Genomic DNA, 243,793 nt, shown 5'->3' on the forward strand with positions numbered 1-243,793 from the left:
AATCTTGAAAGCTGAGGTCTTACTTTGTATTAGTGCTGCACTGATGCAACAAGAATGTCTTACAGTAACAGCCTTGGGCTACAACTTATACTGGGAAAATGGCAAATCTCAGGCAAATGAACTTAATCATAACTTGCATTTCTAGGGAAACATACCATTTCAAGATTTCTGTCTGTAAATATTAACTTAATTCCAATAATCAGTTAAGTATATTAGACACATTGAAGAATATACTTATATCCACGGAAGATAGGCAAAAGATGCATTATCAAGTTTATAATACCTTAGCTGAATCCATTAAAGATGCCAGGATGAGTGCCACAAGTAAGAAAAAGGGATTTTTGCAGAAATAGGTGCTTATAGACCAGTATCTGCAAGACTCCTTTAAGTTACCCTTTTTCTTAATATCATTTTGAAATTCAAGTTAGTAGAATAGAAGTTTTTGGTTAGAAGGTATGGATAACCTGACATTCAAGCAGATGTTAGCAGTGTTCATCAGCAGAAACTTGCTAATGACAAGTTTCCTTGTGGTTTTCATACCAAGTTGAAGGTTCCCTTTACTAAAATTTACAGGTGTAAAAGCACTACTTTTACTTTTCAGAAGTATTGGATGTAGACTTCATACCCTCCATATTTGCGTTACTAACATTCTTGTTTCATGAAAATTTCTGCAGCAACATGAAATTCTGTCTCAATGATGAGGCCTTTTCCTGTCAAGTCTCCCTGGGATCGAGTCTTTCACCAGTCCTGCCAAGACAGTGATGCAGGCAGTAGGTACAAGATGGACATGAAAATAATATAAAGCTCTACTTACCCACCACCACATCATGCATACTCCTTGACCCCACTGTGATCCAACGTTCAGACAAAACAGAACATGTAGCTGAAGCTGAACACAAGCAAGTCAAGGGTAATGCTATGGGCACACAATAAAGTCTCTGTAGAATTTGTAACTATATTTTTGTCTACTTCATCAGATTTAAGCCTGCAATTCAAGACTTTTTTATTAATATGTCTACATGTTTTGCAGACAGACCAAAGTTTTCTCTACTCTACTATCAGTCTGGATGGCTTAACATAGCACAGTGCTGAAGAAAATACACTTTGCTTTCAATCTGAGCTTATTGGGTTAAAAATACGCTGGAGCCAATATGGGTGTATGCCATTTGCTAGCAACAGGCCCACATCTGGCTAGAGCACTGTGGATGGAGTAAGCTCTGGTGTGTTTGCAAAAGATGCCCCCATATGTAAATAAACAGATACTGTTTATAGATTAGACTTTCTTCTGTGTTCAGTTGTTGAGGAGACTCTGTCCATTCAATGCAAATGGTGATCAGACTTCAGTTATATTTAGCATCGGTCTCCTTTCTCTAGATTCCATTAACACATTAGTTGCATGAAATTGTCAGTAGCCAGGAAAGTCCGTATCAGGGAGCGGCAAGAGTAGGCTGCCTTGCAAAGGCAGGGGAGCCAGAAGCTGAGCACAATAACAAGGCAGATAGAGGTGTCACTGACAAGGATCCCACAGCACCCAAACAAGGTAGCAGAGCAGGTCCGGTGAGAGTAATCAGTTGCAGCCAAGAGTCCGGATCACTAGTCAAATTCTTGGTGATGAGGCAGGTCCAAGGTCAAACTGGGAAGCTGAATCAACAAGTCAGGGATGTGATCAGGTCCAAAGACAGTGACATGAGTCAGACACAGGGTCAGTGTCTCCAGCCATGTCCGCAGAACTGAGAGCTCAAGCCAGGAAGTCAGACCACAGTCAGGGTTAGGGTCTGGATTAATGGAGTACCTGGCTAGGTATAGGCATGGTTGTAGCCCTACTGCAGTGTAGCTTAAGCAGGAACCAACAGTGAGAGCCTAAAATTAAAAGCAGAAGGCCCTGCTGAGGCTTCTTAGAAGTCTTTTGGGGACACCCTCAGCAGAGGCTCCTTTCAGCTGTTTCTTCATAACGTCTTTTATCAGCAAGCTGGCCTTGAGTGCAGGAAAATGAACCCCTCAAAGAGGAGGCATTCACTTAGGACCCTAATAGTCCAATTTGTATAAGACACTGCAATTCATTTTCAAAGTAATATGCACTTGCCTACATTTTTTGTATAAATTCCATGTTTTAAGATAACAGTCTTGCAATAAGCTTAATAACTTGGGCGTCAGATGAGCAAGATCTCACTTTAAGATCTACGTGGAGACCATAGCTAACATGAGTAAAGCTCACTTCTGCAGAATTTTTCTCAGAAAGGTTACAAGACTGTGAAAACAAAAGTTACATTTTAATCTGGGTTGTTATTTCCTTAGAAAAGGCATTTTTAAGGAATTACTTTTTTGGTCTTCCTTTTGTAATAGAGGTATAATTAATCTGCCAAACAGCAGAGTGAGAAAAAAAAGCTACTCTCTGCATTTTTTGTTCATTTAAAAATTTCTTTTTACGAGTTTTTCTCATTTTCTGGTAGTCTTTAGAATTGTCCCTCTGCCTTCTTTGTCTTCTTGATGAGTATATACTTGTGTACTTAACTTTGATTTAATTATTTTTTTGCCGTATGCATTTGGGCCTTCTGAGCAAATTTGTGCTGGTGTGTACTTACTTTAAGTGTTGGTATTACATCAGATACCAATTCCCTCAAAACAGACTGATGGTCCATCTGGTTTAGTATCCTGTTTCCTGTAATGGCTAGTAACAGATGCTTGGCAGGAGATTGCAAGAAATCCCATACAGCCCAATTTTGATACATTTATTCATTAGGGTATTATTTTCTGAGTTAAAGGTGGACTTTGTAGAGTTAATATGCCTTTATTTTTAAAAAGGTATCTTACCACATAACTGATAGCTCTTTATTCAAATATATCTTCAGTCATTTCAAACTCATGATCAGTCCTTTTATGAATCATACTAAGTGATCACAGTCATCACGTAATTCACAAAACATAATTGGTTTGTTCAGTCAAAATTAAAAGTGTGAATATTCAATCTACTGGATTTCAAATTATTTATCCAGGTCATTAGTGGATCAAATACCTGTTTACAGCATAACTTTTAGAAAGAATAATCATACAAACTGTCAGAGAATACATTCAAGATAAAACAACCATATTTGTGCAAATTAAAGGATAACTAACATCTGGAGCACCTGGAATTTATTGAAATCAAAGATCTGTTATTCAGAAACTATTTGTGATATATTTCCTCTATATACAACCAGTAATAGCACTAATATCACTGGAATATGTAGATGAGTAATTTTCTCCATTATAATTTTTAAGCACTGATAAATTATCACATTCTAGTCATTGTGTTAACAATACAAGTAAGCAGTTAGTATTGCATATAATATTTCAGTTGCCTTATAATTGCTTCTAGGTAGAGATTTTTCTTTCTTTTCACATCCCTATGCTATACACAAATCTCCAGGTCAGTGCATCTGCAGTAGTGTACACATTATAAAAGCCAAGTAATGTGAATGCTGAACAGACAGTTTTGTGCAGATCATTGCTATTTCTTGCCCCTGTCTGCAGCTCTGTTTCAAAGCAAGAAGAGCTAAGACTAATCTCTTTTGTTGGCATTTCTTTTGTTTTTGTGATTATATTAGAGTTAGAGCTTTTAATTATTTTGTGGTACTTGAAGCGTTCCATGTCATGGAAAGTTCCCAAAAGTAGGTCAGGTATCACATGTGTTGCCAGCTTAAAAAAGAGCACAAAGATGAGTTGCAATAGATGTTCAGGAAATTAATCTGGAAGCAGCCACAGAGTGTGTAGTTTTCTTGGCACTCTAAAATTCTCTAAAACACAGAGACTTTTAAAAAAAGACCTTTTTAGTACTGATGCTTGCCAATCTTACTTAATCTAGTAGTACACAAACAACAGAATATGTTTACTATTGTACAAAACATGTATTTTAAGTTGAAATAGAACCCTACTATTTAAGGCAACTTTCCATCATAGTTTGTCTTGTAAATGAATACTCCTTTGTGTTAAACTCTAAAAAATATTTTAAAATGTGTGAAGATTCAAACTCAGGCAGTCAAAACTTTCAATATGGCTGATTTAAAGGTGCCTGCAGAAACTTAATTCTTCACCATCATTCCCCTCGCATGCTATTGTAATACGTTGCTTAATTAAAGCATCACAAACACTGGTTTCACAGGACCCTTGTCACATTCCCTGTACAGGATGGACAATACTTTCTTAATGAGCATTTATTCAGAGTTTCATTTTCAGCTCATTGTTCAATGTGTGGTCCTATGCCTTTTTTACTGTGTGTTATTCAAACTTTACATAGAAGACAGAATTCTTTAACGTCTTTTCTGTGACATTCATTACTGTGCTGTTTGGCTGTTTCATGCAACACTTAATTTATTTTCATTTGGTCCTTATGACAATGAGGATGAACTCCTCATTTTACAGGTGGGAAATTGAGACAGTGTCCTGGTTTCAGCTGGCATAGAGTTAACTGTCTTCCTAGTATCTGGTACAGTGCTATGTTTTGAGTTCAGTATCAGAAGAATGTTGATAACACACTGATGTTTTCAGTTGTTGCTAAGTAGTGTTTAGTCTAAAGTCAAGGATTTTTCGGCTTCTCATGCCCAGCCAGCAAGAAAGCTGGAGGGGCACAAGAAGTTGGCACAGGACACAGCCAGGGCACCTGACCCAAACTGGCCAACGGGGTATTGCATACCGTGTGACGTCCGATCTAGTATAGGAACTGGAGGGAGCTGGGGCGGGGGGAATTGCCGCTCTGGGACTGGCTGGGTGTCGATCGGTGGGTGGTGAGCAATTGCACTGCGCATCATTTGTACTTTCCAATCCTTTCATTATTACTGTTGTCATTTTATTAGTGTTATCATTATCATTATTAGTTTCTTCTTTTCTGTTCTATTAAACCGTTCTTATCTCAACCCACGGGTTGTGCTTCTTTTCCCGATTTTCTCCCCCATCCCACTGGGTGGGGGGGGAGTGAGTGAGCAGCTGTGTGGTGTTTAGTTGCTGGCTGGGGTTAAACCATGACAGACAGACAGACAGTAAAGGGAAATGTATCTTTTAAACTGAGTCGCAGATCTGAGAAACCCATCTTCAATTCTCACATATGGAATAACTTATATGTTTATAGCACAACTACTTTTATTGCAAATGTGAGTGCTTACCACTCAAGCAAATCAGACTTCCGCAAATCAAGCTGAATCTCTAATTTGAGGTCCCCTGCAAAGTTCTTGGCTGCTTAAGCCATGGAAGTAACTGAAATACTGTCATACTCCGTAAGGACTGACGGCACGCAAGACATAGTTAACTTGTGAATTTCATCAGTATTTCATAGCAGAATAATATTGGATGTCATTGCACACTCCGAAAATGGTATTTGCTTTATATTTCTGCCCATATCCTCCAGACCTTACTCCTTCCCTGCTCTCCAGTTCCTATATTATATTATGCTGTTATAATATTATATACTGTACTTTGTTATATTATTCTTTCTTCTCAGTTTTTGTTCACTGTCTGAATTGTATAATTTTTAGCCATCTTTATCTTTTCTAACCTCAGTTTCTTTGTCACTTTCACTTCCCTTAACTTCTTTAAGACTCTTTAGCACCAGCTCCCCAGGCCTCTTATCAAGTACTTTGTCTGACCTTTATCTCTACATCTTTCTTATCCATGTAGTTCAGGTAATTCACTGAAGCACAAATAAAATAATGTCTATATTGTACCAGAGCTTAACCCCATTCCTCCATTAAGCAATTAGTAATAGCAATCGCAGCAAAAGTTCTACAACGTGTTCCCAATATGGTGCGTGTTCAGTGAACATCAAATGTGAAATATTAGAAATTTAGTTCTAATAACATTCCAGTCAACATGCAAGTTTATTTAGGTCTTATATAACAGTGTCACATTCGGGCAGATTTTTGTAGGGGCAGCAGAAGGAGCATTACTCAACAAATGCCATGACCTAAATGAAGAGTTCTAAAATGCAACAGCTACATATAACAGATGTGGATTTTTCTTTAACCTTTTTCTCACAAGAAGCTCTACTGTTCTGGCTGAAACTTAAAAATAAAACAAAACAAAATATCCCAAGACAAACAACATTCATGTAAAATTTTAGCTTAAATACATAAACAGTTTCAGAGTGATTAGGCATGGAGAAATGGTATTATAATGTGAAGTTTTAGGGAATTTAATCAACAGGCCAGCCTGCCACTTAGAATTCAATGTTACAGGAATTCATAGAAACCTATAATATACCTGAAATCTGGACAATAATTGAAAAACCCAGAAACTAAATAAAAAGATAACTGATATGATCATAAATAAAGACTAGGAATAAAAGAAATAATAAAGAAATAAATCACTGTTTTGTGTTTTGAAGGTAAAATAAACCAGGATCATGAATACTAAATTCTATACATATCCAGTGGTATGTAGAGAGCCAGAAAAGCCATTGTTCTCTGAAAAGAAAAACAGAATAATTAAATAATTAAATAATTTTGCTTGTAAGGGATATCTGGAAGTCATCTAGGTCAACCCCATGCTCCAGACATGGTCTGCTTTGGGTAACTTGTTCAAATGTTTGATCATCTCTCCAAGCTGAACAACACATTTCTCTCAGCCTCTACTCATCAATCAAGTACTGCATAGCCTGTCACCTTGTTGGCCATCCATTGGACTCATTTCAGTATGCCACTCTATTTCTTGTACTGGAGAATCCAAAACTGGAAACAACATTCCAGATGCAGTTGCGTAAATACTGAATAGAGAGGAATAATTATTTCATTCCACCTGCTTGGGACATTCCTGATGATGCGGCCCAGTCCATGGTTGACCTTCTTTGCTATAAGGCACACTAACGAATTGCATTCAATTTGTTGTCTACCATGACCCACAGATCTTTTTCTGTAAAGATACTTTTCATCCATTCAGCCCCAGCCTGTATAGTTGCATGGCACTATTTCATCTCAGACACTAGTCTTTGCACGTGCCTGTGTTAAACTTCAAGAGTTTCCTGTCAGACCGTTTCTCTAGCCTATCAAAGGCTCTCTGAATAGCAGACTCCTTTCGAACATATCTATTGCTCCTCCCAAGCTTGCTGTGTTCCTTGCTTGTTCTATCTTCTTACCCAGACCATTAATAAAGACATTAAACAGTATTTTCCCTGACATTGATCCTTGAGGAATACCACTATTAACCAACCACCAGTTGGGCTGCTTCCTGACAATCACAGCCCTTTAAGACTGAAGGTCCAACCATTTTTCCAGTCTGAGACATCACACTTCTATGTGTTGCTGACATATGAGGTAATGGAGAAAAGAAGCAGAAATATGAGGGATTAGAAGTTAAAACCTGGTCCGAGATCAGCTAATGAGCCAATCCCTTACAGCCAAGGAGCCTGACAAAAAATAATTGTTAGTTTAATGGAGAATTTAAAAGAAATTATGTACTTCACTGTGTTCGTTAGCCTTCAGACTGGGCTTTGCTGTTGTGTTTGTATCATTCACCAGCAATCCTCTTGTCAAGGAGTAGTAAATTCATGTCAGTGTTTCCCTTGGACTTGGCTTTTGACAGACATCTTCACTTATTTTTGAAGAACCACATGACTGAGGAATCTCCAGTTTCTTAATCTCTTGTTAAAGACTTGTATCTCATGCCCATTGGACATCCTTGCACAGCATAATACTGGAATTAGTTATTTGAACAGCCAGTTTATGAACAAATTTGCTACACAATTCACAGCCTTGGTAATACAGAAGGCTTCATTAATCCAAAGCAGAACAAAACATCTCAACCCTCGATTGCACTTCCTGGCCAGATGATACTTGTTACATACATGATGATACCATAACTCTGATTGGAACTAGCTCATACCGCTATTCTTACACCCAGAAGGTGGTACAATTGCTACCATACAGAAGACTCCACCTACCATCAGAGCAGGCACTGATCATTTTCCACCCAGTTCTTCCTTTGGTGTGCAGGTAAATTAAAGTGCTTGTAGGTGTTGTATATGTAAGGAATTACGGTAGTAAGGTATGGTATGGCAACATTCTACCTGTTAGTAAAGAAGGTTACTGGGTGGGACCCACATCTTGCTTTCCTCTCTTATTTTTCTTAAATCTATTAATTAGGTTTAACAGAGATGTCATAAAAATCAGATGTTGAACAATAACTATCATTAATTCACTTTAAATTGTAGAAAATATTACACATATCTCTGGGAAAATTTTCTCAGCTATTTTTTAATCTATGTGTTGATTTAGTCTTTGCAGGCTTATGGAAAGGCCATGTACTTCTCTGTCAGTAAATGCAGGCTAGACTGAACCATCAGAACTTTTCTGGAAAAGACATGATTATGGAATCACAAAGCTAACCTAGAATCCCAAAACTCTGAGCTAATATCCTTGTTCCAGTATGGATTCATTCTGCGATCTTGGAGAGACAGGGTTTTTCTGAAGATGAATAGACTTGTTCTAAAGTGAAGTTAGGAATTTATGACGCAATAGAACCTCTTCATTTATCAGTCAGTCCAACTCTGCACATCTTGCTACTGTTCCATACTGGGTATTCATGAAAAAAGATAAGATGAAAGTGATAATAGTAATTTTAATGGCCTGTAAGCCTTCAGAATAAATTTTGAAGAAAATAATAATTGAAGTCATGAAAGTAAATAATAAATGAAAGACTGTAATTGTGTTTTCCCATTGGGAGATTGCACCAGAGTAATCTGAAACCTTTCTTTGACAAGATAATTGAAATTTTGTATAAGGGAATTGTAGTTTGACTTTTCTATAGGACTTCATTAAAGTCTTTGGTATTGTGCCTCTAGGGAAGTTACTAGTGAAACTGAAGGTAGGGATTCGTGCAAGAATTGTATGGTAGATGGTGGAAGGGCCACACAGCACCAGATCCCTCAGATCCTTGGATGGCATCCTTCTGGCACTATGTACTTGTCTGATTTGCTTAAATGTCCCTAACTCCTTCCTTCTCTGCTGTGGACAATGCTTTGCTCCTGCAGACTGCCAATAGGCTTAGTGGCCTGTGAGGGCTGAGAGCAGACTCCAAAAATAAACTAGAAAATTCTACTGTAGTAATCTCTTATGAGTTCTGTTTGAAGAAACACATTTTTAAGATGGAATTAGAATTATTTTATGGAGAAACCACAGATCATGTATTACACTGAATAGAAAAATCATCTACAACTTTCTGTGTATGCACTGTAAATCAGCAAGTAGGCTGTTGGTTCTTTTTTATCTACTGTTACAGCATAAAAGAATAAGTATAAAGAGTAATTTCTCTGTGTACTATATTTATATGCATTTATATGCACTTATTCATTATAATTGTCAAGGATTTTAAAACATTAAATAATCCTTGCATACCTACATGATAAAACAGTGCAATCTTCATATTTCTGTCAGAATTTGGTCAGTGTGCTTTGTCTTACTACCTACAACCTCTATTTAAAACATGGGTTCTAACATGAGATTATACAAGCAAAGTAAATTTTCTTTCTAACTGCATCTTGCAACACAAAAAATGAAGGATGCTCTTCTGATACTGTGGTTTGATTCTGCTTTTAGATTTGATACTAGTTTTATAGAGTGAAAATGAAATTCATCATTTGTAAAGTAATTACAGTCTGTCACCCACTGACCCAACTACAAAAACATTGGTAGACAGATATTGAGGTCATGTCACTAGTCATTCTGAGCAATATTTCCAAGAAAGCCATTTTTCCGGCTGCTAAAATCTGCAAATTAACAGGTGGGTGGCATGCAGTCAGTGTGACAGCATTGAGTGTCATTTTATTTTCCATCATTACCTTAGTGGGAATAAAAATGTTTTCTTAACAGTTTATCTACCAGAAAATATTTTGGAGGCTGCTTCTAAGCTCAGTGTTAAAAGTAGATTTCTATGCTCCCATTTACACAGTTCTGAAAATAATCAGTTAATTCCTCCAACTTGTATTTAACTCTATTGTCAAACTGTGCTACCATTACTACTCACTAGTCTGTAGTTCCAAATGAGATTTGGAAGATATTTTCAGGATATTTAAAGTTTATCAATCTCTTTTTATATGGATGGCAGGCTTTTTTTTCCTGCTGAGTTGAGAATTTCTTTTTTTATTCCTGTGTTAGATTCTTGTGTATGGCGACTGACTAGCATATTAAGATGCCCTGTTGTTACCCAAGAAGGAAAACAATCCTTTGGTCGTGTTAGGTTGAGGATCAAAGTTCTACCCAGTACAAATTCATTTTAAGGAGGAGCTGTAAAGTTAATAGATTTGTGGAGATTCAATGAATATTCAATGAATATAATAAAAAAAACAGCAACAAAAATATTAGTGCTAAAAACTATGATCAACAAAGGAAAGACTCAGCTATAAAATGGAGGAACATGAAAACCAGAAATAGTTATCTAGGCACAGAAATATTTCCATAAGTTAGTACAGAACATTCTCAGAAAATTTAACATCAACTATTCCCTTACTTAAAAAAATTTTAAGCACACTGAACATAAAATGTCCATATTTACTCAGGCAGAAAATGAGAGAGTGAAACATTTGGCATACATAAAACAGATTTATTGTCATCAAAAGACAAAGACATGAAAAGCAGGATGAAGATCTCATTGGGCTGACTGAGTAAGGGTCAGTCATAAATACCAATATAGAGAAAATATCTTGTGAAAATATCTTTTGTCAACAAAGTCAAAAAAACCCTAAACAAACAGGATAAAAAATACATACTCATTGATTAAGAAACATTTTTCTAACAGAAAACATATAAAAATTAAAAAAAAATAGTGAAAGGTATGTATAAAAGTATGAATTCTGCTCTGCAAATACAATAATTTTGCTTGGTTTTTAAGAATATGCATACCTTGTAAACTTCCTGTGGGAAATTCCTAGTAGGATAATCCAAATTACATATATCAGACACTTAAAATACATCATTTTACTTGATTTACTTTCAGCAAATCATCAAACTGTTCAGCCATCATGTCACCTGGGAGTTGTAGTTCACCACCTCCATTCTTTCTGGCTGACATGCTTGACAGAGAGCAAAGTATTCTGAAGTTCCATTTAGATTCCTGCCAAGTTAATTTGTTTGATGAATCCTAGGAGTAGCATCACCTTGTGTGCATCATGAGACATGCCATCAGACCTGTAACACTTATGAATTGTTGTACTTATACTGAATTAATTTGAAATGAAGCTCTCCAGGTCAGTTTCAAAAAGCTTGTTCTCTATAATATTTTTACATTTCCATAACAAACCTGTTTGGATTTTGCATAAAATACTCCAACAGAAACTTCTGATATTTCCATCTAAATAATTTTCACAATTTGTGGTCCTTGACATATCACGAAATCTGGTTCTTCAAGCTTATATGTGTGTGTGAGGGAGACATAATCTGTATTTTAGTCCACTGGTTAGAAAATTTAATTCAAAACAATATGAAGCAAAACAACATTTCAGAAATATAAAGTATCAATAATCAATGGATTTACTTGGTAATGAATCTGTCTGCTTATTCCAATAGTAATTAATTACTTCACAGTATGGAGGTTGCTGTGATAAAATAACAAAGTTAGTGCTGGGCTTTAGTGGTCAGTCTTCTTAGACTTCTGTAGTAAATTACCATCTCTTTGACAGATATATCCTATCTACAATATGTTCAATGACAGTGTCCATTTTTCTGTAACACCTAAGGTACCAGGAATGTCTGTAAAAAGTTGCAGAAACATGGATTATAATGGATCAAATTGTGACACCCCCTCGTTCTCTGGTGAACTGAATATATGGAAGTTGTTCTTCAAATAGCCAAGAAGATTTCATCACACATGTTATGAACATATTCTAAATGAAAATGCTGCAAGCACCTCTCAGAAAGTAATGTCTGTCGTGCTAAAATACACTAAAGTGCCTATTAGTACACTAAAGCTACTATTATATCAAAATACCACTGGCATTAAATCAAACTTGCATCTGTTTGTAGGTAGGGTTAAATACAGGTGCTGTTTCCTACAGATATCAATGGTTTGATGCCTGCTACTATGCGTTGTTGTAGGTGCTTTCTCAATCTAGACCCAGTCTTTGATATTGTAAAAGAAGCTTGTTTGGACTAGATAAACATAATTCTTTGTCCTGAACCATACACATATTCTTAAATATATCACCTGTACGACTAAAATACATGCTTTCTTATATATCGTTAGCAGAGGAAATAAGTTCATTTTGTGGTACACTGAAATAATTGAAGTCCAATTAATATTTCGAATTTTCCAAAGGGACTTTGTAAGCCAAAGGTGTGTAATGGTTGCAAAGTAGGACAGAATCTACAACTTCACATAAAGCACCTTTACCATCCTTCATGGTACCAAATACATTCTTACACCAAGGAAAGTGAGAGAAACATTAGACTTCACCTTGGTCTTAAAGTATATGAAAATCTTTCATTTAAAGACAAGCATATTCTTAAACGTGGTCTCTCCTATAATTTTTTAACTCTGGTAATTCACTTACACATCATGTGTTTGTATCATTATTCAAATTTCTCTCCTGCATTCCATTCATAACATCTGTTAATAATTATCTGTACACCTGTATAAATAATCAGCACCTGCATATGTGAAGAGAGATCTCATCACATATTGCTAACAGCAATAACTCTGCCCTTTTTAGATGTAGAACTGTGTTTCTTAATGCCCATGTTCTAACTTAATACTTTATTGATCTGGTTTCAAACCCAACATAACAGCAAAGTTTTACTTTTCAATTAATTAGCTGAAATGACAGTAACCATTAATATTTACTATTTCTAATTATTTTCTGTATTTACTATATTTTAAATGTTGAGGGGAGGGCAGTTTACCATATATTATTCCAGGAACTGCAGACAAGAATAACAGAAGTATTGCAAATGTAGACGACAGTAACAGGCTTGACTCCTCACAAAATATTTTTTCACCAGTTAATAGCTGATTTAAATTTATGTGAGTAATATGTTACTATTAAGTTTTAATTGAACTAATTGCTCTTTGCAGTAAATTTCTTCTTTAAAGAATAGATCTAAGGCTAACTCAACTTCCTCGTTCTGGCAAGCGTTATGCTTTTACATTTTTTTATGGTAGGAAAGATTAGAAATCTCAGTTGAACACAGGGCCTTGTTGGCTTAGCCACAGAACTAACATTTAGCAAGCCCCAATCCCAAAGAGCTTCCAGTCTAAACAAGCGAGGTAGCCCACACAAGGGAGAATTCACAAGAGATGCAAAGTGACTTGGGATGACATCGAGCAGATCAATGGCAGAGATGGGAGCAAAATCCAGGCTTCCTGAGCCTCATTTGATCTGTTGGGTAACACTGCTGGGTAACAATTCCTCAGGATTTAGCAGTATTTGGTATTGATTTAGTAAGTGACTATTCAACTCAAACTCTGGTGCTCGGTATTTCTTTCAGACAAAATGCAGTTTAGAGATCAGCTGTACTCAGTATGTCAGTTTAATCTGTTACCACACAGCAGAACAGGGGGTTCTGTGTCCCAGCTCCTGCACTCTGAAGTTGTCCATTTAAAGATACTTTTTTCCACTACTGCAATTATTGCTTTAATCTGTAGCTATCAAGACTTTCAGCGATACTTATTTTGGAGTCATGGAGTATGACAAGCCGTTAAGGAGAAATCCCATTTCCAGAAGTTAAAAGTAATTAATTTCCCCAGTCAAAAATTAGGCAAAAGCAAGTATTTCTTCACCACAGTAGGGAAAGAAACCCTAAACAGAATAGTTTCTGCTGTTGCCTTTCTCCACTATGCAAGCCTAAAGAGGCTGCAAGCCAACACAGCGTAGTATTTAAGCTTGAGTCTTTCTGCAGGTAAATTGCTCCAGCATTTTCTCAAAGCAGTCTCTGAGGTCCACTGTGCTATATACAAAAATATAGATGCAGTAGGAACTTCCTATTTTAACAACAAGAAAGCAGCTAAATACTGAACACAGTAACCTCAAAAACACTGTCAAGTTTCTGGGAAAATTGTAAAGACGACCTTGAAATACTAATGTAGGAAACTACTTCGGAGGAAGTGCTTTGCTCTCCCTTTGTCATTAAGACAGTGGCTATGAAATCAAAGGAAAAAGGTCCTTTATGAAACTGGTATCCTGTTTAATGGTAGTGTGGTGGGAGAAGTGTGGTCTGAATTTCAGTAAAGGAGCTTTACATGATGTGTCCCTGTTGCCTACAGATAACATGAGGTTCTATTCCTTAAAACATTTATCAGCATTTTTATTACACCAAAATGAGTGAAGTTTGGTTACCCCTGAAAAGTGTAACAGTCTATTTCAAGCAAAATCAAAATATCACAGAAGGAAAATAACACTCCTAACCAAGGAGATCTGACACAAAAGACCAAGCTGAGTGCAGGTATAGATACCAGCATGAGATTTTAATCCAATTAGGGATTGATGAGAATGAGCGTGTCATACAGACAGCTCTAAAAGCATCTAAAATCAGGGGGTTTTGTACACATAACAATGAAAGCAAAAGAAATATCAGTATAGGCCTCAGCACGCCCCTGGGTGACCAAAATTCAGGGAGTTTGAGGGGATTACATCTTTCTCCATACCAGTTTATTTTATAGCACTTAATGAAACATTTCTGGGTTTTTTCAAGAAAACATGAGGCCTAATCAGTATTCTGTGTGACCATCATTTTCTAACAAACTGCATGGAAACCATCTTCATTAGGCAGACGTAAAGCATAATTGTTTGTTATTTGCTGACATGGGCTGAATTTCAATCTGAGACTGACAGTTCTGGAAGAAGCAATCCATGCCTAGGTTTCCTGGGTTTTGCTGCCTTAAAAGTGGTTAGCTATCTTTTGCTTTTGGGACAACTATGGGAGGGGAGGCTGTTCTGCTTTTTGGATCTTTTTTCTGAAAGCAAATGAAAAAAAAAGCTGGATTACTTGCTATACAGGAGGAAGTTTTGACCTTTATAGTTTAGACTTAACATTTCTATAATGCTTCAAGTTTTTTACTTAAAAAACTTTGTCATTTTACTTTTTACTGTTGCTAAAGCATTAATATTTTGGGAGGAAGTCTACAGCCTTCATGCAAATTCAACAACACTTGCTTCAGCAAGTGTTCTTGGTGGTGCTACCCATGTGGGTGAATGGTATGCAATGTTACAATATGCACACAATGATATGCATTGTGAAAGGACCTTTTTAGACTTCTTCACTTCATACTTTTTGGTTATGCGGAAGGAAACCTGGAATGAAAGAGGAAACATGGAGAGGAAATTGGATTAAACAACAATTTTGAGATCTGAAGCTGTGAACACGTTTTAAACACAGAATGAGTTATCTATATGTATGTTTGGTTTATTTATTTTCTTAATTGAATATCAGGCTGAAAGAGGCAACACTTTATGGCATAGTTTACTTTAACATATTTGACTATGATTATACTGATACAGTTGGCTGTTAATTTAATTTTTGGTTTATAGAAGTACAGTTACCATAGAGATGTTATTCAGAATGAGATTCACTGTGAGAGATTCACAAATAGTTTTAATTTTCCATCAATTTGAGGTCACATTAATATTTCATCAATGAACAGTCTGCACAGTAGAGAATCGTGACTTAACTGGTCATCAGTGATGAAGTGATAATATTTTCTTCACAATCTGAAAAAGTGCTATTTAAAAGATAACATCAAATGTTAAAGACAGGGACTATTTCTGTCAAAAAGAAAATGTTTTCTTGTTTGTATTTTCTTCATCCCTTGCAGGAAGAAGAAAGCTTTTGTATCAGTAGAAGTGGATAATTGTTATTCAAGAGTATAATTATTAATATGGGCTTCCTACACACAGTTCAGCCAAAGAGTTTCAGTTCAGATTCAGATTATTTAATTAACACTCAGTGATAGTGGGGTACAGTTGTGATGCCCTATGTATAGCCTTGCTATCTTACATATTTTTGAATAATGAATGTATAACGATGATATGCAAATTTTGACTTTTTAATAACTGCTATGATGATGTGTCACCTAATTTGGACCACTTCTGTGTACCAATTTCTAGTAATGAAAAATTGCACTTTGGTTCAATCTGTGGTCTTATCAGAATATAAGGTAAAAGGCTAGTAGTACAATAGTCCACTGCAGTTCATAGACCTTATAGCTGAGATCCTTATGCATGACTGCCTGGAAATGAACCATAAATAACCATGGCTTGGTGAGCTAAAAGCAGCACTATGCAATATCAAGCAAAATCCTACATCTGAATCTCTTGTCTCATCACTCATTACTAGTGTAGACAAAGAACTGGACATGCAGAGCAGAGGGAGATGCTAGTTTTTCTGCATGTTAAAGTAATTTTATATCTGGCAATTTACTGCTGGTCAAGAGATGATTTTGAGATATTAACTCAAAACTTGCTTGGAAGATATGGGACAGAGCCCAGCAGTCTTCAATATTATAGAAGGAATAATGAAATACAGTATTAAGTACGTTTAGCATTTTGTGGTTTAACCCCAGCCAGCAACTAAGCATCACGCAGCCACTCACTCACTCCCCCCCCACCCAGTGGGATGGGGGAGAAAATCGGGAAAAGAAGCAAAACCCGTGGGTTGAGATAAGAACGGTTTAATAGAACAGAAAAGAAGAAACTAATAATGATAATGATAACACTAATAAAATGACAACAGTAATAATAAAAGGATTGGAATGTACAAATGATGCGCAGTGCAATTGCTCACCACCCACCGATCGACACCCAGCTAGTCCCCGAGCGGCGATTCCCTGCCCCCACTTCCCAGTTCCTATACTAGACATGACGTCACGTGGTATGGAATACCCCGTTGGCCAGTTTGGGTCAGGTGCCCTGGCTGTGTCCTGTGCCCCTCCAGCTTTCTCGCTGGCTGGGCATGAGAAGCTGAAAAATCCTTGACTTTAGACTAAACACTACTTAGCAACAACTGAAAACATCAGTGTGTTATCAACATTCTTTGCATACTGAACTCAAAACATAGCACCGTACCAGCTACTAGGAAGACAGTTAACTCTATCCCAGCTGAAACTAGGACAAGCATTTTGTACTAAGGTCTTTCTTTTATGGATTTACTATCCTGGGGTTGTAGCTAATCTTACCAAAAATAGTTTGAGAGACTGTAATTAATTATTTGTGTACAATTCAATTAAGCATTTGTGATTATATGAATTTGTAATGCTGTGTAATGTTTTGAATATTTATTGCATGTTGTTATACCCTCTAGGACTTTTTGCAGAAGACATTTCATTTGAAGTGTTATTTCCTGAAGGAACAAGCAGAAGTACAGTTCTTCTCTATTACTTCAACATGTAATAGTACCCCTCTCTGCTACATAGTCAAAGATGTTATCTAGCTAACCTTTTGTCCAATTAAAATCAAACATATCAGGCATGAATGTAGTAGCCCAAGCTAGTGACGGTCTAGCTACTTACTTGCTTCATACTTAAAATGTTTCCTTTAACTCACAATCAGTATTGTACAGCCTTAAAATTGCAGGTAGGGAATATGATTGTATATTGATCAAATCTGATCCTGGACCCAAAAGAATAGACTTCTAGGTCACATTTGCCTCAGAGAGATTGTAAAATAGTGTTATTTATATTAATTTAGCTTACCATATACAAATCATTCTTCATTATGGGGAAATATTTAACCTTTAAACTCTTGGGCAAACTGCAGTCTCTTAACTGTCCATCAATGCATCTTCATCAAATCTACCAAAATATCCTAAAGGATTGATCTGTCATGGAATGATTGCACAGAAAAAAAAAAAATTGAAGCTGTAGAAATCTTCCACTGAAATAGAAGATAAATTTCTTTTACACTACCTTCTCTAACTTAAGTGCACAGCAGCATGGAAATTTGTGAAAGAAAGCAAATACATCCAACAAAAAGATCCATCCAAAAATATCCTAGCAAAACAACACCAAAAAGTATCCAACCAGCCTAACAAGAATGAGGCACCAATTGTATATGCCTCCTCTTCTGGGGAAATGAAATGCAAATAATCTGTAATGGATGTTATTCAAGTTGCTTAGTACACTGCTGTGAGCTGCTCAGATATGAATATGATAAGTACAGTGTGCAAATATATACAGAACAGAGTAAAAATATTTATGAAATGAGCTAAAGCACCCAGTAAGATGAACAGTACTGACACCTCAAGAAAATCAAATGTCTGTTACAACATTCTAAATTATTTTTGTACATGAAAAGAATTGGTTTTGTCATTTCTATAATAATGCACAAAACATCACACAGAATACACAAAAGTAAGTCCCTAATACAACAGTAGGAATGCTTTTTCTTTTGGGGGGATGTAGGATTAGTTACAGTAAGCACCACGAAGGAAATCTTTCTCAAAAACTGAAATTATGTAACTTGCTTGAATCTTGAATTGGTTTGAATAAATACCTGCCTTCCCTTCTGTTCTCAGAAAATTCCTTCATTTTCTTGAGTTCCCTTGTGGTGTGAGAAGTACCGTTCAAGTTATCTGTCATCCTCAAATCTCTCATCATGGGTCTTCCACAGGGCCAGATACACTCAGTGCCTTCTGAGGTATCAGACTGCCTAGGACTGAATCTTGTATGCCTCTGAGTAAAGCAAGCTGAAAAGCATTAGCTTCTGGCAGTTACCATCAGCAATTTCTCTTTTTTATTCTACAAGAGTAAAATAATGGATAAAGTAATTGTTTAACCCAGCTTTTGGCTCTCTCCTAACTCCATAATTGGCATGCTGTCAAGCACATGAAAATCCAAAAAGGCAGCCATAGACGCCATTACTGGTTGTTGGTCACTGAGGCCTAGCAGTATACTTAGAGGAGGCAGTGAGGGTTTTTTTATTTCCCAGATGAAGACACTAGCCTTAGGCTAAAGATTGGTTTGGTCTTTGTAATGGCTATTAAAAACGTTCCATCCTGTTTGCTGACTAAGATTTTATTTATCCTAATAAAATTGGTTCTACATCACAGACATGTGCTAAGAGAAGATGGTAGAATTGACCTTTCTGGCATTTTCTTTGCTATGAATTTTTTTTTTTTTATACCAACATCATTTCCATGCCACACCGCACCCCACCCCCAAAATTATTATCTCTTAAATGTTGACATCAACAGCAAGAGCTAGAGAAATTTACATTCATTTGCATAACTGAAAATGTGTATGCCCTCCTGTAAGGAGAGGTGAGGTGGCTTCTTCCTTTCATTATCAGTACTTTGGTCTATCACTTTCACAGCATCACTCCTTCAGCCCTTTCTCCTTTAGTTTACTCTGTTACCCTCAAGTATTTGCAACAAAGCTATTCAGAGTAATTTTTAGGTGCCTAGCTCTTGCTAACTTCAGGGTTGAATACTGTTGGAATTATGTGTCTTCCTAAGCATCAGGGGAGAAACTTCTTTCTTGAAGACACATTAATTAAATAAAAACTGTTGTTATACTTCATATTTTATTCTAACAAACATACTACTTTTCTCTTTCTTTCCTAAACCATACCAGTTGTCTCATCAGAAATACTAACCAGCGGGGAATGGTTGAGAACAGTATTATGTGATACAGCAAGCTAAAAAAGCATTGTGTGTCATTTTCCCATGAGTACAAATACATTAGAGGTTTCCTCTGAAAAGTCAAAGATAGTAGCTTTTAAATTATAATTTTAGCAAATTTCACTATGCAAAAAAAGTTAATTTTTCTACCCTTTTAATGCCTATTCTGAGTAGAAGTGTTTGCATATCAGATGTTTTAAGTGAAAAATGTCTGTTCTTAAGGTTGGTGCAAGGACCACCAAGAGTCATTAGAGCTACAAACTTGACTACACAAAGCTACAAAATGGCAAGGAACTTTTTCAACTCACACAATGCAGTTCTCCAGTAAGGAGTTGTCTACTCACCATCTTGACTTACACAACATTGCATCAAGAGTACGTGCTATGTTTATTCATCAATAGGAAATGGCTTGGGAAGGGTAAGGAAAGGGAAAGAAGGGATATTTTCCAGTTTTGAACTCATCCTGGTCTTCCTTTAATCTTGCTCAAAGCCAGTGTTACCTTTTGAAGTGTCAATCCTGACTGTCATTTTACATATGGAGGACAGAATCTGGGATTCAGCAGGCAAGTAGCTTCACCATTGTTCAAGCCCTTCTCATCTTGACTCAATAACCCATACAATTTGTATTTCACACCCATAGTGCAAACACTATGATGGCTGACTTGATGTCAGTCTGGATGACTGTAGAATACACATGGGTGTACATCACAGAAAGTGGGAATAATACTATCAGGTTAGAATTGTGCAGTCAAATTCTAGCCCAGTGATTCTTTAGTTCAGTTAAATATTGTTGGGGTTTTTTTATTATCTTATGACTCTCAGGTATAATTTACTGAAAGAGGAAGCTAATAATGTGGCTTCCATAGGTAGCATTTTACCCCTTTAACCTTAAAAGGCTATATAAATTTGTAACTGAGCAGGTCTTTGCTAATATTTTTTTCTTGTTTGTAAGAGTTTGCGTGCTGTTTTTATAATGTTTTCATTGATGTCAAGACCTTGGTATAAAAACAAGACTAGCACTGTACTAATTTACCCCATGGTCTCCTGTGTCTTCCTTTGCCTCTCTCCTTGAGCAACTGGCATAGCTGCAGGACTGTTTACTCCATGGCTTATTTCCCCTTTATCTTTGATGTCCCAGGATGTCAAAGGCTGTGAATTTAATATTGATTTTATAAAGTACTTTTACTGTAACATGTCAGTTAGGATTAGCCTCAACCTCGAGGAAGCTCAGGCACTGAGCTGGATTTGCACGCAATGTGGCTCTCCAGCTCTCAGACTCTTTTCCCAAGCGAATGCTTTATTTATAAGAGTGACAGTGTGCTGTGAAAGCAGGGATAGCACACAGCCCCCAGCTATCTCTGTGTCTTGTATACACAACGTCAGTGCCCTGTGTATACATTAGGCTTGAAAATGTAAGTGGATCAGAGAGACATATCATTTGCTGGTATGTAAACAGACAGATGAGTTTATAGATCGCATTAAACCCCAGTGGCTGTAACTAGTGGAAGAATCTTCCTGGAGTCCCATCCCCCATCTCACTCCTCCTTGTTCCTTCTTATACCATCAACACCAACACCACGAGCTGGACTCACCTCCTTTAGGGAGCAAATAAAGGCATCTTTCCAAAGGAGGAATCAAAGTTAGAGAATATTCTTGCCTTGATCTTGTACTCTTAAACTTTTATTGCTCCTTTGAAATGGGAGGTGCTGCTGATGGAATGTATTAATCCACAAATTAATTTGCAAAGTCTTTTCATAACTCAGTATTGATCCTTCACTCAATCCCAACAAAGGTGAAAAGTTTGTCTTGATCTCTCCCTTTTTTCTCTCTTTTTTTCTCCTTTTACTTCATACTTTGGAGAAAAAAAAAAATGCATTTGCCATATTTTGTGTCTGAAACAGTGAGATAAGGTTTTTCCAAAGACTGATAATGCTGAAGCTTGGAATTACATTCTCAGGGGAGCAGTCACCAGTTTTCCTGTGTGTTGAGCAAATCATGCAAACTGATTACACATTGTTAATGAAAGATTAACTATTTAATGCATTAGCTTTTTGTGAGCACATAGAACAGCTGTGCACTTGGGCTATGTCTGTCCCATTCATAGCATGTTTGATTTCTTATAGCTCCCCAGTTGCTCTGAGCTTGCCTTCCTCCTCAGCTGGGACTTGAGTTAGCTTAGGTCTTCTGAGCATGTTGAAAATATTTCTTGTTTGGTTCATTAACTATTCCATAAGCCTTGACTTTGAAGCCTATGTACACTTATGGCAATGCATAAATAATAAAGAAGTTATTATTCTTTATATAGAGCATATATTGCTGATTATAAAACATCATTCATGTAGCTGCATTATCATTTTTTTAATGTATTATGTTGCTGTGCCTACATATATATGACAGTTCGCATTGTTGTTTTAAGCCATTTTCATAACACATAAGCCATTCCAGTGTAAAACCTGCAGGAGTTCATAAAGAATTTTGCTGAGATTTAGTAATTGAAGAAGGAAGAAGGAATGGTAAAATTTATCTTATTTTCCTGTTTCATATAATGTGACAAATAAAGAAACTACAGAGCAACATTTGTGATTTCAGTTGTTGCAGTAAACAAATTGGGAGCATAAAACTGAAAGCGACTTTCATGGGTGTACAGATGGGTACGTATATACCCTTCCTGTTTATACTGGAAATGAGACAGCATTTTTGGTGAAATCTAGCAAGCATGACCTTAGGTGATAAAGACAAGGTCACAAAAATTTTTGCATAAATCTGCATAAACTGATAACAGACTCAAAATCTGCAAATCAAACTCCAGAAATAGTATTTCAAAACTTAAACTCAGTAAGATTTTCGTTCAGTGTCCACTCTCCCACTTCTTACCCATGAGGGAGACAGTGAGTGGAAATAACCCCAGACAATCTTTTATATATTTCTCTCCAGGATAAAAAGACAAAAGTATTCCCAATGTTATGTTAAAGTGAAAATTTCCATGCTGGATATCAGTGCATAGAATTTTAGACATATGTCAACTAAATAATCAAATTAAGTCTCTAAAGCATTTTGAGTGCAGCCTGTCACTACTGCCAATGTTACAGTAAGCCCATAAATATTTGATATACCTGAGAACACTACCTCTTCTGTTTCCTTTGCATTAGGTACACTATGTATCATCTCTGGTTTTTGTAGAACTCAAACATTACTTTATGTCTGTCTACATAATATGATGTGCTAATTTTTTCAGACAATGTATTTAGTAAGAAAATTACCTTCAGAGATTTCCAACTATATTTAATAGAGTATGTGCTGAGTAAACAAGGATAACGTCAATCTGTAGGAAAAATTTCAGCTGGCTAAATTTTCATTCAGTTTTTATGGAATTCATGCATACAAGCTATGTTGAAATATCCATCAGGATTTACTTCAAAACTCAAAAAAAACAATGACGTTCCAAACCTTGTAATTAATTTTTGTATTACTAAAATTAAAGCAAATGTTTAGTACATGGTAATACAAATTCAGTCTGCTTTACTTGACAGTTTTGTAACCAAATAAACATCCAAATGATAAAACTGTTCAAAATGTACACTTATATTTTTCAGACTTTGCACACACCCCATCATATTAAAGTTCTGTGGCATCCAAGTTTTCCCTGAGCAGTGTGTTAACTGCAACACATCAGAAAAGCTGGACTTAGGAGAATGCTTCACTCCACAAAAATAATCCATGCATATGTGCAAATCCATTCACAGGATATTTTTAATGACTATTATTCATATATATATATTATTTCATGGAAGCATATACTCAAGGGATTTTTAACAGACCTGTTTTTACGGGTGGTTGTGGATGTCTTCTTTTCTTTTGCATTCTAAAAAAACACACAGAAACCAAGAAATCCTTTACACATTGCAGCCCGAGCTGTAAGCTGTGAGTTAGGGATTTCTGTCACAGACCAACCAAAGACAGACAAAACTGTTAGCGGACTTCTAAGGCTTTATGTGCAAAGTTTCAAAAAAAAAAGTTAAATTCATTTCATAGCACATTTCTAAAGTATGGAAATGTTACTGCTGCTTCTTCATACAGCAGCAGGAGGCACAGAAAGTTTAATACTTCCTAATATCATGCAAAGACTCTGTGATGCGGTCAAGAATTGAATGAAGGTCTCCTGAATCCCTGTTCACAGTAAACTGGTTTGCTTTCATCCAATAATCCCTGACTGCCAGAGGCTGTTGCAGGGTGGCCTAAATTAAAGGAACCCTGAGGCAGTGTTAATTTGTGCCATAAGGTCAAAGCAGTCTCTATTAACCCGAGGGCTTTGTTAGTACAATGGTGACATAGGCACTTTTGTTGTTTTTTTCCTGTTGCTCAACTGAGCACAGCCTAGCCAGTCCTAAACGCTGGACATTGAGGTGTTCAAATTTATTTGCCATTAGAAAGTCTTGAACAACAATTTATGCTAACAAAGCTCAGGCTAAGGTTGTTAATGAATTGTTTATATTTTGTTGTGTGTGGTAAGAATACTGTAAAAATAGCTTGTTTCTACCCTGTCATTGAATATCTACATTTTTAAAATAAAGTTAAGCAAACTACTGACTATTCACCATTTTTTCTTTGTTATTTTCTCTGAAGAATAGTACTTCCACAATGCTGGTAGGAATGTGAATGCTTGTAAACAGCAAATAATGAGGTGTATAAGGACAGTTAATTTGAATAGCTGTTCAAAATTTGAACAAATTTGAACAAATGCTTATGAACAGTCTTTAGAAATATTTGACCAGCTCCTCCTATATATACTGCAATAATACACACATGGATGCATTTCAGTATATATAACATCAGGTTTTGTATATTTATGCATTTTCTCATTAAACCATGAAGGCAATTTGACCCATCTGCCATGCTATTGTCTTTAGTCTTTAGCAAAGATAAATTTAAACACAATGATTACCTCAAAAGTACTGTAACTGTACAGTTCAGCTGCAATGCTGTCTTCATCGTTTGAGGCCAAGTCTTGAGTGTCAGCTCTGACTTCAGCATTCTTACTGCTTAAAAAGGCATTGGTGGATGGATGAGAAGGAAGGCTAGGACCTGGCAGGAAAAAAACTATCTATCTCTGTTCTTCACAAAGAGAAACCAAACATTTTTCCTAATGTTTCAGTGAATTAAATTTGGAAATGTGGCTGTAAAGGCATTGTCATGTTTTGTAAGTCTAGTGTATTAACAACAAGCTACAAAACCCAACATCTTATATGTATCAGCTACATGTTTGCATGTTGGCTGTCTCAATTTCAAGAATGACTCCTAAGGTTCCATCCCACTTTCATCCCAAGTCTGTTGGGAAATTGTTGTCAGTTTATGGAGGTTCTGCTTTGTGTGTTCATAGTTGCTATTCTTGCTCTCAGAGCATCTATGGGTTTAACTTTTCCCCTCTGCTTCTCAGAGCCACCCAGACAAACTACCATTTTTCTTTCTTCATCATATTTCTGTTTCCGTGGATTTTAAATTCTTTATTTATTCTTTTATTTTTATGTATTTTCCATTTGTAATTTCATGTTTCAATTTTGCAATTTAATGTGTACATCTGTTCTCAGTGGGAATTTGCCTTGCTTGCTAGTAAGAAGATACAACAATATTTCAATGTATTTTAACTGCATCTGCATTTAAGGTTTTGCACAGAACATCTTGCTAGAACTGACGCTTTAGTCAGGACAGAACATGCGGGCCAAGGACTCATCTCAGGCCACAGTGGAGTAAACAGCTGTGTTCTTCCCATAATGATTGTTGGTGGAAGGGAATCTGGTACAGATACCTCAAAAGTGAGGACACCTATTTTAATATAGTAAGGAATGTTTTGATAAATTGGGTTACATTTGAAGTTCAACCATACAAGCTGTGCATCCTCTGTCGGTAGAGAAACAGCTGTACTGAACTGCAACCACAGTCAACAGGTTTCGACTGGCCAGCAACTTTGGGGAATCCCCTTTCAGCACAAAGCCAGATATCAAAATACTGGTTATATGTGCCCTTTGCTGCCTAAGAGTCTGCATAAATTTATAACAGGAATTTGTTAATACTGTTTTTATAAAAGCAGAGGACAGAGGATGCTTTTGGTTCTTTTCAATGATCATTCCCCCATTTCTAGATCATTCCACCCATTGCTACCACCACATCTTCTTATTTTGTCCCATAGACGTCCCTTCTTCCTAAATGCAGTAGCAGTGAGAGGCTTTAAATTTGTATGTCCCCATTGGGGCCCACTTCAGAGGGATTCTCAGGATGTCCTGCCTTTCCAAGGACAGGAAAGAAACATTTTTTCATGGAAGACTAAAATTCAGGCTAAAATCCAGGCTAAAATCTGAATAAGACGTAAGATAGGAATGATATCAAAACACCCCTGAAAATGTAGACAGGGCATTATTTTCAGATCCCATTGATTCCCTCAAGTGTTTTCTAGCCAAGTCTTGTTTGGCTACTCCAGTCTTCTTGGCTTTGTACACTATGCTAAAATTAGCTACATCCTTGAAAGTCTTATTAAATGTCATTGGATATATTCAAGCATTTACATGTTTTGGTGTTTTGCCTTGTTTTGAGCAGTATAACTTAATCAGCAGTCATGTAGCAACATCCAAGACAAGTACAATAATAGCCTTGTGTTCTATTTTTCATTAATTGAGATGGAGCTTGTACTGCCTCCCATTGCACTTGTAGTCATTTCTCTTTTTTTTTTAATAAACAAGCACAGAAATATATTTTTAATTAGCAATGAAATAATGTATATAATAACATCAAGCTGCTTTCATCAAATCCCACACAATGATGATAAACGTTGATACTGTACTCAATTTAGAGTCTCTCCTATTTATGTCATGTTACATTTTTCAGGACTTGGAAGGCTAAACCCATGATTTGTCTTAAACAGATGCAAATTAGGATTATAGCCAAAATATATTCCGAACAAGGAAACGTATTACTGAATGTTGTGATAATGGCTTCTTTAATACCTTGAAAAATAAATACAATATGCTACTTTGATTTTCAGAAATCAGTTGCAAAGTGTTGTATACTAACCAGAATTTTCAGTGTTAAGGCCTTTACTTTTTTCCAAGAAAACTCATCATTTGCGGTTCAGAAATCCAATCGGTTATTTCACAATCTCTGTCCAGGCTTCAGTTGAATAAGTATTTCAATAGCAACCCTTGGAATTACCAAGAAAGAAATATTATTCAGCTTTTTCATACGTATCCGTAACTTCTCACAGTCCATCCATTTATATCAGTCTCTTTTACCCTAAAATAAGGCTGAATTATAAAAGCTCATTTTGAATATACTGACTTGGTAGATGTGTGACATGTTTTAGTTACAGCTGGTTTTTAAAGATTTTTGAGGGTCACTCTACATTTTTTTACTGTTTATTCCAATTTCTACTGTACAGGTATTCCTTCTTGGTAGGTATGTTTCTCAAGAGCAGAGAACTGCACTCCTTTTTTGTAATCATTGTACATCATAGGCTTTCAGGACCAAATCACTAGGCAATTGTGTCTGGGATTGTTACCAGTGAGAGCTCAGTAAGTCTTTATGGCAAACAGGATTGGCAAGAATACTGTAAAAATAGCCTTTACAATGGCTCTCCGCCTTTGAACGATATTGGGTGTAGCAGTGTGGCAAGCTATGTCAGCCTTTGGAAGCTGTCTCCAGAAGAGTTGTGTTTTATTTCAGTCTTTTCTCACGGAGAGGCAAGCTCCTTAGTCTGGGGAAATTGTAGCTGGGGAAGTGATCCCTGTTAAAGACAATGGCAAAATTCTCAATTATTTCATTAGCAGCCAAGCCTGGCAATGAAGTGCTGACAGATAAATCTATAAGATAGTTTATTCAAGTACTTACAGTTCAGTAGTTAAACATGCTTATATGAAACTTTTTGCACTACTTTTTAAATACCAGATAACTATGTTATTTATAAAACACTTTACCTAAGAGTTCCTGCTCTAAAGAAAATGCTTATAGCTGTTGAAAGACTGACTTTGTCTTTGCAAACTATCGGCTTTTGTTTCTCAGGCTGGCATTTCTTCTTCTAATGCTCATTAAAAAGGATTCTCAGTTTCAATCACTGATGTATTTAAAACCATTTTAATGAAAAAAAAATGTAATCCTATATAATAATACTGTAAGTGTTCTCTGTCTCTCCAGAGGTAAAACAGCATAAAATTTTAATGCAAGCCTCTGCCTAGCTATATTAAAAGTTTTTGGCCAGCTTTAAATCTGATTAATGTAACAGTTACAGATAACAGTGAAATCATGTATGATTGTAGATAGTCATAGCAACTCAGTATTAATATTCACAGTCCACACTGTAGTAACATAGCTGTGATACTTAAATGGACAGACACAACAATTCATTGTAATAAAGAATTTAATCTTTTTATTGGAATAATAATAGGCTTATCAATTCTCTGCTGTTAATTATACTTCATGTTAATAAGATCATATACAAATACCCTTTCAAGCAGTGCATTGTAAATATACCAAGCTACAGTTCCATTTAGAGATGCACAACATGCCAAAAGTAGTTGGCATCAGTATTTCCAGAAACGGACACAGAAAAAAAAAAAAAAGAAAAAAAATCCTGTGAAGAACACAGCTGTCAGCAAAGGGGGAAAATCTCTATATGGTAGTGTTTAGAAATAATTGGAAGAGGCTTGTTTTGGTTTTTTATATAATAGTAGTTTTCAGAGTGCTGAAGTATTTTATTTAATGATGATAAGGAGGGTAATAATACTGATATACCAAGAAGTAGCTGGGCTGACAGAAGTTGTGCAGGCCTTTGTCAAAGTACCAATTCGTTATTCCTCTTCTTCCTGACACAAGTGCCTTTTGATATTCAGCAGAGCAAATAAAAATTCTCTATTGTGCCAATTCACTCCTTCAGATCTCTGCCATTAATCACACTTTATGCACAAATGGCAAGATATTTTTACGTATTAGAATAATTTAGAGAGGTGGTAAATATGTAGTTTTTTCCAAAAACATAAGCAGAAGACTTACAGATGAAATGCAGAGAGCTGACTTGAAGCTCATTCCTGTGTCCCCATTTCAGAAAAGCTGACTAGTCTGTTTACTGTCTGAAGGACTGGACTTAATATGAGCAGGAAATATGCAGGAAGGAAGACTTGGAAAAAACTGATTCAAGTAGGGAAATAAAGCAAATGTGTAATGTAATTATCAATACCAGACTCAGAGAAGGATTTGTACTAATTTCATACACGTTTTAACTTTTGAGTAATTTCTTCTCTCAACATTTATTTATATGTTTTACATAAAATTTGGACACTAATCAAAGCCTTTATCTTAATTCCTCTAAGGATCAAAACTTTACATTTGAAAGAAAAGACTGATAATTTATTGTAAAAGAAAATGTGTCATAATATAAGTGAAAATGAAGCAGGACAAAGATGAGCTTAAGCAGCTGATATTTTGTACTGTAACTGCACAAGGTGAAATTGTCTTTGCTGTTTGGTAATATTCTTATAATTATCAGTTTTCAATATTATCTTAAGTTCAGGTATAGTTATGAGAAAGTCTCAAACCTATTAAAAGTTAAATACTTTCATTAAAATATAGTTAAGTAGTTCATATGCTGTAAAATACTATGATTATGCAAATAAATGACATGGATGAAATACAAGTTTGGAAAATGCTACTGCATACAGGATCTGCAAGTTGTAGATATAAACAAAACGTTTATTACAACACTGGTAATTCATGCAATTCTGTGAGCAGAAATGATAGATCTGGAATAGAAATGGAATGGAATAGAAAACGACATTATGTTTCTTAGTAGTATGTTTCTTACCTTTCTTATCACCGTAACTGTAGGAGAAAACCAGAACCACCACTTTACTTCTGTACAAAACACAGGTAGAAGAAGGGCTGACATTGAGCCACCAGAGTGTATGATAGTGTGGAGAAGTGAGTGGTGGCAGAAAGGCTGGCTAAAGCTAAAACTCAAGTCCAAGCTAGACTTGTGAAAATTTCAGATTTAAGGTTCCAGCTCAGCTGATCTCTGTCTTTGCAGTGCATCTGAAATACAGCATCACAGAGTCGGAACTCAGATAAATTTCAATTAAGTACAAATATGAATGATCCACATCTTTTTTACCAAGTGGGTATTGAGTGTTACTACATAACACTGAATTTTCAGAAGAGCATGGAATAGTTGCTTTTGGTGGTGATCTCTGAACCTCACAATGGAGGGGTGGCTGAGATATACTCTTTCTTTTTATACTACAATAATTTGTAAATGACTGGTGAGGATAGGGTTAACTTGTGTCCCATGAGTTGAACAGACATAGCAGTTGCCGGCTCTCAGTGTAAGGACTGCCAGGGAGGCCAGCAGTGCAAGAAAGAAAGAAATACAGCTTGGCTCAGATGGCAAATTACTTGCTCTGAAAGGGATTATAACAGGAGTGATCTCTAAGAAGCCTTTCAGACTGGCATACAATCAGACTTGGTTTATGACTAAGAGAAATCTTAACTGCAGGAGACACTTCTGCTGTTTTCTATGTGTTTCTTGATACACATGTTTCTTGATACATGGAACACCTTTTCACCTGCAACCCCTAACAAAAAATCTGTTGAAAACAGCATGTCTACAGACAAGCTTTTCTGTTAATTTAGCACAGCTACAGACAGGAAATATTTTTCATGAAGAATCCTGGCATCTTAAATCCTTCACATAATGACTTCCTATATATTTTATTGTAGCTAAAAATCTACTCTTTCAACACTGGTATTTGATCAGGGACCAGTCACAAATGCATCTAAAACAGCATAGACAGATTATGTTTCATTGACCACAAGCATTATCGTATGATATCTCATTTTATTGTTTCCACCATTCATACACTATGTGTATTGTTGCAAACATTTTGAGAAGACAAAAACAGTTTAGTCACATTCAATGTGTTCTTGGAAAGTTACATAATGGCAATATGCATGGTATTAAACCTAGTCAGTGAAGGCATGGAGTTGTTTGGAAGTATGGGGAGTGGCATTCTGCAGCCATTCTTTTCAAGTATCACTTTCTGTTCTTTGCAATGAATTCCTAGAAAGCTCTATTTTGCATTCCTTAATTCCTATCTCAGGGAAGTTGTGCATATGTGATGAAAAAGAATGCCCTCTTTAGGAAGGGAAATCAATTGTCTTACCTAAGTGTGAATTAAGGACATGAAAATTAACACATCAATAGGAAAATATGTGAAAGATAAGTTTCTAAAGAATAGCATTGTATTAAATCAAGTGAGGAAAGAGTTGTGGAAAAGTATTTATTCCCTACTTTTCATGTCAAATCATCTTTAAAAATATGAAGCCATATTAATACTTGCAATGGTCATTATGCTCTCTGCTTCGTGTACATGGAATAAACAGTATTTCCTTTCTTAAAAATATGAACTGAACACTGGCTGTTACAGTCAGGAAAAGATTTATTTTTGTTTTATTTTTCAGGAAGCCAAATAACCAGTATTGCACATCCAGAATAAAATAATTCTTTGTATACCATTTGTTCAATGTCAAAACTTCTATAATACACATCTTCCCCATCAATACTTTTTGAGTACCTCATCAATGACAGATGCGAATGCCTTTCACTATTTTCAAAAGATTTTCAGTATCAGCACAAGACTATTACTAAGAATTTCTGTTTTAAACCAGATTCTTTTAATGCTCTTTTTTTCATACATCAATAAGATTTAAAATGTGAATTTCTTTTTTCTGCATTTTCAATCAAAAATTCATCATGTAAGATTCATTGACTATAAAGTCTAAGACTGTAGGCATTATGTTGAGGTGAGTACAGTTTCTACTGCATATAAGCTAACTGTTTTTAAGGATTTATTAAGTTCACAGTCTTGGGGGGTTCACAACTTGGGGGTGAATTCTGCCCTTGGATGAGTGTGTGCAATACTCTTTGAATTCAGTGGGAATTCTATGTGAATGACTCTAGGCAGGAAATGGCCTTTAAAAGGTACTGTTTTGCCTTTTAACAATTCATTCACTGCAATCAGAGGCTTTAATCAGTCTCCAGAATAATTTCCTGTTCAAGCAAAATAGCAAACCTCTGACATTAAATTGGGAGAGATGATTAATCTTCAGTATAAACTGGAAGAGACACTGGAAGGGGAAACTGAAGCTCTTCCTTGTGCCATGTCCTCTGCCAGAGACATCCCTCCTGCAGTGGTTCAGGTGATGAGGCCATGCCCCATGTTCAGCAGCATGATTGAAGCGGTCTGGGCTGGTAAGGATGTCAACACACACTCTGGCTGCTGCATAACTGCCTTGTGATTCTTTTTGCCTGCTTTTCTTTTGCAGGGAGGCTGGAAATAGGGACAAATAGAAAATGGCCTCCCCAGCCCAATAATTCTACTGTAAGTTCACACTTAAAGCAAGACAACAAAAAAGTAGTATGCAGAGGAGAGTTCACCAGTATAACTGGTCCAGAGTTTTTCAGCCATTACACTTTCTTGTTTCCCTGAGATACTCTCCTGTGATCAAACAGAGCAGCTCCAGACATGATTTTGTCACTTAGAAATCAAGATTGAAAGACAAAACTCTATTTATATATCTCATAAAATTCTGTCCTCAGCTTGTTTTTTCTACTTCATCTCTTTATGTTTCCCAGTTTCCTGTTTTCATTATGTTAGATGGTCCAAAATTGGTATAAGGCGAAAATGAAACCATCCTCCTCCCACCTGTTTGTAGCCTTGGTGTCAGAGATTGTATAAAGTATCAGTAAGAAAAAAATACCTGCAAAAAACTTGCACCTCCAGTGTGTGGGTCCCTTATGATATTCTGAAAGTACTCTGAATGGAAATTTACAATTATGATAAGTCTAAGACAAAACTATGGTGTGAAAAATATCTAAGAGGAAAGCAGGAGGTAGATCTTTATTCTTCATTCCATGAAACTGCTAAGCACAACCTGATAAAAATAAAAGTTACTTCAGTACCAAGAAGTAAAGGGAGACCTAAATTCCAACTATGTCCTCAGCAGCTTCAAATGATACTGCAGGTATTCAGAACTAGCACAGTAGAAAGCCAAAGATTTATAACTTACATGAGCTTTTGTTTATTAACAACAGAGGAAAATTCAGTTCTCCTTCAGAATCATTGATTACATTACACACACAAAATATTTTGAAAAAACACTGTAAAAGAAAACTTCTGTTATCAAACAGAGATGGATGCAGATGATTTGGAACATCAGTTTTGGACTTCCAGCTCCCAATGAAACTCCAATTCTTTTCTTTTAAAGGTCCTATCAAAAGATCACAATTAAAATATTTGTAATATAGCTTTGAAGCTTTAAGTTTAATTATGAGAGGAAGAAGAGCAGCTGCCCAGTCATCAAGTTTCCATGGTGGCATTATATTAACATATAAAGTGGGGGTTATTCATAATTTTGCATATCTTTATGGTTGTTCGTCATTCTTTTGTTTCCAAGGGAAGGTGCAGAGCTGCCTGAAAGAAGAGCAACTCCAGGAAGGAATTTTGTATCAGACGCACTTCTTTCAGGATTAGTGACAGATTTTCCGAAGGACTATGCTCTGAAAATCTATCATCAAACAGGGTGTACTGCAATTAGGCCAGATTTCTTTGGGATAGATAGCATGGTGTGGTGCTGAAAAAATTTTAAACCATCAAAAAGCACCAGCCAACATGATACATAATCTTCTACATGCTATGTGATGTGGTTGTGAACGTACAGGGCTCCATTCCTTTCTGCCAACTCTGCTAGATTACATCTGGAGTCAAAGGGGCCAGAAGCATGGCGTTACCTTATCCATACTCTTTGTGCTCATTCATTCAAAAAGGAAGCCAATGAACTTTTGTGCTAGCTTGTTTTCTTAAATATATAGACAAATTGCAAAACCCTATTCTGGCAAGATGACTATCAGGCAGTAGCTAATGAGTCATGAGCACAGCAGCTGGAGACAATTAGGAATAAACTTCATTAAAATTTGTTTTAATGGCAAAGAAAGAAATTCTGTATCCAAAAACTTTGTAACTGAAATTTTACATACCATTCATTCGTTTGCTTCTTACTTACTTACCTGAACTTACAATTTCATGTAAGTTCTCTATGGTAAGAACTGTATTTTTATATTTGTTTTTAAAGTACATGGCAGTAGGATACCCGGTGCATTGGTTAAATAAATACCTAATGATGATAGTACTAAAAAATCGTAATAGAAGTACAGCCATTAAAAATTTATCTTTAGAATATGTTTTGGGGAAACATATAATGGTTTCCGCTGCCCTATCTTAGTTCACATAAAGATTGATTCAATCAATTGACTAAAACAAGTTTTAGATGGATCAATTTGTAAAAGCATGCTTTTTAGATTTTTTTTTTAAATTCATTTTAACTGTTGTTCCAAGAGAATGGGCTTCTATTTCTTCCCTCACTCACGTCACTTTCCATAGCCTAGTCAGTTAAAATTTCCTTCTTAGTTTTATCCCATTCTACCCTGTTATTCCTTTGTGTAACACACCAAACACTTCTCATACTATTTTTATAACCACTTTTTGTAAAGTGAACTTCCCCCTATTAATCACCTCCTAGCTTTTTAATGTCTGTTGTAGGCCAAGTTCTACAACATTCCAATGCTTTAATTCCTCACATCCTTCCAGTTTCTCATCATTGTCATGGTGTTGAATCTGCACAACAAAAGGGTGTCAAGGTTCTCTTCACAAAAACCTTGGAAAAATACAGGAAATTCATATTTTTATTATTATGTAAGGACTCTGAGTCTCATCCTTTTCCTGATGTCAATACCTTTGCACTCTCAGTGCAAGAAAGAAGATTTTGTTACATTTGGCATAAAAAGGGTTATCTGTGTTCTAAAAATAGAAGTGCATTCAGTAGCTTTAAGATAAAATCCTTATGTGTTGATTTACACAGTGTGACACTGTACTAATTGTAAGTCACACATAAACCTTTGCTTCTGAGGGTCATTTCTGAAGTCATTGTATGGTCTCATGCTTTAAGCTCATGAAAAGTTCTCAGACAAAAGTGAAAGAAGATTTGAGTCAAAAGGAAATATTACACTTTATAACATCAAGTGAAAAGGCAACAAGTAAAGTAAATTACTATTTTGGTTTTGCACCTATTTTATAGAAAAATCCCATCATAAGAATATAGCAAAAACAGGCTTTTATCCCCTTACTGGAAGTTGCTTTTGGAGTAACATGAGTACACTGAATGGGTTAATGAGAAAAAAAGAACTGCCTTATAATACCTGCCATCTATGATTATTATAATCTTGCAGACAAATATAATTACAGTGTGTGATGTCTGTTTATGTCTATGAAAGCTTTGATTGTGTAGTCTTCTTTGCAAAACAGCATAAACAATTATATTGTATAGTAACTAATCCAGTGCTAATGCCCTGAGCTATGGGTGTCACTTCGAACTGCAAGGATTTATGTGGTACTTATAGATGCCTTTTTCAGGTGAATTTGACCACAATGCACTTAATGCTTTACTGATTTGTAGAATCTGGAAGCTGATTAATAGAGTGCAGAGAGGAGTGGAATTCCTTAAATAAGAGCACATATAATAAAATAATTACTCTGGAGTTTCATTATCTGATACAGAAATGAAAAGAGAGGCCATAGTAACTTTGTAATGATTAAAATATTAAGACAGGACCTCTCAAATTTTAAAGACAGGGTTGATTTTACAGAGTAGGTTATATTCAAATTTGTCATCACATATTACCAATGTGCATGTTGCATTCAAAATAAAAGCTCTTAGGTTGCATAGATCACACTTGATTCTTGAAAAATTCTGAACACTGGAAGGCAACAACAAGAAACAAATAAGTGGGCATTGTATTTTATTTATATTTGTAAAAATACTTTTTTTTAATTTATGTGAGCATTAGGAAAGAAATGGACTGACAGAACTGAACACAGCTTTTTTATGCAGCTAATGCCATCTCTTGAGATGAAGTTGAATCTCTGATCTAGAGGTAACTAGTTCAATAGCCAAAGGTTTCCAGAGATAATAAGGAAACTTTAGAATATGTTCTCACACTATGTGATGCACAGGTACAGCCCATATAGTGTCACATCCTATTTGATACAGATGTGGGGTCACTAAGGGAAATAATGACACAGCATGAATGCTCACTCTAGTGGGGTGATAAGTCACTCTCTTAGCAGTGCCCAGATTGTAAGAGTTCTGTATTGGGTTTGCGTGGCAAGTTTTGGTAGTGGTGGGGGCTACAAGGGTGGCTTCTGTGAGAAGCTGCTAGAAGCTTCCCCTATGTCCGATAGAACCAAAGCCAGCTGGCTCCAAGACGGACCTGCCGCTGGCCAAGGCTGAGCCCATCAGCAGCAGTGGTACTGCCTCCGTGATAACATATTTAAGAAGAGGAAAAGGCTGCGCAAAAAAAACCCGTGCAGCTGGAGAGAGGAGTGAGAATATGTTGGAGAAACAACCCTGCAGACACCAAGGTCAGTGAAGACGGAGGGGGAGGAGATGCTCCAGGCGCCGGAGCAGAGATTCCCCTGCAGCCCGTGGGGAAGACCATGGTGAGGCAGGCTGTCCCCCTGCAGCCCATGGAGGTCCACAGTGGAGCAGATATCCACCTGCAGCCCGTGGAGGACCCCACGCCAGAGCTGGTGGGTGCACCCAAAGGAGTCTGTGACCTCGTGGGAAGCCTGCGCTGGAGCAGGGTCCTGGCAGGACCTGTGGATCTGTGGAGAGAGGAGCCCACGCTGGAGCAGGTTTGCTGGCAGGACTTGTGACCCTGTGGGGGACCCATGCTGGAGCAGTCTGTGCCTGAAGGACTGCATGCCGTGGAAGGGACCCACGCTGGAGCAGTTCATGAAGGACTGCAGCCTGTGGGAAGAACTCACACTGGAGAAGTTCGTGGAGGACTGTCTCCCATGGGAGGGAGCCCACGCTGGAGCGGGGGAAGAGTATGAGGAGTCCTGCCCCCGAGGAGGAAGGAGCAGTGGAGACAACGTGTGATGAACTGACCACAAGCCCCATTCCCCATCGCCCTGTGCTGCTGTGGGAAGGAGGTAGAGAAAATCAGGAGTGAAGTTAAGCCCGGGAAGAAGGGAAGGGTGGGGGGAAGGTGTTTTAAGATTTGGTTTTATTTCTTACTATCCTACTCTGATTTGTTTGGTAGTAAATTAAACTAATTTCCCCAAGTCAAGTCTGTTTTACCCATGACAGTAATTGGTGAATGATCTCTCCCTATCCTTACCTCGACCCCCAAGCTTTTCGTTATATTTTTCTCTCCCCTGTCCAGTTGAGGAGGGAGAGTGATGGAGCAGCTTTGGTGGGCACCTGGCATCCAGCCAGGGTCAACCCACCACAAGTTCCCACTTCCTAGCTGCAATCAGGGTATGAGAAAGGATGAACTAGAGGGAGCTAGTGTCAGACCCCCTCTTGGGGTTTTGGCTGCCTGGGCTCAGGGCCAGCACTGACAGTGCAGCTGTGTGGCCTTCAGTCAGACAGATGTTTGAGGAAGAGCTGTAAGAAGCCTTAGCAGAGGCTGTCCCCTTTCCCTCAGGAGCTGCACGAAAGCTGGGCAATTGCCCTTGGTCCCTGCCTGAGCTACGCTGCAGCCATGCAGGTGCCTGGCGTCGTACCTCACAGATCCAGACCTGACCCGCTGACCAGGACTTCCTGGCTTGACCTTGGACCTGCCTTACTGCTTATGGACTTGCCTGCTGGCCGATGTGTTGGCTAACTGTCCCCAGAGCTGCTCTGTTCTCCTTGTTCAACTACTGTGGGACTGTGCCACTTATCAGCCTGGCCATTGCCCTCACTGCCTTGCTGCTGCCCTTGGCTCTGGCTCACCACCCTGGTGGAACAGCCTGCTCTTGCTGCTCCTTCTCTGTTGGAGCTCAATGTGAACCCAGTTTGGCCACTGCTAGAATGAAGAAAGCATCTGAAAAGGATAATGTTTATGTTTTAGTTCACCTTGTTTAGGCTTAGCTTTCAATTTCTGTGGAATATAGGGATTTCTTTTTGATGTGGATTTCTTTTTGTGTCATTAAAATTTTGCAGGCCCATGAACGGAGAGGTTGCTAATTGGTACTTTCAATGAGACTAAGGTAAAACACTAACCACTTTGACATCCCAGTCTTCTCATATGTAATGTTTTTACTCTCATTTAAATGTATTTATTTGGAAGTAAATATATAAGATCAAGCCTCTGAGTGCCAATAATTAATACAATAATGTTTCTAGGACACTGTAGTAGCAGTGAAGATGCATTCTCTACATCATCATAAATGTAAATCAGAGCAGATGATAACGTTGATGTAGCATGCACAGTGTCTTGATTCTTTCTGTGTAAACTTAGCATACAGTCACAGAACTACAGTAAGGCAAAATGAACATCCTCATTTGTGCTGTTTATGCTCCAGCTTGCTCTTTGTATATAGAAATAAATTGAAAAATTTAAATTAAAGCAAGCTCTGGCACAAACACTCAAGCACACTCTACTAAGTGTATGATTTTTTTGCTTCTCATGATTTAGAATCCAATAGCTAAGAATGTTTTAAGACAGAGGAAATTGCTTACATAAAAGTGAGACTATCATTTTGCCAAGCCTGGTGCTTAATTTAACTGTGCAGCATGTATTTGTTTGCTATTTGTTAATTTCCTCAGTCTAAAATTAAACTGAGCTTTCATGAATGGCCTTTCCATTTTTTGTATACCTATCGTAATAAAAAGCTGAAAACAAAACCCAGATACAGGTAATACAGCTAGTGTAATGAAACACAATTTTAAAAGTTGTAATCTAGTTTTCAATCTAGTTTTAAAAAAACAAAAGTATTTCCTCTTTAACTTCCTGTTACAGGACTGATTGTGGTTCACCAGGACCCTGCAAAGTTCTAACAAATACAGTAAATAGTATTCATGCTGATATTGGTTTGTGTCATTTGTGGACTTTGTAAATCAGTTGTATTCATCAGTTAGATATCATATAAACTTTCTAAGTAAGTGAGATGCTGAAACATGAAAGACACATTGAGAACTGTGTCATACTCAAAAAGCCCCATTTGCATTTTACATGCAGAAGTTCAGTCAGTCAGTAAAATTAAAGAGCAAAAAAATTTTTTTTTGAAAGTGAGGAGCACCAAATTCAAGAATATAGATTTTTCTGATGCAGTCTTTTAAAATGTTCTTCCTAACTGAAACCAGGAATAACAGACATAGGCAAGATAAATAAAAGAAGTATTTATGCATCTATTAATGAATTAAATAATTACTTTGAAAATAGTTTCATTTAACACTTGAAGACTGTAAAAAAGAAAAACAGATTTTATCTAAGTACAGGGCAGTTCTGTTCTTGCGTTCTTAAGCCTCTGCATCTGTTCAAGAATACAGAACAAAGTGCTGGTGTGTTGTTCCAGAATAGTGCAAGTTCTACATTTTCCGGATAGCAGCAGCAGATTGTTTGCACATATACCTGAATTCATTCATGATGAGCAAGCTGGTGTTGCAGCATAGGAATAATAATTACAATAAAAGCTACTTGAATGTTCAAAATGCCTTTCAGCCAAGATCGTTAAGATTCTGCTGTTTGGTTCTGTCCATGTATATATATGCCTGTATGGATATGTCCTTGAGACTCACAAGTGAGCCTGAATAGCTCGACACCCAGAGGATAGCAGCTGTTCATATTTTAATACTGGTTTAGCTTGTAGCCATAAGGGTGTAGTTTTGTATAGAACCTAGAAACACATTCTAGTATGCGAGTCCTCACTCTGTCTATACTGCTTGTTAAAAAGTTTTGCTGCAGCTTTTCTGCCAAACGTAAGTAGGTCAGGTTTGAGTAAGATCTAATTAGTAATGGGTCTCAGTATAAAAGTATTAAAAAATTCTATTTAAACATTTACCAACAATATTTCATTTTTGAATGACGTGCAGTAGTGTGAACCTTTGACCATGAAAGAACACACAAGATGCTACTTGACTGCAAAGATATGTAGCAACATAGTTATGCCTTTCTCCACAACTGGAATGATCAACTCTTTTCTACTGTTACCTCATGATACTTATACAAAGATATGTATTGATATGAAAGTTGCAGCCACTGCTGCTTTACCATTAAATCATACAAAAGCTCACCTTTCTACAAATCTTAAAAAGAAGCTGCCTCCTCAGTCTGAATGTCCAAGAAGAAAGATTTTCTTTTAATTAAAAGGAAAGCAGGCTGATTTTCCTTTGTTATTATGTTAAAGTCACTAGCAGAACAAGGAATAAATGAGGATAGATCAATAAGCAGTACAAAAAATCAAAACTTCATTCATAATAAGGAAAAAAAACACATTTCAAATAAATGTTCTGGCTTTTTAATATGAAGCTGACCTAGCATTTTTATTCCTGAGTCACGCACAAAAATGTTGCTATGCAGTGGACCATTAACAGCATGAAAGCCTGACCATTTTGCAGATTTATGGAACGCCAGTAGGATTTTCTTTCTAAATATAAAATATATGCTACACTCACAGGCAGAGCCTTAAAACAGCATTAATGCTCTGATATCAGCATTGCCAGGAAAACATTCATACTTTGAACCACTGCTGTTGCTGGGCAAGCCTGTCATTTCAAAACTTGAATGAAATCTAAGACTCTCAACACATATGTGTATCAAAGACTTTGAAAATGACCCACAAAAAATATTGTAAATGAATAAATAATTTTTTAAGTTATTGCAATGTTATCTGAAAAGATCTGACTTCTTAACAAGCCTTTTTAATCACTTTAATTACCCTCACTCTAAGAATGACTGAATGTGCAGAGTGCATAAATTGAAAGCTATTTGTTTGCAGACAGCCTTGAATGTAAACGTGATACTGTAATTGGCTACAGGTTTAGCTTTTCCATCAACACCCTCACACATGAAGGTCTTCAGTGTCTGCCAAAGCAACAGCCAGTCTACTGACAGTTCACTGGATCTTCAGTCTACTGTAACTTTGCAGAAACAGTTGTGAAGAAAAAATGCGTTCTCTGAATTATGAGCCAACTACAGATTATATATAGGATATAGTTGATAACATATGTCTGTAAATTCCTTTTATTTATTATATGTTGAGTTTCAGCAGAATTGCATCTGGTTTCCCTTTGTGAGGTAGAGGCATGCTTGTGCACATATCCTGTAAAATTTTTTTCTACATTAGCCTTGGATTTGAAATTATACTAATGCTTGTCAGCTTTTTGTAGTGGAGAGAGATAAAGTGAATTTCTTAAGCGAAATTGTCATTGTCTACAGTTAGGGGGAAGCCAGAAGAGGGCACGGTGGAATACTTTACAACAGTCTCAGTCAGTGATGACACTGTCCACACCGAAACATTTGTTCATTCTGCAAGAGGAAATGCAGCTGGATCCAAATGCCTGAGAGCAGAGAAGACCCCAGTAGCCAGCCCCCCAAAACACCATCAGCTCTCACCTCTAGAGACCCCCAGATCCCACGATCTTTCTGGTCTTTCTCTAGAGCTGGTTGGGACTCCCCTGACACACACACTCAGGCTCACGTGCTCACTCACACGTCTGCACGTGCTCCAGTCGCTGGCTCCACAAACGGACGGACCCTCCAACCCCGAGTCTGACTCCAGTCGGTGCACTCAGAGCCCCATACACACACAGGCACACAGAACAGAGAGTCTCTCACCCAAGAAAGAGTTGGGAAGGAATTTGGTGAGAAGATAGTACAGACTGCGCTGATCAGGCGCAAGGCGTGGCCACACAAGCAAATCCACCGGCAATCTCTTTACATGTGACAGGCCCTTTTTATCCCCTTATTCCTCTATTTTTCCCACACTTGTTCCTCCCCAAATCACCTGAATTCCTCCCTTTTCCTATCTTTAGTTCCTCCCCTAAACATCCCATAGTAAATCCTGTGCAATCCCGAAATGTTCTTCTCCTGCATCTCATAATGTGTCCCATACTCTTAGGCAGCAACTCCCATCAGTCCAAAAGGTACTCCAGCGTTGACTCATCTTGACGGGTTTCACACCTGGACAATGGGGCTCAGACTCTCCTGGAACAGGTCTGATAGGCTGTCCCTTCCTTTTGGTCCTTAGTTTGCATTCCTCACCTGCTTTTTTGCCCCTGTGCTCCTTTGGTGACATAGAGATGGGCCTTTGATGGGCTGACGGCTCCTGTGATGGGCCTGGAAGAAACCTCCCCACCTGCCATTGTGTCTCTATGCTACTTTGGAGACAAGCATAACATAACACATTGTACAGGTAAGCTGTATTAGAAAGGATTCAGCAGGCAAAACATCCTCAAAACCCATAATCCTCAAAACAGCACAGACAAGAAGTTGCTGGACCTCCAGTATTGAGTTGTGTAGTAACAGCAACTTACCTTGTAGCAGAAGTAAGGTCAACTCCCCTTGTATCTCGTAATGCTTGTGGGTAGAACAGCATCGGCTGCAGTAAATGATTCCTAAAACTGTTACGTACTATCACAAATAGAAGCAGAATTTTTCTTATATTTACCTGGGTAAATAGAGATAAACTCTTAGTGCATATTTAGTCTAAGGAAGCAGGAGAGAACATTATAGTCCAAGGTAATTTGCTTGCAAAGTGAAAGTCTTGTTGACCATTATGCAGTAAAACTGAATTGGAAACAGAAGGTGTGTTGCTTCCAGTGGAGTTTTAGCTGTCAGGTTATAGACCTTCCAGACCTAGTGGGGATTTAGGACAGAGGTGTCCAAACTACACCTTGCCATCGCTGATAATTCTGTGACAATTCTACCAAATCTATTGGTCACGTTCATGTGGTTTCCTGCAATTTTTACTCTTGCAATTTCATTCTGCTGTTGTTTATTTTTGTACCTGTTTGGAACTTTAATTAATATTATTAGGCAGGACACTCATTTGTCATCTTCAGTAGCAAAATGATAGCAAATGAACTTTTCAGATTAAATTCTCAGTGATTTTGTGTGTGGTAAAATCATACGTTAAAAAAAGAATGCAAGACAGTATTGTGGGAGAGAACCCTCTACCAAGGAGAATGCTACTCCTGAAGGGTACCTTTCACATGTAGCGCATACCAGGTATTAGAAAGGACTCAGGATTCTCCATTTCAATTACTTTTATGAAATGTATGGAATGATTTTAGAAAACAATTTTGTATATAGTTTAAGAGAAGACACAGGCTGCATGTGAATGGGTATAACATTTAACAGGGTGAGCTAAAGGGTATCACAACTCCCTTTTAGTCTCTCAAATAAGTTCACATCTGCTGCTGCTGAGATAAAGGAAAATTTACAGGCTTCTATATTTCCACAGACATTAAACATTCAACAACTAGCGCAGGGAACTACTTGAATATCGTCACATTAAATTAATAGAAAACACAGATATTACATTAAAATATTGTTAGAAGTCTGCTAGCATGAGTGAAACAAGTATTTGGCACAGGGCATTAAAATGAGATGACCTGGAAACAAGAAGCATTTGGAAATCCCGGATCAAATTACTGTCTGTAATACCTCCATTAATATGGAACTACATGTTTAGGGGGGTTCATTGTATATAAGTCAAAGATTAAAATAAATATTGTTTGTTGTAAATAAAGAGTAAGAAAGAAATAATACTGAATGTATAGAAATTAGTAGTATGCTCTCCCGTTAAATTGATCTCAGTCCTGACCATCTTATCTCAAAAAAGATTACATCAATAATAGAAAAGGGTTTCAAAAAACATTACTGAGGAAATGTAAATGGCTTGGCAAATTTGAGTAATGTGAAAGATCAGCAGCTTCATTAGAGTGGAGGATAGAGTAAAATACACAGAACAAGCTGAAAGAAGAGAATACATCCCATAGATATTCAACGTAGGGAACACATTTCCATGAGATACTACTAATGCCTAATGAATTTTAGATTTGGAAGTCATATAAACTTTCATGCTAATGGACATAAATCAGCATGTAGAAAGTTAAGAAAAAGTACTTTTCCTCTACGTAGATTATTTCAGGTACGCTTACTGTAGAGCCCTTTGTGACTTTCCCTGAAGTATCTGCCAATTTATAGAGAGAAGAACTAGACTGAAAGTGTAGAGAATTTCTGGTTCACAATATATACGTGACTGTATTTTATTAAATAAAGCTCAAAATATTCTTCTGAAGTATGGCTAAGCAGAAGCTTGATTTTTGCACCAATATATTGCATCCTTTCTGTTTCTGATCCCTCTGCCTTTGGAATTATGAAAGCAAGAAATTTGCTGGGTTTTCCTGCTTGGTAATTTTTTTTCCTGTTTAGATGTTCCTTTTGTGTTTTCATGGTAATGCACAGAGTAATACTAATATTTTTTTATTGAAAAACAGGAGGAAATGCACCACAAAATACTTTAATGTTTCTCTTAGAATGCTTCATATTAGGCTTCCCCCACTCTCAACCCTTCCATATTTACCATGTTTTAAAGAAGAGAAATGTAATTTATTGTCACCGGAAACAGTATTCTTAGTAAGGCACCATGAATGATTGCTGTCACCATTCAGAGCTGTATCTCATATTCTGAAAACTAGCTCTAACAAAAACATCCTTTGTTCTCAAGAAAGCACACATAAGATCAAAGTATTAGCAAGGCTACCATGGCTGATCTCAGCTATAACATATTCTGTATGTCTAAAATGATCGTGATATTTTATTTTTGTAAACACCCTTTTAAAACTTCCAGATGAGTGTTAACCAGTTATTATAGTGTTTCACAAGATCTTCTTGGCAGACAAACCTCTCTCTGCTGCTAGATAAAGCAAGATTTTTTAATATATATTATTCCTCAGTGATAGTGGTGGGTTCTAAAGGAGCAGTTATCCCAAATATCACTGACAACTCACAATCTTGGGGTGAGCTGTATGGTACTATCGGGGTATTTGTAATTCATCACAGTCCCTTTTATGTTTACTAACTTTGATGTTAATCCATGAGTAGGATGTCCTTCAGTGAATGAAATCTGTTTTTACAGCTGTTTTAAAATTTATTGGATTGCAGGCACGCCTACTGAAATCATTCAACCAATTGAAGAAACAGAATGAGATTCGGATTATAGGGTTTCAGATAATACCAAGTCCCTTGTGAAAGGTATGTTATTTCTTGTCTTTGTTCTGCTTTTGGAAAAGTATAGCTGTGGGTTGGTGGTTTTTTTCAACTGTATAGGTCATAGGAATTATAAAGGTTTCCAAAGCAAAATCACAGTCTGTGTTCTGAATAAAGCTAATCCAGGGCAGAGCGGTTTGCAAAGTTATTTAGTATGTTATATATGATCATCTTAGTGTTCTTTCAAGGACACAGGAATATGTTCTTTAGGTATCTGTTCAAAACAATTGAAATGTTTCGGTTTTGATTATTATTTAACCATATCATTTGTTAGCAAAGCTCTTGCAATGAATCACACTATACAATATATTACACAACCATTAAGGGTAGAAACCATTTTTGTCAAAGTGCAACCAAAGCTGGTTCCTTACAGCAGGGACTGAAAGGCTGCTGCCCTGCTCACCAAAACCCTTGAAGTCAGTTAGTCCTAGGAAGAGCAACTGATTCAAAGGATTTCAGCATGCACATCTTCATAAGCTGAAGGTGTAAAAAATAGTCATGCCATAGAGAAAACCAGCTGACTACACCTGGGGAGTCTACTAAATAACTTGGCATTTTTATTTCAGAAACCTTGAGGCCTACTCCTTTGGTTATCTATGGACTGTTAAGGCACTGAAGTTGATTTCAATGCAGATTTTCATATACTCATTTTTTCAGAGAAGCCTTTTGTTTGCAGGAAAAGCTGCATGAACAAGCCCTAGAAAAGTACATTTCTAGTATCAACAAATATATATGACTTTAACTATTTTTCAACTAAAATAGTGCTCATTCATCTGAAATAGTCGCATTCATTTACATTCTGTAACTTTTGTGTGCTAAAATATATTGACTGAATATATCCACACTAATGCTGAAAAAAAGTGTAAACTTATTTGTATGTAAATATAGTAAGAGAGGTACTTTATATTGACCTCATAAGGCTTTTAGCACTGTCCACCATAACATCCTCAGAAGCAAATTAGGGTACAGTGACAGGGTTACTACCAAGTGAACTGAAAACCCTTCCACATTATCTAACTAGAATGATGCATCAGTACAGGTTCCACAAGGATCTGTCTGTGTTTGGTCCAGTAATTTTGTTAGTGATTTGCATCATGGAATAGAAAACAGACATCACATTTGAAGATGACACAACTTAGGAGAAGTTGCAAGTATAATGGAAACCATAATTGCATTCAAAACATTCTTCATAAATTGAAAAGGTGATGCTGAAAAGAGGCTGCTGCTCAACAGGAACCAATGTCAAAGTTTTACATATAGGAAGCAATGATCAGTTATACAGGCACAGTATGGGCAGTAAACAGGTGAGGGAGGAGTTCTGCAACTCTCATACCTTTTGTTCAAGGCATGTTGAATTGTCCTTTTGGTCTGCTTGATATCAGCTGGAGAACTCCATCCAGTCTTGCACAACAACACTTAAAGAAAGTTGTGCACATCTGGACAAAGTCCGGAAAAGAGGAACTGAAATGGACAGAGATCTGGGAAACATGGTAGATGATCACAGGTTGGAAGAAAGTAGCTAAAAAAGGCTGAGAGAAGGCAGCAAGGAAGGGAATGTTATTAACCTGGCCTATGTTGATATGATGAGAAAGAATAGCCTAAAATTGCAGGAAAGAAAATTTAAACTAGACATTACAAACTACGGTGTAATTAAGAAGTATAATAACATATGGGCATAGATAGATTCAGCAGATTTAGAATTGCCAGTAGCTACATGAACCTTAAAGACAGGTTTGGTGGCTTAGTGCACCCCAAGCTTAATATCACCCCAAAGTCAGTTTTTATTACCCAGTCTTAATCAAAACCAATAAAGTGACACAATCTTAATCAAAAGCAAGCATTAATCTGATTTGCAGAAGTTTGATTGTCAATTTACACATTTATATGAAATATAAAGTACAATTTATCTTCATAAACATGAAGGTAACAATGACTAAGCATTGCTTTAGGTAGTGGGTTGACCCTGGCTGGATGCCAGGTGCCCACCAAAGCCGCTCTATCACTCCCCCTTCTCAGTTGGACAGGGGCGAGAAAATATAACAAAAGGCTCGTGGGTCAAGATAAGGACAGTTTAATAAAGTGAAAGCCAAGGTTGCGTGCGAAAGCAAAGAAAAACAAATTATATTATTCTCTACTTCCCATCAGCAGGCGATGTCTAGCCACTTCCTGGGAAGCAGGGCTTCAGAACGCGTAGTGGTTGCTCCAGAAGACAAAAATGCCCCCTTCCGTCTCCCTTTACTTAGCTTTTATATCTGAGCTGACGTCATATGGTATGGAATATCTGTTTGGTTAGTTTAGGTCAGCTGTCCTGGTTATGTCCCCTCCTGAGATCTTGCCCTGCCCCAGCATGCCATTGAGGGGGGGGCAAAAATGTTGGAGAGACAGCCTTGATGCTGTGCCAGCACTGCTCAGCAGTAGCCAAAACACTGGTGTGTTATCAACACCTTTCTATCTACTGATGCAGAGCACAGTGCTATGAGGGCTGCTATGGGGAGTATTAACTCCATCTCAGCCAGACCCAATACATCACCTCTGAGCAACACTGGGTATTTCAGCAGGCTATAATGGCATCTAAACAAGCCCAGAAGACCTTGGCATTTTCAAAGATGTGAAGGGAAGGCAATGGAGTGATGAAAGGAAACTTTTCACCACTGAGTTAATATTAAGAAAAACAGAAAGAGTGGGAGGGAGGGGGGTTTTTAATATGAATAGCTCTCAGAGATAATCTGCTATAAAAATAAGTATGACTCCCCACTGACAGATTCCTTTCCATTAGTACAACTTGAAGATGCAGGGTTGTACATCAGCCAGAAACCATGAAGTATATTTTAACTTGGCAGTTAGATACAAATAGGGTGAGAAAAACTTCTGGAACTTACTAAGTACTAGGTAGAGATATAGGCATCTTTTCATTTCTGTACCTATTTTCTTAATACCTGTATTATCTTTTTTGTTTGTTTTTATTCTGTAAATGAATACCGTAGCCTCAAGCCAGGTGAATTTAGTTATTCTATGAGAGAAGATTTATTTCATTTTGAAGTATGTACTAAACCTGCAGACGGGGACAATCAAGCACTTTAGCATTTCCCAGCATATTATTAGAAGCTGACAGTGTCTCTGCTCTAAATGGAGGGCTGATAACGTAGGCATCTACAATTAAAAAGTTTTTAGATTTTAACTAAACAAATCATTTGGAATGTGTCAGACTGTCTTTAAATCCATTGCTGAAGCCTTTTAGGATGAGATTTCATAAGATATATCAGGAGTAATTCAGATACAGTTCATTCTGTTTTGCAAGAGGAGGGTAGATTAGATATTCCTATTTTCCAAAAGCCTATGAGTATGCCTATTATGCAGTCAAAGAAGGTATTGAAGCATAGATAGGTGACAGAGATTACCTTTAATCCAGGTAACATAGAGAGTAAGAGCAATGAAGACCTCACAGACTTTTTAGAGCTGTACAGGCTTTCTGGCATCCAGGATGCATGATTGCAGGCTCCATTATTCTAATGTGCCATTTCCTGATATTTTACCTCTACCATGTTCTCTTTCTCTAAAGTCAACAACATTCAATATATGAACCTTCCTGTAGACCTAGCTATTTTTTTCCATCAATGTGGTGGGTTGACCCTGGCTGGATGCCAGGTGCCCACCAAAGCCATTCTATCACTCCCCCGCCCCTCAGCTGGACAGGGGAGAGAAAATATAACAAAGGGCTCATTGGTCAAGATAAGGACAGGGAAAGATCACTCAACCAATTACTATCACAGGCAAAACAGACTCAACTTGGGGAAAATTAATGCAATTTATTACCAATCAACCAGAGTAGGGTAATGAGAAATAAAACCAAATCTCAAAACACCTTCCCTCCACCCCTCCCTTCTTCCCGGGCACAGCTTCACTCCCGGATTCTCTACCTAACCCCCCCAGTGGCACAGGGGGATGGGGAATGGGGGTTGCAGTCAGTTCATCACACGTTGTCTCTGCCATTTCATCCTCTTCAGGGGCAGGACTCATCACACTCTTCCCCTGCTCCAGCGTGGGGTCCCTCCCATGGGAGACAGTCCTCCACAAACTTCTCCAATGTGGGTCTTTCCCACAGGCTGCAGTTCTTCATGAACTGCTCCAGCGTGGGTCCCTTCCACGGCATGCAGTCCTTCAGGAACACACTGCTCCAGCGTGGGTCTTCCACGGGGTCACAAGTCCTGCCAGCAAACCTGCTCCATGGGCTCCTCTCTGCACAGATCCGCAGGTCCTGCCAGGACCCTGCTCCAGTGCGGGCTTCCCACGAGGTCACAGCCTCCTTTGGGCACCCACCTGCTCTGGCGTGGGGTCCTCCACGGGCTGCAGGTGGATATCTGCTCCACTGTGGACCTCCATGGGCTGCAGGGGGACAGCCTGCCTCACCATGGTCTTCCCCACAGGCTGCAGGGGAATCTCTGCTCTGGTGCCTGGAGCACCTCCTCCCCCTCCGTCTTCACTGACCTGGGTGTCTGCAGGGTTGTTTCTCTCACATATTCTCACTCCTTTCTCCAGCTGCACGGGTTTTTTTGCACAGCAACCTTTTCCTCTTCTTAAATATGTTATCACAGAGGCAGTACCACCATTGCTGATGGGCTCAGCCTTGGCCGGCGGTGGGTCCATCTTAGAGCCGGCTGGTATTGGCTCTGTCGGACATAGGGGAAGCTTCTAGCAGCTTCTCATAGAAGCCACCTCTGTAACCCCCCCCACCCCACTACCAAGACCTTGCCACTCAAAACCAATACAATCAAGTATATTGGAAGGTCCTTACTATATGCCTAAGTTCAAATGGGACAAAACTTGTCCGAAGTGGGTGTCACTTTTTATATACCAAGCACACAGCCCAGATTCAACTGAACTATCACAGATTAGTAAATTTGCATGATTAGCTGAACTGTGTTTGCTGTCTCTGTGGATGTTCCTAGCCTGCAGAAAGTGAAAGAAAATATGACAAAGCTTAAACTGAAATGAGAAATTGACTGACTAATAGACTATAATATCAAGATTTACCTAGTTACCTATAACAGAGAACTGTTTCTTAGGGATCCCATCCTATGTCCCCAACTAAAAAGTAACAAAGCATTTATTTCCAGAAAAAAGATTGCTGAGAATATCATGGGTATTGCACTTTATAATCACTCTTTGTATGTTTTGGTCTATGTTTTTATTTTCTGAACTATTTCATAAAGATAATTGATAAACTAATTTATACCATTGTAAAAGATTTAAAAGTCTATCTGTGTAAGACATTAGGGGCACTGAAAGGAATTTAAGCAAAGTCTTTATTAATAGCATACTCAGTTACCATATCTCAGCTGACATATATTTACTTCCACCATGGTCTCTTTATTTTTAGTACAAGGCTTTAGTTTCTTAAGCCAGACCTTGCGGCACTGAACGAAACAACTCAATAAACCCAATCTGGATACAATACTCAGAACTGGTACTTACTGCAATATCCAGTGTTGGTGACAGGCTGTCTGGAGCCTTGCCAATGCTGATTTAGCAGTATATGCCAGCTCAGTGAGTCAGAAACAGTTTTTACAGGTGCCAGCTCAATTGTGCAAGGTTGCTCAGAAATCCCTTTCAATTTTCAGGCAGAATAATTGCTGTATTTCCAATCTACTTTCCTTAGGAGAAAGGAACAAAGGAAAGAAGAAGCATCAATAGAATGGCTTTTACTATCAAATTTGTAGCCTGCTCTGGAAGGTCACTGCTTTGAAAATATTTCACTGTAAGTGAATATTTAGGTCATGTGACAGTGGGTGCAGCTTTCTGTCATTCAAGTATGCAAGCAAAAATAGTAATGGAAAAGAATAAGTGCTATTAAACAGTAGGAATAAAGGTTAAAAAAGTCACTTGCTTAGGAAAAAAATAGTTTAGCGAAGACTCAGGAATGTACCTGTATAGTTCTGTGTAAATTTAGCCCACATATCGTATCTGAGAGCAAAAAAGAAACATAGAACACAGGTAAGGCATGATCTTTTTAAATATGTCTTTAATGAAATGATCTGGTAACAGTAAGGTTGTTGGGACAATACTTTCCCCTGAGTATAGAATGAGTTTGTAGAAAATGCCAGTTTCAGTCCAATTCCTGTAGAGTTCCTCTGTTCAGCTCACTATGAAATGTGAAAACAGCATTTTTAAGAACCAAGCCAAAATAGCTATTCATCATTTGCCTTGGACAGCATCATTACTGACTGGTTGCATAAAAAGCAAATTGTAATTTAGTCTTTATGGAAACCAGAACCCAACTGGAATAGGCTTATATTGCTTGATTTAAAAAATAATAATAAAACTGGATAAGAGGATAAAATGTATATTATAATAGTCACTGAAATCAATAACCATCAGTTACTGAGTACCTGTGACAAGACTGGTATAGTGTAAAACAAAGAAAAGTTGCCATCTACTCAAATTTCCATATAAGGAAATTACAATCTCAGTAAGAGAAACAACATTGTTTGAACACCCAAACCCATGTTCCCTACCCCAAAATCTAGTTACAAGAGCTGAAATAGGTGATTGGAAAAAGAAATTCTCCATTCATAGGTTTTGAATGAATAACAAGCATGCTCAGTAACACTATTTTTTCCCAAGGGGTGAAGGACCTCCTTGTGCTCCCACCTGTCTTTCTCATGTGACAAATGACCCTTAATTCCAATGGGTTTAAGAGTCAGATAACTTCTTGCTATTTTTAACCTCTGAAAATTCCCTCTCAGCATTTTTATACCAATCTCTCTTTCTTTTCTGCTTCCACCACTGACTCTAACAAAGCTGGCTGACTTCCCATCAGAATTCTCTCTTGATAAGTTTTCTATGCCTGTTTTCTCTTATTTCACGTCTCATCCTTACACAACATCAAGCAGGCCTCTGTAGCTAAGACCTAGCTTATGCCATTCTAATCACTTGACACACTGAAGAACAGTTTCCTTTATTTGCTTCTAGACATTATTTACCTTCTACATTTCTCCAAAAGGAAATACTCAAGAGTTCTTAACAGCTGATGAGGTGCTTATAATAACCACTTAGATGATAAAAGTAACATGAAAAAAATAGATTTTTTTTAATACTGACCCCACTTCCTCCTTAAATATGGCTCACAACAAAAACTGAAATAAAAGGATGCAAAGGGAATTTTTTTTAAGTTTAGAATTATTTTATCAATGTTAATGGAAATGAACCATTTTAACAAAATCATCAATTTAAATTAAATTTCAGTATATTTTAATCTAAAGCAATGTCAGTGTAAGTAGGCACTGTTAAACCAAGATTGGATGGGGTTTTGAGTGCTTCATCTTCTGCTTTAAAACACCTGCATTGAAAGACACATGCAAAAACTCTAAGTCCAAAAAATGTTAAAAACTATAAAATCAAACATATCTTCAAGTAGAAAAACTGGATATAAAAGCTGAACTTGCAAGTGTCCATGTAATCTACAGGGTTGGTTGTTCATAAACCATGTTCTTACATTGCAAAATTTACCTCATGATAGACCTTAAACTTCTCTGAGAGAAATGTAGCCATCTGGGAAATGTAGCAGGTGTCATCGCAAAATATTGCATCATATAATTATATTACAAGTGTCACAGTGACATATTATGCCAGATTTGTGGTATGGTGGTCTGTACAGATCATCTACTGAGCTGTGCAAATACATAATGGGGACAAAGGGTACTATGCCCCCTTTGCAGGATGGAAACCAAGTTCCTCTTGGCAAGGCAAAACCATTGGAACAAAAGAGATGAATAATTTAGACTTAGTTTCTGCATTACATGTACCTTCACCCAGGGATATATGCATGGTCAAAGGCTATAGGGACCAGCAAACTTCAGCTTAATCAGGCATAACCTGAAACCCAATATTAAAATAACTCGTGTGGTCTTCTTTGTTAATCAGAGTCTGTCATTTTTTCTACTACTGAACTAAGTCTTATTACTGATGAAATGTCACAACACATTTCTGCACAATTGCTGAGGAAAGTGAATGTGTTGGTCAAATGACTTTCGGTATAAAATATCTAACTTTCTGCAATAGCAGCTTTCAAATGACTGACGTAATAGGGAAGGTTTGAACAGCACTAGTTAATCTGATGGTTGGCAAATGCAATACTGGGCACAGTGCGTTAATTATGTTTTCTACATGGGTGGCAGTTCCTTATGATATTTGTCTACATGTGTACAATTTAAAAAAAAAAAGAAGAAAAGTGAGAACATGGGATTTTGATAGTGATGGATCACTGAATTCCCAAGAAAGAATGTAGCTGGTATTCTCAATAATTCCCAACATAAACATGCGACAATCATATAGCTATTCCCATGCCTTAATCTCTTCCTGCAGTAAAACTAGTGAAGAGTGGAATAAGTCCAGTAAATTAACTTGGAGGATATAAAACCGCCATCCAGGAAATTTAATATTATTCCAAAAACTAGGGGGTGCAAGGTAAGGTGGCCATTAACCTGTAGAAGGAACAGATAGATATACATAGTATAAGTGAGTTAATGTGCAATGGTTGGAGTGTGGGAGACAGTCTGGTCCAGTCATTCTTTTTTCCCCACTCGTCTTGAACAGTTTCTAGCTGCAGTGCTGATTTTTGTTCTTTTGAGGAAAATAAGCTTGGGTATATTGGAAATCAGTGAGAGAGAGAGAGAAGCTTTTCCCCAATTATTATTAAAGGAGCTTGTTGAGAAGAACAAGAGTTGGAAGCTAGCCATGATGGGACAAATAAATTCACATTTCAGAATCTGGTTGGGAAAGAGCACTGTGTTCAAGGGATGTGATAAGACTGTATATGTAAAGCTTTTGCTGTTTCTTCTTCATATGATATCTTCTTACAAAAAGACGTCGTATCACACTTCAAAGAGAAGAGCACTGAGTTTGTGTAAGTGAGATCAACTTCTTGTAATGGCCCTTTGGGGCAACTCTCAGTGTATATTTGGGGGTATATAAATTCAGGTATATCTTTTTTTATTCTCCTGTTTTTCTCATCATTATGCATTATACTTACATGACACTAATATCTAATAACCTCTCTAGACAAAAGTTACTAGAAAAGAAGAAATATGTGTAATTTGTCTTATGTAGAATTGTTAGGGTTTGGATATAGAAATGCTCTCAAAACACTTTTACTTCAGTCTTGATTCTGCCTCTGATTTGCTATAAAATGTCGAACAGAATGTTCTTCCCAGATTTTCCAGTAATAACACTTTGGTTCTGTCCTTTCTGATGAGTCTGTTTTGAGATGTTGAAGCACGTCCTCTGCCTTTTCCCCTACTACTCAGAAAGCAAAATCCTGTTTCTACTGATTACACTAATATAGTATATTCCTACAGACCAGAAGGGAACAAGATCTGCTTAAGAGCTTTTGCAGTCAACAAAAGATCATAAGGCTTTCAGCTGTTTGTAGGCTTGCCTTGTCAGTTTGAGCAATAGTGAAAGTTCAGCACTGAATATCATCATTCAGTACTGGCAGCCATAAATTGGGCAGATTACTTACCACTTATAAATATACAACAGCCCTCAGAAGTTTCTCAAATATTCAGTAGAGTAGCTTCATGCTTTCACTTCAGCAGTCCATCCTTTCTACTTAATACTAGCCTTACAAAGCTTCACAAAAACCGTTCACCCCCATCATTCCACAATATTTTGTATGTAGTCCACAAGATACCTCCTAACTTGGTCTGCAGTGAATCCAGAGGAATAACCCAGATTCTCATCTACAAGTTGATGAATTATAGGATTATATGACAGGAGAAAAAACCTAAAGCCTAATGTTTTCAGATTGCTCGGACGTTGTGAGACAGGGCATCCCTGTTGCTAATTAGTCAGGTGAAGCAATTTGAGTAAGGTAATTATATCTGAAAGTTCTTGGCTGGAAAAATATGCCATAGATAGAGTCTATGAATGGTAAGATCGTACCTTTGGGCTGGTTTATGACAGTGGCAAATGAGCACTCACTTATTTATCCATAGTGAAATCTGTTTACATGGATAGACTTACCTACATACAGGAAAGCAATAGAGTAATGCTCTTGACAAATCTAAAATTCAAGGTTTGATTTTACAGATTAAATCTGAAGCTATTGAAATGAATATGTTTGAAGAAATTATTGGAATGGTGAGAATGAACACTGAATACAAGGAATCTTCAAGTAGGGTGCCATCTTTATTATTTAAACAAAGGATATATAGGGTTGCATCATAATCAAGGCTTTATCTGTTTGACTGAAATGTGTGAACCTACATGGCCAAAAATGTGTACATTTTTGCATTAAACTGATGAAAACTTTCCAAATTTACCCTCTATATTTTTCCTTTTACAGAAACATATCTGTCAAGCTCATGATTACTAAATGCAGTTCTGTCACATTAAAAAAATGTATCTATCTATCTGTGACAAAGATGAGATGACTGTGAACAAGGCCAGTGACACTGAGCTACAGCAGGACAGAATAAAGCAGAAGGTTTGATAATGAGAGATTACACTTTCCAGCTATTCTTGAGGACCAGAGGGAGGGAATTATTTGGTTTATGCTGGCAGCAATTTTCCTAAGCCATGTGAGAAGGCATACCTCAAGCTGTTGCAAATGTAGGCAGAACAACCACAGGCCATGGCTCTTGGTTGGATCTAGATTCCCTGGGGTATAAAATATATTGAAAAGGCTCCTAAATAGGGGCTGATCACTTAATTTGACTGTTTGAATGGAAGTCCCACATATTCTTCAATCGCTAACACTTGTTCACAGCTCCCTTGAAGCTTAATAATCACTTCTGATTTTTTTTTAAATTAGATTAGCTGCTCGTGGTTACAGTTTTACAACTGTAACATATCAAATCTGTTAAGCAGTACTTATGCACTGTCCCCTTTTCTAGGTTCTATAAAGCTCCAGTGAACAAAGGTTATTAAGCTCCTGCTGTGTTTAAGTTTCCTACAGGTCAGTTTTAATAAACTGTTTGTTTCTTCAGAAATGTACAGTGGCCACATTAATCCCCAGTCCTTAAAAAATTAAAACTTAAATCAAGCATTCCCAAAGAACATTTGAAAAGAGAAACATATTAGTATTCATTTGTAGATATTTAAATAACCCATGATTTATCATTTTTCTGGAAGGAAATTGTGGTTAATTGCAATGGTTAAAGATTGTGTTGTACATTTTTCTGAAGCAACAATACTTATAGCCTTTTGTCCTTTCTAATGTCACTGCAAGAAAAAAATCATTCAAGGTTTTCAGTTTTAGCGAACAAGAAACACCTTTATCGAAACACAAAAACCACCTATTCTTATGCAAATTCTATGTCAGACATATAAATGACCCTTTTTGTAATTCCTCTACAGGAGTTGACTGATTCATACTACTAGTCTAAAATATACATACAAATCACAGCACTAAGAAAAATTTCTTTTCATGTCAGATAATGTAAACTTTATTATAAAATACTTCACAATTACATATATTGTATTTCAATTTAAATCCAGTCAGGTGTTCTGTAAGGATAATATGCCTTAGACTGAAGTAAGGCACTTATAGTAAAAATGTACTGACTTTATCCACCTACTTATGTTTAGATAGGTAAGAATGTAAATGTGTCTCTGTGTGTCTGCTTGTGTGTATATCGTATAGACCATTTGTAAATTGCCATAAAGATTAGTCACCTAATTAGTTGCTACTGTATATTATTTTTTAAAAGATCCAGATAGAGGATACATTGGCAAATGTTCAGACCATCTTTATGTTATTACATCTAATTGTAAACATCAACACATTTAATTATCATGCAAGCATGAACAATTATGTCATTACTTTGTAAACATACATGAAAGGTTATGCATCACTGCCATATATTATAAAATATTAGTAATATCATGAAAGACAACCATACCAAACTTCGTCCCATCTTTGGTTTACTCATCATTTGAGAAAGTCACAATAATGAGATTACTAACACAGAAGATTGTACTTCTGATGAGGAACATGTATCTATTCCATCTGAAACATTATCTTTCCTTTAGTATCTTGTTGAAGTTGTTTATACAAGTTTATACATCCTTGACAATATTTAGTCACATACATGCCACCACAGAAAACAGAAGCAAACATCCATTTTCCTTCTGAAGAGGCCTTATGAAAACTAACTTACACATCTTTGAAGATATGGGGGAGAAAATAATCTAGGATCACAGAAGCTGCATTGTGCTTTTTAATTTGTTTGAAAGTAGATAAGGAGTAGGCTAACAAAAAGGTAGTAAATTTATGTTATCATTTTTACACATGCTCCTACACATAAAAGACACTAATTCTAGAAAATGTCTAGACTTAAGGTTGTCTAACGTTTTACCATTTTAATATTCAATTTTGACTTGCATTTAAATTTGCTAAATTTTCAAACTCTGGACTGAAATTCTCATGTCAGGTGTTGGACGCTGAATATTTTTCAAAGATTTGCTAATACTATAAAAGCCTTTCATAAGGAATTCTTAGCCCATGCATGCTTTGGAACAGAAACCTCAATTTTGTCCAGCCAAATACAGCCAAGTTATGAACTTTTAGATATTACAGTTCATACTGTACTAAGGAATATCACATACTAGATTTTAGTAAGAAGCTTTTAGAATTGAGCAATATAATTTCCTGAACACTAGGCATGCTTAACTCAATAGTGCATGACAGTATGTGCACTAAGCATCCTTCAACTCTACCCAGCAGTTGACGGGCCCGTGCAGTCCAATGTACTCCAAGTTGAAGAGACTATGTCAAGTCCAAAAGGGGTTTAGGCATGTCAGCGTCAAACTGCATCCATTCTAATAAACCTGCTAAGGCCACAGGCTCATTAGCCACAGGGCAGCAATCTGCCAACATAACTATACTGTTTCCTCCTTAATTGCTCCAGAATTATTCTGCTGTGAGAAAAATACCTGTGAAGCATGCTGGGAAAATGGCTGTAACATCAGCTTAAAGACAGTAGTCTACTATTTACTAGCTATTTTTCCAGATATACTGCTAAAGTTCTGTGCTGGTGATTATATACAAGATGCAACATTGTTACTATGCAGCTAATTTTTGCTGTTTGTTTTCTGGCAAAAAATCAGAAATTGTACTTATTGCAGTGCAAGAATGTTAATTTTCTAAATTAGAAACTCAAAACTTAGGAAATCCAAGAATTAAGGTTGATTCAGCAATGTTAATTCAGCCTTTGCACATATGTATTAGGCTGTAGTCCTTATTTATCTGTTCTTGCAAGAATTTTTTCACATTTTGTCTAATTGAATAGACTACACTATGTTCTGGAAGCGTATCAAGGATAAACTGTAAGGGAAAATAATGACCGAAAGAAAACTGATTAATCCATCATGTAACTAGGAAAGTCTGTAGGAGCAGACTATGTCTGGAAATGGTAGGTGAAGGATAAGGGATTTGAATTGTGACAGTGAGAACTGAATCTACCACAAAGTTCTAATGTGATGGTAATCGAGACACTTAAACCAAAATTTTCACATATGGCTGCTAATGGCTGCTAAAAATGGCCACATTTTCTGGGTACCTATTTGAGTCATCCTTGGCAGATACATAGAAGTGCCAAGTGATCACAGCTGTGACTGAAATGAGTTGGATCTATGCTTGTTATTTAAAATGCTCTGAAAAATCAGGCCCAAACTCTTTCAAATTAGCAAATTATTAGTGAAAACTTGATCATTTTAATTTCTTTCAAAACTTTAATTTCTTCTACAGACTTCCTTAATGCTGGCAGAATTATTTTACAAGTTCTTGAGTTTTTAATCATCTCATGGTTTTAATACAGAATTTTTTGTTGTTTTGATGTACCTTACATAGGTAGACTTAAATGCCCAGACTCAAATGACCTATATTCCACCAAAGTATCTATGCCTACTGTCAAATTCAGAAATGACATTAATGCTTGCAATACTGTTTCCACTCGCAATAAGCCAATTTAGCCTCTGAATGAATTTAGCACTGTAATGTTAGACTGATTGTAAACTGTAGCTGGTTAAATGAAGTTTCAGATGGGCATAGAGATGCTATTTCCATTGCATTATCGAGGAAGTTCACTTCCTTGCTTGTTTTCACTGTTCCTACACCCACTGGAAATGTGGAGTGTCTTCATCATTTTCAGAAACTTGCAGACAGCATCATGCAAGGACATATGTTGAAGACTGAGATAATCAAGCATACATCAAAGATTTCAGTTTCTGACCTCTGGGCTACTTCCAAGCTAGCTTTCATCTGAGATGTGTTTTTATTTTTTTTAATTAATTAAATTAACTGACAGTTTATTTCCTGGTGGTAACAAGATCATATTTATAAACAGGATATATCCTGTATATCCTACTTTGCAACAACAGAGTTTTAGTAGGAAAACTTGGCTGTTTCTAGCTAGTGGAAGAAATTAGCCTGGGATGATCATAGAATCACAGAATGGTTGAGATTGGAAGGTCATTAGTCCCACTCCTTGCCCAGGCAGGGTGAGCTAGAGCAGGTTGCTCAGAACCGTGTCAAGTCAGGTGTTTATTATCTGCACAGACAGAGACTCCACAACCTCACCATACTAACACACCTGTATTCAAATTAGCTTACATTTATTTCTACGTTTTATTTCCTTCTTGAATTGCCTAAAAGTCCTCCCTGCTAAATGGTTATACCATTATAATGCAACATGAATAGTCTCCAGTTTTCATCAACTTCTAATCTACTTCTAGGACAACTACTTTCTTAAATTGAATGCAAATTAAATACAGTACCCTCCAAATCTGATAATCCTATCAAAAAATAGAAGCGGATCAAAAACTTCTAGAATGAAAGTCACAATGATTTTGACTGAATTCAGTCCCTGTCTTTACACCTTTTCATCCACTGTACATATTTAAACTGTATAGTCCGCATTTTCTACTCAGGCGCTAAGCCTGTAAAGATGTAATGCATGCTTAAACTTAATGGATTCTATCTCCATTGAATTCCAAAGCATTAAAGTGTGCCATGTTGTAGAGTTTCCATGTTTCACATGGTTGTTCTGCCATCGTAGAATAGCTGGTGTTTGTGGTCTGAGAATCAATGTTTTCTGCAGTTTTGTTGAGTATCATTTGTTCTTCCTGAAAATCAAGCTTTTGAGCACTTGTAATGTATGACCACTTATAAATTGATAGTATTCTTGTTACTGTGATGGGTTGCCAGTTGCTTTCTTTTTGAAGTCTAATATATCTTCCAAGTTATGGTTGGGGAAACTGTTTGGCATTCCTCTTCCATTATTGCTCTAAGCAGGCTTCCTGAAGGATAATTCTTTTGTTACTGCTTACTATCTTTTGTCAAGAACATACTGAAATTTGGTAATAAACTGTATGTTCTTCTTCCTATAAATCTGAGAATTATTGATTCTGATTAAATACTGTGAAAGATATTGCAATAGTCAGCAGAGGATTGGGGAGAATGAAGAGGTAGCAAAGTCTGTTTGTAACTAACACAGGTAATCTCCCTGCATACAAAATTTATCATTGCCTTTATAGTTTTATGCGTAGACTGTTCAGTCAGTAAGAGGTAGTGCAGGACAGGGGGTATGCGTGTGTGAGGTGTAGGAGTCTGGTGAGGTGTGAAATTTATAATGAAGGAAGGTGAGTTTTCAATCAAAGGAAAAGCCTTGACCTTGGAAGGGAATGTAGGAAAGGAAAGAGAGAAGAGTAGTACCCTGAGCCTCAAAGTGTCAGGTGATGGAAGTTTAAGTGGTGAAGTGTTGGTCCTGAGTGCAAAATGATCAAACAGGATGAAGAGGAAATTGCAACATGAAATGGGGGAGTATTTCTGAAGAGAGAGCTTAAGCTCTCTTAGAGATCTTAAGTTAATGACTGGAAAATTATGGAAGATTCTGAGCTAAGAATGGTTGAATTGCATTGTCGAAATTGAGTGCAGAAAAAGTAAAATAAATCATGTGTAGAATTGGTGCTGTGCATGTTGACATAAGAGGGCAAGACTTGAGCTAGATTTGAATGAATGAAATTGAGAGTGGAGAAGGGAAGAGGTGACACAGATCAAAATTTATCGCAACCTGTCCTTACTACAAAGTGTCACAGTTTTCTATTTTAACACTGAAAGTGAGATGCAGAGTGTGTGTCCCTCCTTTTTTTTTCTGAATTCCTGGCTAGCTTCCCTTTGCCTGTGCCAGAACGTTTCCCTAAGAACCCCTGAACACAACACCCCAGTTTTTCACTTTAAAAATATGATCAGTCTGCAAGGAGATAGAAAGAATCTGCAGATTGCTACTGACTTACCAGTTATTTTGGCATCATTTTCCACATGACCTATCTTGGGAGATGTTTTAACTCACATTGTGAGTGATGCTTCCAAATGGAAACCTCGATCTTTAATGGTTGATTTTGCAGCACCAGCCAGTCTCATAATCTTGATCTGAGTAACATCTTGGTCCGATGCTTTTCATATTTGCTATCTTTGCTTTCAGCTACACCAGTGTAAATATACTAGTATTCAGCTAAGTGTCTCAGTCTAATGAAGTACAATTTATTCTGAATTTTGGTCTATCATCTCATGAGGGACAGTAGACATTCAAAGTACACACTGACTTTCTAGAATGTGGTTAGTCTTTTGGTAATCATCCACCTTCATTAGCTAAATGAATGTTTATTATGCCTAGCTGACAATTACTGATTTGCAGGCAAAGTGATTCCAAATATCTGTCATCACAGCTAGAAATCTAGAATCTCACCAAAAGTCTCTGGTTGTAAATGTAGATTTGATGTTTTAAGGATAGAAGAGGTTGGTTAGAAAGGGAAATAAAACCATTGATCTTTGACAGAAAATATAAAATAGATTCTGACTTCCTCATCCCTACTTATCTGGGAATGACTTGGGAATTCCCTTTCAGCATAGGTCCAGTGGGGGGGAAACAACACAATATGCATTCTCTTGGATCCTCCAACACTTGCCATCCTACTGGGCTGATGGTGCTTCTCCCTCTTTTTGGCAACAGAGGAAAAGGAAAAGAACTTTCCTCATCCGTTTGTGTCAGAGAATATATTCCACTACCATTTAAAATGCAGTTTTCCCCATAATGAGTAAGACGTAATATTTAGCTTCCTAAAACAGCCTCTGGATGGAAGTGCAATGTGTTCCAATACAGTTTGCTTTCACATGTGCAATTTGTTTGTGACTCATGAATCCCCATCAATATGCCTTCTGTAGAAGACGTTATAAATGCCATGAATCCTTTATTTGTATTTGAATCACATGTATAAGGCACTGTGATTTCATAAGATACCAAGCAGATTTTGAGAGGACAGCAGTCTTCATCTCCAGAACAACAACAACAAAAATCATTTATGTGCAAGATTTTAGTGAAAAGTCAATGTGAAAGAGCAACAGAAATTCCTCCCAAAGCCTCCCCCCACTTCAATCCCTCCCACTGCCTCTCCGTTGTCATCCTTCTTAAATATCACCTCTCCTTTCCATCAGGACTGGCACTCAAGGATACCAGATGGCAGCCTCAAGATTGTAGCACCCTTTAATGTCTGCCCTTTACTGTCTGGCAAAAGTGTTGACATTTCTGCCTTGAATGAGAACTGAAAACATTTAAAAATATATTCAACATGAACAGTCAGTGTCTAAGATGTTGTTTACACACTGCTAATGGGCTTTGACTTTAATAGAATGATCCTTAGGTCTGCAGAACCCACAGTCAGGTGTGAACTGGATATTTTCTTCTGTTATTTCCATTACATTAGAGAAACAACCAGCCTTGCTGCCCATGGACTTAAGAGCTGCGCATACTATTTCCATCAGCAAATATGAAAGCACTGTTGTGGGTTTTCCTGTAAGCATCAACCAAGCTATGAGAGTACAATCTCCCAGAACAGCCCCCAGGAAGCTCTGCCTCCTCCTCTGGGAGGAGTTGTTACATGGGTAGGATCAGGAAGAGAGCAGGTTTGTAAGTTTAAGGGCCAAAAATAAGAAGTTCATGTGCTATTAAACACCTGAGTCTTGAGCAGTTACTGGATTTTAATACTCACCATCACAGGTTTTTGTCTTTAGTTGTGCACTGATATTCACGAGGTAAATTATATAAACGCCTCTTCATCACTGAAAATAAAATTAATTTAGTTGGTTGGCTGAACTGAGCGCAGAAATAATGGAGTGAATTGTTCATTTCTAGGAATAAGCTTTAGGGAAATCTCTGGAATTCTTTTTTTCTGAAGGACTCAAAATAGGCACCCAAATCCATGAGACTGGTATTTTCTGTAAAATATTAAACAGTCTCAACGTACAGTAGAACAGAGTTACAAGCTGTTAGTATGTCATTGTATTGGGCATTGGCTGAATGCACCCCTGACACTTTTGAAGAAAGCACTGCAACTCCTGCAACTCATTTATAGCACAGTATTATTTCTGATGGACATCAAAAAAACCTGTTTGTCTCTTCTTCATCATAAGCTATTAGAGAGCTCTTACTATAAAGTTTTTGAGACAGCATTTCATGTTTTACATGTTTGCAGAGTTTTCTTTTTTGTTGTTGTTAATTTGCCTTTAAATTACTCCCAGTTGTTAACAGGCAGAAATTTCCCATTAACAATATATATGGCCCTTTAATCCTCAAATATGTGGAACAATTCAAGACATATGGGTGACAAAATGTAGGAATAATTTACCAACAAATCCCTCTGATTAATGTATACTGCTTAAAGATTTAGCACAGAAGGACTACACGTGTCTAGGAAATGAATACTACTTTCTGCTTGCAAACCCTGTATTTTGACAGGCCATATTGTCTTGAGATAGAACATCAGAAGAAGAATGAATAATTTAATCAGAAATAGATGAGACAAATAATATAAGGGACAGTACATGGATTTCCTTCTTGAAAGCTGAAGTCTACCCATGCTTCACATGACTGGCCAACCATTCCACACTAAACAGTGAGCTGATCGGAAGAGGGTTTCTTCCTGTTAGTTTGTAAACCAAATAAATAAAACATTCAGATTGCTGGTAGATGCAGTGAGTTGTTCTGTGGATTTAAGGAGGCACATAGCTTTTAGTGTCCTTATTAAAACTCTGTAAGGTCATTTTAATGAAACTACTACCTGGTTGATCTGAAAATTTTTAATCAATTTTTTATTCAAAAAACCAATGAAAACAGTAGGGTTCATTTCCATAAAAATATTACATAGATTTACTTTTTGCATCCAAGCTTTTATCCGGAATAATATTCCATACAATTTGTTCATCTGAAAAAAATTAATACCGTTGTACTTCATTAGACATCTCCCTTCTCTTCCTCAGCAGCACAAAAAACTGTAGGACAGAGTTATTTTTAGATGGAGTGAGCAGAGCGAGAAAATCTGTGTCTTATTTAGGAAAAAATACATAAATTAAGAACTAAATATGAATGGTCTCTTTTGATCAAAAGAGGTGGGATAAGCATGTGGGACACAAATGGCTTATGTCAAGGCGTGCTGTTCCTGCATTTCCTTATTGTTCTTTCATATTTCAAATGCTGTTTTATTTCATCTTCACATTAGAACCTGCTGAGTGATAGGGTTAGAGAAATCTAGTGTTTTAAAATTTGCATGTCTAAACTCTGTTTATTGGTATTTTGATGACATCTAGTGGTGACAAAGCTGTTTGTTAGACGATTTTATGTCCTATGCTGATGTAGCAGGATCATTGCATTATGAAGAATGCTTGTAACAGTGCAAGCCTGGCATTTTGTAAGCTGCAGAAGAAAAGGCTCAGCAACAGTTCTCTCCTCTTCTTTCACTGCCTAATCATAGGGAACAGTGAATTTCTGGTACTTTCAAATACAAAGGAACTGACATTCTTGTAGATTATTTTAAGATTTCTAAGTCAGGTTCCACTGATATTGTCAAGAGTGGTAGCAAAATAGAAGACTAGAACCAGGGTTAGATGATGCCATAGTGAAATCTTGATAGCCAGCCTGTTCGTCAGTTGCTACCCGCTGCCAACAAGGTAAAAAAATTGTGTACAAATTGTAAGTGCTTTTATGCAATAAAGCAATACCTGGTGCTGACAGAAAGCTGCAGAAAACATACAGGGTTTAGATGTGTCTAAATGAAAGAGAATGAATCTCAGCTGCCCTGGCTGTGAATATCAAACCAGTTTTACATATGTTAGATCATTGCCTTTGTTAGAATTCACATCCATATCTGCAAAATCAGTCGCAGGCCCTGTGTATGCAATAAAGTAAAAAAAGAAATCAAGCTGTGAGAATTCTCTTTTTCTCTCCCTCAGAGAATTAGTGCTGAATAGAGATACTTTGGTTGAACAGCACTATTTTCTACAACACAAACATTTTATTTTTAATAAATATTTATGAGTAGTTGGCAGGGGAGGAAGAGGTTATATTTTGTTGATTAGAAAAAACAGTGATTCAATAAATGACATTAAGCTACTGGCTTTGCTTTTGTTTCAATACTATGAATATGTAGTAAGAGAGTGTGAGAGAGAGTGTGTGTGTGTGTCTGTTTGAAAGAGAAAGAGTGTGTGAGACAGGTGGCAGTGGGGTTGCTATAGCAATTACTTGTCACTAATGATAGGAGGGTAATTACTGCAGCAAATTCCCACATAGCTATTCAGCACACAAGTTAGACTATTTCCCATCCTAAAATTTTCTTTCTGTATTTGCAAGATTACCTTTTTTGCCAGATGGCTACAGCTTGCATTTCTCAAATTTATGGTAGTGTAAAACCAGAAGTTCATTAATTATGGTGTCACTGGAATCAAAATTTAGTCACCTCATCAATTTTGAAAGAGGCACTGAAGTTCTGTCTTTTGGGGTCTACTTTTCTTGAGACACAATATAAAATTTTGGTTTTCAGAACAGTTTTTGTAAGTTCAGTGTCAAAAACATTGAGGTCACCTTCAATGTTGCATTCAAGTAATTGAGATTATTATGTGATTGAGTCTGACTCATCACTTAATTGCACAAGATGTAAATCAGGTTTTTCTGCAGTGAACTAATAAAATTAAACTATTAATAACTGCAAACAACTACAAATCAGGCCATGTTTGAAGGAAAATAGACTCAGACATTGAGAGAGTTTCATTGCAACATATTCGTTAGTATATTTTTCATTTCCTCTCTTTCAATTATTTGTAGCTTAACAGTGGTTTATCGCCTCGTGCAAATCAAAAAAAAATCTACATTGCATTTCATCTTTAGGCTGGTTCATTCTGCAGTGTTTAAAACATTTCTAAAGGAATACATATAGATGCAACTTCTTTGCTAATATATATAATGAAAATTTTTGTTTTGTGTAGAGCAATCATCACTAATAAAATGGTCTCGAAAGGTGTGTATCTCATTTCCACAAAAACATGGTGTTACCTTGGCTAGAGTATTCCTTAATGATTCGCTTTTCCTTAATGATTCCCTTTATCCTTTTACCTGCCTTTTACTAATGAAAATATGGATTACGGACATTGCCTTTTAATTAGCTGGTGGCAAATATGTGGAATTACGGGTTGCTTTAGAGAGTCCATTTTTTCCCCCAGCTGGCTGGACTGTGATGATTTGAGGGAATACACAATATTTTCTGTCTTTTCAAGAACATGAAGTAATGGATTTCATAACTACAAGCTGGAAAGATAGCACCTAGGCTTCCTAGGTGGATGAGATTTTCTATTGTGCCATAATTGACAAATGTTTGATGCACTCCAACTTAAGTGTATTTCTTTCTGAATCACTTGTTATAAAATATAAAACTGTGCATCTCTCTGGTTACTGGTATTAAAAATCAGGCAAATCTGCTTACCTAGGCTTATTTCACTTTCCATCCTTCAGGCAATTTACTGATAAATTCATTTTTCCCACTTTTGTTTCTCCAACATTGCCTTTAATTAATGTAAAAAAAAGATAACTGTTATTTGGTGTATTAATATTGCTAAAAGAAACCCTTATAAAATGCAACTGTTTGGAGTTATTTTTTAGTACAATTGAGTTATTTCAATTCATAGATAAAAACAGGTTAATATACTGGAAGTTAAAATCCACTTGCCAGCTGATGACCTTGTATAGTAATTAAAATAATACTTTCTAAGACAACATGAATAATTGTATGTTTAAATAAGGATTTTCACAATTTCCTTTCCTTTGTTTATGCCTCAAGTGAACATTTCATAAATGGGAAGGTTGATTTATAATCTGCTTCTGATGTGTGAATCAGTAAATCTTATGAATCAGTTTCTCCTCAAAGACAGAACTTGAATTCCCAAGGATTTTATGAAAAGCACTTCCCATTTTTCTCACTAAAAATATATAGCTTGACGCCAATTAAAATTCAGCGCACAGTGTATCCAGTAACCCTGATAATCAGTAAAAATATGTCAGAGAGCACGATGGTTTCTCCAACTGAATGGAAATCTCAACAAGCAGTTAACCTACAATGGGAAGAAACTCATTACTGGGATAGCTTGATGCCTTACAGCACTTGAAAAGCTGATTAAAGAAATAATGAGGCGAAACCATATAAAATCCTGGCAAAAGTGGAAGGAAGGGTGATGACATATATTTCAGCTTGCACCAATACTTATTTTGGCTCAGAACAACAAAAAAATATATCGATCAGACTGCTACATGTTACTTTAGTGTACAAGAATGACAATTTCTTCCCCAAAACCCACATCGTTTTTATTGTTTCAGCTCTTTGACTCTTGATGACTTGAGTTCAAGTCCCAAACAGACTTCTGATCAGCAGGGTAGCTGATTTCAGAATAAAGAGAGAGAGAAAATGTGTACACTTGGTGAAGTGCTCCACAAGCTCCAGCTTGCAAACCTCACAGAGATTGCAGCCCATCCAGCTCGCAAACTCTCACCTAATACAACATGCTGTAAGTTGTGAAGAAATGTGTTTAAGTATAAATAGGCTCTACTGGCTTCAGGAAGTAAAACTGTTCCCTTAGTTTAGTCAACACATTGCTTGCTGGGGAAGCTGAGAGGACAATGTCCTGGGCTCACCAGTGATTTCCCCCTGTAAAATGAAAGTTAGCAATAATTGTGTGTATAATATTGTCTATTAGGTGGTGCATAAAGGCTTGCATTGTATGTACATACTGTAGTTGTATAGAAAACATTACAGAGTGAGCCTGCTTTTAGCTTGATGCCTCATACAGTGGTAATTAAGGAGAACAGTCTTTTGATTTGCTACTATTTGCAGTTCTGCAGGAAAAACTGAGTTTAGGCTATCTTGTGCTGTGCACTGTTGCCATGTTTAATCTTCTGATTCGCTAGGAACAATTACATGCGACACCTATGGGGAATTTAATTGCTTAGCTCCTGCCTCTACGGCAATTGTAATTATGGTGCAGTACTATTTGGAAAAAAAAAAAAAGGAGAGAGAAAAAAAAAGTGTGGTGTTTTTTAGAACATAGCACTGAATAATACCAAGGTTAGATTTATACCACAGCATAGCTCCAAGAATTAGCTTCTAGAATTAACCCTGTGTTTCTTTTGATGAGAGGCCAGACAAAATAAAGCATTGGTTATTGTAAATATCCTCATGTAAAGCCTTCCATTCAAGCCTATCAAGTGCATTTATCCTCCCAATATATGTGGGAGTTAGCACAGCTTCTTTTTTTTCCCCTCCTTCTCCAGCTGAGGAAACTAAGGCACAGAAATGTGCTGCCTGATTTGTCTTTATTAAAAATCCAAAGGAGAGCAAATTAGTATGTAAGAAATTTTTAATTTCTAGCATTTCCAAGCTCCTTTTACTTTTCATGTATGCAGCTTTGAAAGAAACATAATGGGCAAAAGACATGTCTTTTTAAGCTATAAGACCTTAAAAAAAATCTGTAAAATGGAACATAAGCAAATAAATTAATAAATGTTGCTGTGCACTATTCTGCTAATAATCCCTGTTGAGCAGAATTGAAGATGTCATTGTCTGAATCATCCTGCACGATCTCAACCAAAGGAAGTTGTAGACAGGATTATCCTACTGCATTCTAAAGGAAATTTTAAAGAGAATCCAAAGAGCACTACTGTGTTAGAATTTCTTGTATTCCTTATAGAAAAGAAAGAATGATCACTGCTTTGTTTGCAGTAAGGCATTTTTATTTCTTTCATCATCTAGATGATTTTCAGAACTGATCTTGATGGCAATTCAGTTAGTTAGAAATTAAACTCTCATCAGAAGTCCTCCAGTGGCTTCACAAGTTAACACTCTTTTAGAAGTGGGGTACAGATCAAAATCAGGACCAATATTCCACAGAATAGAGCCCATTCTGGCTGAAGAACTCAGGACATTTAATAATAATGCTGAGGTTTATTTGTCTCAAATAAACACTAATCATACAGAAGTGAAATTCACTCACAATTTTCCATAAGGTACCTGTTCACCTTCAACATCTGCTATAGTCCCCTTTAAATGATATACAACATGGCCAAACATGTGACCTATAGATAGCAAAAAGGCAACCCACTCCTTTGGTATAATTATACTGCACAACAAATATACATTTAAGATAACTGCTAGGTTTTCCTCTTTGCAGCCTATCGAACATAAGTTTAGTCATGCCAGAGAAGGTTTAATGCTATAATTGCCTGTATGAATCTTGGTAGCATTTAGACAATGTGCTGCAAAAGTGCACTGTAAGTGCACTGTACATACCCCTGCAGATCTGCTGCTGTGATTAACCTGAGAAATTTTGTATGAGAAAGAAAGTAACTAAGAGAAATGTGTTTTCTTCAGATAATTATTAACTTCTTTTGACACTGACATCAACAGAACTGACAAGATCTCTTTGAAAGTCAAGATTACCTTTCTGGAAATTTTGCATTCTTTGTCATTAAAAGAAAAAATACCTACATTGACATTTTAAGCTTTTCCCAAGCTTCATATTAAAAAAGCAAAGGAGTTGATGGAAGATCCTTTAAAGGCCAAAGGGAACAAATTTCATACAAGAATCACGATAATTTTTTCCACACAGTATATCCTTTTTTTTTTCCCCAGTTAGTAACTCTAACTACATAGAGTTATGACAATAGCTAGTCATTTCACTGAATTAGCAGTCCCATGTGTGAACTACCCATACCCATTCTCCCCACCTTTCATTATGTTGTAAAAGACTTTTTCTGGACTGGTACAAGACTGATTAGGTTTTCCACTCAGAACATAATCTGTGTGTTCAAAGCCAATGTGATAATGTCTCTGAGAAGTCAGCACATGGGAACTGTCATTTGAAGACCTTTATTTTGCCACCATCTAGCCAAACAACATTGGAAAAGTCACCTGAAATCTTTGTTCTTTGAATTTCTCATTTGTAAAGTAAAGATACTATCAACCAATATTTGCAAATTGCTTTGTGCTTCTGTTGTAGGTTTAAAGTAATTTTTGTCTTTACTGTAGCTTAAGACCATGTTCTTTGTTTCCTCCAAATTTACATATCTAACCCTCAACCAACCTCAAACTGCATCCCTTGTTTTATAATGTGAACAGTGCAGGCATAGTACAGAAAAGAAGAGACTCCAAACAGTGAATCTGAATGCACTTTTAAACATGCTTTTCCATTGCAGATATTTGCAAATGAAACCCTGTGATGCAGCATTTAATTCCCATGAGAAGTGCTATTCTCATTATATCTTCTGTCTGTATACAAGCTTCTGCTGTGTTACTTGTATTGCCATTTTCAGCAGGGACTCAGAAGAGAGAAAGGATAGAAACTCAGACAGAATTACTAAACTGTAACACAAAGATAATGAACTCTAATGCAACAGGACAGCAAATTAAAAGACTGGGAAGTTGTTAGCCCATGTAAAAATAGGAAGAAAAAGAGCTTTATTCCATACTTTTGAAGCATTCTTCAAAGCTCAGAGAGCCTACTAAACGAAGCAGTCCAGTTAATCTGCCTAGAGCTCCTCAGTGCAGCTCTCTTTACAAAAGAAATCCAACCAGACATTTTTAAGAGCAATTATTTTTTTATGAAAAGGAAATAACTAAGACCTAGAAAGGCACATTAGGGGCTAGAAGACACACCAATCAGGAAATGGTTTAAGATCCCCATTCAGCTCAATTTGTTCTAAAGTATTTCAAATGCCCTGAATACAGCAAATTCTACAAATAGCCAAGTGGCTGGGAGACATAGTGCATATTGCCAAACAGATTTAAATGCAAAACCAAGACTTTTGTTTCCCAAAGCTGTGGAGGGTGATTATAACACTGTCCAGTCTTAAGGCAAAGCTAGCCTTCACTGTTTTTATGTATTTCCCTACCAGAGTCCTAATGTTCCCCTTCTATGCAAATATACCTACAGAAGAACAAACCCATACAGAAATTTCGTAGTTCCAAAAATGGCATGGATTTGGCAAAATCGTGTCCTGATTCACAACATTATCAACCACAAACATTCAAGCATCATAAACCACTCCCTGTCCTTTGCTTTGGGATCAAAATTATAATAATTTTAAAATATGCATTTAATAATACATTTTAGAATTTTATTTACTTTTCATTTTTAAAACTCTTGTGAAAATCTAAATCATATGTTAAATTTTTTTTGAGAAACATGAAGTCCAGGAATTTGTGTTTTTATTAAAACAAATCCTTAGATTCCCCTCTATCCAAATAATTTTAGCAGCTGAAACATGCAGAAATGTACCATGTAACACAAGACCATGATAAAATCTGAAAGATTGCAATGTTGGATCCATGGGCTGCAGTTTAGTTTTATTGCTCCAGAAGTTTATGGGTACTGTCACGTGAAAGGGTACAAAAATCATTGTAATCTTGACCTTTTCAAGTAACTGGCATTCTGCAAATGTTCTGACATTTCTGATTTATGGTATTGGGTGAATTTTCTTTTTTTCTGGAAAAAATAAGCCATCTGAATCTCTTAGTCTGGATAGGAACCTGAGAATTGAAAGAAATGAAGACAATATTTCCAGATTTTTGTGGACAAAAGCACTACTACTCAGGAAATCAGATATTCAGCTGTGTCTGCAGGTTATAGAAAGCTATGACATAATCTGTCAGCAGAATGAGAGTGACTTGCAAAGTCCTTTGCAAAGCTTGCAAGACAGAATAATTCAGAATATTTCTAACAAGAGTATTGATTGCAAAAGCACATTTTCTTTCCACTTACCCACATTTCTGATTTTAAAGGCCTGCACAATAATGGTGAAGTATATGGAGCTGAAAAAACAGTAAAAGCTGCATACAGAATCCCTGATATCTGATTAAAGACAAGCCATTTGAGAAATTTCATAAGCAACCACAACTATTTGAAGGCTAAATTAAAACCATCTACTGAGAGATGATATGTGAAATAATTTCTGTTAAATAAAAAATAATAAATGGGCATTAAAACACAATATGAATATAGTCAAATGGCAAAGACCAGCTTTGTTCCTAAGACACACGGAAAAAATTTCAGAGAATTTCAGCGAAGAAGGACTGTGTCAGGCACACAGTGAAAGCAGTCAGTTTCCATGTTTCAGCATGAGTTGCACTACACAATACAAAGAAAAGCAGAAGTGTATTAATAAGCATGTAGCTAGAAGACAAAGCTGTTGTCATGCAGAAAAGGACTCTTTCTTGGATATCATAAAATGTACAAGATAAAACTTTTTTTCAGATGACATATTTGTGATTTTGCAAACAAATTAACATTAAAGAAGGATTAGGAATGATGATGACCTGGTGGAAAAAAGTATGAATTATGCTTCTTTTTTGTGTAGGTGCATGTTGTAAATTCACAGTGGCATATTTCTAGAATACTAGCCACCCTTCAAATTGTGAGACAAAAGTTTCCAAACGCAAAACCCAAAGGTAGGTTCTCACTTTCTGAAGAAAAAGGTGAAAAAAAAAACCTTAACTAACTTAATGACATCCCAAAGTTATGATATATCATAGGTATAATACTGAAACCCCTGTGAAACACCTGTATTACATGTAAGATCTCATAACCATTACATGTAAGATCTCATAACCATTCAGACTAAGTAAAAGCTGACCATTATTGAATTCTCCATCATGTGACTGGAATATCAGTGTTTACCACTGACATGCAGAAAACAGACTTCACAATCAGTAAGATTGTAAATAGGTATGTTCATTCAGTGCTGGGCAGCACGGGGGGGTAGTCCCACCAAAGTCGTGTGCACCTGACTCAGCAGTTCACTTCAAATTTATACAGTTACATATACATAGAGTTTCACAATATGCCTATACATATGCATGACCTATCCCCACCTCATATTGAAATTAGCTTCAAGAAGTCATTTCCATTGTCTCCTCTCAACTGCTCTTGAGCAATGCCTCCTTATGGTGGTTGTCTGGTGGTCGCAGAGATGAAGATAGATGACTCCTCTTCATCACCGCTAGTAACCTCTTTTCTTGCGCAGGCTCAGTGGTTTCTTGGCATTCACCCAAGCCTCAAGACCAGTCTTGGCTGGTTCTTGGGACCAGCTCCTGCTTCTTATCAGGAACCATCTCTGCCTCATTGGCTGGTTCTTGGGGCCAGTTCTTCTTATCAAGGACTGTCTCTGCCTCAGCTAATTTCAACAATGTAAGCGCTAAACATCATCTTTCATCCCCCTTTATTATATCTACTGAGATTCTTTTGACTCCCCTTGTCTCACCACAATAAAGCAAAACTATTTAAGAAGTGTTACAGAATAAGACCTTTAAGTAGGTGAACACAATTCCTCTCGACAGAAGCACTGCTATTAAAGATAAGAGAATAAACCTTCCACCCCAATAGGTAGAACACAGTTGCAAGACACTGGTGTGAAAACAGAACTACGGCAAAAATGATGATTGCATGTAGAAGAAATGTTGTGTCTTCAACCTTTCAAACTAATGGTTAAGTGATTTGTTCCATGGTCATGATAGCTATTCTTGCATATCAGTCATGTCACACTCATTCCTGAGGATCTGTCCTTCAAAAAGGACCAAAGCTAAAAAAACTAAGGCTAATACAGTTTTCCAGTTCTTTCGGGATACTCAAAATACTACCGCCTATGTTCCTTCACTGACAAATCCTTACCTAATCACTAATAGTGAAAGTCACTGCACACACAGCAAACAAACGCTATGATAGAAGCCTAGCTGAATGAATTGTTTGGATAATAAAGCCCTGAGACTCAATATTTAAATCCTATGAACAAACGTCCAATGAGACACAGAATCACTTCGGCTAAAAATTTGCCTGTCTCCCAGAGCGTGCTATGAAGTGATTTTATTGGGCATTCATTGCTATTTTTATTTAGCATTATGTTTTGTTTTCACTTGCATGAAATGGCAAGCAAAATGAAGTCTCAACTTCAATTAGTTTTATTTAAGCATTAAAATAATTGACTGTTTCATGGAATCTAGCTTCATTCGAGCCAGATTTTGTATCCTTCTTGTCATTATCTTTTCCTATCCTTCAAAGAATGTTTCCAGAAAAATGTTTATAAAAACCTCTTTTTGTTCTGCTAACCCTGCAAACTAAACATGTTCCATTTATTTTTAAATTAAGTGAAAATTAGCCAGGTGTGATAGATAAGCTTTCTATACACAGGTCTAAATATTGACAAAAGGAGATGTGTCACTGGAAAAATCATCAGTCTAGCAATTATCACGTTAGCATGTTAAGTGGAAAAAGATGTGAAACTTCCAAATGTGTCAATACAGATTATTTCATTTCCACCAGCTACCAGCTATACTGTGAACATCAGTGCCTTAATGTATACTCAGCAGCAGGTTGGCTTTTGCAAGCAAATACCTTAACGTGGCATCCAGAATTGTCAAATCTGTGGTGAAATCACGTATGTTTCCTTCAGAAATGGGCTGCCAAGCAAATATTAGACATTTCTAGAAGGCCAGACAGTAGAGGGATAAAGCCAGAGGACAGGGACAGGAACAAAGAGCCAGAAAGGACTGTCTCTCACAGACGTGGCAGTGACATTCAGGTCCAAAGTGGGGTAGACAGGGAACAGAGGAGAAGGAGCTGGTCACCATTTCCCCAGAGAGGAAGTAGCAGCAGAGAACATGCTAAAACTATTTTTAATAGTAGATCCAGATTTACCTTTGATTTTAACAGCTGGTTCTGCCAGACTAAATCCAACCTCCTTCAGTACAGTCCTGATCCTTTTACAGTTCCCTGCCCAAAACTTAAATGGGATTGGTAGCCAAAAAAGAAAGCCTTTTTCTCACTTTCTTCCAACCTCTGCTACTCATTTCAGATCCCTACATATTAATAATTTCTCAGATAAGGAATGTATTTGCCATTTTCATAATCTAGTCAATGTCACATTACTTGCAAGTCAGTTTAACCTTTTCTATTGCTGCTGTCCATTAAAGATTTTTTCAAGAAGTTAAATTAAGGTGCCTTCATTAATAAGTAGCAGACAACTGTGTGGATTGTCCGGCTCATAGTTCACAAACGAGTTTCACCATGTCTAGTGCACACAGGCGACTCATGGGGGGTTACAAAAGTGACCCAGCCTTGGGTTGCCTTGAGGCCCTGTCTCTCTGCAGAGACGACTCACCGGGAGCTGTGTAGACAGCTTAGCCCCGGATTGTCTGTTAAACCCTAAACTGAACAGGGCAGTGGCTGTACCATTCAAAGAACCAAAACCTGAACTGAGCCTTGAAATCCCCTAACAAATAGTATGCCCTGAGTCTCAATCCAGCCACTATTCAGTTGCCTGAGGAAGCAAGGTTAAAAAAACCCAAAACCTGGAGGGTTTCAGCTTCAGTTTCAAATTACAACCTTGTGTATTCAAACAATCACAGACCAACAAAGGAAAGATAAGGGGAAACTCCACTCAGATATACATAATCCATTTAGGCATATATCATAATCCACTCATAGTCATACACACCATTCCACAAGTCAGGGGATAAAAACTCTTAAGATTCAGACTGGAAAAGAGGGAGTCACTTCTCCAGCTATACAGTTGGCTTGTGAAGGAAACCCTTCCCCGCCTTGATCAGGACTCCAGTCGAGGTAACTTCCCTGGGATTGAAAGCCCTTGCCTGGAGGGGTAAGTGAATATTGTTTATGCTTTAAGTAAGTTTGTAAACGCATGTGTGCTTGTGGTTGTCTGTGAATCGCTTGTGGTTGTAATAGTGTACTACTCTTGCCTTAAAAAATTGCAATAGTGCATTCCTCCACTGTATCTGTAAAACCTGCAATAGTGGCGCGTTAAGTCTGTAAGTGAAGTTCAAATAAATAATTTGCTTGAACCTTGCAGTTAAGTCTGTGAGTGAAGTTCAAGTCATTTGCTTGAACCTTGCAGTTAAGTCTGTGAGTGAAGTTCAAGTCGTTTGCCTGAACCTTGCTGTTAAGTCCTTTTCCGTCACATTAACAACGTGAAGAAGACAGAATAATGATCCATGTAGTTGAACAGGGTGCATTTGAAACATATATTTTTCTTTACAATGCAAATAATTTAATTCATTCAAAGAGCCCTTAGTGGACTAGTGACTACACTAGGTTTGAAGTTGAAACTCCTTCTCTGGTGAACAATAGCACTGGCAATTTTGTGACAGCTTATGAGAGCCAGAATCACAGGATAATAGCTCTCAGGATATGTTATTTTGGAGAGGGAACTTACAGACAGTTCTCACCCCAGTGTCACCTAACAGCATGAGATAAATACCCTTGAGACCAATTAAACTTTCTTTCAAGATCTTATATAATCCACAACTTTTTAATATGATTTCAAAGAAAAAAGAAATTACTTTTAAAAAGCCAGGGGTACATGATGTGTGCTCAAAACATGAGACATTTTTGGTAATGAGTAATCCTATATGTATCAATATAAGGGTAGCAGCATGGGCACTGCCTCAAAGAAAGCCGGGGGCATCGATGGAGAGAATCCCAACAATTTCAGTGACTTTGCATCAGACCATTACTGAATGACTCCAGGCCACATTGTGCAATTTGTATGGGTAGTTTTGTTAAGAGCTACAGTACACGACTACTGTATTCTGGCTAAATTATGACCCACCTTTGCAGACTCCTCTAGGAGGCCCTGTAGAAGGCATGTGGGCAAGATAGAATTTATGATGCAGCTTGATCACAGAAATCCAGTTACTGAGGTGTTGAACTCGTTTGTGACAGCATACACTGTACCATGGCCTAATAGACCTTTTTAGGTGAAGATGAATAAAATCTTCTTAACTTTATTTGCACTGATTTTTCCTTAAAAGCATCATTATTTGATAGTTTAAGCCTCTTTGGCCTCAGAAGTGCATTATGCAGGCTGCTGGTGGGATAGCACAAACATTATTCAAAGCCTGAAACTACTTTTCCACAGAAACAAATCTGCATGTGCTAATTTTTGATAAGTACTGGCAGATTATTAAGATGTATTACCTCCCCATCTACTTCCTTTGAGAATTTTACTATTCTTTGACTTTTAGCAAGAACTCCCAAATACATAAAACAGTGACAAAAAGATGACATTCATATAAATAGCACAATTTTTATGTAGAACGCCTCTATGAACAAATAGGTTTTTCCTATTTTTTGTTGCAAATAGTTTGCAGGGTATTAAATTTAAGATATTGCAATGATCCCATTCACCTCTTTTTCAATGTTCTCAGGAGTCCAGGGCTTGCAATCTCCCAAAACATATAAGAATTTCAAGATAAAATTTCAAAAGCTAACGAGAAAGATATTTTAAGATTTCCTATATGTCTTTTTTTACTCTCCCTTGGTGCTCAGCGTCATGCAAGATTTGGCCCCAAGTCATGGAGATTTTAGGCAATAGTTTCCCCATGCTTAAATTTTAAAAGTAGTTGCCATAGCAACTGCCAGACACAGCATATGGTGTGTCTGTTACCTCCAAGATAACAGAGCAATTTCTAAAGAATTTTCTTTACAATATGTTACGAACCTTTGTACTTTTTACAATTTTTCAGAGTGCAGTATAAGGTACTGTTGTTCCCTGACATTCTCTTCAAGTTGAATGCTCATTTTGTAACTCTCTTTTTCATATTAGGCAAATATTTCCCTCTCTTCCTTGTCTTTTTATTCTCCCAATATTCAGCAAAATGTGAAAGAATGAAGTGGGGAAAAGGAAACATCTATTAAGTTTTATCTAAAGATTTTACTTATTTTTGCTACAATGTTACCTTTCCTTCACAGTGACAATCCAAAAGACAAAAATAAAGAAAAAGACAGAATACAGAAAAAGACAGAAACCTTATTAAAACTTCTTTAATATATAGGTGCTGGGCAGTCAGTCATTTTGCAGAACTATATGCAGCCTTTGACTCCCATACTTGCCCAGCTTCTCATCTCCAATGAAGAATTAATATCTGTGCAAAGTGGCCTCAAACAAGAGGAACTCAGAAACACGCCTATCACCTCTTGTTTGCTAGGTAGTACATTCCCCTCGAACAGCAAAGACCAATGTTGCAGACCCTCTTCCAAAATGGCTTGGCTCTACTGTGTGTAGCTCCTGAAAAGAAATCCCCTAGGGCAGCCTGCAAGTGGGATGACCCTATCTTCCTTCCTCCACACACCCTAGAAGATCCCACTGCCCAGCAAGCTCCCAACAGTTAAGCATCTCAATGCTTGCCTTGCTTCATAGAATCACATGCAGATTTGGAAAATAAGGGAAATAGGCCTTTATTCCTCCTTGTGCCCCTTTGTGGTTATATAAGCTGAGACAGGATTAAAAGAATAGTTACTAGGATATGTAATAATGTTCTGCTCTGTAATTCTCTGTCCCTTGAGTCCTTCATTCTGACAACTTTCTGCAGTTAAGGAGCCTTCTGCATATATCTTCTAAAAAATTAAAAAATAAAACTCCACCAAAACAGGAAGTATGAGTGCACATTTAATTCTCCCCCTGAGGAGAAGCTAAGAAAGAGAATGAACCACTCATTATACACTTAGCTTAATGCACAACTATGAGGTGCTGACACTACCCTGATGAAGATAGAAGATAGTGTAAGAACAGAATAAAATATTTTAAAGGGGACTTCACACATTTGGGGTTATTTTCCTTTATTTACTCTTCATTTACCATGGTTAGTTCTCAGGGAAGGGGTAATCATTCTGTAATTGGAATTGTATGTGATTACCTTCAAGAAATACTTGGCCCAATGTTTTGCAAATAAATGCTTATATTTAATTAACAAGTTGCATGGTTTATTGCAGCAATTTATAGTGTAAATGTATTTTTTGAAATCCTTTTTTGCTGCCTGGGCAAGGGGAGAAAGACACCAAAGAGCATAGCAGCAGGCACTATTTCTGGGCAAGTGTAACTTTCAGTAAAGGCTGCATGATTGTGCTGTGGGAAAAACAGGAGAAATTTTTGCTGCTAAAAAGAGACTAGTGACAGCATTTTTTTCCTAGTAATAGCAGCTAAGTTAACTAACCATAGTTACAGGAAAAGCAATGGTAGTAACTTCAGGTCTTAGCTGCTAAATAGCATGTAACAGAAAGATAATGAGGATCATGTGTGAGTTTCACTTCATTTTAGTCATGCATTATCAATTTATTAGCCTGGAGCATTTAGGAGAGGAAAATTACTTATGGTGTCCTGACTGATTGAAGGATGGTGAGAAAATATGATAAATATGTTTAATTAAAAATACATGTTATTTATTGTATATAATGTAAAAGTTGTGATGAAATGAAAATTCTATAATGTAGGAAGATAGAGTTGTCATACACCATGCCTCACTTTTATTTATGCTGTAGATAATATCATAGGTAGATCATGCGTTAAGGTCATTTCAATACCTGTGAATGTAATGTTTCTCTTAAATTGTAATTTCATAGGTTCCTATGGCTTAGTTTTTCTTGCCAGCTCATGGATGACATTATCTTTTGCATCAGACATACACTTGACATTAGGGTCTTCGCAAGTCCCTAAAGGAACAGTTGATCTCTCTACCACTTAGTCACTTCCTTTTTCTGAAACAACCTCTTTCCACTTAATTCTGAATTTTTCTAGTTCTGCTCTTAGCAATCAACCACAATCTCCACAGACACTGGCTGTCTGTACTAGCCAGCCACCAGGCCACATGGTGTACAAGAAGGGGCTGAAAGAAGTGGGTTTGTTCAGTCTTAAGAAGAATAAGCAAAGGGGAGTTCTTATTGATCTTATTGCTGTCTTCAACTACCTACTAGGAGGGCATGGAAGAACAGAGAACCCCTCCTTCTAGGGTGCACAATGATAGGATGAGAGGTGGTGGGCACAAATTTCAACATGGGAAATTCCAATTAGATGTTAGGAAAAATATTTTCACCATAGTCAAACAGTGGAACAAGTTTCCCAGAGAAGTTGTGGCATCACCACCACTCAAAACTGAATCAGGCAAGGTACCGAGTAACCTATTTAAGTTGGTTTTGCTTTGAGTGGGGCCAGATGACCTCAAAAGGTCTCTTCCAACCTAAATTATGTGGTGATTCTGTGATTCTATTCAACGCCAGTTCAGGAGAGCTCAGCAGGCAGTGTTTGTCATTGAAGAAACTACTCTAATTGAAAATCTGAGTTTGCCTGAAAGAATAGGTCCCTCTTATAAGTGAAAGGGTGTGATTTATCCAAAAGTAGCTTGTGCCACAGAGGAGGAGGTTGGTATTGTTCTCTTTTAGATGTATTTTTTCTATATTGGCACAGAGCATGTAGAATTTAAGAGTTATTCCTGATGAAAATATAAATAGCACAGAACCAACTCCTAAACACAAATGCACCAAAAATAAAATAACTGATAAGTTTCCTTTCAGTATGGCTTATTCTATTTCAGGAAATGTAGAACCCAGTAAGTTATATTCAAAGCCCCTCTACAATTAAGTGCAAGTGAAGTATATCACTACAGCATATTAGTGACTCCATGTAAACATATTTTCCTCCTGAATGGTTATAAACAGGCACACCATAACCTCATTTTTAGCTTTTTCCACATTATAAATTCATTTTTCTCTTTGCAAAATGTCACTTTCTTTCCAGCAGGTTAATCCCAGGAGGTCTGGTAACTACAATTACTCCATTTAAATATTCCACATATCTGTCAAGACTTAAAAGAATTCTGTAGTGTCAGTTTAAATATAAATATATATAATTCTAGTTAATAATCATCACTTCAAGTCTGTTATGAAAACTGTATTACTCATTCAGAGTGTGTGTGATGTTGTGTACGTATGCAGCATTTGTTGCAGCATTTTCATTGATTTATTCGTTAAGAACACAACCATACTAACTGCAACACATCAATGATCTCATGCAGAAAACAATGCTCTTCAAAAGTAAACTTGTCTATAAGTTTTTATTACAATTACTTTGGGAAAAAGCACCAGGAATTTCTGAGCTTTTTATACAGAGAATGCTGAAAATGTATATAATACTGTAAAAGCAAATGCTAGCAAAACATATTTGATGCTTTTCATTTCTCTATCATTTCTATCTAGAGAAAATCTTTTCATTTACCAGTGACCAGAAGTTTATTTTTTTCTTGGTAGGGGATAGGAAGGTTTGGGGGAGTTGACAATTTTCTGCCACCTTATAATAGCCTGAAACACCACACAGTTAAAAGACAAGCATCTTAATGGCTTAGAAACTAAAATTGTAATGTTGATCAAAAATAGATCACCATTTATTTTCCTTAAGTTGAATGTGCTTATCGGATCTTCATTTATTTAGCCTGCTAGAATAGCCTTTGCAATACAGGTAAAATTGTAACTGTTTTTACAATGAAAGTTTCAAAGTAGCAGAACGAATATCCTTATGCCCAGCAAACACAATACCAATGAATAGCATTTCAAAGCTTTTAATCTCCATGACAACCCACCTCAGATTCTTCAATAAAATGCCACTTTACATGCACACAAACATACTCATTTATGCGCACCTACCATGTGTTCGTAAATATCATCAGTGCCATGCATCTTAAAACCATGTATAATACCATTGATGTCTTTCTCTTGGAAAACTAATCAGTCAGCACTCCAGCTAAAAACTTGATTCGTATCCTTCTGCTTATATTAACTGTCAAATAAACAAAAGGCAAAGAGATAGATACAAAATATGGCTCAAACATATAGGGACATACCTTGAGTTTCGGCAAGCATCAGGAGAAATACCTGATACATAAATAAATCGGAAGAATTACTTCAAAGACCTACACAACAGAATCACAAATTGCATAGCAGAATTATTCACAGTACTTTTTTCTGTCTCAGAAAGGAAATAGTTGACTTAAATATTATAAGCAGAGCACTCACTAAGCTGTGTGAGTAAGGATCTAACTACTGATATGAGTCACATACTAATGTATATGTGGCTCACAACTAATACTGGAAAAATCATGACAAATGTTTAAAAAACTGTCCCAAGACCAAAGTTCAGTTTAAGCCACTCCAGGAAACGGGACTTTACAGAGATCTGCCCACATAAAGGAAACAGATACCTGCTGCCATTTGCCCAGCTTGTAATACTGCATTCACAAAACTCACTAAATACAGTCCGTTATCTTGCCTGGTTTCGGTTTTTAGGACTGGTTCGCTGGAATACCCGTGCTGTCACAGCTGTAACATATCGGCTGGGAGGATGCACCACATCAGTGCAGAATGCAGTATTGTCACAAATGAAAGAAAAATGTATGCTCAGGCCTGGAAGTGGGCCTGCCAAACTTTCACGTGCACGACCTGAATGGATCACCATAGCTGCAACTCATATCCTCCTCCAGCCTGCAGCTTCAAAAGGCAGCATGCCCCTGTCCCCAGCCCTCTGGAGCCTCTGCTCCAGCAAATCCTGCCAGCATTTCTACACAACCTGTTTTAAGGATCTCTCATATCTAACACCCCTGCCCAATCACAATAGGCTTTATTAGTCAGGGTTAATTGCACATGGTTCGAGTACCATTTGTACCTGTTAAGCTACTCTGCAAGGTAATAGCTGGTGAACTGAGCAGGTCTCTTTTTCCTGCCTTCTCCCAGGGTGTGTTAAAGGGTAGCCTAGCCATCAGAATCAATTTTAGGAACAGCACTTTTCTCCACACACACACACACACAAAGAGAAGAAAAAGTCAGAAGCAGCTTTCAGCTGTGGGAATAGCCGCCTCTCTGGCATCCCAGGCCATCCCTCACTTTCTCATTAGCCTGCTCATCACAAGACCTTTTATCCCAATTAGGATGGTCAGTGCACAGCAGATGACATAAAACTCCTGTGAATCTCACTGCCAGCCTGGAAGCACACGTGAGAAACTCAGCAGAGAGAAATCTGAAATACCACCAGGTATCTTTTGTGATAGACATGCACAGAAATTCTCAGCATTCTCCTTCTTGTCTGTTCCTTTCTACCACCCTTGCACTGACCTCTACTACAGAACAACACAATACGTGCCCGTATAGGGGAACAAAGGACACTTCAGCATACCTGTATTTGCATGGTGTGTCACAGGACCTTAAGGGCTTAGGAAGGACTTGAGGGCATGTTGAAGACCTTCAGTGTGCATATGAATGGCTTGGCCTTTAAACGAGTCTCAGAAGGCATTATGGATGCAGGCTAGCTGACCCCTATACTTTGCTAAAAGACACATAACAGAATTGTTTCAGAAAACGTGAGGGGGGCAAGGGCGGGGGGTGGGGGGGGGCATTTTGCAGTCTTGGAGTAACCACTGCTGCATTATCTGGCTAGTCTGCAGGCATCCTCGAGCAGTAATCTATCACATGTCTTAACTCTGCCTATTCATTTAAGATTAGCTGTGAACTCTGTAATAAAAGTGCCAGTTTCAACATCAGCACTAACTTTTGCTGTTGCCTTAGGTGTCCAGCCAAAAAAAAAAAGCTTCCTGCAGCCCAAGTACATCTCCCATAATGTATCGATACTAATAACACTGTCTGTCCCAAAAGCCTCCAGTGTGGCCACCCCCTTCCTATGACTCTGTCAATAGAAGACATATTGTGCATTCTAAAATGGCATTGCATTATACTATAAAATAAAGGTAACTTGCTTAAGTTAAGTCCATAAATGCCAAATTAAGTTTATTTTCAAACTTCAGTACATAAAATCAGCAGTCCATTTCACTACAAGCCAACAAAATAAGTCTGTCAAGACGTATTCCTAAAAATTTCTTGCTCTGCCCTGTAACTTCGTTATATAACACTTTCCCTGCTTGAGAAACTTCAATATGAATACTTATTGAGACAGAAAGTCATCTGCCTTTTAATTAGACATTTATGCTCATTCTAAATCTGGCAAAAGGTCAGAAATTCTAAAAGGCCAAAATTTAATTCTTTCCCTAAAGTAGATTTAAAATCTTTTCTCACAGTAAAATGGTAGAGTTCCAGGGTGACAGACGTATATACAAGAGTTTACAAGGCAAAATGAAACCTTCCTGTAAAAAAATGCCTTGAGATGCTTCCTCTTCTAGCCTTTCTTCACTGATGGCCAGTTGCATCCCTTCTAAGTTTTCATTATCCTCCCTCCATTAAAATGATCACCTAAGTTACTAAAAGACAAGGTATAATATATATAATCTCCTTTCATGCATGTTGAATGCTACATGCAGCCTCAAAATCCTAACTCTTGATTGTACTGTCTAGACTGAACATCTAAATTTCATACCTAGAGCTTCCCTGAAATGCTTTGTTTTGTAAGCTGGTGTTGATGGTGCCAAAAAGAGCTGAGCTACATTATTTAGGTACTCATTACTCAAACGCAACAAAAGATAGGAGTTACCTTTTATCTGCATTTCTAAGATGTAGAGAGCCCAAGGTCCATCTCTAGAGCATGGATCATTGTAGAACATAAACCTGTAGGGATTAACTTTATTGTTTTCTCACTATTTCTTTAAGGTACTATTAAAATCAAATTAAAATGACAGTGAATTGAACTTTTCATGGTGCCTGGATATAGGTCAGAGTAGATTAAGAAAGTCACAAGTTCAGAGATACTAATTCTTATTAATCATAATGATATTTTTCACACTATAGTTACCACATTGGTAACAACTTCATTTTAGATGAAGAACCCTGCCAACAGGTAGCAAAAAACTTTCATTGCCACCTCTGTTTCTAATGGAAATCTAATATAGGGACCACAGGTTTTATATGGGATTAGCAGAGCTTTTGAGCTGTCAAGACCCAATGCAGGTTATTAGAAGATCTAGCCATGCAACTCATAGTAAGAATAAGCATCTTCTTCCTACTGAATGAGTTTAAGTGTTAAACCAATGCTTCACTTTTTTAAAAAATGTATTATATTGTTGTCCCACAAACAGGGTTCATTTACCCGGTGTGCAAGCCAGAGTCGAGGTATTTTCAAATTAATTTCATTGATGTGCATGAATAGGTGCCTGTCTCAAGACAGCACACCCTCGTCTCAAACCTTGTCACATTTATACACTTAACTAATACATATTCTTTGTTATTTTCCTTAATGATTGGTTCTTTCTTCTTCACCCCTCATGTAAATTAGTGTGCAGACTCTGTCTTCTTCCCTCATTGTCTTCTTCTGAGTAGGTGGTATCATCTGAGTAGGTGGTCAATGAGCCGGTGGTCGCGATCTCCCCCTATAGGAATTACCTTTTACCTACTTCTTACTCTGTCGTGGCAGTTCCAAGTGGTTCTTCAAGGTTTATTGACCAGACCACAACCCATTACCTTTTCTGACATGAACATAAAGCCCCGTTGCCTAGTAGTTAGTTCCTAAACCCTAAACCATGTCTAGTTATTGTGTCCCTATTTTAAGTGTTAACTGATGGGGGCTATACACAGGACTTCAGCAGCTCCCTCGTTATTTCAATCATATTATACATATTAATTGATAACAATATGTTCATTTTATAACTACTGCATCATGCAGTTAATTCTCAAGTCAAAAATACTATTTGTCTAGGATCCTAATGACATTTACAGGGCCTACAGTTAAATAAACAAAAGATATTTTACCATCTCTCAGTGTCTTGTCCCTGTAAAAATTACATAGTGTACTTCCACAGAAATGTATCTTTTCTTCTGTTTAGTTTATTACCTACAGAGAAGAAGTTTTAAGTATCTTTTTATGTCTTGTAGCTGTAGTCTCTAAACTATATGTAATTACTTTCAATGAAAAAAGAAAACTATAATGGGAATAGCTTTATTGTCATATTTTTACTAGTGGGTGTGAGAAGTGCTTTAACTTACAGGTACTGATTATTTAATTGTATTGATATAGAGCATACAGCCTACCATGACTAGTGAATCATTCAGACTGACAAGAGGAGGTGTAAAAACTCTTCTTCATATCCTTCCAGTTTTACAAAGGAAAAAGCTTTATTCATAGGTGGGGGGTTAAGCCATTAAAGTTCCTGATAACAGCTATGAACGCATAAAGCAAACACATCAAATCCATATGGTATAATTCTGAAATTAATTGGATAATGAAACAAACTATTCCCAGAGACAACTATATCATCAGATACACAATATAGCTGACTCTGAGCCTACGTGTGGTTTAAAAATAATCTTTGTAAACTTTACAAAATTAAGCTTGTATATAAATTGCTTATTCTAATGTGCTCCATTTCATTTGTTAGTGTGTGACCTTTATTCAACACAATTGTTGCATAAACCCATTTACTTGTTTAGATGTGAAAAGACACCACAAACTATTAAAGTCTTAGCTACATCATTATGTATGAAAGTAATTGTACTGTGTATTTTTAAACTTACAGCCCTGCAGCTGTAGTTGATTAAAAGAACATGAATTTAATCTGCAAAATAATTGTGCTTTGGACAATACTTGACCAAAAATAATTAGCAGAATTTAGATGAATTCTCGGTCTGGCTTTCAGCAACGTGAATAGAAAAAGCTACCTATAGATAGGCTTGAATATGACTGTTTGAGTTCTACAGTAATATTATACAGGAATAATAGGGCTCAGATCTTAGATATACAACAAAGCACAGGCTAAAAAAATTCTGTTTTTCTTTTCTTCCTCATCAGTTTTTATGTTTTTCACTAAACACAAGGTGACAAAAAGCAAGCGAGTAAGGGATTCACATAAATCTCTTAATTTCTTTTCAGTATCACTTTTTGATGAGAATAACTAAAAATAAGATGCAAGTTATCTGCTTTCTTTAAATAGTTATAATTTTGTACAGTTACAGCCAACAATAGAATATAAAGTTACACTTTTTTTTTTTTTGTATAGTTTTAAAATAATATATCTTTCTGTGTGGTTTTTTTCACTATGTAGTATACATATCCAAAATTATTATCTTCTATTTTCAGTATCATTAATAGTTCCTTTACTAGTATAAATGAATATTCTAAGAAGCTGGGTAAAAGCAATATCCTGAAAGCATTAACAAATTTGCCTAGTAACAGAAACATTAAGTGTAAGATGAGATTTTTCTTGTTATTAACAGAAGAAATAAAATAAGGTAAGAGCTGTGTTAGAAGAGATCCAGCACTGGTAAAAGAGTTCTGAAATAGCAATTATATTCACTAAATAGTGAAAGAGTTCCTTTTAAGTACTGCCACGTGCTTGTTTTGCCAGAAATGAAGTGGGTTTTTTTCAACAAATTACTAAAAATCTGCCTGGTACTTGTAGTCCAAGAAGAGCAATGTTGTTGAAGGGAAATCTTTTCTCCTTTTTTTTTGTTTTGTACAAAAGACAACCACAACAGGTCTGCCTGCAGGGCAAAAACCTCAGAAAATGAAGAAGTTGAGAATGGTTGTATATTCTGTACAGCTTCAGAAGTGACACATTTGTAATGGCCCATGGGAAGAAAGCTGGCACATCTGGACAACTCTTTGGTGAAAACAAGTTATATTTTATGGAATAAAAATGAATGAAATTTTTGGCTGGCTAGCTATCTTCAGATAAGGAAGCTAGACTATACTAAGTAATGCAACATGAAAAAATTATTGCAATTTCACTTGGATGACACTTGAAATGAAAATAATTCCTGGTCTCAGGTGAAGATTGCAGATCCTGACAGAAGAATCTTTGTACTTGTAAATTTAGCACAGCTTACTTCTAACAACTGGGATTTCATGATTGTTGATGATTTCCAAGTTGCTTTTCAGAACAGTGCATAACAGTATTTTTATTTAAACATGAACTAGAAATTATAAGTATAGCAATTCACCCTGTTTATCAATTTATAATTACTAAAAAGGATGAAACCACTAGAATTGAACTTACTCTTTGAAATGACAGGATTGAAGAGAATCATAAGAACAACTTAGAGACCTGAATAGGGAATGTGAGCATTGATACAAGATGTTGTAAGTCTGATAAAGAATTCTATTAAAATATTGTTATTCAGCATCAAATTGTAAAAAATATTTTTAGATGAGGTGAAAAATCATAGAATGGTAAAGCTTAAAGAACAGATAATGCAATTATAACAAGATACAGGTGAGCTACTTAAATTATCATATTCCACTTAACTCAGTGATCATAATCATTTTGCAACTCTATTATATCGAGCTATGAAGAAGAATAATTTAGAAAATCATTGACTCCATCTAGTGGTGATTTTCTGTAATTTTCACTTGCAACTCTGCTTCAGTAGGGAACTCTATTCCAAGCTTTGATTTCAATTTGTAACACTTCAAGAAACAACAACAGATAACAACAGCAATCCACTTCATTGATATATGAAACACTTTTAGAATTTTTACAGTATTGAAGTAAATCACTTTCAAAACCTATGCTCAAGCATATAAATTTTAATCTTAGGAAAATCAATTGGTAGTAATGCCAACATCTCTTCCAAGAACAGTGCTCAAAATATCTTGCAAAGAAAGTCAACATCATTTTTCATAGGCTACAGCTTGGGAAGCTGAGACAAGGGAAAATGAGACAATTTTGGCCAGTGCCAGAATGCAGAAAAGCACCTTAGCCTCCCCAGCCTCTTGGCTCAGGGCTGTCCCACAGAGAACCAGGACGAGGGAGGCAGAGTCTTTCTCCTTGGATGTCTTTGGCTCAGATCAACACCAGACTAGTGGTGACTGGTACTCTGTAATGACATAGGAAATGAAGTGGTATTTCTTCTTTTTATAACTTAGAGGAGGGAGCCATATCACTGCAGCCAACACTTTAGCCCTTACAAGCAACCACGTTTGCAGCCTGCTGAGACAATATAAAGACTCAGACCTCAGAATGTGATCTGCTTACTCAGTCCCCACGACCGTATAATTGAATCGAAGTGGCAGCATGGCATGAAGAAATTTACACTGCCACTCCCCAATGATCTACCTTATTCCATAGAAAAAAAAACAGGTCAAGTCCCCAGGGAAATAACTGTCATTTTTCAAAAGCATTTAATCCAGATTAAGTCATTTAGGATATTCTTGTTCATCTAACAACTGAAATATAAGTCTGCTTGCAAAGTTTGAGAGACTTGGAAAGCAGTATGCACTAGGCTGCCATATGTTTATTCAGGGTCATTGAAAGGAAAATTAAGTCCATTAGTGATCAGAATCAAAGGAACTAGAGACAAAGGTGATTTTAACATTGTGAAGGTTTGAGGCTTGGGGGAGTGTGGACATCAAACAAGGTTAATTTTTATTTCTATTTTTACAACAATACTGTTCAAGCAATATGGTGGACCTCGGGAAGGAGGCGTGGCCATGACAGGGCAATAAAAATGTCCCAAATACTGTTCTATTCTATGTAAAGTCAAATAAATAACGTTTCCCAATTAATAATTTTGAAAGCTATCAGCAAATTGTGAACTGGTCCACAGCTATGAGAAAAATATCAATTACTGATATAAATAAACATCATTTCATAAGCAGGACAATTGGGGTTCAACTCTAGCTTGTTCTGACTACCTTGTCAGTCACAGTCTGCACACCTAGGACACTGAGCAAAGGATTAGCACTGTAGTGAACTGTCCCTTCAGAGCTAAAATTTGAATGTTGAAAGCATTCACTGGTGAAATTATCCAAAGATTATTTTGAGTGAGTAAACTTGGCAAACAGAGTGTTCTCCTAAAAGCAGTATAAATAGTACATGCCAATAAAGAAGCTCACTTAGCCTCTGTTAGTTTTAATCAACCACAGTTGATTCACAGAATTTGTACAGCTAAGCCCTCTCCCACTCAAACCTATCTTCCTTTGACAAGAGTACGAATGAAAATTCACTGGACTGAAGGAATTCTTAGCTACCAGCACTCATTCTCCCAAGCTATTACATGTGTTCAGTACACTGCTTCTAGGACAAAGTAGTATTCTACATGCTGTCCTTGTCAACACCTGTGGATGAATAGAGCATCTTTAAATAATTCTCTAGACAACTGAGAGTGACTCAGTAGCTAAACAGTTAAAAAATCCTGGAATTTCATAGGATACTTGTCTCTCAGACATGATTATCAAAACAAAAATTGAGGAAAAGTTCTTCTTTTCCAATTTTCAAGTGACGGAGGTACCGGATGACTTCCTGTCTTCATGTAAAAGCCAACTGCAGCCTAACAAGAGATCAGTCATTTAGGGTACATTACATCCTCTACAACATCTACCTAATAATTTGGTATGAGTAGTTTGATATAAGTTCCCTTCTCTTCTGACCGTTCATAAATAAGAGGTAGATCAACACAATAAATGCAGTTGAAACAAATACAGTACTATACTTTTCATGGTAAGTGATGCAGCAGAGTTGGAAGAAACACAGCTTTATTAACATATTAAAAAGACCAATGTCAGGTACTGGCACTTTTCTATTTGCCTTTTAAATTATACCCCAGAGCTGGTCCCCCGTGCACAGTTCTAATACTCTGGTCTTATAGCTGTATATTAGAACCTTCTTCTCCTATTACACTCATACCTTAGAAAAAGGAAAAATGCCTAAACAGAAGAACAGGCTTTTTAATAGGAATAATTTTCCATGCTTCTAGTTTAAAAACTATCAATTTTATAATAAAATTCTTTATTTGTAACTATTTGCATAATTGAAATGAATAAAGGCTGTACTCCCTTGATAATGATCCAATAAAAGAATGTATTCAAGGAACTAAATAATCTCCTGCTATTTTTAATCTTTTTTCTAGCCAACTTTCAGATCTTGGGCAATTTGCAGAATGTGAGAAGTCTGGATAATCGTGGATTGTGGTAGTGAGTTTCAGCTCTAAATTTCTGCAATGAGATAACACTTGAGACAACATCGCAGCCAAACTTATTTGTGTTCTCCAAAGAAGGTCTTCCTCGGTAGGATGGGATGATAGTAAATTAAACACAGAATTCTTATGTAAGGGTGTCACAGCTGAATTCAGGTGCAGAATATTTCATAATCATTAAAACAAGATTTCAGGTTATCTAGCCATTTCAGAGCTGAGAACTTAACCTCAACTCAGCGCTTGAGAAGAAATAATAAAGAGATTTAAGATCAAATTTCCTTCCTCTGTAAATACAAAAGAAATCCTTGGTAACAAATGTAGAAATCAAGACTCATTTGTCACCAGTGAATAATGCTTCCTTGGCTGGTGTTAGCTCATCTGGTATTTTCCTTACATCTATCCACCACCTTCATGAGAGCGCTGCATAGACCCTTCCCTCCCAGGCTCTGTTGTGGCAAACAAAATGTAGGTATCCATATGTAGATAATCCCCTGATACCTTCCTGCTTTTTACTTAAGCAAAGTACATCAGCAGAGAGCTCACTGAGGTCATCACCATTTTTCTTCTGCTTTTGTCAGACTCCAGAACTAATCTTTCATGGTGAAATTCCTGTATTAGCATCTAAATCTTTTGAAAAGAGATGAAGTGTTACAAACCAACAAAATTGCAACAGGCATTCTGTATCTTGGAGCTGGGATCTTCATTCATATGTAATTCAGAGGCATTTGTGCAGCACAGGACAATTACGTACTCCCTCAGGGTACACCACTGGTTTCACATGGGAGTGTCTCTGTCTTGTCTGGGTCTGATGAAAACAAAGGGCTTGCAGGGAGCACTGAAGGATGATCTACCTTTGTCTGAGAAGACAAAATTAGCATCTTGATTGTCACAGTTAAACCCAAAGGTCTTTAAAAGCCATGTCTTTAAAAAAAAAAACCCAAACAACGTACTTTTGTCAGGGAAGCTTCCTTTGCGGTGTGTGAAGTTTTGTCACTGTATCTGTACAAATTATAAGGGTCTCATCCATCTTAGTTGTGAATGAAGTTCAGAGCATCAGTATCAAGGGAAAAGAAAATAAGATTGACTGCATATTAGGTAAAAGGAATTTAAAGTCAACTCTAAATGATGGTCAACCTTCAATGACAATTCAGGGGTGTGTTCCCATGGTTTCCAAAATCTGGGGCTCTTTCTGACATTATCATTAAAGATCAGCAAAATGATAACAAGCCCCATTTTATTAAGAAAGAAAAACTAGTATTCATCACCTCTCCAGCAGGGTTCTCAATGAGCTTTTAGCAGAAGTAACATGCTAAGGGGGGAACAGACAGAAACCTTCTTCAAATAAAAAAGCCATCATCTGATGTACACCTTTGGTTGATTTCAAGATGTTTGAGAAATTTCTGTTTCTGCATCCACTGACTGCTCCCTCATCTGAGTCTTCTTGAATGGTGTAAGGTAACCTGTTTCACTCCACTGACATGGACTTGTTTAGTTATTACTCAGTAAGTAAGCTGACTACAGTCTGACTGAAGTACTTGGGTTCAACAGATTTCAGCTAAGTTTGCTTCTGCTTATTTATAAAAAATTTAAGACCTCCATAGTAAGCTAAACAGAAAACACCAGCTCTTAAAGGAACAACCCCTGCCCACCTTTAAAATAAGTATTTTATTTAAATGCTCTAAGAATATGTTTTATATTCTACTTAACTTTGTATAGACAAGATTCTTGCCTGAGGTAGGTTAGGAATATTTCATAAGCAAGGCTACCTATCTCCCAAATTATGTGAAATATTTGTATGCTCAAATGAACATCTCAAGAAACCTTAACCTGTTTTAAGAAATACTGAAAGACTTCAATGTTCAAAGAACTAAGTGGCAGTAGAATATCAAAACATTTTCCCAACTACCTATTTTCCTTAAAGCTACTTACTGTACAAAAAAGATACAATTTTCTTTTGGACTATTTTATAAACCTCTGAACCAAAAGTATTTCTCTTTACAGAAATTAATTCAGAGTGCTGAAGAAGCTATATAAGACCACTTCTCTTTAAGACCTAACAGTGTTCTCCCGCCCTTTAAAAAACAGGACGTATCTTGCTCTTTGAAAAGATTGTGGCTGGCTGTTTTCATCTTAAATACTTCACAAAGTATTATCAGCATCACTCACAATCTGCAATTAATGACTCTACAAAATGCTTTCTGCAAGGCAAGTATTAACTGACATTTAAATATAACTTTCAAACATAAACCAAAACAAACTATTCAAGCAAAAGAGCACGTTTACATGTACAGGCTAGAGTTTGTTCATTTGGATTGGGTATGGTAAGTGGAAGTTTTCCTGCCTCTTATTTACAGGATGAAAAAGGAAAAACTTTCTAAGTTTTTTAATGAACCTAAAAATCTCAGTAAGCAAGCAAGTAAAAAAACATAGATACATCAACTACAACTGGTCATCACATGTAGAAAGGTAATTTTAAGCAGTTTCTCAACTTCAGGAAGGGTAACAGATACAATGTGTGTAATCACTTTCACCTCCATATCCCCGTTGTTCCCCCAGGGTTCACCTACGCAACGCCACTGCCTTGCCCTCAGCAGAGTGCTGGTTGCGGATCACAGCTACATCAAAAGAGAAGCACCGTTTAAACTTTTAGCTCAGGAAGGAAAAATTATATGCAATTTAGCTTATGTCCTGTCTGAAAGGCCAAGGAGTGGAACAGAGTGGTATTGCATTCGTATAGACACATTAAGCTCCTGACCCAGAATGAACACAGCAATGCAGGCAGCAGATGAGCTCTGCCGGGTGAAGCCACACCATCTCACAGCAGGACAAATATCACCCCTAACCACTGCTGCTCACATACCTGCTTATTATCTGAGCAACCCGGTACCAGGAGACCTGAAATTGCTGTTTTGTGAGGGAATTCGTGCTGCCAAGAGGTGGTATGTTTGAGTTCAAAAGATACCGAGAACAGCTAGAAGTGATTTCAGATCAAAACATTCAAACAAGGACCAGAAAAGATAATAGGGGAGAACTAGGAAAAAAAAAAACCTTGTGTTTTTTGGTAAATAGTGAGCTAGTACTTTTCAAAGGATTATGTGAAAACAAAGGAACCGAGACAGTCCATGATTAAAAAAAAAAAAATTAAAAAAAACTTAAGGTAAGCTGGCCACCTTTCTCCTAAAAACAATTAAAGAATAAGGACCTGATTAGTTATTATTTTAATTGTATTGATATATAACCATGCAAATTGAGCATAAAATGCTGCCATTGTGGTGACAGCGTATTTCCGTACATTCTGTATGGTATGTCTAAATATTTTGATGGTTTTAATATTTTGTACCAGCCATGGAAACTGGTTTGCTGCTAGATGACTTTAAAAGTGAGATTCAGTAAATAATTATTAGAAATCTTATACTAACACTATGATTGAAACAATAGACAGAAGTATAGCCAAGCAATCAACTAGTAGAGGTAGTTACTCGTAAGTTTTGCAGTTCTTTGCTCTTATGACTAGATGTTCCTGTACGCTAGATGAGAACAATCTTGAAACTGACCACATGTGATTGAAACTGCATTAAGCTTCAGGAACAAGGACAAGAACAAAGACTTCAAGGACAGCCAACAGAATCTCAAATGGGTCAGTGGTCATAAAAGCAGCCCTTCAACTCAAATGAATTCTTCATTGTGCATGATAGGATGTAGGCAGTACTGTGATAATCAGTTACAATAATTTTTAGGTGTATGTATACTAATCTGTAATTGTTACCCCATATAACCCGTTTGTGCTGAAGCTGTGGCATGCACGCTAGGTGGAATTATCCCCCGTGCATCCAGCGCTGCAATAAAGAATGCCTGCTTTCCAAAACAAGTCTTAGAAAGTTTCTTTGACCGGCTTTTCGGTATCAGTGGTTAGGTCCTAAAAACTTAACAAGCTATGCCATGACTGAGCATCTCCATATGTGATTTGGAGTTCTAGACAACCTAACATACTTCAGATGTTTAGAGGAGGATGCTATTGCTTGTCTGAGTTCTACATAAATATAGAAAAATGTTTGAGGCTGTCTCATTAAAAAAAAAAAAATCCATAAAAAACAGCAGAACACACAGATACATTCAAATGTTAATTCTTCCTTTAGAGCTTTTTCTCCCTGCTGGGTAGGACTACCTGAATGACTGATAAAGACTAAAAGAAAAAAATGTTCAGGCTTTTTCTGACTGAAAATAATAATAATAAAAAAAAAACCTAACAGAACATATCAGCTGACCCTAAAATGGAATATTCTATACTTGGAAATTATTAGCATACAGCAAGGGAAATAATGGTATATATTACAAAAGTTGGAAGTAGTATAATAATAACATCCTTTCTTTATTCAGTAGACCATTACTTGGGACGTTTATACAGAATGTGGCAGACTGGGGTTTAACCCCCAACTCTCAAAAGACAACATTAAAGCTCGTCATTCCTATTGACAGTGTAACACTTCCTTTTATATATTAGAATAGTCAGCAAGCCAGAGAGAGTACAAGCAAGGATGATACTCTACGCTTCTTGAAAATGTAGATTCAAATCCACATAGGAGGATGGAATCTATTCTGGATTTTTCATATAGCAGGTAGATGCTCAGTTATTGGATAAAATGGGACACCCACCATACTGAAGCATATTTAGGAAAACCAGCATAATATGTTAAAAATCACTTTTTTTTTTTAAGCAAACCAATAATTACCTATAATTATCTATGTCTACCTTTCGCCCTGTTTCACATCCAGAGATGCCCTTCTTTACCTGTTTCACATCCAGAGACGCCCTTCTTTTTCAGAAGTACACACTGTAAGGATATGTGGAATAATAATTTTTTATTGAGAATATCTGATTAACAGCTGTTTAACATACAAGACTTGGCAAACAGACAGGAGAAGCAATTAAGCCTCAGATACACAAACCCAGAAGACAACGAATACCAAAGACCAGAAATCTCGGGCCACTGATGGGCCATTGAAGGAACCACTCAAAATCTTGAGGACATTCAACTGGAACTTTCTAACTGATGAGGGGGAAGGAAGATTATCACAAGTCTCTCAGGACAGAACAAACTCATTATGGTATATTTTAGGGCATTTGTATGATTGTGCAAAATGCATTATGGAATTTTTAGGGGAAAGGGTGGGATGAAGGTACATTGAGGATGAACAAGCACAGGAAAACAGAGAGGCAGTGGGACAACAAGGGCCAGCCATGTGAAAACAAGCTGCTGGTCAGCACACTTGCCTAGACAAGTCCTAACCGCGTTCCCGGGTAAGCTCCCTGTTCTGTCTGTGTGTGCCGCTAAAGAACTTCAAGCCAGGGTAGCTGGCAAACAAGGTCAGTGGTCTGGGATCTAGCTACTGGAGAAAGTGTGGGTCTGGATGTCAGGTACTGCAGAGGCTCCAGGTTTGACAGTCAAATTACAGGGGGGAATATAGGTCTGGACCAGGTATCGGAGAGACCCACCTGGGTAAGTGGGAGATCTGCTACCGACAGTGTCTGATGGGTGGGTGGGTGCCGTACTGAGGACACCTGCTCAGCATTCCCACCGGCTGGACCTCGGGCCGAGGGGCTGCAGCAGCCCGGCTGTACCGGACAGGGAAGGAGAGCTCGCCTACGTCCCAAAGCCCACTGGACTGCGCTTCCTTTTCACGCAGTCCACCATTACAGCAGCATTCAGACGGCAAAACATCAGCATAAACATCAAATACAGAGCTTCAGTAGAGAAACTCCATTTTACTGTAGCAAGCGTCATTGCATCCAAGCGGGTTTCCCATCAGCTATGGGAAAAACAGGTCAGCGCTGAGGCCTCACAGCGGGATAGCTTAGGCCCCTTGAGAACAGGCTGAGAAAGACAGCAATTTAAAAACAAGCAAGCAAACAGACAAAGTGGACTTCTCAGAAAAAACCCATCTTGTTTCCTTAGGTAGGTACTGCAAAGCAGACTTTCTGGAAAAGCCTGCCTGGTATTACGGCGTTTGCAAGGGCTGAGGGTAAGCAGTCTGTGGAGACCCTGCTCCTTCCCAGGGCAGAGGTTACTGATGAGGACAGGCCAAGCTGACGACACGTTAGCCCCTGGCCACCGCCGTTTGAAGGGTTTCCCCTCCCCGCGGACCGCCCCTCTCCCCGCCGTCCCCAACGGCCAGGCAGTCCCGTAGAATACCCACCGGCACCGGCAGCGCTGCCCCCCGGCAGGAGCGGAGCGGCGGGACGGGCCCGAGCCCGGCCCCGGCCCCCGCCACGGCCCCCCGGCCCCTCACCGCTCCCGCCAGGCCCCACGGCCGAGTACCGATCTCCAGGATCGCCGGTCCCCTCCCGCTGAGCCGGCGTGCCCAGCGAAGGCGGCCGAGCGCCGATGCAACAGATGGCGGGCGCGGCGGTGGGCGGAGCGAGGGCGCTGGCTTCCCCGCTTCCGGAAGGGCGGCGGATGTTGGGGTTTGAATTGTCTGTCAGTTAGCGCGGGCGGTTCGGCGTCGGGGCGGCCGTCGGAGCGCCGCGTTGGCGGGGCTGCCTTCGGGGTGAGTAACGCCTTCGGTGGGCTGAGGCTTCGCCCTGCTGCCTCTGGCCCGGGGCTAGCTGGGCCTCGAGGTAAGGAGGCGAGTGCCGCCCTACGAAGGGCGTGGAGAGGCGGGGGGGAGGGTGGGCGTCGGGCGCCGAAGGGGCGGTGGAGGCTGCCGCGGCGGGGGAGCGGGAGGCCCCCGCTTCCCCGTGAGGGGAGCCGAGCCGAGCCGGGCAGCAACGGGCAACAGCTTCCCAGCCCGCGCTTTGGGGCGCAAGCGGCGCCTGGCTCCCGCCGCTTGTCTGGAGGCAGAAAATAGCGGAACAACTGACCTGAGAGGTACTTCTCCCTTCCTCCCTCCTGTCACGCTTCTGGGAGGAAAACTGGCAGGAGGCGACCAGCGGCGCGGGGAGGCTCGCCCAGTGCGGCCGCGGGAGGGAGGCGGGACGGGGGCTGGCAGGTGGCTCTTCCCACAAAACCTGCCACGGCCCTTGTGCCTTTTAAAAGGACGGCGGTCAGGTTTCGTGGTTGAACCCCTGTGAGACTCGGGCAGTAAGTGGCCACCCGAATCCTAATCAGTTGGGGTTCCTCGAAACGTGGCGGGAGCTCTCCTGCTCCCGCCCGGGTGGTGGTTGCTGAGGGGGGGGGGATTCTTTCAGGACACGGCGTCGTGTTACCAACGGCGAGATGAACTGGAGACGCTGTCATATGTGCATTCAGGATACACAGCATGAACGGATGGGATCTCGGAGGGTTCTTTTGCTCGTATGCTAGAGAAAACGTGTACCTGAAACCTTGCCTCTTGGGGTTGTTTTTCTTGCTTTTTCTTTTCCTATCCTCTACTTAAAAAAACTCTTAAAAACACCTTATGTTCTGGAGCAGTAAAGAGTTCTAGAACTTAGCAAAACCTAAATATCCACTGTGAGGATTTTTTTAGCCTATTTAGGCAAAGTTGATACATTTTATTTACACTTCGGTTTTTATAAACACTGGGTGATAAGGTGTTCCTGCCTTGCAGATAGACTGATAAAGAATTGTTTTGTTCCTGTAGAAAGCCTGTACGACTTGTGCGTGGAGCCTCAGTGGTTGTTCTTGCATGTCTTTTAACTCGCAAATTTGAACTCCGGGTTCGTTTCCCTGAAGGAAGGGGCGGGGAAGGAAACGATTTTTTGTTTTGTTTTGCTGGAGCCAGGGAAAGGTAGGAAGGTGCTCTTGTTTCCAGCCACATATCGGCTTTCCCCACCTGGTAGGGCTTTTTATAACACACTGAGGTGAAAATCTTGTCTTGTGTGGTTATACACAGATTGTTTCTTTGTTGTATTAACCTAGTAGATTCAGGACTGTGAAGCTGACAGTGACCATTCTTGGGAAATCCCAAAGAGAAGGGAATGTGTGTGAGCTGTGTGCTTGTCTCTTGTTCCCCGTGTACCTGATTAAGTATATTTATTTTTTGTAATTTAGAAAGAGGGGAGTGTGTTTCTGGGAAAACTGGAACATGGAACCAATTATTTCATCTGACTGTCGGTGCCATGTGTGTTCTTAAGAGCCTCTTGACCTAATTTGGTTCTGGCATTGTTTATTTTTTTGTTTTCCTTTTAGACCATTTTCTGGTGTCATGGTTTAACCCCAGTCAGCAACTAAGCTCCACACAGCTGCTCACTCACTTCCCCCCCCCCCCCCATGGGATGGGGGAGAAACCTGGGAAAAGTAGTAAAACTTGTGCATTGAGATAAGAACGGTTTAATAGAATAGAAAATAAGAAACTAATAACAATAACACTAATAAAATGACAGCAGTAATAATAAAAGGATTGGAATATAAAAATGATGCACAGTGTAATTGCTCACCACCTGTTGATCAATGCCCAGTTAGTCCCCGAGCGGCGATCCCCTGCCCCCACTCCCCCCAGTTTATATACTAGATGGGATGTCATATGGTATGGAATACCCCGTTGACCACTTTGGGTCAGCTGCCCTGGCTGTGTCCTGTGCCAACTTCTTGTGCCCCACCAGCCTTCTTGCTGGCTGGGCATGAGAAGCTGAAAAATCCTTGACTTTAGACTAAACACTACTTCACAACAACTGAAAACATCAGTGTGTTATCAACATTTTTCTCGTACCAAACTCAAAAAAATAGTACTGTACCAGCTACTAGGAAGACAATTAACTCTATCCCAGCTGAAACCAGGACATCTGGCAAAGGTCTTTTGTGTACAACTACGTTTGTGCTCTAACAAAGTCCAGTGGCGTAGAGCAGTTCCCTTATGCCTGAGATTTTTGCCTTCCTTTTTTTTCTTTCTCAGTACAACTCCTTTCCTAAAACTCCAGTAAAATGGCAGCAGTACTTTATTTGCAGTAGTTTGGATTAGCCTGAGGGTTGTTCCTGAAGCCCATCTGGCAGTCATCTAAACTGTAAATACCAAAACTCCGATACCTCAAGAGTCTGTCAGGCTTCTGGTTTGGACGTTGGATTTTTTTACTGGCTGCCTCTCTGCTCACTTTGGTGTGTGTGAAGGAAATTGTCTGCCTACCTGTGAGGTCAAGTGTGGGTGGATCTGCAGGCAATGACCCATGATTCTTGTCTTGCAAAACTTATGTAATGCTTCAGCTTCCTAAGAGAAGGCAAGTCAAGATCTCCAGATATGTTCCTAAAAGGGTTCTACTTTGCACTAGAGAAAGAATAAATCATCTTAGTGCTGCAATGAAGAAATATGTATTTTTAAAATTCTTTTCCAAGGTGGCCTAGGGTGCATGCTGTGGCACGCAGTAAAGGCCAGCTCCCGGTATATCCATGTTAATGTATCTTGGGGATCTAATTCTTAGGGGCATGTGATGTTTGAAAGAAATGTGGGTTAGATGAATGTTTCTAAATAAATTACTCCCCACTTCAGAATGTAAAATACATAGTTCTAAATGGCGTAAATTCCCCTGTATGCATGTCCCTGTTTTGGATTCCTTGCAATGTTTTTTTTTAGTCTTAGGCCAGGATGTCTTTGACTAGGCCAGGATCCTGCATTTTCTCCAAACAATGGAGACTATCTTCATAGTTATGTCACTATCCTACCCAGTTAATCTTTTTCTTCCAAGTTCCTCCTGTTAATACAATCTTTATTTGAGCACAAGTCACTGCCACTTCCTTGGTTGTCCTTGGATCATTATTTTTGATGTTTAAAAAAAATACAAACTCTTCTGTACAATTAAGTCTATACATAACTACATGTTGCATTGGACTTTATTTTCTCTTTTGAAAGTAAAATATCTTGTTTGATAGTTTGGGGAAGTAGTTAAATGTTGCTACTTGTTTCGTTGTTCTGGGAATATTTTTTCTGAACATTTGCATCCTGCTTTCTGAACCCCTATTTCTCACAATAACAGTTGAATTATAATATTCTTTTTTTCTTTAACTACTTTACTGAGTTTGGGGATTTTTTCAATTTAAAATAAAATAAAATGTAAAAGTGGTATATAATGGTCATTGTTAATGCACTAGACGTATGTAACACCTCATTTCTTTTTCATGATAGACAGCCAGAAGAACTCAGGATGAGTAAAACCAATAATTTTGACATTCAAAGTGCATGTAAGTAAGGTTTTCATTAAATAGTTACAGAAGTCTTTAATCTGCATATATAATACCAATTATAACTTACTTTATTTGGGCTCAAAGGACAGGTGGATTTTCAGTAATCAAATTGTGTCGGAATCACTTGTCTCAGGGAATGAAAAAGAAATAACTTGTAAACTTCCTTGGATTTGTTTGCTGTAATTGGAATATTTAAAAATAGTCTTTTCTGCAGATGTTTTAAAAAAGTAACCATGGGAATTCAGCTGCCAAATCACACACAGCTGTGTTTGAGATGTATCATTCAAGACTTTCTTAGGCTGAAGCAGTACCTCTATTCTCATCACTACTATGACTGTTCTTGATGTTAGAATATTGAAAATGTATCTTATATAGCTATTGAGAATTGAAGGGAAGATATTAAATGTCTGTGGAAGTATGTTAGTGAGCTAGGAACTGCAGAAATGGAGAAATCCTCAAGGTTTTAGTTAACTCCAATGTTGTCTCAAATCCTTGAATGTTTTGAAACTCGCATACATCTTAAAAGCACTGGTAGCATATGACTTGATACAGTCAGGATACCATTCATAGGCTTTTCACAAAGGTTATCACATAGGTATACAAAGAAGCAGTTAAGTTGCTTCATGGATTCTTATATGGTGATGTCTTTATGTACAAGACTAAAAACAATTAGATGGCATATTTCACATGCATCTGGACATTGATGGCCATTTGATAATTATCTTTGGGTGTTTTGGGAAGAATGTTTCAGTTGGGAGCACAATCAGCTTGTGAATTTAGCTTGGGTGATAGCCCTCTCCTGAATCAGCAGGCAGGTGGAACTGCTGAAGTATTTTCTCTTCAGGAACTAGAGAAGGAACGAATAGTACCCTCTTCTGTATTTACCATGGAATTCAACATTAAGGAGAGAGGGGTATCTACCGTCCTTTTATCCAGTAATCTACTTCAAGATGCATGTGATTAAAAAAGATGAAAGTTACTGCTCTATAGCTGATCCATAGTAATTCCAGTACATTTACTGTGATTATAAACATGATTCTATATTTTAGTCTGTGTTCTCTGTGGACGGACAGATGACTGCCCTGAAAAGTATGGAGAAAAAAGGACCTATGTGGAATACGATCTCACTGTTCATTATTATTGTTTGGTAAGTATATGGTATTGATCTTGGAGCTTGTCTGTTTTAACTGGAAAAAAAAAAAAAGTAAATGCAACAAGTATTAAATAGTAATAACCTGTCCAAACAGTTGTTGTAACAGTTTTGTTGTTGTAAAGCTTGAACTGTCAGCTTCAACTTGTAGCCTTGAAGGCTTGTACTTGTCACATGCAGCAGATGAAATAAATAAATCCTAACAAGACTTTATTCAAAGTTAAATTCTGTTCACGATCCATTTAAATGAATTAGTTAATTTTCCCAACCTATCATAGCAATGAAGGTACATGTTAAGAGAAAGGGAACAGATTGCACCTACGTATTAGCTTCTATAAGAGAAGTGTAGTTTCAAAATTTAGAATGTGAAAATTCTACCCCTTGTGAAAAATGTAGAGAAAAGTCTTTTTTTCCTTGTTTCTCATTAGTTCTTGTTTGGCTGTGAGTTATTCTCTGACATTATATAGGACATTGTAACACTTAAGAAATAGTCCCTACTTTTCAGGTTAGTAATATGTACCCCCTACTGATTATATACAGCTACAGTATCAGTAATTAGAAGCTTATAATTTGAACAAAGCTATGGATATAAACTACAGTTGAGTATCTTTTGTTATTACACTTGACATTTTCCAATATTCATATTCTTAAAGGTACACTCAGACTACCTTTCAAACTCTAAATTTTTGCAGGTCTTTAAAATAATATGACTGCTTTAAAAAACAATTTGGGTTTGGTTTTTTTTGTTAATAAATACAGTTTGAATTTTTTTTCCCCCAAATTTAAAAAAAAAACCAGTCTCAAGAATATCAGGAACAATTTGGCATTTTTGTTGTTTTCTCAATCAGTTCTTAAAAGACTGTGTTGGTTGCAGATGGCGTAATAGGTTGGATATTGAATCCTTTAAAGACTAGTCAGAGTGGAGGTTTTCTGAAGTTACATAAAGATAGAATTTTTTTTTTCTTAAATAAATTTTAAGCAGCTGGAAGGAAATTTAGGTCTGTTTGTGATAATTTTGTCTCGTTCATAAGGCCATAGGAAATAATAGGAAAAAGTCCTTTCCTGGTGGAGCAGAACAGCTAGGAAAGGGCATGCTTGCAACACTGAGCCTTATGATTTATATGATACTTTACTGTGATGAGCTTCCTGCAGTCATCTTTTAGGTTTTGGTCCCTGCTTCTTTTTAAAAACAAACAAAACCCTGTGATTTAACTTAAATATAGTGAATATTATATAAGAAAAGAGTTCTTCTAGAAAGAGACCAGTTAGTGGTGCAGTTTCATTTTTCTTTGCCAAATATCTCACAATTGGGGAAAAAAAATATATTCTTAATTGGTTTTCATATAAAATTTTACATTTATTTGACTAAAATATTGTTAAAACTCTAGTTAGAAAATGGTGCTGTGTTGAAATAATGAGAACTATAAAATGAGATTGTGAAGAATATAGGAGTCATCGGGGTGTGAAACTATTTAGTTAGTTGAAGTCTGTGAAGTAACTGCCTTACTAAGTAACTTTAATCTAAATTATCATTAGGCTCTTCTGACTTGCCTAGTTACTTGATTCTGTTTTTATTTAATTCTCCTCTAAAGTGAATTACTTTTCCTCTTGGGTTGCACTTCAGCACAGATACTTCCTGCTGTGCTTCATTAGCTCCACAGCACAATTGTCATTCATGTTAACTAAACTAATTTAATTTTACTTCCTCTGAAGCTTTATATGCTGCAAGTAGTTGTTTGACAAATATCTGAATAGTCCATATATTCAAAAAGGAAGGTAAAATACACCATCTTGGGCTCTACAGTATTAAATAAGACTTTGATGTTATGAAATACTTATTTTCATGTTACTGGTTACTATTCCCTATTGTGTCATATCGGGCAAAAATACATAGATGTTTTGTTTGATTAAATTAAATGTTTGTACATTAAAATGTTTGTACACAAGCTTTGTTAGACTAAACTTCGCTCTTACTTGACAAATGCAATGCAGGTAATTTTAAATCTTTAGGTAGGCAAATGTTTTAAAATACTTAATTTGTTTTCATAGTTGATGTCAAGTGGCATTTGGCAGAGAGGGGAAGAAGGTGAAGGCGTAGATGGATTCTTAATCACAGATATTAGAAAAGAAGTAAATAGAGCTGCAAAACTGGTAAGAATGAAATCTTTGGTATTTACAAGGAAAAGAAAAAGTAACTTTTAAGTGCACTTAGTATCACCTGTGGGGTTTGTTTTCTTTTCTTTGTGGGGTTTGTTTTCTTTTCTTTGTGGGGTTTGTTTTCTTTTCTTTGTGGGGTTTGTTTTCTTTTCTTTGTGGGGTTTGTTTTCTTTTCTTTGTGGGGTTTGTTTTCTTTCCTTTCTCCAATGGGCAGTGTGCTGAGCCCATTCAAGCATCTGAATTTTACATTTAAGTAACAAGTATATTGGGTTTGTGGAACCCACAAGGGACAATAAAACTTGCAGAAGTTTGCTAATATTTTTATTTCCTGGGTATGTTGCAGATAAATGAATAAGAGCAAATTACACATGCATAATACCTCATGACATTATGCTGAGCCTCAGGCTGGCATTATATAATTTTATAGATGCAACTAAACTATAGGTACCGGTAAAATAACTTGTATTTTGGCTTATGTGTCACAAGTCAACATGCGTATAAAACAATACATAATCAAAGTCTGTGAAACAACTATATATCTTTATTCTTTGAAATAGAGCTAAAACACAACAGTCTTGCACTGTTACAATCTATTGGCCGATATTCTTTCTTACATACCTTATAATTTTTCTGTTGGTTTAATTCTGTAATTTTACTTGGACTTTAGATGTTAATATTCTGTTATATCTGAAACAAATTATTCCCAGAAATGTAATATCTGTAAGAAAAAGGGTGCTTCAATTGGATGTGTAGCTCCCAAATGCAAACGAAGTTACCATTTTCCTTGTGGGGTGCAAAAGGAATGCATTTTCCAGTTCATGGAAGACTTCAGGTAAGTTCTGGTGTTTTGTTGCTTTTTCATTTTCAATTCATTATATTTATACAGGAGGCGATTTTTTTCATGGGTTGTCATTGGACAGGCTGTTAATTATAAACGTCATCTGGGTTTTCTAAGAAAAAAAATCTGATTTGTGGAAAACTTGAACGCCAAGCAGTTATATTGCATACCTAGTACCTATAAGCTAAATTCTCAACCCTTTTAAAGATATAATTTAACGCTTCTACAAGTAGTTAAATTGTTTATAAACAATTGAGCATTAAATCCTAAACTCTGAAATACCTGCAAAATGGTTGGTTTTGGTTTTTTGTTTGTCTGCCTCCTGTGCCTTTGTTGAAGTGGCAAAGGTTTGGCTGCCTATCTCTCTCAGTAGTGAAAACACACTATGCTGTTCTGTCATGTTTTAAAGCGCAAGGCTTCTAGATCTGCGTATTAGAGATGGATTGCAGAAGTGGGTTTAATATCAAATGTCTAAAAAAAGTTTTATTTTCTTTTACTATCATCTGTCCAGCATCTTGGCTGTCATCAAAATACTCTTGAGTGCATTTGATAACAGCTTTATTCTGCCTACTGTAAGCTGAGTTTGTAGGGTGGGTGGATTGAAGTCTGTTGGGCACTTTAACTTCTTAAACAACTCATATTAAGTCAAGCACACATAAAAAATAATGCATTTTCAGAAAGGTTTCTTCTAGAGCTGCATTTCTTGTCTGTCTTATTTCTTTGAAAATATGCTAAATTATAAAATTCATCACACTAACTAGACTCTGCAGAATCCATATGCAAGCTCAAAATTGCTACTTTAACATTATGGTAACATTAAAATATAGGAGGAACTTAAAGTTCTGAGGACAGGAAATGTATTATTTGGACCAAAAGAAGTTTTGAGAGAAAGGGGGTATATGATCTCTGTAATTTACAGAGCATCAGTTGGCAACATGCTTCTTCCTTACTATTGTTCTGTTGGCTTGCTCTGTTAGATACATAATTTGTTTATATCTGTTGTGGTTTAACCCTGATAGGCAGCAGAGCACCACACAGCTGCTTGCTCACTACCCCCAGCGGGATGGGGAGAGAATTGGAAGAGTAGAAGTGAGAAAACTCGTGGGTTGAGATAAAGACAGTTTAATAAGTAAAGCAACAGCTGCATGCGCAAGCAAAGCAAAACAAGGAATTCATTTACTACTTCCCATCGGCAGGCAGGTGTTCAGCCATCTCCAGGAAAGCAGGGCTCCATCATGTGTAACGGTTACTTGGGAAGACAAATGCCATAACTCTGAATGTCTCCCCTTCCTCTTTCTTTCCCCCAGTTTTATTGCTGAGCCTGACATCGTGGTCTGGAATACCCCTTGGGTCAGTTGGGCTCGGCTGTCCCAGCTGTGTCCCCTCCCAATTTCTTGTGCACCCCCAGCCTGCCTGCTGGTGGGGTGAGGAGCAGAAAAGGCCTTGACTCTGTGTAAGCACTGCTCAGCAGTAACTAAAACATCCTTGTGTTATTAACACTGTTTTCATCACAAATCCAAAATACAGCACCATACAAGCTACTATGAAGAAAATTAACTATCCCAGCCAAAACCAGTATGTGTCTGCCTTTTTAGCTTGTTGCACAGTGTTTATTCATGAAAAGGAGCTATAATAGGGAATTCATTTTGCTATCTTCTGATTTTATGAGGAAGGTTCTTAAAATGTTGTTTTGATAAGGGAACCTTAAATTATTATTTTTAGATCCTACTGTTGGGAACATAAACCAGTCCAAAAGTTTCCAGATAAAGAATCTAGAGGAACTTCACAGTGTACAATATGCCTGGATTTGGTTGAACAGCTTCCAATATACACTGTATTGAAAAGTCCCTGCTGTAAAAATGCTTGGTTTCATCGAGAATGCTTGCAGGTAACACAGATTCTCTCTTTCTTTTCTCTCTGCATGCATGGAGATCACATTTCTGTGTTGTGCTTAAAAATAATGGAACAGTTGCTTAAAATTGTGTAAAACTGCTTAGGGTTAATGTAGGCAGTAGGTATGGAAATATACTAGGTTTGAAGGACAATACTAAAATAGTGTTTTGGAGACCAGTGTCTTACAAGTAAGTTGGTTTTTTTGTTGTTGTTTGTCTGTTTTGTTAAATGCTATTAATTCCCCTCCCTGCCCCATGTTTCTGCATGTGTGATACACTTCATGCCTTTAGTTATTTTTAGGAACTGAAGTCCGGCCTAGGTAATTCCCTTCTTGCAAGTCATTATGTGCAGAATCTAAGTGCTAAAAATGTCATTCATCCATCATCAGTTCTCTTAGCCTAAGTCCAGAGCTGGAATAAGTTATAACTTATAAGTTTGTACACTCATTCTAGAAGTGGAGAGGTTGACTGAAAAGGATTGTGCTTTTGCTTATGAACCTGATTCTAGCATGTGAGCTCTTGTCCTTTAAAGGAAGAGAACATGCTTGCTGTTTGCTTCAATGTCAAGTGATGTCATGATTGATGTCAGCTTTAACATCCATGTCAGGACAGTATGCATGAATGTAATGGGTATAGATATTAAGGCATATTTGTTGGCATCCTAAGGGTGATAGTAATTCAATAATTTGTTTTGGTTTTTGTTGTGTGGTTTTTTTTTTCTTCACACAGTATCAAGCTTTGAGTGCTGGGATATTTTTCTTTAGGTGCACAGTATGTAATAACAAGGACAAATTTCAAAAAGAAATGTTGAGAATGGGCATACACATTCCAGAAAAGTAAGTAATTTTGTAAATAATGACTCTTCTATAAAACTTTCATAGGGTGTTAAAGCAATTTTTAATTTATTCTATAGAACTGCATCTATTAAAATGTGAAACCTCGGTTCTACCTTCAATGGTAGAAATGTTTGGTTTGGTAAGGAGTAGCCTGTTTCCTTTTAGTTATGCATAAAAATTGTCAAAGGCCAAATTAGTCACCTCAAACATAAAGCAGGAAGCTCTGAAAAGTCATTTTTAATGCCATGATTCAACCAGGGACCTATTTAAAAGATTAAAACACTTCTTAAATACAATAACTTCTCATTAACACAGACGTTGCTGAGAAGTGTATTTTCTGTGCCCAAGTTTTTAAATTATCTGAATTTCTGTCCAGACAGTATTATAATCGACTGATTACTCATCCATACAGCTTCCATCTTCTCCCAAGGGATTGCTAAGGATATGTTGTGGTGGGTTGACCCTGGCTGGGTGCCAGGTGCCCACCAAAGCCTTTCTATCACTTCCCCCTGCCCCCCCACCCCCCCACCCCTCAGCTGGACAGGGGAGAGAAAATATAACAAAGGGCTTGGGGGTCAAGATAAGGACAGGGAGAGATCACTCACCAATTACTGTCATGGGCAAAACAGACTCCACCCAAAACAGACACCTTTCCTCCACCCCTCCCTGCTTCCTGGGCACAGCTTCACTCCCGGATTCTCTACCTAACCCCCCCCAGTGGCACAGGGGGATGGGGAATGGGGTTTATGGTCAGTTTATCACACGTTATCTCTGCCACTTCATCCTCTTCAGGGGCAGGACTCATCACACTCTTCCCCTGCTCCAGCGTGGGGTCCCTCCCACGGGAGACAGTCCTCCACAAACTTCTCCAATGTGGGTCCTTCCCACGGGCTGCAGTCCTTCATGAACTGTTCCAGCATGGGTCCCTTCCACGGCATGCAGTCCTTCAGGAACACACTGCTCCAGCGTGGGTCCCCCACAGGGTCACAAGTCCTGCCAGCAAACCTGCTCTGTGGGCTCCTCTCTCCACAGATCCACAGGTCCTGCCAGGACCCTGCTCCAGTGCGGGCTTCCCATGAGGTCACAGCCTCCTTTGGGCACCCACTTGCTCCAGCATGGGTTCTCCACGGGCTGCAGGTGGATATCTGCTCCACTGTGGACCTCCATGGGCTGCAGGGGGACAACCTGCCTCACCATGGTCTTCCCCACAGGCTGCAGGGGAATCTCTGCTCTGGTGCCTGGAGCACCTCCTCCCCCTCCGTCTTCACTGACCTTGGGGTCTGCAGGGTTGTTTCTCTCACATGGTCTCACTCCTCTCTCCAGCTGCCATTTCTGTGCCCCAGCAACTTTTTTTCCTTCTTAAATATGTTATCACAGAGGTGCGACCACTATTGCTGATGGGCTTGGCCTTGGCCAGCGGTGGGTCCATCTTAGAGCTGGCTGGTGTTGGCTCTGTCGGACACAGGGTAAACTTCTAGCAGCTTCTCACAGAAGCCACCCCTGTAACCCCCCCACTACCAAAACCTTGCCACACAAACCCAATACATATGTTTAGTATAACAACTGCTTCTAAAATTCTGAGCTGGTTTTCATAACTTTCCACCATTTGATGGGGCTCAAAATAAGACAAAGTGATCAGAATGATGTTTCTTTGTTAGAAGTAATATTCTTTAACTGTTAGTCTCTTCAGAGACTACCATTAATTCTCTCCAGAGACAGAGGCTCAAGATTTTGGAGAGGAAGAAGAGTCAAAATACTTGGTGAACTTTGCCATACTGGCTTCAAAAATTCTGAGTTACTTTTCATGAGACCATTTTCAGTGGTAACTTGAGTAGACTGCCAAAACAAATATCCATATCTGCTGTGAGAAAGCGGAATAATATGAAACAGAGCAAACATGCACTGAGGTCATGTAAAAAATAATAAATGCTTCCATCAACTGTACGCAAGACTGTCTGTGTATTTTATAGTATTATTTTTGTTCCAAAACTTTTTTCTTCCTCCTCTCAGTTGTCTAGCTGTTGCCTAGAACATTAGATGATTGAAATATCTTCATGTGGTTATTACATACATCTTTTCCAAAGATAGAGTGACCCATTTAAACAATCAGAAATACAGTTATAATAACAGATCTTCTGCCTTGTTTATAGGGATGCATCTTGGGAACTTGAAGAGAATGCATATCAAGAGTTACTGCAATGTTATCAACACTGTGACGTTAAAAGATGCCTCTGCAAGAAAGGAAGAGACTATAATGAACCTGATAGGTATGACACTTTTGTAGGAAGATATAACCTAGGGTGGAATAGATCTTTGGTGGTTTTTTAATTATTTCTTGTTTAAATGCTTTAATACTTTTCAGCATCAGGTGTTAATGTCAAGCCAAGACACAGTGTCCAAGTAAAATGTTTACTTTACTCCCTATAACCATAATATTTCAATACTAATTTTCTCTAATTTAATCAGGTTATAAAAGCCGAGAAAACCAAACCAATCAATTATCAGTTACCTTGTCCTTGTTCTTATTTGATACAGAGCTGAAGTAGAATTTGTACATCCGCATAACATGTAGAACAGCATGTGCTTAAACTAATGTTGTGTAGCTTTCATTCAAAGTTTAATTCAACAATTTAGTAATTGTTAGAGTAATTAATACCTTTACGAGAAATTCATTAAAGTACTAGACTACGATGAAAACTAATTAGCTGTGTAAAATCAATCTAAAATCAACGTAGCTGCGAGCTATCCCTCCGCATGCAAATGGCAGCTAGAATATTGCTGATAGCTTAATGAGAGGCTTGAGTGATCATGTAAAAGGCTTTATTCTGCTCTACCACTTGCTTGATTTTTAATTAACAAGTTCATTTTCTACATTCTTTCTTGCTTTATTTGTGTGCTTCTGAAATGTATGTCTTCCATTGGCATGAGTATACACAAAGCTGTCAGACCCTCTACTGCAAAGACTTGTTTCTGTAGTACTGTGGTAGGTTACTCCCTGGAGACATTAACTTTGCTTTGTATAGATTTGACCAAACATTGTTTGGTTCATTCATGGTATGTGTGCACCTCAGGATTTACTTTGCCTTTAAGAGTTGGACCTTAGGCTTCCAATATTTGAACTAGTATCAGTCACGTTGTTCCATTGTATGTTTAAGCAAAATTGAAGAAATCTAGACAAAAACCCAACAGATACTTAAACACTGTCATTAATGAAGAGTCTTATTCAGAATGTGTAAGAATAATCAGATATGCTTCTTTGAAAAATTTACCATTCGGAAAAGCTCAGTGGTGGATACTCATAAAATACAGAGAATGTTGCTGGCTAGCAACATGAGGAGAAAATACTGGCTGCAAGCTGTTGACTTTAAGGCAGGGGAGCACACTAACTCAGCCTCTTTCAATATAATGTGCTGGAACATGGGTAGCTTTTTGTTTTTCTTCCCTTGTTGCTGCCAGCAATTTCGAGTACATCTTGTCTGAAGAAAGTTCCCCTTGATTATATACAGTCCTACCAGATTGATAAAATTATGCTTTGTTAGTTTAGTGTCTAGATTACACTTACTGTTGAATATTCTTTGTTTTAACTAGCCTCATTCTTCTGTCTAATTCTAAATACACAAGTTTTTAATTTTAGTAAATGGGAAATAAAGCGTTGTCAGTGTTGTGGTTCCCGTGGAACTCATTTGGCCTGTTCATCTATGAAGTCATGGGAGCAAAACTGGGAGTGCATGGAATGCAGAAGTATCTTTGCAAAATCAGGTAAAGTTATGGATGTGACAGTGACTTCTTAAAATGCTAAATTTTAATACTATGTATTTTACAGCTACCAAATTCACTAAATTAATATCATTTAATTATACAGGGAACTATAGCAAACAGAAAAAGCGTTCTTTGGCTACCTTTGAAAAGACAGATGGGACAACTTGTTGGCTGGAAGAGCCATCTCCAAAGTGCCCTCGGCAGTCACGTGAATCTCAACGCAATTTTCTTCTCCAGTGTGTAACTTTCTGTTTTCAAGCAGAAACTGATTATAACATAAAACAGCATTTAAACATGAGGAGATGATGGCTTATTCCATAGGAGAAGCTTCTTACACTAAATTGTAAAATGAATAAAATTGGAGTAAAGTTTAGTGATTGAAGTTTTCTGAGAAAGCAGTGAACTCTGTAAATTTGCTATAGTTATTCGCATTAGGTGGCCTGTAAACCAGTTTTTAGTTTGATAAAATTAGATCCTTGTAAAAGGAATCTTAACAATTTAGAGGTAACTTCCAATGTACAAATGGCAAAACTTAAAGCTAAGGTTGCTTATCAGTATTTTTTCCATGTTAATAGTGCACTAGAAATCTAGCATATAGAGATGTTTATATAAATAGTGTTTTCCTCTGCTGTAATAAAAACTTTTCAAGTCTGTAAAAACTAATATTTTTAGTTTTTACTTATTGTATCAGTCAGGACTTCCATCTCATGTATAGGGACATGCAACTAAAAACGGATTCTAAAACCACCACATAATAAAATATTGAATTATTATTTTTAAAATTGTAGTTCAGGAACTGATGGACTTAATGTAAATAAACATACAAATGAGATTCAGTACTGAAATAGGGGGAAATTATATTGCTACCTTCAAATAGGAAGTGTTTATGCATTCTTTAATTGTATCTCTTCTTAAAATACTGTTTTGACTTATAGATCACCAAAGATAATGTGCCAGAACAATTTGTCACCCTGCTCACACCTAGAACTTCCAGCATCCAACAGAGTGACGATGTCCTTATCTCCACTGATGTCAAAAGGGAACTGGTCCCTGAGGAAAAAGTATTTTCTTATATTTTTCTTACATTGAAGAGTAATCTAGCACATGGCTTTATACCATATTTCCTACAGAACATGGCAGGAGGGTGGGTGTGTGTGTGTATATATATATATATATATAGTGGCTATATATATTTGTGTGGGTGTATATATAGCCACTGGAAAAATGGAGTGAGTATGCTGAAGAGCTGAAGTCATAACTTGATAAAGGGTTCTGCTGTTTCTAGATGCTAGAGGGGTGTGAGGAGAAACAAATACCTATTGAGAATTTTTAGGTTAGGTAGTGAGGGGATCAAAACCCAGAAATGCATATTTGTCCATATGGAAGCATGGCTAGCCATTCCTTATTTAGAAAAGAGGGAATAAAAAGAATCCCAATTACTTTCTTGTTAGACTTTTCCTGAATTTTCAATGTTTTTGCATTTTTACTATAGGAATAGTTTGTGATTATGCTAAAATCAGTGGTAAAATAATGTGTTTTAATATAGAATATTCAGTTTAAGGATATAAAATTGTCTTGTGAGTACTTAATTTATGAATTCTACCCATAACGTGCTAAAAATTCTGATAAGGGAATTGGCTACTTCTAGTAAGTATGGTATTTGAAATAGTTTTGGTTGCACGTTAGAAAACAAAGAAGGGGTCTTATTTAGTCTGGCGTTTTATTTTTTTAAACAAGAACTGCAACATTTCTCCCTACTCAAATGTATTTTTTATTATAGTGGCAAAGATAAAATATTAGTGAATAGTTGACAGTGTATTCTAATTTGGTTGCAAAACATCTCTTTAACACAAACATGGTAAGCGCTTCAATTTCTCGCTTGTTTTACATTGTTCAAATGTAGAATGATGGTGTGAGAATTGTTTGGCATGATGTTGGTGTAACTGAATTAAGAAAATAACTTCATTTTATGCCAAGGTAATTATTTCTACCTCCTTTTTTCTAGTTCTTAGAGGTACTTTAAAATTTGCTACTACGGAGTTAAAATTTGAAGAATCTACACCAAATATTTTACTGATACATAATTTAGGCAATACCTAAATGTACCAAAGTGTTCAAAGAGGTTTTTTTCTTAATAGATTTTATGATGTTTCCTGTATAACTGTTGCTAATTATGAATCACAGATTTCATCTAAAAATACATGCAATTTTCTTGCAGGCATTTAAGAAAGCAAAGAAGGGAAGTTTCTAATATACTGAAGGAGTTAAAGCTACAAGTTAATACAAAAACTACAAGGCTTAACATCAATGCAGAAAATATCTGGAACAGTGCTTTAAAAGGATTTAGACAGCGCAACTTCAGTGCTACAAACACCATTGAAATAAAGTTCACAAACTGCAAAAACAGATCAAAGGCAGATACTTCTCCTGCATCAAAACACTGTTTTTTCCAATTATTAATGCTTCACCTTCAGAATTCATCATTGTTTGAGGGCTCTTCTGCAAAGAACTTGTCCCTTGATTTTCAAGGTAATTAAATGCTTTGTTCAAAAATACATTAAGAGCTATGTAACTTGAAAGGTTTTTAAATCTTCAGCCAGTATGATTGTCAGTTCACAACTGTAGTCCTGATAGATAGAAATTGTTTTTTGAATGTTTTTCCTCTTCAATTCTAAAGGGGTGTGGGGTGTGGATTTATAATAACAAAAAAATTTGGTTTAGTTGGAAAAGTTGATGACAACCAAGGAAAAATACAGCATATAATTAGACTTGGAACTTTTTATTTAATGTATTTGTTCTCTACAAGTGAATTTCTGTCTTCCTGACTCACTTTCTCTGTTACTTATTTTCCTTTCCTCAAATTTCTAGAACATTATCTCTGATAGCATATTCCCTAAAGACCCAAAGTTAGCTTCTTTGAGTTCTTACGCTTCAGAATTAAATGTGCATTGGGTACAAAGTAGAATAGGAAGTTACATTGCCTCCCAAATCTTGACAGTGGCTGAAGAGATGGAGTAAAAGAATATGGTACTCCTATGTAAAAAATACCAGTCTTATTGTTTCAACCAGCAGGAGATGGTAAACCTCACTTGTTGCGTCTCCTAAAGTAAGAAGGAATGTATTATGAGATTTTTCTATAAAAATAGTGAGGATCACAAATGATTGTTATGCATATGCCACTCTCTATCATCTATCAGCGTTCCTGGTCAACAGGGGAGGTCCCAGAGGACTGGAGGCTTGCCAATGTGACTCCCATTTATAAGAAGGGTCGGAGGGAGGATCTGGGGAACTACAGGCCTGTCAGCCTGACCTCGGTACCGGGGAAGATTATGGAACAGTTTGTTTTGAAAGCACTCACATGGCAAGTCCAGGATAAGAGGGGGATCAGGCCCAGTCAGCATGGGTTTACGAAAGGCAGGTCCTGCTTGGCCAACCTGATCTCCTTCTATGACCAAGTGACCCGCCTAGTGGATGAGGGAAAGGCTGTCGATGTTATTTTCCTAGACTTCAGCAAGGCCTTTGACACTGTCTCTCATGGCATACTCCTTGAGAAGCTGGCGTCTTGTGGCCTGGATAAGTGCACTATTCACTGGGTGAAAAACTGGCTGGATGGCCGAGCCCAGAGGGTTGTGGTGAATGGGGTGAAATCCAGTTGGCGGCGGGTCACGAGTGGTGTTCCCCAGGGCTCGGTGTTGGGCCCTGTTCTGTTTAATATCTTTATTGATGATTTGGATGAGGGGATTGAGTGCACCCTCAGCAAGTTTGCAGACGACACCAAGTTGGGAGGCAGGGTCGATCTGCTTGAGGGTAGGGAGGCTCTACAGAGAGATCTGGACAGGCTGGATCGATGGGCTGAGGCCAATTGTATGAAGTTTAACAAAGCCAAGTGCCGGGTCCTGCACTTCGGTCACAGCAACCCCATGCAGCGCTACAGGCTTGGGGAAGAGTGGCTGGAAAGCTGCCTGGCAGAGAAAGACCTGGGGGTGCTGGTTGACAGCCGGCTGAATATGAGCCAGCAGTGTGCCCAGGTGGCCAAGAAGGCCAATCGCATCCTGGCCTGTATCAGGAACAGTGTGGCCAGCAGGAGCAGGGAGGTGGTTGTTCCCCTGTACTCGGCACTGGTGAGGCCGCACCTCGAGTACTGTGTTGAGTTTTGGGCCCCTCACTACAGGAAAGACATTGAGCTGCTTGAGCGTGTCCAGAGAAGGGCAACCAAGTTGGTGAGGGGCCTGGAGCACAAGTCTTATGAGGAGCGGCTGAGGGATCTGGGGTTGTTCAGTCTAGAAAAGAGGATGCTGAGGGGAGACCTTATCGCTCTCTACAACTACCTGAAAGGGGGTTGTAGTGAGGAGGGTGTTGGTCTCTTCTGTCAGGTGTCTGGAGATAGGACAAGAGGAAATGGCCTCAAGTTGAGGTAAGGGAGATTTAGGTTAGATATTAGGAAAAATTTTTTTACTGAGAGGGTTGTCAAACATTGGAATGGGCTGCCCAGGGAAGTGGTTGAGTCACCATCCCTGGAGGTATTCAAAAAGCGAGTGGACAGGGTACTCCAGGGCATGGTTTAGGGGGCATGGTTAATGGTTGGACTTGATGATCTTGAAGGTCTTTTCCAACCGAAATGATTCTATGATATATGATGAATATTTTTTTGTTTTTTTTCATTTGCAGCTGTAAAAGAGAATCTTTATTTTGAAGCTGGTAAAATGATTGCAGTTTCTCTGGTTCACGGTGGTCCATCTCCTGGTTTCTTTTCCAAAACGCTGTTCAATTGTCTTGTCTATGGTCCAGAGAATGTGAAGCCAGCTTTGGAAGATGTTGCTGATGTCGATGTAGCACAAACAATAAAAATGGTAAATAAAACTAAACTTATTGGCGAATTCTTGTTCAAGACTATATTTGGAGTTAAAGAAGGGCCTATTGAATATAACTTTAGTTCAAATTAAAAAGCTTATTTTATATATATATACACACACATGTAGTAAAAAAATTCCTAACTTTTATCTTCTGATACAGATAAAATATGCAGATAGTCTGTCTAGCCTACAGTCTACAATACATGACTGTTATGAATTCCTTGCTGCTGCTGGATGTTTAAGACCTATAACAGCTTTGTGTGATAAGAATATGCTGGTGAATGACATATTGATCCATCATGTAATCAAGAGAATTACTTCACCCTTAGAAAGGTTGGTTTTATTTGAATTTTCAAACTTCCTGGAATTTTTTTTCCTTACTGAAATACTAAATAACATGTTGCTAAAACTAACTTTCATAAAGTTCTTACTTATTCTCTATTTAAACCAATGAAATGTGCTGTAATTTTCAGTGGATTTAGTAGCAACTGTTAGCTAGTTAGTTAAACTGAAAGACTGAATTTATTTCTCTACATATCCACTCCATTCCACTTCTCCTTAGTCATATCCCTTTTTTAGCCTTATGAAGAGGGCAGATTCACAGTTGTAAACTATAGCATGACAAAGACCTTTGCACTACAAAATTTCTCTAGCTTATGTTCATTTTTAATTCAGAATTGTTTGAATTTAGAATCTTTTAAATTTTAGGAGTGTTAAACATATGTTTAGAATTTAAATGAGTTTTCCAAAGTTCTAATTAGGGAGTTTGTGTGTGCCATTAGGAGGACAATAATGTGCGTAAGTGTAAGTTGGCCTACTTAGAATGTAAGCATTGTATTGGTGTTTCCATGAGTTAGTGATGACTTCAAATAGCTGGGAAAGTTGCAGCCGTTGACTTTTTTGATTGGTCTCTGACCTTGCTTCCAATTTGCATTCTTTATCTGCTCAGTAAAAAGGCATTGGATGTTAATTTTTCCAACAAGTATAGCTGGATTTATACTTAACATGTTTATGGTGTTTTCTTTGACAAATTTGAATCAACTGAATCTCCAAGAGCTATGAAAACTAACTTTGAATGTGACAATTTTTTTAACAAAGTTGAGAGTAATTAAGTGTTTCAGTCAAGGCCCTCTGTGGCCTATTTGATCAATCTATATCATATTTTCAAACTAGTCAGTTAAAAAGTGAAAGGTACTAAGTAGCCGGTTTGGTTATGGGAAAATGTGGGTTTGTGCATTTTTGGAGATGGGCTTAAAATGAGAAAAATGTGACTAAAGCAAGATTTTGCTTGTCAATATCAAGGACTGAGAGTAAGTGAAGAGTTAGTTACTTTAGCTGTTAATGTTCTACACCACTGACTGAGCACTTTCAACATGTTTGTTCTGAATTTTACTGATTGAGCTTATCAATATCTAAGTAGTAAGTAAACAACTTAAGTAAATTAGTTCTGATTTAACATAGTGGTTAAATTGTAAAGCCAGTTGCTTGAAATGTTCTTACCCAGTACACAGTAACTAGTGAAATTTTTTCAACCTGCAGAGCTGTTTAAAAAACAAAAAATAATAAAAAATTAGTTAAATCACAGAATCAAATTGGTGTGTAGGTTGGAAGGGACTTCTGGAAGTCATCTTGTCTACCACCCCCTACTTAAGCCAGGTCTCCTAGAACCAGTTGCCCAGGTCTGTGTCCAGACAGCTTTTGAATATCTCCATGGATGGGAGACTGTACATCCTCTGTGGGCAACCTACACCAGTGCTCGGTCACCCTCGCAATAAAATAAGTGTTTCCTGATGTTCAGACAGAACCTCCTGTGTTTTAGTTTGTGCCCACTGCCTCCGGTCCTGTCACTGTGCACTGCTGAAATGAGCCTAGCTCTGACTTCTTTGCACGCTCCCTTCAGACACTTCTACAGATTGAGATTCTACCTGAGCCTTCTCTTCTCCAGACTGAACAGTTCCAGCCCTCTCAGCCTTACTTCGTAGGGTTATGCTCCAGTTCCTTAATCATCCTAATGGCCCTCTGCTGGATTCTCTCCAGTATGTCCATATCTCTCTTGTACTGGGGAGCCCAGAACTGGACACAGCACTCCAAGTGTGGCTTTAAGAGTGCTGAGCGGAGGGAAAGGATCATCTCCCTTGGCCTGCTGGCGCCATGATTCCTAAGGCAGCCTAGGATACTGTTATCTGCATTTGCCCCAGGGAGAAATAGCATGTAAACACATGCAGACTGCAGAAGCCAAGTGAAGACTATCTCGTAAAACACTTCATTTTGCCTAGGGACAAGGAATTTAAACTGTGCTTTCTAAAGAGATATTTGTAAGAAAAATTCAGTATGTTCTTACATAAAAATAAGTAAACTATGCAAAGTAAACAGGCAAGTACCAGGAAATAAAGTTAATTTCTGCATATCACTGGTATTTATTTCATCTGCCCCAAAAGCTCCACAGAACCATGTAGATTGTTAAAATGAGAATTAAACAAATTTTCCAAGGTTAAAACAAAATGGGACTACTATATACACCTTATTGACAAGACTTGGAGGCTGCAGGTGGGGAAACTTTATTATGTCCAGACTTACAGCTTTATAAAATATAAAGTACAATTAGTTACTGGCTTTCTGATTGCATGCTTGCTTTTTTTTTTTTTTTTTCTCCCACCTGCTAGTTTTAGGAAAGGTTTGAAAACTCTTGGTGTGCTAGAGAAAATGCAAATGCATCCGGATGCGTTCTCTAGTATACTGTGCCACAAACCTGAAAGACTTTCAGCAGAAACTATTTGTGATCTCTTTGCAATCCATTCCTCATCAGATGTAAATAAAGTTGAAGGTGCTGATTTTTGGATGAGTTATTTACAAGATGTGGAAAGTAAGTAATTTTTTTTTTTTTTCCTCCCCCCCTTCCCTGTTCAGGGTATTTAGTTGCTGGTATACATACAGGGTTTGGTTTTTAGAGTTCAGTGGGGTAAATAAATGAAGGTTTTGAGGTCACTGTCACTTCCTAATTGTTCCTTCTCCCCCTTCTTCCTTACTAATTATGATTTCTGAAACTGTTGCCCAATCAGGATCAAACTTGAGAAAGGTAAATATCTGGAAGATTGGTACTAGAACTCCTATGAGTTTTAAAAAAACAAAAACAACCCAACAAAAAACCAGCCTGAGTGGTACAGAAAAATCCTTTAAGCCCCTCTTGTCAGTTTTGCTGTGAACTTACTCTTTTTAGTGTGTCTCAAAAAAAAATAGAAAAAAGTGGTCTTTTCTTGCAGAATAGTTGTTGGTTTTGTTTTTGTTTGTTTTGGGTTTTTTTAATTAAGATTTTTCAGAACTAACCCAAGTGGGATTTTCTGGCTAAAATTTTTCTTATTTGGCCATATAACTGCATATTCATTCATATTGATCTGGGGTTTCCTGATTTCAGGGTTTTCTTCCTCTAACACCTAACATGCAGGGTAACGGTTTGTCGTGGTTTAACCCCAGCCAGCAACTAACAAAACATAGCACTGTACCAGCTACTAGGAAGACAGTTAACTCTATCCCAGCTGAAACCAGGACACGGTTTATGGGTAATAAGCAATAAACGATACAATCTAATCCTATTTTTTAGGTGGCAAGTCTGTAGTGACATTGGAGGATATTCTGTTCTTTGTAACAGGCTCTTTTTCTATACCGCCTGTTGGGTTTGATCCTGAACCTACTGTTAAATTTTTGCATATAATGTATCCTGTTAGAAACAGACTCCTTCATTGCTTAGAGCTCCCTATAACAAAGACATACGAGCAGTTTAAAAATAAAATGGAGTTCACCATCGGAAACACACTAAGAGTCGAAAGAGAATAATATTTTTGCTACTAAACTGGATGTTGGAAACTTCAATTTTCTGCAGGAACGTCTGCTTGCAAATCGCTACTGTATTTTTGGACAGCATGCTCTTGGCCTTTTCCCACTTTTCCCCCAAAGATATGCTAATAGTAGTAATCTTGTAAGATGGAAGACAATTTTCAAATGAAAATACACTTTATCTCTTGAATCATCTTCCTGTTTGAAGTTGGCTTTAAGAGTCAGCAATCTCTTGCAGAAGTACTTTAAATGTCTACTTTTGCTGTAGACATGTATGAAATGTTACCAAACTGTAACATTCTAGCTATTTCCCACAGGTAAGTATGTTGATTGTATTGCATACTTCAGTAACTTACTTATCAAAGTCAAATCAGGTACTTTTAGAAGATAACTGCTGTAGAGCTTTGTCTCAAGTAAAACTGTGATACAGTTCTTCAGTTGTTCCATGTATATTTTTTTCAGTAATTGTTTTTATATTGATGATTCATTTACATTTTGATGATTGATAAAAACCTATGAAAGTTAAAAACTTGGGAATTTTAAGGTCATTGTGGTTAGTGCATTAAAATACTAAGGTCTGGAGAAAACCTAGGCAAAATAATAAGGCACAAGAACAATATCTGGTTGAACTTGAGTGTGTGTTGTTAAACAAAATCTTTGACATTTGCACACGTTTCTGCATTCTACTGTTATACATTAGTTTTTAATTACACATATAGCCAAAATAGTAAAAACTAGAAGTAAATCTTAAATATGCAACAATAAGTGGTCTTTCAAAATGAAATATAAGAGTTAGACTTAATGTTGTTGGCTATGAAAGTATAAGAATTTGTTGCTTGTTAGAACATGTTACTTTGTCTTCTGTGGAAGTCAGTATTTTCATAGGAATATGCACTAAAACTATTTGTTAATCTAACATCAAGCTTGTCAGTGACTGACGCTTTTCTACCTTTTAGTCTAAACTCTTTCTGTTCAATTGTAAGTGCATTCTGAGCAACTTCAACTGCGTAAAATATATTTCAATTCTGCAGTATTTGTATTAAGCCATAAAAGTAGTGAAATTCCTACACTAAAAGGATGTTTTTAAGTACAGGTTTTTTAAATGTATGCAGGTGTCTCTTTTAAAATTACTGTTTTCCCCCCTGTCAGTTTGAACACCTATATTATGTCCCAAACATAGGTTGTGCTATAGATGTATATGGATAGATACAGATATGTATCTATCTATATATATCCACCTTCTTCAAAATAGTGCAAAGTAATCACACTTTTTTTATTAATATAGCTTGGTTTTAATTGAAAATACAAGCAAGATTGCTTTACTTTTGAATGCCTTGTCAAGAAAGTACGTCCACAGTAAACTATAAATGGATAGGTGCTTCAAAAAAAAAAAAATGCAAACCAATCTGGTTTCAGGTTCTTATTAACAAATTGTATTACTAAATGCTAATTACATAGCAGTGTATTGCAATTCAAGAACTGTGGAAGTGGTAGTCAAGACTCACTAAATTTGAGACCATGCTATAAAGTGTTAAAGAGGCAGGTGGGTATTTAAATTACACAGTTCAACTAACAATATGCAGGTATTTTGAAATCTTTCTTAAACTGCTACAGCTTTTCTTTCTTGATCTTGGGAGACATTGCTAATATTTTTTTATACAGACCTATTTCCATCACTGGGTAACAAAAGTGTGCATGCCACTTAAAAAATTTTGGTTTATTTCAAAGTCTAAGTAGATTGCTACACGGCTTAGATCAGGCATTTCTCACTACTTTCAAATAGCTAAAAATCTAATCTTATCAAAGTCCTGTCATTAGAAATTTAAGAATATTTGAAATTAAGACAGGGCTAGTGGTGTTTTTCTGGTTCTGAGCCAAAAGCATATTAAAGTCCCCTTTAAAATTAAATGTATGAACTCTTGGAGAATGTCATTTGACTTGTTTATATACTAAGCAATTTCTCATTATCTTCTGATTTTTTTCTCCAATAATATTCCATGTTTGTCTTTGCATAATTTTTGAAGGTCATACTGCCAATAACTTGTTTATATTCTTATCCTTCAGAATGGTCTGTTACCATTATAAGGAAATTGGTTTGTTGCAAATTTATTTGCATAATAAGGATTCATGTTGTATGTTCATATTTTTAAAATATAGCAGTCTCCTGCAGAGAGAATATTATACTTTAAAAATGAGTGGTGTACCCAGTGCAGTATTCCTTTTTCTTGCCTAGTTAGAGATAAATGTCTTCTGTAATATTATGTTATTTTTCTGTATGGGGAGTACAGAACTTACAGAAGTAGCAAGCAGAGCATGGATAATTTTAAAGGACAGTTCTTGGACTTTGGGTACCTGCAGTGCCAAGGGAGATGGTTTAGAACTTGGAACTAAATAAACTGCATTTTAAAACCTTCAGTGGAGAAAGAAATAATAAGGTAATGTGAATATAAGGCTTCAAAAAGTATCTGAGATAAAAATAGTGTTCACACCTTTTATTGCTTATTAGTTTTGAATTCAGCAGTTGATACGTTTTATATAAAGGTAGAACTAACCTGTTTGTCAGCTTTAAGAAATCTTAAGTTACTTTAAAACTGCTATACAATGCTATATCAAAACATGGTATTTGTAAAATCCTCTAGTCTCTAATATTGCTTGAAAAGATTTTTCTTACACAGAACTTGTCCCCATTTTCTAATACTGATGTGTGCACATTGAGGACAAGTTGTCTTTCCTTTCTTGTCAGTTTGATCAGCTCTATCTAGACATTCTAATATAATCTTTGATATATTCAGGTTGTATTCCTAAATGCTACTACGGAGAGGAACTTCCTCTCTCCTGCTCATTTTCAGCATTTATTTATATAGACCAATCTTAAATTTACTCTACCTGTTCATTAAAATTCCATTGAATAAGCTGACTTCCAATCCATCAAAACACAGAAAGGTCTCTTCTGTCTGGAAACCATAAGAGCAATATCTGTAGCTATAATGACCATCAGGTTTTTAATTGCTATAGTAGGTCACTGAAGTGCAATATTATTGGGTAGTTTTCATTTTACATAAACTTTAACCTGACGTACATCTGGAAATTAGGGACATTGCTTACTTTCAGTATTTCTGTAACACAGGGAGAATAATTGCATATGCATTAGCTGTTGTGTATTAAATATATTTTTATAGAAGTTGCATCTTTTACAAGATTTGCCAGGGCCACAAGAGAACTATTGCAGTCCTCTTTGACTGTGTTTGGCCAAAGAACTTCACCCCACAGTTTCTGCATCAAACCCTAAGCTGGAATTAGCACATCAAATAAGCTGTTTATTTTCTAGAGTGATCATTTTCTAGTAAATGATAATAGATTAGTATTAGTGGGTTTAGTATGGTGTCCTTAAAGCACATATAATTTAGGAAAAAAAAAAAACCAAACTCAAATATTTTAGATCTATGTTTGAAAAAACAGGGGATAAGAAAGTTCTGTGACTTGCTTTCACCCATGCAAAGGATGCTTACTAGAAAAAGCTGTTAGCATTTTTAACTGGTTTATGAGTGAAATATACTCAAAAGGAGAATAAATTAGTATCTATTATTAGTATCTAGTCAAAAGTATTTGACATTTTTATGAAGATGTTCAGTCTTGGGATTGGAAGACTTGAGGACTGAGAGGTATATTTAAAATGTAGAGTAGAGTATTAGTCATTAATTCACACTCACATTCTGTGTGTGTATTTTGAAAATAACATCAAAAGATTCTCATTCAAATAGAAGGAAATGCAGTTCTGGAGGCTACAAAATACGCTTTTAAAGTTTATCTTGATTCTGTATTACAGCAAAGCATTTTAAAGCTCAAGCTTTACTCTTTTTTTACTTAAGGGAATTGCTAGTTGGATAAAAGAAAAATTAAAATGCAAAAACTTCTGAAATGTCAAATCATATGTATACAGAAAATCATTGTCAAAATATTAATGTTTGTAAAAAAACAATGCAACTGATTTTGTATTGCATAAACAATGTTATTTTTAAACTTCTGGTAATTAGAATATTATGCAAGAAAGTATAATTTTGTGAATAATTTTAGCTGTAACTTGAACTGCAGGATCAGTGTCTGAAATGTTGCATCTTCAAGCAACATTATACTTGACAGGTGTAGCATCGGTGTTGAAATAATAGGTAATTGTGGGAAATAACTGTCGTGTATGTTCAAAGTGCAATAAAGGGTTAAATTTCTGTTGGAATAAATATGTAACTTCAGTCTTTTTATTTTGGTGATTTAACGGGGTGTAGCTGTAGAAGCATTGTCGCTATTTTCTGTAGCTTCATTTGTGTACCTATGTACAGCTTTATATACTTCTGTAGCATGTTTACCCAGATGGATACCTTTGTAACTGAGTTAGGGTGAGTGGGGCTCTTGCCGCTGTAGGATTTGCGTAAGGGCATGGAGAACCGAGAAGGAAGGCCGCGGGTTGGTGTGTGCTACCTGAGGCAGAGACAGGCAAACTGTAACTATTTTCCTTTTCAATGGCTCACTAAAAATTGATGACTTTAGTTGTAGCTAGCTGCCTGTTTTTGAAACATCAGTCCTTTTCATGTAGTTAACCTGCCCTCGTTGCATTTAAGCTATTTTCCAGGGAGCATTTCAGTTAGCTCTTCTTGCAAATTCAGTCTGTGAGTAGAGCGAAAACGGTTAATGCGACTTTTTGCTCGGAAAAAAAAAGGTGGGAAAGAGCACAGGCCTGTTGTCCGAAAGATCTCAACCTGTTCTTCTGTTCGCAGCTGAGGAAAAGCACAGGCCCGAATCTTAAATCCTGAGATGCACCTTCTTAATTACAGCTCCCTCACGAACGGGGGCTGATTCTGGGGCTCCCGCGGCCTGCCTCCGGGCGGGAGGCACCACCTTCCCCCGCGCTGCGGCCCGCCGTGGCGGGGAGAGCGCACAGCTGTGCCGCGGCTGCCGCCGGGGGAGGGGGTCGGGGGTCGGGGGTGGGGGACGGCCCGGCCCGGCCCGACCAGCCGGCGGGGGCACGGCACCTGCCGGCGCCCGGGCTGCGGCGGAGGAGGGGCGGCGGGACCGCTGCGGGCCGCCACGTCGTCCGGCGGCTGCGTACGCGGCGGTGGGCGGGGCGCCGCGGCGCGGCCGGGCTGGCGGGTCGGGAAGATGGCGGCCGGTATCCGGGAGAAGCAGACAGGTAAGCGGCTTCCCACGGTCTCCGTCGCGCGGCGGCGCAGCTGCCTTCCCCGGGGCTCCGGGCAGGGAGGGACCGAGGTCAGCCTCACGCTGCGGCCGGGGGCTCCTGCCTGCCGTCCTCCCCCGCCCTTTCCCCCGGCTGGGCCCCGGGGCGGCACGTGGGCGTCTGCGAGCCCCTTCGCCTCCCCCGGGGGATTCGCGCCCTCTCAGCCGGCTTGGGTTTCCCAGCAACGGGACGGCGGCCTTCCTCCTCCTCCTCCTCTTCCTCCTCCTGCTCTTCAGCTGCCTCTGCAGCGGCGGGCCCGGGGCTCCGGGGGCCTCTGGCTGCTGCTCTTGCCGAGGGGGCCCGACCCCGCTGTGGGGCACAGGGTGGGGCGTGCGCTCTGCCCGGGCGGCGGCGGGCTCGGGCCCCCAGGGAGGGGCTTGCCTGGGCCCGGGGCTTGAGCGGTGCCCTTCTCCCGTGGCCGTGGGGAGCGGGTTGTGCTTTCCCTCCGTTTCAGCTTCCTTTCTACCCGTGGCAAGGGTCAATGGGAAGTATCGTTTAATGCTGTGAAAATAAAGCTGCTGTTGTGGTGCTCCTGTTAAGACAACATAGAGGTCTCAGAGCACATACTGACCCTCAAGAAATTGAGAATGCGAGATTAACAACGATAAGTAATTACGTAGGAGGTTTTCTGTGGGTAGAGGGTTAGTTATTCAGTCCCTCCTTTCTTCTCTGGCTTGATGTTGCTTTGTGGAGCGTTGAACCACCCATTTGAACACAATCCTAAAGCGCAGAGCGTGTCAACTCCGTAGTCCTCTACTTCCCTTGCTTGCCGAAGTTTTTGTCAAGTAGTTTTGAGCTGTAATCTTGTAACCTTCTCCTTGACAACTGCAGTATTTTTCTGCTGGTATAGAGGATTCTGGGTGCATTTATTTAACATGAAATGTCTAAAATCATCTGCTGAAAAATCTCAGTCTGAGTCTCTGTGTGGGCCTTAAATATTTACTAGTATTCTCCATCTTCTTTTTGTACCAGAAGTCTACTTTCCGTAATCTCATTCCTGTGGCTGTCTACCATTAATAGTGTTGTTTGATGTTCCTTTGCAATCCTTTACTTTTTTTCTCTTTGCTACCTCTCTGATAGACCCCACTGTCTTTGAGCCCCTATTCCATACAGCTTTATTCTTTCCTATTGTGCTTCATCTTGTTACTTGATTATTTCAGTCAACCTTTAGCACTGAACCCATGTTGTCTTCCACTGGGGAGGTCATTTGCAAGGAGGTAGATTGAATAATTGAAAGATACTCAGAAAAAGGAAAAGATTTATTATCATTTAGTATTTGTATTACCATGTATGTGCACCATCTGTTGTGATCTTTATCCTGGTTCATAACCAGTCAAAGCATATTGTTGTGCAAGCACAGTAAAAACCTGATCCTTGCCCCAGAGAGTATTCGGCCTAAAAGTAAATGAAATGGCAATATAAACACCAAAAAGAAACCCAGAGACATGCTGAATGTTTGTCGTGATTGTCATAGGACATCACTAGTCTGATTGCTGTCTTCCTTTAGTAGAGAGCTTATGCCGAGTTTTAATTTAAATGGTGAACTCTACAAAGCAGCTGCTTCAGATCCAATAGTACCAAAATACATAACCGTGCAGCTTTATACAAAATTGTTCATATGGCTGAAATGTATGGAAGGTGTCACTGGCAGTGAGGGAGTGAAGGCTCCAGGAGCAGTCTGTAATCAGCTTTCAGGATTGCTCTGGTGTTTAAAAAAAAAAAGAGGAAAAAAGTGTTAAGCAAGTGGAAGGCTGGATTCCAGGGAGACCCAGCACTCAATGCTAGCTTTCTTCCTCCCATGGTCAAGTTTCACTTCTGGTAATGTGATTTGAAAAGGCAGTACGCAGGAGGAGGAAGCAGGGACAGACTGCGAAGGAGGACTGTAGAAACATTGCCTGGGCATGGATGGATGGTGTTAGAAAAGCCAAAGTTCAGCTGGGGTTGAGACTTGTAGCAGGTGTCAAAAGCAATGAGAAGAGCTTCTGCTGCGACGTTAGTAGTGAAAATATGAATAAGAAAAAATGTTGGATCATTGCTAAATGGAGCCGGTCATTTAGTGGTGATGGACACAGATAAGGCTGAGGTACCCAATGCCTTCTTTGCCTCAGTCATCACCAACAAATTCTCACAGGCCTTTGTGTCACTTTGGAGTCAATCATGGAGTGAATCTTCTTGGAAAATATTTTCCATCATTATGTGGAGGAGACGGCAAGCATGAATTTATGTATGGTAAATCATGCCTGACCAGCCTGATTGCCTTCAGTGATAAAATGACTGGATTTGTAGGCAACAGGGGAGCAGAGTATGTCATTTACTTTGACTTTAGCAAGGCTTTTGGCATTGTATTCTTGTATCCAAGTGAGGATGGTATGGGCTGGAGGGATGGACAACTAGATAAGTAAAAAAATGGTTGGATGGTCAGGCTCAGAGGGTTGCAATTAATCAGACACACTATACCTGGAGGCTGGTAACAACTGGAGCACCATATGGGTCTATCCTGTCACCTGTCCTGTTTAAAATCTCTATCAGTGACATTGAGGAAGTGTCAAAGTGCACTCTCATTAAGTGTGCAGGTGACAGCGAACTAGGGGAATTGGTTAATGTACTCGAGAGCAGAGCTGCCGCTCAGAGGGACTTAGATGGGCAAGAGGAATGGGCCAACAGGGATCTCTTGAAATTCAGCAATGGAAAATATAAATCCCTGCACCTGGAAAGGAAGAACCCCTTGCAATGTACAGGCGACAGTGCAGGGGACTGGCAGACTGAAGAGCAGCTCTGCCGAAAAGGCCTGCGAAGGCTCTCAGTGGACAGCAAGCTGAACGTGAGCCCACAGTGTGCCCCCGCATAGCAGCATCCTAGGCCATATTCACAGGAGCACAGCCAGTAGATCAAGGGGAGTGATTATCCCCCCCACTCAGCCTCAGGAGACCACATCTAGATACCATGTCCAGTTTGTGGCTACTAGTACAGGAAGTGTGTTCGTGTTGGAGGGAGTTCAGCAAAGGACTACCAAGATGGTCGGGGGCTGAAGCACTATGAGGTGAGGCTGCAGGACTAGGGCTTGTTCTGCTCGGAGAAAAGGAGGCTTCAAGGGGGACCTAACAGCAGGTCCCCAGTAGCTATGGAGGGGGCATTGAGAAGATGGAGCCAGGCTCCTTGTGGTGGTGTGTGGCAGGAGGGTGAGGGACAACAGACATAAATTGAAACAAGGTGTTCAAACTGGATATAAGGAAAAACTTTTTCACCTCAAGGATGGTCAGTGCCACACGTTGCACAGTGTGGTTGTGGCATCTCCATCCCTGGAGACCTGACTGGATAAAGCCCTGAGCAGCCTGGCCTGGGCTCACAGCTGACCCTCCTTGAGCAGGAGGTTGGACTAGAGATCTCCCGAGGTCCTTTCCAGCCTGAGCTGTCCTATGATACTGTAAACCCCAGGGAACAGCATTGAGTATGCTCACAAGCTTCATTCAGCTGAAGAGCTGGAAGTTAACTGTTTCTGTTGCTTTCCATTTATGAGCAAAGTGGTATACATTTCCTTGATTTCTGGAAGTTTTTCCTCTTTGCAAAGCTTTGTGATGGTTTTGTTTATGAGTTTGAAGAGAATAGCCACTAACTTCTATTGATGCAAATAGGCTTTTGCTGCTAGTCAAAGATGAGAGAACAGCACATAGTGTATTGTTTAATCAGATAAATGAGGAAGGACTCCTTACTTAATAGATTTATAAGTTAGAGGTAGGTGAAGGAATCTGCTTTGCTTTCTGTGTTGAATGTTAAGTTAAATGAAAGCTCATTCCTGTTGCAAAGCGTTTTTCTGCTGCAAATTAGGGGTGGGTTTTGTACCCCTTTAAGCAGCAATTTCTTCCTGTGACTTCTAAAAACGTTTCAAAATGTGTATCAGTTTTAGTCAGGTGAAAAGGTATTTTTTGCTGTGTGTATGCTGTTGTTCCTGTGGGGTAGGAAAAGCAGATCAGGGGAATAAAACAAACTAGTTCCTGCTGTACAGAATGCCCCTTCAGGAACATACTGGAATTATTTTTAAGGCAAACTGCAATAGAATATAGTCCATATAACTAAGGAGAGAGATTCTTTCTTCATGTTTTAGGACTTGCTTCTTCTCCTTTTGCAGGTCTTCCAGAGCCCATAAATTCTAGCTGAAGTGTGCCACTTGTCAGTCAAAGCTGCATAAAAATAATGCAAATGTGACTTGTTGCATTTATATTTTATGATGGTTTTCCTCTCGAATGAAATGTATAATAAAACCCTGGTAATGTGTTTAATCTCTATTGTTGAAGTGTAAAGAGAGCAAAGCATTATTCTGCTTTATTTTCCAGTGGCTTTGAAACGTATGCTGAACTTCAATGTTCCTCCTGTTAAAAACAGCACAGGAGAACCAGTATGGAAGGTAAGAACTATTTGAACAGCAATAGGAGAATTTTAGAGTGTTCAAAAAAGTTCAGATTTTCAAATGGTAACTAACTCGAGTATCTTCTCAACTTGTGCAAAATAATTTTTCCTGTGTGGTGTGAATATACAGAATTGAATATCAGAATTGCTGAGAAAAATATGTATCTGAGATATTGGCTCCTTGAAGACCCAATGACTGATTCTTTAAGCAATATTTTAATGAGCAACTGGGGAGGACATTTTTTAAAAATACTTAGGTCTCATTGATACCTGTTGGCAGAAACTTACATGATACGTTACAGGTGAACTCAAAGTCAGGACTACCTTTATTAGCTTTAAAAAGTAATTTGTGAGAAGTTTTTGCTACTACAAAGCATATATTCTGTCTCTTCATCTATTCAGTTGTCTTTTTTTTTTGCCATTCCCTTTTTTATCCTCTTTGCTTCTCCTTTTATTTCCTCCCAAATGCACTCAGAGAAATTCTGCACTTACCATAACAAATTTCTGACAGCACATTTCTGTTTGACTGACACTTTTCAAGAGATGGAAGTGATGAATTTATTTCCCTTTATCACTGAGTTTCTTTTCTTTTTTTTTTTTTTTTAAATTAGTAAGGACAAACGGAAGTCCGTGCCAAATTAATGATGAATTATAAATTGGTAAATGTTTAGCACTTTTTAGGTTAGGACAGTAGTTCCTTAAACCTGAATTCCTGTATACACTGTATCCTGTATTCTACTGTATTCACTTTTTACACCACTTTGTAAAAAGATGTGTATCTATTTCAGGTTCTCATTTATGACAGATTTGGACAAGATATAATCTCACCTTTGCTGTCAGTGAAAGAGCTGAGAGATATGGGGATCACTTTGCATCTGTAAGTAAAAAAAAAAGCAGTTTGGTTGGTTTTTTTTTCTAAAAAGAACTTTAATATTCCCCCAAAATCACAAACAAAACATTGAAAATCATTTGATGAATAACTACTAAAATAAAGATTATACCCTGACTTGTTTCTAAAATCAGGTGGTATTACTCAGAATCGGGGAATGGAAAGGTCATTCCAAACACTGTTCAGTAGGATTTCTTACTAAGTAGAGGAGGCCCCTGCTCAAAAATAAGAATTATCCAATAGGTGTTTTGGGGAGAATCTGTCTGTACAATTCCCTTTGTATTCATATATCTTAAAATTATTTTGGCACAAGCTGTTTCATGGGACTGTGCATATTGTCTGCTTGTCTCTTTTGCACATAGATTTTAATTGTCTCTTGTCAAAGATACTATTTTAAGAGATTTTCATTTCTTTTTCTCCAGATTACATTTATTTAGTTCAGTGTCATTCCTTAGCTGTGGTAATAGTCATGGAGGATCTTTGAAGATACATTTTTTTTTTTTCTCAAAAGTTTGTTAATTTTTACTAAGCGAAGGCTAGAAATGGAAACGCAGTTTAACATGCTGACGTATCAGCAGAAATGTGAGAGAAATGTGTAAGCACCCTGCCTGTCTTTATTTTAATGAGCAGGAAAGGCAAGTTTAATAGTATGAGATAGGCAGGGGGTTTTGTTATCATGTCAACAATTAATAATTGGCATATGAACTTCATGGATGCAGTATTTTACCTTCCTCTGAATGGATTAATCTATTTTTGAAGATTTGCAAAGCCTTTTCTCAAGCTTTGAATAAACTTCTGAGACCTCTATTAATATATTCAGCCAAAAATTATACAAATACGATTTTGCTATTTTTTCATGGTTTGTTCTTGCTAAAATCTAGCTAAATATAGGGAGAAATTGTAGGACATTGAATGTGTCTGTATAAATAAATAATTTCTTAAATTTTTATAACTTTACATAAATCAGAGGAGGAACACATTAGAGATCTATTTTTGATTCCTTTCAGGCTTTTGCATTCAGATCGGGATGCTATTCCAGATGTTCCAGCTGTTTACTTTGTAATGCCAACAGAAGAAAATATTGACAGAATGTGCCAGGTAACTTGCATGCTTAATGTTTCAAATGAGTGGACACAACAGAGGTAGTGTGTGTGAAGCACTCACCAGAGTATGACCATTCTGTATCTAGTTCTTGTGCATGTCTGAACACCTTTGCTTGCATTTTTTCTGTATTAGCACATATTTGTCATAAAAACATTACCCAACATTTTTACACACAAAACTTCAGTTTCCCAGGAAGTCGAAGGGTAAATATGTCTTCTGTGTTTCGGAGAGAGAATTCGGGGAGTGAAAAGACAAGAGGCAGTGGGCACAAATGGAAATATAGGCAATTCCATTTAAACATAAGAAAAAGCTATCTTAATGAGGGTGGCTGAGTGCTGGAACAGATTACCTGGAGAGTTTGTGGAGTCTCCATCCTTGGAGATGTTAAACACTCGGCTGGACACAATCTTGAGCCGTCTGTTCTCTTTGACTCTGCTTTGAGTGGGGAAGGGGTTTGGACTAGGCTAACCTCAGTTTTTCACATTCTCTAGCAGGAATTGATGGAAGGTTGACATCAGAGCAAAGGGTACTTTTGGTCAGTGGTAAGGTGTGGAGTAGTAGTTGCTATCTGGTAGCTTAAATTTCATTTCCTGGTTTTGGCAGTCCTGTGTTAGGTTAATTATATCTAGTAATGTAGTCAAAACACTGCGTACAGGGCTGTATGAACAGACAGCTAAGCACTTTCAAAAGTTTAGTTTGTGATGTTCCAATTATCTACAGTCATAGTAGAAGTAAGAATGTTTTTTAATTAGTCAGAAATATATTAGTACATATTCAGGAAAAATGTTGTGATTTTCCTACCTTTTAGGATCTTCGAAACCAGCTTTATGAATCTTATTATTTAAACTTTATTTCTGCCATTTCAAGAAGTAAACTGGAAGATATTGCAAATGCTGCCATAGGTGCTAATGCAGTAACTCAAGTGGCTAAGGTAAGAAAATCCCCCAGTCTCTAATGTTAGAGATACTACTGTTGCAGTTGTTATTGCATTCTTACGTGGCCACTTCAGTGCCATACACAGCTTTTCTGACTGAATCATTTAGCTAGATTCAATCTCAGGCATAGATTTACTGGGGGGGGGGGAAGGAAATTTACAGTCATCTCAGTAATGCAGCTTAATACTATACTTCAACTTAGTCAAAAGTCCAAGCGCTGCAAGACCTTTGTGCTAAATGGTAAGAGGGGAAATACAGTGGTTTCAGAGTATTCCTGATCTCATAAGCTCCATAAGTGCATCCAGTGCATATATAATGGGGTGGGGATTTTAGCTCCTAAATACACAAAAAGTGCAGTATGAGTGCAGTTGTCATTTTAACTAGGAAGCGTACTGCAGAGGTGGATGTTTCTTACATACACACTGTTATTCAGTACACTCCTATACCTTTATGATATAAAGGTAGGTATCAGGTATGTACCCTCTTATTTTTGTTGAATGCATGTACCAAAACCTGCAAATTTTTAACTAATTATTTTCATATATATGTAAATACATTCACTTTTTCTCACTCCTGTTAGGGAGTACTACTGGTATGAGAGAAAGAAGCTGTTGTGAAAGGAAATGAAAACTACTAGTATTGTTTAAGCCTTAGGTCTTCAGCAGGAGTAAATTGGTGTAGCACTGTGAAGTAACTTTCTTAAATCTATTTTTCTGTTGTGATGTCCCATTAACAGTTTATGCTATAGAGAGGTTTATTTTTTTTCCTGAATGTACAGGTAAGTTACAGAAAAATTGGAATTCATGAGCTATAATCTCTCTTTGTGTAAAAAGTGCCCTCTTTCCTCTCTCCTGCCTGAGTGCTCAGCACTGTTCATGTTGTAGTCCTTCATATTAATAAAAAATAAACCTGTAGTATTATAATGTCCTCCATATGTGTTTTTTTCATTGACGGTTGGCTACTAAAAATTTGTCCACAGAATACTTCCAAGTTGGACTGTTTTATTTTGGCACTTTACAGGTGCTCTAATTTTTTGTGTTATCACTCAATCCTTACACAGGCTTTTTAATTCATACATTTTATCTTGCATTTCTTTCTTGTAATAGGTAGTTCTGTAAAAGGTTCAAAAAGAAGTAGCAATAAATCACAGAGGTTTTTTTATGCTTCATTCTGCACTGCTCTGACCATTATTCCTTGATTTCTAGGTGTTCGATCAATATCTTAATTTTATTACTTTAGAAGATGACATGTTCGTATTGTGTAACCAAAACAAAGAACTTGTTTCGTATCGTGGTAAGTAAAATTTGTATAAAAATTGTACTGGAACGTCTAAAGTTGAAATTTACTTTTGAAGTTTGATGATTTTATTTTGCTTTGATCTGCTTGGAATTCAGGATAATCTGTTAGATGTGTAGTTTAAATTCATGAAGGAAGCAGTTCTTAGATACTAAGTTCAGCATCGTGACTACACAGATATTGTAATATTGAAAAATAATCATGTATTTTTAAATAACAAATTTAGTAAAGCAAAACTGCAGTATAGACATTTATGGATAGTAGGGGGTTTTATACATGGAATAATACAGGAAAAATTTCATATTGTTTACACATGCAGGTAGACACTGGTTGGCTGCTGTGTTTAGGCACCACTATTTAGTCATAATCGTTTCTGCAGTTCTTAAGGAATTAAGTATTTTGTTTCTGTGTGAATGGTCAGTTGGAAAGTTACTGTAAGGAATGCAAAGCAAGAAAGATGACTTTAACTGATAGAGTTTCTTGTATCTTCTAGATAGTGAGCAGTCAGTACCTGCTTTTCTTATGCAAGACATGAAAAGATGTGGGGCTGTGCAAGGGGAGATGGTTAGGATCAGGGGCTGGAGTAGCACAGGGAATAATCTGGGAAAGGGCATTCTAGAAAATAAGAAATGCTGATTGCTTCTGCAAGCATGTGAGCCAAGCATGTCAGCTTCTCTGTAAAGTCTCAGAGTTGCAAGTGAAGTCAGCCTCATGGAACTCTTTTTTCTTTTATTGGGACTTCTGTTGGACCTGGTTTGGAACCTAGCAGGAAAACCAAGTGGCTGCCTTAGGTCAATTACCTCTACAGCTATGGTGCTACAGCAGCTCAAGTCAATATATATACTAGTTGTCATAATTGTCCACGTGGTTTTCCTCCCTCCTTTGATCTGATTTCTGTGCTTCCCTGACCCATTCAATATGCTAAATCAACAGAGAATATCACTCTACCTCTCCTACTCCTCTTACTCAAATGGCTATTACAGGGCGGGTTGTCTTGTTGCCCCGCTGTAGTTTCCCTCATCTTCTCCTCCTTTTACATCAGAACCAGTAATCTTGGAGCTGCAGAGTGTTTGTTCGTTTGACTCACTCCATAGAAAATACCAGCTCATTTGTGTGATCTACAAATCCAATGCAAGGGAAGCAGCAGAAGTGTGTAAGTCAGAGGCAAGATAGCCCTGTTTTAGCAGCAGCTCCTCATTACTTTAGTGTAGTCACAGTGTCTACGTGCAGTGTCACACAGTTAATTCCCGATTTATTTGGATGCACAGAACACTAACTAGTGACCAGGTGGAGATGAGAAGTCTCCGTATGCCTAACATTTAGCACTGAGATTTTTCTCCTCATTTGCCCTATTTCCCAAGTCAGTATCTTTCTTTGAAACTGGATGCATAATACTGAGTTCTGTCTCACACTGGGGATTGATTCCATTGCCAGAATGAAGGGCATTTTTGTTTCAAAAGCTGACTTTTTTTTTTTCTAAAAATTGCTGTTAAGAGTTTTAGTAATAATTGTTTTGTGATGTGTTTGTGTGTATGTAAAGATACTTGACCAGCTCTCATAAGATTCCTGCTAGCTAACAAGGAATTTGAATTAAAATGACTGAAAACGTTTTGCACCCATCAGTTTCTATGTTGTTTGTTTTCCTCTCTTGGGCCCCTGAAATTTGCCACGTGACATGTGGCTTCACACTATGTTTAAACCAATCTAAAAGTGGGCTGTTTCCAAAAGCTGATCGAACGGAAATCTAATCTCCCATAGAGAGTGATTAGTTTTCCATTAGAGCACTGAGCCAATCCATCTCGCTGTGTGAGTTCTAGATCTGACACAGGCAGGCAGTAGGAGTACAGGGGCAAAGAAGAAGTGGTCTTTTTTGCCTTTGGAGAGTAACCCTAGCAGGAAACTGCCAGTTTGTGTATAGTTTCATAATCTACATAAGTCAGCGTAAGTCTGATGGTGATGAAAGACTGCTGCTGTTCTTGCAGCAGCACTGACATGTATGGCCACACATGTAGCTGAATGGGTGAACTAAGAACAAATATAACAAAAAAGGTTAATTTTCGGTTTCCTGATTTCCTGGCTGTATAGCTGCGTTTACAGAGAGGTAATGTCAGGACAAATAAGCATGATAACATTCTTCAATTATGTAAAAGGCTTTCACAGACAGAACAGTGATAAGACATTCTCTTGGTCCATGCAGTAATGGACAAGAAGTGATGAGCTTAAATTGCAACAAAAACGTTTCTGAACAGATATTAGAAGCACTTTCTAACATTAAAGATAGTGAAATACTAGAATAGATTACCTATAAACATTATGGCATTTTCATGACTGGGAGGCTTTGGGGATTGGTTTAGACACAGAAATAACAAGGGTTTAACTCATCTTTGGGCAAGAGGACTGGCTAGATAATTCCCCAGGCTCCCTCTGGTTCTGTTTTTCTATGACTCTCTAGAAGGAAGAGTAAATGGGTAATATTGGTATAAAGTCGATCTTCCTGGCATCCTGTTTGATGCTATTTGAATGCTGCTTTACCAAATTTGGATCAATTTTGTAAAAAGCAAGAAAACGTAGGAGACCTAAGCTTACTTTTCTGTAATAGATGCATTCCCCATAAGCTTGTTACAGTGGAGAGAAAGGAATATATAGAAAACATGACAGAACATTTTACTGAAAGATTATTAATGAAGTTTCTCAAAGGTTGACCTAAGGAGCAGTAATATTGAATGTTTGTGTTGAGTGCTATGGTACAAAAAAAGGAGTGTGCTCATAAAATGTGCATGTTACACAAAATTAGAAGGCACTGACAGTATGCGGATTACTGGAACATCATAAATGAGTACCTTAAACATAATAAAAGGGAGGGAATTAAATTTTAAAATTGAGAAAAGCAAGGGAGTAAAAATAAGATTATTTCCCCCCTGTAAACTGGGAGACCATTAGTTGGAGATAACTGCAGAATGATAGTCCCAGTTAATTTCAAAGCTTTGTCATTACAGAAGAATACAGATATTGGGAACAGTCTGCCTTTCTTGGTGCTGATATTTCAGAAACTTGAGCTCAGAATTTAAAAAATGCTGATGGGGGTGCTTCTGTTGCTGCTGTTATCCTAGCAGCCTAGTAAAAAGTTGGACTTACTAAGTATAGCTGCTGGTAGAAATTGCTAATATAATCCATCTCTCTAAAGTTCTTACAGGACAAAAGCTGGGGAAAAAAAGCACCTTTAAAGTTAGAGAATGATTATGGCTGGCCATGCACAAATTTGGGATGGAAGGCTTATTAATGTTCAGAGCTTTGAAGTTCGTTTCTTAAGAAAGAATATAAGACAAGTAATTATGTGAGAAATTTTTTAAAGTAAAATAAAACAAACAAGGATGGGATCTGTGGCATGAGTCCTGAGACAGTGCTTGGCTTGAGACCTGTGATAAGATTAGGTTTGATGTTTCCTCTTTGCTATTATATTCTTGTCACTGTTAATTATTTAATGGAAATGTTGCTACATGTGTCTTGTTCTGACCTAAATATGTGAAGGAAATCTTTCTATCTGTAGTGTGAAATGTTTTAGAACTTGGGAATTATCCCTAACCTAGAGACTGACAGTAAATTTATTTAAAAAAAAAAAAAAAGGGAAAAAGGAAAAGGAATCTCCATTACAAGAGGTGGGATTTAGAATCTTTAAATATAGATAACTGCATACTGTAATTCTCTTTAAATTACACAAGTAATTCTTGAAGATGTTATATCTGAAAAATGGTTTCCAAGTGGATGGCCATTTTTGTTTCATAACGTGGTTTCATAGGAGGTTTGTAATAATGTCATACTAACACAATCCAGAAGTTACAGTATACATTGTCAGAGATAATTGGAAAAGATTGTGTAGTGTTTGACCTTATACAGTGAGCAATAATTAAGTTCTCCCATTCTTTTTCTCAAAAAAAGGGCAGGGTGGGAATGGATGTGCTAAGAGGGGCATTTCACGATTTGATCTCTTCTGCAACAAAAGCTGTTGGATATTAACAGCCATTAGGTAAGAAGAGGATTGCTTTCTCAGTATTAAAGTGGCATAAACTTCTTTAACCCTATTCTTAACTCTTTTCCACACTGTTTTAGCCATTAACCGACCAGATATAACGGACACAGAAATGGAAACTATAATGGATACTATTGTTGATAGTCTCTTCTGTTTTTTTGTTACACTTGGTAAGTGTTCGAATTCTAGTGTATTTTTTGTATGCTTTCCTTTTAGAGAAGATCCATATTCAATGAGATACCCAGAAGTTTAGGGTCTTCATATAGCAAATTAAAGGCAGAATTAGATCTGTGACAGAAATCTTAATAGTTTGCTGGATGGGTTAATGATCTTGCTCAAATCATTGCTGTACATCACTGCAAAAGACAATAAAGGCTGTCCTACGTGAGAGTTGAGTCTTAGTCTTCAGTATCAATGGGAGAAGAATAGTGAAATGCAAAGGTTTGGATTCAGTGTTTTTAGAAAATCCTAGTTTGCAATGAAGATCAATAGTGCTTTGAGTTTGGATTTGTAGCTCTCAAAAACACACAAACCTGCAAAGATCTAACTGAAATAACTCAAGAATTAGGAAGATATATTAAATTTACTTATTTTACAGTGAGTTTTCTTGATTCTTAGCTCATGCATTTTTCATAGTGATGACATTTAATCTAAGTTCTCACTGAAGTCAGTCAGTCTGAGATAGCATTCCTACAAGGGGAGCTGGGGATCGCTATGGGACAGTCTATTCAAGAGAGATTCCCTTGGACCTATTGAGTTCTTTCAAGTGTTAGTTTGATACAAATTAATTCTCTTTTACGCAGTCACTTAAACTCTATGGTATTGGAATTTTCATATTTATATAGATAAGTGAGAAACTGTAGCTAAAGATTTTGAAACCTGAAAGCCAATGGAAAATGTGCTTTTGAAAATAACATTACCCTGCAGTGAGTTGTAACTGGTATATTGTGGTGGTGGTGGTGTTATAGCACTTATTATTATTGTTTTCAAGGGACTTACAACCTTTTGAAACTAAATTTTAATGCTTCTATATGAGATTGTTTGTCCCCTCCACAGTACATTAGCTATCTTTCTAGTGTACACTATACTTCTCAAATTCCTGTGTGAGGTATTCACTTTTGTGAAATGTTATTTAATATTCTATATAGTATTTTTGTTTTATAGATGAAGACTGCAGGAGACAAATTTAATATAAGTTTGTATTGTCCACTTGAAAAATTTAATCTCAGAATGTTACTTAAAAATTTGTTTCATGAAAAGTACACTAATTTATAATCTGAAAATTATAATGCAAGTAGAAGTCAATATATCTTTTATTAGGAGCTATTCCTATAATCAGATGCTCAAGAGGAACTGCAGCTGAAATGGTCGCAGTGGTAAGAAACTATTTTCTAAACAAGTATCATTGTTTTAAAACTTTCCTAACACCTTGTTTCCTTTTCTCAATACTAGGCAGAGATCTAGTGTCGTTGTATCCTTTCCCTTATGAAGGAAATAAAACTGGAGATACACCAGTTTTCCTTTCTGACTTCAGGTCCATGCAACTCATCTATAGAAATCATTATATTATGGAATCAGCTGATGAGAAACTTAAACATGAACAATCATTCCTAATCTAGAGTTTATCAAGATTTTCTGACAGGCATAATTACAACCATTAAGCTACATCTACACAGTTTTAAAAGTGGCTGTCTGGCCTGGGTTTTTCTGTATGTCTTAGTAAGAAATGTTTATCTGTCTTACTGGAAGACCCTGTAAGTACAAGACATTTTTATGATATCAAACTAAACTGACATTCAACTTGATCATTAAGTAGGGACGAAATTACCAAACTAAATCACAATTAAAAATCTCTACAGCATTGTCTTCATTGGGAGGCACTGTGCTTCATTTCTTCCATCTTCCTCACATCTTTGTTTGTCAGTGAAGCCTTAATACTGATTAAACCTAAGCATTCAGTACGCATGCATTCATGTTGAGAGTAATCTCATTTTTATGAAACACTTAGTGTGGGTAGTGTCTGACAGCCCAATTTGCTGCTTCTGCTGTGGTTCCCTCTTGGTGCTTCCTACTGGTATTTTCTATTTGCATGTTTAGGGAGAGGGTGCTAATTGCCTGGGAGGTGATTAGTGGACATAAAGGAAACACCTTCTCTGTAGTCCTGCATAAAGATATAAATGCTGTAGGGAGAAAATAGAAGGAAGAGATTTCTTCCTTTCCCACGTGCAGTGGACCTAGATTTCCTGCAGCTATCACATTTATAAACTACAAAATCAGTACAATAAATCTTTAAATGTTGACCATATAAAGAGGTTCGGAAACGGTTCGTTTGTTAAAAGCTGTTTTGTTTTTTCCCCCCGCTCAGAAATTGGATAAGAAGCTCAGAGAGAATCTAAGAGATGCCAGAAACAGTCTTTTTACAGGTGACACACTTGGAGCTGGCCAGTTCAGGTATGGTGTTAGTAATAACTATGTATTTTTATTTTTCATATTTCAGTTGTCTGAAATATCTCATTAGGATAAGTCACCAATGTACTGAAAACTGTATTTACAAGAATTTGGTTCAAATTCTATATTAAAAGAATTTATGTACTCTTAAGGGAGTTTTCCAATCTCTTAGCATAACCAGTTTGAAAACTTTTATAGCTAATAAGTGTGCAGTCCTACAACAGTGAGACAAAAATTATTTAACAAACCAGGTAATTTTGTTCACCCTCTAAACCCGGCAAGAACCATGCTCCTGCAAATACACTCAGTTTACAGGACCACGATATGCAGTTGGATGTCTGAACGTATCTTCACAACGTTAGTCCATTAAATAGAAAGAAATACCCATGTTCTCACTTGAGCACTGTTACCAGTTGTAGTTATGTCAAAAGCAAGTGTTTGTCAGCTGACAAACTTTGTCAGCTGTTTGTCCCTATATCTGCCAGAGAAGGACTGCTTAAGGACTACCACTTGGATAATTAGATAGTTAAGGACTTTTAAGTCATGACCATTTGAATCCTTTGAGGGGAAAGAGAGGTGAGAAAAGACTTTGTGGATGCTTGCATGCATCTGGTGTCTTCTCAGTAGCCTCTGGTGTATACCATTGCCCCCAGATAGTTGGAATACTCCACAGGCTGCCTCAGGAAACTATTACAGGAGTTTACACTGTACATGAAAAGGTGAGGAGACATATTGGGAAGACTGTAGCTGAAGGAAACAGTTATGATCTCCTAACTGGATATAAAATAGTCATATTTTTATCTCAAATTAAGAGCGTAACTTGGATAAAAGACACAAAAAACATAAAAGGTGGCAAAATGGAATGAGATTGAAAGGTATTAAGAGGGAGAATAGCTGTGAAATACCACTTCCCTCATTTTCATGGGAACTGAACTGCAATCATTGTTTTTCCTTCAGGAGGTGGCTTGTTCTCCTGATAGTAAAGCATCGTTACCCTCCGAAAATCAAAATGCAGGGAAAGGGAAACATGGGAACCTTTAACCAGTTAAATGGCTTCAGATCTTTAGTTTGGTTTTCAGAATCAGGTGACTAAGGCTCTTGAGGTTATATGTGAAAATACTTACTGTAAGGAAATCCAGAGCATGGAATTAACATCCTTTTACTCTGTTCAAATACACTGTAATTTAGCCATCACATTTACTGTAGGGTTAATGTGCTTGAGGGAAATGGTTGCAGTAATGTTCTGTCAATTCACAGCCTTCCTATCTTCACTATAAATTTTTCATGTAGCTATAACCCAAGACATTTAGGCATGTCTGCATTCTTTTCCTACAAAATTGACTATTGATGGAATTACCACAATGCATCTCAGAAGTTCTTAATTTTTCTTTATGGACTTCATATACAAGCAAAGAGAAAAATGAAATTAAAAACCCTTGAAAGAGAGATTTTATATTTGAGGTTCATAATGGGGATTAAGGTGGGATATTACCCACTCAAACAGTTGTTTGGAACTCAAATGTGCATTCACACAAGGAGGTATTAGTTAATATCTAGAAGACTAGTTACTGTTTAGTGTTTTGACTTCTGCTCAATATTTATGCATTGGTAATTTCACTTAATACAAAATAAAATAATCTTTTTATCATTACTAAGACAGCGATTCATGGAATTTCTGGCAGTGATCAGCCCCAGATGCTTTCGGGAAGGCTGGAAGAACTCTGCAGTAGGCAGTTTGGCTTTTAACTTAAAATATGATGTAGAAGGTGGCTGATATCACTCAGGATGTTACTGGGGTGTTCTAAACATGTTTAAATACTAATACAGTGTCATCTTTTCAGCTTCCAAAGGCCCCTATTAGTCCTTGTTGACAGAAACATAGATTTAGCAACTCCTCTACATCATACTTGGACATACCAAGCTTTAGTGCATGATGTTCTGGTAAGAATAAATCTGATTTTGTTACCAAAACTATTTTTTCACTCAGTTTGTTATTAAACTTAATGCCAGATTCTCTCTTAATCCAAAGTCTGTTTTGTCTGTTTTATTTGGAAGTTGTTTAGTAAAAAACAACTGGGAAGACTTTCTCTAGAAGGTTTATTTAGCAATAACTTCTAAAATGGTTAAAAAGTTGAAATCTTGATATTAGCAAAAGATAGGTAATTCAGCAGTCCTAGTTTTTTTCTTCAGTAGTTCATGATCTTTTGTGTTATGTAAACTCCAAACTCGATTAAGCACAATTCAGTTTTGAAAAATAGATTATTTTAATGAGTTTTAATCCAATTTTAGTATGTTTGAATTTCTAAAAATACCTATTTCTGTTTTTCTCCACAAGGTGACGTAGGTGTTCGGTATAGAGATACAGAGTGGTATATGACCCTACTGTGGGGAATCTAAAATCGATTTTTTATAACTTTTTTCAGATAGCCTTAAACCACTTTTATTTCCTCAAGTTTATTTTATAAAACCAGTAGTAGATATGTACTTGAATGAAACTAAATACTATTTACCTAAGATTTATGCATTTCATACATAGTTACGAAGCAAATAATAGAAGATAATACGAGTAAGAATAATTACTATCTGGAGGCTTTTTTATACTGTAGAGTTAGTCAAGCAAATCATTTCAATATCTAGCTTTGAGAAATATTTTGGTTTTATTATTGAGACTGTTAGAGGAATATGTAAAACATGCACATGCACACATGTGTTTGTATACAAAGTTGACTGTGAACTGTATAGTCATACATACAGTGATGTCCAGAAACTTGGCACTGCTACGATGAAAATATTTTAGCACTAATGGGATGTTTTAGGACACTTCATTACTTTTATGTAATATGTTCCTGTAGTGGGTTGACCCTGGCTGGATGCCAGGTGCCCACCAAAGCCGCTCTATCACTCCCCCTTCTTAACTGGACAGGGGGGAAGAAAATATAACAAAAGGCTCGTGGGTCAAGATAAGGACAGTTTAATAAACTGAAAGCCAAGGTCGCGCGCGAAAGCAAAGAAAAACAAATGATATTATTCTCTACTTCCCATCAGCAGGCGATGTCTAGCCACTTCCTGGGAAGCAGGGCTTCAGTACGCGTAGTGGTTGCTCCTGAAGACAAAAAATGCCCCCCTTCCATCTCCCTTTACTTAGCTTTTATATCTGAGCTGATGTCATATGGTATGGAATATCTGTTTGGTTAGTTTAGGTCAGCTGTCCTGGTTATGTCCCCTCCCGAGATCTCGCCCTGCCCCAGCCTGCCGTTGAGGGGGGGGCAAAAATGTCGGAGAGACAGCCTTGATGCTGTGCCAGCACTGCTCAGCAGTAGCCAAAACACTGGTGTGTTATCAACACCTTTCTATCTACTGATGCAGAGCACAGTGCTATGAGGGCTGCTATGGGGAGTATTAACTCCATCTCAGCCAGACCCAATACAGTGATGTCCAGAAACTTGGCACTGCTACGATGAAAATATTTTAGCACTAATGGGATGTTTTAGGACACTTCATTACTTTTATGTAATATGTTCCTTATGAGAAGTCCCTTCCTCTTAAGTTTAAAGGGTGCTTTTTACAAGTAAACAATTTTGGGCCTGGTTTCTTTAGGAAAGGCATATATGAAAACAGCACAGCTTGCATTGTGTTTTCTCCAATAACTGTCAAACTGGCTAGAGACTTGCAAATAGGAGTACTGAATTTCTACAGGTTTCTTTTGAAAATCACTGGAGGAGTAGGGGATGGGAACCTGAATTAGAATTTTTACAGGTGTAAATGCTATTGCACAAGGTCTACACTTATTTCAGTTTGTTACCTGCTAACCATTTAATCAGCAAATGTTCACTTACTAGAAAGTAAATCTATGCAAAGCTCCATGTACTTGCCTCCTACTCAGCTGCCAGGTAGAGAAGGTAGTGTCTGGTGGCCTCGGGCATGTGTTGGGGTAGGGCTTTGGTGCATCAAGATGCAGAGGGATCAAAGATGTAGTGGAACCTGAGGGCAACTAGTGGTACAAATATGGGGGGGGTATTAGAATAACACTAGAAGAATGATTTGAGGATCATTGGATATTCATCTGTACTGCATCAGGCTTCAGTAGTTTCTCTGGAACAACTTGTTAAATGTTGCATGTTGCATCTAATTTTTGACTGAGTTGATAGGATTATGTATTTGTCTAGTGAAATTGCAACCAAGTGGCCTGTGATTCCATGTCAAGGGCAAAAGTTTAATTTCCAAAACAGTCAAGTTACTCACCTTAAAGGCAAGCATGCCAGGTTCTTCACGTACTGAGCATAATATTTCATGAAATAACCACAGTAGCCTTTTAAAAGGCCATAAACTGTAACTCTGAATGTGTTACCAAGTTGATGATTATGTAAACTGTACTTTCAAATCAATTGTTTTTCATTTAATCTGTCAGTTACAATAGTCCAGGAATTCTGTGGGGTGCTGAACTAAATGCTAACCCAGCCACAAAGTTGTGTGCTGCATCCGTTTGGATTATAATCATGGTGTTTCTACACATAAACAGGCTTGTGTGAGGAGATTCCCATTTGTGAATAAAAAACCTTTCAGGAGTAGATACAGAAAAATGGGAGGCATGGGTGGAAAGCCTTATAAAGACAAAATGGGAAGGTGAAAGGAAGAACACTAATCAATAAGGATCACTTCGGTAAAACTCCCTGTCAATGCCAGAACTGACATGGAAACTCAGGTCACTGGTGAGTTAAATTGAGGGAAAACATAGATCTCCATTAAAAATTACAGCTGAATTTGCAATCAAATGATTTTGTTTTCAGTTTTTATTGTACATATGTACTTGAAAAATTTTTGCTGAAACATTAAACATGTCTTGTAAGATGAAGTTTGTGCTCATTGACTGCATGTGCTTCCTTTGAGTAGCTACTTGGTTTTGTTTCTATTCTGGCATGGATCATTTATAGTATTTCATTTTAAATGTGAACTCTGCCAAGGGATAACTAGAAACATTTAAAAATTTTGTTTGACTATTTCACTTACAGTGATCTAGTTCTGTATATTGTAATGAACATAATAAAGTGGAGTTTTATTTCTGGAAAAAAAATCTATTCTAAAAAATTCGTGGCAGATTCTGTATAGTTGAAGATTTGACTATCTTTATTTGCCAAGCAGAGAGCACCTTTGAAATTTTAAATGTTCTTGAAGAGGGTTAGAACAAAGTCAGCAAGTGGAGTACTTGTTAATCTTTGTTGAAAACTGGAGGGAATATGTGTGCTGCAGAAAATACAGAGCTGTCCTTGGCAAAAGTAATGGGGGAAACAGCCAGAAGACGTACAGGGAGCAGTGTGGTGACATATTACGTGACCATAACTGTGTCATCTAGCAAAAAGCTGTAGTTTCTAGGTTCATGCATCTGTGGAAGAAGAAAAGCTATATGGAGAAATAGAAGCTTTGTTGCAAACTGTTGCTTTATCATGCACTCACTATTTTACTAGTGTTTGAAAAAATAGGGTGAGAGCTGTGAAGGTGTAGCTAAATAGTCCTCACAGTGCATATTCCTGTTGCTGATGTCATGAGCTTCTTTGCAGCTTTGATACATTTGCTGTAGTTGTGGAAGTGAAATTCAGCCTTAGAAACACTTTTTGTCTGCAACACAGACACTTCTGTTACTTTAAAGTTTTGGTCAGTTGTTAAACCTCAGTTATTCCTAAAGAATTTATTTTCTGTACAGAAAACAGTGTTCAGAGTTCAGTGTCAGAAGATTGCTTGCATGTGAAACAATCAGGTGTCTTTGCTTAATATTTGTTGCTTTTTTTGTTTTTTTTTTCAGTAAGTGTGAGTAATTTTGGAGTTCTTATTTTGCTGCTGTTGTTATCTAGTTAGTTAGTAAACCTTTTCCTGCCCTCCTATGAAATTCTGATAAACAGCTGTGTTAATATTTTTTAGAAAATATTCTGGAAGATAATTGGTTGACTATAAAAGATTGATTAAATAATTAAAAACTGTCAAATATTTACATGATTCCTCTTTTTTTAGGATTTCCATTTGAATAGAGTTAACTTGGAAGAATCACCAGGAATGGAAAGTTCTCCAGCAGGTGCTAGACCTAAGAAAAAAAATAAGAAGTCCTATGATTTAACTGCATCTGATAAATTCTGGCAAAAGCATAAGGGCAGGTAAGCTGTATAGGTACAGTGTTTATATTAATTTAGTCAATATAATTCTAAGTATTCTTCATATTATGGTAGTTCTATTTTTAAGCTTCTTCGAAAATATTTTTGAAGTTTGGTTTTGTTTTTTTTTTTAAGGAATGATCATTCTCAATATTCGTTGTCCATGTTAATTGTATATTAGCTTTTTGTTACAGAGCACAAAATTGTTCTTAGCAAAATTATATAAAAATATCGAAAGCAGTGAATATATCTTAGAAAGTTTAAATAAACCTACAGTAAGATGTCATTATTTTCACTGATTTGATACTGCTGCATGATTTGTATGTTGATATTTCTGAACACGTTTTCATGATCATCTTGATCATGCAAGCTGTCTGGTTCTAGTGTTTCTATTTGTTGATTTAACTGAGCCTAATGCAGAGTATTGTGTTAGTCCTTTTCCAGAGGTAGCTGAGTCTGTTCAGCAAGAACTGGAATCCTACAGAGCCCAAGAAGATGAAGTCAAAAGACTTAAAAGTATCATGGTAAGTTTTATCACCTATATGCGCTTTATGTAAAACATAATAGGACTTGTAGAGATGCTTAGCCCACTCTGTCACCCCACACACAAAAATCATCAGCATATGCTGAATTTTAGGCATAATAGAAGTACCATATTTCATGAGAAGGTTCAATTTCTTGCATTTATTGGCATTACATTTATATAACTTCCATAATAACTGCAAAGCACGATCCAGGCATTAATGTCATTATGAGAAAATAGATTCTAAATGCACTGACTGTATTTGCATGTGTGATCTTTGTATTTATTATGACTGTTTTTATTCTTCTTTCCAAACACTTCCCCAAAACCCAGGGTATAGAAGGTGAGGATGAAGGAGCAATAAGTATGCTTTCTGATAATACAGCTAAGCTAACATCAGCTGTCAGGTAAGTAATCAATAATGCATTATTGTTTAATTTGGAACCATTTCTAATTCTTTCTGTCATTTCACTTTTAATATCCTTTGAAATAAATAGCTTTAAAGTAGGCTATTCAGCTCAATAGTAGAGTTTAAATGCTTCATGATTCTGGTAGAGTTTCATGCAATGTCCTAGACAAGTACTTGCACGTGTAACTTCCACAGCATGTGTCTGTGAGCCTTCTGTACATGGCTTTGGAGCGTTTCCTCAGCAAACCTGAATAATCTGAGTGCATCATAGATTTGCTTACATGCTTCCACCAGAAAAACGCAACTACCTACCTCTGCATTCCTTCCTTAAAAAATTGTTAGTGAAATCCACTTCCTGAGGCATCTGCTTGCTTTGTACAGTGTGTAATTAATTACATTTTGATTAATGTAGTTACTGTAACATCTGTTGGCAAGGTTATAGTCATCAAGAACTCTGCATGGGAAATTTACTTCCCTGCTTTTGGAGACCTAGCCACCATGGATGAAACTGCAAGTCTGAGATTTAGATTTGTTCCTCATTATAAATCTGTTTTTCATTCCACTGATGCCTTGGAGAAGGGAGTTGTTCAGTTTGCTGCTTTTTGCTAAGACCCCAATCAGAAGGAAGAAGGAACAATAATTATGCTGAGGATAGATGGGGTGATATGCCCAGTGTCTTGTGAAATCTAGCATGTGTCTGCATTAGTTAGTTGTCTCTATGAGTTTCAAAAGTTGTTTTGTATGCTGTGCCCTGGTTAGAATTTGACTGGAATTAGAAAGGATGTGTGATGGATCAGACAGTTTTGAAAAAGTGAGCAGATGTTTCCAAGCTCCCCCTACAAAGTTTTAAAGTTCTGTAGATATTCTCAAGATGCTGGTTTTCAGGTTAAGGCAGCAAGGTATGAAAGTGACAAGCATCAAAAGCTTTAAACTGATAGCCAAAAAAATAAAATCATATGACTAAAGCTTCATCAGGAAATTTTACTGTTCAGTTAGCCTCTATATGACTGTTTTCTGTAATCTGGCATTATTAAGGAAGATCTTGTCCCCCTTCAGAAAAGTGTATAATACAGTAAACTCTCTATTGCAACATTTCAGCTCTAAGCTTTAGAATTATGCTGAGAAGTCCAAATACTGTTAAGATCTTCCATTTAGAAGATCTGGATTTGGAAGAATTAAACTAGGCTTTGCTGTTTTGTTGTCCATCATCTGCTAGCAGGATTAAGATACCCTTCAGAGTTGTCTTAGGCTTTACAATTTCTAGAAAACTTTGGGATATCTATTAGCAATTAAAAAACAGAGGTTCTAACATAGAGGATCTCCTGTCTTTTTTTTCTTTCTTTTTTTTAAATGCAGTCCTTTACAAAGGCAGTACTAATCACCTTCCAGCTATAAGGTCATTAATGGCCAATCATCATAGGTAACATTGATTTTATAATTGCTTAAAGGGGGAAAGAAAGTATGGTTACTTAACTGCATGGTTCTTCAGGCCATGCATTGTCATTAAATGCCTTCTCATCTGCTTATTATTAAACTGAGTAAGACACTGACTGTTTGGAGTGCTTTTGAAAGTGAAAGTGTATAGACCCTGAGCAGTCTTCTATACATGTGATGCCCAAGTGCCAGCAATGAAAATCATGTAGATCACAACACCTTAAGTAACAAATTTTCTATGAAGTAAACTTAACCATTCAGTTTCCCATTTCACAAAAGAAAAGATTTCCATCATGAATCCTGCATAGAGAATTGTGTTCTGTGCAGAAGCACCTGTGACAAATTCCAGGACATCCAGGTGTTCTGGTTTTATTTGACAGATATTATTATTTAATATTATTTGATATTATTTGACAGATACTGTTATTTGGCAGATATTGACACTTTTATATGTATCAGACATTAACTAAATGTTGCTTATATAAGCCATAATTCTAGTAGATTATTTGTTTAGGTAAGCAGGGCATGTATCTGTTGTTGATCACAAGCTTTCAATAGGAATATGAATTTACCCACATTATGTGTATTTTTTGCTAGTCAAGGTAAAAAGCTATTTTATTACATGTGGATAACGTCCTTCTGTTATGAGAATCGTTACATCTATACTTAATAATTTTTTAGTTCCAGTCCTATTGTATTCTATAATCTTAGATTTTAATAATCTTTAAAGGTCCCTTCCAACCCAAACTGTTCTATGATTCTGTAAATTTTTTTTGTACCAACTGTATACAATACACAATTCAACTAACTGCAACTCAGCAGGTTAGTTTGTATTTAATCTCTTCAGCTCTCTTCCAGAACTTCTGGAAAAGAAGAGGCTCATTGATCTTCATACAAATGTTGCAACAGCTGTTTTGGAGCATATAAAGGTATGATTGCTCTCCAACTTCAGTTTTCTATCAGTAGTGCTCCTTACCCTGAGAAATATATTTGAGCACGTGAAGTAAGATAAGAAAGTGAGCCTTCTCGGTTGTGCTACCTTTTACAGAAAATGCTGTGACTTCAGTCTAAGCAATTTTCTGTTCTGTGTGTGTTTATCGGAAGGGTACTGTTTACTGTTCAGCAACAAAAATGATACCCAGAGGTGTGGCAATAATGATGCAAGTTACTAAACTGGTCTTTTCGGCAGGGTCTGTGTTAGATGTCTTGTGCATAATTCAAGCACTTCAGAAGGATGCTTGTGCCCTTTTCAGTTTAAGTCTGCTGCTCTTGTATCAGAGAACTTGCAAACAGTTTCAGTATCAAGTAAAGACTGTGGTTACTACAAGGATAACTTGGAAGATGGATCTGCTTTCACAGTATAAGAACGGAAATTGTAGATGAGACTTTCAGAAACACTGAAATTCTGTTTTTGAAAGTGATTCAAGCACCAAGTCTCACTGAAAATCAGCAGTTACAAAATTTTACCCCGTGCTATTTATTACTCATGGAAGGCAATGTGTTTTGAAGCTAACTTTAACATTTGTAAAGTGCGTAAGATCTGTCCTCAGTTATTACTGCTACTGAATTTTTTTAAACTAAGTATTATAAATGAACAAAGGATTCATTCTGAATTTTAATGAATAAATCAATTTTACATATGTATAAAATTGGGGCAGAGATATAAGTGTGTCTATGTTTGGCTCATTACTGTAGGGGCTAGTTTATGCGCTTTTGCAGGATTAGGCATGTCAATTTTCGTATCTGGCAATTTAAAAGTAGTGCATTAATACCATTGAAATAAAAAATAGAAGTTGACAATGTCGATATTTTATTTGATGCCTTGTGTGTAAATTCACTTTTCTGAGAAAGATACTGAGACAGTAATGGCAGGCCTACAGCAGTAGTAGTTTATATGTTACTTGTTGGATGGATGCCAGGTTTCAGAGCAGGATGTGGAATGGCAATAACATCAGTTTTGATTGCCGGTGTCCTCTTGGCAACGGACTGGAGTCAGATGCACTTGTTCGTTCTCCATTAGGTGATAGTGACACAGTCTTCTCTTACTTCGAGGTGGAAGGGATTACCTTAGGGTCCCTCTGCTATAGCACTCTACTAGCCCTTAGGCTCTTTCCTCTGACAGGGAGCCTGCTATTAGAGAGTTCCCAGGGGAGTGGTGATCCATTTCTCCATAAATGATTCTTAATTCTGGTATTGCGCAGTGCTCAGGCTCCTTACCTTCTTATTGTACAGCTGTCAAAGAAGATTGAGAGACAAATGGGCATGCAGTTTCTTCAATATATCAATGATATGTGCATCTGTATCATCTTTTCTTTTAATTTAGGACGAATAACTTCCTTCATCTCCAGATATTTAGGAAAATATCTTAAACTCAAACTAATGGAGAAGCACATACTTTTCTGTTGGAATTTACCTACATTAAAACCATTTCACTGAATGAATGTAAAGTTTCTTCCAACTGCTTTGTCCTGTCCATTTTCCCCCTTTTTTTCACTCTCCAGTGTTACAAAAAGTATCTTTCTATCTGGAGCTGTGGAATTTTAACATGCAGGATGGTATGATACCTAATGGATTTCTCAAAAATACTCTCAAAAAGGCCAATATCTCAGCCAGTACTTTTTAAAGACATTCTGATGGCACCATGAGGCTGTGGTTAATAGGTTTTTTTATACAGTTAAATAATTAAACCAGATTAGGGTAAAAGAGAATTTTTTTGGCACATGCCTGGTCATGAGGAGCTAGTGAGACACCATGCTCTTCTTCAGGTTACTGTATTTTCACTTTTAAAATAATCTGGAGGCACATTTGTACTTTAAAATAGACTGTTTGCATTGTCCATTATGGTTTTTTGTTACATGAAGTATTAGAGCATTTTTCTTCACTACATATATGAGAATCAGTGCAAGGAATGCTACGACACCTGCTTTAGATATACTAAGTGAATTTAATTTTTCTTGTGGTCATATTTTAGTGTTCAGTTTACAGCTGCTTTCCACATTCTCTTGGATCATTTTCTAAGACACAGCAAGAGGAAACCAGAAATTAATCACATACTCAGGGGTCCTGGCAGTTTTCTGGCATATCTAAGTGTTTAGTGAAATAATGGAAAGAATGCATCACTTTTTTCACTAAGTGAACCATCAAGTATTTATTGTCAGTGCTTAGAACAAATGCATGCTTGTTTTGCATTGATTGTTTTTCTCTGAAGAAGCTGGTGACTGAAGGACTGTACCCCACGAATAACAGATTTAGGACTAGAATTCTATGTATCTTTCTAACTGCTTTAGAGCTTCAAGTAATGCTTATCTTTGCATGTCATTCTCATACGAATACTAGGATTACTGAAGAATGTTAAATCATGGCATATAAAAAGGTGTACACATACACTTTTCTAAAATGATTAATTGGAGAGGGGGATAGACTAGATAACATCTTGCTAGAATTCTATACACAGGAATTTAAGTGGCAGACTTATGTGAATTATTATCTGTCTTAGATTACTTACACTTGTTTAGTTTAAGGTTTTATTTTTTAATTCCTACATAGTTTTTTTTATCATGTATCTCCCATTTTGCTTGATCTCAAGGCCTGATACTTTGATTGACTCCATTATTGAGATTTCCAATAGCCTTTCAAATTATCAAATTCGTGTTTTGTAAAGGAATTCCACTGTTTTAACTACTCTGTTTTAAATGAGGTTACATTTTTGTCTTACCATGTGAACAGAAGTGGTATGTGTTTGTGAAATGTGTGTGTCACAGTGGTCCAGGCTGTTTTTCTGTAGTTGAGAACTGATAATTGAGTGACTTTGCAGTAAACAACAGCTTTTTCGGAGTGCAGTTACAGGGACCTTTCTGGCATCATTCTGTGCAGTTCAGTCGAAGGGAGCTGCCACTTTCAGCCTTCTTCCAGAGTTTCTCTTCCTCTTGATAGGAGCAGACTATAATTACCTGACCAACCTCACTCATTCTGGGGGCTGTTATTTCTGGTTGCTTTCTGTCAGTATCTTTGAGAAATTCCTCCCAGTAAATTCTTAGAAAATTTCTTTTCTCTTCTTCTGCATGTTCTCTCTCTCTCTAAAAGGAAGAGCCTTTGTACTGTAAAGACGATAGGAGAGTCTCCAACAAGTCCTTACAAAAATGACCCTCTAAGAGATTTCAATGGGTCCTGCTTCCACTTCTCTGCTTAAAAAAGAAGGAATTTTGTGTTCATCTTGAAGTACAGTGCTCCGGGAGAGACTCCCATGCACTTCAGTAGTTTTCCCTAAAATTCCCTAAAATTTTCCCAAATTTGTTTTGGCTTACAAACAGCCTGTTTCTAAAGATACTAAGTTGAAAGCTTTCACAAATATATTTAAAAAAAAAAAGACAAAGCAAGCTGAAGTGTAGCACTTTAACTGCAGTACAAGTCCTGTCCCTGAATTGGCAGCTAGAAAGGTCTCCTGAATGAGGTTGTTGTAGAACAAGATTTCATACTAGGAAATCAAGAGCAGGAGGCAGAAAGGGAATAACTGTAAATGCATCTTGATTTTATTATTGTTTTTATTATTATTTTTCTTCACCTTGCTTGCCAGTTTAGCACCCATAAGAACCTCTTCTTTGCTGTCTTCTTTTATGAATCTACAGGATTGTTTAGCTCCTACTCCCCAGCTTTTCCTCTTGGCTTGTCTGTGAGTTTGCAATTGAGTGAGGAAAATTGTACTTACTTAAATTAAATGGGACATCTGCTTCTTATCAGCACTTCTTAGACAAGCTGGCTCTTCGGCAAGTAACTGTCTCATTGATGTGACATATCTGGGAAATCTGTGAAAAGGTAACTAGTAGTGTTTAAGGGTATTCAGTAATCTGTATTAAATTTTATGAGATGTCCATCTAATTCCTAGTGAACTAGTATTAGAAAAATATTGCCCCAATTAACATCTTTGCTAGTGGCCTTCGTTAGTTATCTAGTGAAGAAGCAACTGAATAGACTCACCATATTGATCCGTCTCTTTAGTTCGTGCTTTTGTTGCATCAAAAAGAGTCTCGAAAATTTTACATTGCTGCTTACCTTTGATGTCCGTATTGTGGGTAGAAATAAAGGACCTGGAGTATTAGGATTTTCAGTTTGGGTTTCTTTTTTTTCCCAAAGAGTGTCAAGTTCACACTTGAAAAGTAATTGTCCAAAATTTTTTAAGAGGGTGAGTCTACATGTACCATTAATGTTTCAGTTTAGGCTCAAAGTATAGCAAGTATATGCAACCAGTGAGTTTCTTTGCTGCAGTTAGTCTGTTTTGCTCAGCAGTCTTAGTCAAAGAGTCATAAAGTTGCACGTGGTTGAGCAGAATTTTATCTAGATTGTGCTCCAAGTAAGTTAACAACTGTAAATCTGTTCTTACAATTGAAAGTATCTCATGTTTGAATTACATAATTTTATTTAAAAGTTGATCTGTAGACAAATATAATGAATTAACGAATCTTTTTTTTATGTTGTACATTTTTACATGCCATCTGAATAAATTTGTCTTAAACAGATCACCAGCTAAGATAATATGGGCATTGCCAAATTCAACAATAATATATTTATCTTAATAGGATTAAGTTTCCACATTTCAAGACAATCCTTTATTTGTTGGATGTCTTTTGTCTGGGAAAAATATTTTAAACTTAAAAACATTGAATTTAGCTCCATGTAAGGAGATACAAATGTAGTTAAAATACAAAAAGCAAGTGAATGTAATGGAAAGACTAGAAAAATTGTAGTAGTTTCTTTGCAATAGTTTTATCTTTTAGAGAGAATTAAGGAAACTATAACACAGATAGTCTCCAAGACGCTGTAGAATTGAAGTCACAGAACATGTCTGATGTGCCAGATACCAAATTGCATCTGAAGTAAGGACTTGGAAAAAGGCTGGTAGTTCAGTTCTATTCAGACTGTAAACTAGTGTAACTAGTTTACCACTGATAATCCCTTTAACTTTGGCTAAATACAAGATTAATCCAAGGTTTTACAGTAGCTTAACTACCAGAATTTGGCTGTGACTACTCTTCTGACATGAGCTCAAGGTAAATATAGCTTGAAAGAAGCTCTAGTCTTTTTGGATTTTTTTTGGTCACTTCATACACCTTATATGTAGTTGTAGTCGCTATGACAAACAGCAGAAGACATCCTTCTGCCCCTGAAAGTAGCAAGTGGTCATTTTTTGAGCACTCTTTGTGGTAATTTACTTTGTAAGCTGTAATTGCAATCTTCCACAAAGGCTTTAAGTTAAGTTGCTGTTCTGCAAGCAACTGCTCCTCTCAATGAGTTCAGTAGATGGTGAATGAGAAATGCAAGTGTTATATAGCTAACGGCATCATAAGCTGATTGCCAAAGGCTTTCAATATTAAAATATTCTTGTGACGTACCTCTTCTTTTATTTTGTATTCTCATCTCCAGCTCTTTTTTTGAAGAACTCACAATATTCAAAAGGTGAAATATCCTAATAACCTTAGGCTAGAGAAGTACCTTTTTTTTTTCCCCCCTTTTTTGGGGGTGGTGGTGAAATAACTGGTTTTTAAAATTCCATTTCCTTATTTGTGATCTCAGGAACAATTTTAGTAGAATTCAAAAATATGTGAAAACCAGACTTAGGAAGTTTTTACGTTGCTGTTGTTACAACCGCCACTGCACTGGGTTAGAAGGTGCCATAGCAGTTTTGCATGCCTTGGCATTGTCAGGCAAAATTTCCTGAATCTCTTAACTCAAGAAAAGCCCCAGTGGCTCTTGCCTCACTCTGGCAATATCATTTCAGTCTCCCAATGGGTATGATGTGGAGCTGAAACACTTCCAAGGCAACAAGATGGAGATCCACTCTGCCAGCCTCCTCTTTGAGCCAATACATAGCTGAATGTGTCCAAACACCAGGATTTAGTTAGTTATCAGATATTAAGGTTTTGTAAGCTGAGTAGTTGTAACATTTGTTGTGATGCTACATTTTAATGTTCAAATGCTCATAATGATCTGTGATGTAACAGCAGTTTTTTAAGTAAGTTTTGGAATGCATTTGTCTGTCTTTAGATAGTAAGTTCATGATAGGATGGTCGAGAAGTGCAAAGCTTGGGTATTGGTGCAGATGTATTGCAATGCAGTCATTAGTTGCATGGCCATGTGATGTCTTTCATAAAGCTTGTGCCTCATTAATTTTGTGCAGTCCCTGTGCCATCCTCCCCAAAAAATGGTTTTCACAATTTCATCTACATGTGTCATTGTATAATGAGAGACTTCTTTTCCAGTGTTAGCAAGATAATCTAATTATGAAGTCTTCTCCATCTTTGGTGTGAATGAATTATTGCAAGCTTTTGATCTGAGGTAGTTACATCAGTACTAGCTCAAGTTGGCAGTTGCCAACTTTTCTCTGGGATGATGCCTTATCATATTTAGGAATTTCCCACATTTATCTGCATTGAGTAATTGCCTTGTTGACTGAGAGACTTGAGGTTTAGCATAAATTTGACATAATATTCACTTGACCATTATTTTTTCCTATTACAGCATAACACTATGTATGATGGCATGTAGTTTTCAGCTATGACAAAACCATAGTTGAAAACAAAAGCTCCTCTTCTGGTTTAATATATGCGTGTCAGACATCCCTTACTTAACTTCCATTTTCACTTTTAATATGAGAATTACATAACCATCAGTTTTCTGAGAGTTAATAAAAGCATATTACAGCTTTAGTTATTTTTACTGAAAATTTATTTTAAAATAAATTTTTAAAAACGGTCTAGATAACTAAATCTATATACCTTTTTAAAGATGAAATAAATACTCTTTCATAGTGTTATAGATGTTAACCCTAACGCTTACTTTTAAACAGAGTCGAAAGCTGGATGTGTATTTTGAATATGAGGAAAAAATAATGAGCAAATCCACTCTGGATAAATCGCTTCTGGACATGATTTCTGACCCAGATGGTAAGTACTTTAAATCTGAACTTGGTATAAAATTTGTTAAGATATACAATAAATCTGTACCTGCTGAGTCTTCAGGGCATTGGTAAAGAGCTTATGTGCAGCCTCTGCAATACTTGTAAAGAAAACAGCTTTTTATTGATTTTTAGTAGCAGTCCAGAGAGTTTAGTATTTTGGTTGAGTAATATCCAAAATATTGGCAACTTTTGAAGATCCCCTAAAATCCTTTCCTAACTCCTTGTTTCTGAAGGTCAAAATATTTTAACTCTTGTACTTCTCCAGTGTTTATTAGTAGAGCATGGAATTGTGTGTGGTCTGAACAATACTGATTCTTCAAAATCCTACTGCATGTTTTATAACGCATACAGACCTCGCAAACAGAATGAAAAAGGGCATTTCATAGAATTTGGTTAGATCAAGGGGTTGTAATGTAGGTAGCTCTTGCTTGTGTGAGGAAAAAAAATGGATGGGAGAAGGGAAGCAAGACATAAATTGGCCAGTTCACTGAGAGACTCACCTGAAGTTTTGCATGCATTGACCCAGCTGTGGAATGTCCGTTTTCATCGCTGTGAGAGCAATGCATCCCAGTTTCTGTTTCGTACATGGTTCATGCATAACAAAGCTTTACACACTGGGTGATACTCAGAGTCTCTGTTAGCAGTAGTCACTACAGGTCTTTCTGTAGAAGGCTGAGTCCAGAATGGGTTCTCAGCTTTTCACAGTATCATAGCATCAACTCTCATTTCAGCCTCTCACAACCTGAGGTATGTCACAACCCTCTGACAGATTTCAATATGATCTGATACCAGTTGGCTGGAACAAAATAACCTGCAGAGCAAGATTATAAAACTTAAGTTATGACCGCTGGCCTGTCTGCATATTGGCAAGTATATTGGCAAACCTCAAGGATTTACAGACCCAGGGTTCCTGCTCTTTTCCCAGTATGCTCTTTAAGACAATGTTTTGTTACTGCATGCTTATATGTGTAGTCTTGTAGCTACATACTGGACATAATGTCTGCTTAGAGTTTGTATAATGATTCATATTTATAGAAAGAGTATATATAAATCCTGCTGAAATTTTTAAAAAATCTTTTATTAGTGTCTGTGCTATAGAATCAAAAGGTAGTAGAAGAAATACTATATGGTTAGTAGAAGTCTGAGCTAAAATTTTACAGATCCCATATTGGATCAGGTCTAGAAACTAACAGACTTTCAGGAAATCTGATGTCAGGCATCAATCTGTAATTCAGTACGGGCTATCTTTGTTAATATGAAGCTAATAAGAATATGTGTAATCTGTACTTCTATTCAGCCTCATACAAACTAGTCCTTTTCCATGTTCAGAGTTAACTGTTCATGTACTATTTTGATTTCAGCTTTTATGTTTGTGTGAACTTAGATATGAAAACAGAAATTATTATGCTTGCTAGGATTTCCTACCGGGTCAATTACTTTTTACCTGAATCCACATTTTCTATGCATTTTTGGATAACAGTATAAAGCAAATTGTTTTCCAAGCCTGATGTATCATATCAGCATTTCTATTAGCAAAGTTCTTGGGTTTTACGCAGGAGAAAGATTAGATTTCCAAGCTGGAGTTTTCCTTCATAAGCTAAGTATTCAGGTGTTCACAGTAGCACATTAGCATTTCCTATGCATTCCCTGCGTTTAAGATAAGTTTACGTAACAAAAGGATTTCCGGGCATGCTATATTGTAAAACTGGCCAGCTTCCTGTTGTGTGTTTCACTGAGAAATACCAGCAGAAAACATTTTGAAGGAATGATGCATCAAGTCTTCCAATGCTTTTAGTGGTAAACGATTTGTTTGCATTATCTGTGGGGATACTTGTCTTGTGGACAATGATATCTGCAGAGGTCTTCACAAAAACACTTAGGCTTGACCAATTAACAGCTTCAGGCTTCAGCCTCCCATTTCTTACTATGTTGTACTAATCTACCGCTCAGGGCTATTAGCTGTCTCCCAGTTCAGTGGATATTATATCCTAGAGTGGTGATAAAATGAGAGTTACTGATTTTGCTTTCCTCTAGTAGTTAATCAGTAGCCCTAAAGGCTGCCTGCTGGTTTTTGAGTGGAAAATAAAATTGTTCTGTTCTAGGTTTACGAAGGTAAGTTTTGTTCAGAATGTTTAGCACTCCCCCGCTCTATGCTGTCACAGAGCATAGCCTAGAAAAAATAGTGAACATTTTACAGGCAACTGACCTGGGTTTTATAGCTGTTTATCACAGCTATGATTTACATCAGTAGTATGTCAAGAGTAAAGTACTTTTGCCAAACAAAGTGGTTTTCCTAAGATTTAGTAAAGTGTACACAATACAATCACAGATTTTTTAAAAAATTTATTATCTTTTAGTAAGACAAAATATCACTTACACTAATGTGTAAGTGAGACCACTTACACTCTTGTGAGCACAAACCTTCTAGTTTGTAGACATGGTAAATAGGCCCAGCCAGGGAAATAATGTAATATTGAGTGCCAGTGTATTCCAGTTGAAACTGAAACTTAGTGATCAGCAAACTATTGAAACAAGCTATAAACTGTCAAGCTGGAAACAAGTTTTCAAGTCAATTACAGAAACCAAAGTCAGTTACACTGTATATTTAGAATGTTTAAAGTGGTTTTTTTACCCAAATGATCTCCAAGTGGATGTCTACCTTGAAAGCTGGCTTTTCATTTAGATAGATAGTACAACGTTTCTTCAGTTCTTGGATCTTCTGGTTTACTGGTATTTAGTAAAGGTTAATAAAACTTATTTCGCAGAAGAAATTGTACCAGGTCATAAATGATCATTATGACAGCGCTTACTCTTAACTTCTGCCAAGCTAAATACATGCTCACATATAAACAAAAGTTGCAGATTAGATTAGATGATCCCCTGCTGACATGATCCACATTCCGGGAGGGGGGGGGGAACAAAACAAAAACCCAGAAAAAATTCTTTTTTCTTACCCACAAGTACAAGAAAGTGCCTTTTATAAAATGTTGTACTATATCTAAAGGTAGCAAGCTTTTTTAACGAAGTATTGGATTACAAATTTGAAATGTTTTGAGAAGCTATACTTCTGAAATCTTCATTTGACACTATGGTCTTTACTAATAGTGATTGTCTTTTAGAAAAAAGTAGATGGCATTCCAAATCTGCTGTAGTAGGTTATAGTCCAGGTAACACAGGGTTGGCCACATCATTGTTTTGATCTGGCAGAGATGAATTTTGATTGCCATTGATAATGCTTCCCAAGAATTTGTAGCAGTGGTTTTTCTAACGAGTGGTGTGACAGAAGATGATTCAGGAAGTAAAATCTTTCCTGAAGGCAAGTTGGAAGTTCAGGATTTTGTTCCTGACCAAAAGTTCAGATAAGTGCTTCTGCAGCTCTCAAGTGTTTCAGTACAGTCAACCATAGCGCTGCATAAACAAATTGTAGAGCTAAAAAATAATGTGTTGTGGCTTTTACTTTTGTGATTTTTCTTTAGTCTTCTCTTTCATGGATCTAATCCCTGGTAATCCCTGCATAAAATAAGACATAATGCCACTACATAACTTTTTTAATATGTTATTTGAAGATTAATATTCACTACAAGCAAAAGGGGGAAGTGTAAGTAAACTTTCAGAAACAGTGAGCCAGTCTAACCCAACTTTTAATAAAAGTGCTAAATGTCTGTCATTTTATACACTGAAGGCAGCCATGGTAATAGATAACAATTATTGTCGTAACTGAAGGTCTGAATGTACATATATATTATTACTAAAGAGCAATTAACATAGCAGCGTATTTACAATTGTAGTTTTCTAATTTTTTTTTTTTTTTTTTTCCACTGCAGCGGGAACTCCAGAAGACAAAATGCGATTATTTCTTATCTATTACATAAGCTCCGCTCAGGCACCTTCAGAGGTATGTATGTTCTTTACAGCTTTCAACACCAAATTCTACCACACAGGATTTTTCTGTATCTTTTCAGCACTGAATAGGTATTTCTACTTCTCTTTGAAGCGACGTATGAAATGCCCAGGAAATATTAAAACTTCAACTAAATTTTCTAGTATTATCAGGGAATCTGCTTACAAAGCTTTAGCCACCATTTCAAAGGATATGAATGAGTAGTAAGAAGGAAGATTATCTTTTAAAATATTTAGTTCAGAGTTACTGCAAGACACATCTTGGCATGCTTTCTATTATTCTGCTCTACTGCTCAATAGAAGCAGATAAAATATTAATATGACTCTCTTCACTCTATCCTTGTATATTCAAGCATAATTGGGTCAGTTGACTAGCAGATGAACAAAGGAGAAATGCTTCTTGTGCCAATATCTGAATAATTTGGGAAACTATTTCTTAATATTTCTTTTGAACTTATGATGATTAATTTCAAGGAAGATTATTATACTGTAGAAACATTATGTGGTAGAAAAAATACGTTGGGTTAGGCAAAAAGAAAGTATTCTCATAAATGTATATTAACTCCTCTTCATTTTTATTATTTGCTGTTGTGACATTTTACAGAAACCACTTCTGATAGGTTTTTTAAAAGACTGATATAAAAGACTGTTCCCATATCTGAAAGTGCACAGGATTTAATTCCACAAATACTGTTCAGTTTAATGAGAGCTGCTTATAGCAAATTGCATTTTAAGTTCTGTTTTCATAGTTGGTAGGAAATGGGATTAAGACTCATAATTACTTCTTAACTTTGGTTAATGCTATAACTTTACACTGCTTATTTAATATTTAGATAAGGATATCTTGTCTTTCCGCATAAAGAGAGTTAAGAGTAGTTTCAACCTTTTGCAATTCTCCACTTCATAATTTCAGATTGATTTGGAGCAGTATAAAAAAGCGTTGACGGATGCAGGTTGTAATCTTGCTCCTTTGAGCTACATAAAACAGTGGAAGTAAGTAATTTCTTTTTTCTCCTATAGTGAGGCTATAACTGGGTAATTTTACATAACTTAGCATTGTTACCAAAGAATTATGTGTTACTTCTCATACATCGTAAATTATCCTTAAACATTTACTCTGGCATAATTTTTTGCTGTCATTGTTATGGTAATACATGCAAATCTTATTTTAAAACTAAACTCCAGTAATGCCAGAACACTATTGAACATGACACATAATAGTGTACTTAATCATCCAAGACAGAAACAACTTACTGAATTAAATGAAAAGTTGTGCTAGCTCAGACTCCAAATTTTTTTGGTTCATACCAGAGGGCCATGCTGCCTTTCAGTTATTCTAGTTTTATGTGGTATCAAAATAAATTCTTTGTCTTTTAAGTATAAAATCTAATTCCTTACAGTTCCTTAACTATTGTCTTTCTAGACAAGTGGGGTGCATGTAATAAATAGTTACTTCCTGAAAGAGTTTGAGAAGCAGAAGTTTTTTCACTTTCAGATGACCAGAATGGAACATTCTACAGCAGTATGTGCCATGAGATAAGCATTTGATTTCTATCCCTGCTTTCACAGGGCTTTCACTAAGATGGCTTCAGCTCCAACCAGCTATGGAAACACTACGCCTAAACCTTTGGGGTATGCTTCTGATTATTTTTCTGTAAGCCTTTGGGTTCTTTTAACCTACTTTAGTAGTACTGAAGGTGTGATTGGGGCTATACAAGGCCCAGAATAAAACATTTCTCTATTTGTAAAAAGTTTTAAGTTACAGACAATTACAAGCACTCATCTCCCCTTAACGTTGCATAGGACTTACACACAAGAAAATAAAAGCATCTGTGACTAAATCCACAGAGTAACTTAATATAGTGATATCTGCACCTGCACATTAAATGTACTCTCACAGGAGAAGAATTCAGCACCAGGAAATGGATCTATGACAGCCATAATTTTGAACCTTATTTAATCAATGGCAGAAGATAAGAACAGCCCTGTGTTTTCAAAACTGGTTCTCTCCAGGGCTTGGAGACTGTCAGGGATGCAAGAACACACTGCTTTTTCATTAGGATGTCCTGGACTGGGTATCTGTCTGCTTGTTGAAAGGTGTAATTATTTATTTCAAGACATGAAAAGAAAAGATAATGACTGGGCTAAGGGTACATATATCCCATATGGGATACAGGATATGGGACTTCGGTCCTCCCGTGCTTGAGAGGATTTGAATCCTCATTACCAACTTTACTTTCAGGAATGCACTGACACTGTCATAAGGAAACTGTGGTGCAGTATGGTTAGAGAGAATTCCAGTGCTGTCTCACTTAGAAAAATTACTGTTTGGTTGGTTGGAGACACTGAGCATCTCTGTTAACTCTGGTGATTAGGACATCCACTTGAAAGGAGCACTCAAATCCTTGCATTACTGAAGTTGTAAAACAAACTGTTCAATGGATTAAAGACTAGAATTCAAGACTCCTATTGTGATAGGTGAGGACCTAACTGCTAGATTATAGGTGTATTCCCATATACTTGGTTGCTGTGTGGTTTGAAGAATACATTTCATGACAAATTGAATGACTTGATACTTAAGTCCCATTAACTTTAATGGGAATTGGATAGTCAGCATAAAACTTAAGAATCTTACACATCGTCTTTATTTTGGTTTTCAGTCTGTTTTCACGTGTGATGAATACAGGATCACAGTTTGTAATGGAAGGAGTGAAGAACTTGGTACTGAAGCAACAAGTAAGTTTAAAAAACAATTAAAAAAAAAGTATCACATCAGCGTTGTGAACACTTAGAAAAACAACTTTCAGTACCTCTGTCATATTAATAAAATTAGGTGTACAGTAAAAAACAAACATCAGCCTCTGCTGGTGGATAGATCTATCACTTTGTAGCTTCTGGTTTTTAGAGAAGTAATGAATAATGTTCAAATTTTCTTTTAATACCTCCATTTGTAAGGAATTAGATTCCATTGTACACCCCCCAATAGAAAACAAACAACAAAAAAAAGACACACTGGTTGTATAACTCGTTGTAGCTGAAATTTTGAATTGTGGTTCCCAGAACCCTGCTTGCCTGTAGAGGACACATTATTTTCTCCAAAATGCACTTTCATCAGGTGGCAATAAATAAATATTTACTGTTAAAAATCTTAATTCTGTAATATTTTGACATCAAGATTTCTAAGAAAAAGATCATTTGTCGTATTATAATTCTTAGCGGAAGAATCAGAATTTAACTTAGAAATACAGCATATCAGAACTAAATAAAATTAAATCTTACCTCTAATTAAAGATCTATCTTTTTGACATAATTAATCTTATCATAGCTGTTGTTTGTTTAGTCATCCTATTATACACATAATTAATGCATGAAAAATGTCAGCTATCACATAAAGGTTTTAAAAGATGGTGCCCGTGGCTTTTGTATGGAAGTCAATGAAATTTATTCTGCAGGAATTTCACTATGACTAGATATGATAAGTCGCATTGCACAGTTACAAATCAGTGGCATGTCATGAAATATAGTTGAGAAAACTGTTATAAATATGCAGCTTGCCTGTATATTGTATTTTATAGAGAGATATTCAGATAAACTGTTACTTGTAACAATAAATAATAATTCTATTCTAAATAAGACTTCCTGTTCTTCTTGAATTAAACATTTTGTCATTTCTTCTAACGTGTGGCTTTAAAAAGTTAGCATTCTTGACAAAATGGCTAGCTTTGTTTTGGGTTCTGAGTGAGTAAGAAGCCACAATGCCAATGTTTTCAGGATATTTTTTTCTGGCTTTTAATTTCTTCTCCAGGTGTTTTGGGGTAGCCAAATAAAATACTATTCTTCCTCATATTTTTTAGCCTGATGTAGGTCTGTGGTATTTCTATTAAAGTTAACTTTTTATTCCTCATTCGGTCATTTGGGGGTTTACATTGGGTTTTTACTAAGCATTTTTCAGTGTTATTTGTAGATCATCTTTTGGAATGTCCTTTTTTGATATATTCTGTCAACAAGACACGTTTCCAATTCTGTTGCTATGTAAACTCTCCCTCAGTTTTTTATAACTAAAGTGGTTTGACTGTTTAATGCTTCAGATCCTTTGTCCAAGTTAACATTTCCCATCTTAAATAAGGAAAAGTCATCTTGAATCTCACAGTTTATTCCTTTCCAGTTCATCCAAGCATTTGTTGCCAGGATTGCTTTTTTTACCCATTTCTTTGACAACATTAGTTCTTTTTTAGAATCACACCCTTAATTCTCATCTTCAGCTTTAAAATTCTTTCCTTAAACTGCAAAGTATTTTTTTAATAAGAATGCATACATCATCACATGTCTGCATATATTGGTAATACCTAAATACAACTCCGTTCTTGTCTTCACACTTCTTTTTACACTTTCTGTTCATCCCCTAGCTAGATGCTCCTCAGATGTTTGCATTGTCTGTACAGAAAGGTAGTTTAGGTGATGATAAAAATGCTCAACCTTTACAAAATACAAGAAAAAACTGTTTAAAGTAGTATTTCAAATGCTCTGTAAACTATTCTGTAAATAATAGCATGCCTGTGAATAATTCTTAGTAAGCATTTCCGCATTCCATTAATTTCACATTATGTTTTACAGAATCTACCAGTCACACGTATATTGGACAACCTTATGGAGATGAAGTCAAACCCCGTGAGTATAAATGCTTTCAGATGGAAAGAAGTGGAACAAATGAAATCTTGAGGCTGTGAGATGTAATATGCCATGGCTATTTTTTTTCATGGTAATGCAGTTAAATCTAATCATGCTGTATCTCAAGAATAGATCCATTTTCATAACTATTTCATAAGATTTTTTGCATAAAAATAGTTTCTAAATAATGACTATTTATTGTGTCTCATTGGAACTAATGTTTTTGAGGGTTTTTTCCAATTCTGAGCTTCTGTTACTCTTGTGCTATACTGAGTTTCTGCTGCTCCGAAATTTCTAAAAGTTGAACCGTGGGCTGAAATTTTCTTTGCATCAAGGGGATTTTTTTTTTTTTGAGTGCAATTTCAGAAGCAAAGTAGTTAGAGAGGTATGTTAAAGAAAATTTTGTTTCCCACATCTTTAGAGCTTTACTATTCAGAGGAAAATATTTTAGTACTCATGCAGTCTTTCAGTTTGCAATCAGAGTTGGTTTTCTGTCAGAAAAGTCCTCTTTTCCCCTTATTTCTGTGAAAATTTGCTCAGACTTACATAAGTTACTTTTGAAACGCTTAAATGTTAGCTAGATAGTCAAGACATTTGCTAGAATTTACAGCTAAAAATAGCCCTGTCTTTTTATACGTAGTGTATAGTCAAAGCAGTCTTTTCTTACTATGTACTTCGTTCCTTCAGAACTCTTACATAAAACCATCCTGTGCACAAACTTGTTCTGAAAAAATCACCTGTTAAAAGTAATTTAGAAAGCTTTAATATGTTTGCCACATTGTATCAGTCATCCTGTTTTAATGACATCAGTGTCAGAGAGATGCAATTGTAATATTTCACACTGGTTAGTAGGTTTAAAACATTCTTCTTAGTCCACTTTCAACTTCAGGTATTAACTATATGTAAAGGGAGATAAATAATGGTAAAATATGAAAATGATCAACATGCAAGTAATCCTGTCCTTTCTTAAACTGTATTTCATAGATAATATATTGTCATGATTGTTAGCAGAAAATTCGCGCTCTCTTAACAAAGAAAGAAATTGACACTTGTTTTCAGTGGCAGTGGATTGTTGTCCCTATTTGCAAGACCTAGAAAAGAGGTACGGAGCTACTTTTATCTAGTCAACCAGTAGAGGTCACTCAGAACACTTAATACAGAAATCCAAAATTAAAAACTACAGATAACTTACAAGTAGGTGAAAAAAGAAAACAATTTTTCTTAAACGCTAGCTTTCTCAGGCTACAAGTTTAGGAATTGATTTGGAAAAGTGTACAAGTCACACGGGGGCTTTTTGCTGATGTGATATTGTTACAGTTCACTTAGTAGAAAACAGCCACGATCACTTTGATAATTTGGAGAAAACATTGATCTTCTCACTTGAAAAAGCAGAGACCGAGGCAGTCGGACAGCAGCTTCATGTTTCACTGCCATGTCAGAGACTGGTATTCATGGCCCAAAACAGGGAGTCCTACTTTTCAAGTCATAAGAGACCAGGCAAGCCCTAAAGAATGATTCTGCTAACCTGCAGGAAATTTGACAGCAACTTTTTGAGTAAGTTTCAGCTAACAGAAGCAAGCCAGAGAGTCATTCTGGAACATGTTTAGACTTGCTGTACCATCAACAGAAATGAAATTGTATCTGGAAAAGGTCAATGTGTAGAAATAGACCACTGTGGCCTCTCTTCATCTTCTGATGTTTGAGGTCCTTTTCTATTTCCCAGAATTTTTTGCACTGCAGGTAAAATACAAAGGGAGGGGGGAAAAAAGCTTAAGATTTTTTTTTTTTTTTACAAAATAGAAAAAAATTTCCTTTATAATTAATTGAATCTTACTAACTACAGTGATCACTGTATGAAATGTACATACAGATAAAAGTTGTAATGCAAAATTAGAACAGATTATTGAGAAGTCAAACAATTATTACAAAGAACGTAAATAAATTATTTTCTAAGTATAAAATGCAACAATAAATATATGAAATATACGACTTGTATCGCCAACATTCGCAAATATTACTGTCACTTGCGATTTTAAACCTATTTAGAATGATATGCTGTGCAAAGCTCTGTAGGGTTATCTGTAAATCACTTTGTGTATTACTTGTCCCTGCTGCTGCATTTGTTTCACAGCTACCAGGAAGCACAAATGAGTCTCCACCTGTGCTTTCCAAGTTTTTCGAAAGCAGGAACAGATAGAACAGTTCTTATGGGCAATAATACCATCCTGTAATTTTTTTAATTTGTCTAGATTGTTTAACTATAGTTACACTTTTTCTTGAAATACTTATTCAGAAACATTCATTGATGACCTTAAAGGAATCCGTTACTTGGGTTTTTTTGTATAGTATTAACATTTATTGGTTGAAGCAGGTTTTTAAGCAATTACTTTTGGGATTATGTTTTCATAAAGGAATGTTCTTTTCATAAATCTAATAACATAGTTGCTTTGGTTTGGTATCGCTAAATAAAGATTGATTAAAACCTTAAATCCTCCTAACAAAAAAAAATAAATCGTATTGTCAAGTATACATAAATTTTAACCCATAGTTGTGAAATTGACCACCACCACTTACTACAGAATTACCGAGATTCTTTTAAGTATCTTCCACAAAATGCTTTGATTCTTCTTGTCTTTGATAAGTAAACCTTTAATATTTTTATGACAAAGTCCCAAAGGGGTTTAGCCTCTGTCAATATAGTATGTGCATTTGTATTCACTTAAGAGGAAGGCAAGTCTTATTTGTGAATGGAACTGTATTTTGGTTAATATCATCCCTTTCAGTGAATATAGTATCTTTCAGGCTTAGGATATACCGTATGATTACCTTTCATGCATTACAACAAAAAAATTCTAAAAATGGAGGACTTCCTTAATCCAAACTAGTCATGTTAGCTTCTGCAGAAAACCAATACAGACTGAAAGTCAAGCATATTTCCATGGGTCTTTTTCCATTTTAATTCGAAATCTTGAAAATTAAGTTTATAATTTCGAAAGTATGAATTTTAGTCTGGAATTGCTTAGGAAGTCACAGATTCAGTTGTGTCTAAGGAAACTGCTATACAGTTGGTTTTATTGGCAGACTAGCTATTTCTTAAAGTAAACAAAATCTAGTAGGGTTCCTTTGCCTGCACCCTCAGAACTGATTTCAGCAGGAATGGTGTATTTAAAACAACAAAAAAAATAAACTAGCTTATCACACTTCTATTACTTTACCACTTTTTGTGTGTCTACTTACATAAGCCCACAGTGAAAAAAACACAGCAGTAACACATTCAGGAGGAAATGTTTGTAATACTGGTTTTTTAACTCTGATTTTAGTTCTGGCATTGATCTGTAATTCATTCTAACATGTGGGGAAGCTGCAGCTCTTTATCCAAGTTAAAGGTTTCTCAAATATCTCTCAGTTTTAGTAGCAATATCTATCCTTTCCCAGCTCTCTCATTACTTCAAAGGCGCTACTATACCACCTTTATGTACAAGGCTGCCAAAATCATAAAGCTGGTAGCCTTTACAAATGCAGTTGAAATTCCTGGTGGAGCATATAAAAGCATTTTACAGGGCTTCAGTGTGAAATTAGATCTAAATTAAATTTTTTAAAAAACTAAACTTGGGGATGAGAGACATATTTTATATAATTACATGTAAGTCCTTAATATCAAATAGATTTATTTCCTGTGTGTGTAACCACCACACGTATGCTAAATATTTTGTAGTATTAGAGGTAGTTATGCTTTGTGAGCTCCAATAAACTCCCCAGAAAATGGCTGCTGCTCAAGAAGAATTATTTCTGCTCTACAGAATCATCAAAACACAGAGATTTTGCATGTAAGCACCCAGATGAAATCAACTGTAGTCCTGCACGCAGTTTATCCACAAACTAAACTTCACAGTACCTGGGTGAAAATGTAGTATAGAAACAGAAGAAAGCCAAGTAGTTGTCAGAAGCAGTTACTAAGAAGTTTTGTTTTTCATCCGTAATAATTGGCAAAAATCCTGCTTGTTGCCAATAAAAATACTGGAAGTGCCTCAGTGTTTTGTGTGAAGAACATTTTTTTTTTGGTATAGTTTAGACAGTCAGACTTGTCAAATTCTTGTGGAACTCATTTCTTCAAGAGCTTAATTTTGGTTTAATAGTAGTCATAAATCATGAAATGAAAAGAGTAAGTTACATAACAGTAGCAGATTTTGATCTATCTTGTATTTAGCATTCATTGCCATAGAAGTGTTTTGTTTTATAATATTAAATCAATAGCAGATCTCTAACCTGGAAAATTTTAGCGTTTATAACTAACCCTGTGATGTTCCTCTAAAGCTGGTAGCACCTTAATTTTTCTTTCTGCCTACTGCCTTTCTATTGGGATTTATTATGCAACCAATGTATTTTTTGGAAAGTGTGTAATAGTCAATTTTAGATGAACCAGAAACAAAAAGCTCAATAGCACCCTTCATAGCTCTCTCACTGTTGTTTATTCTGTACTGGTTCAGCTATGTACAAATACCGTAAGTATTAGTAGACACCACAATTAATTTTGAAAGATGTGACTGCTAAGTGCAAAACGACATTGGTTTGAATGATGTTTAATGTAATAGATACAAGCAGAAATTCATAAGCCAAAATTCCAATCTTTTGAGATAAAAAGTATGTTTTTAATAGGAGACAGATGACTACCGGTATTTTGACCCCAAGATGCTACGAGGCAGTGACAGGTGAGTTTACTATGAATTTTGCTTCTTTCCTCATACCCTGTGAAAAGGCTAACTTAAAACCGGATTTCCTATTTTACATGCTGACTACAATTAACTACTTGTAGTCATTAATTCTAAGTTACAACAGTTGCTGTTGAAAGAATTCACAACAGGAAGTGGATCAACCAGATAAATTTTTATAACACTGCAGAAAAAAAAATCTTTTGTTCCAGTGACTGAACATGCTGCTAACATGTACATTGGTTTAGTCACAGGAATGTGTACTAATATTTAGCAATAATAAATGTTAGAATTCTTTATAGGTGTACTGCTTGGTTTCTTTGAAAAATTTGTAGGTTTTCACTGTTAAATTAAAAAGTCATTGGATAGTGCACCAAAATTTCTTTATCACTTTTTAAACAGTTAAAATTTTCATTTGAATACAACTCTTATTTAGTAATTTGTTAATGAACTTGCAAAAAAAAAAATCACAAAAAATTGACTGCATTTGCTCTCGTATAGGCAGGTGCACATTTTATATTCATGTGCATATCAAGGGAGAGTTGGATATAGTTTATTTTGCCAATAAAAGAGAGGAAGTGGAATTACACTAGAAGTTTATAAATTTGTATCTTTTGCTTTATATCTTTAACCAATAACTGTGGCTGATAATCGCACCTCTAATATCCTAGAAACAGAGAAGATAGTTAATTTTAACATACCTTCTAAAAATAATTTTCACCAAACCTGTGGGAAAACAATCAGCTTGTTTCATTGCAGGGATTTATTACAGGATGACTATGGATAAAATAGGTCCAGAATTGGTTTTAGTTATTTACATTAAAATCTGTCTCTGCTTCCTCTAGTCTTGAAACATGGAAAGTATATTTCTGACAGCATAAGTAGTAATAGCAAACAAATTTCAGATAATGTGTATGTTTCATTGGAAAGTATTATTACAGACTATATAATTTCAAAGATAAGCAGATTTTCAAAGCATCAAAAAAGAAAATTGCCAGTATTTTATGTTTCATTTTAATTGCAACTTTCATTGTTTTGTTTGCTTTTATAGCATTTTTGGAGGATTTTGTGCAGAAGTGCAAAGATTTGTTTTATTAAAGCCGAAGGGGTTTTCTCATATAAATGTGCCTTTTTACCCACTCCATGTAGTTCTTACATTGCTTTAAACAATGTAAAGATATGCATTTACACCAGTTCATTAATGTGCCATTCTGTATAGCTACAATAATCATTATAGGGAAAAACTTAATTTCTGGTTTGGGGTTGGTTTGGGTTTTGTACATAAACTGAAGTTATATTCCTTAAATCATATTTGAGCATGATAACAAAACTCTAGTATAGCTATATAAGGGTTTCTTCTAATTCTCCCTTCAACTATTCATGTAGATGATAAAAAACCATAGCTTGGCTGGCTTGACAAAATATTACTAGTTTAAAATAACAATATCAATTAGTATAATTAATGGAATGATATTAAAAAGTGACTAATTTTTTTCTAACATACTCCTGTTTTAAGAAATACTGGCATTTCTACCTATTATTTTTTAAATAGAGTAGGATCTACATTACTGTAATTCAGTCTTAACAAAACAGTATCTTTATATCCTGTGTAAAGCCTACATCAAGTATAAACAGGCCTTGCCCTCTGAAAGGATAACACAAAATGTATGTGGATTTGTCGTATCATATTCAAACAACGAGAGAATTGGGCTAACAGTTCCACTTATGGGCAGTCTGTAGTACCCATGCCAGATCAAAACAACATGTTAGAGATAGCCATTCCCTCTCAAAACCTATTTTTCTGGTACACTGGACTCTGTGTTGGTTCAATTGTTGTTGGTCACTCAGAGAAAACTTCTTGAAATAAGGCAAAAGGTAAGTTGAAGGGCAAAATGCAATGCTTTTAATCTGCGTTAGAACAGAAGATGTATTTGACTACCTGGGGCTGCAGGCCGGTACAGGGCAGGAGGGTAGCGAGCAAAGGGCAGGAGAGCAGACTGACCCTTCAGAGCTTTCTCTTTGCTTTTTCCCTTCCTGCTGAAGATGCAAGGTGATGCAGGAAAAGAGGTTTCTCCCCCTCTCCCTGCTAATTCCCTGTGGCTAGGACTGTGTATTCAAATGAAGAAGAGTCTGTACCAGCCAAACTGTAACTTACATCTTCCTCCTTAAATCATTTTAATCCTAGTGTTGTTGCTGTGACACCTGACAGCAGAACACATTCCTGCTACCTATAGTAGGTTTTGAGATTTTTGAAGCATCAATAAGTACACATGCAGGCACTGCACACTGACTGGCTTACCTAGTTAAGATTCCAATAGGCAGGATTTGGAAGTGTCATGAACTGTGCTAATACTGATGAAATTTTTTACTCGTTGTATTTGCTCCTAGCTAGCAGCACTATAGTTAGAGCTTTTAAGCTCGAAAAGAAGTGTTGACATAAAGCTTATGATTCAAACAGCAACCTTTAAACTGATGAAGTAAAACTCCTGTTTACTCATGTATTCAGCCCTGTAGAATGAATGATTTTCCATAACAAATCATTTAAATAAAATACTTACAGAATGAATGCAGAAAGGCAATTATTGTTCTATTTTGTTTGTCTAATATTATATAGTATTCCATAAACATGTGTGCATGATACTTATTTTGCGTATTTATATTAATGTCTAATAAAATTTAAATTGTAGTTTGTGTTTCTTTTTATAGCTCAGTTCCAAGAAACAAAAATCCATTCCAGGAGGTAAGTCACATAGAAATTATTTTTCAATGTTCATGTGTTAAAAAAAAAATAAATCCTGAAGTACCAGTCATTTTTGATGATCACAATTAAGAAAACGAGAGGTCTTGTTTGCAAAAACTACTTAGACTAATTATACCTAGTATTAATTATAATTAGCTGTTATTCTGAAGAAGTCTTTTCATCTTCAAAGGACTATGCAAACATTAACTAATACTGGAGGAAAAAAAAAAATCTAGAAAATTCTTCTGGAGGTAATTACAGGGATTTATTAATATCATAATTGGGTACTCAGCAATTTAAAAACCCCATTTTTATACCAGATCTTTAGAATGTTCTCTAGATTTAATCCTTTGCCTGGCTTTAAACAGCAGTGTTGACCACTGATTTAAGTGACAGTAATTTAAACAGTCTCTGCAATTAAAGGAAAAAAGCAAAACAACAAATGTAATTTTATACTAATGCCAGTAACTTTCAGTAATTTTCAACATAAGTATTTGCAAATAGTAAAAGTCTTGCTTACCTGATCTTACTACCAAGTTTCATAAGCAAAATCTTTGCCTTGGCAATATACAAATGTCTCAGATTTCTCTTGAAATGTCTTAATTATCCTCCTGAACAAAAGAAATAGACGTGGTGTCATATATATATGGCTAGCAAAAATGTCTATATAAAATTCATATAGTGTAGTCAAGCAATTTTGGATAGTGAATGTTAACAAAAATGATGCAACTCTTAAGTCTCCTTTTTCTATTCATTAAGTGTTCTCTTTTAAAGATAGCCCAGAAAATACTGGTGGTCTGTAATGTTATAGATTATTACCAGTGGTAAGTGGGAGGGGGGAAAATAATGAAAAAGCATATTCCTTTATAACAGAAGTATTTTATTTATGTCCCAAATTAATTCTTAAGCATCCATGGAAATATTTTAACTGTTCCTGTGGACACTGGAGACATCTCCACTCAAAGAAGTAACATGTTGAAACTGCATACGTTTCAAATATTTCTTAGTAGAAGACAGTGACGTGTTAAAAGCTTGCTGTTCTGCATCCTACTAAAAACTCTTCTATTATCTTCTTTAGGGCAGGAAGCTAGTGGTTCTGTATCCGGTTCTTATTAGACTGCAGTGTGATTAGGATGATTTTTACTGTAGGTTTAATGATTTGGTATATATTTTACCACTGAAATGTTAAGAATTTGAATGCGTACTCTGATTATATGTGTGTTGCCTTTTAGGCAATAGTGTTTGTAGTTGGAGGAGGCAACTACATTGAATATCAAAATCTTATTGACTACATAAAGGTATGTGCACTTCTGTCGGTTGTAGTCCATAACTTACTGATAGAAACCAGTTTTAGCAGGGTTTGTGTAACATTTAGTATTTAGAAGATTAAGTCTATGAAACTAGCCTTAACATCCTTATTATATACAGACTCTGGGAAAAAAGTATGTACGAAATCAGTAGAAAATGTGGAGTATTAATTCAGACCAACAAAGAGTTACTGTTTCTGGTATTTTTGCTCATGTTGCACTTTTTAATTGAGTAAATAAACTGCGTTCTGCTTTATTTTGTCTTCATACACACTAACATGGTTGGAAACTGTCAGCAGATGTAGCTAACTGAATTAACCTGTCTTCTGTACCAACACATCAAATGCTGTCAGTTTGGCTGTTCATATTGTTTTGGAGTCCTGTTACTAGTTTTCATTTGCTGCTGTTAAATAAAGCAGCTGTAGCATATCATAGCCTTGAAAGTAAGGAACTGCTCAGAATTCTCTAGTTTTCATGAATACAGAAGAGATACTACGGTGCTTTTTCATATGCAACTTCACAACATGAAGTCAGTTCAAAACAAGGCCTACAGATAACAGTATCTTATTTTACAACAGTCTTGAGCATAATGTCTTGTTTCAGAAGCCAACATAATGCAAATACTATGCTATCTGTCAAAGCAAAGATCAGATCAGCATCAATATCTGAGCATTTATTATTTATCCACATTTAGAAGTTTTGCTAATGAGTTAACAGAAGCTTATTCGTGATATGCTGCATCATTTGATTCTGTGTAGAAATCATAAGAGGTGTCATATGCACAAAGCAGAAAATACATAACCAACTATGTAATGCTGGTGTAACAGATTTAAGTTCTCTGGTTCCAGCTGGCCAGCCTAGCAGAACACATGTATACCAAAACTCAGTGGACAGAGAAAAGTAACTACATCATTACAGTTCTTGGAAGGCAGGGGTGTGGGATTCAAGCACTTTCCAGGCATAAAAAAAAATACAAAAGGAACCTTGATAAAATTTTGAAGTAGGTAATAAATTATTTAAGAGCAGCAGCATACCATTCTTCCCTCCAGATCATGACCTTGTTCATGGTACGATCGTCCTGTCCTGTGGTGGATTGGATGGAGGCTTTTCACACAAAAGAATAAATATGGAGCATTAGTTACTGAAAAACACTTCTTCCACAAAACAAGTACATGAGAGTTTTATGTCCAGGTAAATCTTGAAGAACATAAAGTCAGAACGTGTGTGCAGAGTTGTTTCCCCCCGCCCCCAACAGGCAGCCATTTTGGAACAGAGCTGGTCTGGATAGGGGAAGGGAGAGGAAGGGGAATGTAAGTTAAAGAAATTGTTCAGGCTCAGCTTAGCACTTTCCACTGTTCTGGATAACTAATTATAGCATTCATTGGGGCATCTGCCTGGAGCAGAGTGCACTGTCAAACTTTTGGCTTGCTCCTTAGTTTACCCAAAGCTGCTTCAGGTGCCATATCAATTCAAAAGAATGCCCAGCAACATGTGTATTAATGATGTGTATTTGTTACTTCCTACTAAAATAAAACTCTGAATCCCCTAGAGGCTAATACATTTCTCTGATATGTAGCTGCATACTGACAGAGCTGAGGTTTGCTGTGTATGCTTATAGGTATATACACAGAGCCTTTGTATAAGGACAAGTTAAACACTCAGCACTTCATACAAAGTGACAGGAAGCTGAAGTTTATGAGGAATAAGAGGGCAAACAGGAGGTCATTTGGTAGATGGAGAGGACAGAAGGAGCTAAAAACTACAGGAACGATAATGTTAGATCTTACGGAGAGTCAGAAGTTGGACATAGTTATTCTTCTGGAACCCATGGACAGAGGTTTCTTCATCATCAGTTGTCACAGCTGAAGGGTGCTGTATGTTTCTTCAGACTGCATACTTAGTCAGTGGGAGATGACCTCCCCAAGGGGGAAGACTCCCTCACCTTTATTCCATTTAGCTGCTCACTCTTGAAAAAACAAGAAAGGTCAATGAAAGCCTTAATTCCACCTCCCACTCCCCAGAGACTTGTCTGCCTCTCCCAGGTGACTTACAGGCTTATCCAATAAAATTTGCTTTTCCATGTGGTACACTTCCAGCATCTGTTGTTTCAACAGATGTAGCTTATTAATTATTCTAATATTCAATCAGTCTTCCTCCAGAATAAAAAGAGAAAAATCAACAGCTCTGTTCTTGCAAGCAGATACCACAAAGCTTTTATTCACTGCTTTATTTTTCTAAGCACTATCTGTTTTGCCAGTTTGCCTTGGAAAGCACAGAGAAAGTATTTAAAATTTTCTAAAACAGGAAGCAATGTTCATTCAGCTTTGACAGTCTGGGTTTTTTGTGTAGGACAATTAAGAGGAACCCTCAAATCCAATTATTAGCAGTTCTGTGCTAGAATGGACTATTTCACATTGTCAAAAAGCAAATATTTACAATGTCAGTAAGGCAGATTGTGCCTTAAAATAAATATATTGGCCAAGTTCAGTTCAACATGCTGAAAATGTGTAATCAAAATTGCAAGCCACAGGGAGCCTCCAAGAGGAGACTAGCATACTGTTTTGTGCAAAAGAATTTAGCATGTCCTTTAATTTTCTTTTGTAGATGGTTAGAAAGATGCTGCTTGATAATCTGTTCCAATCTACCTGGGATAGACGGTAGCATTTATCACAAGAAATGTAAATCCAGCATAAGTTTCTCAGTCATTAAATAACACTGGACTTTGGAAGAGTACTGAGGTTTGGGGTTTTTTTAGATGTTAAGCAGTTTCGACTTGACTCCAATAATTATTTGGAGATGTAGCTCTTTGTTTTAATGGACTAAGTAATTAACTTTAAGTAAAAGCATACACATTTTAAAAATTACTTTTTTTAGAAGAATATATACGACAGACTGGAAGTGTATGTTAATGAATTTTAGAGCTGCCTGAAAGGCAACAGTCCCATTTCACAAATATCTGTATAGTTTAAAATTTTGGGGGGTCCTAGGCAGAAACAAATGCTATTCAGTCAGACTACTGAAGCGGATCTTTCAAAATACCAGTTTAGATCAAAACCAGACCTGTTCGGGCATCAAGATTAAAAAAACTGGCCTGAAAAGTGGGAAGATGCAAGCTCAAGATCCTGCTCAGTGACAAGAATCACTTATTGCCACAAACCACTCAAAATTAATACAGATGAGGACTTGAACCAGGATTACCATCTGCCCAATTAGCATGTGACCACCAGCTAAGGACTATTCGAATCTGCTTCTGTTACTTTCTGCTGAAACGGCACAATTGGTAATACATATGAAACAAAATCATTTTGTCAAGGCTTATGTTCCTATTTTGCTCTTTAATAAGTAAGTTTTACCTAACTAATACAGGAAAATGCAAAATAATTTAACAGTGAAACAGATTTCTCAAGCCTATGCTTGAACTTTGAGGAGCCATGGGATTATTAGCCCAACACTGGAAATAAACTCAGTCTGAAGCTATGTATTACTTAAACTAATTTTTACTTCCAAACTGCTAACATAGCACTTTGGTAGCCTATCAAGCAAATGCAGTTAAACTGCAAACTAGGTTTATCATACAGCCGATTGAAATCAACATAACTGTTTCAGAATCCCTTTACCAAAAAAAGTGCTGTTTTTTACATCATCACATGGAAATGAATTACAGATTGAAGTTTTCCGGCTCTAACACAACAGAAATGGTAAATATGTTGTTATTCTTAGCGCAGTGCCATTATTTTAGTGAGTTTAAATGTGTAAAATGCCCCATTATTTCCACATTCTTTCTGCCTCTGGTCTCTCATTTTCCACTTCAATTTAATTACAGGGTTTTTTTGCTCTGGTGGAACAACTGTTCTTTTTCCAGCCAAAAGTGTAAGACTTCAACATCATCAAGATATTTTTTTTTGGTATACAATTAGTTTAAGCCAATTCTGCTATTCTGTTCTGTTAAAGACTTGATTTCTTCCTGTCCTTTCTTTTTTTTTTTTTTTAGGGTAAACAAGGCAAACATGTCCTGTATGGCTGCAGTGAACTTTTTAATGCTACACAGTTTATAAAACAGGTAGGTACATTTGATAACCTCTATAATAATTATTTCTGTAACTGTGTGTTGACTTACTTACCATCTCTCCATGGAAAAAACAAACTATTTGTGAAAGATTAATACATGTTCTTGTTATCTATTTTCACTTGATGGAAATTGGGGTTTGGAGTCATTATTTTTAATTAACTTTTGAAGGCCTGTATTGCCAATGTGAGTTCACAGGTAATGCAGGTGAACAACTTCATAATAATTGCCTTAACATAAATCCTAATGAAAAAAATGACTCCGTTCTTGATACTTTCACAAATAGCATGTCTTTCCAGGCTATTCTAGCAACTTTTACAAGTTAAAAACTGCTATTGAACTGTGATCTTTAAACCTTTGTCCTAAATTTTGCTATTTATAAATACTGGCCTAGTGGGAGCTTGATGTTGTCCATACCAGTACTAAAATCAATCTTTTAGTGCTGTTGAAAACATCATCACCATTACTCTATGCCTCATTCCAATACAAATGCAAAATAAAAAATTATTCATGGTGGTCAGCCAATAGCAGCCCTTCAGTAGCTGTCACCACCTATGGTTTTACTTCCTACTCAGATGAGAATAAATTGTTATTCAAAACTACATTTTAAAGAACTGAATTAATTCTTGTTGCATTTGAAAGAGACAAATGGTACTTACCAGTTTATAACTCTTCAGTCAGCTTAATTAACTTTTTTGTTGACTTGACTGTGCAGACTGCACCTTCACCTCTGAGATTTATTCAAATCTTAAGATTTGAAGCTCAGATCCTCTCCTGTGAGGGTATGCATTACATATTCTATTACCAGCATACTTTTGGTTGTAAGAGACAAACAAAGCTTATAGGACAGAAATATTTACCGTATGAACTGGATATTAGTTGGACTGAAAGAATAAGATGAACCACCTAATAGTTTTCTGTCTCTTCACGTTTAGCTGTCCCAACTTGGCCAGAAATAAGACTGAAACACCATTACCTGGATGGCAACATGACAACAGAGAATTGTTACAATATTCGGATATCTTCATATCTATAATTTTGTCATTATATTAAAACTTAAACCCATTTCATTAATATTATAACCTTTAAAAAAAGATCTGTAATTAATAGGGTGTATATCAACATTTCGGAAATAAACCTTAAAACCTGCTATATTTTTGGTGGGAGTCAGTTTCACATTATTACATTCCAAATGCAGTATTAGCTATAGCATATGACAGAGATGGCTGAAAAGCATAGCATTTTCAAGTTCTTATGTATAGTTTCTGTTACAGTAAACAAAGCAATAGCTTGAAGAAGAGGTCAACTCTGTCTTTAGGAAATGTGTTCTTCTTGAAAGCCAGACTATTTAACAAAATTGAAACGGACAAAACTGCCTTTTAGGACCACAGACAAACAGCCTTAGAGCAAGAGAACTACTACTTCTAGTTCTTACCTTTTATTTTACCAAAGTCATTATACTTGTGCTTAGATTTGTGCAGTCTTTGCTTCATGGTCCAAAGATGTACTTGAAGATACCTTCAGTACAAGTTTCTGATACAGTAATTTAGCTTTTCTCTTAAGAGAAAATTTGTTTGCCTACACAGTCACAGTTTCAAACCGTAAAGCTGTGAAATCTGTAATAATTTTCTTCTGCACTTTTTAGTGTAACTGCTTTGACTGTTACATTTGGGAAGAAACCAAGTCATACTCACAGAGCATCTCTTAACTGGTTTATAAGCACATATTTACAATACAGTTTCTAACAACTGCATTAGGTAGGGGCAGTTTAGTAGTTAAAAGAATCTCATTATATAATTAAATTTTGCCAGTAATGATAGCTCTGGAGAGTGTGTATGGGAATTGAGGAAGCTAACAAAATTTCTTCATAGCTGTAGGTCTCTGCCTCTAGAAATGTCCTCTCTGGAAACAGCACTGCTACTGGTGAAGCAATAATATGTCTTCAAAATGAGGCCTAACATACTCAAAAAGTAAAAAGAAAACACTTGTTGTGGGTTTATTAACAAACTGAGATCGTAAGCATTACTGGCTTACTGTAAATTTTTCAACAGTGGTTTTGGGGGGTTTTTTTGCACTGATTCTTCTATGTTGAATGTTCATTTTGTTGTAAAGGCAATACTTCTTTCCCAGCTAGATTTTTTTCAGAACATCTATACAAGAAATACAGTTGATCCATTCCTTAAAAGTATCACAATAAAAATATACATAATCTAGACCATGTTATCAAAAAGTAATAATGTTATTTAATTATCTCAGCTGAGTGTTGTAAGCTACTCCACACTACTACTATAAACTTCTAACTTTGCCAAGTCAATAAACTTCTTTATTGCAGTGTTAATTATAGTTGTTGTATGTGAGCATTCTCCCATACTTCAGTCAGCAAGGACTCACTGTGTCAAATGCAGTTTATTATTCTAATTCCCTATATATACACACTATATTTGTTAGTAAAAACAAGGTCAAAGTGCGTTTGGAAAAGAAAATTACATTTAAAGTGTTTATTGCTTCCTGTGGGAGTTCATTCCAGGAGCTTGAAGTAATCCATCCCCAGGAAAACTGTGCTTCCTATGTGAAGAGTTTTAGCCTTGCAGCTGACAATCGACTTCTGAAAAACCTGCTGACTGCTTTCTGTCTGGATCTTGTGGGAGCCTGTGATACAATGGACGCTGCCCATTTAAACCAGGAGCACAGCTTACAGAATTTACTGTTTCAGTAAACTATGTAAAGATACCAGAAATTACTTTGGTGGCTGTGTTCAAAAACTTAATTTGCAGTCTTTACACTGCCTCTGGAGACAGGTTTCATTTGTGCCCAGCTTTATAGCTGGATCTTCAGGTCTGTCGTGTGAGCATGCACTGGTCAATTTGGGGTTTTTTTTTTTTTTAAAAATGAGTAGATACAGGGTTTTAGTACTTTAAACATTCTTCTCTTTCCTCTCCAAACTAGTTTTCTGGCTTTGTTGTATTAGCAGTCCTAAGCTTTCTGTTACCATTAAAACCTCAGATTTACCTCTCTGTAACGGCGTGCTCATCACACTTCCCTTCTGACACAACCCGAGTTATGGCATGCTGGTTTTTGTTACACGGCCCTTTTCCCTGAATACCTCTTGTGGAATTTGGAATGTAGAAGGTTGTACGAGAAGTCTCCATGGTTAATGTAGAGGCAAACAATGTTGAAAGTAAGCTGGCTCTTTGGCAGGCTTAATTTATAGCCTGTCACTATGCCCTTCACATCCACAAAGGTCCCTCAAAGGCCTGCACTTAAAGGAAAGGTTATGCCTGGCTCACTGAGTCTTTTAAGTAAAATAGTACCAGCAGCATTCATGTTGCTAATAAATGTTTTAGGTGGCTGCATGGAGGACCAGGGAGTTTTGGAACTTTTCTAGCCTCTTGTTTGTTAATAAGCCTCAGGCAGGGCCAGCTGGCAGGGCAGCGCCAAGAGCAGTGCTGGCCTCTCGCACAGCAGCTCCAGCTTCCCTGTCTCTGGACTGGCAATTCTTCATTGGGATCTACCTTCCCCTTTAGGTAAGTAAAAGCAGCACAAGGCTGAGTTTCAAGTGCCGTACTCATTCTCAGGAAGAAAATAAGCAATTTGGTCTTCAGCTGTGGAAAACTGGCACATCTGTCTTTCAGGAAGTGTAGGCAAATCTTACAAATGGTTGCATATACTTGTCACTTAAGAATTAATTCACAGTTTGAAACAATAACCCTTTGCTTGCTTGTTTTAATTCAAAGGTTTTGGAATATTTAGATGGATATTTTGTGAGTTAATGATGAATTTAGTGCCTTTGTTTTTCAGAATTAGACACTTTTTAAAAAGGAAAAGTAACAATAAAAAAGGAAACAGAATTAGGAAAAGAAACCTCTGGAGACCACCACTTGATTTAAGTGCCCTGACTACTATAACGCTATCTGATACAAATCAATATTTCTTTCCTCTGTTAGAAGAAAATTTTGCTAACATTGATGGTGTTTACATCAATCTGAGTGGAATGTAAAATAGCTTTTTCCCCAAAGCACATCAGTACTTCAGATAATAGGAACACTGCTATCATTCAGTTACAGAGCCAACACTGCTACGCATACAAAGCTCCATGACTAGAGTTGAAAAAAGTGCAGCACTTATCTTTTCACTTAAATGATGTAGTCCAAAATGGAATTGCTTAATGGTTAGTCCAGTATGTTGACTGGAGCAACCCTAAGAGTAAAAAGTTTATAAGTAGGTACATAGGAGCTAACTTCAAAACTATCACAACTAAGTTCTTCAGATCTGAAATAAAAGGTGTTGGGCCAAAATGACCTCCTATCCCTTGTTACTGGCAGTCATTGGAAAGACCTGCTCACTCTCTTTGGGTGGATGATTTGTTCATTGTTGCTCATTGCTGACAGATGGCCCTGGCTCATCAAAAGTCAAGCTTGGTCAGTGTTCTAGTGTTACGGAAAAATTAGCCACAGTGGCAATGATTTCTCTGTAACTTCAGAGATCAGAGAAAATGTTAGTAATTTTCTTGCAGTGAAGCAGTAGATTATTTGACCCACTTCTGTTTTGTTTGGAAATGGTTTAGTGACCCTACTCCACGTAGGAATCTTGGTCCTTTTCAGCAACATTTAAATATATTCTGTTCCTTAATGTGGTCACATGTCACTGAGACACACATGACCTCCTTCAATGGCATCCAAAAATCTGCATGTTTAATCTACCAATGCATCAATCTTTCTTCCAAAATTAAAAACCCTTAGGTAGTTCAATTACCACAAGAATTTGAAATTCTAATTACCAACTTTGTAGCTTTCCCTTTATCTGCCAGTGTCTTTCCCCTTCTGAAAACCAAGCAGGACCAAATTTTACATTTTTAAAATGTTATATTGAACTTACCTCAGCTCCTTCTCATAACTGCATAGGTTGGCTTTCTTGGTTTGGCAATGGAGGAGTGATCTTTATCCCATGAAACCAGACATCCCCAAAAGCCTCAGAACTATCAGTCCCGAGTCCTACTTCAGTCTCCCCATCTCATGGGCGTGCATTCCTATTTTTGGCAATCTAAGGGGTAGATCATGTACACAATGCTTTTAAAGAAAATTGCTTTTTAGCACCTCAGCATGGACGTGCAATGTAGCTATTATTTACTGCTTCAAATTCTTACTTGTATTATGTATGTATCATGAAAATAAATGGATGAAAATGAAGTGACAGAGAGGTGTGTAGCTTCCCTTAACAAGAATTGGTGTGGATTCTTTCCATATTTGCTGGGAGGTTTTGTTTTGGATGTAGTAGTAATGACCTGATATGAATACAACTCTCCATAGTCCTTCCTATAGCTAAAACCACACACACCCTTTCTCCCTCCCTGAAATATATTTGTATCTTCCCTCTACATATAGACCTTCAAAGGTTTTGGAATTATATAGAAGATTTAATTTTAACAAATAAGAGCATTACTTCTACTTCATTTTGGAGAGTAAAATTACAGGTCAGCTCAAATAATTTTTTCTGTGGTGGACTTAACCGAGCTGTTTAATTTACTCCCTGAAATGAACTAGGACCATTTGTGCATTCAGCTACAATGGCAAAGCTTTGTCGGTTCTTACTGCTTCTGTAACAAGGAGAATAATTGCAACTCCTTGTGTAAGGTACCAAATTTGGCACCTTACATATGAATGACATCAGGAGCTCTGCTCTGAAACATGTATTGCAATGCAAGCATAGCATTAAATTGATTTAAAAATAAAATCCAAGCATTCAATCTGATATATGCCTCTCAAAAGACTTTTTAAATCATAAATCAACACATACAGTTTTTATCTTTCAGATGCAAACAACTGAGTTTATATACTTTTTCTAGACCACAAATATGCACCATGTGAAACAGATTGAATAAGGGCAACATTTTCTTCCATCTAGAAATCGCATATGATTGGTGTCTTCCTATTTGGTTGGTTTGTTCATTTATGCGTCCGTGTTTTCTGTAATGTGTTCATAACAAAGACTATCAGATCACATCACAAAGCGGTACAAGGGAGAGAGATCAGCCAAAGATGATGGATTACGACACAAAACGTTTTGCAGGCAAGCGCACGATTTTTTGTGTGGAGCCTGTATATTAGCAAAGCTAATTGTTGTATTGCCAGTTTTGGTAGCACTGAAATAAACCCTCTCTTTTTGTATGTGAATGAAGTGAAACACTGCTGGTTGCAATATTTCCTTCAGATTCCCTTACCTGCGTATTCCAGTCCTCAAGCAGGATCTCTTTTGCTTCATTTTCCTGCGATTGTTGACAGCTAAACTACTGAGCTCCAGGTGGGATGTGAATTCACCCTTGAACTAGAACATCGATCCATTTCCTGTAGATCATTAATCAGCCATGGGCCCTGTTCATTCAGATATAGTTTGAATTGGTAACTCACAGGGAAAGATACCTACTTCTAAACATCGTAGTCCATCCAGCTGCAGTGCTGAGGGTATTTTTTTTAATTCCCTGTGAAAAAAGCTTTGGCTAGCCAGCCTTCCATCACTGTAACCACGCTCTGATGAGTTCTTTGAAAGCAAACAACATGAAGATAAGCGCTACTACACAGGGAGGTTAACTATATAAATCTACCTTCTGTGGGTTTTATATCTCCCATCAGTCTGGAAGCCACCTTTTACATATGAGGGATATGTGGTAGTTTGAAGAAGAGGGAGGAAAAACAAACAACTGGAAATCCTCTAGGAGTAAGTGCCAAAGAAGACACACACACTTGCTTGTAGACCCTCGCTGTATGCTGTGGGATTGTTCTACAACTCTTATTGGGAAATCATATAAGTCTTTGCTAGCCACGTCACCAGCTTTCTGATGGTTCTGCAGACCACGTTTCTCCCCAGGGGAAGAATCTGGTCCGTTAACTTTGCCTTGCATAGGGCAAGAAAAAGCAGTGTTATTACCAACCCAGGGCTCTCAGGAGAAGAGTACTCATGTCTTTAGCCACACTCGCTCCTCGCTGGAAAAGTTCAATTTCTGCAGGCTCAGGGCCCAACATGAAAACAGGTGAACCAAAAAGAGGTCACCCTTCTGCAGAGCAAGTTCTTTTTTTTTTTTTTTTCTATGTTAAAAATCTCTCACTTATTAGTTAGAATTAAGTTTCTGTCTTTTTTTCCTTACCTCTCCCCCTCAATTCACTGCAATACCAATGATCAAAAGCACAGTCCCTATACTTTAGGATAGGATCCAGCTTAGTCACACAGTCAGTGAAAACCTGATGAAAACTGATGGAGTTTTATAATTGTGGCAGTCGAACCATGAACACCAAATCCTCAATGTTTTCCAAATTCTTTTTCCTCCTTTAGGTGTCATTAGTAATTTGTTCCGCTGTTCTCCTGGCCTGGCCTCCCTATGTGCAGTCTCTATATGGTCAGGATCTGGGCTTCAAGTGCCAAGCTCACCAATATCCTAGCCAGGCTTTCTACAAAGCCTGACAGTTTTTAAAGTCCATTCATCAACACTGGCGTGAGCTCTAAATTACATAAGGGCCTTAGAAACCTGTTCCAGTGTCCCAGCAGAGACAAGGATTTAGCCCCAAAATGCTCGTATTCATACCTCAAAGGAAACAGATAGTTCCCTTCCCAAACCCACAGAAATATTTGTACATCTAAAGTTCCTGAAGCAAAAACACATCAGATTTAGAAGAATCTTTTGGCACAAGATGACCTTGCTTTCTGTTACCTATTTCTAATAAACACTCATTTCGGGAATGAAAACAGTGCTAAGAAAATAAATGCAACTCTGGCTGACTTAGATCCAGAAAGGATGAAACCTGGACTGCATTCTTTGGAAATTTTCACAGTAAGAAATCAAGGACAAAGGTCTCTCTCATTTAGTTAATGTCACATTTTGATGCTCTTCAGATATACATATATATATATTTTTTTTTACAATGACAATAGAAAAGCTAAATGACCTCAAAGGGTATTCACTGAAAGGCAATCTTACTCTAGCCTCCTCCTGCCTTTTACTTAAAATTATTACATTAGAGAGATTCCATTCTGTTCAAGTGGTTTTACTGATTCCCCGAAATTTACCCCTTCTGTACACAATATTCCCATTTTTCTGATCATGCCTAGAGCTCCTAAATGTAAGGCGGCTTCTACTTCTGCAGCTGCATCCTAAAGAAGTCTGTAAGTGAGCAGCCACTGTGTCCAAGTCCAGCTTCTGAAACAGGTTTGTTGGTTTTGGGTTTTTTTCCCTCCTCACAATGGAGGTAAAACCGGAAAGGGATGGCAGGACTGATTGCAATTTGCAGATGCATCTTGATTACCACCTTAATTTCCCTTGCTCATTGGAGAGCAATTTTAGCTGTGTCTGTGACCTCCCGACTGCCAGAGCTGCGAGCCTCAGCGCAGCACAGCCTGGATCTCAGCTTGCAGCACACAGATTACCTGCGATAAAGACTCCACAGCTGCTCAAGCGCCGGCAGCGCGTCCGAAGCTTGAGGAGCAGCATTCGGTAAGGCCCAGTGCCGTGGCCTAAGCCGGACAGCACAGAAAGCGTTGCCGCCCGAGTAGGGAACTTGGCTGGCATCAGTAAGGGCCAGGAGGGACGATGGAAGAGGCAGGTCCAGATAAGCCACCTTCCTTCTCCCAACTGGAGGCCCCAGTCAGAAGGTGTTGTGATGATACAAGCAGGAGAAAGGGTTCATAGGGCTGGCAGAGCTTGGGGCTAACTTATTTGGTTTACGGAAAGCTCTGGAACAGTCAAATGTCAAATGCTCATTGTTCAGTGTGACCACAGGTGAGGATTGGTAACCAAAGGGGTTTCAGCCAGTCTTATAAAGGGAAAATGGAGAATCAGGCCCTTCCCAAAGCACCAAGTTGTAGAGATTGCCCAGGCAGCAATGTGGGAAGGGGGAGGGATGATAAAAGGACTCCAGCACAAGTCCAAGAGGGAGATTATCCCCTAAAATGAAAGGCAAGGACAGAAAGTAATGCTATAGGTCAGCAAGCCTACAGAGACACACTACACACGGTCCCACGCTCTTTCCACAGTAGCCGTGAGTAGAAGAGGACCTGGCAATAATAGTGGGCCCCACCAAGGGATGGTCCAAGGATAGGGGCCACTTCTCTCCCTTCCTCTTCTCTCCTTCACAAGAGGATGGCAGGAGAAGAGCAGGGCACTGAGCCATGAACCTCTAGCGACCATGTATAGTTGGTAGCATCCGTCACCAAACAGAGCCGGGATGGAGACTCCAGCATCCAGAAAAATCACATCCTGCTGACTCAGGGATGGAACTGGGGACGCACTGGCATTCTTCACTAGAAGAATCGGCTACCAAGGAACTAGTGAATAAATTCATGTATTTAGGCACAGTACTGAATACCACGAAAACTGAAGGCTGCCTACCCAAAGAGTATTTGCGGATCTGTTGTTAACAAAAGCTATAAGCACCAAGAAAACACAGGTCAAATGACCACAGGCGGCTCTGAGATCTTGCACGCTGTTTGGTGCCACAGCTACAGTTCCACTGGGTAAAACTTAAATCATCTTTTGCTGCAAATAGCACTACAGCTATTTCGACAGGAAGCACAAGAAAACATCAGTTTATGCCAGCTGGCTGCCTTGCGATGCGTACATTCAGGTTCCCAAGTCTTTTGGAGAGACTGGTACTCCTACAAGAATATGCAACTCTATGTGAATCAAATTCTTGAAAAATAAAAGACCAACAGTCAAGGAATGTTTACCTGCAGTATCTTGTGCCATCTTGCGTGTTCTTTTTTTCATCCCCAAATTCATCAAGACTCATCAGAAATGTCGGTACCTTACGTACAACAATGGCAGACACGCAATATATATTTCCACACACATAAGGGCAGTAGCAAATTTCATGATTAAACACAAAACATGGGTTTAGGAATCTTAACATTTTCCATATCACAGTTATAATTAGATAAATCTGTTGTCTTCCTTATGCAAGTACTTCTATTGTATTTGATACTTGAAAGGTCTGAACATGTCTAAATTTAAGAAGTCAGTAGGTCAGTTGTTTTGAAATGGGAAAAGAGTTGACATGATGATGTGAATTAAAATAAAATTATTACTAATCAGATGGCATCAAGTTGTTTTACTTGCTATTTACATTAAACCTGACTGGTAGGTGGGTATTATGAGCTATACTTAAAATGGAATGCAATTAACTTATTAAAATAATAATTAAAAAAAAAAATCTATTTCAAAAGTGTTTTTCATAACTTGGTATTCCTTTTTCCATTCCCCACTGTGATCAGAATTTAACTGTCTGAAAGTTCATCTGGCAGCGGAAATGTTATTTCCAGTTTGCCTACAGATACAGTCATTTCTCAGGGGCTGGCTCATAGCAGACGCTTTTGTAGATAGTCTTTAAACTTTTCCATTTCAGAGGCAAACACTCTTGATCAAAGGATGAATAAAAAGAAAGGCCTCAGGAGATTCCTTCTCTGCTGACTACCTCCAAAGGGTCCTGTCGGGTTATGAGCTCTCTGAATCTCAAAGCTACCTTTAGTTTCTATTTTTATCTTCTAAATTTCTAGACCTGTACACCTAAAAGCAACTACAAAGCTTCCTTGTAGAATAGGCATACATCATCTTATTTCACACACTAATTTTAAGGAGAGAGGGAAGGGGAGTTGTGGATGGAAGCCAATGCCATAGCGTAAGCACCCAATTGATATGGTCATCTCCTCCATAGGACGGTGTCGTTGCTCCATGGACCACAGAAGAGGGATGTTTGTAGGCAAAATACATAGTACTTGCTTTGAGGGCTGTGGCTGAAGAACAGAACCTAGAGAGCAGCAGACATTTAGACTGACGGTACAAAGAGCAAAGAGAAAATGCACCACAGCCTTGTGTGTGAACACCATCCTTTTTCAGAGAGTGAGGCTACAGCATCGGTGCAACTGAAAGAATGGGAAGGCAGTAAGAAGCCATACGCATGGTAGGAAAGAAATGGCTAAGAGGGGTAAACAGCCACCATTTGAGTTAGATTAGCTCTTAAATGGAGTCTCTTAAAAAAAAAAGATGTAAAAGAAAGTACAGGCATGCACGCATACAGAATTATCCTTGTAAGAGGAAAGTTTTTCCTACTACAAGAGAAAAGGGCCCTATTCTACTGAAATGAAATACAGGCTATTTAACAAGACTTAACAAAAAAGAAGAAAGACCATCTGAGAACAATGTATCTATTATAGCCTTGTTTTCCAGCAGATGTTTTGAGGTGACACAGAACAGCTTAGTAGCTGGGTGTTCTGTTTTAAAGTCCATGCTGTGAGTCGTTCCGGAACAGAGCTATTTTGGCTATACAGGGCTTTTAAATTACCATTTTTAAAGTGTACTTAAGCTGGTAAGCTATGTGTAGCTAAAGACTTTTGTTTGAGGAAGAAGGGCAGGGGGCCAAGAAAGGTACCTCCAAAAGGAAAATGGGCTTTATTAAATCAAAGTGCACAAACAGTACTAATCTTATCTGTTTTTCATACATCTCTCTGCAGCCTTACTGAAATAATGTATTTCACTTGAATTCAAAACTAACATTTCTAGCACGTAGAAAAAGAGCTTTTGCTTTGCAAAAATATTTTTGCAACAATCAGGTGTCTGAATGCACTTCCCAAAGAATGAGCACGAGGATAATAATGATGCTATAAACTACGTTTGACCTTTAAACAGCTTTCATTTTGAAACGGGCCTTCGCTGAAGCAATGGCACTATTCATAATGAAAAATTAAGCAAAGTTGTTCAGCATGAACTTAGTTTCCAGAAGTTTGAAGAAATGAACTGCTATTTAAGTAGGAAGAAACGCAAGAATTTCCCCAACGTCATTAATTCTTCCTATCTGACAAAAGGCCTGGGAGCAGCCACGTGGCCGGTCTGCAGGTACCTCTGCAGCACTCAGGCTGTAGGCAGTCAGTGTTCTCCTTATACCCACAGCTTATGCAGGTTTGTGGGCAGGAAAACACAACATTATTTTACTCATACCCCACGGTAAATGTATTGCTGCCAGCCTCTGTGCTTGACTGGCACCTTTCACATAAATACAATTGAACTATTTCTAGTGCTTGTCTTTACCCATCACTGCCTGAAAAACCCTTGCCCAAAACACCCTTGTCCTGATGCTGCTCCATCATCAATGCTTTTACAGGATGAAACTAATATAACATAACTTCAAATCTCTCTTCAGTACCAGCAGCAGTAAAATATTCAAGTACATATGCTATAATTTAAAATGCAGATATGTGTTTATGAAGAAAGTTGCTTGTGGCCAGCAATATTTGTCATCGTACTATTATTTCTGCCCACAGTAAACACTTGGAAAAGAGCACTTTCATTCTGAGGTTGAATACGCAAAGCTGTGTCATGTTCAAGCAGTGCCCTTATGAAAAGGCACCCATCCAGAAGTTGTAGAGCTACCTCTGAAGGCGCTTAGTTTATCTGAAGTCCTGAATTAATACCATGAGTTTTCGAATGCATCACGTTTCTAGTAAAAAGTCCAAACATTCAAGAATAATCAGCTGAAATAAATCTATTTAAAATCCCACAAATTACAGCCACAATGCAAGTCACATGAGAAAGGTAGCTTTCTATAGTTCCTGTCTGAAGGGTGAAGCAGTCCTGGCACAAATGGGATATTGCCCAGCTGCGTATCCCCTCGCAGTGCCCGCGCTCCTGAGGACACTCCACTTCCATCAGCCTCTTTGGTAAGCATCCATGCATGCACTGCAACAAGAGGACACGCAGGAAGCCACCACGTTCTGCTGTTTAGTTGGCCAGAAACTACACAAGTGCATAATTGCTGCAGCTATTAAAACCTTTGATGATCAGTTTAATTATTTCCATCCATAACAAAGAAATCACAGACACCACCACTGCCAACTGTCCCCCCCCCAAACTATTTGTATCTTTACAAATAGTTCACTAAGAAAATTTTAACAACCTTAAATGTTAATAATATAGGGCACTTAAAACTATTTTCAACCAGGTCTGTTGCATGTTCGTATTCATTGTCACCAGCTATTGTGTGCTCTAAAGGCTTGTAACTTGAGGTCAAAGTCAGACATTTGCAAACTACTTTGACTTAACTAAAACGTGCACAGGCTTTATATAAAAACAGATAGATTTTTCGAAAGAGCCCATTACTATCTTAGTTCTGCTGCAAATGAAATCAGCAAAACACAGGAAACAGCAACAGTCATATCAGCAAGACCAGGCAATCCATCCAGCCCGGTCAGTAGCAGCAGTGTCAGAGACAAAACATTTCTACAGCCCAGAACTTGGTTCTAATGCAGATTTCCATCTGCTGGATGACTGGTGGCAACAAATTAGTCCAAGCTATCAATATTTCATAAGCCATAATCAAAAACCTTGTCATTACAATTACTGTATTTGAGCATTTGATCTCATTGACACTTTGCAGATATGACATCTGTGTCCGAGCTTGCTTGATTTTTTTTTTTTTTTAATCACAAGTTTAATGGTAACATCCCATTCTTGAGAATTCCTCATATACACGCATATAACACATAAACATTTTCTCCAATGAAAACCACGATGCCAACTGCAAGTTTAGGGTTACATATTTGCAAACACCGAGGACAGTACAATATATACCTCTGCCCATGAGACGAGGTAGTGAAAGATGGACACAAACAAAATCCCAATCACCTCTCTCGCTTCCTCACAGTTGAATAAAAGAGCAGAAATTAGTCTTCTAAAAATCAAACGCTTTGACAGCTGTGGGAAACCAACCCAAAATTTAAAAGGATGGCTGCCACTGCCAATAGGTCCTTGAGATATTGTTCACCACCATGACAGACAGAAAAGATATGCAATTTAAATGCAAGTACATATTTAGCATCTTTTTATTTTCTTGAAAGTGCAAACTGCATACTCTTGTTAATCCTAACTGTGGCTTTTATCATTTCAGCATTTATTACACTACCCCTAAGAAACTAAGGAGACATACTAAAATTATTTCACTCTTAATGCTAACAATATCACCCATTGCTGACTTGCTAATTTTCTCCAAATGACTCTACCAAGTTCTCTTTTCCTCTCTAATTTCTTTTCTCTGCTGGCTCCCCAGACATTTTTCACACACAGATTTTCTTTCTCACTTACAAATCTCCACTTGGCATTCACTAAAATACTACAGGACATAGTTAAAAGCCAGAGGATTAAAATCCATTTAAACCAACTTGATAGAAAAGCAAGAACCTGGAGGGGTGGGGGAAGACACTGAACTGTTCTTTACTGACCTAATGGCAAGTGTCTCCCCCTGAGAAGTCCTACAGATTTCAGGTAGAAAGTCCTCCCCCCACCCTCCAAAACCAGCCTCCATGTATGGGAATATTTTTATTTAAATCTCTACTAGTATCTTAAACAATTCAATCACATGAAATAGGAACCATTAGACATGACAATCTTAAAATACACCCTCTGCCTTCAAATACATGTCAGGCAAGCAGAGGTAACAATGCATTTCTCTGCACCTGTTCTTTGCACAGCCATTGAAAGAGATATCCCATCTGCTAACAAAGGGACTAGTCTAGGCCATATCAAAAGAATTTGTTTCAATGAAATTTTCATTAAGGTTAAAGCATGACAGGTTTGAGACCACTTACATCTGAAGAGTGTTAAGTGCCAGGAGGGCAGGGATTTTTGCACTTTCTGAAGCCTGAAAATCAGTAACGTAATGAAGCCATGAAGGGAGGACAGGAGAAGGGAATATTGATTTTTTTTTTTTTTTTTCTTCCTCCTCAAACCACTTAAATATTGAAAAGGCTGAGTGATTCACTCTGAAGTTACACTTTAAAACCTTAAACGTAAGAAAGCAGGCAAAGGTAAAATTCTAGTGGTAAAAACTCTTTTGGTTCTTGCTGACCCTCACATAACCCTGCCTCTTGCAGTCCGTCAATAATGCCCTCTGGGCTTTACAAGCTGCACCCCTGGCACTCCACAGCTGTGATATTGCCACAAAATTCATCTTTATCCAAGATGTCAATTGCCCTGCCTGTTTGCATGCTTTGTATGCAAAAGCTTATGGCACATTCAAAAAATTTAAAGGGTAATACTCACAAATTTGAAAGTGGAAGATAAGAGTTTCACAGTCTACATTGAAAACTAATAACTGAAAACCACACTGAAACAAAATTATTTGACATTCCTGCAGAATTTCCAGAATTTCTACATAGTGCCACAAAACTGAGAGTCAGATTACTGTTACTACCCATGGCTTTGTTTATGAGCCTTTCAGAGCCTTTTACGTATGTGGAAACTGTTCTAACAACAAACTTTTTTCAACCACAAATGCTTAACCATTATCAGTGAGAAGAGTGTCTACTGAACACTACTAGTAGTTGCCAAAGCTAACAGATTAAGTCAATGTACTCATCTGGAAGTTCTATACTGAGCTATTTTGGAGATACAATGAGCCAAGAGAGTTCGGAAAGTGTTCAAGCAGTGAGTTAATCTTATTTTTCTGAAGCAGGAAAATTTCCCAAATGCCTTTTCTAATTTGTCTCAGTTTTCCTCAAATAAAACAAAATAAAAAGGAACCCTAGTGGAGGATTACAGATGTACCAGATTAATTATTTTGGTCAAGGGGAGGTCAGTGAATATGAAAAATGAAAAGCCTATTTTAAACATGGAGGTAAGGTCAGTTCCTGCAAAGTGAATGTGGAAGAAACACAAAAGCAAATTTATTTAGAAGCCTAAAATACTGTTCTACAGCAATTTTTCATACCTACTACCCCGAACCACAGGAGAGAGAAAAGAAAGTTAATTTCCTAGCAAGTAAGCAAGTAGAACTATTACAAGAATCAGGTACTCTCTCCCTCTTGTCAGCCAAGAGTTTGAGCTCACAGGAAATTCAGGCTGGGGAAAGGGGAGAAATGAAAGGACTTCAGGTTTCAGGGAGAGGAAATTCATCTCTTCCTCTTCCAGAGGCATACGGCTTCTGACTTTTTTGGCCCACCCTGTGGCAAGGAAGATTAAGCCCAGAGTAAGTATAGAACAAATAATCTCAGAGCTGACAAAAAAGGAAAGGTAAAATTCAGTGGGCAGAACAAATCTGAGAATAAATTCATATGGAGAACAAAAGGGACAGATCCGAGCACTAAAGAGAAAAATGAATTGTTTAGTTAATGAGCATCAGGAGAGATCCCCTCCATAACATCTGACAAAGAGATGTTAAAACTTGAATCGCGCTTAAAATAAAGCAAAAGTGGTTTGGGAGCTAAGATAGGGAAAAAAATTATTACTAGATGTTGTGCAAACTAAATAGCATTCCTAAATTTCATTTGAAAATACTGCATAGATATTTATCCCAATAAAGGAAAGAATTTTGCTCAGCTCTTGCTAGAGGACCAGTTATTATTGAGACTGTCAGGTGAGAAGTGTTCTTCACAACTTGTTTGAATAAGACAGAGTTTATCAGTAACTTAATAAGAATAATAATCTTGGACCAGTGTAATTTAAAAATTCAAACAAACTGTCACTGAGAAATGAGACAAAAATCAAATAAATAAATAGTGCAATGAAATAAGGATGGAGGGCCACCTACATTTTTCCTGAAACATGACATTTTTTTCAATGTCCAATTTTTTTCTGTCTGCTCATGAATTTGGAGTTATCCACATCCTAAAAATGCTCTGTTTTCTGTTAAAGCTTAGTGAGCATAACAATAACAGTACGTTTTTAATAACATGCACACTAAACATTGCAGCCACGAACAGTCAGTGAAGTTACTTGCCATTATGAGAGATATTAAAACCAGAATATAAAAAATAACTTTATTTGCACAAACTGATTTTCTTCAGTCCCACCTAATTTTTTGTTGATGAGCTAGTTATGAGGTTGATGAACATATTGGGGGAGATAGGAGAAGAAAAGGGGATTTACACGACAACAATTCCACTATTGTCAGAGGGCAATATTGGTATTAGTACACAGTAAAATCTAATGTTTTCACATTGTTTCTGTTTCCAGATAAACCCTGTTGCTGCTGTTCTTCAACGCACCCTGCAAAGCGCTGTCCTTTTTCCTCTAGTTCATTTGTCATTTTTCTCCTGTCTGATTTAACATCAGAACCATCAAAAGCATCTGTACTTCCAGGATTTGCCCTTTGCCACATTCCACATTGATTCTCTATTCTCTCCCTGCTATAGCTGACAGCTACTCAGAAGATAGCTGGTGTCAACCAAGACTTAAACCCTGCAAAGAAAGCTTTCTGGAAAAAAAGCCAGAGCTGACCTGATTTATGCAGGGCAAGGACGTCTGCCTTCGGTGGCTAAGGTTAAGGAGAGACCAGTGATCCTACACTCCATGCCATCAATCGCTCAGAGCCCTTTGCTCTACAGGGTGTCAGCAGCTCTGAGGGATGCTCCATCATGCAATTCACGCCATAGTAACCAGCTGCAACAACAGCAGGATGCAGCAAATGCAAAGAAGAGTCTGGAAAAACTGAGGCTTAATCCCTTATGTCACACTGCTGTGGTCACAGGGCACAAAAGAGGCAGGAAAGTGAATGCTAAACAAGGCTTAGTTGTTAACATAAGGAGTTGCAGGACTGCTTGTGCACCAAGGAGCACTTCCATCAGCACTAAAAGAATTTTCAAGGGTATAAACTAATCCAAAGCACTTACCTCAGAAACTGGAGTATTCTTCAGAGCATGTACCAAAACCCAACAGACTTCAGGGCTACCTCTACATTAACTAGAGTAAATCTGGTGACACGGTACTCGAGACACCTGTCCAGAAGACAACTCTCAGAGCCAAAGATCTGAAAGGACTTTGGCTTGGATTTAGCTCCTCGAACTCTGAAAACTGTAATTTTCATTTTTTCCTCTCCCTCAGTCCCACTGGCCTCAGATTTATATTATGTTCTTATCTTTTTTACTCAAAGAGTAAAATTACCTCTATTAAATATGTTAAGTAAATAGTTTGACTGAAGGATGTAATTGCAGTAAAACGCAACATATAAGTAACAATGTCATAGCATAACCCAGACCAATCTGATGAAAGATAAAACAAAAATGCCTTTGGTTGAGTTGCACAAAAAATGAATCCTGTTAAAATATGGTCTTTGTAATGGTTTCATTTTTATTTCGACATAATTACTTTCAAATAGGAAGCCCATTGGAAGTGTATGGCTCAATAGCATTTTGACTGACTGCATGACATCTGGTAGCAAAGAAGTTAAAGATGATACTAATTGAAAAGCAGCTAGCAGATCACAGGTAAAGCTGATTTGTTACAGCTGGATCACATAGTTGCCACATGATGCAGATCTGATCTTTCTGTCAGCGAAGACTTACACCTACATGCCTCTCCCCCTCCTCCTTCCCTCCAATCCATCTAAGCAAACTCTGATATGCGAGCTCTGCTGATAGCTGGCTAGCTCCCAGCAGAGCTCTCATTCACGTAGATATAATCAGAGATATGTCAGGGTACAGTACAGTTGGTGGAGGAATCATTCCCAGAGAAGTCAGAAATGTGGTTTTCATGGGTTTATAGCATGACTTTTGCAAGGATCTGAAGAGCAATGGACCTGTTCTAACACTAGAAGGTATAGCATGCGCTGTTCATTCTGCCTCGTTCATGATGACGCGCCTAGACCACACAGAGAATGCCTTACTTTGCAGTAAATTCCCTTTACCAAGGCTTGCTCCTTTCCACAGTATACAACTGATTAAAAGAGACACCCCACCCCCCTGCAACACACTTACTACTGCTAATTTTTCACTAGCACCTCTCTCACACTTGTAAACATGCTGTTGAAATTCTCCATTTACTTTACCAGCCTAGGAAACGTAATAAAAACAGTTGAAGACTGCGTGCTAGGTAAATTTTCCAAAATTGGTACAGCTCTAATAAAATCCTTTTAGTCCTTTAATCTTCAAAATAACCCAAGAATGTTTCTTGGATCCTTCCCCAGCTTCTCTACAAGAAAATGAAACAGTCCATTTACACCCTCTCCTTATTTACAAGCTCCCTTTTCTCTACAGAGTTATTTATTCCTGTCTTCCCAGGTATCACAGCCCAAGACTTTTAATCACATAGAAGGCCATAGTCAATAATTCTAGGTGCTACTTAGCTGAAATACTAAATCATCACTAGAAATAAAGCTTTATATAAGAGAATATTTCACAGGAAACTTCATTAGCACTTTGATAACTGAAATCAGCAAAACAAGCGACTGAAACAGCGCTAAGCTTTGATCTCATAACTTTTCTCACTGCTCGTTTCTTCCAGTCCTCCTTATTATCCTGCCTCCTGCCATGTTACTCCTTCTCAACCCTTTTTCTAAAATACTTAAATGTGCTTTCTCTAAGCATATGATTTCTAGCCTCCATAGACTGAAGCATTTTGGGGGAATCAGATTAGCCATGGAAATTTTTAAGCACCAGAGGACCTGAAAACTCAGATAAACAGTTCTATCACAGTCATGAACATCAGTTTCCCAAGTTGGAATATTATTTTTTTTTTACCCAAGCTTATGGATGTTGCAAAATTACCATTTGAAAAAAAGTGGGGTTTTTTATGATACCTACCAAAATTAGCTTCCAATTACTCTAAGAATGTTACATGATTAAAACAGAAATAGCATGAAGGAATATGACAGCTTTTCACTACATGGCCCAACAGGGAAAAAAAGAAACCCAACCATCACTTATATTTAATTATTCTAGGTATGCTATTTCACTGAAACACACTCAAATATGTACTAAGTTCTCATACTTGACTACGTATTTTACACCTTCTGCTTGCATAAAAAGTGCATTGTTAACTAAAAGTCAACAGATTTAGTACAATATAATATAAAACAAGTAAAACAGACATTGACTTACTGTGAGGCATTTATATCCAAATCTTCAGAATTACCTTAGATACAGTAATTATTTTAACAGAGATTTAGCAGGAAAAAAAAAGTCATTTGAGCCACAAGGCTTTAGTTCGAGCCTGGAGGTCTTCACCTAGCTGAAAAAAAAAAAGAAACTAATTAGCCAAACTATGGAAAGGGTTATGGAACAAACTAGCAGACAAATGGGATCCTCAGCTGAAGTAAATTTCTAGAACTTCATTTATGTCAATCTATACCAGCTGAGGCTGTGTGCCCTGAGATCAAGTGGTCTGCAGCCCCTTCTGCTGGGCAAGGGTTAGCTACCATGTCTGCACACTGCGGTGCTTGACCTGAAGAAAAAAAAAAAGGGGGGGGGGGGTGGAAATGAATTTAAGTTCAGTAGAAGCAAAGAGGTGAGATAAGTCACTGCTGTGGTACAGTTCTTGCTGGCTGTATCTGTAAGTTAAGGCAGTTATGCTCTACAGTGCATTTTTTAGTCCTGGTCTTAGGTGCACAGTGTAGGGGTCACAGCCCAGCATTAGGGCAAGTGGGTTTCCACAGTCCTGGCTCACTGACTATTCAGAAGAATCATTTGGGGAGAATTTTATCCTCCTCCATGCTCACACGCTTCTAGTTCCTTCTGCAGGAAATAGAATGTGCAACGGGGTAGTGCACATGCTCACAATTTGCCTAAGATACAGACAAGACACATCAGAGATCGAACCTGCAGAGATTAACTCCTCTACGGTACAGATGCAGCCGTTCTTCCCCCCACAAAGTAGGAAGTATTTATGTTAGTACTCAAAAAGGTAGCAAAGTGTCATAGCTCTGCATGCCACCCCCATTTCAAGCACTACCAACCTTTCATTTTCTGATGTATTTTTGAACTAAGTTTTCTATATCCCTATTCATAATGTTATATTCTTATGCTGCCACACTAACATTTTACATTTCTATAGTGTTTTCATCAGATGATTTCAATGTAGCATGAGGGTCTATTTGCTCTTTATTTCTGTTTGCCTTGTACCCAGACTTACTACAAGACTGATTGATTTAGAGTAGGAAGCAAAATGTATCTTGTAATACCTGCTTGTTTGGCATAGGTACATAAAAATCGTTAAAATGAAGTTAACGGTACCCAGTGCACAACCAGTAGAAGGAGTCGGAGAACTGGCACACAATCTGCCAGCAGGTAGCACTGCTCTGAACAAGCTGGAACAGGCTGGCACCCAGGGGGTAACACATCCCTCAACAAGCTAGAACAGAGGCTGATCCATGAAAGGAGGAAACGATCCTTTGGACCAGACAGATCTTGACCCACGGAAAAGCGTATATAAACATCAGTGATACACTATGGAGCTTGGAAAGGCTTAAAACTTCCCTCGGGGAAAAGCTCTTGAGCCTAGCCATCTCAGTCTCAGAGGGAAGAACCACCAAAGCCGTCAGAACCAGCGATGTGGCATCAGACTTGTATCATCGTATACATAACGACTGACTAATAAATTGATTAATTTCCGGCTTTTAGTAGTTAACAGAAAAATTACCTATTATCTGAGCATAAATAAATGTTTGAAGTTTTGAGGTTTTGTCTGTCTCAGTCTCTCAGAGTACTCCCATCATGCTGGTCCCAAACTCACAAATAGTAACAGCAGCACCATGTGCAAGCACTGATGTCTTACAGCAACCTCACCAAACAGGGAATTATTATCCCTATTTTAGATATGAAGAAACTGAGGTGTAGACAGCTTAGCTGACTTTTTCCAAACTAGCAAAGCTAGTAACACAGCCCAATCTCCCAAGAGCTGGCTGCGTGGTTCAGCAGAGAGGACTGATGCAAGCTTTGCAAGAGATCAAGGCTAACAAGACTAGAGGCCTTTGTACTGCTGACGAGCATCTGTGCTGCCAGTCCAGACCACAGCTCCATCTGGCCCTGTCAGAAATCATAGCTTGTCCTGATGATCAGAAAACCACAGAAGGTAGACATTTTCAGTATTCTTGCAAATAAATTGTTTCATCTCTTACTTTGTATGTCTCACCAATGCATGAGAAATATAATCGTTGACATATTGTGCTCTAATATTTTGTGAATTATTTCTAATTTCTGTGGTAGAATATACATTATAATTCAAGAGTTTCCTAGTAACATCTCATAAACTTTCAAGCATCACTTTTTTCCAGACCACAGAATAACATGATGGCAGAATGTTCTGTAAACCTATATATATATAAGAATGTGTGTGTGTGTGTGTGTGTATATGTGTGTGTGTGTGTGTGTGTGTATGTCTTGCTCTGCCAAGCCTTGTAGCTGTTGGGTGAAGTTCTGGCAGTTTGGCAGACACAGGGCTCTAGGATTAGTTACAAGACGACATTTGCATATAAATCTGTCTCTATTTATGAAGCCTAAGAAAAGTGTCATTGGATTTTACTTTTGAGAACAAAGTATGAATAACTTCATATAAGCTGAGAAAGTTAAACCTTTTTCTCTTAAGTTAAAAGTCTCTGTTAGGTTTGAGTTAGGTTTCTAGATATATAGACCATATCCATATTTTTAATGACCCATGTTCGCATAGGTGTTCAGATTGTTTCTATGGACAGGAACACAGCCTGTGTATGCTCTGAAGTTTGAATTTGATCTAGACCAATTCTGTTCCCCTTCTCTCTTTTCCCCTGGTGGATTTTTCACTGCTTACTGATCCAGCTGGCTTGCTTCAGGCTGCAAGTCAGCTTGCATGTAGTGGGTAGCTTGGGTTTGACTGCGAGCATCTAGATACACTTACAGTCACCTATTTTAACACTTAGTCACCTCTTTCCAGGAAGGAAACTGGGGCAAGGGAGGCACGTGTAACTAAGGAAGATGGGCCATAGGTTTTAGCAAAGAAAAGTGAAGTGCGATGTTGAAATTCAGAGTATAAATAATCATGATGATGACCATACCTGAGCTGCATTAAAGTTAGTTTGCTTTATGTGACCAGGAACTCCACACCTCTGCTGAATCATACCTACATTACTGCAGAGCTCCTTCTGAAATGCTTCTGGGAATCAGGAATGTCACTTGTTACAAAAAAACCCAAAATATTTTAAACTGATACTCAGTATCCTCTCCTACCTTTGCAGTAAATCATCTCAGAACTCAAGAGCCATTCCTGATCACTAGCACTTACTTTGTGAAGTTTTCTTCTCTTAATTTTAAAAGCTAAATTCAAAGTTTCTTCCAAGTAATTCTCAATATCAGGATTGATCTCAGATGAGCTTAGCCTCTGCTGCTGTTTTGAATGAACAGATCAGTGTTAGAAATGTGTTTTTAGAAGCAGTATTTTATAACTGATTGTTGGCTTCTTTCTGTTAATTTTTGTGAGTGCCTGTCAACAGATTATTTTTGCAGAGATTACTGGCACTGTAACAGCCTCATCAAAATGGCAACATCATAGACCTCTGTCTTTGACCATACTTGTAAGATGCTTAACTTTCCACTTCTGGCCCACTATCCTTCTTTAAAAAAAAACCACGATCCTTCTATTAATATATACTTAATAGTCCACGGAAGTATAACTTCCTATATCTCTGCTCCCTGCATGAAATAACATCTGCACTAAGAAAAGTAGCAAACTCTCTCACCGCTGAAGCTGTATGTATCCTAGTACCAATAATGACAAAACAGTAAAATGAACCCCATTTTTACTGGAATGTCAGTTAACATTTTTCCAAGTATAATAAAACATATCAACTGCAACTTTAATAATTTTACCAGCAGTTCTTTGTTTGAATTTACTTTTAGTATAGCTTTAAAACAATTTTCTGATTAAACAACCTGACATGCAATGGAAGCACCATAGAAATTATTTTGATAGCTACACTGATACCCAGTCAGTTTTGCAGCAAAAGGATCAGGTTTTCTGTCAGCATCTCAACTTTTCTGCACACAACTTTGCAAACTGGTAACAGTTTGCATGGGGAACTTCGCATCTGACAACCCATCTTACAAATTTCTCCCATTATTCCTGGGGCAAATCCTGTAAGGTTTGTTAACTCCCATGGCACTTGATAGGAGTGACAGGTGGTCAGAGGGTTGGAAATTCATCCCTGTGTAGGTTGGCACCTATTAAACACAAGACCTACTGATTTTTAATCCCCAGGATCAGTTTCTGACTGCTCTATACATATCATCAGGAGGATACAGCTGTTCTAGATCCAACAGAGCAGACATGAGCAACCTGATGCCAATCTGGGGAGACAAGGCAATTTGCCTCTCCATGGAGAAGAGGCTGCTGTGCAAAAAATGTGAAACAGGTCAACGTGGAGGAGACAGCTGATGCAACCACAAGAAGGAAATTTCACCTCCTTGGATCCAAGTGCTGGATGTGCCTGTGAATGACCACACTCCTCCACAACAATAGATAAAGGGCAGGGACTAGCTGAAGGGATTTATTGATATCAAAATGATTCAGGAGAGTTTTATGAATGGAAGCTTGAGAATGAATACGGTTGCGGTCCAGAAGAGAAGGTGTAACCAGATCTTGTACCACAAGACCATGAGACAGGAAGTAGTTGGAAGTTATGGCAGTTCTTAATGTATAACAAGATTAATATGAGCAGTATTTTCATATTAAATAACTGAGCAGGTAAAAATTAAAAGACTATGTGGTTTTTAACACTCATAATGAGATGAGATACATCTCCCTCTGCTTCTTTTTCTTTGGGCCCAAAGCTTTTTATTTTACAGTGGTTTCTAAATCTGTCCAGCTGGTCAGCTTGGAGGGCAAGCATTGCTTACTAAGGGCCTACTCAAACTGGATGAATTCATGTTTCCTGTTCTTACACACCTTCACAAGCTTTCTATTCTCAGCCAAGTGGACTATACATAAATATTTTCAATTTTAATATTATAAAAATACTCTGTCATGTGCCACTTAAGTGACATGCAAGACATGAGTCCCACCTCAAGGGAATAAACATTTCAAAAAACAGATTCAGTTAATTTAAAAGTGTCTGAGTCAATATGCCCAAAAGCTTTATTTTTAAAATTTTAAAATTGTAAATTAAAACCTATTTTAAAAAATAATTTTATAAATTCTTTTTATCTAGTCAATTTTGTAATTCAGAAACAGAAAAAAAATTGTTGACATAGAAAACCCACTGAGCTGAGATTTCAAATATCTTAAACACATCCAAAAACTTCTATTAATTTTTAAAGACATCTGCTTTAGTTGAGCACTCAAATCAGATGTGAATTTTGTGTTGGTTTATGGCAGAATATTCTCCGTTGCTAATTTTTGACTGCAGATTTCTAATTCTACATGCGAATATGCAGTCGACACAAGCAGTCCAACACGCAAATGTGGAAAAGAGTGGTTCATGTAAGATACTTGTAGAACTACTAATTAGGAGAGATACAGCAAAGTATTCTCAGAGAAAAAAATCCGACAACAAATGACCTTTGCAGTTTTAGCGAGCTGAAGTGAGGAGAAGACCAGCTCCTTCCTGCCCCTGGTTAACACTGGTGGAAAGAAGCCTATTGTTTTCAGCAAGAACAGGATCAAACCCATAGCTGCCAAGGTGTTAATGGCAGCAGAGTCCACCCTGCATTTGGGACTGCCAGCGCCAGGCCACAAGATGTTGGCATCAGCTGCTCCTTCCCACCTCCGGCTGCGTGGTCCTGATCTTCCGCTGCAGCTTCCCCCCTCCAGCTATGCCACAACAACTGCTTGTGGGAGCACAGGGTATACCGGATTGCTGAAAATAGCCCTTTTGGAGTGTTATTTTTAACCTGGATCCCTTCAGATCATGTCAGGGCGGCCTCACGAGCCATTGTGCGCGTGGGGGTGTGTAGTAATGCAGGATAACAAGTTACCAACAGCATGCGGTGGGGATGGGGAGCGGAATACAGAGGACCATTTAATCTGGCTTTGCCCCTAAAGGCAGAGTATTGTGAAACTACATCCCCGTTTACCAATTTCGTGTACAATATACGAAGCAGAGAGAATACAAGTCTTTCTGTCATACCCATGAGAGAATAACAAAGTTCCAAAATGCTTAAAAATCATTAAAACACTTTTCCTTTCTTTTTGTATTGCTGTAGCTAAATATACACACAGAGAAGATCTCTTGCAATATTAAATAACTATTTTCCTCACTTTCTTTATCCTTTCAGTGTAATTCAGTGCCTCTTCTAAAGGACTCCATCAAAGCCAAGTCACGGGGTGTCAGAGACATTCCCAAGAGAAATCTCTGCTAATAAACTACATGGCAGCTATTCACAGCAGAAGCACTTACTCCCAGCACTAGAAACACAGCACCTTCTAGACAACTTTTCTAATGATGGTGTCACAGAGAGGAAGTAGTAGTACCTTCCAGATAAAAGCAAAAATATGTGCACACCAAAAAAAGAAGCCACTTTCCATCAGGAATGAAGAGGAGCACTGCTCTGAAAAATGGGAGAGTAGAGCTGTCTTGTCAGTGCATTTCCACCCACAGAGACTGAAGAGGTGTCCACACACTTGCACAATGAACACTGAATAGATACTGGAAGGAGGAAGATAAAACTTTTCCCTAAGAAGCTCTTTCCTTTATTTCTTGATAGATGAGTCCTATCCTTCTTTCTCAAAAGCGGGTCTCTTCTCCAGGCTTCTGGGAACTAGCTGCTATGAGGAAATTTTTGAATAAAGAGGAAGTTTCCTAGCTCAGAGAGCAGCAGCGAGGGAAAAGCCCACATCCTCGGACTGGCTTTTCTTTCAGCTCTTCCATGCATTTTTCAATAGTCATTTGGCCCCTGGCTGTCTGTTTGAAGGACTGGCTACACAAACAAGCTGTAAGAACAAGCAGTTCAATTGGTGCTTCTGTATCTAAACAGGATGTCAATATTAGCTATTTTAATCTTTATTTTTTGATTCTTTTTAATCCTTTCACAATTCTTCATCTCTGAGGCTGATCTGGGATTGATATTGCAGCCAGAGAGGATTTGGGTTTTTATTTAATCCTGCTGCTTTGCCATGTAGCTAAAAGTCTTTTGCCTTGTTAACAATATTATACTCCAGTTAAATCAATAAATATTCACCATGTCTGCCCACTCCTTGTAACTCCTCCTTGGACAAAAGCCTCAAAGCATTTGAGTAGAGCAGAATAAGATCAATGCTTCAAATGACAAGCAGGCAAAAGAAGCAACAAATACAGCTTATCCAGCCAGTTCTCTTTTCCCTGCCTTTTCTCTCCTCCTGTATCCCACTTGTCATCTTTTTTCAACACCTCATTATCTGCCTCTTCCTTTTTCTGTGCTTTCCTCGCTTGGTCTCACCCTCGTTGCCAACAGTTCGCTGCTTCTTTTTCCAAACTCCAGGTGACATCTTGTTGCCACAGCAATATCAGACATAAAAAATTACATCTGCAACCAACTGCTGTTCCAGCAAAAGTTTGTAGAAATAGGCCTCATCTACAATGCTAATATTTTTGAATTTGCCCCTAAAATTTTCATTGCTAACATTTTCACTGCATGATCTTTGCTCTGTTATCCTTAACAAGCTGAAACCCTTCAGGTAACCCATCATATTTACTCTTGTAGGTTCCAGACTTTATAAATACCTGTCTATATATGATGTGTAGATATATATATTTATATAAGTACATATGTCAGTTTTTTAAACACCCCCACAAAAAAGCCAATGCATGTATATACACTGACATGTACAGACTACTTCCTCCAATCCGCCATTACATGTATAACACCTGTAGATTCATCTCTAACTTTCCTGACTGCTCCTTTACCCATTATTATCTAATCTATCCCTACCACGGATATGAAAACTGTCACCTGGCTGATGCTATACCACCACCCTGATTTCAGCTTTCAATGCAAAATCATTCAACTGCCTTTTCCATAACTCACATGCACGGTGGTGTGTGGAATTCAGCTTTACATACAATGGAAAGCCATGCTTTGCTTCCTACCAGTTGTGGAGACAGGATATTCATGACCAGCCAGATTCCCTGGGTCACCCCGGCATGGCAGGAAACAGCAAATGGGGTCGCAGGCACAAGACCAGTAAAGGCACTTACTCGTGGAAGAGAGGACTGTCATGTCCTAAATCGTCTTCTTCCCTCTGTCAGATATCAGCCATGCTAGCGAGGGTTTCCTGAGTTAAGAGAAAGCTAGGCTCACTTGGTTCCCTCTGTTTTCAGTGAAGCACGTCTGAATGAGATTACTCCTTTGCCTCCTGTATTATCTGCAGAGAAAGCCAAAGGTGACTAACTTCTAAATTATCAGATAAGCTTGCAGTCCAAAATAAGCTGGTAATGAATATTCCCCAGAGAATAAGAGCCAACATTCCCACTTTAATCATTACAGTTTCTACCTGTCAACGGCATGCATGTGCATCACATCCAACATGGCTTGACATCATTAGGGCGTCATCTTGTATTTGAAGTATGTGGCTAAACTTATACTATGAAATACACTATATATATTCTACTTTCTTCAAAAACCTGCAAAATGATGTCTTATTACTGTGTTTCCTAATGAGAAAATTAACTTAGTTAACTCAGTATTACATATGCCCCCATGAAATTATCCAGTTTGGATTTTGAGTTTTTACTGACAGTTGAGTTGCAAAGTTACAAACGAAAAACTTAAATGTCATTAAACTTGAACAGAGAATTTCAAATAAACTAATAGTTGGTCATTATGAAAAAAAAAACTTAAAATACGTATCTAATAATTATTCAAAATGAAAAGAAAGCATTATCTATCTCCAACAACAAAGGACAGAACTGGGAAACTCAGCAAGGGAGGGACAGCTGCAGCACAATATATTTTTTGTAGCCGGGGTTGTGAGGGGAGGTTGTTTGTTTGGGTTTTTTGCATTTGGGCTTTTTTCTCCTGGAAGCAAGGAAAAAAACAGTTAGATGTGGCTTTGCATATGCCAGATGCGACAATGAGATCAAATCCCTTTCTGCGGAAAGAATTGCTTCACAGAGTGTTTGATTTTGAAAGAGCAAGGACTCATTGTCTCTAAATTTTGCTGGATACCAATAAATGCTGGCATTAGTGTGACATTTCCCTTTGAAAGCTGGAGTACAGAATTAATGCTCATAAACAGTGCAGATCTGCAACCCTTGCTATGGCAGAACAGTGCTTACTGTCACAGACTTCAGAACGACTCACGTGAACATGACTATGGGTTACAGCGCCCGGGTCTTTTACTAACAACACTTTCATTTTCTACCTACCAGATGGAAGTGGGTTTTTTTCTTATATTTGGGATATCTTTCAAGGACCTAATGCATTATTAAAATCTTCTGATGAAGTACAGCATTCATAGTCATAGCTTACATATATTTAATCAGTTTAGCGTAGCAAATGTTTACAGCATTTGCTAAACGATTAAACAATTCTTCAGAGACATACTACAAAATAACGTCATAAATTTAGATATATATTTCTTGCGTTACAACAATTGCTTCACTTACGAAAACTTCTTTAAAAAATTAATACGTTTCTCTGCATGTGCCATAATAGGTTATTTTTTACATCTCTCAGGTTGGACATGGCTGTAAAACACTGGTTTCTCTCCTGCTATATAGTAAATTACAATCTACTAATAAAACTGTCTAAACATCTCTGCCATGATTCTCTTTCATGCACATGAAAGAAATGTCCATGTGTGATCTATTTGTTGGTGGTCTTCTTCAAACTGTTTTCCCTAGATTTTTCATATATTTCATAGATGCATTTATATTGGCCTTCAGTTCTGCACATGTATCAGCCAACTTGGTTTTGGTCTACATTGGCCTTATCCCAGGTCTTTTGGGCCTTAGTGAGGTGAAAAATATTTATAAAACTGAAGAATGGACCTCCTACTAATGTTCTTTTAAGAAATTGTCAGCATTTGGATCAGAAACATTTAAAAAGTACATTTAAGCATTCCTTTAGCATCATTTCCTGGAAGACATTCTTAATTCTAATTAAACAAATGAATGTTAATTAAATGGCTGCAGTACAAACAAAAAAAAAAGTCGAGAATGTAATCTTCCCCTGTAAAAGTTAAAAAGATGCATATTCACAAAAAATTAAAATAATCTTTCTCAGCAAGAAGCACTTGCAATAAATCAACTTCTGAGGCTTGTAGCAGCTCTTTGTGTGATATTGTGTGACATAAACAGAAAATCTGAACATGAAGTACCATTCTTGGGAAGAAATTTGACAAAGCCATAATGTGGTCACCTCATTACAGAGAGATCAACTGCTGCTAATAAAAGCAGATATCCTGGAGAGCCCAATCCATGGAAAAAAATGTGAGACTGCGATGCCTGCCACTGGCAGCTGAAAAACAAAAAGTACTTGGCTTTGTGGACACTTGAGTCCCACAAGCGTTAACTACAGATTAACCTGTTTGTCCTGATCATTGATTTGTCTGCTAAGTAAGGCTCCAGCCTTACTCAAAGGTCCCCTTGGCTTCAGGTCTGGCCTCGTTAAGTAACCAGGGTATCAGGAAACTGTTATCCTAATACCTGCCCAGAGATGATGTTCTCAATTCTCCTTTTCAAACATGGCCAACCAAAAGTTTTTCTTTCCAGGCCCACCCGCCAGTGGAGAAGCAATGTGGTTTCTCCAACACAGGTGTAGCGGTAGCCTCCCTGACAGATCAAGCACACTCCCAAAAGTCCCTGTCCCCTCCCAGCAGCCTGCGCTGCCCATTGGGGTAGGGCTGTCAAGTGTCTGGGATGGGCAACCCTTTGCAGGTTGCACAGCTACCCCAGCAAATGTCCACCCTTGTATGGGCCTGAGCTTGCTCGGAAAGGAAAAGTGAAGGGGCATCTGCCAGGGAAGCTCAAGGCTTCCTCAGTGACTGGCCCTTTCCATTTATTGATTTGCCCCTATGACTTTCATATTTCATCCATGTTTTCCTGTCTCTTCCATATTTTTTCTCCCTTTACCTTCATAGCCACGAGACCCTTAAGACATAAATGAAGCTTTTGATATTTTTTATGTTCCTGTTAATTACTTCTCTACAGTTTTGAAAAATAAAATTTCCCTTAGTGATTTAATTTTTCCATCTTGACAGATACTGACTGCTTCAGACACACCAAGTTTAAAAGTTCAGGGTGCCTGTTTTACTTTGTGCATTAGAACCACCTACTATATCGACTGATATACGTAAACATTTCTTACTGAACTTACTTCATAGACATAAGCAAATGCATAAAACTGCAAAAACAACTGAGGAACTTTATTTTTTATCAATAGTGAATTATTCAGAACATAGAACTGCAGGGAGATGTTCTACAAAGTAAGATTAAATCTGGTGAAAAGATTCAGATTGTCTATCTTTAACTAGTAGTAATATTAGAATATGTCAAAATCAGATGTTTCATTTCAGAAAAGCAGGGGGGTTTATTGATGCTTTAAAAATGAAACTGGCCACATTTTCAATTCAAAATTCCATTTATTTTTTAATTAAAACTTTGATGTGGAAAAAACCAAAGAATAAAACAAAAGAACTAATTTGTGATCAAATTGAAATAAGATGCTTCAATTTTTGGTTCAGATATAAATAAAAAATCTAATACTTACTCTTCTAACAATAATCAATTTGTGTCAAAACTGTTACTACAAAAAGAAATTACATATGTCACAGTAGCAAAAGTCGTGATATATACAAATAAATGTGTAATTCAGGGACAGTGAATGCTGATAATACTTGAGGTAACAAAAGAAGAACTTCAAATCCCATGCCACACTCACATTTTAAGAATTAACCGATCTCTCTGCCAAGCTGGAAGATACAAGAAAATACTTCCTCCCTTTTGATATCATGATCTGAGTAAGATTTTAAGAGCCAACATAGACAACCGTGTCAAAAGAAGGGAAATAAATATCAGTTAAACCAGAAGGAATTAAAACAAAAATCTGAGAACAAAGTGTACGATTTTAAGGCCTTTAAATCCTTTACAGGGTGTAAGTCTCAGAGACATCAAGGTAAACATTGTCATCCTAAACAGTTCCAACAATTCTATCATAAGCCATGTTACTCTTAATATTTTTCTAAACAGTTCTGAACTTAGCAGTTCAGAGAGATTCTAGTCCTACAAAAATACGCCATCTACATGCAAATAAAGTACCTTAGATTTCTACTGCAAAGGGTTACAGCAACATCTGGTTTTAAAAATTCTCTCAATGGGAAAAAAATGCACAACCACTAATTTCTGCACTGCTTCTTATTTCAAAATATTTTATATCTCTTTCAAACTATCGATAGCTGACAGGAAAAAAAAGTTTGCACCAAAGTGAAAATCTGTATTCATCATTCGGCATGACTTTTTAAAATAAAAGAAGCATTGTTTTTTCTATCTTTTAATCTCTGCTGTTTTGGAGGGGAAAATATTTCCTCTCTTTTGATGTCACGATCTGAATAAGTTTTTAAGACCCATTTACCAAGACAGAATACAGTGTTAAAAGAAGAAAATAAAATGAATAAAAACAGAAGGGACTAACCCAGAAATCTCTGGTGGCTCAAAATTACTATTCACTTGAACAAGTTTTAAAGAAATTAATTCTTCACTCCAACATTGTGCTGAATACTCTCCATATAATAAATCTTTCTTAACTGACTGGAGCTGGTAGAGCTAGAGGCCAATACACTGTTTGCGTTCTCCTCTCAAACTTTTGGTCTTTCAAAAGAAACCAGGCTCGTCTCCCCTTATACCGATGCACAATGAAACAGCTCAGACAAAGAGCAGCCTCACAAAAGGCAAACCCAACATGTTGCTAATATGCCACAAGAAAGACTGGCCGTAGAGCATAAAATATGAAAAGCCTGCAGTACATCCTCAGAGGACTGTAAAAACATCTACCCTTAATATTAAACATTCCTCTGAAAAGCAGTGTTTCACCGCCAAAGGTAACCACATATTTCACCAACAGAAGCAATCTGTGGCTATACACAGCTATCCAGACTAAGACCATTACACTGCAAGGAAACCATCGTGCTACATACACATCGATGTGCAGGTGGCTTCTTTGCATTTGCCCTTTTATCCGTAGCTGCCCTCCAGCCATCTGCCCAAGCAGAGCTGAGTGATGAACCCAACTAAGGATGGGTTTTTTAATAATTCTGAGTTCAAATGATCCTTTTTGTTGCAAAGGGTGTGCACGTGGAAAAGTCTTGCTTTTGGCTGATTCAAGCAGAGTTAAGCAGTCCTACCAAGCACCCCTTCACACCTAACACAACACTAGACACCAAGCGAAACCAGGCACCCTCAGGCATCATTCCATGATGTCACAAACTGTCCACAGCTCCTTCCCTCTGCAGGAGGAATGAAGGCTGGTGCTCGCCATTGCCTTCGGAGGACGAAAAATGTAAGCTATTTACTTTCAGCTCTGCCCCTTGCCCATTCTTTCCCTATCTGAGACGCAGTTACTGAAGTGGTTGTGTTTTCAGCGGTGCATAGCATGGAGTTACAGTAAATCAGTGTTGTGGTAGATAGTTTTCACAGTAAGAAAATGTATTCAAATAACTACTGAAGGGAAAAAAAAAACAAAACCCAAAAAAACAAAGGGCTAATAAAGAGGGAGAAAAATACTTGCAGCCCCATCTTTTGCTGGAGATGAGTAGTAATGCGACTACAAAAAAGTCAGAGGCCAAGTCTACCACCAGCTGGTGTAAGTTTTGGCTGAGACCCCAAAGGAGATGAATTTTGGAGTACAGATCAAATTCCAAATGTAAAAACTAGTGATTCAACAACATAAATAGTTAGATCTTTTTAAATCAGCAAAATATAAACATATATATGTATAAAATATTAAAAAAACCCACACAATTGTCTATGATAAATGCTGAAGTGAGATCTGAAATGAAATTTTATTACTATTAGTGATAGACAATAGTGTTCTTGATTTAAAAAAAAGAGACAGTCTCTAGAAACTATAAGCTTCCCTGGATCAACTATTATTCTTCAGCATGTCCATATTGCACTGAACAAAACAGGAACCCAATTCTTTCTGAAACCTCTGAGTGTTAGCAGAGTCTCAGTATTAAATAACGATATAATGATACGTAAATAGATACCACAAATCTGTTTACTTGGCTGCTACTAAAATCCTGCTAAAAATATTCTAAACAAAAGATTCTAATAAGAGGTGTTTTAACGACTGTTCTTTCTAGAAGTTGGTGTTTTCAACCAGCCTTACAGATGATTAAATAATACTCAGCAAACCCATGTTTTTTTCTTTCAATGAATAAACTATAGCTAGGTTAGACTTTCATTATTTTATGACATTCAAAATCCCAGTGAAATATGAGAGTTACAAATGGGTTTGCATTATTCTGATTTTGGGCAATCCGTCCATGACACATTTCTGCTTGTCAAAACGTCCAGACACTGATTAGTCTTGGCACCATGTACTTTTCTGGAAGAACAATAAATGTATGTCACAGATGGTCTTTGCATGTCGTGCATCTTTACAAATATTTCTCATTTATTTCTTTTTTCTTCATGTATCACAGCAATTAAGAGAAAAGGTACAAATTCAAATTCTAACCCAGAGATACTGTTCATCCCATTCTGCTCCAAATATAAGGGGTTAAAGTGGATAAACTGAATTCACTGTACCTTCACTTTATAAAGTTAATCAGAAAATGTCTTTTCCATTTATGAAGCCTTGCAAATATTGTGTGCAAATGTAAGCGTGCATGAAGGAAAGACAAAGAATTCCTTTTTTTAAGAATGGCTACAGTGTGTGTGTGTGGTGCCCTGGATTACCCTCAAAATGTGCAGATGACCATTACCAAAGGAAGTGGAAGGAACAGCATGTTCACCAACTGCAGAGCCAGGAATAACAGAAGCCACACGTTCAACAACAGCCATATGACTACAGGCAGGCTCTGACCGGGCACTTCCCATTCAGGATTAACATAATGTTTATATGAAGCAGAAAAATGCACCTCACTTACCCAAAGCTACATATTTCTCTAAGAAACACACGCCCCTGAAATAGGAAGCAGTACCTCTGGCCTCTTAACTGAACAGATGGGTGAGCCCTCAGACTAGAAGTGCCAGCTGCAGAAACAGGATTTGAAATGATCGGAAGTCATCATCTGTTTCCAGAAAGCACGCCTTGGGTTTCATCCCAAAGATCAGCATCCCCACTTCTCAGTGCAAAAAAGAGATGTTCTGAGTGGCGGTTTGCTCCTGCACACAATGTCAGTGCTGCCCAAAGCGAAACAGAGGAGCGAACAGGCAGCAGATGGAAGTGGGGCCCCATCCTTGCCTTTATTAATTATTTAAGAGTCCTCAATGTTTGCACAGAGAAAAACGTTTTCAAGCTGGTAATAAAAATACACCTCTGGGCTAACCAAGGTCTTCATGATATCCCAAGCAAAGCGTCCAAGAATGAATCCAGAGTCATTAACCACTTCTAAAATAATCGTTACGTTTTTATATGTGTTTTTAAAATTAATATGTGAAGTAAATTTAATCTGTTTGTTATTATCTTTATTGTTTTGTCCCCAGGCTTCATTTTTATCTCCATGTCAGTGAAACATGTAAGATAATTATTTAAATTAATACAGCAATAGAATCCACAGTAACAAACATACTTTAAATTTTATCTTAAAAAAAGATAGTCTCTTCAGAGATCATCGTAAGAACCAGCCTTTGGGTTACTCTGGAGAGCACGCAACAGGACAGGGCAGCGGTGAGCTCAGTACTGGTCACGAGTGAGAGGTGGCTGGTCCTCTGCCCCTTTGTGGGGAAAGCCCTGATAGGAGAGGAGATAGACTCACACCCAGTCCCTCCTCACAGAACTCTGCAGCTACTGTATAAAATAAACTGCTGATCTGAAACGTATAAACTGCGGGTAGATGAGGGTCTGCTGCCCACCAGGAACTGTTTGCTAGCAGTTGTGCTTGAACTCTTAAAAGGAGAGACCTGCATGCAGCTACCTGTCTTCCTCAGTACTTGAACTACTAGGCTAGTGCATTGGAGGATGGTTCTGCGCTCATTCTGGCCGTGGCTAAAAGTCCGCTGGCAGAACAGCCTTCCTGGAGGGGACTCCAGACCATGCAATTGCCAGGCGAGGTGCCTGCTGCCTCTGCAGCCCCTGCTGAGGTGCCCCAGTGGGCCTTGGCCAGCTGCCGCGGTCTAGCACACGTCTGTATGTGTGAGCGCTCTCTGCCTCCAAAAGAAGGAGGCAATGTATTTCCCTGGCTGCAGTAACCCCTGTGCTGAGCCCTGGCTGGGAGCCTGGTGGGTGATGGGGGCCAAAGAGCTGCCAAGGAGCATTTCAACAGTGCGACAGGAATGGTAGCAGAGCTCCAATACTCCAGCCTGTGCTCTGGTGCTGCTTAATACTGTACATATGTATGCATGTATGTACATATACGTAAACAAGCATTTCCCCTGCCAGACACTGTGGCAAGGCTGTAGCCGCCCAGCTCAAAGAGTATCAAAAAGTTCGGTGTTACGCAGTCTTTGCTTTAGGCGCTGCTTCCACCATTCATTTGCCTCCTTCTTCTGGCTTAAATGTTTTTATTTATTCTGTGTGTTCTTCCTAAGTGGGCATGTTTCTGTTTGATTTACTAACAAGCCAGTAATTTGGGAACAAAACAAAAATCAATGTTTCATAAAGGAGCCTAATTAAGGTGGTGGCGTGAATTAACAAATCGAGCCAAAGGGTGTCAGAAAAAGGGCTGTGCCCACAGGCATCGTAATGTTTGTTTGCCACGTCCCCTCTAAGGTGCCTTCAAATCGCCTGCCTCTACAAAGGCACCAAAGAGCCTTGCTGCAGGTGGCTGCCCAGAGTCGGGCACACGCGTATGTATGCTCCACCAGCCTGGCACCAGTTTGCCTGTCTCGTACTGGCATTCCTGGCAACACCTTAATGCCCGTCCCAAGACAGCATTGTTTCAAACCAAAACATTCAAGCACAGCTCAGTACCTCTTAACCATAACATTGAAGGTGACGTGCAAAAGCCAATGCAAAACGGTTTGGAGGGTGAATTAAGTAGCCTTTGGGAAGACAGTGTATAGAAAAGCATCGTAGGTCTGAAAGGAATGCAGGGACAAGCCAGAAACACAAAACCCCAGAAGATGAAGGGAATCAGAGAAAAGAAAAATGTCAAGAGGAGGGAAAGAGGGACTGCAATGGGGGTGGGTGAGTGTATTTTCCCAGTGAGTGAGCTGCGAGGCGCGGGGCACTCACCAAGTGGTATTTAGCGACGAAAGTTTAATTGGTACTTTTTTCTATCCTTTTTGATCTTCGCACAAAGCCTTTCTTCACACAAAGGACAGAGAGGTTTCTGTGGGGCTGTATGGTATGGCAGCCAGTGTCCCTCGGTTCTGGCATTTCCCGTATTTCCCGGGATAAATGGGGTGCCTCTCCCTGTTCCTCCTGCCTTTCACTGCGGCGGAACGCCTTAACTCCTGTGACAGCAGTTTCTCTGGCGCGTAGTTTGCTCTCGCCACCAGATAAGGTGCGACACGAGTCCAGGACAAGCCAAGACCCGCTCGCCGCCCCCCCCCCGCCCCGACCCCTCCCCGGGCTGGGCTTGAGCCCCGCTTTTCTGCCGGCCTCCTTAAGGCCGGCTGGCCGGGGAGCGGCACGATGCCGGCCGGCCGCCCTCGGCCCCTTCCCTCCGCGGGCTGCGCTGAGGGCCAGGGCGTGGGGAAGGGAGCGGGGCGGGCATGCATTTACCACCACTGACCTGAAGATAACGGGGAGGACAGGCCGTCGGCGCTGCTAGCCGCACGGCAGGCGTCTTCTCTAACACGCCGTTTGGCTTCCCAGAGCTTTTTCTTTGAAAAATAAAAATTAAGCCAGGCCCCCTTCTATCTTAAGTACCGCAACTCTAAGAACACCGTGAACCGAGGGCTGCAACAGAAAGGGGGAACCATTTCTGGAAAGTACCGAATACCCTCTGCATCTGGGGGAGACACCTCCGGGAGAGGCGAGAGCAGGGACGGAGCTTTAGCGGCCACGGCCGACTCTTTCACTGATGACCGGAGGCGAAAGATGACCGACCCCTCGGGCGAACCTCTCTCCGGCTGAGGAGGGAGCCTGCTGGTGATCGGTAATGCCTTGGGAAGCTCTCGGGATCCGCGGAAGCCGAGAGAAACGCCAGCAAAAGTTCCTGACATCTGCACCAACTGCCTTGAGTAATTTTGCACTTGAGATGCTCCCGTAGGAGAAGACTATGTCACGAGGGAAGCATCGCCACCTTTATCCTGTGTGGGAAGCATAAAAATGTCTTTCTGGGACGATCAAAGCTGGGAGAGGGGGGAGGATATCATGTTCTCACCGCTTCTGCGCTTTGCTTGAATTAAACTCGGGAAAAAAAAAATAAAATTACGAATAACTTACCCGGTCATGCTTCCTACTTTGCTCTATGGGCGGCATATCTCTGAACGGATCGCAGAGTTCTCAGATAGATTTATTTTCAATTATACGAAGAGATATTTCACAGTGCGCATTTCTATGCAACCGATTTTAAAAAAAGCCCGAAAGCGAGTTGCATTGATCAGCTGCCTCCCCCAAAACGGCTGCAGCCGTGCCCGCTCGCTCCCGGAGCTGACTGCAATGCCTCCACTTAATTTGCTGCCCCGGCAAATCCGCTAACATGCTAATTCCTATGAATTCTGAAAGTTTATTTATATTTGAAAGTTTATTTCTGGGAACAGCCGTCCCAGCAGAAGTTAAACAGCGGATGCCAGCAGGCAGCAAAGAACACGATTTTAAGGCACTCGTTGAACTAAACGCACTCCTGCCTCTTCCCACCCATCCATAAGTAATCTGATCATTTCACACTCGTGCCAGCTAATACTTTACGCCACATATGCGTGTATGCATTCAACTACGAAAACGAAGCAGGCTCTAAAGTGGAGTTTTTTGTTTGGTTTGCCTCTGGGTTTGGGGGTTTTTTGGTTGGTTGGTTGGTTTGATTTTGGAGGGGGTTGGTTTGGGTTTTTCTTCTTTAATTTAAGCAAAGTTTTGCTTAAATGAAAGGTAATATTTACGCTAACGTTTTAGACCAAATACGAACAATACAGTGATGCTGGTTAGGGTATCTCCATCTCTTCGAAAGATTAAATTAGGCTTAAATCCCCCAGCGCTCTCTTTCGCAGCGCCCAGCGGGACGAGTTAACGCCACGGCACGGCTGCAGCCTCGCCAGGCTGGCCCGGGGCGGGCGCGGGGTGCGCGGCTCCGGGGGTACCGGCCGCTCTGCCCGCCCTGGCAGGGAGCGGGGGGCGAGCAGAAAGCGAGCCGGGTTCCTGCTCCGGAAAGCTTTGCCCCTTCGTTCAGGTTGGAGGAAGGGCCGGACGTTGGGGCGAAGGAACTGAAAGTTCACTCGCATTTCTGAAGATATCGGGAATAAAGGTACCTGAAGTAAGGTACTCCAATAATGAAGGGTTTCTGAAATGGGTATTCGAAAGCTGTGGGTGGACGGGAGCTAGGGAAGCGTGCGGGCAGGTTTGGAAGGGTAACCGGGAAGGGCGTCTTCGCCGGGCACGGGAAGGCCCTTGTGCCTCCGCTGCCAGCCCGGAGCGGCTGAGCCCCCGCGGGCCGGGGAGTTACCGGGGAGGGGGGCGAATTGCTTAACCCCATCGCTTGCGGCGGGTCCCGGAGGACCCGGGCTGCGCCCAGGTGGAAGGAGCGGGCGGGGGGCGGGACGGCGGCACGGCAGCACCTGCCGGGCCTCGCCCAGCCGTGGGGCCGCCCAGCCCCGCGCCCGCCCCAGTGCTCATGCGCCCCGGGAGAGGTTTAAAGCGGGCGCGGCGGCGGCCGCCGGCTGTGCAGCTCCGCGGAGGAGCCGGGGCAGGGCGGAGGGGACGGCAGCCCGCGGCGGGGCGGGCACGCTGCGTTGTGCTGAGCTGAGCTGCTCGCCTCGCATCGCCTCTGCTCTGGGCCGCCATGTGGCTCGCCCCCCTTCTCCTCGGTGGGTACCGCGGGGAGCGGCTCGGGGCCGGCGCGGACCATCGCGCCGACCCGACCCGCTCCCTGTCTGTTCGCAGGCGCCTTTCTGCTCTCCAGCCCCGTGCGCGGGAGCGACGGCTCGGGTGAGTTGGCCGCTCTCCTCCCTCCACCTGTCCACGGGGGGGTTTCCCCCCGGGACCGTCTCCGCCCGTTTCCTCCCTGCCGGGAGGCGACGGTCTCCGGGGCCGCCCGGTCGCGGGTCCCGGCTCGGCGCTTCCCCGGCGCGCCCGGTCGCGGCCGCCTCTCGCCGGGACGCGCCGGGGGGGGTCCCCGGCGGGGCGCTGACGGGCCGTCCCGGGCAGCGGTGCGAGCGGCGGGGCCGCCGCCGCGGAGGGCTGCGCGGGGGGCCGGGGTCGCAGCGCTGCCCCGGGGCCGGAGGCCGGCCGGGGCCCGCCGTGTCAGGCTCCTCGGGAGGTGGCCCCGGGGGAGGCTGCAGAGTGGCACCGAGGATGTCCGGGAACGCTTCCAAACGAGGGTGAAACTCCCTCCTGGCACAGGTTGAAGAAGAGCGGTGGTGACAAGTGTCCCCGTCAAGGGGAGTGCTGATAGCAAGAGTGAGTGGGAGTGTGTTTGTGTGTGTTACAAAGGCACTCGCGCGGTGCTTGGCAATTTGAGGATCTCCGATGTATTTTTGACCATGGAATTGGTTAAAAACTTCTTAAACCTGCCCTGCCATTGTTTTGACCCGGAAAGCAAAAGAACGTGCTTAAGATGCCTAGCGGGGCAGGGGCTGCCTGTTGCACCATGCCCTGTTGGACTGCATCCCTGCTGCTGGAGAGTGGGCTCTCCTGGAGCCAGAGTCAATCCGTGGGAACCAGGAGCCATAGGAAGCAGTTGAAGAAATAACGCGCCAGAAGGATGCAAGCGGTTTGTCTGCCCCTTCCAGCGGAGCCGCTCATGGAGGGAGGGCAGGAGCCTCCAGAAGGATGTGCTTCCGGACGCAGGCCTGGCCTGCAGAAGGTGAGTGACCTCAAGCTTTTCTGAATGGCTGTTCAGGATTTCACAGCCATTAGGAAGCAGGATTTGCTGCTCATTTTGTGTTCACTTAAGCATTTGGAAAATTCTTTTGTGCTAAATTGATAATAGCTATATGACACAGGAATGCTACGGCTATAAAAGCAAAAAAATACACAGCAATAGAAAGCCTACTCCAACCCCAATTCTTTTCCCTTTTACTTTACAGGTGTGTTACAGATGAAGTGCCAACAGTCTGTCAGGACACAAGTGAAAAGTTTTCTGTAATGCTTTCTCCCAGGGCTGGAGAAGAAGCCACTGTAATCTGAAGGTACCTGGAACCAGCTAAAATAACATTAAGGGTATATTGGCAAAATGGAATATTGGTACCAGGATGTGTTTGTAATATGTGAACGGTTCCTGTAAGATATTGTCTCTTACCATTATTCTGAGCCTAAATTAAGTAGCATTTGGTTATTGAACTAGAAGCTTGCAGGAACTTATATAAAGTGCTTAAATTCTGTTGTTCAAATTAATGGAAGAACATGAGTTTCCTCAAAAGTCCGCTCTATTTAGGCTCATAACTACTTAGGGAGATCTTAAAGGATCTTATATCTTTCCTTATACTCCCCCTGAAATGCATACAAATATTGCTCAGTTCAGCAGTTCTGGTTACCATACATGAGACTGTATGGGTGGGTGAACATTGGCGTGTGATGGTAAGCGACCTTAAGTTGATCAGAAAAGGGCAAGCCTCATATTGAAATGAATGATATAGCCCTGACCAGATTTTTTAAATCCCCTTGCTCTCGTCCAGATCAGGATATGTGCTTAAGATTATATGAATTTGCGATCTGTGAATATGTTTTCCAAAATATAAACAGGTATAGTTCTACTAGTATGTGGGTTTTTTCCTAGTATGGATAAGGCTTGTGGGAGTATTCCTTGCATGAGAGAGAAAAAGCAGGCTTGTTTGAATCCTCAAGATAAAAAAGGACTTCAAATCTTCCTATTTTGCAGAGAAACAATACTGACAGGAATAAGAAGCATAATAGGGATGTACTTCTCTATTTTATGACTTGTAAAGCTATCCTACTCTTAGGAATCCCTAACTTTTTTGTCATAACGTACATAGGGATTTTTTTTTTTCCTTTACATAAACAAATTCCACTTTCCCAAAGCAATGCATGGAAACTTCAAGATAAGAAAAGCTCAGATTTTGGTTATGGATTTTATTTTTCTACATTCTTTTACATTAGTGACTTCTGTCAAAAATTGAGAACTTCTACAGGTGGGCATAAAACAGCTATTCAGGGCAAATCAGATGTGGGATTAGGCACCAAAAAGATGGACACTGATGGAATGATTGAAAGCATGGTTATCAGATGGATGTTTTAGGAGACAAGTGAGCCTTTGCTTTTTTTTTTCTTTTTTAGGTCAACAGTGATGGAAGACATTCATCCCTACCTTTAAATACGGCTTAAATCAGGAAGAAATACAGTTTCTTTTCTTAGTACTTTGTTTTTATGGTGTACTCTGATGTAGTGTGTTTCTGTGAGGCTTAAAGAGTGTGTGTTTTGACAGAATGGGATGATGGTCATTTTATTACAGTTCTGAAGGCCTAATGTTATATCGCAAAACATAGGTCTCTAGTCTTCATCAGAGTCCAGAATGGGTAGGAGTCTAGGGCTGAGTCCTTTCCTGTAAATTACAAGCTTATCTTTCCTTCCAGAAATACATGGATTTAGAGTATTGGATCACATAAGTATCCAGAGAAATGCCTCCACCTCTACTGCTCTTGCATTCTTAAATTACAGTGATTAAAACATACGGGTTTTATATCGGTTACCTTATATATGTAGCCCTTTGGTGGTTTCTGCTATGATGAAGTATCTTGGATAGACTAACAAAAACAACCACCTTCTTCAATTTTAATAGTAATGTCACATACAAAATTTAGGAGAATTAGTGTATAAGCTGGCAAAGAACTATTCTATATTATCTAGTATTCAGACCTGATTAATACATTATCCTGTTTGCAACAGGTTGCTTGTAGTTTTATGGGTTGGATAGCTAATGATACATTACCTAAGAGGGAAGAACAAAATCCTCTGCAGAGTTGATATCATATGTCTTAATTTTGGTACCCAGTACTTCTCGTTTTGATGCACCTAACATTCCTAATGTTAGTCTCAGTTATAGAATTATAGTTTATAGAAAACTGTATCTATCTACATAGAAAACCAAAATGAAATTGTTGCTTTTTAATTAACAGCATCATGCACTTCAAAGTGTGCTGATCCAGCTGAGGTATGAACAGCTACAGCCCCTAGCTACAGTATGTCAGCTCTTCAGTTCACACAGCAGCAACTTGCTCCCTTCCCTTGGAAGCCACCTTCTCATTGTGTAGACAAGGGTCATGACAGTCTTTAAACCGCCAATACATAAAAATCCCATGGATGGGTTACAATGGACTTCTGTGTTTTCACAACCAGGGAAAACACAACAAGATTTCCCCCCTCCCCCCCCCCCCCCATCTTCTGTGCTATGTAAAATGTTAGTCTGACATATGACCGTAATTAGTAATCACCTGCTAGTGAGGGAAATGCAGATCTCCAAGTGATAAAGGGTTCCTTAACTAGGCATGCCTAACTACTGTCTTTGTAGGCACAGCCTGCCAAGGAATTTAGTCAAGTACAGTACATTAGAAATGACAGATATTAAAACTTCCTGTGGTGTCTTGCACTTTTAGAGGCTGGAAAAATGTTGCAGGGTGAATGGCACAAGCAGTACTGTGAGAGCAGAGATTACCAGTGATGCTCATTGCAGTGGTTCCTCCAAGGATATCCAGCCTTCCAGCTGCTGTTTTATTCTGATGGTCTTGCTAGTTGTCATTTGGTGGCTATTACTTGATTGGTGCCCAGTAATTAGCTGATACACTTCTACAACTTTCATGAAAGGATTGGGGGACTCAAACAGCAAAGCAAATTGACTTCTTTTAGCATAATACCAGTAAGATAGCACTTTTAACAATGAAAATATGGAGCTTCTAGGTATAAGCATGATTTTTCAGACTTTTGTTTTTAAGGCAAATGTGTAAGACTAAACGTGGAGAGGATGTGAGTAGGTAGGACTGTAAGTCCTAAAAGAAACTTCTCTATTTCTTAGGATACTTGAGAATCGGATTAAATCACTTTACAGTGTCTTGCTAGGTGGACAGCTTTTATTATCTTGAGAAGGGAAAAATGAAGAAGTATTTACTGGTTTCTTTTTTCTTACTCTGGACTATATAGACATATTTAGCATATTTAAGTCACATCTTTGTGCTGACAAATAACAGCAAAGATTTTTCAGGAAGATGTGACTAGGTAGTTTAACATAATTTCAGTATAGCATTAATGAGGATTGCATACACTTAAAAGTAAAACTACATGCATGGTCTATGAATGTATGTGTTAGATTTATGCAGCCAGAATGAACTGACACAATTTCCTGTGCATCTCTGTCTAACTATTCTGCTTTTCAGTTCTAAAGTCAGTGAGATTAGCAGGAGGTATGACCTTTTCTAACTGCTGATGAGGAACAGTATATGCTCCAAATACTTTCAAATACAAGCAGCTTATGTTGGGGTCAGTAAGCACCCTAGGGTAAGCGTGGAAAGAGTGGGCAGGGAAGCAGGTGTGAGACAGATCACTGATCCCTGAAACATACTCTCCTTGGGATATAATGCTGTGGTGTATGCACTGATACATTGGCCAGGCTCTGTCAGCTCTCATCTTAATATTGTGAAAAAGTAATACTCCGAGTGCATGTAGAAAAGGTTCTTGCACAGTGCTCTTCTAGTGCTCAGCCAGGGCAAGATGTTTTCTTGAGAAGTTCAGAATAAATATCCAGTCATGGGTTGAATTTATGATGCTGAACTGATATTGATCTAAGCCCAAGCCCTAATTTGCTGTGCTATCAGACCAGCTGAATGTGCTGTCCTGTGTAATAGAAGGATGGTAGTGAGCATCCAAGATAATGACATCTAAGTTTTCAAAAGAAAAAGCATCAATTTGCCAAGGAAAATTGTATACTGGTGTAAATTTGTGTCTGCACACCTACGTTGCACACATGCAAGCACAGTGAAAGCTTAACGATGATAATCTGAGGAGCAACTTTTAAGGAGAAAAAAAGCAGAGTTCTATGTGAAAAATGCATGTGCTTCAGCTGAATAAATAAATTCTGTCTCACTGGGTGAATCTGACAGTCCTTTGCACAATGATAATGGTGTAAATTTCATTGCAATGAATTGATGTGAATGTTCTAGATGTTACTGTGTTACTGGAGCAAGGAGATGGGTATTCCTCTTTTTACACTGGCCTCAGTAGGATTTATTGCAGAGGCTAAGGGAAATGCTGCTTCATGAATGCCACTGGAGAGAAGACTCAGTTTCCCAAGTGATTCATAGATGTCTTTATGGCTGGAGATTACCATGGGGATGTCAGAGTCATTTAATTTCTCCCTTGGAGAGTGCTGTCTACTCCTGTGTTCCACCAGCCCTTGAAGGTCTTCCCCTTGCCCTTCTGTCTCTGCAGTAAACTTACAGATGTGAATTGCTTTTCATCCTGTAATATTCCTTGGAAATTATTTTAATGTTGTTTTGGTGTTGTTTGCTTTTTTTTTTACCCTTTCCATCTTTTTCTCCGCTTCTTTCCCATAAATAATTTAAGAGTATGTTCTTCCTTGTCATACCTGTATATTTGTAAGCTTCAAAGATGTCTTTACAGAGATGGTGGAGCATAAGATGAGACACTGTAACTAATTTCAAATTCAAACATTGCTTTAAGCTTGGAAACTGTAGAGAGATTAAAAAAACCCAACAACAAACCCTTAAGATTTTCAGGTCACAGGTTCTTCTTTTTTCTTTAGCTTCCACTGCTATCACGTGCTTTACAAGAGGACTTGACCTTAGAAAGGAGACAGAAGATGTCCTTTGCCCAGCAAACTGTCCTCTATGGCAATTTTATGTCTTTGGAGATGGAGTTTATGCCTCTCTTTCCAGTGTCTGCGGAGCTGCCATACACAGGTCAGTCAGATGACTGCTAATCAATGTGTTAAGTTTATATAGTCTTGCCACACTTTTAAACCTTAACTATTTGATGCTATCATAATAAAGATCTTTCTGGATTTCGAGAGCCACATTAACTCAGTAGGACTGTCATTAGGAGAAGATAGAACAAGGAAGAAAAGAATGGTTGGGTGGCTTGCAAGTTCCCCGAGTGGTGTTTTAAGTGTTCGTGAAAATGACTTTATTAACTTTTTCTGAAAGGGCACAGCAGCAGACAGACTTTCACTGTAAGATTACTTAGGTGTCACTGGTAGACATGGAAGGATACAGCTGAAATAGTAACTAATTGGAGAATAAAAGCAGATTCACTTTCTGACTTTAATTTACATGACACTTTTTCTGAAACTGTTGAAATCAGCTTAAGCTCCTATGCAAAGAGACCTACCAATGATTTGGCTGAATGTGGTCCATAGACTATTGCTTTTAATCAGTGTTATGCTTTTCTGTTACAGCTTTTCTCTTCTGACAGTTGCTTGCTGGGTGTTAGTCTACTTAATGATCTCTTAATTAGACCAGTATCTAGCTGAATTCACTTCTGTATCAAATTGAAAACTAAAGACTAAGAAAAATATCCAGATAACCCATGCTAAATAGATGTCATTAGAGAAGCAATAATAATTCCACAGGGGAAGGAAAACAGGCTGGCAGATATCTCATTGAGGTTATAGGGGGTTTTGGGGGGGTTGGTTTTGGTTTTTTTTTTTTTTTGAGGAAGGACAAAGATTTAATTACTTATTGGCAAGGTAAATTCTCTCTTGGATCAATTTTTAATAAGGACATGTTGGACAAAATCAGCTGGAGACAGTGAGATATCTATTTCAGATGCCTGTGGAAGCCAGACTGATTTCTGACTGTCAGTCTACAGGGAGTTTCAGACTTCGATTTTAATGCTTTGAGAAAGCTTTTTTTGGTTATTAAAGGACGATTTTTAGCTTTGTCTATTAACTGTCTGTACAACATGATACTTATTTGCTTAGACCTTTCACAATATGCTTCCTACCACAAAGTAGATTTGAAATTTTATAAGGTGTTATGACTCTTAAGATAGGACTGAGATTTCAGCAGCAGAAATTTGGATTTGACATGAAGGAAAGCCTAAAAAATAAGGATAGACTAGATGGCCTGGGATATTATAGGAACTGCAATAGACAGTGCAGTTTCAAAAAACCAATAGACATCCACCTGTCTAGAATAACTAGATAACTATAATTGATCCTATCTTGAAGCAAAAGTATGGACTAGATCATCCTGCCCAAACTCTTCCCAATTTCTGAGAATTCTATAATTAAATATTATGAATATATTTAAACGTAAATGACTTCATGCATATAATCTAAATTACTTAGGTTTCAAGAGGTATTCTTGACACAAATCATTATGTCGAGGTATCATACTATATTACAGAGACCTTTCTAACATCCTATTCCTACGAATGAGATTTCATTAGCATTTGTGGATTACAACATAACTTATCCAGAATCCCTTTGAGCATCACTGAAGCTCCTAGGTATGTTCATGTTAACATATATATAAACTACAGTTAAACAAAAAAATCACACCATCTTATTATATTTTTATATTCCATATAAAACTACTGCTGCCCTTGCAGAAAGGCTGAAACTATTCTTAAAAGATTAAGTGAAGCAAGGTATTTAAAAGTAATGGGGGAATAATTTCAATCTTTTTTTATCCCCAAGCAACAGAAAGAAACTCTTTCAGAATATGTTGATGTGATGCTGAACTCTGCTATCAGAGTATTTTTTTATTTAAAAAAAGAAAAAAAACCCTAGAATTTTAGAGAAATAAATTACTAGAAAGTAAAGGAGGAAACTAAAGGGGTTTTTGAGTTAACATTCATTCCTTGATACTTCAAATGCCATAAAATACATACTGAACATTTTAAATAATATTTAGGGGGCTATCATTACTATCCAGAAACTTTTTTAAAGTGTCAATTAAAATCCTATAACTTTTAACAAGACTTCAAAAATTCAGGCTATTTTTATAGTATTTAAACTCCTAAGTAAACTAAATTGAACAATTTTTTTAATTTTAATTGGATATAAGGAGGAGTTTTGATTAGAAACTCTGTCTGGAATTTCTCAAATGCTGTAAAGGAGACTAAGAGCTAAGGTACTATGAAGGCAGCTAGAAAGAACTTGGGAGGTATTGTAGGGTCTGTGTGTATTTGTTTTTAAAGCTTAAGAGTTAGTTTCAAAGATAGTTACATGACTCCATGTGTGTTTTATTGCTAGAACAGGCTTCCTTTTGATCCTTCTGTAAAAAGAATGAATGCCTCCATTCAGTGTGCTTTAAGTGTCTTCATGAGTGTTTAAAAAAAAAAAGTTAGACTTCAGTTCTTCATTTTCCTAGTTTAGGTATATACAAAAAGTTTGTGAAAGAATCTCTGGATGAAAGGTCTCTTTTTTTTTTTTTTAGGAAAAAAAGGTTACACAGGAAAGCTGAGATTTCTTCCTGTTGTCTTTTTTTCTAAGACAATGTTTGTATTTAGTGATGAAGCCATTTATTTTGACATTCTGTTTCTTTACTGGTTGCCAAAGATGTCTTTACTTAAACAGAAAAAAAGCTTTTGCTATCAAGACCTTTTTTCCAAAGGGATTGAAGACTTGAGTGTTTTGAAAAGTCGCAAAGAAAGTTCCTAACCAGTTCAACCTCCCATGCCAGTGGTGACAATGACTGTTAGAGAATTCCCACCAAGAAAGCTGGTGGGCCTCAGTTCTATCACAGCTGGGGAATACTTCTACAAAAGGAGGAGGTACAAGAAATGGAAGATGCAGATTTCTTTTCAAGATTTGAATAGTCTTCCCCTAGGTAATAAAGCACAGGCATTTATACATCACTTAACTCTTCAGTGAAGTCTGTACCTTATAAACTATGTGTATTATTGTTCACCAGCCCAGAAGCATAGGAGTATAGAAAAATTCATACTTATCACAGTAACTGTCAATATAAATTATACTACTTGTGAAATGTGCACCCCTGTTTCTAAAACCTGCATCTAACAATCTGTCTCCACAGACCTTGCAAGAACAATGAGGGCTCTAATAGCAATGAAGGAATTAAAATATACTCACACTTCTAATCTGTGTCTTCCAGTAAGAATGTAAATTAACAATGTTCAAGTCTTCTGAATATGATAGACTGTAGTAAAGCATTTTGAAAAAGCAGAATATAGGAGAAAATCTTCTGTTTAGCAGAACTGCTCTTTTTTGAAGACTACCTTTAAATTGGGTGCTATTAGTCCTGTTGGCCTTTCATACTCAGAACAGAATTTGCTGCATGAGAGTTTTGTTGGTTTTGCTGCAACTATTAGCAGCCATAAATACTAGTCCTGGTAAAAAAGGGGTTAATGAATGGAGGAGAGGCTATAGCTGTTTGGTTCTCAGCTAATTTCAGTGCAGGCTGCAAAATCCAACAAAAACATACAAAATACTTGCTCCTTCTCGCTCTGTATTGCAATGGCTAAACTCCATATTGGTGTCAAAGTAACTCCAAGAAGATATTCCTAATAGGTAATCACTGTAACTTGCTGTTATCGTGATGTAACTAGATATGCGCTTTGTGAATTTCCTAAATTTCTTTCAAATAAACTAGTTGTGGTTGTTTCAGTTAACTAGGTGTACTCTACATTACATTGCCTGGTGAGTGCAACATAGCTCTATACCTAAAGCACTGTTGAGTACTAGGCCTGTGCCACTACGACTGTTGCTGTTACCTTATAGAAAGCACAGTCAGACAACTATCCACTGTTTCAAGAAGCATCAGTCTTGGGAGCAGTGCTTCCTTATTTTTTTTAAACTGAAAATGATTGTGTGAGCATGAGTCAGTTCCCTGCTCCACATATGCTCCAGTTTGTGTGCCGGTTCCCAACTGAGACATGATTTCTTATTTTTATGTAAACCAAACAATGCTTATTCCTATGAGTAGTTCCATTTCTGTGAGGCAATTATTAACACAAGAAAATACTTTATAATGCATGTAAAGAGTTTAGCAGAATTCAGCTATGAATAATTCTGTATACTACAGATGAATAAGCTTTCTGCCTGTTTTAGTTTGTTATATTTGGCTTTTTCTGTCCTTATTTTATGTGTAACTACTCTCAGGAAACAGAATATTTATTTAATATTGTTCTTTTTCTGGGCAGAAGAATAAAAGATTTATTTGTCAAGGGAAGAATGGAGAACCTCCTACCAGGCTGACACTATGTAGGCATGAAGAACTGAGTTAAATCTACCACTGAGTGATTAATTGGATTAATAATCAGAAGGTCAAATGAAGGACTAGGTTCTCAGCTTGTGCAGTTCTGTTCTAGTGCCAATTCCACTAAATGGAGACCTAGCCCAATGTGGTAGTTTAGATGCTAAATAGGCCTGTAAATTTTCTCATAACCTTCCAAAGTAGTCACAGGGTGGAACCATTTCTAATTAAACATTGGGGTCCCAGAACTCAAGTGTAACAAAAGCGTATCATTGTATTACCAAGCTGGCCACAAAGTGACCACAAACAGGAACGGCCTCTGAGCTGCCCTGGTGTTTGCTAGAAGAATATTGACAAAAAAGTTGTCTGGCCAGAGGGATTTCTGAGCAGCTGTAGATCCCCTGGGAAACTTTGGTATAGTGCCTGCTTCTGCTGCTGAGCCTTCTTTCCTGCCAAAAGCAATAGGGGTGCAGAGGAGACAGAAAGAGAACAACCCAGGGGGCTAGAGGATGCTGGCATGAAACCCTGAGCAGCTCCGTATCAGTGATTGAAGGCAATTAGGCAGCATTAGGAGACTGCAGTTTGGAGAAGAGGAGGATGCTTCTTGGAGCGATGGAGAAAGGTGGATGATGTGGAAGGAGTTTGATGCAGCTGCTGATAGTAGGAAGGAATTATGAGAATTCAGGTAATTTGCCTGTCTCATCTTAAGTCCCTGAGGATAACTGTTTTCATCCAAGGACCCTATAGGAAATGCCAGCTGCTATCACAGCCAGCACTTTGTTAGGAATGGGAACTGGAACTTTCAGGTCAAAATTATGCTCTTGGGTAGTATGTCAGGCCTTTATCTTTCTGCTCTCTTCCTTCTGCTGAAAAAGCAGATAGCCTACCTGTAGACATATGATGAGCATGAAAACATACCATGTGAGCTTTTGAGCAATGTTTTGCTTCTGGACTGCAAGACTAAATCAGCTCAATATGTACTTCTTTCAACAGCTCAGTTGTAGTGCTGCTGCCCTTGGGCTTGGGACCTTTCCTTAGCATACAAAATTTAGCCTATGTTCAAAACTATTTCTCTTCAGTCTTTAACATTGTTATAAAAGGGGAAAAACAGTCTTTGTCTATTTCACTGACAACATTTTGTTATCTTTAGACAATTTTATCTAGCTGATCCTTACCTTACACTTAGAACTAAGCCCATTTAAGGGAATAGCCACTTGGCTTTATCTCCAACATTTTTAAACAAGTCAATAGCTTATAAGCATGCTGCAAAAAATGCTCTCTCCATTGGCCAAATCTGTCACTGCTCTTACACATTCTAAGAAACAATGGAAAATTTACCCAGAGGAAAAAGATTTTCACCTGGTGAAAATCTTTTTTGTTTCCTCCTTCTTTAAACAGGAGATGGTATTTCAGTTTTCTACTGCTGTGTCTAACATTACTGACTGCAGTTACATCTATAAGGGTTGTCTCCCATGGCCGAAGAGTCTCTTTGTGTCTAGGCATCAGTTTTGATGTAGAGGCTCCTTTAAAAATGCATTCAAAATTAAGCAAAGGCAAGCCAGACCCGTATCTTTTTCTCTGAGAGTGGAGATAAACAGTTCTTGCACTTTGAGGAGGTGCATGAGGCTCTAAAAAGCTTCAGTCCCATCTGCTCATTTACCTCAATTCAGATTTTTAAAGTATGTTTTAGATGAAATTCCTGTATTTCCTAAGACCTTCCCATATGTTCTGCTGCCCTTGGCCAGTATACTTTCTTCCATGAGCTATTGTGCAGTGAGGTACTGGATTGCTTCCTCATGTATCTGCTTTTCTGTTCAATTTGTGTGCATTTTTGAGTGAAAAATACCATTTAGGTATAAATTATGATCTGTTATTATCCCTGAAGCTAGGCAAGAGAATGGACTGACAGCTTTTGTATAAAGTTGGATCAAGCAGTGCTGGCAGTAGCATGAAACCGTGAGTAAGGAAGTGAAAGCTGTTCCTGGAAAATCTGCAGAGTTCCAGTTTAATCAAAACAGCCGTGGCATGCAAGTCAATCACCCAGGAGCAAAAAACAGCAGTGAAAATCAAATAAGTTGTAATGACAGAAATCATTCTAAGGAAAGGCATAGGCACTTCTTCACTGTTTAAATACTGCTGCAGATCTACACAGGATGAATCTCACTTTTAAAGTCAATCATAAACAATTGCAGGAAGGAATTTGCCACTCTGATTCAGAATATAAAGGCATATTGACAATATGGTTTATTCCACTTTAGCACATTATGAGGATGCACTCTGAGTAAACTTGCTGGAAGAAACATTCCAAGTAAAACTGATGAGATCGTAAAAGATGGCTTAAACAGTTGTTAACTTACCTACAGAACCAAATGACAAGAGGAATAACTTTGATAAAGCTATAGTTCATGTTATATTCACATATAATATCAACCTCCCACCTGCATTAAAAATAGCAGAGCTGTTATATGGAAATAATGTATCTTCAGAAGGCAGTCTAGAGTTTTATGGCTTGTGATGAAATACAGAATCAAGTGTTTTCAATAAGTAGGTAAGGAGCAAACAAATCTACTCTGGTTTCAGTGGAAAGCTTCCAAATTCAATGGAGACTATCTAGACTATTATTTTTTCCCAGAATGATTATGTGGCAATCAAAATTAAAAGACCAATCGACAAAATGGAACAATATAGACAAAATTGGTCACACTGTTCCTAAAATAAGCTGAAATCATTGCTTCCAGGAAAAATTCTTAGGTTAAGCTTTCAGTATGAATGTCTTCTTGAGTTTTATTCAGCCAGTGCTCAAAGTTGCGAGCCCGTGACAAAGGAAGTGGGAAGACATACTAAGCTCTTCTTGGGATCTAACTTGGGCATAGATCAGGTTTGCTGATGTAAGCCCAAGTACCTTCACTAAAATTGCAAGTATAAACTTAAACTAGAAACTGTTCCAATTCAACATAGATATTCTATTTCTGACACATATTTCCTGAGACACTAGTGAAGAATTGGATGCCAAAGAGAGCCAGGTACCAGAGAAGAAAGTTATGTTCTAATTAGACTGAAATATTCTAAATACATTAATGTGGTTTTTTTTCCCAAAGATAACTTTGCCTTACTGAATTTTCCTGTCATTTAAAAATAACCAGTTAGAGACTCTGGTCTGATTTTCCTCTCACTGTTTGTTAAAGAACTGTGAAGTGCTGTTTGTATTTGCTAACTTTATAGTCTGATTTTTAAACTCATTCAGGGTAACTTTACTAAAGATCCTCTGCCTATATACTGTATACAGTATTCCTAGATGAGAAAATATCTGTATTTTGAAACTACTATCATAATCTTCCAAGCTACATGAATTAAATATTTATAACCACAGTTCAATTTAGAAATGCAAAGCACGTCCATGAATGAGGAATGTATTTTAACAGCAGTCCACAAGGAGATTTATGTGGAAGCTGCCTTTGCCACAGACACCCAGAGCTCATATTACCAGAAATATATGCAAGATTTCCTAAACTCTGGCCTTGATTATTCTACTTTCACAATATTTTAAATCAGATTACGCTGGGACCTCTTTTCAAGCAGGAAGCCAAGCAGATAAGAAAAATAAACACAAAGGTGCACATTGCTGTGTTTACGTAGTCTTGAAATGGTTGTCTCCCAGAGTACTGTACCTGTCCAAGTACTACAAAGCATCAAGCTTTTACTCCCTCTTAGAGAAGCTTAACATTGCATTTTGGCCTCTAAAAATAACAACCATACTTTCAGTAGCACATAAAAAGAGATGTAACTAGTTCTGATGCCTGTTATTGTCACTTGAGGTATCCAAATACAACCAACCATAACAGCCTCCCTGCCTGCAAAAACAGTGAAGTTCACTCTGGGCTGCTTTTAACCCTGAAGTTTCCTAAATGCGTAAATCTATTGTCCTGCTACGTATTCACATGACTCACAGCCCATAAGCATCTGCAAGATTTTCAAACCAGCTATTTCTTCATTTGTCTCAGATGGCAGGACGGATCTGGTAGGCAACCTCAAAACCTGTTTGTTGTATCATGAAATGAAATTCAACAAGGGAAAAATTATAGTCGCCTTCTCTAAGAACTAGACTATGACCTCTACAAACTTGTCTAGGGTCTGGGTGATTTAGGTTTGACCACCTTCTCAGTTTTGGAAAAATTCCTCCGTAGATTTTGCTACAAGTTTTCTTGTCACTTCTGTTTCTAAACTGGTGCTTCTAGTAAGGCAGTAAGGAGTATAATAGTCTTATAATACTGAATATGACTTTATAAGATATTTTAATCAGTAAGCTTCTTGGTATTTATTCTGAATTTTTTTTTAATTAATCCATTATAACTGTATATTAAGGATGCATTGTGGTATGCTTCAAATAATGAAGATAGCTATGACTTGTTAACTGTTACCTAAGTATTCCAAATTCTGAAGCTGCAATTTGGTATGTTACTCTATGTCTCTGTCAGTGAAAATTACATGGTTGAATGGCATCTGCTGTTGATATACTATTTCTAAGTCTAGACTGAAAGCAATCCAGAATCTTACATGGATTGAGTTAGTAACTTGCATTTATTTCATTCATTTCAGATTTCACATTTAATGCTTACTACAGGTGAATAAGAAGAATAAGACGCTTTAGGTTCTGTTCTTATAATTATCAGTAATCTGATGGCTGCTATCAGTAATGTTTACCAATTCTGACTTCAGTCTGCAGTTGCGTAACAAGATAGCCTACGTATCCATTACTACTATAAACAGCAATTTTTCTTCCCTGTTTTCTTAGCTTTGGTCATTTTGTAGCTAAGTGTACCGACTTTTGTTTCAGTCACAAATATTCATGAGGCATGATGAGCTCAAATACGTTTTGCTGAAGCTCCTTCCTTTAGGAATTGATATGTCCTTGAAACATCACTCTTCTGTGTCAGTCCGAACACTGCCAGAATTTTAGAATTTCCTGATCTTTTTTTAATAAGTCTGTGTGGTGCTCTGCAGAATAGTTTCTTATAAAAGTCTTTTCAGCAATTTATAGCTTCTTTTAGCCTGAACACAGCTGCCTGCCTGTATGGCATCTTTTTCAGGAGGCTAGTGTCCAATATACTAATGATGGTATAATTGTATTGCATTTTCTTGTGATTAAAATGTCTGATTTGTAACAACTCTTTTTGTATCTCAGCGGGGTGATCACCAATGCAGGAGGAGCTGTAAGGGTACAGACTCTCCCAGGACAGGAAAACTACCCTGCTGTAAATGCCAATGGGATCCAGTCTCAGGTGCTCGCCAGATGGGCTTCGTCTTTCTCAGTGACTCGTAAGTGGATCACACTTACTATTTTGCAAACTATATTTGACGTATTATCAGAACTCTAGGAAACTTCTTCAGTGCTTCTGTATGCATGAACAAATGTGATTGCTATCTGTAGTAACAAAAGTTCTCACTTTTAACTCATTTTTAAATCTTCAATTTTCCACAATTTCTACTATTCTATAGCATATAGCAGAAGCTGATACAAAAAATGGATCACAGTTATTTAGAATATAATGACATGATAGCAGGCAATTGACAGTGCAGTTCCATGACAGTTTAAACTGATCTAAGTCAGTGCTTTCATATTGCTATTGCAGTCCTGTCCACCTACCGCTTCCAGCCGTATAGTTTTATCCTTTCTCTTGCCCTGCCTGCCTGTGTGCAGACAGTAGCACTTGTTGGGCCCTTCAAAGAGCTTGTGCACTGTTCCCTGAAAACAGAACACTGGCCCTCCAAAAATAGGAATAATGTCAACTTAGATGTGATGTGGTCATTAAGTTACAGTGTGACATGGTGTTTTTTTCAGAAGTTTTTGTCTGCATAGTTGAGATACTGTGCCTGACTGCAAACCAGTTATCACGCCCTGCCACTTGGGTGAGGTTAAACCACCCTCATAAAAATGTATAAAGAAGCCTACTGGTTATATATGTTGTTGTGCTTTCAAAAATATTAAAGTGTATGTGTTTTCTGGTATATTCTTTCAAAGTTTGGGAAACAAATCTCTCTAATGCATTCTTATTGTTTGCATAGCTAAAATTCAGCCTACTCTAAGATACTAGTAATCCTTGTATAGTGACCATTGCAAATTAATAGCTAAGAGCTTGGAATTACAGGTGCTTTTGATGAGGTTGTAAGCGAAATCCACTTCCTCAGATCACGTCTTGAATGTATCTGCTAGAAATAATGTCTGCTATAGTTCAAAAACTCTCATCAATTAGATATGCTGTAATTACTCATCAGCTGCTATTGTTTCAAATGCAGATGCTCAAAGGAGAAGTTTATTACCTGTAAAACAAGGAGTGCAATACTGGATTGCACCAAAGATCTGTCTAGGCCCACGTCCTACTCCAAGAGTGGCTAATGGCAGATGATGAAGAAAGGTTATTGGGAAAACAGCACTCTTCAAACACTTGTAATTTCATCTAAATATACTGAAATAGAGTAAATTTATTCTTCCAATATTTTAACAGGTACCAAGAACGCAGCACTTGAAGCAGTTGGGCGATCAGTATCAACAGCACGTCCTTCTACAGGTACGAGATCTCTGCAGTAAGGGAAGCGTCCTGTGGTAAGATGTGCTACAGGGGATGAATCCCTGACTAAAATGCCATGTTTCATATGATTTGTTTATTTTTAAAGAAGAAAATATATACAATATCTGTTTTTGCAGTATATCTTTCATCAGCAAAAAGAGGAATCATTTGTAATCAAGGAGATTGATTCTAACTTCAGTAGTGCTCACGTGAATTATGAAAAACTTGAATGAATTTTAAAAAGTAATATGAATAACAGAAAGGAAGAAAAGAGTTCATAAGCTCATGTAATATTCATTCCCATTAAGCAACAGAGAAGACAGACAATGCATTCCTTCTTACAGAACTACTCAACAGCTGAGTGCTGTCAGGACTTACATAACAGATATTTAGATGTTATGCAAATTTCTCCCCAGAAAATGCTGCATTAAAAGGCTAGATCAGTTTTTATGAAGGCTAGTGGTATATAAATACTGGACTTGGATCTTCTTTGTGAATAGACAGTTTGCTTTACAGTCGAAGTCACAGTTTGCTTCCAAATCATTAAAACTGCACAGTGTACAGCAGGATTGCTAACTGAGAAATGGTAGCACTTGGGTTGGTGAGCTACAGCAACCCACTCAGCTTTTTCCCTTTCAGTAATCAGCTAGGCAGGTGTAGAAAGGAAGGTTAAACTGTTTCATTTGAAAAAGAATATTCTCTAAGGAGCAAAGCAGTAGTAGCGCAAGTTTAATAATTAAACCGATTGACAGTTCTTACTGCAGATAGATTGCCATGTAATTCTTGGAGTCTGAGCTTTTTCTCATTCACTTTTGACTGTTCATCTTGTTCTTAAATGATCCATGCTGTTTCCTTCACTGAAGGTAAAAGACCTAAGAAGCCACTTGATAAAAAGGCTGGAAACAAAGGTAGGAACCCACAGATTCAACTTTTGCAAAGCAAAATCCTAATGTTTATTTGGTGTTAAGTAAGTCTAATTATTTTGGATGTTCACAGACTGTAAAGCTGATATTGCATTTCTTATTGATGGAAGTTACAACATCGGCCAACGCAGATTTAATTTGCAGAAAAACTTTGTTGGAAAAGTAGCTGTGATGTTGGGAATTGGAACAGAAGGGCCTCACGTTGGAGTTGTACAAGCCAGGTAAGAACAGATCTGTACAAAATATAACTGAGTGATTAATAAGGTAAATTAATTAAAACATCACTCCCTATTTTGCAGAACAGTATTCACTCAATAATTGCAGATGAATAGCAAGAGAAAGCAAAATCTTTACAGCTGCAGTACTGTTTGATCTGTGCTACACTGAGATGTCCATGTGAGAAGGCATGAAAAATTTGATCATCATCTGCCTCTGGTACTTGATATTTGGATTGAGAGAGCAGCTGGACTTCTCACAGCCCCTCTGCCACTGACAGTTTTGTAGCTCATCTTAGCAAAACAGCAGAAAGTACTCTGCAAAGGGGAGATGGCTCTTTAAAAATTGTAGAGAGGGAATTGTCACAATTGGCTGTGTGTAGATGTACAAAGCAAAAACCTGCTCTTGCCAACCTGTAGGTTATTACAGCTAATATTTTCAAATTGTAATTGGTCACTGTTTTATTTTAAAACTATTCATACTACTATGTATGTTTGCAGGCTGCAAAACAGTCTGAAAGCCACTGCAACATCCAGGATGTTGGTAAAAGGTTTTTTGGAGCCACAGGTCAGTTTGCTAGTGCTCAGCAGTAGCAGTTTTCCAAGGCTTAGCCATTTTGGCTATTGCTTCTGGAATAAAGGAAGCACAAAGCAGCCTTTAACTCTCTTATTCTAAGAAGATGAAACATCTGTTATATTAACACAGGATTTCTCTATTGTATTTTTCATCATTAAGGTCTGTTCCTCTCCCCTGCCTTTAAGACAACTGCAGAGTAGATGTCTGTGTCTGATTTAATGACGTAGGCTTGCTTTTATAGTCACTAGAAAGACCACATTCATGGCACAAACCAGCCGAACCGCTTTGGATGCCTCTTTTAGGATGTGATGAATTGCATCCTGAAAAATCCAGTCTGTCCAATGTAGACATCAAAATATGGGGGAAATGAGCCTCACTCTTGCTGTCCTGGGTTTAAATACTGTGAGGAACAATTCCTGGAGAAACTGAGTAATCAGTTCAGTGCCTTGAACATTCAACTCTTCATCAGAAATGAATCTTAGACGCAATAATCTTTATATCTCAAAATGTACCATTTTAACAGTTATTGTGCCATGAGATTCAGCACTGCAGACCAACTCTGCTTGGCACAGGGGTTCATTCTAGTGATTCTGATGGAGCATCAGGCCATTTATTCATAGCAGCAGCTCTTTGACCTGCAGGTGTTTTTCTTTCTACTCTTCACATGACAAATTTGTTTCCTACTATAAATCAAAAGTGAAATCTGGGAACTTAGTGCAGCTAAAATCTTTCATTTCTTAAATGGAGTCAGTAGCTAATGTACCTTAAAACTTCTCAAATAACTTAAACTGTTTGCATTTCACATGAATTTTTTAAAAACAAGGTGTTTGTCATACAAATAGTGGAAAACCTGCCAATTTTCAATTACACAAATACATTTAGTTTAACATCTGGCATGTTCAAAATTTTTTCCTGTATATATTTTCAACCTACTGTTTTCAGCTGCTTGATAAATATAAGAGTCAATCTGTTCTTGATTTACCTACCCAGCTAAATAATTCCTATTGCTAAGGATTGTGAGAATTATTAAGTGAGGATCATACTTCTATTTTAGGAATTAAAAATACAAAGAAGAGTGTACATTACCAAGAACAAAATGATTCAAAGTGTATTTTAGCTTGCTAATGCCATAGCAGTATATGAAAAGTGAACTACATACTTTATTACTCTGTTTTATATTTCCACAGTGAACATCCAAAAATTGAATTCTATCTGAAAAACTTCACTGCTGCAAAAGAAGTTTTGTTTGCCATAAAGGAACTAGGGTTCAGAGGAGGCAATTCTAATACAGGTGAGTTCATACCTCCACGCAAATAGAAATTATTTATTTACATTTCCAAATGCTTATTTATTTTAATATATATAAAACTATGTGTATATATATACACACTGAAGTTCTTATAATTCAGTTAGGCAAGAAAGCATTTTAAATGCCACGCTCAGCTTAGGTTCAACATTTTTCCACTAGAACATTGCCACACCTTCCATTCCATTTCCGGAAGTTAGGGTTGCTTATTACCCAGTTAATTAGAGTAGAAGTGCAAATATCACTTCCTGCATTTAAACAGTAATCAACTTTTCACTAGTACCAGAGTGATATCTTGAGACAAATTCATATCTAAAAGGCTTAGTGTTTCATTCTTGATGAGTTGCTAATTAAAGAGTTAGAATAATCTTGGAATTAGTAGTAAGTGGTTGTGAAGAGATGTTTGCCAAATGAGGAAACTGAGCATTCCAAATATGTTGCATTTCACAAGCTAAATTTAAGTAGCTCCTCAACTTCCTTCTGATTAATTTGGCAGGCACTAGTATAGCTACCTCCTAGTACGAAACTAGACCTGCGGGTGAAAAAATGTGAGTGGTTTCTTCCTCAGCTTTATCTGTAGGTTTGGGGTTTGGTTTTTGTGGGGAAGGTTTGGTTTTGGTTTTTTTGAGGGTTTTTTTGTTTGTTTTTTAACTTAAAGGTTGCTCAAGCTTCACTATCATCAAATTTCCTGGGACACTCTTTTGCTTTTACAGTGGGTTAGACCTGTAATCATAACCAAAATCCAGCACAATTTCATATAGGAAACTGGTGTCAAAATGTAATTGCATTATTTCTTCATATTCTTTTTCTGTTCAAAACTAGGGAAAGCTTTGAAGCACACAGCTCAGAAATTCTTCTCTTTAGAAAATGGAGCACGCAAAGGAATTCCCAAGATCATTGTAGTGTTCCTAGATGGGTGGCCCTCAGATGATATAGAAGAAGCTGGCATAGTGGCCAGAGAATTTGGAGTCAATGTATTCATTGTATCTGTAGCGAAACCCACAACAGAGGAGCTGGGAATGGTACAAGACATTGGTTTTGTTGACAAAGTAAGAAAGAATATCATTATACATTTTTCAGTCATGGGTATGATTCTAGAGAATTTACTTCATGCTAAAATATTAATGAACTAATGCTTTTATAAATGTGTGCATATATATATATGTAAAATTAAAATACTGTCTCAAAAATGTCAGTGAAGCTATCCCTGCTTATAAGTGATTTAAAAGAATATCAATAGGAAGCCTAAAGAAACACTGGGTTTTTTCCTGCTGAAGGGGGCTACACAAAGGTACCGAAATGCTATCACTGTCCTCCCAGTTCAGAGTCTTGGCCAAGCTGTAGCTCCTGAACTTTGTAATTACATGAAGATCCTCAGAGTAGGAGATTCCCCTGTTGTAGGTATGGTTAAATGTGTCAAAGGCAATGAAACACAGATATGATATCTCCTATCCTGAAATGGCAGACAGCGAGGAATATCTTTCAGTACATGCTCTATGGACGATTATTTACTTACTTTCACTACAAAGAGGGCAGGAAAGATTGAAAAACACATCCTAACAAGTTCACATGCAAGCCATTCATCTTGGATGAAGAGTTTTGGATATTGGTCTAGATCAGTTAGAGTAGGAATTTGAATACAGATCTTCTACTCTCACATGAGCTTTCTAATCAGTAGGTCTTTACTTACTCTCCAGCAAAAATAACCTCTCATTTTTTCACAGGGAGGTTTTAGATGTTTAATTTCAGCAGAAAATGCACAGCTCAGAGCACAAACAGAATGAAGCACTACAGCTCTGCTTCTTCCAGGCACAAGGTAGCTTGCTGCCACCCCAGTGTTATTGCAGGCAGGTCCAAATCTTACATACTCATAGGCACAGAAAGATGTGACCTTAGGTGACTAAGGCCTGCCCTCCCCTTCTGCATTTTGATCTTAGACAGATTAGTTATCACCTTGGAGAGCTGATTTTAAATTTAACCCCTTTCTCAATTACGTTGCACTTTACATGCATCCTATAGAAGCCAGGGGGAAAAGAAATTTTGCTTTGAATGACCTGGAGCTATATTTCTGCCAAACTCTACGTCTGTGTTTGAGACATCATAGATTAAAAAAAAAATAAAGTGCTTACCAAGTTCAAAGGGAAAATACAGAAGCTTAATTTTCAGTGGATAAGCAAAAATACAGAACTTTCACTCCTTTGTATATTCAGTAGCCATGACTTAGTTCACTTTCAAAACATGTAGTTAAAATTTCCAGTTGTTACAATTCTTACAAATAAAGTGAAATTATTTGAAGTTTCCAGAGGTTGGGAGGCAGGGATGACTTTTTTATTGGTTAAAATAAGCTATAGTGTAGCTTTCAGTGACTTCAACTGCAGATGTTTGTCCTCAGTTTCTTTACAAACTAGCAAGCAAAAAACCCACCCCAAGTCCCCACCATCAGGCTCCATTTCTAACCCACCTTTGAAAGGAAATCATACAGAAGTCTGATTATTATCCATACAACCACTGTGTCAGTATTCACTTCTTGACTTTTTGTTTTCAAACAGGCTGTCTGTCGAAACAACGGCTTCTTCTCTTACCAGATGCCCACCTGGTTTGGTACTACCAAATATGTAAAACCTCTTGTCCAAAAATTGTGTTCACATGAGCAGATGTTGTGTAGCAAGACATGCTACAACTCTGTCAACATAGGTTTCTTGATAGATGGTTCCAGCAGCGTTGGAGACAGCAACTTCCGCCTTGTACTTGAATTCATCAGCAATGTTGCAAAGGCTTTTGAGATCTCTGACATTGGTTCCAAGATTGCAGCTGTGCAGTTCACATACGATCAGCGTACCGAGTTCAGCTTCACAGACTACACCACTAAAGAAAAGGTCCTCTCGGCTATCCGGAACATTCGCTACATGAGCGGTGGCACTGCTACTGGTGATGCCATTTCTTTCACAACCAGAAATGTGTTTGGGCCAATGAAAGATGGACCTAACAAAAATTTCCTCGTTGTTTTGACTGATGGTCAGTCTTATGACGATGTTAGAGGACCTGCTGCTGCTGCACAAAAAGCAGGTAAATGATGTATCTTTAAAAGCAGTGGAAGTTGATTCATCCTATTTATGCTGTATTGTAAATGTTAAGATTTTAAAGTTTGCAAATAAAGCCCCACTGAGTGAATTGAATGTCATACCTGTTTTAAATTCAGCAAAACGTAAGCCCCGAGGAACTGTTTTCCATTAGGATGAAAAGAACCAGTGCTATGGAGCCAGGTATGAGTAGACTCACTCGTGACAGCTTAGTGAAAAACATACACCCAGTCTTATTTCCCTAAACAGGAGAGAAATTATTAGATTAAAAATAAAGAGCCAAGTAGAGAAGCTCCAATCAGTGATGCTATCTAATACAGCATGACTCCTGCTGTCCATCATCATCTAGGAAGCAAATAAGCAGTTTTGGCCAGAAAGCTTATTGGGCTGCTGACGCTTGAAAGCACTAAGCATACACAAAGGATCCAGATTTATTTTCAAAATCATTTTACACTTTTTTACTTGTGTTTCAAGACTGAGATTGTAACTGCTACATTCATGTGTATCACTACAAAAAACAACTCAGACACTAGCTCTTAAGATAACCCGTATTTCCTTCAGGATTTTTACTGAGACAAATCTTCTAATTCCTGATACTTAGTGGCAAAATCTAATAATCTTGGACAGACTGCAGGTATTGAAACATACTTTTCCAATCCAGATTTATTCATGGATGTAGAAATGGCTGTTTTTCTTGTATCCATAGGCAAAATGGTCTTAACTTTTTTTTTTTTTTTCTTACTGTAGGAATAACTGTCTTCTCTGTTGGTGTTGCCTGGGCACCTCTGGATGATCTGAAAGACATGGCTTCTGAACCAAGAGAATCCCATACTTTCTTCACTAGAGAGTTCACAGGATTAGAGCAGATGGTTCCTGATATTATTAGAGGCATCTGTAAAGATTTTTTGGACTCTAAACAGTAAAGCAAAAATCTGCTGTTGGATATTACTACTTTGAAACTAAAAATCATGAAACTGAAACAGTCCCTCTAAAGTACAGATGTTCTATTCTTACATATACTATCATAATGCAAGAGAAGAAGGGCTACTTTGTGTTTCTGTAGTCAGTCAAGGATTCATGTGAGCTTGTTAGAAGTTGTACTTAATACTGGAGTGCAGAATTTGGCCAACAGCTATTATTTTCAATACATGTATAGTATACCCAAGTTTAAAGCTATGCATATCGTGCACTTAAGGCTATCAGATATCAGCAGAGGAAACAGTACAGCTCTGACATTTTTGCTGTCACTTGTTAGACGTCTTCTTATGAGTTAAACAACATAATTTTAAATACACGGTACTATCATCTTCTTCTATAAGCCTTCTGTAGCTTATGATTCTGTATCTTTTCAAGGAGTTCTGCTGATAGCATGAAGTACTTTCAGTGCTACAGTTGCACAACATCCATTATTGCCAGGCAGTTTAAGAAAAGATACAACAGATTGTAGCTAATCAGTCTATTTTTACTAGTTGAGGTTTTGCTGTTGTGAATGATACTGCCATCTGGTTGGCAAAGTTTACATCAAAAGACATTTAACTTCTACCCACAGGTTTCTGTGGATCTATGTTGTTCAGTTCTTTTGGCACAGATTTTGAAAGGTATTTAAGGCACAGTAGTTCTTTTTGAGAATCTGGATCGTAACATATTAGCTGATACTACTGCTTCCTACACCACTGAAGTCAACAGTGATATTCCTAATATATCTAATTAACAACCAGATTTTTTCCTGTCTATGCTTTGTACTGTCTTGATTTTACAAAGTTGTTATTGGCTAGACAGCTAGAGTCAGGAATCTTGGGTGAAGAGATTAAATTAGACCACACACTGGGAACTGAAAGGATTCAAATTCAAATCCAAAGGTATCTCAAACCTTGAAACCTAACTGATTTATATCAGATTACATGGTTAGAAAAAGAAAAGAGTAGGCAGACACGTAAGTGGGATTCAGTAGCTCACAGAATAACAACTTTCTAATGCTAGTAAAAACATCTTTAAAGATGTGTGAGGTTATCTGAAGATGAAAGAATAATTTTCTTGAAAAAAGGCTTTAATTTGCTTACATACTTAGTAATGTGTTGATACATTTATACCTACATGCATGTGGTTAAAATAATGCAGTATTCACCGAGTTATTCCAGGTTCCTGGTGTGAATAACATACTTCAAGTATTCTTTAGAAAATAAAGGTTTTTGCAAGTAAAATATACAGTGGAAAACAAAACAGCACTTTCCCTATCAATCTAGGCTTTCCCTTTTTTCCTCTGCCCTCGCTATTGATTGTAAAATTCATAGTAGTTATGGAGCAGCACAGAAGGAATTGTATTCATCAGGCTTCTGTTGTGTGTTTTTTAATAACTTATGACTGGCTATATATTACACTAAACATGAATGGCAAAGATGCCTTGTATTTTTCTATTAATTGTTATCCCTAATTTTGTTATGTGTTTATAGATAAGAGTATTCAGCTATTGCTGTATAAATTCATATGCAATATCAACTTTGTGCAAAATTTTAATTCATTTAGTTTATAAACTTTTTATAGAAATATATATTGCAAGAAAACTGGGACTGCTGCTATCTGTTTTAATATCCTGTAATATAAAACTCTTTTTATGATGAACCTCATGTAGTATAGCTTGAGTAAATTGCATGTGATGCTTCCTAACTGTCTGTATTATCTTAAATCCCAATTTGCAAAAGAAAAAATCCTA

The 243,793-nt window shown here is 37.8% G+C and overlaps 3 protein-coding genes and 3 long non-coding RNA genes across 12 annotated transcripts; 4 read left to right on the forward strand and 2 right to left on the reverse strand.

The window, feature by feature from the left end:
* Window positions 1-97,176: 97,176 nt before the first annotated feature.
* G2E3 (G2/M-phase specific E3 ubiquitin protein ligase) lies at window positions 97,177-121,170 on the forward strand. Of its 6 annotated transcripts, none has more exons than XM_052782531.1 (17): window positions 97,199-97,285; window positions 98,596-98,658; window positions 100,790-100,845; window positions 101,898-101,995; window positions 104,048-104,149; window positions 104,863-104,987; window positions 106,716-106,881; window positions 107,615-107,721; window positions 109,872-109,988; window positions 111,356-111,480; window positions 111,584-111,716; window positions 112,416-112,541; window positions 113,699-114,009; window positions 116,149-116,330; window positions 116,494-116,666; window positions 118,997-119,196; window positions 119,932-121,170. In XM_052782531.1, the coding sequence occupies exons 3-17, from the start codon at window positions 100,809-100,811 to the stop codon at window positions 120,162-120,164; spliced, it is 2,235 nt and encodes a 744-aa protein (XP_052638491.1). In that variant the 5' UTR covers window positions 97,199-97,285; window positions 98,596-98,658; window positions 100,790-100,808; the 3' UTR covers window positions 120,165-121,170. The 6 variants fall into 6 exon arrangements, with proteins under 6 accessions (XP_052638490.1, XP_052638491.1, XP_052638493.1 ...); XM_052782533.1 differs by having other exon boundaries at window positions 100,794-100,845; XM_052782534.1 differs by having other exon boundaries at window positions 97,220-97,285; window positions 98,599-98,658; window positions 100,794-100,845.
* A 4,068-nt stretch (window positions 121,171-125,238) lies between these two features.
* SCFD1 (sec1 family domain containing 1) lies at window positions 125,239-179,493 on the forward strand. Of its 2 annotated transcripts, XM_052782537.1 has the most exons (25): window positions 125,239-125,346; window positions 129,723-129,793; window positions 130,584-130,672; window positions 131,692-131,782; window positions 132,597-132,719; window positions 133,929-134,016; window positions 138,127-138,216; window positions 139,367-139,422; window positions 140,412-140,497; window positions 142,336-142,435; window positions 146,498-146,637; window positions 147,068-147,158; window positions 147,491-147,564; window positions 149,848-149,929; window positions 156,841-156,937; window positions 160,776-160,846; window positions 161,765-161,844; window positions 162,421-162,483; window positions 163,512-163,587; window positions 165,466-165,519; window positions 170,176-170,228; window positions 172,935-172,968; window positions 174,201-174,266; window positions 178,267-178,335; window positions 179,277-179,493. In XM_052782537.1, the coding sequence occupies exons 1-25, from the start codon at window positions 125,316-125,318 to the stop codon at window positions 179,298-179,300; spliced, it is 1,899 nt and encodes a 632-aa protein (XP_052638497.1). In that variant the 5' UTR covers window positions 125,239-125,315; the 3' UTR covers window positions 179,301-179,493. The 2 variants fall into 2 exon arrangements, with proteins under 2 accessions (XP_052638497.1, XP_052638498.1); XM_052782538.1 differs by lacking the exon at window positions 174,201-174,266.
* LOC128139731 (uncharacterized) lies at window positions 149,953-157,714 on the reverse strand. Its single transcript, XR_008234489.1, has 3 exons — window positions 157,452-157,714; window positions 153,706-153,802; window positions 149,953-151,232 (listed from the first exon to the last, which is right to left on the reverse strand). It is a non-coding gene; the product is annotated as an uncharacterized LOC128139731 (long non-coding RNA).
* On the reverse strand, window positions 166,079-217,057 carry LOC128139730 (uncharacterized). Its single transcript, XR_008234488.1, has 10 exons — window positions 216,523-217,057; window positions 206,219-206,389; window positions 198,184-198,309; window positions 183,217-183,381; window positions 179,001-179,115; window positions 176,063-176,241; window positions 175,310-175,379; window positions 173,489-173,579; window positions 167,138-167,253; window positions 166,079-166,415 (listed from the first exon to the last, which is right to left on the reverse strand). It is a non-coding gene; the product is annotated as an uncharacterized LOC128139730 (long non-coding RNA).
* Window positions 217,058-218,029: 972 nt separating this feature from the next.
* On the forward strand, window positions 218,030-243,480 carry COCH (cochlin). Its single transcript, XM_052782539.1, has 11 exons — window positions 218,030-218,096; window positions 218,173-218,217; window positions 224,000-224,156; window positions 233,599-233,732; window positions 234,920-234,982; window positions 235,846-235,890; window positions 235,979-236,126; window positions 237,885-237,988; window positions 238,826-239,052; window positions 240,553-241,069; window positions 241,831-243,480. The coding sequence occupies exons 1-11, from the start codon at window positions 218,072-218,074 to the stop codon at window positions 242,004-242,006; spliced, it is 1,641 nt and encodes a 546-aa protein (XP_052638499.1). The 5' UTR covers window positions 218,030-218,071; the 3' UTR covers window positions 242,007-243,480.
* On the forward strand, window positions 218,224-221,609 carry LOC128139729 (uncharacterized). The gene is made up of 3 exons (XR_008234487.1): window positions 218,224-219,094; window positions 219,318-219,419; window positions 220,525-221,609. It is a non-coding gene; the product is annotated as an uncharacterized LOC128139729 (long non-coding RNA).
* Window positions 243,481-243,793: the final 313 nt, after the last annotated feature.

The sequence above is a fragment of the Harpia harpyja genome, chromosome 3, assembly GCF_026419915.1.
Source record: "Harpia harpyja isolate bHarHar1 chromosome 3, bHarHar1 primary haplotype, whole genome shotgun sequence".
Lineage (NCBI taxonomy): Eukaryota > Metazoa > Chordata > Aves > Accipitriformes > Accipitridae > Harpia > Harpia harpyja.

Bases quoted from the DNA above. Each gene is read 5' to 3' on its own strand.
- SCFD1 (XM_052782537.1), top strand. From the start codon at position 125,316: ATGGCGGCCGGTATCCGGGAGAAGCAGACAG. The intron at 134,017-138,126 runs GTAAGTAAAATT...ACACTGTTTTAG, and splicing joins AGAACTTGTTTCGTATCGTG to CCATTAACCGACCAGATATA. The intron at 147,159-147,490 runs GTAAGTTTTATC...CCCAAAACCCAG, and splicing joins AAAGACTTAAAAGTATCATG to GGTATAGAAGGTGAGGATGA.
- G2E3 (XM_052782530.1), top strand. From the start codon at position 100,809: ATGAGTAAAACCAATAATTTTGACATTCAAAGTGCAT. The intron at 101,996-104,047 runs GTAAGTATATGG...TTGTTTTCATAG, and splicing joins CTGTTCATTATTATTGTTTG to TTGATGTCAAGTGGCATTTG. The intron at 119,197-119,931 runs GTAAGTAATTTT...CCTATTTTTTAG, and splicing joins TTATTTACAAGATGTGGAAA to GTGGCAAGTCTGTAGTGACA.
- COCH (XM_052782539.1), top strand. From the start codon at position 218,072: ATGTGGCTCGCCCCCCTTCTCCTCG. The intron at 224,157-233,598 runs GTCAGTCAGATG...TTTGTATCTCAG, and splicing joins TGCGGAGCTGCCATACACAG to CGGGGTGATCACCAATGCAG. The intron at 241,070-241,830 runs GTAAATGATGTA...TTCTTACTGTAG, and splicing joins TGCTGCTGCACAAAAAGCAG to GAATAACTGTCTTCTCTGTT.